Consider the following 212,766-nt stretch of genomic DNA (forward strand, 5'->3'; position numbering starts at 1 on the left):
TCGAAAAACCAAAAAAAAAAAAAAAAGAGAGAGAGAGAGTTCTCTGGGACTTCTACACAGGACTTTAAGGGTACCACTTGGGATGCAAACTTTGTACTAAATCTGATCCCTTGTTAAAATGCCATCGTTTAACCGTTTATTTAGAAATATCTTTAGTTTGAGTGACAAGTCAGGACTTCACAGAAAATAAGACTTTCTCTGCCAGAAAATCAGACACCAGTTCTACAGACAGCATGACCTAGGCATCTGGATACTGTTACTTCCCAGAGCTGAAAAAAATGTAGACATTAGATGTTTGGGTGCTACATTCTTCAACACTGAAGTGAAGTTGGGGTGGTGGACAGGCTGCTGATGGGAAGCCCGGTTGGGGGACTGGCTGAGATCTTGGCTCAGAGGTCCCCATCCTCAGCTGAGCCTGCAGGGGGATGCTCAATGTTGTTGACTGGAATCACCAGACAGGTGGGTCAGTTGCCAGGTTACCTTTCAGTCTTCTCTGGTGGGCTCTCCTCCCTGCTCTGTGCTTTGGCGTCTCAGAACGAGGGTTTCGGCAGCTGCAGGTGGGTTGTGGCAAAGGGGCTACAGTGTGTGGCAGTTTTAATAAAAATTTTATTACACAGCCATAATGTCATCGACACTTGTCCAAATCCAAATGATACTAGATACAGATCTACACGTGGGCCAGGATGACTCCACAGGGTATATGGATTCTATGGTTGTATGTCCTTTAAACAAGAAGAAAAAGTCCAAGTCTGACATGATAGGAGAGGTCCCAGCAGTTCCGGGACCCTGCTAGAGTGCAGGTGGAGGTCAAGGTCTGCAATCCCACATTTACACCACGGTCTGTAAGAGCGTCAGCCGATGGACTCTTCAAGTACGTATGATTGCAAGGAATCCATCGCGATCCTCTACCCAGCTCTGTACCACAGCTACACCAGCTGGGGAACAGCCACACGGCTGATTCTACAGTCACAACACTTCTTCAGAACCATCTGTTGCTGCCTTTTAAAGAAGTAAAAATGTAAACTAAGATAAAGCAACACCGAGGCTTTACTCAACCATTAGAACTATTAAGTCCATTTTTGCTTAAATACTAAATACCATGATTTCCCATCATCCCTTCCTTATCCAGGAGTTGAGTGAAGTAGAGCAGAGCAGAGCTCGAGCCCGCACTGTGTGGAATCTCAGCTCTCAGCTGACTCTCTAGCCGAGCGCTGGAGGGTATCATCAGCTGTACTTTGTTCTGAAAAGATTTGTTAAATGCCACTTTTATTTACAGTTGGAGCTTTACACCTGAGAATGATTATCAAGCAGTCAGCTTATCTCTTTTCAAACATTTCATAACGACACACACACCTCTTTGCTGGCTTCACCCTAGCTGCACAGTATATATATGTGCTTACCACACATACACACACAGACACACACGGGCACGCACGCAACCAATGCACATGCTGGTAACATTTGAAACCTACATCTTTTCCTGTTTGCTCTCCACATTCATGTTGAATTATTTCTTTAAAAAAACAAAACAAAACAAAGTGTTATTCTTGCCAGACATCAAATACAATCAACTAGGAAAAGGTAGGCAGGTACACTGAGAGGGATGGGACACACTACGTTCAATCAAAAAGTCACAGGCTGTGCCTGTGAAATGAGCAAAACTCTGGCTAACCTCCCGGGGACCTGCCACGAGCTTCTTGCCCACCTACCTGGACAGTGCCTATGGGGCAAGGGGGCTAGATGGGCGTTTCCTGTGGGGTAGGGCAGTGCTGGGGAAGAGGGGAGAAGTTACACAGCTACAGCAGTCAAGCCTGTTTAGTAAGAATCACATTTAATCAGTTTCTTTCTTGCAGTTTCAGATGCTCAAGTACAGCTCAAAAAAAAAAAAATCTGAAACAGCTATAGACCCATGACAGACTGATACAAAGAGTACTGCATTTTAAAAAATGATAAAAAATCCACACACACACACACACACACACACACACACACACACACACACACACACCGCACCCACACACACTCTCAAATTAGACCCCCTCCCTCCCCATAAATGTACATTTTTTGGAAACTAAACTGTTTTTGAAAATCCCTCTTCCATGGGCACAGGAAGAAAGGAAAAATGAAGAGAGGAAAGAGGACAGCAGATGCTCAGTCCCCACTCTCTCTGCAGGGGTTAGGTGCCATGTTCAAGGGTCGGGCCCAGGGCAGTCTGAAGAGGACACTGAAATGCTGCCACTGTTGCCACCAGGGACTCTACAAGAACCCCAGCTCCACGGTAATACTGAATGTGCAGAGTGGCCAAACTGTGCTAGTTAAAAACCAAAAGCCGGTGGGGAGGGCAAACACAAATCTAAAGACAGGAAACATATCCACCTTGGGTGGGGGTGGGGCTGGTGGAAGATGGTGCAGACAAGGGAGGTCTATACAGCAAATGGCTTATATTACAATGACTGGCAGTTTAGAGTCTCTTCCCAGTTCCACTGCTGCTCCAGCCCAAAGAGGGCAAACCAGAGGAAAAGAGGAAAGTCAGACCCTGACGGGGCATGCAGGGTTGGAAGCAGCAGGCTGGGAGTGCTCAAATAAGCCCCCGTCGTTTTTTGTAGTCTTCTAAGTTCAGAGATCTCCTTGGAGCTCCATCCTTGGCTGGTGGGGCCTTGGAGGTGATGGCCAAAGCTTTGGACTCTGGGAAAGAACAAATTGGCAAACTAAGGATCTGTACAGACCTTCTGATCTTGCCTTCCCTCTTTCATGTAGCCTTGCTGACTGGAGCCTGCTCTCCCAAGAAGGACCTGTAGCCTATCTGACCTTGGCTCTATGATCATGAGAAGCAGCACCTCCTTTTCTTCCCCACAGTCAAGACTCCAGGCTGAGAGATCCACAAATCTATCTGGTCCTCAGTGCCCCTTCCATGTCCCAACACACACACACCTGAGCTCGGAACCTGTAAGTCAATCTTCACATCAAAATCATGGACTTTGAACAAGTCTTCTGAGAGGTCACTGGCTGACTTAGAATTCAAATCTTTATCCTTTCCCTGACCCTGCAATGAGAAAAGGAAACATTTATGTTATAAAACATATATGCAAACAGAGAGGCTAGAAGGTTGCCTTGCCTCAGAGGTTAAGAGCACTTTCAGAGGACCTGGATTGAGTGCCCAGCACCCACATCAAAGGTCACACCCATACATAACTCCAGTTCCAAGGGATCAGATGCCTTCTTCCGACCTCTATGGATACCAGGCACATCATGTGATAGTCATACATAGAGGTAAAACATTCACACACATAAAATAAATAAAATATAAACATATTTAAAGAAACAGCAGTCAATGATGGTCAAAGCTCTTGCTCAAGATCATATGCTTTCTTAAAAAAAATTTATTTATTTATTATGTATACAATATTCTGTCTATGTGTATGCCCGCAGGTCAGAAGAGGGCACCAGATCTCATTACAGATGGTTGTGAGCCACCATGTGGTTGCTGGGAATTGAACTCAGGACTTTTGGAAGAGCAGGCAACGCTCTTACCCTCTGAGCCATCTCTCCAGCCCCCGATCATATGCTTTTTATAATAAGCTCTCCCATCTTTTTTAATGTTACACACATGTGGACAATGAGCTTGTGTGAAATCTTCAGAAAGGCTATTTATATCTCCTTCAGACAGGATCTCCCATTGGCCTTGAGCTCACCAATTAGACTAGGCCAGTGCCCAGCAGGTCCAGGATCCCCTCTGCCTCCTGGCACTGTCATTACAGATGTAAGCCACTATGTCAGGCATTTTTACATAGGTTCTGGGAATCGAACTCAAGTCTTCACGCTTTTGTACCAATAAAATCATCTCACTAGCTCCTCCCTTGACATTTTTTTCTTAAAAAACAAAACAAACCAAACAAACTATATATATATATATTCACATATATACATATTTTACTTTTTGTGTGGTACTGGTGAATGGAACCCAGTACCTTGAGCTTGCCAGGCACACCCTCTCCACCTTAGCTGTACTCTCTTTCTCTAGCTCTAGGGCTCCTTTCAGATTGTTTCTCTCAGGGAGACCAGGAGAGACCATGAACAAAGGGCCTTCTCTTTTGGAGCCTTTTTAGGCTTCAACGTGCAAAGGAGAAGGCAGACTTGTTTGTGGCATATGAATGGAAAGGGCAGGCTTAAGACAATAGGCCCCCTTCTAACCCAAGATTCATGGCATTCATAAGGTTAGTCAGGAAAGATCTGAAATTGAAAACTACCTGCTTCATTCTGATGCATCAGCCTTCACCCCCGCAGGGAGGTATAAAGGACAGGAGCCACCCAGTTTCATGAAATGCTCGTATGCTGCACTAGGCGAGCACTCTGCCAACTGAGCCATACCCCAGCTCCTATTTATTTCCTTTCTTTGAAACAGGGTCTCATGAACTCAGGCTGGCCTTCAAACTCTTGAACTCCTGATTAAGAACAAGGGTTCCTTCACCTCCTGAGTACAGGCATGTGCCACCACATCTGCAATCTCAGCACTTGGGAGGATGCAGAGGCAGAGGTCTCTGCAAGCTCAAGCCCAGCCCAGGCCACAGGAAGACTGTTCCAGGGAAAAGAAAAACAAACAGCTAAAGGAGCTGCTCCCGGATCACCATCTCTGCCTTTACTCTTAAAACTGTCTGATCCTTACTTGCCCCTCGTTTCTTCTAATTATCCTATAAGATACACAAGACACACTGTCTTCTGTAAGAGAAAATGTGCTGTAGAGTCTAGAAGTTAGTAGCCTGGACACAGTCCAGGTCTCATCAAGCAGTGGTTTAGAATCGATCACAATTCAGTGCCAGTGCCTACATTCGTGCATAACTGGAGAAAGAACTGCAAGCACAATGCACGTTCCTCCCTATACAAACATCAGGCTGATACAAGGCTAGGTGGGCTCTTAGGTCCTAGCCAGCAGCCCAGCCCCACAGCTTCTACTTGCCTTGCTCATTTCCTTTGGAGCATCTGGCAATACTCCTGAACCGTATTTTGCATTTAGCTGGGCCAAAATGGCAGCCTGAACAGCTGGGTCTCTGGACTGGGAGAGAAAATACATAGATTATTTTAAAGAGCTTAACATTCCGAGTCCCATGCCAAATTCTCTCCCACTTACTCCCATTAACATCCCAAGTACTAATGGGCATCCACCAGCAGCTCCAGTCGTTTCCCTCAAGTCAGCAGCAGAAAAGCACAATGAAAACCTTCAAAACAGCCTGTCCAGGCCCCCATGCTAGCCAACATACACAGGCTGTGTACCCTCTGTGTATGATAACCCAAAGTCCATAATGCTTCAATATCTAAGAAAGGTATGATTAAACGCTACCTTCAGGTGAAATATACACACATTCAAAACAAATGCATTTCTTCTGTAGACCTGGGGCTCAGCCCCAAGATATCTTTATATATACTGCTAATAGTTAGTTCCAAGTTTAAATATGCTCAGTTCTGAGATGTTTTTAGTCCCACGCATTATGGATCATAATAACATCTGCTGTACTGAAAACGCACCCTGATACACAGGGTTAACTCCTAGGTTTTCACTACCTGTTTGCCCTATAGCAAGATAAAAAAGAAAGTTCAAGGCAAGCAAATCCCAGCTAGAAAAACATTATTTTTAACTTCTTTATTAATTTCCTAACGGGATTCACTTTATGTCCTAGAATCTAGGTCCTAACTAAAAACGTTCTTCAGGCACTCACATTGGACACGATGGTGGGTTTGCACTGCCGCCTCGTAAAGGGATCCATCTGCTGGTTTTTCATGTTGTGACTTTCAGCCTAAAACAGAAAATATGCATTAGAGCTTCTCCCCTCCTCTCATTTGTCCTAAGCTTACACATAAATAACATCTTTGCAAGGAACTAGGAAAAAATTCAAAAGCTGCATGTCCTTTTCAGTGATAAAGCACTTGTCTAGCACACAAGGTTCAAGGCTGAACATTGCAGAACAAGAACAAAAACAAAACAACCCCCAACAGAATAGATGCTGGAGCAACAATCAACCCCCAATAGAATAGGTACAGGAGCAAAAATCAAACCTGCCGCCAACAAAACAGATACAGGAATAACAACCTCCAATAGATACATGCTCAAGAACAAAAACCTCTCCCTACAAAAAGAGATACAGGACCAAGAACCAAACCTCCCTCAACAGAATAGATACTAGCACAATAACCAAACATGCTCCAACAGAACAGATACAGGAGCAACAATCAACCCCACTCACCCCCTTAACAAAATAGACATAGAAGTAGGAACCAAACACCCCCCCCCAACAAAATAGATACAGGAGCAACAACCTCAAAGATAAAAACAAATGTAAGGGCAGAACAGGCCAGAAAACCATTACTTTGTATCACATTAGAATGTACTGAGCAGATATGAAGAAGAGAGTGAACTCATGCTAAATGTATATGTCATTTCAATAATTTAAATCTACGCATGGATAATATACAAAAATATAAAAAAAATAATACACAAAAATTTTTATTTAACCTAAATTATTTTGTTATCTGTGGGGAGGCACATGCCTGCCATGATTGTATGTGTGGAGGTCAAAGGATAAGTTTGTAGAGTTGGTTTTCCCCTTCCACCTCTATGTGGGTTCTAGGGCTTGAATCCAGGGCACCAACCTTGCATGGCAAGCATTTTTATCTACTAAGCCATCTCACTAGTCCTAATTTCATTCTTTTGAAACAGGGTCTTATATAACCCAGACTGGCCTTGGACAGTAATACAAGCTGAGGCTGGCCTTGAACTACTGACCTTCCTGGTGCTATCTCCCAAGTGCTGGTATTACAGGTGTGTGCCATCATGCTGGAATGCCTACCATTTTACTAGAGTATTTTAGTAATCCATATGAAGTTTAAAACTCACCACTAGAGCCTTCTCAGACTCCACAATGTTCCACTCCCGATTCCGCTGGTTGATATAGCTACAAAGTAAGAGAGGTCAGTCAGTGGGCTGTGAGAGGGCTAGAGCAGCTTGGAACCTCGGCACCCCAGAAACCTGTGGAGTGTGTGAAGCACAGAGCGGACAAGGCTACAGGCCGACCAAGGACAGGGTCCTTCCCAAAACAGGCATACTGACACACCTGATAGCAGATATGTTCTTGGTCCGCTGGCGGTCCAGGGCTTCTGCCCGCTCCTCTAGCTCATTTAGCTGATCTTGGATTTGTTTGGCTTTGTCCTGATCACCCAGGTCCTCAGCCATGGCCTGTACACATAGAGACATGTGAGCTTTTGGCTGTTGTTAGCTCTCTAATTAAATATTTCATACAGCCCAGGTAAGGCACCTCACATGATGAACCAATGACAAGAAATGTGAAGTAGTTAAAAAAAAAAAAAAGTACTTGACAAAGTCAAGGTGTGTCTTTTTTTACAGTAGCAACACCTACCTTCCCATTAGTTACTGGGCTCTAGAAGCCTAGATAGTAAAGATGCAACAGTAATTAACCTTAGACTACAGTAGGCCCACATGAATAAACTTCCAAAACTAGGTCCATCCTATCTTGATGGATGGAATGGTAAACCACCTGTCATAGTGACGTTCATAGTAAAACAAAACAAAAGCATCGGAAATAAGGAAAATGGAAAGACAAGATCGACTGCACTTACAGGAAGGAAAGCTGCTGGGGATCAAGAATACAGAGCCCAGCACAGAGCCCAGCATGTTCTCCCCGTCCTGCTATCACTGACTTGGCATCAGAGAATGAACACCAGTGTGACTTTTCCATCTTAACAAGGTAAGTCCTACCTTTTCCTTTAGCAGCTGAGTCTTCTTCATAGCATAGTTTGGTGGAGCTTTTCTGAACCTTTCTTTCTCTTTTACAATCTGTACCAGAGAGGAGACACCAGCAGTGAGGCATTCCTAAACTACTTTTGTAGATGGGCTAGGGGAGCCCATTTTGAAGGTAAGCTGCTAGTTAAAGGGGAACTGCTTATCCTATAAATAGCAGTGTCCTGCCCCAGAGGGTGAGAAATTCATTCCAAGGGATACTGTGTTTCCAGGATCACGGAGATTCTTCTGGGATAGTATGAAGGAGCATGCACCAATATACAGCAGCAGCAGCAGCACAAAGGCCTGGTATTGTAAGGCTAGCCACTGTCCAAGAGAACAGAGATCCAGGAATTTTACTGAAAATTTTGGAGAAAGAAAGTTCTAGAAGAACCAAGCCTAGGAGAATACACATCCTTACAGACTTGAGTCTATGTGGTCTCACTGTAGATGAGAATGTATTGGGGAGGCTTGATGAAGCATAAGTAACAAGATAGCAACAGTAAGCATCCCTTTAATTAATTTCACATATCACAGAAAATGTCAAGACAAGCATGACCTTCTCCAAACTGATTCTTAAAGAACCCAGGCCCTAGGATTCAGGTTTCTTACCTCCTCAATGTCCTGATCATTAAATTTATAATTGAGAGCATCTTTAATAGATAATTCCTTTTTATTGATTTCATCTAGAGTAGGCAACTGCATGCCAGCCGAAAACATCTGGACCAACATATGATAAAAAAAAAAAAAAGTTGTCAATTGAGGGATTTAGGAAAGAACATGTCCACAAACAACTGCTGGTAGCCTAGCCACTTACCGCTTCTTTCCACTTCATGAATTCACTTTCTGTGAATTCCTGGTTTGACACAAACTCTAGGCGAAACACTCGTTGGTCACTGCCATGCCTACATAAAAGAGACAGCATCTCCAAGAATGTGCACGTTGATAACCAGATAAGCAACCCTACCAGACTGTGTATATTACCTGTGTCTGTGGGTCTCTGAATTACCAAAGAGACATAAAAACTGTACCACTAAAACAACTAGACCTAACTATTAAGCCCAGGCACAACACCAACTCCCAGGGGTGGTTTCAATGGGTAGCCAGGACTAACAGTGGAAACCAAGGACACTTGGCAAGTCCTTCAGAAGTCTGTTTATTATAAAGCCTCCAGAGCCCATCGGTGTCAGTATGCACTCTGCACAGGTCCTGGGATGAACTGAAGAAAAGTGTTTCTACTGACCAGTGCTTGGCAAAGTTTGGGGACTCAATGCCATCCTCTTAGAGATTTCTCTGGACACTGGCCCAACCAGCTCTTTTTTATTTCTTCTTTAAAAACAAAAAAACAGATTAAAAAAATGTATATGTATATATTTCTACAAGTATCTATGTGTGTATGCCTGGGGAGGCCAGAAAGAGTTATAGGTGGTTATGAGCCACCATGTAGGTGCTGGAAACTGAACCCAACTCTAAAAGACCAGCAAGGACTCTTAATAATAGAGCCTTTCTCTCTAGCCCCTCAACCAGTTCTTACTAAAACAAAAATATTAAATTTGTGTGTGTGTGCGTGTGTGTGCGTGCGTGTGTGTGTGTGTGTGTGTGTGAGAGAGAGAGAGAGAGAACATGTCTACAACTGCAAGTGTCACAGAGGACAACTTGCCAGAGTCAGTTCCCTCCTTCCACGTGGGTTCCTAGGACTGAACTCAGGTCACCATCTTTGCGGCAAGTACCTTTATCCTCTGAGCCATCTTGCCAGCCCCCAAACTCTGCTTAAACAAAGTAGGGAGGATGTGGGGTGAGGATTTGGGAGGAAATGGAAAGACTGTGGTGGCAGGAACTGGGCAAGGGGACAGTCAAATATGTTACTTGCTATCTGCTACATGATTCTGGCAAACTTTTTATACCTTCTGACATGGGGTCTTTAGAATTCTTAGGGTTCGTGGGGGAAGGGACGCAGACTTGTGTATTTGTTGTCTCCCTTTTCTTAAAGTCAAGGACAGGACCAGGTACAACAGAAATTATGTACTGAGTAGATGACATTTCCAATTCCCTGAAGAGGAAAATAAGTCTGGAAAGCTGACCTTACTTGTCAAAGGTGAGGCTAGTTAAGAAAGCCAGGATCAGAAGGAAGCAAGACTTCTGACTGTCCTCACAGAAAATGTCTCTGGCTCTGGCAGGAGCGTCTCATGGACCTGGCTACTGTCCTTACGTATACCACAACATATAGCAGTCTTCCTCCCTTCTGGGAGACAGTAACTTCTCTCCAGGAAACACAGACCCAAGCTTTCCTCTGTGTATTGTGGAGACCACAGTTAGTGCCCAATGCTACGAACATCATATTGGAGGCAACGACAGCCCAAGAAGCAGTCCATCTGCGGAGGGAACTAAGAGGCGTAAGAGGACCTCTTACGCCTGGGTGTGGTGGCACCCACCATTATCCCAAGCCTTGGAAAGTTGAGGCAGGATTATGAGTTTGTGTCCAGCTTGGGTTATCCAGCAAGACCTTGTCACAAGAAAGCAAGGGAAAAGGGGTGAGGAGGACGAAGAGGGAGGACATATTTCATAAGATGACTCTAGGTGGTCTGGCATTCACCATGTATGCCAGGCTGGCCTTGAACTTGCAGTCATTATCCTGTTTCTGCCACTGTGCTAGAATTATAGGGGTTTATCTTCATGCCTGGCTCAGGAAGTGCCTCTTACCGTAGCTGCAGCCCTTTGTTTGTTCTGGTACCACCCAGCTGGTAAACTTTGGCAGTTTCCACAACACCCGTAATTTCAGCCACCTAAGAGAAAGAACAGATACCAGTAAAAAGCCTCTTCCAGAGCTTTCCACATCATCGTTCTTTTGTCTCTGCCGAAGACTGAAGAACTGTGAAAGAGGAGTCCACAGGGACCTTTCTCATGCTGAGAATCCAGATGGCTCAGGCCACTAAGTCTTATGCTTAGGGCAAGCAAGGTCCAGGAAAAGGCAGTTAGTCTGGAGGGGCCCACTATAGAAACATCAAAGGTCAGTTCTTTTGCTTTTTTATTGTTTCTGAGTGTTGAACATGCTAGCTAAGGAACTGACATTCCCAGACATCCTTAAAAAACAAAATTTACTTTCATTTATTCTGTGCGTGTGCCTACATGCAGGCATATATGTGCCACATTGTGGAGGCCAGAAGATAACTTGTGAGTTTCAGTTCTGTTCAGTGCTGGTTCCAGGGAATAAGTCAACTGTCAGGTTTGATTGTGCCTTTATGAACTGAACCATTTCATCCTACACCATCCTGGCTAAATGAATGTTACTGCCAAGAAATATGTGGAGTTCAGATGACAACCCACAGTGGCTTCTTTTTCCACCATTTAACTTCTGGGGACTGAGCTCTGGTGACAAATGCTCTCATTCACTAAGCCACCCTCAAAACCCCCTCCTTGCCTTTCGTCTTTTTCAAATGAGACAGGGTTTCACTATGTTGGCCAGGCTGCTCTTGAATGCTCTTGAACTCCAGGCTCCAATCTCCTGGCTCTGTTCCCAAGCACTCAGTCCATGTTTCTAGCACTGGACTACACCTGACTCTTATTTATAGTGTGTGTGTAAGAAAGTTTGGGTTGGGCAATAGTGGAGTACACCTTTATTCCTAGTACTTGAGAGGCAAAGGCAAGTGGATCTTGGAGTTTGAGGTCAGCGTCTGGTCTATAAATTGAGTTCCAGGATAGCCAGGGCTACACAGAGAAACCCTGTCTCCAAAAAAAAAAAAAAAAAAGAAAAAAAAGAAAACAAAAAGAGAGAGAGAGAAAAGTTTGAGCTAGGGAGACGGATCAAAAGGCAAAACAGTTAAGTGCAAAGGCCTGACAACCCAAATTTGCTATCTAGAGCCTATATATTAAGCTAGAAGTGAGCTGGGCTGGGGGCACACACCTTTAATCCCAGCATTTGGGAGGCAGAGGCAAGTGGGTCTCTGAGTTTGAGACCAACCTGGTCTACAGAGCTAGTTCCAGGACAGCCAGGGCTACACAGAGAAACCTGTCTCACTTCATTATCCCCCAAAAGAAGGCAGATGGGGTGGAGCACATATGAAATTCCAGAGCTTCCATGTGGAGAAGAGAGCAGGGACAGAAGAATTACCGGGAAGCTCAGAGCCAGCTGGCCTCCTAGAGGTCACAGGGTAAGAAACAAGGTGAGAAGAACGAACTGGCTTCCCAAAGTTTCCTTCAGACTTCCACACATGCGCCACGGCACTACAACAGCAGTAGAGTGACAGACAGCAAAAGCAGAACATGCTACTTGATGACGCAAGCCTGACAACCTCCCTGAACCCTGTGAAAGGAGAGAACCAACTCCAAGATAGTCCTCGGAATTCTACATACAATTCTTTCCCAACATACACCTTACACACAGTAATAATAAGTAATTTTTTGTTTGTTTTTTGTTTTTCAAGACAGGAATTCTGTGTAATAGCCCTGGCTGTCCTGGAACTTGCTTTGTAGACCATTGCTCTCAAATGAGTGCTGGGATTAAAGGTATGCGCCACCAGCCCAGTGAAGTAATTTTTTTTTAAGATTTTAAAATTTGTATGTTTGTGCTCATATGGAGACCAGAAGGCCAGGTGTCCTGTCATTTTCTGCTGTATTTTTTGAGAAGAGGTCTTTCACTGAACAGGGAGACTGGTGTCCCAGATGGACTGGCCAGTGAGCCCCTGGGACCTGCCTCAGCACAGGTTACATATGTGTACTGCCAAAACATGCTTTTGTATGGGTGCTGGGGACCTGAATGCAAGTCCTCCTGCTTATGTAGAAGCACTTCACCTAATAAGCTATGTCCCCAGTCTGAGCACCTAGTTTCCTAGTTTTTGAGATAATTTTTTGTTTGTTTGTTTTTTAAATTGAGACACCATCTTGAATGTAGTTTAGGCCGCTCTTGAGCTCACTGTGTAGCCCAAGCTGGTCTGAAACTCACTAAGTTTGTTCTTTTGCCTTAGTCTCTGAATGTGAATACTATGGGCATGTGCTGTCATGTCTGGCTTACTGGATATTTCTATCGTTCAAATGAGAAGAGCATGGAGGTGAGTTTCATGGGTACTAGTACTTACACAAGGAGAAAACTATACTAAAACTAGACAACTGAAAACAAAACAATCAAATGGGACCAGCATGGGGGTCCCAACTTGGGAGGCTGAGGTCAGAGGATCACGAGTTTAAAGCCAAACATGATTGTACGTGCCTTCAATTCCAACAATCCATAAATGAGACCCTTGTCTCCAGGGGTAAGGGGAGGGAGGTAGGGATGGAGTTGGGGTGGGGCACCAGTTTTCTGGGCAGTGGTGACACACACCTTTAGTCCAGCACTTGGGAGGCAGAGACAGGCAGATCTCTTGAGTTAGAGGCCAGTCTGGTCTACAGAGCAAGCTCTAGGACAGCCAGGGCTACACAGAGAAACCCTATTTTTGGTGTGTATGTGTGTAAGTACGTGGGTGTAGACTTCAAGGTCAGTGTGGACAATGTCATAAGACCCATCTAAAAAATAAATAAGAAAAAGAAGGAAAACAGCTTGGTTCTAGCATCCAAACCACAGCTACAGAGCTGGGACACACAAGAACCAGGAAAATTGGAGTTACCTTATTTCTTTCCCCTAGGTCTAGAGGTGAGTTGGTATACAACATGGCAACTTTGCATTCAGAGAAAAATTTCATTCACTTATTTCTCAAATAAACAAAACTTCGATATAAGTCTGAACAACTATGTCATGAGTGTCCTTCTCCCTTTCATGTTGAAAGGGGAAGAGAAAATGATTCTGAACCCAAGTACACCAGTTCTGGGGCTCCCAAGCACCCTTTCATTTAATTGTGAATGATTCTCACTGTAGTATAAGCTGTTTGCCTACAATCCAGTTTCTCTTCTGCTAGTCTGGCTCCTAAGTGTCCCCCAAAGGCCCATGTGCTGAAGTCTTACTTTGGGTTTGCAATACTGGGAGATGGTAGAAACCACTGAGAGGTTCTGCTGGCTTCTTGTTCTTGGTTTTCTTTTTGTGCTTTTTGTTTTGTTTTGTTTTTGTTTTGTTTTTTGTTTTTTAGAGACAAGGTTTTTCCGTGTAGCTCTGGCTGCTCTGGAACTCACTCAATAGACCTGGCTGTCCTTGAATTCAGAGATCTGCCTGCCTCTGCCTCCCAAGTGCTGGGATTAAAGGCATGAAGTACCACTGTCTATTCTCGCTCAGGATCTTGATAGCACTGGTGGAACTAGAATTTCCCCTGCAGACTAGACGAGCTTGAAGAAATTCTCTTGCCTCTGTCTTTCAAGTGCTAGGATTATAAGCCTATGCTATCATACCTGGCCATTTCTGTTCTTGAGACAGGGAGGGTCTCACTCTGTAGCCTGGCTTCAAACTCACAAAAATCCTCAAACCAGCCTCCCAAGTGCGTGGGCTACTTTTTCTAGTTATAAGGGAAGCTGACTAATACAGTCAAATGGTGGCAGAAGAATAACAGATTTGTTCGGAAGCTCCCACTCCCAGTAGACAATCATTATATTTAAAATATGCAGAATTGTCCAAGGGAAGAATACCAACCCGGTAAACTGGCTTGCTATTATGGTTTCCAATGCCAATCCGCACAAAACAGCCTGTGACAGTTTTAGCAAAGAAGGGCATGTGACACCAGCGTTCTAGTTTATGCCTTGATAACCGAACTCGATTCAGTTCCTCAGGTAAGGAGACTGGCTGTGATTTTGGAGGGATTTCTTCTTTCCTGTGAAAAACAAAGAATAGTTAGTATTCACTGTAAAACCATCAGAAAGACAGGCATTAAATTCTTAAAACTTATTCAAACAGTACGTGATCAACTTAGCAGGCGAAATAAAGGACCAGAAAAGAACTACAGTTTATAGTTGTGTGCATATCCATAAGCCCTGACTGACACTTCATCCCAGCAGAGAAGCTGCAGGCCAGTTTGAGATGATATGCAGTCAGTTCCTATCTGCTAGGCCCAGGGAAAATGTCCAGGGGATGCAGCCAGGAGCCAGAGGCAGGAAAATGAATGCAGAATTCAGGATACTGAATCAAGCCAAAGATGCAACCCCTACACCTACACTAAGTTTCTCTTTCAATAACTCTCTGTGACAGCTAATCTCAGTTGTCAACTTTACACACCTGGGAAAAGGAACATAGACGTGGAAGACTGTCTTAATCAGAATGGTCTGGGCCATGTCTATGGGCCCAGGCCACTGTGAGCAGTGCCAGCCCTGGGCAGGTGGTCCTGGGTTCTATGAGAAAGCTGGCTGAGCAAGAGCCAGACTGAGCAAGGCATAAGCAGCTTTTTCTTGTTGGTTTCTGCTTCAAGCTCTTGCCTTGGCTTCCCTTAAAGATAGAACCTTTAATATGAAATAAACTTTCATGCCACTTATCCTGATAGAGGAGAACAGACACGGCTTACTCTTCTTCCTCATCAGACGATGACGTTCGGGATGAGCGGTCCGATTTCTCGCTGGACTTGTCATCGTCTTCCTCCTCCTCATCATCGGAGTAGACCTCACTCGTTTTCAATGGTTGTTTTTTGGCAAGGAGCTCAGCTAGAACAAAAGAGGAAACATTTACCTATGTACTCTCCACAGATAAAGAAAACGACTCATCTTTCACCTTTGAAAAGAACTGGAACACAGAAAAAAAACCTGAGCAGACAGTCTACCCTTCCTAGACTGTTCTGTGATAACTCGAGCCATACTCAGGTAAACAAACCATAGTTAAACATTCAGGCACCAAGAGACAGACCAAAAAAAAAAAAAAATGATATATAGAAAGAAAGGTTGTTACAAGGTGGTAGGAGGAATGGTTACCAATCATACTGACATTCCCCAATCCTCCCCACATATTGGTGATTGAACCCAGGGACCCTAACATGCAAGTGTTCTACCCGTGAGCTATACATTCAGCCCCCATTCTCTTTAAGAAAATGCTTTCAAGTACTTCATGTATGTATGTATGTATGTATGTATGTATGTTTGTTTGTATGAGGAAGTCAGAGGACAACATGTAGGAGTCAGGCCTCCCCTTCTACCATGTGGATTCGAGGAACTGAACTTGGGTTGTCAGTCTTGGGGGCAAATGCCTTTGACATGTTGATCTGTCTAAGTTAGACAGGAAAGAAGGAAGAAAACTTATAATATCTTCTCTCTCTCTCTCTCTCTTCCCCTCTTTCAGTCCATTATGTGCAGGCACCCAAGGAGGACAAGGTGTCAGATCCACTGGAGTTACAGGCATTTGAGAATCTCATGTTGCGTGCTGGGAACTGAACTCATCTGATAGAAGAGCACCAAGCATTCTTAGTTCCTGACTCATTCCACTAGCACTGCTTGGCTTCTGACACAATCTCACTATGTAGTTTAGCTATCTTTGAACTCAAATTCTCCCGGTCAGGTGCATCTCTGTGAGTTTAAGACCAGCCTGGTCTACAAAGAGCATTCCAGGACAGCCAGGGCTACACACACAGAGAAAAAAAATTCTCCCGTTTTAGTCTGGGATCACAAGCTTTCATCACTACTGGGCCATTATCACTACCTTTCTAGAGTTTAAGGAAAGCTTTATTTTGAATCTGTAGAACTATGGAATGGCAGAAGAATGAAAGCAAACTCAGTGACCACAAATGGGAGTTCTGCTCAATCACTCATGCCACTTCCATTTCTGAGAAATGTGAAAAATGAGTCCAGAAGTACAAAAAAGGAGAGAGAGGCTAGAGAGACGGCTCATGATTAAGAATTCCTCCTCCTCTTCCAGAGGACCTGATTCAGGTCTAGCACCCACATGAGGAGGCTCACAACCACCTCTAATTTTAGTTTCTGAAGAACTGGTACCCTCTTCTGTCATCATCACACACATACACGCACACACATATGCTCACACATACATATAATTAAAAAAGGAAGAGAGACACTAGTACTTTCTGGGTGATAAGGTGAGTTTTAAAGGGTCAACCAGCAAACACTGCAGGCTTCTGGTTTAGTGTACTGTCTCAACTACTTAGCTGCTCAGCATGAAGGTGGTCCTGAACAGCAGTCAAACAAAAATGAATGCAGATTTATTTTAAGAGAGCTTTTCCTCTTGGTGACGGAGACTGCCTTGTGAATGCTGTTACTCCCCCTAGTTGGCAATGACATTTAATTCACAAAAGATGGTAGCCTTCTAGCAGCTATATAAAAGAAGGGAAGTAGAGCCTGATGTAGTGGTTGGGACTTTCTATACTCCCAGTTACTTAGGAAGCTGAGTCAGGAGGAAGTTGAGTTCAAGGCTAGTGTGGGCAATTCAGTAAGATCCTGTCTCAAAACAAAAATATTCAGGCTGGGGAAGTAGCTCAAAACGTGCTTGCCACCAAGCCTGACAACCTGAGTTTGATCCCCATAATTCACATGGTGGAAGAAGAGAACCAACTCTCAAAAGATGTCTTTTGAATTCCACATATGTGTTCCCATATATACAAACACAAAATAAATAAAAATAAAAAGTTCTCATATACATACATGCAGGATGCTTCTTTCTCTAATACTTAAAAACCTAAACAGCAACAAAAAATCCACCTTAAACCTCAAACCAGGAAAAATTTCTAGAATACAAAACTAATACAGCTACAGGGAAGAAAGGTATGCATGTATGAGTGTATATATATATGTGTGTGTGTATATATACATATATATATATAATGTATAGTATGATGCTACCTACTGATTGTTGATGGAAGAAAGCATGTGCGTCTGTCTTTATGTTTACAAAAAAAGAAGAAAGGAAATACATAGAGAAACAGAAGCCTGATACATTTTAAACTGGCTTTGAACTTGTCATGTGGCCAATGATAACCTCAGACTTCTGATTCTACTGCTTCAACTACCCCAAGCCAAATGTCAGGATTAGAGGTATGCCACCATGCCTGGTTAGTACTTGCTGGGGATCAAACCCAGGGCTTTGTGCATTGCTAGCAAAGCTCCTACCAACTGAGTGATATGCCATCCCTTTGGTATTATATGAAACATTTAAGTGATGCTCACTATGGGAGGGGGCATGGCATCAAGTAGAAGGATGGGGAAGATGAACTTCCCTTAATATACCTTGTAGGACCTTACAAAATCTTCATTCCCTTTCCTGGCACACAACTCCTAAAATCCCTGGCATCTTCAAAGTGATAGTGTCTTTTAGTATGCTAATGCGTTGACTGGTGGCTGAAAGCCCATAGGTAGCTCAGGGCAGGGTCTGGTCCCTGAAAACACCAAGGTAGTATTAGAGAGCTGAGATGCAGATTCTCTAAGGAGGGGAAAGGGCTGAAGGTTAAGCAGATTACCAATGACCAATGATTGGCTCAACTTTCCTATGTAATGAAGCCTCAAAAACAAAACAAAAACCAAAAACCTTCCATGGGACAAGATATGGAAGGCTGGGTAGTTGAACCAATGGAAGTTCCTGAACAGTGGCCTGTCCAAATAGAGAGGGGAGTTTCCTTGCAAATGTCCCATCCTATGAATCATTTCAGTTGTATCCTTTGTAATAAGCCTTTATAATAAACTGATAATCTAACTAGGCCGGATGGTATAAATACCTGTAATCCTAACACTTGGGAGGTGGAGACACAAGGACTACAAATTCAAGGTCAACTATAACTATATAGAATTTCAAGCCAGACTAAGCTATATAAGACCTTGTCTCAAACAAAAACAAACAAACCTAAGTATACCTGAATCCTGTGCAACACTGTAGCAAATGAACTAAATGCAAAAGGAAGCAAGATGAGGCCCATAGCTCAGAAGCACTGATAAAAGAGCCTGGACATTCATGGCAGGACTGAGTCCTCAGCTTGTGGATAAACAGTGTCAGCTCAGCACTTGAATTCAATTATAGGACACTTGGTTGGTGTCTGGTATAGAATCAGTTGCTAATTTGTCAGTGGAAGAAATTTTCAAACTAGAGATCACAGAAGTTTGGCGTTGACTGTTGTTAAATAAGCACATAATAAAACTAAATCTGGGGATTGGAGAGATGGATCCTTAAGAGCACTGGTTGCTCTTGCACAGGACCCTGGTTAGTTCCTAGTTCCCACACAGTAGGTCACACCCACCTCTAGTCTAGTTCTAAGGGATCTGATGTCCACTTCTGACCTCTGTGGGCACCAGGTGCACAGATATGCATGTAGAAAAAACACGCATACACATAAAATAAATAAATCTAAAGAAACTGAGTTTCTGTTTGTTTTTTCTTCTTTATATACAGATGTTTATTAGAAATTTTGAATTTGGAACAATGGATTTTATATATTCACAAAACAAAGTAATAATTTAAAGGTTATTTCTAAACATCAAAAGCAAGATGAAACTAAATATTCATTTGATCAATAAGCTAACAGAAAGAAACTGTAATGAGTAACTTTAAAAAAAAGATTTGAATCTGATATGATATAAGCTTACAGCCCCAGCACTTGTAGGGTGGTCTGGGTTGGGAGACCTTACCCTAAAGAGCTTACCAAATGTCATAGAAATCCAAGCTCAGGCTATGGAATAATCCTTTTGTACACAGTGAAGATTTGTCACTGAATTGGTTTAAAAAAAGAAGCTGACTGGCCAACGGCTGAACAGGACAAGGTTAGATGGGAGACTTAGATGGAAAATGCTGGGAGAAAGAAGGGCGTGGCTGAGGAGTAACCAGCAGACAGAAACAAGATGGGCAGGCCATACTGTGAAAAGGTACCAAGCCACGTGGCAAAGCATAGATAAGAAATATGTGTTAGCTGAGCAGGGGTGGACATGCCTGTAATCGTAGAACTCAGGAGGCAGAGGCAGGCGGATCTCAGTGACTTTGAGGCCAGCCTGGTCTACAGAGCTAGTTCTAGGACAGCTAGGGCTATACAGAGAAACCCCGTCTCAAAAATACAAAAAAAGAAAAAAAATGAGTTATTGTAAAATGTCAGAGTTAGCTAGTAACCAGCCTGAGTTATTGGTATTATTAAGTATCTGAGTAATTATTTGGAAGTGACTGTGGCACAGGAAAACTCTGCCTACAAGTTCAGATCCATGGACTCTACATACAAAGCCGGGTGTGGGGTCATATACTTGTAATCCCAGCACAGAAAAGACAGTGTGCATGCGTGTGAATGTATGTGCAGCATATGTGTGTGGAAACATATGTGTGTGTGCCTGAGTGTGTATCAGACGATACAGCAGTTCTCAGGTCAGAAGATGGTATTGGGTCCCTTAAAACTGGAGTTACAGGTAGTTGTGAGCCACTATATGGACTCTCAGAATCAAACACAGGTCTCTAGAAGAGCGACCAGTGCTCCTAAGTTGTTGAGCAAGTTCTCTAGTCTCGATTAAATGTTTTTTTTGTTTTTTTCTAAAGAATAACAGGTCGGGCAGTGGTGGCACACGACTTTAGTTCCAGTACTTGGGAAGCAGACGCAGGTGGATCTCTGTGAGTTCGATTCCAGCCTGGTCTACAAATTGAGTTCCACAACAGCCAGGATTGTTATGCAGAGAAATTCTATCTTGAAAAACCAAGGGGGGGGGGGGAGTAACAATACAATCAGTGGGCAAATATGCCTTCAACAATGGGTGTTGGGAAAACTCAATAACAATATAAAGAAAGAAAATATACTAATTGGCCCCTTTATGCCATGTATTAAAATTAACTGAAGATGGATCGAAGACCTAAATGTAAGAACTGAACTATAAAAACTCTTCGAAGAAATCACTAGGGATCAAATTGGATCTGGCAAGGATTTTTTTGGATATGACATCAAAAGCTCATACACACAAAAGAAAAAGAGACATCAGCTGGGTGTGGTGATGCACACCTTTAATCTCAGTATTTGTGAGCCAGAGGCAAGCTGAACTCTGTGAGTTTGAGGCCAGTCTGATCTACATAGTGAGCTTCAGGACAGCTACAGCTACAAAGAGAGACCCTGTCTTAAAAAGAAAGAAAAAGAAAAAAGAAAAAAAAAACCGAGTATGGTGGTGCACACCTTTAATCCCAGTACTCAGGAGGCAGAGGCAGGCGGATCTCTGTGAGTTCGAGGCCAGCCTGGTCTACAAAGAGAGTTCTAGGACAGCCGGGGCTACCCAGAGAAATCCTGTCTCAAAGAAACAACAAAAAAGTATGATAAGCTATATATAGATATATATCTTTTCTTTTTTCCTTTCTTTCTTTCCTTCTTTCTTTCTTTCTTTCTTTCTTTCTTTCTTTCTTTCTTTCTTTCTTTCTTTCTTTTTTTTGAGATGAGGGTCTTGCTATGTTACCCAACTAGTTTCAAACTCCTGGGCTCGAGCCATTTTCCTACATCAGCTTCTCAAGTTGTTAGGAAGATGGGCATGTTGCCACCAATGACTAGTTTCTCTGATTTTTTTGTTGGTTTGTTGGTTTGTTTTTGCAATAAGGGTTTCTCTGTGTAGCCTTGGCTATTGTGGATCTCACTCTGTAGACCAGGCTGACCTTGAACTCAGAAAGCTGCCTGCCTCTGTCTCCCCCCAGTGCACTATCATGCCCAGCTCGTTTCTTTGATTTTTAAAAATTATTTTATTTTATATGTATGGCGGTTTTGTCTAAATGTACATCTATGTACCATACACATGTCTGGCCAGAAGAGGACACCAGATTCCCTGGAAGTGGTGTTACAATAGTTGGAGGCAGTCATGTGAGTGCTGGAAATTGAATCCAGGTCCTTTGGAAGAGCAGCCAGTGCTCTTAACTGCTGTGCCATCTCGCCAGCCCTATGTCTAACTCCTTTTTATCCTTAAAAAACAAATAAATGAACCCAAATCTTAGCTATGTACACTGAAAAGGCACAATAATGGAAAAAAAAATCAGTAGAATGAACATTTTCTTTCCAGACACTAGTCTCTCTAACTTTCTCAGCAGAAATGGCTAATTCCAAATCTATTAAGCAAGAAAGTATATAGACCGGAGGGGTTGGGGGCACTCTAAGGATGTGGCTTAATATCAGAAACCATGGTTGGCATGCCTAAAACCCTAGGTTCTATTCCCAGCAACTTACCACTTGTAAAGGACTAAAGGTATAGGCTATGGTCAGTGATGTAACACTTGCCTAAGATGTACAAAGTCCCCAGTCAATCTTGACTTGGGCAGAAAAATAGAAAGAAAAAAGTATTATGCATGATTGCAAACCCATCATGGGGAGTTTAGCTGCACTCCCTGTAAAAGGATTACCCTAGCTGGGCTTCTTGACTATTTCCATCCCCTCAGGGAAGGGGAGAAAGAGGGGGGCACAAGACCTTCACCAGAATAACCAGCAGATCCCTACCACTAGCGGTATATAACTTTGTCCTAACTGCCTCTTCAGGGAGGGGCTAGAGTGTGGGGTGCGGACTAGAAGAGTGGGGCTGCTCCATCTATGAAGGGAAGCCCTCATCTCTGCTGGATATAGCTTTTGGAGGGAGGGACACTCACACCCCTGCAAGTAACACCTCACTCATTGTGATGCTTATTCTTGGTTGTCAACATAATTTCATATGACTACATATGAAATTAAAACAGAAAAATGGCTGGGCACACCTGTGAGAGGTTTTTTGCTTAATTGGATCATTTGAAGTGAGAAGATTCATTTCTAATCTGGTTCTTTGAGGTGCCTTCAATGTATGCCTTCAATGTAGGCCATACCTTCTGCTGGAACCTATATAAAGGTTATGGAAGATGAAAGCTCTCTCTTTTTGTCTGCTTCCTCCCACCCTTGCTAGCAAGTCCATTCCTACATTGGCATTAAAGCATTTTTCTTTAGGATTCTGGTGTATACTGAAAACCAGCTAAGACATTCAGCCTTGTGGAATAAACAATTACTGGATTCTTGAATCTTCCATACATTGCAGCCATTGTTAGATTAGCTGGACCAAAGCCTGCAAGTCATTCTAATAAACCCCCATATATATTATTTATTTAACATATATATCAGAAAGAGAGAGAGAGAAAATCATTCTCTAAGTTCTGTTCTCTTAGAGAACCCTGACTAATACAACAATGTTTGTAGGGAAGCCCAATAAACTCACTGATTCTCCAGAGTGAACTCTGGTGGGATCATGCCTCCATGGGACCTTGGGAGGAAGAGATGTTGCCTATCTCTCTTTCTGGGAAGGAATTTTACCAACAAAGGGAAAAGGAAGAGTTTGGAGAAAGGAGTATTGGGGTTTTGTCAAGGGTCCGTAACTGGTTGACTAACTGAATATGAAGAATAACAGCTATACCAGATTAAAACAAAACATGAATAAGTACACATAAATATTAGAAATCCATGAATAAATAAATAAAATCCTGGGGCTGGAGAGATAGTTTGGGGTTAAGAGCACTGTCTACTTTTCCAGAGGTCTTCCAGGAATCACATGGTGGCTCACAACCATCTATAATGAGATTTGGTGCCCTCTTCTGGCATGCAGGCATTTCTGCATGCAGAACACTGAATATGTGATAAATAAATCTTAAAAATAAATAAATAGATGGAAAGATAGATAGACAGACAAATGCCCATAACTGGTCCATGTGTAGAGATTAAGAATGCAGAATGCCCAGTCCTGGGCATCTATATCATACCCTCTCCTTTCAAGGCTCAGGGGATCTCTGCTAAAGATGGAGCCAAACACTGAGGATACATTGGATCATGTATTCATTATCCAATTTAATGCTTTTATATCCTAGCACTCAGGAGGCAGAGGCAGGCAGATCTTTGCTAAGGACAGCTTGATCTGCACAGCAAGTTCCAAGCCAGTCAGGGCTACACAGTGAAACCTTATCTCAAAAACAAAAGACAGGGGGCTGGAGAGATGGCTCAGTTATTAAGAGTACTAGCTGTGAGTCTTACATAAGAAAAGGAGGAGGGATTGTACCAGTCAGGGAGGTCATGATAGGGGAACCCAGAGGAGCTTGCAGGAGCTCATGATCGCTGGACCAACAGTCAAGGAACTGGCATGATACCAACTAAGGTCCTCTGCATATGTGTGACAACTGTGTAAGTTGGCCCCTTAGTAAGGTTTCTAACAGTGAGAGCAGAATTTCTCTCTCCCTGGCATTTGGCTGGCTTTTGGGAACCTTTTCCCCATGCTAGATTACCTGGCCCTACCTTGACATAAAGGGAGGAGCTTGGTCCTGCCTCAACTTGCTGTGCTATGCTTTGTGCAAGCCCATAGGAGGCCTGCCCCTTTCTGAATGGAGGTGGAGCAGGAGTGGAAGGGGAGGAGGGGGAGGAGGAAATGGAAAAGGGGAGAAGATAGGATGAGAGAAAGGAGGGTAAATTGGTTGGTATGTAAAATAAATGGGGAAAAAAATATTTAGATAAAAAAAAAAAAGCTGCTTTTCCAGAATAAGTTCAATTCCCAGCAACCACATGGTGGTTCACAACCATCTTTAACCGTGTGCACAAAGACAGAACATCCATGTACATAAAATACATAAATAAATCTTTAAAACAAACAAGCAGAAGTTGAAAATGAGATTTATGAGACTGAGTCTAATGGCACAAGCCTGTAAACCCAGCACTCAGAAGAGGTAGGAGGATCAAGAGTTCAAGGTTATCCTTAGCTATGAGGCAAGTTCAAGGCCAGCATGGGCTGTGAGACACTGTTTTCAGATAAATGAAACAAAACAAACCCCCATGAGTCCTGGAGCTGAGAATATAGCTTAGCGGAGAGGGCCTGACTAACATGCATGAAGCCCTGGCTTCTATCTCCAGTACCCACAAAAAGAAATAACACTCAGATGCTGAACTATTATAGTTAAAACACGGGGATGCTGGGATTCACTTCAAGATAATTGGATGAAAAAAAGGAATAGAGATCAATAAGAAAGACTATGAAATAAGTGGAGACTGGATAATGGAAACAAAGATGATTATTATACTATCACTATAGTGTCTGGAAGGTTCCATAAAATATAGAGCTTAAAAAAAAAAAAAAGAAAACAAGTCAATATTCATTTCCCCACTTACCTGTTCTGTTCTTCCGTTTTTCTCTCTCTGCTTTTAGCTCCTCCATGGCTTGAGATTTCTTATCTAATTTCTCATCCCGCTTGGAACGCCGTTCTTTATTGTGGGAAGTTACCTGTGGAGGTATGTAAGGGTGGCCTTTTTAGTCAATGTTGATAAGATTCTCTATGCCACCAAGCAACAACTTTCGGCCCTGTGAATTACTAACTGTACAAAATTAAAAACCTATCTGAGCATAGTAGCCCATGACTTTAGTCCCAGCACTCAGGAAACAGAGACAAGTGGATCACTGAGTTCAAGACCAGTCTGGTCTAAGAGTGAATTCCAGGATAGACAGGGCTGTATAGTAGGACCTTGCTTGAAAACAAGACACAACAAAACAAAAAACTGTCCAAGAGAGGGGATCCTGTGGGCAAAAAAGGTGTAAAAATAAAACTAGCCCCCTTTTTACCTGCCTAATTAAAAAGTAAATTTAAGAATTATCAGGCTGGGTGTGGTGTACACCCCTGTAAATTCCAGCACTTAGGAGTTCAGCCTGCTCTATGTATCAAGTACCATGACAGGCAAGACTATACAGTGAGACCCTGTCTCAAACAAACAAACAAACCAAAAAACAAAAGGAAGGAAGGAAGGAAGGAAGGAAGGAAGGAAGGAAGGAAGGAAGGAAGGAAGGAAGGAGAGAGAAAAGAAAGAAAAAAGGAAGAAGGAAGGAAAGAGAGAGGGGGGAGAGAGAGAGGAAAGAAAGAAAGAAAGAAAAAGAAAGAAAGAAAGAAAGAAGAAAAGAAAGAAAAAAGGAAGAAGGAAGGAAGGAAAGAGAGGGGGGAGAGAGAGAAGAAAGAAAGAAAGAAAGAAAGAAAGAAAGAAAGAAAGAAAGAAAGAAAGAAAGAAAAAAAAATTATCAGAGTGAACTCTTTCTGGAAGACACTCTATATTATGATCTAGTATCTCTTGATGTTACTCAAATGCAGAGGTGACATATTTAAACATAATCAAGTTGGTTATCTGGGAAAGGAAGTTCATCAACTTACCCTTCAGTGATGCTTACATTCGAGTGGGCTCCTATTTAGGCAGACTTGAGTGAACAAGTCCTAAGCAGTTCATCAGTGGAGCCGCTGGAGAGACGGTGTTCAGACTAATGAGATCCAGGGTGTGGGTGCGTGAAATAAACCGCTAGGCTAACATAGGGGTCAGCACAGCCTCAGGTGCACTTGAGGATGGCCTCTTACCTGAGATTCCTGAATCTGAGTCAGCTTTTTCTTTTCTTGTTCTTCTTCTTGCTTTTTCTTTTTTTCTTTTTTTTCTTTCTTTTTGGCTGTTTTTAGTTTTTTCTTAATTTCAAACCTGGTTAAAAGATATTTAATTTTTAAAAGGCAATAAAACATATGTAAAGGCTGGTTTCTATCTGGCTAGGAGACAGGAAATAAGTAAGGAAAGGAATAAAACATTTTGGAACATGAGAGTATCAGACACTCACACAAAAATAATCTCTTGGCCTCCTGAAAGAAACTCCAATGCACCGTAAGAACATTAAAATTGTTGACTGTGCAGCTAGAGAGATGGCTCAGTGATTTAGAGCACTGTCTGCTCATCCAGTGGACCCAGGCTCGATTACCAGCACCCACATGGCAGCTCACAATTGTCTGTAGCTCCAGGGAGTCTGATGCCCTCTTCTGGCTTCTGTGGGCACCAAGTATGCCTGTGGTACACAGACAGACAGGCAAAACACCCATACATATAAACTAAACTTCAAACAAACAAACAAACAAACAAACAAACTATTCAAAAGTATAAAAGGTGGAACAGACTTGAAAGAAAATATTCAGGTCAGAGATCAAAGTCATTCTCAGCTATACAGTGAGTTTGAGGCCAGCTTCAGATACAGGAGACTTTGTCTAAATAAAGAAAATAATTGTGTATCAAAGAAAAATACAGCAGAATACACCCAAATTAGATGAAAATAGACACCAAATATTTGAATATCAACTTTTGTAACAGCATTATTCATAGTAGAAAAAAGGCAAGAACAACTTTAATGGTAACTGAATAAATTCACAAACTGTAGTATACACTTATAATGGAATGCTACTCAGTTCTAAATAGAAATGAAGTGCCAATATACACTACATGGATTAATACTCATATATCAAGTTTGTGACAAATTACTCTCAAAATTTATGATATTGGATTTTTGGTCAAACTCTTATGCTCTCCACAGTTTAGAAACCCAAACTTTAGAGTCACTCTTCCTCACCTACTCCAGTGCAGTATTCCAATCCTGTTTTCTTGTAATACCGGTTACCTTGGAGGCATTCACACTTAAAACGAATGCCTCCACTTCCTGCTGACCGAAAGTCGAACATTCTTGTCTAGCATAACTCACCATACTTAATATGGAATCCAGAAGGGACAAACAGGATCCCTGAGACATTGGAACTAATTGCCAAGGTGCTTCAATTTTCTTCTCAAGATACTAGGTAGACAGGAAAGGAAGCAAGTTCTGGGCACTCGGTCACTCAAGACAAAAGCCAAGTTTACTTTCACCTTTTTGGGAGATGAGATAGAACAAAACCCCAGAACCCTGAAAGAGCTTCTGATTAAGCACTTCATCTTGCACAGCAGCACTGGTGACTGAGCTTGTGTCTTGGGGAAACCATAAAAGCAATTTACACCGAGCCAGTCACCAGCCCAACATTTCAGCCTTCTGTTTTATTTAGGACAGTTCACTCTGGAGGCCCATTCTGGCCTTACGCTTATAGCAATATTCCTGCCTTGGCTTTCTAGGTGCTGGAATTACAGGTATGTGCTACCAGAGCTGGCCCGTATTGCTTTTGCTAATTAATAAATTGACATCTGAATTCAAGAGCTGGAGAGATGGTTTAGTGATTATGAGAGTTACTGCAAAACTATGTGGTACAGAAAGAGTTCTGATCCCAGCATCCACATAACTAACCAGGCAGTGTACACCGGCCTGTAATTACAACTCTAAGAGGCATAGAGACAGGATGATCACTGGAGCTTGCTGGCTTCCAGCTAAGCCAAAAAGACCAGAACCCCAGGGTTAGGGATAGATCCTGACTTAAATGAGAAGGCAGAATACAAGAAGATACCTGACACTCTCCTCTGACTTTAATGTGTACACACAGATGTGAGTACATACATCCATGTTGTACATACAGCAAACACATACAATATAAAAATCAAGACAAGATTATGACTTTCTCGATAGTTTTTATCTGTAGAAATTAAATAATATACTTACTTTATTTTTTATTTAAAAAAATTAATTACACTGGGTGGTGGTGGTGCATGCTTTTAATCCCAGCACTTGGTAGGCAGAGGCCAGCCTGGTTTATAAAGTGAGTTCCAGGATAGCCAAGGCCACAAAGAGAAACCCTGTCTTGAGAAACCATAAATAAGTAAGTTAAAAATTAATTACATTTTATCTTCTTCTTCTTCTTTTTCTTTTTTTTTTGGAGACATGGTCTCACTATGTAGCTCTGGCTGTTCTGGAACTCACTATGTAGACCAGGCTGGCCTAGAACTCAGAGATCTGCCTGCCTCTACCTCCTAAGTGCTGGGATTAATGGCATGTGCCATTACACCCCGCAAAAAGTTGTTAAAATAAAAATCAAAAGTGGACAGCTCAGGGGGCTGGAGAGATGGCTCAGTGGTTAAGAGCATTGCCTGCTCTTCCAAAGGTCCTGAGTTCAATTCCCAGCAACCATATGGTGGCTCACAACCATCTGTAATGAGATCTGGTGCCATCTCTGGCCTGCAGGCACACATGTAGGCAGATATTGTATGCATAATAAATGAATAAATATAAAAAATAGTGGACAGCTCAGTAGAAGAAATCTTGTTTAGCATTCCCTAGGCCCTGGGTTCCAACATCAGAACCACAAGTTAGTGAAAAACCTACTGAATAACACACACTAGTAACACTGACAGCACTGAGGGAGCAATCAATGCGACCAAGTACACCATTGGGTTTACAGTATATTAACAATCATACTTCCAACTGTCCATTCCTATGACCAGATTCCCTTCAGGTTAGTAAGAGACTGCACCTCAACCCATTGGGAGCTGAAACACTGAAAACTGAAAATGCATTTACTACATCTAATATCTAACCTACCAAAGATCACAGTCTATGAAGGTCGGAGGACAACTTTCAGAAGTCAGTTCTCTCCTTCCATCATGTGGCATCTGGGCATCAAACTTAGGCCATCAGGCAACTCCTTTTACCCACTGAACCATCTTGCCAGTTCTCAAAATTTTAATTATTATCACTTGAAAACTAACTTTCACAAAGTTTTCTGGGAGATGAAGTGTTTGGTATTGAAAATTGTAATGAATGAGAAAAATAGAATAATTATATGTTTACAGCCTCACACCACCATGAAGCTGAAAATAACCTTAAATCAAACTGAGAAACAAACTGAGCACACAGGGTGGAGACAGTCTTACCTTCTTTTCAACACCTCCCTCTTCTCTATGCGGTTGAAGAGCTCCTGCTCCCTCTCCTTCTCCGTCATCTGCTCCAGTCGGGCCCTGTCTTCCTCATCTCCCATAAGATCCTCTCCGTAGCCATCGTGGAACTCTTCATCTTCGGATGAGGAGTCTGAGTCTGAGCTGGAAGAGGAGCTGTTGCTGTCAGAATCTGACACTTCACCTGCAACAAAAGCCAGCATAAGATCACACGATATTATGGTGACGCCAGTGTGACACGTGCCACCGTTTTGCTCTCCCAGATGAAACGTCACACAGCCATTCCACCCACCTGGTGTCTCCTTGGTCTGCCTTTGGTAAATGCAAAAGGATTAGGAAAATTTAGGCTGGGAAAATAAACCACCACATTCTGCTTTTTGTCTTACTATGTAGCACAAGACATCTTCAAACTCTTCCTGCTTCTACCTCCTGAGTTTAGGGTTTATAGGCCAGTGCCACACACCATATTCATCTTTTCAACTCAACTTTGTTACTTTGAAAAAGAACAACAAACCTGTAAAAACCACCAGTAATCTAGCTCTAGCTGGTGATGCACAACTTTAATCCCAGCACCTGGGCGGCAGAGGCCAGCCTGGTCTACAGAGATAGCTCCAGGGCTATACAGGGAAATCCTGTCTTGAAAACTAAAATAAATAAATAAACAAAAAGACTAGTTTGACTTTTATGCACACTTTACTTAAGATTCACCTGTTAATACTGCCTACAAAACTTTACATATTCTCCAGTATCCTTTAATGAGGATTAGCCTTTAAATTTCTCAATTTTTAAAAAAATTATTTTATTTTATATGCATTGGTGGTTTTGCCATGGGTGTTGGGTTCCCTGGAAGTGGAGTTACAGACAGTGGTGAGCTGCCATGTAGGTGCTGGGAATTGAACCCGGGTCCTCTGGAAGAAGTACAACCAGTACTCTTAACCACTGAGCCATTTCTCCAGCCCAATTTCTTAATTTTTAATTAACTATTTTTTTCCTTACATTTACTGTATGTGTGTGTGTTATGTGTGTGCGCGTGTGCATGTGTCAGAGTACATGAGGACAACCTTTAGAGTCAATAATCTCCTACCATCTGGGGTTCAAGGAATTAAACTCAGTTCTCAGGTTTGGTGGCAAGCTTGCCTACCTGACTAGATCTGGAATCACACAGAAAATAAGCTCAGGCACACCTGAGGATACCCTGACTAGGTTAACTGAGGTGGGAAAGCCAGCTTTAAAAGTGAGTGGCACCATTCATTTCATGGATGTAAGTCCTGGATGAACAAAACAAAGAAAGGGAGCTAGCGCCAGCATTAATCTCTCTCTGCTTCCTGACGGCAGATGCAGCCAGTCTCAGCCTCCTGCCATCATGCCTTTCCTGCCATAATGGGCTATTTCCCAAACTTTATAAACCAAAAGAAACCTTTTTTCCCTTATTTTACAGCATCAAGAAAAGTTAACCCCCATCTCACTGTGCAGCCCTGGCTCCAAACTCCCTATGGAGATCAGGCTGTCCCAGCTCTGCCCACAAGTGTTAGGACTGAGAGTGTTTACTACCATACCTTGCCTACCTCTGGATTTTGTAGTCTTCACCAGCAAAAACGCCGTACCAAAGAGGGAATGCCTGCCTTGAACATCTCAGTCTTTATAGCCATGAATGAATAAACCTGCTTTTTATTTTTTATTTGCTATTATTATTTTTTAATAATTTATCTTGGGGTGGAGAGATGGCTCAGAGGTTAAGAGTACTGGCTGCTCTTCCAGAGGTCCTGAGTTCAATTCCCAGCTATGCACTGGGGTTTTGCCTGTACGCATGTCTGTGTAAAGGATATCAGATCTTGGAGTTACAGACAGTTGTCAGTCGCCTTGTGGGTGCTGGGAACTGAACTCAGGGCGTCTGGAAGAGCAGACAGTGCTCCCAACTGCTGAACCATCTCTCCAGTTCTATTTTTACTATTTTATTACATGTAAATATGTGTGTGTGTGTGTGTGTGTGTGTGTGCATGAGTGCAGTGCCTTCAAAGGCCAGAGTATCAAATACTCGTGTAGCTGGAGTCACAGGTGCTTGTGACTAACTGTGAACCTAACTCAGGTCTTCTGTAAAAGTGTACATGCTCTTAACCACTGAGCCATCTTTCCACCTTAGCCTGCATTGCTTATAAACTGATAATTCTTCATTTGAATGATAACTGTCACAGGTTACTGACAAACAACTGAAATGTGAGTAGTGCAACCGAGAAACTAAATTTAAATATGAGTTTTATTTCATTTACATTTAAATAGCCACAGTTATCCTCCAACTTGGTTTAGTTGGTTTGTTCTGTCAAAGAACTTAAGCTATCTATGAATTTGGCAAGACTATTGCAAAAGTGATTTATGTCCTTTGCTATCTCCACCTCCACGGTGCTGGGGATCAAACTCAGGACTTTTGAGCATGATAGACAAGTGGCTGCTACCAAGCTACAGTTCAACCCCTTTAAAAAAGTGTCACCTTCCCCTCTCCTCCTCACTGTGTCAGTCCTAGCCAGGGACCTATGCTAGGTGCTGCTGTAGTTTTTTTTTTCTTCCCCTAGGTAACTCTACTCTGCATTCCCTTTTACCTAATGTTTGTCTGTGGCTACTGGCACTGATCATTTAGATTCTTGGTTGGTTAGATATTCCCAGATTTCCCTACATAAAGGCCAGTATGTACGAAGCAATGCTTTTAGACCACATAAACATCTTGTTCCTCACGAACTCAAACCACCCAGAGGATTTTGATAATTCTGCATTCTTTTTTACTTTTCTTAGACTCAGAAGTTTGAGATGGGAGGATCACCAGTTCAAAGTCAACCTGAACTACAGAGAGAATACAAGGCTAAAACAATAACAAAACAAATAAGACAGCCTATATTACTAAAGGATATTAAATTATCAGTTATTCCAGAATTTGCTTGATTCAACTTGCATAGACATGGGCTTAAAACCAGGTTAGGCCCGCCCTCTCCTTCCCTTCCCCTCCCCCCCTCTCTCTTTCCCTCTTTCTTTTTTTTGGCCAAGAAAATACAAAGTTGCTGGAACAAGTTCAGCTGTCAAACTAGAATTAACAAAAACTGCAAAATTTCTGGACTGTTTTCATGGAAGAATATTTTCTATGGGATCTGGTATATTTCAAGAATGTCTCTTCTCAGTCAGACCATGAATTACACAGAAAAAGAGAAGTTCCCTAAGGTTGAGAGGAGACTAAAGCAGGGGACAAATGGTCAAACTACAGCAGCCTCACCAACCCTTCAGTATTACAGACCCATGGTCACTGAAAGAAACTAAAGTCCCCAGCTCTAATAGCAGAGGCCCAGCTGAGACCCAGGCAGGTCCTCCCGTCCTCACAGCCTCCTCCTGGGCTGGGTGCTGAGCTCACCTTCCTCAGGAGCTGAGCTCTCAGCTGAACTGTCTTTGTCTGAACTGCCTGAGGAGGCAGTTTTGTTGGCTTGTTTCTTCATGGTTCCTTTCTTCTCTATTTTTCTGGCTTTTCCTTTCTTCTTATTTTTATTGCTCCCAAATGTCCACTATAAGGGGGGGAAAAAAGGAAAATTGAAATAGGACTAGGCACTTTTAATGAGGTGATACATGCTTATAATACCAGTACTCTTGAAGGGAAGGCAGGAGGATTCTGAGCCTGAAGCTAGCCTGGGGCTGCATAGTGAGACTATGTTTTTAAAAACAAACACAAAACTGAGAAAAAACAACTTTTCCTATTTTCTATGATACAGATGGCAGTAATTTCTGAGGGCTGGCATGCTGGGTTAGAGTACACAGGATGGCTGAGCACTAAGGTGGGTCTCAGAAAGATTGAGAACTTTCTACAGGAAAAAAAGACAAAAAGCACAGGGAGAAATGACACTTTTTGGAAAAATCAATGAAGCAGTTAAGTAAAGTTAGATTGTTAAGTTTGAGTAGGAATCTTGTTACAAATCTAGATTGTGAGGCTGGACAGACAGCTCAACTGTTAAGAGCCCTACTGTTCTTGCAGAAGACCCGATTCAGTTACAGACAGGCACTGTATCACTTTGCTAGCAAATACAGAACTAGATTTGGAACAGAGAACTTACTTAAATACACTGTGGCAATAATGTCCCCTGCTTCCTGTGATTTTATTTATTTTTCTTTGTATAATGTACATGGACATGAATATATATGACGGCTGTACATGTACAAGCTAGAGGCCAATGTCAAGTGTCTTCCCCTACTGCTCTCCACGGTAGTGTTAGAGACAGGGTCTCTGACTGAGGCTGGAGCTCCAAGGATCCACCTGTGCTCACTACCCCCAGCAGTAGGGTCATCACCACTATAATGCCTGGCTTCTGTGCAGTGCTGGGCATCTGAACTCCAGTCTTCATGCCTACATGGCAGACACTACTGACTGCAGTGTTATAAAGACTGGGGCTGGAGAGATTACTCAGAAATCAAGAGCACTGGCTGATCTTCAGGGGAACCAGGTTCAGTTACCAGCACACACATAGTAGTTCACTGCCATCTGTTAACTCCAATTCCAGGAAATCCAGTGCCCTTTTCTGGCCTTTATGACACCAGGCACTCGTGTTGCACAGACATATATGCAAGCAAAACACCCATATACATTAAAAAAAAAAAAGGAAGAAGCAGTAATCTGGATTATACTGCAACAATGCTTCATTAGTTCATAAACATGAGATCCTGGACTTCTAAACTTAAGGAATCTGCAGTTTGGGTCATTAAAACAGCAGGCAGCAAATGGTCATGCTTGCAGTGAATAAGTCTTTTTTTTAAAAAAAAATATTTATTTTATTATTATGCATACAACATTCTGCCTGTGTGTATGTCTGCAGACCAGAAGAGGGCACCAGACCTCATTACAGATGGTTGTGAGTCACCATGTGGTTGCTGGGAATTGAACTCAGGACCTTTGGAAAAGCAGGCAATGTATCCCTCCAGTCCTTGAAAAAGTCTTTTGATATTTTAACTTGGCATTCTAAAATGACGTTAGGTGAAAAGGACATGAGTTTTAGTCTACTTCTTGATTTTCATTCTATAAGGAATATGTACTAAATTATGATGATCCTTTCATTACCAGATCATTCAATTTTACAAACTAAATTTTCTACATCTACTATTTAATAAAAACAGCATCTTTGCTCTTACTCTATCAGGATGAAATACATGGCTCAGTACATTCATGCTGGGCAATGTTTGTTTTTGTTTTGATAATTCTGGAGAGGCAGCCCACAAAAGCTATACCTTTATAAGACCTTCGCTCTTACTTCTCCCTGATAAAATATTGAAAATGCTTTGTTTTGTTTTTGGAGACTACATAGCCCAGTTGAACTCAAACTGGCAATCCTCCTGAGTGTTGGGATTATAGGTGTGATATAATTGCCATTTATTTTTCATTTAAAGGGGAATGAAAACAAAATAACTGTATATTTGGAAATAAAATATTATGTGAGTGAATACAGTGACTTGTGTAGGTGAATTTACTTTCTAAACTGTTACAATTCAAAACACTCTACAAGGTTCATTTTCTTTTTCAGTTAACTAAGCTAAAAATTTAACAATTTTCTATGCAGAACGTTTTGGAGTCAATAATATATATTGTTCCAATGATTCTTGCTATAAGAAATAGCACATACACATAGTACTTGTTATTTATGTCTCAGTTAGGAAAAGTGACCTCAATCCACCTTTTCCAAACTGTCTGGCATGCTGGACTTCTCAACGGAAATAGGAGGCAGTTCAGAGTAGAAGACTGAGCTTCCAGGGTCACAAGAGTCAGAGTAGCTAGGTCTATTTTTGCCTACAGATGTGGGTTTCTAATGTGCAACAGAGCCAAACTCTGGACTCCCAAGGGAGGTGGGCGTTGACCAGAGCAAAAATTACCTAACTGTGAAGTCACACAGTTACCCAGCTGGGAAAGAACTATGAAGTCACCTGGCTTCCTCATCCTTCACTCTCTTTCTCAGCCTGAGCCTGAGCCCACCGGCTGCCTCTCATCTGTTGCATATGACACTCCCTGCTTTATGTGGAGGACAAAAACAAGGGTAAAAACAGAAGACATTTATTTAAACGTTGATTTTACAAGAAGATTTTTGCTAAATCTGAATGTGAAAGGAACATTGGTTGTTTTTCTTCCAACAATTTTCAAAAGATGACAAAGCTGCTCCTTACGAGGTTGACTCAGCGAGCTCTGTGACATCAAAGGAAAATAATCAATAACCCAATAACCCAGTATGTGACCCTTTAGGGGAATTAGAATATTACATCCAAAAATAAATTTCTGGGGCCAGTGAAATGGTTCAGTAAGGGCACTTGCTTCCAAGCTTGACAACCTGAATTCAATGTCAAGAACCCACATGGTGAGAGGAGAGAACCAACTCCTTAAAGTTGTCCCTTGACCTCTACATGTGTTATGATTCACACATGCCCACATGAATGCACACACAAAATTAATTAAAAAATCTTTTTAAAAGCAAAATTTTGGAGGGCTGGAGAGATGACTCAGTGGTTAAGAGCACTAGCTAGTCTTCCGGAGGACTCGGGTTCAATTCCAGCACCCACATGGCAGCTCACAACTGTAACTCCAGTTTGGGGATCTGACACCTTCACACAGACATATATGCAGGCGAAACACCAATGTATATGAAATAAAAATAAATATTTTTTTTTATAAAAAAGCAAATTTTTGGCTGAAGGTGTACTCAGCTGAAGGTGTACTCAGCAATAGAACATTGACTATCACATGCAATACCGTTTGTTCATGATGTTCCCAGCACCAGAGTGGGGAGAATCACCTGGACTTCCACTACTCAAAAGTAAACACTTAAAATTTGAGAATTTTTGGGAAAACTCAAAGGATTCCAATAATCAAAGATCTATTTTCCCATGGATAATATATCTCATTTGCATTACATATATATTAAAATCTATAAATAAGATATTCCTATATTTTTTTGGTCTAATCACATATAGTTAAGTGCAATACTCATTCTCCTAAAACATAGATCTAATAAAAAAGTATAAATGAAGACAGTCAAGACTTTGTGGCACAGATGGTAAAAGGGCTGGGGAAGAAATCAGAGAATCAACACCCTTCACAATAGCCACAAATAGCATAAAACATCTCGGAGTAACTCTAACCAAACAAGTGGAAGATTAGTATGACAAGAACTTTAAATCTTTGAAGAAAGAAACTGAAGACACCAGAAAGTGAAAGATCTCCCATGCTCTTAGGTAGGCAGAATTAACATAGTAAGAATGGCCAAGATCAAAAACACTGATGACAACTTATGCTGGAGAGGTTGTAGGGAAAAAGGAACACTTCTGCATTGGTGGTGAGAATGCAAGCTGGTACAACCCCTTTGGATGTCAGTGTGGCGATTTCTCAGAAAATTAGGAAACAACCTTCCTCAAGACACAGTAATACCACTTTTGGGTACATATCCAAAGGATATTCAATTGCACCACAAGGACAAGTGCTCAACTATGTTCATAGCAGCTTTGTTTGTCACAGCCAGAACCTGAAAACAACCTAAATGCCCCTCGACTGAAGAATGGATAAGAAAAATGTGGTACATTTACACAATGGAGTACCACACAGCAGAAAAAAATGACAGCTTGAATTTTGCAGGAAAATAGATGGAGCTAGAAAACATTATTTTGAGTGAGGTAACCCTGACTCAGAAAGACAATTATCACATGTACTCACGCATAGGTGGTTTTTAAACATAAAGCAAAGAAAGCCAGCCTACAAACCACAATTCCAGAGCCTTAGACAACAATGAGGATACTAAGAGAGACTTATATAGATCTAATCTACATAGAAAGTAGAAAAAGAGGGCTGGAGAGATGGCTCAGAGGTTAAGAGCATTGCTTGCTCTTCCAAAGGTCTTGAGTTCAATTCCCAGCAACCACATGGTGGCTCACAACCATCTGTAATGGGGTCTGGTGCCCTCTTCTGGCCTGCAGGCATACACACAGACAGAATATTGTATCCATAATAAATAAATACATATTAAAAAAAAAAGAAAGTAGAAAAAGACAAGATCTCCTGAGTAAATTGAGAGCATGGGGACCCTGGGGGAGGGTTGAAGAGAGGAGGGGAGAGGCAGTGAGGGGAGAAGAGAAAAATGTAGAGCTCAATAAATATCAAAAAAATTTTAAAAAGGCTTTGTGGCAAGAAGAAATGATAAGAGAAATATCCTCCTCTGGCCATTACGCTAGAAACTGCTCACCTACTTCTTCAAAGCCCTTATTCTCCTGACTAAGGAGGAGGAAAATGAAGCTGTTCATAGCCACTGTATGATAGTAAATGCAGTGAGGGAAAACAGGACAGACTTGATGTTCTGATGTTTTCTTCATTAAGGATGAAGGAAAGAAATGAGCTGGCATTTCATGATTTTGGGGATTGAGGCGGTAGTGAAGGAGAAACTCTGTCAATACCTTTCAAGAATCCAGATGATCTCTAGACCCTCAGCATTATGAGATTTTATATAAACTGGGTGTTTGTCTGGCCGGCTCTCTGTATTTGTTATATTGTTAATACTAACAGTCACAAAAAAAGATATCTGAGAAGCCACGATTTCTGAACCTCAGTGTTTTGTTCACTTTTTCCTGAAGATTAAGAGTCAGAGGAATTGAAGAAGAGTAAATGCAACTTTATGACAATGTAAAGCCCCTGGTCTGCACTGAACTCTTGAGTACAGAGGCCAGAACGTCCCCCAGTGAGAGCTACCCGTAAATTACCAAGGAAATAAGGAGGATCGGGTTGTCAGTCATCTTGTCGCTCTCCTAAGCAAACTGTTGTAAGCCTCACCTAATACAAGGCAAACAACTACATAAATACACAACAAAGAAAGCCCAAAGGAAAGGCTAGACGGAAGACACTTCTTATTTAATGACAGAGACTACAGCCTGACTCTCACTGAGATAATGACTTAATGGCAATACTTAAATAACAAATCAGAGGGTGTGTACTGAGGGTGTGTGGATGTTACAAGCAGCCTGTGACCAGTTTCCTTCCAAACAGAGGAAAGATGGGATTGAACACATGATGGAAGTGGTTGCTTCAGATTTGGGTAACCTCAAGATACTGAGTACTGTGAATATTCGGGAGGCAGGGGAACAAAGACACTTCAAGAGTTCAGACAACATCTCTAAGAGGCAAAAATACAGGTCTTGGGACCCAGAGGAGAAACCATTCTGGCTCTTTGAGCTATTTTTCTCCCCCGAGTCACAATCTCATGTCTCAAATTCATTACATAGTCGAGAATGAACTTGAACTACTGATCCTCCTGCCTCATCTCCCACAAAGGGATTATAGGCATAGGTCTCCATGTTGGTTTTGAATTGAATTTTTATGTAAAATAAAAATATTTCAAGTAAATAGTGTTCAAGAATAATAGCTAGGCTAATAACAAACAGTGCTGGAATCGGGTCAAAAGAACTGGTAAAAAGCTAAGTCTTTAACCTGAGACTGTTTTCTTATCTGTAAAATACAAGTAACACATTGAGTTGACTGCTACTACGGGTAATACGAGACTAAAAGGAGACAGAGCAAGAAGGTGGTTTCAATCTCATTATAAACCATGCTCTGGCTATGTGTAGAGCTCAGTGGGCAGAGTGCTAACTTAGTACAAAGAAAGCCCTGGTTTTCATCTCCAGCAGATCATAACTATAGACATGAAGATCAGAGGTTCAACTCAGACTGGAGAAATGGGTAGTGAGTTAAGAGTACACACTGTTCTTGCAGAGGACTTGATTTCAGCACCGACATCAGGTGGTCCACTGTTCTCTGTTGAGTACAGTTCCAATGTCTCTAGACTCTACCAGAACTGCACTCACATGAATATAACACAGACACACACACACACACACCACACACACACACACACACACACACACACACACACACGCACACACACACACATCATTTTCAAAACAATGTTCAAGTTCATTTTTGTCTACAGAATGAGTTTGAAGTCAGCTTTGGACATATTAGAACCTGTCTCAAAACAATGAAACAAACAGCAGGGAGTAGCAGTGCCCAAATTTAATCCCACCATTCAGGAGGCAGAGGTAGAGGCAGAGGCAGAGGCAGAGGAAGGCAGCTCTGTGAATTTGAGGGTATACTGGACTACAGAGCAAGTTCAAGGACAGTTAGGGAGACCCTGTCTCCAAAACAAAACAAAACAAAACAAAATTCCTGTTCTACATAAATGTAATACACTACTCTATGTTGGAAAAGAAAATAAGAACTTCCATTGAGGCTGTTTTTCTCCCTCCTCTTCATTCTTGGACTAAAGTCAAAGCAATTGCTGTTACAGATCTTGACAGTGGCCAAAACAACAAAGGTATTTGAAAGAGCATGACTTCTGAAGTTGTTTTTTATCCCCCCATCCTGAATACAGAAAATGAGTTGAACAATAAATACAACTTAATATCAATACCAAACACATAAAGAAGGCTGGTAGAATAGCTCAGTGGTTAAAGGCGTTTGATGCCTAACAGGACAACTTGAGTTTGATCCCTAGTGTTTATGTGTATTACTATTCTTCCTGCATATATGTGTATGTACCACATGAGTGCCTGGAGAGAGTGTGGAATCTCCTAGAACTGGAGTTAGGGACAGTAGGCAAACTGACACACAGGTGCTGGGAACTAAACCCGGAACCCCTGCGAGAGCAGCAAGTGCATTCTCCCCACCCCCACCCCTCTACCTCAAGATAAGGTTTCCCTGTGTAGCCTTGGCTGTCCTGGAACTCACTCTGTAGATCAGGCTGGCCTTGAACTCACAGAGATCCACCTGCCTTTCACTCTCCTTCCCAGTGCTGAGATTAAAAGCCTAAGCCACCACCACCCCCTGGCTGCAGCAACTGCTCTTAAGCACTGGGCCAGGACCTCAAGCATGGCAAGTGTGCACTTTAATTGTGAGCTACACCCTCAGCCAGCATTATGACCTTCTGCCACTGAAGTCTTTCCAGTCTGAGGCTTGGTCCATATGAAACAGAATGAGCCTTTCTTATTTTTATGTGTGTTGCAAGAATCATTTGCCCCAAATAACACATCAGCATATCTACTAAACCTAGGGTTACCCGTTTAAAAATATTGTGCATGAAACATCCACTTATTCCTTCACTTGTTGGATCTTATACTTACTGTCTAGTGAATATATTCTTCTAAATGGGAAATTGTCATTAATTTTCTCCATTTCCCCTGCCTCCTATATCAATTAAGTAGCTATTATTTTGCTCAAAATTTTTCTCCTTGTGACAAACTACTCATTAACTCCTCCACCCAGGCCCTGCAAGACAGGGTCTCATGTAGCTAGACTAGCCTTGGGCTTGATATGTAGGTAAAGATGACCTGAACTCCTAATCATGTTGCCTCTACCTCCCAAGTGCTTGAATTACAGATTTGTGCCCACCTCCCATTGACCTTTTAAATTAGCTGTTCTTGGTTTGTAGCTCAGTGAGTAAAGGCACATGCTACCAAGCCTGTTGACCAAGTTCAATTCCTGAAACCCACATTGAGGAAATAAAGAACTGATTCCTTCTGTAAATTGTCCTCTGACCTCTCCATGTGCATCACGGTAAGCATGACCAAATACATACATTACACTCACTTGCACACAGAACAGTAAACAAAAATTTTAGAAGGTTAAACTTAACTGTTCTCATCAATTTTCTGTCCTACAAAATCTAAGAGGAAAGGAGAATATCTATGTGCACATTCATGACTCACTAATAGCAAAAGTAGCCAGGCACGCACGGCTCATACTTACAATCCAGCACTTGGGACATAGAAGCAGGAGACTGCTGCATATTAGACTCTGTCCCAAACCAATGAACAAAACAAAACAAACAAAAACAAAAAACAAACAAACAAAAAACATAACCAAGCAGACAAAGACAAAAATAAAGGAGCATATGTAAAGAAATCCCAGCGAAGCTCTGGCACATGTATGATCCACCTGACTGAGGCTAGCCACTTCAACAACCAAAAAGTTTTAAAAGGCTGGTTTGCAAGTAGCAAAGATATAAAAATCAAAGCAGAAATAATCCCGACAGATGCATGGATGAATATTCACTATGGCAAAGGAAAAAAAGACAATAGCCCCTATTTCAAATTTCATGGATTCCTTAGGAATCCCCTACTCAACCTAAAAAATCTACAGCAACCTAGATCCGAATCATGGTATCTGGCACTGAGTGTTCTAGTGCCAGAGCAGTAGAATGAAAAATGAAAACGCCTTTATGTTACCTTCCCAACTGTCCAAAGCAGTAAAACATTTGCTCTAATTCTGAATTGCTCTGTGCTGGACACAGACGTTGCTTGTCCCCATCAGATGGAGCTACAATAAGCCTGGGGGAGAGGGGGCTGGGAACAGTAGGAGGCATCAAGAACTTCATACAGGGTGCTGGAGAAATGGCTAAGAGGCTAAGATTGCTTTGCTACTCTTACAGAGGGCTGGTGTTCGTTCCTAGCACCCATATTTGGCAGTTCACAACCATCTGTAACTCTGGCTTAAGGGAATCTAATGTTCCCTTCTGGCCCTTTCAGGCACTGGCACTCACATGCACATACCCACACACAGATATACAATTAAAAATAAACTTTAAAGGGCTGGAGATGGCTCAGAGGTTAAGAGGACTGCCTGCTCTTCCAAAGGTCCTGAGTTCAACTCCCAGCAACCACATGGTGGCTCACAACCACCAGTAATGAGATCCGGTGCCCTCTTCTGGCCTGCAAGGATACATGCAGGCAGAACACTATATACATAATAAATAAATAAGTCTAAAAGAAAGAAAGGAAGGAAGGAAGGAAGGAAGGAAGGAAGGAAGGAAGGAAGAGAAAGAAAAGAAAGAAGCCTTAAAGGGCTGGAGAGATGGTTCAGTGGTTAAGAGCACTGGCTGCTCTTCTAGAGGCCTTGAGTTCAATTCCCAGGAGGCTCCGGAGTTTAATGCTTGTCCCAATTACATAGTGAGTTCCTGACCAATCAAGACGACGGAGGGAGAGCCTATCTCAAAACAAACAGTAACAAGATTTTTCTGTATCGTTTATGCACTAAAAAAAACAATACTCAAAATCAAATTAACAGTTCAGAGGCCTCACAAATTTTGTAATAGATCAGGTAATTTATTGAGGCAAATTACAGTCCCTGCATTGGAAAAAAAATAAACATTTACTACCTCTTACTGTGGGAAGCAGTTTTAGGTTTGCTGAATTATTTAAGACTAAGAGAATATTACTATAGTCAATCATAATGGAAACAGTCTCAATCTACTACATACAAAGAGAACTGGTAAATACTGTTCAGATGTTAATTAAACTTTAGTTTAATAAATAAACATTTTAAAATGTGTTAGAAGTATTCTCCTAGACTATAGAACAAGAGACTGAACAGAGGGCAATGTCTCTCTCCAGGAGATCACTACAGTGAAAAGCCCTTTATGTCAAATGAGAACACCCCCCGCCGCCCATCTTCCACCCGTGCTTTGCTGTTATTGTTGGGCATTTGTGAAAAGTGCCCTGACATAGACACATGAACAGCTGTTTGGTTTGTTTTTACCTTCCTCTGAAGTTAATGCCATCACTTTGAGGGAGGGCAAATCAATCTTCCTAGAGAAAGCACTGTGTTTCACAGTACTGACCATAAAATAAATACGGCATCTATGTTTTTTCTGTACCACCTTTCTTCTGAGACTGGACCTTTTCTAAGTGGCCTCGATGCTTCTGCTTCAGCTTCCTGAATGCTGAGATTATAGGCATGTACCACATGCCTGACTTAGAATTTGTTTTCTAATGTGAAAGCAGTATTTAAAAGATGACCTTTAAAAAGTAACTAATGGCCAGGCTGTGGTGGCACAGGCCTTTAATCCCAGCACTCAGGAGGCAAAGGCAGGCAGATCTCTGTGAGTTTGAGGCCAGCCTGGTCTACAGAGCGAATTTCAGAACAGGATCCAAAGCTACAGAGAAACCCTGTCTAAAAAAAAAAACCAAAAAGTAAATAATGTTTGGCCTTCCGCAGTAGAAAATGGCCACTGTGCAATGTGTGTAACCCGAGCTTTGCTCACACAACTTCTCCCATAGGTCTTGGGTTACAGGTGTTAGTTTTAGGAAGCACAGGCCTCACTCCTCCACACCCACCTCATCATCACTGTCCGACGTCTCGGAGTCTGACGAGGCTGCAGGCTGACTCACAGGAGGCTCCTTCTCCTCAGAGTCACTGCGCTTCCGCTTTGCCAGGGACAAGAGCTCCTAATTGGGTAGAAATAGTCACATCAGTTGTGCTCAACAGAAAAGTGCCCACCTTGATCTCTTCATGTCTGTGTGTTCAACTTAGTACACCCATGAGCACTGAGCAGACAGGAAACCAGAATTCATGGTGCAAAACTGAAGCTCCAAAATCTGCCCTCCCTTGAAGAGTGAAACAAACAGAAAATGAACTGGAGCTACCTTCCGATTTCAGATTCCTCTCTACACTGCTGAGTACTTACCACTGATACTGAATGGTAATATGTTTACAAAGGCAATCTGCTTCATGTTTCAAACGGTAGAGAGCCAATAAAAACTGCAAAGATCTTTTATTGTAGTTCATGGTAAATTTAGCAATTATGGCTATTCTAATAAGCCCACCAACTACAATTTCTGGGGTCATTTTATATTTTGAAAATGTAAATCAGAAAAAAAGGAGGTATCTTTCTGATGTACAGTCCAGGGCCCCACAGTAAATAGGACACGTGCTGACCAGAACTTTGACAATGCCAATACTCCCATTCACTATCGGTGGCCTGTCCTGGTGATTTAATACAGGTGGGGGGGGGGGGCTGTCCACTGTCACACGGTTTCCAATTACTTCTCCCATATTCTCAGTCCGGTTGTTCAAAACCATGACAAAGGGTCCCTTGCTCTACTTTCTGCAATCACACCACCAGCTGACATTAGTCTGTTCTTACTAGACAGCAGGCACTTTTCTCTGCATCTGACACTTGCTCTTCACCACAACTCAATACATACTATCATCCCATTGAGAGATAAAGAAGCGCCTGGTGGGCTGATGAGATGGCTCAGTGCCTGCTTCAAAAGCCTGATGACCTGAGTTTGGTCCTCACAACCCACATTAGAGTGGAAGGGAAGAACAGATTCCAAGAAGCTGTCCTCTAGCTTCTGCACATACGTCAGCTCATACACACATACACACACACACAATTTTACACATGCACCACACACATTTTTTCAAAAATCTATTTTTATTTTACATGCATTGATGTTTTCCCTGCATGTATGTGTGTCTGAGGGTGTCAGATCACCTGGAACTGGAATAGCAAACAGTTGTGAACTGCCGTGTAGGTGCTGGGAATTGACCCAGAGGCTCTGAAGAGCAGTCAGTGCCCTAACCTACTCAGCCACCCCTCTAGTGCTTACACACACATTTTTTAAAAAGATTTATTTATTTGTTTGTTTGTTTGTTTATTTATTTATTATTTATACAACATTCTGCCTCCATGTATGCCCACATGCTAGAAATGGGCACCAGATCTCATTACAGATGGTTGTGAGCCACCATGTGGTTGCTGGGAGTTGAATTCAGGACCTCTGGAAGAGCAGCCAATGCTCTTAACCACTGAGCCATCCCTCCAGCCCCTTACACACACATTTTTAAAGACAGTGTGTGGAGCAGAAGAGGTTAAATCCTGTCTCTAAGCTGTATAACGTACTTAGTAACAGGAGTACATGAGAGTACAGGACTTTAAACCTGGCAGCAGACTCCTGGCTCCTAATGCAGCCATAATTTACTAGTCTAAAACATTTCCTACTGTGCCAGAGAGAGTGCAGTTAATCAATACTGGCAGGAGCAACCCTTGATGACTGCAGTGCTATGCAATTAGAAGTGAAGTGCAGGACAGATTTTAAAGCAGAAGACTGTTACAAAGCATCTGTTTCCTTCTGCCAGTCTCCTGCTATTTTAGGAGTACTGTCCTTCCTTGGCCAGGATGAGAAAATGACCTTCTAACATTAACAGCTGGCATGCTTCTTCTTCATAAGCAGTCATGAGATGTCTGCCACTCTTCTCACGTCATTGGAGACCGAGTACACCAGATCCTGAAAAGGTTAAAGGTAACTCCTACAGCCCAAATGTAAATTATGACAATGAAATATTTATGCTTAATGGTTAAAAAAAAATAGCTGGGCATGGTCATGCACACCTTTAATCCCAGAACTTGGGAAGCAGAGGCAGGCAGATCTCTATCAGATAGACATCAGTCTGGTCTACAAAGTGAGTTCCAGGACAGCTAGGCTTACAGAGAAATCCTATTTTTAAAAACTAAACACACACACACACACACACACACACACTCCAAGGTAAGAAATAGCAAATACATACAGTTTAACACTACCGAAATTAAGACATAGGACCCCGCCACCACTCCAAATTTCCTCCTTCTTTCCCGGAAAACACTGTCATGTTTTCTACCCCTACAGATTTCCCCATTAGAGACTGGTATAAGAATGGAATCACGTGGTCTTGTAGCCTCTTTGAGAGTGGCTTCTTACTTTTCATTATAAATTTTTAAAATTATTTTTTTGTGTGCACATGTATATGGAAGTCAGAGGACAACTTTTGAGTTTCTGTTCTCTCCTTCTACCATGTGGATCCTGAGAATCAAAATCAGATTATCAGGCCTAGCAGCTAGTATCTTTAATTACCAAGCCATCTCACTGGCATGAATATGGTTTTATTTAATATTTACACATCTGACATTCATCCATGTTGCAACATGTAACAGTAGCTTTTTCCTTTTTAAAAAGATTTTAACTTTTTAGATTTATTTTATATGTATAAGTGTTTTGCCTGTATGTATGCATGCATATCAAAAAGGAGATCAAAAAGAGGACCTTAGATTCCCTAGAACTGGAGTTACAGATAAATAGATGGCTACAGAGAGTTATTGGGAACAGAATCCAGGTCCTCTGCAAGAGCAACAAATGCCTTTCTTTTCTTTTCTTTTTCTTTTTCTTTTTTTGGTTCTTTCAAGACAGGGTTTCTCTGTTGCTTTGGAGCCTTCCTGAAACTCACTCTGTAAACCTGGCTGGCCCCAAACTCACAGAGATTCACCTGCCTCTGACTCCCTAGGATTAATGGTGTGCACCACCACCAGCCACCACCACCCAATGGTGCAACAAATGTTCTTAACCACTGAGCCATCTCTCCAGCCCCATTTTATAATTTTAAATTATGTGTATATATATGTGTCGGTTTATGAACACGTGAATTATGCAAGTGCCTGTGGAGTCTGGAGGAGAGCAGCATCAGATTCCCTGAAGTTATAGGCAGCTATTAGTTGCCTGACATGGGTTCTGGAAACTGAACTTGAGTCCTTTGCAAGATCTGTAAGCATTTTTAATGCCTGAGCCATCTTTCCAGCCCAAGTTTGTCCATTTTTAATACTAAACTTCATTCCACTATATGAATGTATCTCAGTGTATATCACCTACCAGACTATAACCACTTGAACTGTTTTCATTTGTGGAGCAATTTCATGTTCAGTTTCTATTTCACTTGGGATAAAATCAAAAAATAGGATTGTATGTGAATTTGTTGATAGCCTTTGCCATTATACTTTGCCCTATATTACCTTAATGCAAAATTACAAACTTAAATTTTTTATTACATTTATTTGTGTGCATGTGCATGTGAGGTTGTGGAAGTCAAAGAACAACCTGTGAGAGTCAGTTCTCTCCTTCTCCCAGAACCTTTCACCTGGGTCTCAGGGACTGAATCGAGGTTGTCAAGCTTAGCACAGGCACCTGTACCTGCTAAGCAATCTTGCATCAATTTGAGGACTGTAGAATTCAGTTTTAACACCAACTCACTGAACATGCATTTGGAAACACTCTTGCTCTGGTTTGAATATACTTTGCTCCCCTAACTCCTGCAATAGTTTCTTTTTGTTCTGAGACAGAGCCTCACTTCCTGGCCCTGGCTGCTGAAACTCACAGAGCTCTGACTGCCTACAGCTGGGACTAAAGGCATGTGCCACAACACTCAGCTTCTTGTAGTACTAAGTCACAGAGAATTACTTGATGGCATTAAGAGGAAAGGAAGCTGATTTGGCTATGGTACGCAGAAGTGGGGCTAAAGGAAGTTAAACTTCACGGCTGAAGCCTGACAGCTTTATAAGCAGACAGACACATGTCTGTCTAATGTCTCTCACACAATGTCATCCGCCCTGAATCTGTACCATGCTGTTGGCATCCAGCCTCCAAAATTGTAAGCTAAGTATCCCCTTTCACCCTAAGAAGTAACCTAATTCATTACAGTAATAAAATTTTGACTACAGCCTGTAATCAAGTCCTTCCTTGAAACAGTAGTTATTATAATCAGTAGATATTCGTTAAAAGTTACTGGAACAGGCTGGCAGGATGGCTCAGTGGGTAAAAGGAACCAGCCATGAGCCTGAAAACCTGCATTCAATGCCCAGAACCAACCACCTCAAGTTGTCCTCTGAATCTCACACACCTGTGTACTTAAAAGTTCACACACGGCTGGGTGGTGGTGACACACGTCTTTAATTCCAGCACTTGGAAGGCAGGGGCAGGCAGATCTCTGTGAGTTCAAGACCAGCCTGGTCTACAAAGCAAGTTTCAGAGCTGGGCGGTGGTGGTGCGCGTCATTAAATCCAGCACTCGGGAGGCAGAGACAGTTGGGTCTCTGTGAGTTCGAGGCCAACCTGGTCTACAGAGCGAGTTCCTGAACAGACTCCAAAACTATGCAGAAAAACCCTGTCTCAAAAAACAAAAACAAAAACAAAACAAAACAGAACAAAGCCAGTTTCAGGACAGCCAGGGCCGTAATATAGAGAAACCCTGTCTTGAAAAATAAACAAATATATAAGATAAAAATGTGCACGCAGTACGCACACCTCTTATTTGGCATCATCAATCTGTAACCTCAGCACTTGGAAGGTAGAAAAAGGAATCTGACACAACCTTGAGGCTAGCCTAGGATTGAAGAATCTAGATCATCCTGGGGTAGCGCAAGATCCTATAGCAAAAAAAATAAAAACAAAATAAAAAATAAGAGATCACTTTATACTAAACACCCAACAAACGGCTTTCCATCCATTAACAATGTATCTGATAAGCACTTTCACTTTGTGTAGCACATTAGCTACACTACAACAGTCCTGTGGAGACAAGACCTTAATAGTGTGAAAACTGCCCTCTTCACTTCTGGAGCTCAGTCCAGAAAGCTACTCAGGGAACTCCTGATCAAACCACTCCATGGCTTAATCCTTTATATCCTAATGAGGGTTCCTAGGTTCAGATGGCTAGAACAATATGCCAATAAAAATCTCCACAATATTGCACACATGAAGAGATTTTATTATTTTTATTTGTGTGTGTATGTGTGTGCACACACATGTGCATGTGTACCTGAGGAAGACAGAAGAGGATGTCAGATCTCTTGGAGATGAAATTACAGGTGGTTGGGAGCCACCTGACAGGGGTATTGGGAGCCAGCCACACTTGGGTCCTCAGGAAGAGTTCCAAGTACTCTTAACTGCTTAGCCATCTCTCAAGCCACAGAAAGAGATTTTTTAAAAAATATTTATTTATTTATTATGTATACAATATTTTGTCTGTGTGTCTGTCTGCAGGCCAGAAGAGGGCATCAGATATCAGTTCAGATGGTTGTGAGCCACCATGTGGTTGCTGGGAATTGAACTCAGGACCCTTGGAAGAGCAGGCAATGCTCTTAACCTCTGAGCCATCTCTCCAACCCCACAGAAAGAGATTTTTAAGAGTGTTTTATTTGATAACTGTATTTTTACAAAAAGTGGTCCATGGGACTGGAGATATAGCTGAATTACTCTGTAGACTTGAAGTTCTGTAAAGAAAACTTTTGTAATGAACACAACTTACTGACCTGAAGTCAGAAGTGGAAGAATGGAAGGGCTGAGAGAAGGAGGTGACACAGACAGACAGTGCTGTGCCCTCCTGGGGAGACCGCTTGCCCTTCAGGGTTTGGGAGCTTCCCTCATGTATCCGGTTTCCTCCCCAGAGAGAGCTTTTCATCCAGCCTGGTCCCATGTGACTAGTCTCATACAAAAATCACTTAGGGGGCTGGAGAGATGGCTCAGTGGCTAAGAGCATTGGCTGCTCTTCCACAGGTCCTGAATTCAATTCTCGGCAACCACATGGTGGCTTATAGTCATCTATAATGAGATCTGGTGCCCTCTTCTGATATGCAGGCAGAACCCTGTATACATACTAAACAAATATTAAAAAAAAAAAAAGTGGGGTTGGAGAGGTGGCTCAGAGGTTAAGAGAACTGACTGTTGTTCCAGAGGTCCTGAGTTCAATTCCCAGCAACCACATGATGGCTCACACCCACCTATAATGAGATCTGGTGCCCAGAACACTATAAACATAATAAATAAATTTTTAAAAAAAAGTGGCTGGGCGGTGGTAGCGCACGCCTTTAATCCCAGCGTTCAGGAGGCAGTGATGGGCAGATAGATCTCTGTGGGCTCAAGGCCAAGCTGAGTGGGTGCAAGAGCTAATTCCATAACAATAACAACAACAACAACAAAACCTATCTACCTTTTCCCTATAGCCCACTCCACAATTCCACACTGGCCAGTCACACTTCTTATGTCCAGTCACTACCATCCCCGTATTTCATCTCATCCAGTGAAAACCTTAATTTGTCTTAAGAAGAATGCTGTGTGAGGTGACACTCTGATCTATCAAATTTAAGCTGAACCAAAGACGTGCTTAATGTCTCAGTGCCCAATCTACTACAGATCTAGCTGTGAAGAGGTACCATATCTAGCCTGTACAGCAGTTTCAATCACACTGTTCAAAGGCCACATTTAAGTAGAGAGCACAAACTGAGACCTAAAATAAAGCAAGAAACTGGACTGATAACATTAACCTATAATCTGAGATACTGGAGAGCTTGTGACAGGATGATTTTAAATCTAAGGACTCCTGAGCTACAGAGAATTCAAGGGTAGCCTGAGAAATCTAGCGAGTTCCAGGCCAGTGAGGGGTATATAGTGATATCCTGTCTTAAAAGGAGAAGAGGCTGGGGAGATTGTTGGCTTAGCTGTTAAGAGCACTGGTTTAATTCCCAGAATCTACATGGCACCCCACAACTGTCTATAACTCCAGTGCCAGGAAATCTGACAACCTCACACAGACACACATGTAGGCCAAACACCAATGAACATAACATAAAAATAAAATAAAAAATGTAGGAAGAAAGAGAAAGGGGTGAAGATATAGTTCAGTGGTAGAGCATTTGTCTAGTATGCATCCAATACTTGGGCACGATCTTCACTATTTTTTTGATCTTCAGTATTTAAAAGAAAACAGGGGGCTGGAGAGATGGCTCAGAGGTTAAAGGCACTGACTGCTCTTCCAGAGGTCCTGAGTTCAAATCCCAGCAACCACATGGTGGCTCACAACCATTGTAATGAGATCTGGTGCCCTCTTCTGGCCTGTAGGCATACATGGAGGCTGAACACTGTGTATATAATAAATAAATAAATCTGTAAAAAAAAAAAACAGAAAAAAAAGCTCATATGAATAAAATTCATGAGGTTTCATAACTAATTAGCATGCCAAGCTCCTTTTTTCTTAACTCTATAAACATAACTAATTCCCAACAGCTAGGTATTATTTGCCCATTACAATCCTGAATTTTTTTAGCATTGAAACTCCCGCATTTATAGAAACACCTCAGTCCAGACAAACTAGAATGGGTTTGCTACCAGCGCCTATTATGTTTCAAACATAGGTTAGGTAGATAACAACAAAGAAAAGACACAAATGTCCCTGGTTTTATGGAATTTAAGGTCAAGAGTAGGAGACAGGCAAGAAAATAAAGAAATCAGTTCCAACAAAGCTAAGCACTAAGGAAATGAATCAAGAACACGGGGAGCCTATCTGCAGGAGAGTGGGAGAGAAGGGGGGGGCGCCCACCAGCGGCCTCCTCTGTATAGCTGAGGCCATGAAGCTGATAAGGTTGGCTCAGAGAACTGCAAGAGAAACTGTCATTGATAGTTGAAGTAAGGGGGGGAGGATGAGGTGTGTCAGAGTAAGAAGAAACAATATCAGAGCAATGCAAACCAGGGTCAGAAGCAGAGGTATTTCATTTGAAGACAGCAAGAAAGCACCAAATGGTTTGAAGTAGAGGAGTAATCTATCCACTAAGGTATTTTAGAGGAGCACTTGGGGCCAGGGTGGAAGTGTAGAGGAGTCAGTCTGAGAACTGTTCCATCCTCAGCAGAGGAATGGTGGCCTACAAAATAAGCAGTCACAGGTATGGAGAGAACTGGGAAGGCCTAAGAGGTGCTAAGAAAGAACACCCCACAGAATGTTGTATTTAAGATGTTTGTTGGTATTATCTCTTTCGCAGAGATGTCACTGGCAGAGGAACGTGATTCAACAGTGGGCTCTGGCTACTTATTCAGATTAAGGAAGGTATGGGCTGAAGAGATGGCTCAGCAGTTAGAGCACTTCCTGCTCTTCCAGAGAACCAGAGTCTGATTCCTGATGTCCTCTTCTGTTATGCAGACATACATGCAAATAGAATACTCATAAACATAAAGTACATAAATAAATAAATCTTAAAAAAAAAAAGAGTAAGGAAGGGAAAGCAGGGTGCGGTGAAGTAATGGATCAGTAGATAAAGGTGCATGGTGCTAAGCCAGACAACCAAAGTTCCATCACTGGCACCCATGGTGGAAAGAGCCAGCCAATTCCCAAAAGTCATCCTCTAACCTACACTTGCAGACAAACAATGGATAGTCTTTCTTAGTTGGGCCTACTAGCTATTTTCTAGGACCTCTCTTTAGTGTTTTGTATAAAACACTCATATAAAATATCATCATACAAATGTCTCTCATAAACTCAGGAAATGGAAACGTTATACTTTTAGCGGACAGCGTTTCTTTCATGTTAGTCTGTGGGAGATTTTGAAGGCTATAATGAATTTGTGAGCAGCAGTGTTAACTTGTCAAGTGCCACGTTTGTATAATAGTGTTACATGTAGCTTGATGAAACTTATTTACTAGTTTCACTTAGCTTTTATTTGGAAATGATTTGAAGAGTGAAGTCTCTACAGAGTTTTAATACTGTGGTGAGAAAGAGAGAGAGAGAGAGAGAGAGAGAGAGAGAGAGAGAGAGAGCGCCTGTGTTCATTCCTAGGTATGCTACGCAGGCACTCTACTACTGAGCTCTGTGTCCAACCCCGATGGGAGCTTTGATATCCAAGATTTAAAAAAAAATACAAAATTCATTAAAAATTTCTGCTGAGGGCTGGAGAGATGGCTCAAAGGTTAAGCAGCTCTTCCAGAGGTCCTGAGATCAACTCCGCAACCACAAGGTGGCTCATAACCATCTATGAGATCTGGTGGATTTCTTGGCGTGCAGGCATATCTGCAGACAGAACACTGTATATATAATAATAAATCTTAAAAAAAAATTCTGCTGAACCAAAAGTCATTTTAGAATTGGTTCTGTTGGTATATTTATTGTTTACTCAACAGTAGAGATTGTTGTTTTTCAACAAATGTGTTCCGTTAGATGAACAAAATTGAAGTGTTTGCCACATTCAAGGATCTTATAGAGAGAAGTGGCTTACATTCACTTTCTTTACATTGGATTGCAGGTTATGAAGGAAGGGTAGATATATGTGGGGTTTTATATTGGCCTGATAATGATGGCATTTAAGCTGAGAACTAGAACAGATGTTAAGAAAAAGATTAGGGATCTGAAGAATAAATGGAGGTTGTTGTGTGTTCATTTTTGAGAGAGCACTGTGTACAGAAGGAGCTAGGCAGGAAAGACTGAGTCCTTTCGCAAAACTGAAAGAAACCCAGAGTGAGTGAAGAGGATTGTATATGTCTTGTTTTAGTTTTTCAGATAGGATCTCATTGTGCAATGCAGGCTGGCCTTGAACCTTTTCCTTCTGTATCCTAAGTGCTGGCATTACAGATGTGAACTATCTAACCTAGCTATAGAAGCAGAATCTGTTTTAACTCTGAGAATGGAGAAGTTAAGATTAATGGATTATAGGCAACATTAAAAGTAAAGATGGGTAGGTCGATGGTGGCATACACCTTAATTCCAGTACTCAAGAGGCAGACATAGGCAGATCTCTGTGAGTTGAAGACCAGCCTGGTTACCAGAGTGAGTTCCAGGACAGCCAGGCTACACAGAGAAACCCTGTCTCAAAAAATCACAAACAACAACAACAACATAAAGGTAAAGATAACATGAGAAAACTTAAAAGTTTGTTGGATATTATAAGTATTGTTTCAATTAACTTGTATTTCATTTATCTACATAGTGGATATATAATTTATTTTATTGCAAGTTGGTGTTACAAATAAATCTTCAGTCATAGGCAGTGGTACATGCCTAAAGTCCCATTACTCTCATTTAAAATGGGACACTCACAAGTGGGAGCCTCTGAGATGGCTCATCAGGTAAAGAAAGGCACCTGCTACCAAGACCAAATTTAATGACCTGAATTCAGTCTTCAGGACCCACATAGAGAATCAACTCCTGAAAGCTGTATTTTGACCCTCATATACATGCCACAGCACTCAAGCACCCCACACACACACATAAGCAAACAAATGCAAATTTTTACAAAGTTAAAAACTGGGGCTGGAGAGATGGCTCAGTGGTTAAGAGCACTGGCTGCTCTTCCAGAGGTCCTGAGTTCAATTCCCAGCAACCACATGGTGGCTCACAATCTTCTGAAATGAGATTTGGCGCCCTCTTCTGGAGTGCGTGCATACATGGAGGCAGAATGTTGTATACATAATAAATAAATAAATCTTTAAAAACAAAAAAACAAAACAAAGTTAAAAATCAAAGAGCTAGGGAAGAGTGTTTCAGTGGTGCAACTCTCAAGATATCTCTCTCTCTCTCTCTCTCTTTCACACACACACACACACATACACACACACTTACACACACACACACAAAATGAATCAAAGCTGCCAAGAGACTTTACTCTTCAAACCATTTCCAAATAAAAGCCAAGTGAAATTAATAAATAAGTTTCATCAAGCTACATGTAACACTATTATACAAACGTAGCACTTGACAAGTTAACACTGCCGCTCACAAATTCATTATAGCCTTCAAAATCTCCCACAGACTAACATGAAAGAAACGCTGTCCGCTAAAAGGATAACGTTTCCATTTCCTGAGTTTATGAGAAACATTTGTACGATGATACTTTATATGAGTGTTTTATACAAAACACTAAAGAGAGGTCCTAGGAAATCTCTAGTAGGCCCATCTAAGATAAAGAGTATCTTTTTTTTTTTAATAGGGGAGTTGGAATCGCAAGCCTCCTGCACACTAGGTGCGCACTCTAACATTAAATCCTATCCCTAGCTCTCTTTTTATCTTTTGAGAGGGTTTCATTCAGTTGTTCAGTCAGTTTAGCCTTTGTCTTACTCTTCAGTACAAACAGGTCTAAGTAGAGTGGCTGGGATTATAGGTCTGTGCCACCAAGCCATCTTCAAAGACAAATTTCACTGTTGTCACTTAAAAGTGATGTGGCCAGGGAGTGGTGGCGCACACCTTTAATCCCCCCACTTGGAATGCAGAGGCAGGAGGATCTCTATGAATGAGGCCAGCCTGGTCTAAGGAGTGAGTTCCAGGACAGCCAAAGAAACCTTGTCTCGAAACACTGAAAGAAGGAAAGAAGGAAGGAAGGAAGGAAGGAAGGAAGGAAGGAAGGAAGGAAGGAAGGAAGGAAGGAAGACAAGGAATGGTGGGTACATTGTAATCCTGGCATTTGGAAAGCTGAGGCAGGCAAACTGTCATAGGTTTCAGGACAGCTTAGATATAAGTGAAACACGTTCTCTCTAAAAGAAAGAAGAGAAAAAAAGAAAGGAAAAAAAGAAAACTATAAAACATTTTAGTATGAATATACCTGAACAAGTATTGAGACCGCCAAAGCAGCCAGAAAGAAAAAGAGAAAGAAAGGGAGGGAGGGAAAGGAAGAAAGTCTTGTTTCGTAGTTCTGTCTGGCCTTGAACCGTTGCTCCTCCTGCTTCAGGTTCCTGAGTGCTAGGGTTACAGTTGTGTACTTCCATGGTAGGTTAGGGCTGAGTAAAGCATCAATGACAAGTATCCTGAAGTTTAAAAATGGAAAAGGAATAGCGCAGCCAAATAAAAACCAGGGTCACTATCAGGTTACATGATAGTAACGAAAATCTTTCAAGGCTTGGAAGTATAGCCCAGTGGCACAGCTATGCCTAGCTTGTATGATGTCTTGGGTTTAATCTCCAGTGTTACTTTTATGAGCACGAGTGCATGCACACACATGCATGTGCGTGGGCACATGCACGCGAGCATGCGTACACACTCTATACAAATACCTTCCCAAGAAGAATCACTGACTCAAGAAAAAAAATCTCTAGGGCTGGAGAGATGGCTCAGTGGTTCAGAGCACTGGCTCTTTCAGAGGACCTGGGTTCTATTTCCAGCACCCACATGGCAGCTCATCACTATCTGGAACTCCAGTTCCAGGGGATTCAACACCGTCTTCAGTTCTCTGCAGTCACCAGGCATGAATGTGGTACACAAACATACATGCATGGAAAAATATCCACATATATAAAATGTTTTCAAAGCTAAACAAATAAAGCGCCTCTAGTGGCTGGGTATACAGCTCAGAAGCAAAGCAATTTAGTACAAATGATATCCTGGATTCAATGACAGCAGCAGCAACAAAAATACAAAAAACATCCCACCAATTAAATCACATTAGAGATTTAAATGAGCTAGCAACTTTGCCATGTTAAACATCTCTTGTCAAGTTCTTTGGGTTCCATGTAAGCCCCTAACTTGGATACACTAGTTACAATGTCTTACTAAGAAAGATGAACTTACATATAAAGCAGTGGTCTCAATCATGAACATGAATCATAATTGCCTAGCTTGTACTTGTTACAAATATAGAATCCAGGACTTTCAGTCTCTGAGGGTCTGATTTAATAGACCGGAGGTAGAAACTATGCCCCTCAAACCCCCAACCTATTTTTTTTGTTTATTTTACATTATCATGTGTGCCTTTTTTTTTAAAGGAGTGCATTCTTTTTTTAAAAAATATTTATTTATTTGTTGTGTACACAATATTTTTACTGTGTGTATGCCTGAAGGCCAGAAGAGGGCACCAGACCCCATTACAGATGGTTGTGAGCCACCATGTGGTTGCTGGGAATTGAACTCGGGACCTTTGGAAGAACAGGCAATGCTCTTAACCACTGAGCCATCTCTCCAGCTCTCATGTGTGCCTTTTTAAACTGGTACAATATGCATCATACATAGTGTTGGTTTTTAAAGTCAATCTACATTTTAAATAAACAACCCAGGTGGCTTCCAACACAGGCGGTCCTTCTAACCACCAAGGAAAGCACAAATGGCTTACCGACTGTCCCTTCAGGAAGTACTCATTTGGAGGTGCTACAGTAATGTGGACATAATGGGTTAGATTTCCACCTGAAAACTCAGGGAACAGTCTCCTTACTAACTGTGCACCACTCTCCTATTAGACACTGGCAGACCTATCATGGTTTGTTCTTTCCACAAGGACCATGAACTAGCCAAACCCAATGTGAAGCCTCCTATGAAAACTCAGCATTAGTCAGGAAAGACCTAGGATACACTGCCTATGTGTATCCTAGGCAGACTCAAGATCCTAAAATCAGGTGGACTATAAATTTCTTCTAAACGACTTTGACAAGGCCACCCAGAAGACAGATCTTTCTCTTGGATTCCTTTGAGGGTCAGGCACAGTGCTCAACATACAAAACAAACAACAACAAAAACAAACAAAGAGAAGGCCCTGGTCTCCTGTTAGGATGCACAAGGAAAGAGACTTTTGATCAAGTTCCCATCGGATTGCAAACATGCCAACAAGTAGCTCAAGGGGAGGTAGAATTGCTGTTAAAATATTTGTGGAACCATATACAAACTTCACATTCTTTTTTCAAATAGATATTTAGAATTAGTTGCAACCTCCTTCATTTATTACTTTGGAAATACTTTTTTTATTTAAGATATGTTTATTTTTATTTTGTGTGTTTGAGTGTTTTGCCTGTATGTTTGTTTATATATCATCCATGCGCTTGTGGAGGTCTGAAGAGGGGATGTGATCCCCTAGAACTAGAGTTAAAAATGGTTGTGAGCCACCAACTGAACCCAGGTTCTCTGCAAGAACAGCTCACTGCTTTAACCGACTGAGCCATCTCTCCAGACCCTGGAAATGCTCTTTGTGGGTCAGGTAAAATATCTCTACCAACAATAGATGCACTTTGCCCAATCAATCATTCATCAAAAGTCATTAAGGTCAGAATAACTGGCAGTTTAATTCATTCCTCTTTGGAACAGATGCTGTAGGAAGGCTTTATCAAGCACCCTAAACAGTCTCCCTAATTGATTTGATAACTTTCCCCATTTAGTGTATCTTAAAAACATGAGTTTTAACAACATGGAAACTGGTCATGAAACATTATTCCCTAGCTGGACACGAAGCCGGGTGTGGTGGGGGCTCAAGCTTGTAATCCCAAAACTCTGAAGGCTGAGGCAGGAGAACTCCAAGTACAAAGCCCGCAGACTACATAGCAAGACCTATCTCAAACCAAGATCTGGAGAGATGGCTCAGCTGTTACAAGAACTTGCTGCTTTTGCAGAAGATCTGGGTTTGGTTCCAGCACCCACATGACAGCTCACAAGTGTCTGTAACTCCAGCTCCAGGCAGTCCAATACCCTCCTCTGGTCTCCATGAGCAACAGGTACACACATGGTTCAGATACATACGAAGGAAAAACACTCATACATGTTTTAAAAAAATGTTTAGGGGCTGGAAAGATGGCTCAGCAGTTAAGAGCACTGACTGTTCTTCCAGGGGACCCAGGTTCAATTCCGAGCACCGTATGGCAGCTCCTAACTGTTTGTAACTCCAGTTCCAGGGAATCTGGTACCCTCACACTGACACACATGTAGGGAAAACATCAATGCATGATATATAGATATCATATATTTTTAAACAAATCAAAACAATTTTTAAAGGCAACATTATTTTCATTTTGCAATATGAAAAACTAAAAAATAATACATACTAACCTGATGTAGTAAAAACAGTATACTTGCAAATGTCTGGGTTAGATTCCATTACTAGAGAATTACTTAGCTCTTTTAATCTCATATTCTTCATATATAAAGTGGGAAAAACATGTTCAACTTCACCGTGATTTGAAAATGTGACCATGTAAATAAAGAGCACATAGTCAAGGTATTTAATTTATTCCAGATATAATGTAAATGATTACATCTACACTTCACAAAATAGAGGGGCAGAGGCATGATATAGATTCTAATCTTCCTACTAGTCTAAAAATTTATCAATAAAACTTTTTATAGACAGCAATACATTTTTGGTAGATTTTTAGGAGTCTTTCAATGAAAATGCCTTCAATTTATTCACTCAGTTCCTATCCCTAAACAGGGTTTCCTGTCCTTTTACTGGCCCCATTACTTTCGCACCTCCCTACCACCATTCTAAAAGTTTTTATTGTTTGTTTGTTTTTTTGTCTTTGTTTTTGTTTTTTGGACTGGGTATAGTGATCCATGTCTGGTAACCCTGCACTCAAGAGTCAAGGTAGAACTAGCTTAGTTCAATAACAGACTAGGCTACAGTCTAAGATGCTGTACCAAAAAAGAAAAACTTGTGGGGGGGCGGCTTTCTTTAGACTAAAGCCTTATCAGTCTTTCCCTCTTAAAAGTCCTCCCTTTTCAAACCATAATTAATTCTGAGACCTCTGATCTATTAATGAAAACTTCCAAGAAGGGTTTTATACAAAAACTTTGTTGCTTATACCAACATTATTATAAACATTTGATCCATGTAACTGCCCAATTCAATACACAAGGCTGATGGTATATGCCTCTATTTTACAGTGGAGACCAAAGGCACATGGCTAGAAAGCAATTAGGACTCAGAATTCCAGATTCTGAATTTAGTAATGTACTCCATTTATAAAGCTATTGTATCTTTCATACTCTTCCTTTATGTCACTCATGAAACATGGAGGAAACCATCTTTGTACCTCCTGATACCATCAGAGTACCGCTACAAGAACAGCTTCCTCCCTGTAGTGTTTTCTAGACTACACAAGCAATGTAAGCTACTCCAGGACACGAAGGCCACAAGTTACTTTCAATACTTGCTCCCCGATCCTCAAGTGAAAAAGAATGCCGGCTGCATTAAAAAAAAAAAAAAAAAAAAAAAAAAAAGGCTAAGAGCTTGTGCCACAGTCCCTCTATGCTCCTCCATAGCTCACAACTTTCAGTTATCTGTCCTTTTTCCTCCTCCTTGGATAGGAGTTTTTTGTCTGACATCCCAACGGGAACCCATTTCGACGGTAAATGACCCTAATCTCCAAAGAGACACAGCTAAGTCTTCCTCCCCAAACACCGCGGAAGCTCTTCGGGACATTTATGGATGTCACTCCTATGTCCACATGTCCGATCTGAAAAACTTCATCTTCCAGAGTCCTCACCTTCAAGGCTATTTTTCCCTCCCACAACCCATGCTCACCCTTGCACCTCCTCCAAAATCTCCCAGCCATTGGGGCTGGCGGACGATACTTCCTATCTCGCCCGGCCCGGATCTCTCGGCCTACAGTCATGACGCCCTGATCCGGCCCAAGCAGACAGCGGCCCCCTTCAGTACCCCAAACCCCGAGGCCCATCAGCCCCGATCCCTGCCCCGCCTCCCGGCCCAAGGCGCCAAGTCCTCGGGGCACAGTCTCCAGGCCTGGCCCTGGCTCCCAGGGCCTAAGACTCAGCGGGGAGACAGGAAGGTGCTGCTGCAGCGGGTCGGACACCGCGCGAGTCGGACGCTCGGGCCGGACGGCTCACAGCTCCCGTGGCCAGGACTCAGCCCTCCCGCTCCGCCGGCCCCGCGCCTCCGCGGCCTGCCCTCACCTGATCCAGGTTCTCGTCGCTGCCGCTGTCCTCAGTATCCGAGTCGATTACGACACGGCCTTTCCGCTTCTTTACCATGGTGGTCCCCCGGCTCCCACGCCGGACGCCGCCGGGACTACCCTCTTGCCCGCCTGCCAGTGGGACCGCCACTACCGCCACCGCCGCCGCCGCCGTCGCTCGACCCACACAAAGGCGACCGCGCATGCGCGCTCCGCTCCGCCCCTGGCCCCGCCCCCCGCCAGGCGCACGCCGTTCGCCAGTACCTGGCGCCCCGCCCCGCCCCACCCCCGACGCAGCGCGAGGGGCGGGACTACGCTCCTGCTGGTTCCGGGCGGGAGTTACCCGGTCTCTTTCGGCGGGCCGGGTGTTGGAGCTGAGGGTTTTCCAGGGATTCTCTGCTAGAAGCTAGTTTGAGACGCCGGACCAGGGTCCACTCCGAGGAATCTCATGCGTCTCCAGCCTTGAAAGGCGACTTCAGGAGCCACCAGAGTGGACGACAGTTCCCGTGGAACTCGCTGAGGGCACGGGTGGAGGAACCGGAGCCTGCCTGCCTGGACAGTATTAGTGACAGCGGAACAGCGACCCAAAGAGTAGGGAAGAATATTCCAAGGGATGGCATCGTGGAAAAAAAAGTTCAGCGATAATAATATTAGTTTGGAGAACTCAAATTCATTGTGAGAGAGCAGCAGGTGTCAGGTGTGTGGGATGATGAGCTGAGAAGCGGCCCGGAACGAAAGCAGTACCTAATGAGTTTCAAACTCTCTTGATTGTATCTTGGTAAGGGACGACGATGCCTTCGACACCGGAAAAGACCGAGAATAGAAAAGAAGATAGATTCTGGATTATTTGTTAGGAATTCAGTTCCCTAGAATTTTGAGATTGGTGTCCAGAAGGGGCAGGAGTTGCAGGTTTTGTTTTAGTAAGGTATCCCTTTATCAAAATGTGAGAGAGGTTTGGAGGGGAGGGGGAAATGTTTTATGTCTATATTGAATTTGAAATCATCTGACAAAAGATCAGCACCTTCCCCCCAAAAAACCCGCGGGGGCTGGGGGCTTGTGAGATGGCTCAGAGTTCAATTTCCAACAACCACCTGGTGATTCACAACCATTTGTAATGAGTTCTGGTGCTCAGGCAGAAAACTATACATAATAAAGAAATTTTAGGCCGGGCTGTGATGGCGCACACCTTTAATCCCAGCACTTGGAAGACAGAGGCAGGTGGATCTCTGTGAGTTTGAGGCCAGCCTGGTCTACAAGAGCTAGTTCCAGGACAGGCTCCAAAAGCTACAGAGAAACCCTGTCTCAAAAAAAAAAAAAAAAAAAAAAACCTTAAAAAAAAGATCAGCACCAGAAACCAGAAATTATATAATATATACATACATACAAACATATAATATACAGCAAGTTTTGTATTATTAGGGGGTATAAACATTCCTTGGCTGGGTTGATAAGCTCTTGCTCTTGTGCTCACTATCCCACCTTGACTCTTTAAGTTTATTTTTCTCAACTCAGCTATGGTGCACATCAAAGATCCCTTGCCAAGTGTGGAGTTATACTTGGGAGATAAGACAGGAAGAGCATAAGGAACACAGGCCTGGCTAAGGCTGCATAATGTGTCCAAGGCTAGCCTGAGCAGCGTACTAAGGGCCTTTCTCAATAAATAAATGAAGTGTTGAGGGATGTAACTCAGTGGTAGGGTGCTTAGAAGCATATGTAAGGCCTAAGGCTCAATCTCCGGTTAAAACCAACAATAACAGATGTGCATGCTTCAAAATAGTTGTAACCCCAGCAGAAAGATCACATTCGAGTGTAACTTAGGCTATAAAGCAAGACCCAGTTCATATGTCTGTGTGGGTACATACATGTATACACACATCTCCCCTAGAGAAAACACTGTCTACTGTTATCTACTTGAAAAGATGTTTTGGATTAGGATGAAGGAAACAAACTAAAACCCAGGTGCCACTTTGAAGAGTTTTCCCCAACTGTAATGCCTAGACATCTACTCAGCGTATTCTTGCACAAAGTCCATGGCCAAAATCCTCCGAAACGACCACAAAAGCTCCTAAATTTCTAGGTACCCTTATGTCCAGTGCCCTCTGGGAAGGGGTCTTTAAATGTGTTCGGCACAGGATTACTAAAAGGCCATAATATAAACAATGAATTTTAAAGGTGCTCTTAGAGTGAAATCTGATGAATTTTGAACCACCTACAAGGGTTCTCTAAGGAGTCAGGGACAAGTTACTCCTTGTTGAGACTAATCAGTGTCTACATTGAAGGAATAACTGTCCTGCTCTCTAAACCCCTTCTTGAGTGCTTTCCAAAATGTTGATTGGAAGCTTCCAGTCAGTATGAGGATAATTGAGCCTGCTCCCTGCCTCTGTCTTTTGAGTTCTTAGAATGAGGATAATTGAGCCTGCTCCCTGCCCGTCTTAGAGTTCTTAGAATGAGGATAATTGAGCCTGCTCGCCTGCCTCTGTCTTTGAGTTCTTAGAAACTTTAAGTGAGTTAATATGTAAAAAGGTGTTCAGAGTACTTTCTGAAAAAGAGCCCACACTGGGTACATGTCAGTTGTAATTGTTCCACTTTGGGGGTAGCCAGGTATAGCGATGCCCATCTGCAATCCCAGCACTTTGGAAGTGGAGGCAGGAAGATCGGGAGTTCCAGGTCAGACTCAGCTACATAGTAATTTTAAGACCATCCCAGGCTAAATAAGACCCTATCTCAAAGAACATATAACCCACTGAAAAGCAAAGAGCCCGCAAGATGACTCACTGAGTAAAAGCATTTGCCAGGAAAGCCTGATCATTTGAATTTGACCCCCAGATTTCATCCAAGGTGGAAGGAGAGAACTGACCTCCAAAAGTTGTCTTCTGATCTCTATTCAGGAGCGCTGGTACATGTGTATGCACACAGACATACTGACCAATATTTTAAATTAAAAAATAGTTAGGCACGGTTGTTGTAGGAGGCCACTTGCTTGTTTCCCAGCTGCCCGGCAGCTCAGACCCGAAATAATCACACAGAAACCATATTATTTGCAATATTGTTTGGCCAATAGCTTAAGCATATTTCTGGCTAACTCATATCTTTACATTAACCCATCTCAGGCTGGAGAGATGGCTCAGTGGTTAAGAGCATTGTCTGCTTTTCCAAAGGTCCCAACAACCACATGGTGGCTCACAACCATCTGTAATGAGGTCTGGTGCCTTCTTCTGGCCTTCAGGCATACACACAGACAGAATAGTGTATACATAATAAATAAATAAATATTTTAAAAAAGGGTTTGATGTGGAAAACCCTATAATAATTACTTTTTTAAGGTAAGAACTACTAAAACAGATAAGAAAAGATTAAAGCGCTCAGAGAAATATGCAACCAGAGTGAATATAAATGGGCAATATAAGGAAGGAAATCCATCCACTGATTACATTTTCCAGTTCCACAGTAGACCGGTAGAGATGCTGGCACACCTCATACCAACACGTTTTCCTTAAGCTTTGGTTAGAGGACAACTTTGAGGAGTGAGTTCCCTCCTCCTACCATGCGGTCCCAGGAACTGAACCGAGGTCATTAGGCTTGGTAGCCATCGCCTTTGCCCTCTGAGTCATCCTGCAGTCCTTTCTGTGCTGTATGCGGCCGGTGCAGCAGCAGATCTGCAGACAGCAGAGTCCTTGGTATGCTGATAAATCTTCTGTCTCAGGAGACTACTCCCTGACAAATGAATAAGGGAAGGGAGAACGCTAGACTCAGGCCAGTGTCCAACCCTGTGCTGGGGAGCAGAGACAGGTAAGTCCAGTCAGCTTTGTGTAAACATTGCACTCCAGCTCAGTGATAAACTAAGGAGCAGAGTGATAGAGGAAGATCCTGACATTGCTCTCTGGTCTCTGCATACACCTGTGTGTACACACACCTGCACACATCTGTGTGCGCGCACACACACCAAAGTAACTAAATAAAATGTGTAAAAAGAACTAGTCCTTGCCTACCATGTGCAAAAACAAAACAAAAACCAATTTTTTTTTTTTAGATAGGGTTTCCCAATAGCTATGGAGCCAGTCCTGGAACTCACTCTGTAGATCAGGCTGGCCTTGAACTCACAGAGATCCACCTGCCTCTACCTCCGAAGTGCTAGGGTTAAAGGCATGAGCCACTACTGCCTGGCCAAAAACTAAAGTTTGAGAAAAATCTAATTCAAAGTTGAATTGAGGTAAAAACTGGGATACACTATTTAGGATTGAACTCACTTTGTGGACAAACCCAATTTAGTAGTGGCTTAAATTGGAGAAAAGAGTTTTCATGAAAAAGTCCAGATGCGCACAATAAAAAAAAGTCCAGAGGCTCTCTTTTCTGTCTCCTGTGGGAGACAGAGCTCACTGTAGCCCAAGTTGGCCTCAGATTCGTGTGCTGTTCCAGCTTCAGTCTCCCGAGCGCTGCGATTACAAACATGGCTGCCACTGGGATCCCGAGGCACGTGCAACTGCACTGATCCAAGAAGTCCTCAAATCCCAAACTCCTTTCAGTTCATTACTGTTTTGTTAGTGGTTGTTTTCACCGTCACGGTTGAAGATGGAATTCTGTCATTTGTAAGTTCCAGAGAAAGCAGCCTCCTGCTGTCTGCAATGGTGCTGGGGCTTCAACCTGGAGAGACAGTTGTCTTTTAAGAAAAGTTACCATAGCGCTGAAGAGGTGGCTCAGGGCTTAAGACCCCTGACTGCTTTTCCAGAAGACCTTTGTGGTTGCTCACAACAGACAGTAACTGTAGTGTCAGGCTACCTAATGCTCTCCTCTGGCCTTTGAAGACATCGTAAACTTTAGGTTCACTTATATACACACAGGCAAAAACCCGTGCACATAAAGCAAGTTCCCAGAAGCATGTGTTACACAGTCATAAATATAGGCAAAATGCCTATACACATAAAATAAAAGTAAATAAATCTTCAAAAACAAACAAATGAAACAAGAAACTATTCTGGAAGCTATCGCATGACACTGCTAATCCTACTGTTATTTGCGATGGGAGGTTGGAAATAGATTATTCATATGCTAAATATTGTATTGAAATGGAAAGGTGGAAAAATATGCCAGTAATAATGGTTGGTTTTCTTTCAGGGATCACCACCTGAATGTGATGACCAAGTTAGGGAATGCCAGTCAGAAACTGAAGCCTCGAGTCTGCCTAACCCTTGTATCAGGGCAGAACCTAGCATTTGAGAATTTTTGTAGCAAATGTAACACTCTTCTCCAGCTCCACATCAGGAGGGGACCGCTGGTGAAGCCTCCCAGATTGTGACTGTAATTTTTGCAGTTGTTTTTGGAATAGAGTCTTACTAGATAGCAGGCTCACCTCAGATCCTTAAACCTCAGAGGAAGTATTATAGGCATGCTCCAGCACACATGACATTTGTGCTTGCCATTTTTTTCCAGTACTGAAGATTGAACTCAGGCTTCATGTGTGCTACGAAAGCCCTCTACCTACCATTCAGCTACAACCCCAGCCCACAACTGTCATTTTAAAGAGGCCAAGTTTTTCTCATTTTGTCCACTTGTGGTGAAGACGTCTATAATCTCAGCACCCAGGAGTCAGAGTAAGAAGAATTACCAAAAGTTCTAGGTCAGGCAGATCTACATAGTAAATTCCAGGTCAGCCAGGGCTACATAATAAGATCTTATCTCAAAATTAATCAATCAACTAATTAAAAAATAGTTGCCAGGCTGTGATGGCACACACCTTTAATCCCAGCACTCAGGAGGCAGAGGCAGGTGGATCTCTGTGAGTTTGAGGCCAGCCTGCTCTACAGAGCAGTTCTGGGACAGGCTCCAAAGCTACACAGAGAAACCCTATCTTGGGGGTGGGGGAGTCGTGACTAATGATAGAGGATAGATGGAATTTGGCCAACATGGAGGGAACTAGGTCAAAAGCTATAGATAAAGAATATATCGACGACACTGGAGAGGTGATTCAAGTCAGGAGCACTTGCAGAGCACATTGGTTCAATTCTCAGCATCGATGCAGTGACTCAAAACCGCCTGGAACTCCAGTTCCAGGGAATCTGGTGCCCTCTTCTGGCTACTGTGGAAACTGCATGCATGTGTACCACAGCCAGACATTCGGGCAAAAATCGCATACATATGAAGTTTTAAAAGGAACCCGAGTGATTGTTCAGTGGTTTAGGAACACTTGCTGCTCTTTCGGAGGACCCAAGTTTGATTCCCAGTACCTACATGTTGGCTCATAACCATCTATAACTCCAGTTCCAGGGAGTTCAACACTGTCTTCTGGCTTCTGAAGACACTGTACACATGGTGCATGGACATACACGCAGACAAAACACACACACACAAATAAAATAAAAAAATAAATATTTAAAAAGAATATATGTTTTATACAGGCGTAGTGGTGTATGCTTGTTTTTCATTACTCTAGAGGTGGCAGGAGGGTTACAGCAAGTTTGAGGTCAGTCCGAATTATGTAGTGAATTCCAGGTTATCATGGAATAAACAGCAAAACCAAGTTTGGTTTTAAAAAAAAACAAACAAAAACAAAAATAACACATACCAGGAGGTGGTGGTGTGTGCCTTTAATCCCAACACTTGGGAAGCAGAGGGAGGCAGTGTTCTATGAGTTCGAGGCCAACCTGGTCTACAGAGGAAGTTCCAGGACAGCGAAGGCTACATAGAGCAACCTTGTCTTGAAAAAACAAACAAAAACAAAAAGACACAGGCCAGGCAATGGTGGGACACACCTTTAACCCCATTACTCAAGAAGCAGAGGCAGGCAGAGATCTGTGAGTTCTAGGCTAGCCTGGTCTATGGAGTGAGTTCCAAGACAGCCAGGGATATGTAGGGAGTCTCTCTCCTCTCTCTCTCTCTCTCTCTCTCTCTCTCTCTCTCTCTCTCTCTCTCTCTCTCTCTCTACCTCTCTCAAAATGAACCTCATAATATATATATACTATATATATATATATATATATAATAAAATAAAACAATCACAACAAATACAGAGAGGAGAGATTAAGGGACATAAAGAAATTGTGTTTATGTCCTGATTTCTTTTCTTTCTTTGTGTGCAGTACCGGAAATCAAACCTAGAATCTCATGCATGTTAGGTAAGCATTGTACCACTAAGCCATATATACCCTGCCCTCCTTTTGCCTTTCAGTTTGAAGGCTGGACATGGTGATAACAAGCCTGTAAGTGAGAAGATCACTGTGAGTTCAAAGCCAGTCTCAACTACCTAACAAGTTGTGTGTCAGCTAGAACTTGTGAGACCCTGTAATAAGAAAACAAAAGAAAATCTGCGTTTTGAGACAGGGTCTCTCTAAGTTGTTCATGTGGTATGAACCTTTCTTTTTAGCCCAGGGAAGAAGATTTTCTTTTAGATTCTCCTGCCTTCCTAGGCCCTGGAATTATAGGCATTGACCATCATGCCCAGCAGTATCCTGATCTGGCTAAAATGCCGTAACTTTAAAACTTCTCCATCGCACAATCACATGATGACTGCCCTTCTGTACCCCATAAAGTGTGTGTGTGTGTGTGTGTGTGTGTGTGTGTGTGTGTGTGTGTGTGTGTATCTGGGGCCTTTCATATGCTAGGCAAGTGCACTGCCACTGAGTTACATCCCTGCCCTCCCTTTTAGTTTGAGAGAGAAGGTTTTGCTAGGATTGCTCAACTGAGCCTCAACTCACTCTGTAGCCCAGGCAGACATGTGATCCTTCTGCCTTAGGCGTCCCAATAGCTGTTCCCAAGCAACTTCATATTTGCTTTTAAGATACGAAGGATCTTACGTAACCGAGAGGCTTCAAACTCATTGCATAGCTGAGACTTGTTTTGCGCTACTGACTTTCCTACTGCCAGGTCCCAAGTGGTACATTTACAGATGTGCACTACACGGTCAGAGTTACACAGTGGAAAAGATTGAACTCATGATGTCATGCATGCTAGGCAAATATTTACCAAATGACTAGCATCTCAAACACTAATTCTAGTCCCAAGCATGTTTTTTGTTTATTTGTTTTTGTTTGAGGGGGTTGCTTTCCCAGGCCTGGTTCCTTTAACATTTACTGCTTTTGTTTGTATTTTATGTGACACGGCCTGGAACACACTGTTTATCCCATGCTGGCCTTGAGTTCAGAGGCAGCCTCCTGTATTCGCCTTCCAAGTGTTGAGAAGACAAGAGAGCACCACAAGTCCCAGGGGAGTCAATGCATGGCTTCATGCACGCTAGGCAAGCATCTATCAACTGGGCTACATTCCTAGCCCTGAACAATCCGTTATCATTATTAACAGCAAAGCTGATATTTTAGAGGGCAGAAGGTTTCTTGCTATGAGGAAGCTTTATAAACATTAATTTTTCAAAAGGCTTGTGGATCATGTTAGTGGTGACAGGAACAGAGACACCACTCCACACTGTCATACTGCTACAATCTGAGAAGTTCTTTTAATCTTTTAGGGACCTCAAATCAGGTTAAATCAGATCTTTGACTTCAGAATGAAAAAGAAATTTCAGGTCTAGCCCAGTGGAGTTTTATTATTTTTTTAAAGGTTTATTTATTTATTATGTATACAGTATTGTGTTTGCCTGCAGGCCAGAAGAGGGCACCAAATCTCATAACAGATGGTTGTGAGCCACCATGTGGTTGCTGGGAACTGAACTCAGGACCTTTGGAAGAGCAGGCAGTGCTCTTAACCACTGAGCCATCTCTCCAGCCCCCAATGGAGTTTTATTAAAAATATTTTCATATAGATTTTAAGTTCAAGGGTTAAGAGAAAGAAAGGTACTCAGAAGTGAATAAGACATATCCAAGGTCACTTAAGAGGCAGAGGCAGGTGGATCTCTGTGAGTTCAAGGCCAGCCAGGGCTGTATATTAAGACACTGTTAAAATAAAAGCCATCTCCCTACTTGGGTGCCAGTTCCTGTAGCAGAGTCTCAATTAAATGTCTTAGGTTTGGACACGCATAGTGTTTTAATGGCTTTCAAGCTCTAACTGAAAGTGTTGCTATAAATCTGACCCCTTTCTTTGGTAGGCAAAGTTAAAGGGTGGCTGTGGAGGCACCTTGAATGGGTTTTTAATTTGATGAGGTAAAACCAGAACACTGGAGTTACATAAGACATTTAGGACATTTCTTTGACTGTAAGCGGGGTTTCTACTGAGATTCCTGGACAATCGCTGGGAAAGGAGGTAGGGTTTAAGCAACTTTATTCTGTTAGAAGTTCTGATTTTCATCTGGAGAGAAGCTTCAACCAGATTCAGATGAGCACTCCTTCCCCTTGCCATGTCTTCAGAATTTCCCCTCTCTCTATCCCGTCCTGAGTTCAACATGTGTGTGCATGGCTTTCTAATGTCTCAATAAACAGCTTCTTCTTGAGTGTGGGCTGTGTATATCTTATCTCATTCACATATGCTGGTGAGGGTTACAGATCCAAGGATCTAAAGAAGACAAATGATCAATGTTTCTTTGTTGATAAAAGTGACTTACATCTGGATTTACTGTAGTCAGCATCTCTGGAAAGTGTCGCTCTGGGTATGGCATTTCCTTGGGACAGGGACTAGAAAATCTAGATGGGTCAGTGGTTAAGAACATTTTTCAGGATTTGATTTTCGCCACTCACATGGTGGTCTGCAATCTTTTCTTGGGGACGGGTGGTTCAAGACAGGGTCTCCCTGTATAACAGTCCTGGCTGTCCTGAAACTCACTCTGTAGACCAGGCTGACCTCGAACTCACTGAGACCCACCTGTCTCTGCTTCCTGAATGCTGGGATTAAAGATGTGAGCTACCACTACCCAGCCTGGTGGTCTACAATCTTAAGTAATTACAGTTCCATTGGACCTGATACCTTCAGGCTTCTGAGGGCACCAAACACACATGTTGTACTTATATTTGTGTATAAAGTACAGCCTAGTAAAAATAGATATTCCAAAGAGATGTTTTGTGTCTCTCCATCTATCACACTGTTTGAACAATGTACCTCAAAGAAATGGGAGTTTCCCTGGGAATCTCATGTGGAGAGAAGAAAAACCAATAGCCAATGGGGAACTTGTCTCTGGGAAACAGATTTTATACAGTTTTTATATGAAAAATGAGGTGGAGAGACAGACTCGATTTCAACGGGATAAAACTGGTTTATTGGGGCAACAAGGGCCTTCAATCTTTCCATGGGATGACGGTTGAGCATACTCAGAGTCTGTGGCACAGGTGCACACAAACCTGGGTAGCTACCAGGAAGTTCCTGGGTTTTTGGTTTTTTTTTTTTTTGATATTTTGTTTGTTTTTGTTTTTTTGAGGTTTGACTAGGAGCAGGCTGGGTTGCTTTCCATACCTGGACATACTGTTTCTGGAGGTGGAGCTGAACGGTCAGGCTGGGGCTAAGTCATTCTTTATGGCTAGATGCTGTTACTAGATACAGCCTGGCTCAATTCCTCATGACCTGAGGCGATTACCCAACTCCTTGTCAGACCTCCTTACAGGATGAGACTGGACCCCAATAATGATGAGTCAGTGGTGAGCAGGACCACACCTAGATTGGGCTGCTTAGATATGCATTTCCTTCATCCTTTATTCAAACTTTGATTCCATTTCAGGACCCTGAGGACTGACTTGGGAGGTTTGCGGCTCCTCTGTTCCTTTCCTCAGTGTGGCTATATTGAAGAAATCTCATTTTCCACCTTAGTTTTTTTTGTGTGTTTGTTTTTGAGACAAGGTCTCTCTATGTACCCCTGGCTGACCTGGAATTCACTAAGTAGGTTTGATTGACCTCGAATTCAGAGATCCGCCTCCTCTGCCTCCAGAGTGCTGGGATTAAAGGCGTAAGCCACCAATACCGGCTTCCTTTTCATTTTTATTTGGCTCTTTTAATTGCCTTATTGAGGACAGGTGGCTGGTGCTGACTTGGGACACAGGTTGCGACCCCCAAGTTGGATAGCACTTTTACAGAAGTGTACACAAGGCATGTAACACCTCTGGTGTGTGAACTACGTGGGGCACGATTGAGGGACTCCAGGAACTGATTGCTGTCTAGTTCGGTGAGTTTCCAAAGGCAGTTTCAGTATAAGAGGCTTTCCGAATTCACACAGTGAACAGTTCTCAAGGGACTGCAGGGAAGAGGAGGCACGAGAGGCCAGGCATCTAGAAGTGACAAGGCGTTAGTAATGCCTATATCCTATTTGAAAGACGGAGTTTTGGTACTTGCATATGAGGGCGGGATGCAAGAAAGAGAGCGAAAAGGTCGCTCACAAATGACAGGAAAATTCAGAAACCGAACACACCGGAATATTTTGTGAGCCAAAAGCCACAGAACAACAACCTTTAGGATCCTTCCTGGGGCTATCTGAAACCCTTGTCTAAACACCTAGTTTGAAGCGGGACCGGAAAAGTAGATGGACCTCCACCGGAAGCATGGAGAACCCGGTGGACAAAATAGACGGACTGAGCGGAAGCCGGTGCGGGGTCTGAGAAGGTGAGCTGGTTGTTCTCCCGTCTGGGAACGTCAGGGTATGGGAAGCCGAGAGAAGCCTGGCAGGTGAGGGGCGAGGGGCGAGGGGCTTCCTCCCACCTCTGCACCCGGCTTCCGGAGGCTGGGGGGGCGTGGTCAACTCCGGCCAGCTCTGAACGCGTTGTCTGCAGAGTGAGTGTTGTCTCCGGTGTCTGACCTCGAGTAATTTAATCGTGGGCTCTCCTGTCCTTTTGTCTTTGTAATTGAAATAATACTAGTAGTACCCGTCTCGGGATTATTGTGGGAAGGCAATAAGGACACCCGCGGAATAGCTTCTGGCACACTGTAAGCCCTGGATTTACAGTAGTTGCTATACGTAGTAGTACAGTGATACTACTCTGAGCAGTGTGGATACCGTTAGCTTCGGACCGCTGTCGTCCGATTACTGGGTTTGACTCTGTTTATTACAAGAAATTATTAAACAAAACACGAATTTGTAGTATAATTAGAAAAGTATTAAGACATCTGAATGTTTGGAAAACAGGGTTAAATAATTGTTACTCATAATCGCACCATTTTGCCTGTTTACTACCTTAAGCTCTTTTCCCTCTCAAAAATTTTGTCTTAAAATTGGGGTCACATAATGTCCAGCCTGGCCTTGAAGCTTCTGTATATCAGAAGATGACCTTAAACTCTTGGTCCTCGTGTCTCTACTTCCCAAGTGCTGGGTTTTATAGGCTGCACCCAAATCTGACCAGGACTTTGATATCTAAAAGGTGTTCTCCTTGCGTTAACAAGGCTTCCCCCAGGAGATAGAGGTAGAAGGATCAGGAGTTCGAGACCAGCATGGGTCACTTGAGACTCTTACCAAAAAAGAAAAAGAAATACAGAATGTCTTTGGCTGGGCACAGTAACAAACTCCTGTAATCCTAATGTGTGGGAGGTTGAGGAAGGAGGATTAGAAATTTAAGGCGTTTATCTACTCTATTAGAAACTCAGTTTAATCAAAATTTCCAGGTGACTCAAAGGCACTTTACAATTTAAGAAGCCCCTTGTTAGGGGGAATTATATAGGTGTGGTAAAAGCGGCAAGGTTCTGAGCCCTCACACTATGAGAGATACAGAAATGTGGAGCTCTTTGTTCAACAAATCTTAAAAGTCTCAAGAATACTGATTGTCGTACTAGGACTTGGAGGTACAGCATTGAATATTCAACCCTTAAGATAGTTCTAGTCTGAGTTGGAGGAGACTGACAAATGACCTGGTCAGTAAACTAGCCAGAAAATTCTAAGCCCAGGATTCACTGGGAGTGACTCAGAGGGGCCCTGTTCTTGGTGGAACTGGGTAGTCAGGGACCATTATTTTTCCCCATAGTGTAACATAGTTAAGCTAAGTCTCAAGGGATATGTTTTCCAGGCAGAATCAGCTGAGAACATGGACAGCAATTAACTAAGGCCTGTAGCCCAAGAGGTGTTGGTTGAATCACAAGTATTCTGTCTGATAGCAACACAGAATGGGGCATGAGATGGAACTAAAGATGAAATTGGAGTGGTGGCAAATGACACCTGATCTAGCAGTGCCCAGTACACTTTGTGCAGAAGGTGGAGCCTCCGAAGGAACCTGCCTATCATCTATTAATTATTTGGTGTTGGGGATTAAATCCAGGGCTTTGTGTGTGCTCAGCATATACTCCATCGCTGAGCTATCTCTTTAAAGAAGGAGGGGGCTGGAGAGATGGCTCAGCAGTTAAGAGCACTGACTGCTTTTCCAGAGAACCTGAGTTCAATTCCCAGCAGCCAAATAGTGGCTCACAGCCATCTGTAATGGGATCAGATTCTTTCTTCTGGTGTGCATGAAGGCAGCACTCCTATCCATACATACATGAATAAATAAAAGAAAAGAAGAAATAACCAGACTTGTGCTCTGTGCCTCTCTAGAAGCTGAGTGAGGAGTGCAGAAATGTGGCAATGTGAAGGACGCAGTAGTCTGAGAGAGAGGACCTGCCTGAAGTATAGAGTAAGGAAGGAGGTCATGCTGGAAACATGACTAGGTCTCTGTTGTAGTGAAGTGACCTGGGTGTTTCTTTTAGATCACGTCGGGAAAAGATTCCACTCCAGTTCAGGCTGACCTACAGCCTCTTGTGTAGTCCAAGCCGTCCTGAAACTCATTATGTAGCTCATGCTAACATTTACCTTATGATGCTCCTGCCCAGGCTTTCCAAATGCCGGATTATGGGCACATTCTACTATGCTTGCCCATAATCATAATGGCACCATATGGGTGCCATTTGATTCAGAGTCAATCACTAACAGGTGGGTGAGATTGTTGATGACTTAAAATTTATTATGATTATTATTACTACTGTGTGGGGGTTGTTGGGTAATTTTATGGAATCAATTCTCTCCTTCCATCTTTCTGTGGATTCCAGGATCCAACTTAGGTTGTCAGGTGTGCATGGCCAGCATTTTCTTGGTAAGTCATCTTACCAGCCACCCAATCCCTCTTAATCTTTTTTTTTTTTTTTAATGTTTATTGGGGTTTTGACTACATGTATGAGGGTGTCAGAAGCCCTGGAACTGGAGTTACAGACAGTTGTGAGCTGCCATGTTGGTGCCTGGAATTGAACCTGGGTCCTCTGGAAGAGCAGCCAGTGTTCTTACCTGCTGAACAATTTCTCCAGCACCTCCCCACCCCCACCCCGGTCAGGGGCTAGCCTCGACAAAAATACCTTTCTCCAGAGTAGAGGCACGGGAATTTAGAAATACAGTAAAGAATATTAAGACGCGAATGAAAATAATAAAATGGGGAAACATATAGGACCCCCCCATTAAAATTTCTTGTTTGTTGCCATGAACTGACTGGTGTTGGAAATACTAAACTTCTGTTTAGTATTGTTTTGTGGTGCTGGAGATAAAGTCCACGACCTTGCACGTACTTGGCAAGTATTCTCCCACAGTCTCAGGTCTTAGATCTTTGCTTATATATATTTGTGTGTGTGTGTGTGTGTGTGTGTGTGTGTGTGTACATATATATATACAAATACATAATATACAATATATATGTTGGACTCATCTTTGGGATTGGGACAGGAGAAAGACAAAGAAACTAGCATTGTGTGTTTTATTTCCTCCCAGGACTGGCTAGAAAGGGAGGGAAGAAGGCTATTCTGCCTTTCTGGTTCACTCCGTAAATGTTGGGGTTACAGGCAAAGTTGATACTTCATTAGAACTGTTGGAGTAATTGCCAGTGTCTTACAGTGAACAGCCGTATCTAGCGAAAGGACTTGAGGCCAGGGTTTCAGTTCCAGTTTGAATACTGAACAACATTATGACTTTAGGCAGATCTCTCGGTGTGTTTCCTGAAGAAAGGAGATACCTCACTGATTTGCTTCACAGGACTCTTAAAAATTATTTGTGAGCCGGGCAGTGATGGCGCACACCTTTAATCCCAGCACATGGTGGGCAGAGACCAGTGGATCTCTGTGAGTTCGAGGCCAGCCTGGTCTACAGAGTGAGTTCCAGGACAGGCTCCAAAGCTACAGAGAAATCCTGTCTCGAAAAACAAAACAAAACAAAAAAATCAACAACAACAAAAAATTATGAGCCAGTGGTAGTGGAAACACCTTTAATCCCAGCACTCAGGAGGCAGAGGCAGGTGAATTTCTGAGTTTGAGACTAGCCTAGACTACAGAGTGAGTTCCTGGACAGCCAAGGCTACATAGAGAAACCTTGTCGCAAAAAATCCAATTCATAAATAAGTATTATTTATGTTATGCATGTATGCATAATGGATATGGGCGCATGTGCTGTGACGTAGTGTGGAGGACAGAACAGCTTTGTGGCGCTGGTTCTCTCCTTCCACTTTATGTTGGTTCTGGGAATTTAACTCAAGTTGCTGGACTTATCCAACAAGCATCTTTGTCCACTGAGCCATCTTACCAGCCCTTGTCTCACATGAGTCTTATGTGGATTAAATGAGATAATAAATGTCAGAAAATCTGTAAATATTAACAATGAAATTTAAATGTGGTGGTATTATTTAGGTCTACCATCTTTCTTTTTCTTTCTTGATATTTTTGACTCTTCAGAACGGGGTCTTATATTGCCTGGACTGGGCTTGAACTTGTTATGTAGCCAAAGATGACTTCCTGATCCTATTGCTTCTACCTGCCCAATGCTTGATTACAACCCTTTACCACCCTGCTTACGTATACTTTTGAGGTGCTCAAATAATAACACAAGTGCAGGCCTTGGTCTCAGATCTGTTAGACACAAAAGATCTTGGGAATCTTATGAAGTGTACTGAGTCAGAGAGCCTCTCTGTGGCTGTCGTTCCATCTCGTCCTCAGAAGAAACTCTCAGGTAGGTAGGGCTTAATTCCTGAGGAAAAAGAGGACTCAGATCACCTGGTTTCTGAGAGGGCAAACCGCTTTATTGGCTTAGAGTGTGAAGCCTAAATGCTCCAGTATTCACAGCCTATGGTTAAGCAGCACCCAGTTCCTCTCCAGCTTTCTGATTCTGCAGTGCTCACCGTAGGCCCTCTTTTTACAGATGAAGTACTCAGGTCCAAATCATTTGGCCCAGGCTCTAGACTGAATTACTTGAGTATTTTACTTTTTAGGACCTATTGCTTCTTTAAAACTCTAGAAGAAAAAAATAATAATAAATTAAACCCCAAGAAAAAGCTGCTTTAAAGTTGGTACAACCTCTTGAGTCAGCTTATGGCACATGTTTGAATTATTTGGGGCTGATCCTGAGTTCTGTGAAGCTGAGGCTTTGCTTTCAGTCATGTTGGTTGTTGTTTTGTTTAGCGATAGGGTCTCATGTAGCCAACTGTCCCTGAACTCATCATGTAGCTGAGATCGACTTTAAACTCCTGATTGTCCTGCCTTTATCTCCCAAGTGCTAAGGTTACGGGCATGTGTCTCCATACTGAACTATAGTGACACTTTTTTTTTTCTTTTTGCAATGCATAGGATAGTATTCTGCTTCTAAAAACTACTGGTGAATGAACTGTGTGGCGGGAAGCCTATGAATTACACAATACATTTGTCGCTCTGCTGGTGACCAGTGTGTCTTTTGTTACAGGTGGACTTGTGCCAGTCGCTGAAGCTCATTTTCTCAGCCCATGGAAATTTTTACATTTTGACTTTTGTCTTACAATGGCTTCCATTCACAAATTACTGGCTGGTACTTATATTCATAGAAACTTCCTGAAGCCAAGGGCTGCCTTGGGTCCATTTATGGGTGTTCACTCTGTAGAATATTCTTCCAGTCATCTTCAGAAACCGGTGACTTCTGCTGACGGAGTCTCACAGCAGAAGTCTGAAGAGGTTTTACAAGAGGACCCCCACAAAGACGTTGCTGTGGATATAACTTCTCCTGACAAGACACCTGAACTCAGTTTTGATAAAGCGATCAGAGATGACGCAGTGGAGCATCTTAGGCGTTTGAAGAATGAAATTAGGGCTCACTGGATAGGCCCAGAAGGCCGCCCACTACAAGAGGTCCTAATGGAGCAAGCCAAGGTGGTCTGGCAGTTTCGTGAGAAAGAAGATTTGGAGAAATGGATGGTTACTTCTGATAAGACAATCGGAGGCAGAAGTGAGATATTCTTGAAGATGGCCAAGAACAACCAAAGTGCTCTGCTCTATGGAACTCTGAGCACTGAGGCACCTCAGGATGGAGACAGTAGCCAGAGTGGCTACTGTGCCATGATATCCAGGGTTCGAAGGGTAGGCGAGACCTGGAAGTCAGTTTTTTAGTGTTTGGTTGTAGCATGAACTATAACAGCTTGCTTTTCTGTAAATGAACACATGTGTTTTGTTATATTCTGCATCATGCCTCTGTGTAGGGATAAATAACTACTTGGCCTGAGTGTAAAATGGGGCAGTTTTTGTTTCTGGGCATGTTTTGGGTCTGAGAAGATTGGTGTGTATCTGAGGAATCCTGAGAAAATAGGCTTTGAAAGGTGTCTGGGGAGATATACATCTTCAGCTTGGATGAAGTAGGGGCATCTTGTGGCCTTTGTTTTTGGTTTTGAGACAGGGTCTCCTGCAGTTCAGGCTGGCCTTGAGCTAATTGTGTAGCTGAGGATGACCTTGAACTCCTGATACTCCTGCCTAGACCCAAATTGTGGGATTAAAGGGGTGTGCCGCTGTGTCTGGTACAGGTCTTAATATTTGATATTACTATCTATGCTGGGGGCTGGGGAGATGGCTTGGTCAGTGTAGTGCCTGCCATGCAAGCTTGAGGACCTGAGTTTGGATCTCCAGCGCACATATAAGAAGCTGCCTGTGGCATCATGCTCCTACACGTAACAAATGACTACATGTGCATGTTTAATATGTAGCTGTTGTTATTTCACTGTGTCTGTGTTATGCTAACTGTGGACACATACTATTGTCCCTGACTCTAGCACCATGTGGTCCATTCTAGCCTTTCATCCCTTATCTGTGACTTCCCTAACAGTGAGAAATCTTCATCCTCTCACCATCTGCTTACATATTAATCCAACCCCAGTCAATATATAATGCAGTTTTAGAAGTTCTATAGTTACGCTGGGCAGTGGTGGCGCACACCTTTAATCCTAGCACTCGGGAGGCAGAGGTAGGTGGATCTCTGAGTTCGAGGTTGGCCTGGTCTACAGAGAAAAGTTCCAGGATGGGTTCCAAAGCTACACAGAGACACCTTATTTCCAAAAACAAAAAACAAACAACAACAAAAAAGATTTTCTGTATTTGTGTTGCCCAAATTAGTCTTGAATTCCTGGGCTTAAGTGATCTCCAGCTTCCACCTCCTAAGCAGAGTAAGTTCAGGGCCAGCCAAGGAAAGTGAGTGAGACCCTATCTCAAAATAAAAATCTTGGGTGTAAAGCCGGGCAGTGTTGGTGCATGCCTTTAATTCCAGAACTCGGAAGGCAGAGGCAGGTGGATCTCTGAGTTCGAGGCCAGACTGACTTACAAAGTGAATTCTAAGACAACAAGGGCTACAGAGAAACCCTGTCTCAAAAAAAAAAACAAAAGAAAAGAAAGACCTTGGGTGTAGTAGTGCGTTTTTGTAACTACTGCATTTGAGAGGAGCCAGAAGTATTGGAGTTATACAGTGAATTGTGGGCTATAAGAGGCCCCGTCTCAGAGAACTGCCAAGTCAGAGCAGGGCTAGCAGAGTGTTTGCCAGTATGTGAAAGGCCCTCTACTCAGTCAGCACTCCATATTACAAAACAACAGCAAACAGAGCAATGTTTGTTTATTTTAGTTTTTTATTAATTTTTGTTTTTTAGAGACAGGGTCTCTCTGTGCAACAGCTCTGGCTGTCCTGGAATTCACTTTGTAGATCAGGCTGGTCTCAAACAGAGGTCCACCTGCCTCTGCCTCCCAAGTCCTGAGATTAAATGTGCTTGCTGAGAACACAGTATTTAAACACACAGTTTCTTTTAAGTCTTAGGTTTCTGGCTCAACTTTTGTCCTTTCAGTCCCTGTCAACCTCTGACTATTGTGGATATTTACTGGCTTGGTTCAGGGCTGCCTGGACAGGCCTGTGCTTTAACTTGAGCCATAGGCTGTGGATGTTTGGATGCTATACATTAGAAAGAAAAGCAAATGCAGGAATAGTATTAGACTCTCTGTAAAGTAGTGGAGAAAGAAAGCAGTGTGTTCTTTCAAATGTAACCAGTGACAAATTTGTTTCTTCCATTCGCCCAAAACTGCATGTAGTTTTGGTCAATCAGAGTAGAAAGTAATTCTGTGGCCAAACACTCTCCCCACCCTGTGAAGTAATGAAACTAGTAGATAACGTTTTTGTCTGTTTTTAAGATAGAATCCCCCCATGTAGCTCAGGCTAGCCTTAAACTCACATCATGTTTCCTACCTCTGCACCCTAAGCACTGGGCTCACACCACGGCTCGCCTAGCATCTGTTAGTGTTTGTTCAGTGCTGGCGCTGAGCACTGTATGTCCATTCTCCACTTAGCCCTTAAAACAGTCTTGGGAAATGAGATCATCCCAGTGTTACCTTGAGGAGCTGAGGAGCGAGTGAGAATTAGTTCCTGTCTGAGCATCCACGCCTTGGCACCCAGTTGTCCTTGAGAGTGCTGTAAAGTAATTAAATGCCCATAGAAATGCACACTCGATTCCTTTCCTTCCCTATGTAGAGACAGAGTCTTACTCTGCCCTGGTGGCCTCAGTCTCAGGATTACAGGCACGTGCCACCGCACCTAGACCTTAAGTCCCACTTTGAAGAGAGTGATGACCGAGGCACCAGGTAAACAGAGATTTGGGGGCTAAGCGGTGCTTGTACTGATTCCCTGAGTACTCAGTTGTCTGTGGAATGAATAAGGCATCTTGATAATATTTATATTGTAGGGCTGTGAGGAGGATTAAAGAAAATTATGCATGTAAATTGCTTGAATGGATGCTAGCTATTATTATTATTATTATTATTTGTGTGTGTGTGTGTGTGTGTGTGTGTGTGTGTGTGTGTGTGTGTGTGTGGAGAGAGACAGAGACAGAGAATGTGGAGGAGTTAGAATGTCTTCCTGTATCACTGTCTGCCTTGTTTTTTGAGACAAGGTCTCCCCTGAACCTGGAGCTCACTGTTTTGTCTAGACTGACTGGCCAGTGAACCCTTGGGCCTGCCTCTCCCTGTGAGTGCTGGTGGATGTGGCCACACCTAGTTTTATATGTGGGTGCTGGAGATCTGAACTCAGGTTCTTACACTTTTGCAGCAAGCACTGAGCCATCTTCCCAGCCTCTTGATTTTTAAAACTTGAGCTTGATTTTTGGTGGGCTAAGACAGTTGTCATAAAATGGGCCACTTAGAAACCATTGTTCCGGGCTGGAGAGATGGCTCAGAGGTTAAGAGCATTGCCAGCTCTTCCAAAGGTCCTGAGTTCAATTCCTGGCAACCACATGGTGGCTCACAACCATCTGTAATGGGGTCTGGTGCCCTCTTCTGGCCTGCAGACATACATACAGACAGAATATTTGTATACATAATTAATAAATAAATATTTTTTTAAAAAAAGAAAGAAACCATTGTTCCTTAGAACCAGGGAGGAAAAGTACATTAATTTCCATTCAGCAAACACAAATGACTGTCTGTCACATGGAAGCATTGTCCTAGTTTAATCATGCCTTGAACATTACTTTAGAAACATGTCAGTATTTTTTTCATATGTCTGTATTTGGTACTAAAATACTGGTTGTTTTGACTCCTTGTGGTAGAGAATATACATAGAATGCCCTATTGTGTCGGCAAGATGGCTCAGCTGCTGCTAAGCCTGAAGACCCAAGTTCAGTCTCTGGAACCCAGGTGGAGAAAGGGAAGACTGGCAGAAGCTGTTCTCTGGCGTCCATATATGCTCCCCCAATAATAAACAGTGCTGCTTACTTGGTGATGGCTCATGCTACACGAACTTAACTCTCTGTACTTCAGGGCTCTTTTGAGAGGAAGCTGTCTTATGATTGGTCCCGGTTCAATACTTTGTATCTCCGAGTCCGTGGGGATGGTCGGCCTTGGATGGTGAATATCAGGCAAGACACAGACTTTATCCAGAGAAAAAATCAAATGTACAGTTACTTCATGTTCACCCGTGGGGGGCCCTACTGGCAGGAAGTCAAGGTAAATTTCAGTTCTTCACTGTTAGGAAAATGGGGTCTATTGAAAATATGGCTACATTGTATCATGCTAATCATTTTTTAAATTTTTTTATTTATTTTAATTTTAGCATTGGTGTTTTGTCTGCATGTGTGTTTGTGTGAGGCTGTCTGATCCTCTGAAACTGGAGTTACAGGCAGGTTTGAAGTGCTATGTGGGTGCTGAGAAGTGAACCTGGGTCCTCCGGAAGAGCAGCTGGCGCTCTTCACTGAGCATCTCTTCAGCCCCTACTAATCATTCTTATATAAAATAGAGGCAGAATGAGTAGAAGAAAGAGGAACTTGGGGAGAGATTTAAAGGACAAATGTTTTGTTTTGTTTTATCATTAATAAAAATGAATCAGGCTGGGCGGTGGTGGCGCACACCTTTAATCCCAGCACTTGGAGGCAGAGGCAGGTGATTTCTATGAGTCTGAGGCCAACCTGGCCTATGTAGTGCATTCCAGGACAGCTAGGACTAGATAGATAGATAGATAGATAGATAGATAGATAGATAGATAGATAGATAGATAGATAGATAGATAGATAGATAGAAAGAAAAATTTATGTATGTATGTGTTATGTGTCTTAGTTTAGGTCACCATTGTTGTGATGAAACACCATGACCCAAAGCAATCTGGGGAGGAAAGGGTTTATTTCATCCACACTTCCATATCACTGTTCATCATCAAAACAGTGAGGGGAGGAACTCAAGCAGGACTGGTATCTGGAGGAGGAGCTGATGCAGACGCCAGGGAGGGGTGCCGCTTACTGGCTTGCTCCTCATGGCTTGCTCAGCCTGCTTTCTTACAGGACCACCAGCCCAGGGATGGCCCCATCCACAATGGGCTGGCCTAACCCACCCACCAATCACTAATAAGAAAATGCCCCACAGGTTTCCCTACAGCCCAGTCCCACAGAGGCATTTTCTCAGTTGGGGTTCCCTCCTCTCGGGTGACTGGGCTCTACCAAGGTGGCACAGAACTAGTCAGCACAGTGTGTCAGCTTACTGGCCCGTCTGCTTGTGTGCGGGTGAGGAGTGTTTGCCAGGTGCTCTGCCACTGACTCACATCCCTGTCTCAGACAAAAAGAAAAAAAATGAAGCCTTCAGATCTGGCCTTTTCCTGTGATGAAATAACTGGCACACTCCACCCTCAGCCGCCCGAGGGCTGCGGCCAGGGCTCCTCACCTGCTCTGAGAGCACGTCACAGCCCAGCCTAACACTTTGTTTTCTGTTTGAAGTAAGGTCTAAGTTGCCTGTGCTGGCCTTGAATTGTCTTCCTTTTCCTTCCCTCTTCCAAGTAGCTGGGATTCACAGGCATGCTATGCTGGCTGAACTGTTGGCTGGCTGTCGTGTGTGTGTGTGTGTGTGTGTGTGTGTCTGTCTGTCTGTCTGTCTGTCTGTCTGTCTTTGGTCTAACGTAAAGTAGTAAAATGCTTCCTAAGACCCCAGCTTAATCTACATCACTACAAAAAGAAAACCCCTCAGGAAACTAGTTTTAATCTAAAGAACCAGTCATTTCCTATACCTGTCTTTTTTTTTTAAATATTTTATTTATTTATTATGTATCCAACATTCTGTCTGCATGTAAGCCTGCAGGCCAGAAGAAGGCACCAGACCTCATTACAGATGGTTGTGAGCCACCATGTCGTTGCTGGGAATTGAACTCAGGACCTTTGGAAGAACAGACAATGCTCTTAACCTCTGAGCCATCTCTCCAGCCCCTATACCTGTCTTTTTAAACTTACGAACTTACCTACGTACTGAAATGGTCTTGTGATGTTGCTCATGTGTTTAGCAGACGTGCCTCAAATAGTCATGCTTCAGCTCTGAAGTAATTTGTTCTTTTTTCAGATTCCTTTCTCCAAATTCTTCTTCTCAAATCAAGGAAGGATACGAGATGGCCAGTGCCCACTCGTCCTTGACAAGGTAATGTTCTCCACTGGGAACAATGTCCTTTAGTGAAATACTGTGGCAGTCGGTCCAGCTCAGTCTGTTTGGCAAGGGTGGCAGAGGAAAGATTAAAATTCCTACTCAGGCTTCTCTGTTGGGACAGACGCTGACTGAGACCTCCATCCTGAGGAGCCACCTCTGTTAAGAACCAACACTACCTTGGACCTCTGGGAGGTGTTAGCATGGTCTTTTCAGCAGCCTTCGTTTTACTTTAGCTGTATAATCAGAAGAGCTCAGAACTTTAAGGAACCTCTGTTAAGAGTCCATGCTGTACTGACTGTCTAAGTGGATGACTCAGGGGAGAAGACAGGAAGTAAAACGTGGGGTCGGGAGGAGCAGTCGCTCAAGTGTGGTGGGACATCCTGTACATCCCAGCACTTGAGGGCTGAAGGCAGGAGGGTCAGGAGTTCAGCGCCAGCTTGGGCTACATGCAACCCTATCTAGAAAAAGATGAAAGCAGTCTTGTATTTGTACTTCTTTAGTATAGCAGATGAAGAGTATCACATGCTGAGGGCCGATAGTGTGGTCTATTACAGGATTCCCTCGAGAAAGAACATGGCTGCCTCAGTGCATGAGATTCTAACCCACTTCTCTTATTTTCCATTTAGATCTCTTCTATAGGATTCACCCTGGCAGATAAGGTGGATGGACCGTTCTTTCTGGAAATAGATTTTATTGGTGTGTTTACTGATCCAGCCCATACAGAAGAATTTGCTTATGAAAATTCTCCAGCTCTTAGCCCAGGACTTTTCAAATAGAGAACTGGGGGCAGACTTCAGTAAAACTGAGTAGTGGTCACAAAATACAAAATAAAGCCTTTCTGTCTACCACCTCCCTGCAACCTTTTTCTGCTGTGCTCGGCATAGGGTAAGAAGGGCCAGTGAAAGAACTCCCTGGCCTTGAGATCAGCGCCAAGGAAACACACCCTGCCCATAACCAACTCAGGAACTGAAGTTCAACCAGCCGCTGAGCATGAAAACAATCCCTGAATACAAAATTAAACTAACCTGAGTTTGTCCCAAACTCAGGAATTGAGATTCTACCAACCCACATCCTGGAAAGCTCCACCTTGGAAAGCTCCACCCTTAGGAAGCCCTAGATAAGCCCTGTACTTGTTCAGTTTGGGGCTGCCCTTTTTTCTACCCTGGCAGAGGCGGACACTCTCCTGGGTTCCTCCCTCCCAGTAAACTTGAGTGAGGTTTGTTGTAATGACTTTCTTTCACCGGAGCAGAGTGGAGCAGAGCTCTTAACAGCCTTGCCCTCGCTGGGCCCAGCTGTCCCCTGCTAGAGCAGGGTCGTTCCACTCCCGTTGCAGAAATTTTTCCTGGAGCAAGGACTGTAACACTTGGCAGGGAGCCTGCCCCACTGGAGTAGAGCTGCAACACTTCCCTTGGGTCACCTTTCCCTTCCTAGCTGTAGGTATTCCTTGGCTTCCGACTACCAGGTCACCTTTCCCTTAAGAGCTTTAACACTTGCACTGGGAACCGAAATTGAACCCAGGGCCTCATGTATGTTAGGCAAACACGAGCTATGTTCTTGTCCCAAAAATAAGCACTTTTTCCCCCTTTGTTTTGCTTTGTTGTTGTTTTTTGAGACAGGGTTTCTCTATGTAGCCCTGGCTGTCCTAGAACTCACTCTGTAGACCAGGCTGCCTCTGCCTCCCAAGTGCTGGGCTAAAGGCGTGCACCACCACCGCTGAGCATTTGTTCAAAGGCAATGCATGTTGTACATATTCCTTAAGGGGAACCCAGCATGAAACCAGGGCTGGGTTTTAGCTACAAAGGCACACTGAAAGGAATGCATTTTCCAGAAGGTTTCTGTAGGAGCATGTCCTATAAGGAGGCAGTTTTGGTTGTTCTTATATCACTCTGCCCTCCTGTTTCCAAACTGACCTTTGGGGGAAGGAGTCTGCTAAATAATTTGAAGATAAATATGCCATGGAAGTCACTGGAAAATGGGATACCTCAGTAGAGAGCTTGCTTCCAAAGATATGAACTTACTTTCAGGGGCTTCTTGCCGATAGGAGAGAGAGACTGGGTGCTAAAGCGTCCTGTTCATTTAAATGTGAGAGTGAGCCTCAGAGATGGCTCGGTAGGTACTGTTCCGACAGAGTACCCAGGTTCTGTTCCCAGCACCCACAAGCATCTGTAACTGGAGTTCTAGGGGAACTGAAGTCCTCTTTTGGCCTCCACGGGCACCAGTTACAAACATGGTGCACAGATAGACATGCAGTGAAAACATCCATGCATAGTAAATAATTTTTTTTTTTTTTGGTTTTTCAAGACAGGGTTTCTCTATGTAACCCTGTCTTTCATGAAACTGTGGACCAGGTTGGCCTCGAACTCAGAGATCCGCCTGCCTCTGCCTTCCGAGTGCTAGAATTAAAGGTGTGCCACTTTACCACTACTACCCAGCTTAAATGAAAAAAAAAAATTTTAAATTTTAAAAGATTTATCTATTTTTTATGTATGTATACAGTATTCTGCCTGTATGTATACAGTATTCTGAATGTATTTTGGACACCAGAAAATAGCATCGGATCTCATTACAGATGGTTGTGAGCCACCATGTGGTTGTTAGGAATTGAACACAAGACCTCTGGAAGAGCAAGCAGCCAGTGCTCTTAACTACTGAGCCATCTCTCCAGCCCTTAAATTAAAAAAAAAATCTTAAAGGCTTATTTTATGTGAACTGTGGTTTTGCCTGCCTGTATTGTCTGTATATCATGTGTGTGTGTGAAGTGCCCATGAATGCGGGAAGAGGGTATTGGATGCCCTGGTACTGGAATTGCAGGCTGCTGTGAACCACAGCGCCCTAGGAGACACAATTCCAAATAGGATATTTAAGATCATTTTTAGAATCTCTCCTAATACTCATTTTATATGTTTATATGTAATAACTTAAATTTTAGAAGCCAGGCTGTGGTAGTACATGCCTTTAATCCCAGCACTTGGGAGACAGGACCAAGCCAATTTCTGTGAGTTAAGAGGCCAACCTGGTGTACAGAGTTAGTTCCAGGACAGCCAGGGCTACACAGAGACCCTGTCTCAACCTCACCACTGCCCCCCAATTTTTTTTCTATTCAAAAATTTTGAGTATTTTCATTTTAATCTCTTATAAGAGAGACAGACATGAAATATATCTTCATTTAGACCTTTGGTTTCTTTCAGCAATATTTTACATTTTCTAATATATAAACCTTCACTATATTGTGAATATGCAGTGGCTCTCAAAGGCCCATGTCCTAAAGGTTTGATTCTTGTCTGAGGTATTATGGGATGTGATAAATCCTTTGGAAAGTGTTGAGCATTGTTTTTGTTGTTTTGAGACAGGGTCTCACTATATAGCTTTGGCTGGCCTGGAGCACACTATATAGACCAGGCTAGCCTTGAACTCACAGCAATCCTGCCTCTTTGCCCCAAGTGCTGTGATTAAAAGTATGAGCCACCATTAGTGGTTTAAATGGGAGTGGCTCCCATATACTCATATATTTGAATACTTGGTCCCCAGTTGGTGGAACTGTTTGGGAAGGACTGGGAGATGTGGCTTTGGTGAGGAGGTGTGTCACTGGGGGTGGACTTTGAGCTTTCAAAAACCTTAGGCTCTCTCTGCCTCCTATTGTGAATAATAAGTAAGCTCTCAAGTACTGCACCAGGAACATGCCACCATGCCTGCATGCCATGCTGCAATGCTCCCCACCATGGCCGTCATGGACTCTAATGACTGGAACTGTGAGCCCCAAACTAAACATTTTCAAGGAGCCTTGGTCATAGTGTTTTGTCACAGCAATCATAAAGTAAAATAAGATGCCACTACACCCAGTTAGTTTATTATTTTTTTTAAGATTTAATTTTCAGGCCAGGCGATGGGGGCACACACCTTTCATCCCAGCACTTGGGAGGCAGAGGCAGGAGGATCTCTGAGGATTCTGTAGGCCAGCCTGGTCTACAGAAAGAATTCCAGGACAGGCAGGACTGTTACAGAGAAACCCTGTATCAAAAAACCAAAAAGAAAAAAAAAAGATTTAATTTTTTAAAATTATGTGTGTAGGGAGGGGGGGAGTGGGAGGGTGTTGGGAAGAGGGGCGTAAATGGAATCTTTTATAATTTAATAAAATTACTTTAAAATAAATAAATAAATAAAAAATAAAATTATGTGTGTGGGTATATGCACATGAGTGCCGACAGTCATGAAGTCTAGGAAAGGGTGTGGAATCCCCCTAGGTAGAGCACTTCTGTGCATATACCCACACACATACACGTAATTTTAAAAATTAAATCTTTTTATTTCTTTTTGGTTGTGAGCTGCCTGACTTGGCTACTAAAAACTTGTCCTATGCAAGAGTTGTTAGTACACACCCTTAACCACTGGGCCTTCTCTCTAACGCTAAGGTTTCCCCCACACACACACACTTCTGGCACTGGAAGTCAAACCCAAGGCCTTGTACATGCTAGGTAAGAGCCCCCCCACCAAGTCACACCAGCTAGCACTATAGTTTATTTCTGAAAGGGGCTCACGTAGCTAAGGCAGGCAAACCTCTGATCCTTCTGCCTCTACTTCCTGAGTACTGGATCATAGGTTTACGCACCACACTCAGCTCAGCTTTATGGATTTTTAGTATATATAAATAGAACTGTTGGCTATAAACCTTGCTATCTTACTGTTTCTAGTAGTAAGTGCAAGGCCTTAGATTCAAAACCCAGTAACAAAGGGAAAAAGAAAAATACTTCCTTACAGCCAGGCATGATGATATACACCTAACTCAGCATGCACTTGGGAGGTAGAGGCCAGAGGATCAGGAGTTCAAGGTCATCCTCAGATACAAAATGAGTTTGAGGCCAGTATGAACTACCTTGTGACCTTATTTCAAGAAAAAAAAATTGTTGCAGAAGAAAAGTGGGTGGGAGGATGTGGAAGTACTGACAGGCCTTTGATGGCCATCTAAATCCTGGGCAACTTATATTTAAAAAGAATGAACCTATCACAATGAAAACATTTTATTTATGACAATCATAAGCATTACACACAACTCAGAATCGTCACATGCAGAGCAGAGAACTCAAGGCTGTGTTTAGCTGCTCTCCTCTCTGCCTTACAGCCAGGAAGGCTTACGTCTGACAGATGGGAGCCTGGACAGCTGCAATTCCCGGTTTCTCAGATTGGTACCAGGGTCAAATCCAGGGTCCAGTGTTTGGTACACGAGGCTGTACGACTAAGGCATACACACCCTCTGCCCTATAGCTTTTATTTAACAAGTAGAAAGAGCCAAGGAATTCTGTTTTAAAAATGCAATGAGTGACAATTGGCAATTACATGAAATGATCTGAACAAGGCTCCTATAAGCTAAGGCATGTTTTTACCTTGATAAAATAGTGAACCATAACCAAATAGACAAGATAGTTAGGTTTCCAGACAGTGAAGGCAGAGGTGGCCTCTTCAGCCTCCCTTTCCTGTGGACTGTATCTCACTCACACTCACACGCTAAGCTTCTGCCATGGCTTGCTGCCACGAGGCAACTGCTTCTGTCCAGAAAGGACGCAGGCTGTCTCTCTTAGAACTAGCAGGATCTTGGCAAGGAAAACCCACATCAAGAACCCCAAGGACAGGTCTCTAAAATGCAGAGTTCTACAGGACAATAGGTGAAAACCACTTTAGTTATGAACTCACAGGTAAGAATGTGTTTTCAGAGCTATAGCACACAAAGAACAGATACTCCACAAATTATGCCCGAAAGTTATGGTAAAAAGAAAGCTTTCAATGGAGTAGAGGAGGTGATGAACATTTACAAAAGAGAAACAGGTTGGGAGTCAAGGGATCGGTGGATCACTGGGCTTTAGTCACAACCAGGTTTCTGCGAGCATCCAAGACCTTTGCTTTCCTCTCCTTCCGTTCTTGCTCATGTTTCTTCCGTTGTTCTTCCCTAAAAGGGACAGACAGGTTCTGTTAGGCTTGATCTAGGTGCTCCGGAAGACACTAGAGAACGTACTGCTAAGGAGGCAGCTAGTTATAGCATCTGGCACATGCATATAACAGACGTCTACAGGGCACTGGGCTCTACCTCACGCTCCTCCCAACATTCGTCAGCATTGCGTGCAAAGGCTGCAGGTTGTCATAGTAACTCAGCACTCTAAAGTCACACATGAACAAGAACCAGAGGACACCTTGGTGACTGAATTCGGTGCCTGTACTTCAAAAAGCAGTTTTAAAGACTGAGAAGTCGAACATATAGTTTGGCCACAGTACTAGAACTAGGGTCCACTGACTAGAGACAACCCCAGGCTCATGCTATCCTATAAGGAGTAAAAGGTCTTGGTGGCAATGGATAGAGGCAAGAGGTGGAGGACAGGTAACCTGCATGGGGAGAGTCCTAGGCAGAAAATGTGATTCAGCCCAGACCAGCTGCAGCCTCTCAGGCCTACACCTGGCTTGGGTCTGTGTGGGACCTCACTCCTTACATGCCTAGTTTGCCTGAGAGTGGAGAACTTGTACCTGCTCATAACTGAGCACTGGTGTCTGCAGGGATAGTTACATGTGCTGTTGGGAACAGGTCCCACAGAACTTGAAGCAGTATTCACGGTGCATTGCAAACCCAGTTTGGAATCCATTTTTCTAGAGCTGAAAATACTTAACAAAATTTACAATTTTAGATAGGTTATCATAGGCAGGCAGTGTTAGCACATGCCTTAGTCCCAGCACTTGGGAGGCAGAGGCAGATAGATCTCTGAATTCAAGGTCAGCCTGATCTACAGAGGGAGTTTCAGGATAGCCAGGTCTACAGAGAGAAACCCTGTCTCAAAAACAAAACAAACCAAACAAACAAAAAAATCCAAACCCTTACAACAACAAAAAAAGGTACACTATGATGTATTACAGGCCCTAGCTCACTTTAAAGTAAGTTCTAATGGCGGCTGATTCTAAAGGTGACTTAAATCTGGTTTGTCCCAGCTTGGTCCCCAATGTACTGGGATCCTTAGGGGGTGGGGCCTTGAGGAAAAAACAAAATTAGGTTATAGAATTAGGTTACCGGTACCACCCTTGGAAGTGACTGATGCCAAGCCTCAGGAATGAACTAGTTCTTCAGGGAGGAAGCTGTTAAAAAGACAGCAGAGCCAGATGGTGGTGGCGCACACCTTTAGTCCCAACATTCAGGAGGCAGAGGCAGGTGGATCTCTGTGAGTTCGAGGCCAGCCTGGTCTGCAGAGTGAGTTCCAAGACAGGCTCCAAAGCTACACAGAGAAACCCTGTCTCGAAAAAAGAAAAAGAAAAAGAACAAAAGACAGCAGAACCCTTTCCCAGTGCCTAGTCCATACATCTCACGCACACTCGGGCCATTTGCCATCTTGTGACACAGTATAAGATTCTACCAGCACCTTGGGCTTCCAGAACTCTAAGTCAGAGCTAAACTGTACTCTGCAGAATGTCTAGTCACAGACACTGTGTTAGGTCAATGCAAATGGCAGAGAGCACCCTTCTTCTGACACTCCTTGAAGCCTACCCCTCACTTTAGTACACTGTGTTTGAAATTAGAAAATCTGAGGTAATTACGTACTCACCTGGTATGGAGGTGAGGCTGTTTGTAAGTTCTCCGGTGGAAGCTGACTCTGCTCACACCCTCCTTCAGAGAACTGTTTTCTTTAGATTGCCCCCAAGGTTTCAGCTTTCCTGGGTAAGGAAAAGGACAGGGTTAATACTCTGCTTGACAGATACTTACATGTATTTTCTGTTGTGTATCTTGACTTCACTGTGAACAGTTTCCTCTAAAAATAATGTGCTTTAATAAAAAACCTTTATCGTTATTATGTCTGCATGAGCGTGAGCAAGAGGACAAGTTTGGAGAGCTGGTTCTGTCCTCCTCCACCAGGTCTGGGGACGGAACTCCTCCACCAGGTCTGGGGACGGAACTCAGCACGGTCGGAGTTGTGCGGCTGGCACTCTCCCCACTCGGCAGCTCACTGGCCTGGGGCATATGTTGTTTTGAGTACAAAGACTTTTTTTCCCGACATTTATTTGTGTGCACTGCCAAGGCATGTGTGGGGTCAACACACGATTTGCTGCAGTTGGCTCTCTCCTTCCACCACGTGAGTCCTAGGAATTGCAAATTTAGGCTGTCAGATTTGGTAGCAATTGACTTTACCTGCTGAGCCATCTTTCTGGTCCTGGTGTCAATTTGTTTTAAACTCTGAGGAAGTCATGGGGAAAAGCCCTAATACAGGGGCTAGAGAGGGCTCAGTGGTAAAGAGAGCTACTATTCTCATCCCCCACAGCCCCTACAACTCCAGTTTCAGAATATTTGATAACTGCACTTACATGCACACAGACAGTACAAAGAATATTTTAAAAAATCTAAGCACATATCAATAACTAAATTTGTTGTTAATTTAACTATACATCATACTGAATAAAACAATTAAATAATTTATCTTAAAATTGTGTTATTAAGGGGGCTGGAGAGATGGCTCAGAGATTAAGAATACTGATTGTTCTTCCAGAGGTCCTGAGTTCAATTCCCAGCAACCACATGGTGGCTCACAACCATCTGTAAAGAAATCTGGTGCCCTCTTCTGGCCTGCAGGCACACATGCAGACAGAATACTGTAAAGAAAATAAATAAATAAATCTTTAAAAAAAATTGTGTTATTATGTTTATTAGCATTTAAAAATAATTTCATGTGTTTAAGATTTTAAAGGTGTTTTTAATTATTTGTAGACATGTGTGTAAGTATATAACACCTATGTGGGTACTGTGCATGGCAGCTCACACTAATAATTCCACACCTTGAGAAGCTGAAGGAAATAAAAGGCCATGAGTTCACGGGTACACTGGGAGTGAGTTTCAGACTAGCTTGGGCCAGAGTGAGACCCAGAATCAAAAGCCACTCTGCTTCCAGCCAGCACGATGTGACCACATGCAGCATGGTCTCCTTCTCCTGCTGCATGTCTTCCTGCTGTGCTGGACCGGATCTGCCTAGAGCTACCGTGAGAACGTGACGGGCCAGCCTCATGCTCTTCCCATCACCTTCACCAAAATGGACTGGACCCATCCCCAAATGTAAGGCACAATAAACCCTGTCTCTTAAAACATCACAACAAAGATCAGACAACAAAAAACCCATACACAAAATGAAGTCAGTCTGACATATACCTTAGAACTGCTAAGAGCAGAACTAAATATTCTTATTTTAGTTAAAGGGTTTAGTTAAAAAGGGTTAAAAAATTTTAAAAGTAAAGAACGCATCATTGTGAAGTTCAAAGTCATTCTTGGCTTTGAGCAAATTTGAGGACAGCTAGAACACTTGAAGTCCTGTCTCAAAACAAAAGAAACTCAAACGGGTATTTCCGTACCCTGTCTGTGGCAGGCAAAGATGGAAAGGCTGCTCAGGAGACCCTTAGGCTGACATCAGCATTCACAAGTTATATTCTCGGTCAACAAATGTGTAGCAGATCAGTTGGTTTCTGCTCAGTGGAAACTCTTTTAAGTCAGAGACTCATGTGGAAGCAGGGGCACAAATTTCCATAGTAGGATTCTTCCAAGTCATAGAATGATATTTTTCTCTTGTTTTGCAGTGTTCAGGAATCAAATTCAGAGTCTCATGACCACCAGGAAGGATTTTGCTACTATATACCTTATAATAGTACACACACACATGCACGCACACCACGCATACACACGCACACCCTTCCAGGGTCTTCGATGTGTTTTGATGCAGAGGTGTTTAACATCGCCCTCCAGCCTTGCCCTTCCCAACAATCCCACCCACATACCTTTGTGTGGTTTGTAGTTGAGGGGACGAGACAAGCTTGCCTGGAGATCAAATACGGGTTTCTTACTGGAGCCTGGAGTCTGTGCTGCTTCAGCTGTCAGCTTGAATGGGGTAATAACTGAAAACACAAACAAAACAAAACACCAAAGAACTTCATTTAATTATTTATTTTTGGGGGACATAGTTTTTCTATGTAAGAGCCCTGGCTGTCCTGGAACTTACACAGTCGCCCAGGCTGGCCTTGAACTCACAGAGATCTGCCAGTCTCTGCTTCCTGAGTGATGGGATTAAAGGTGTGCATCACCACCGCCTGGCTGGATTTATCAATTCTTAATTTGGCTTGATCTGATTTATTGCATTGGTGGAGAGACCCAGTTCTGGGGCACAGAAACCTTTCAATGGTGTCTCTTCACAGTAACAGAACAGGGAATAAGACCCGTGGTTTGCTGTCTGAGCATGCGCCTGAGAAGGGCCTTTCCTACTTAGCCTTAGCTTGGTAGGTGAGGGGCCTTTACTCGGTCCCAGCCACACTAGGATCCTGATTTAGCCTCCAGAGCTAAGACATTTCCTTCGTTATAACCATTCAGCCTTTGGTATTTATTATAACAGGCAGAATTTATCTGTATGGGTCATTGATGTAGATGTTGAGCTCAAAAGCAGGAAAGAAGGTGTGTGAGCTAGATGAGAAACATAACCAATAAGGTTTGTTCCCCGGTTAGCAGCCCCTGAATATTCTGAATGATTCAACCTTTTCTAGGATCACCTGTGGTACAGAAGCCTTGAAATAGCTGAGTGCTGGGGAAATGGCTCAGCAGATAAAAGTGATTCCGATGAAGCCTAACCACCTGCGTTTGACCCCTGGAAACCCACATGGTAGTAAGATAGAGTGAGTCCCACAGTTTGACCTCTGACCTCCAAATGTGTGCTCTGGCACACGTGAGTGTGCATACATATACATACATGAATCTTTTTTTTTAAAAAAATAAAAAAGAGAAAAGCAGATAGCCAATCACAGGGAGTGACAGGGTACAACTCTAACTGCAGCGCTTGCAAGGTGAAGGTGGGAAGACTGGAGTCCAAGCCAGCCTCAGCTGCACTGTGCATAAGAGACAGACAGACACACACACACACACACACACACACACACACAGTCAGAAACAGGCACAGAGAGATCACACAGACTTTTTGAGGTCAGGTACACGATGGCCTGGATCTCGCTAATTGGTGACCTCCAGGGAGTCGGTTGTTGTCTATGTCTCCCTGGCACTGGGATCACAATAAGCTGTCAACACATCCAGCTTTCTTTTGTTAGACAAAGGTTCTAGGAATTGAACCCAGGTTCCATGTTTAAAAGACAAGTGCTTCAGATGTGGTGGTGCACACCTTTAATCCCAACAATGGGAAGGCAGAGGCAAGCGGATCTTGGTGAGTTCAAGGCCTGGGCTACAAAGTGAGTTCCAACACAGCCAGAACTGTTATACTGAAAAATCCTGTCTTGAAAAAAAAAAAGACAAGTGTTTTTATTCACTAAGTCATCTCCTAGCCCTGGCCCCTTGAATTTAATTTTCCTTCTTCCTATTCAGTTAGGCCATGACCCCATCAGAGACCCTGCGTCTACAGACCGATTATCGTCACCAGTGACTTCTCCAGTCGGAAACCACGGACTGCTCTGGTCTAGCACCAGCTATCGCCCGACATTTTCAAGGGATTCTATGGAGAACCTTGATGTGAGTTTATAGCTTATGTCTGGCATTTCCTTCACCATTGCAAATGAAGAATATGCTATGACTTTTTTGTTCTTGATTTTATACACGTGAAGAGACCTTAGAGAAAGAGGTATGCTTGGTTTCAGAAGTTCTAAAACCTTTTATTTATTTATTTATTTATTTATGTATTACCTGCAGTAGTAGAATTCCTCTCTGTAGTCTTTAACTTAGGTGTCCTGAACACAGCCTGGCCTTTTGAAGCACTCCCAGGTAGGGTCACACGTGGAGACTTTCTGGCTGGAGTCTTGGTCAGTGAGTACTTATGTTCATTATCCTTGGTAGCAGCTGAAAACCTAAATGCAATCATGGAGCGAGAGCTGTGAGACTTGTAACAAGAGTAACCAAGGTCACCGAGAACTTGTAAATGGAAACACTGGCCAGCACCAGGCGACCCATGAGCCTCAGGAAATACTGCTGTGTGAATCGACCTTTCTCACACAAAAGACATGTTTTTGTCAACTTTCATTATTCGTAAAGTAAGTTTTGAGGGGCTGGAGAGATAGTTCAGCAGCTAAGAGCACTGGATGCACATACAGAGGACCCAGGTTCAGTTCTCAGCACACACATGGCAGCCCACAACCATCTGTGACTTCAGTTCCAGGGGATCTCACACCTTCTGGCTGGCCAGAAGCACAGGGCATATAAGTGGTACACACACATGCAGCCAAATGCTTACACACATTAATAAGCCTTTAGAAATAATAAATAAAGTATGTTTGTGTATTTTCTGGTATTCTTGTGTTGGTTGATGATGGACTTGGAGGGCAATGCAACTCAAGGTCCAGGGCAGGAATCCAGAGATGCCGTCCTTTTGCCTTTTCCTCCTGGCCACACCAAGTCAAAGGGATGGGAGACGTTCTGCCAGGGACACCACGGCAACATCTGCCTTGAACAACTTCATTTGGTGGTTGTTCATGCCAAATGTAAGACATGTATTTTTGTGATTGGCTCTCTAGTTTCAGTAAATCCCAGCTGTAGGGCATTTTATTAATTGGTGATTAATGGGGGAGGACCTAGCCCATTGTGCGTGGCTCTATCCTGGGCTGGTGGTCCTGGTTCTGTAAGAAAGCAGACTGAGCAAGTAAGCAGCACCCCTCCATGGCCTCAGCACCAGTTCCTGCCCCAGGTACCAGCCCTGCTTGAGTTCCTGTCCTGACTTCCTCTAATAATGAACAAGAACGTGGAAATATAAACAAATAAACCCTTCCCTCCCCTTTACAGCAATAGTAACTGTAACTAAGACATGATTCTACATTTCAGTATCTCTGAAAACAAGCTGGGCAGTGGTTGCACACATCTTTAATTCCAGCACCTGGGAGGCAGAGGCAGGCGGATCTCTGTGAATTTGAGGCCAGCCTGGTCTACAAGAGCTAGTTCCAGAACAGGCTCTAAAACTACAGTGAAACCCTGTCTCGAAAAACCAAAAAAAACAAAAATAAAAACAAAAGAACAAAAAACAGGTGTGGTGGTGTGGGTTTGTAATCCTAGTAATGGGAAGGTAGTCATGAATTCCTGGGACTGGTGAGCCAGAAGGACTGGCGTACTTGGTAAATTCTAGGCCAGTGGGAAATTCTCAAAAATTTTAAAAATTTTAAAATAAGTAAATAAAAAACAAACCACAGAAGGCCTATGGTGAAAATTGGAGACTGTCTTCTGTCCAACAAACCTACATGCACACACACACACACACACACACACCAAGCATAACTGAACACTGGTAGGGCCCTTGTCTAGAATACCCAAGGCCCTAGATTTAAGTCCCAATGTACACACAAACATATACACACCTATGCAATCCTCTTTACCTGACATTCATCTTAGTTGCTGAAAGCACGGAGTGTTTGCCTGACCCAATCAGACACATAGTATCCTGACTTTCAGGGCCAAGGAACTGGTCTTGTGAGAACTGCTGCCTGGCAGGAGTACAGGGAACAGAGAGTCTTCCTCTTGCTGGAACGGGGGTCCCTCTCCCTTTTTTCTCAAGCTGCTTTTGAAAGGAAGGAAAAAAGCGCCATTTAAAATCTCGGCCAGCAAAGCAGCTGAGTGGCTAAAGGTAGAGGCCTGATTGCCTGCGTTCCATCCCACAGCCCACATGACAGAGGCAGAACCAACTCTCACAAATGGTCCTCTGACCTCAACATACGCAATGTAACTTTCAAAATAAGAGCTTGTTCTCAAACCAGGTAGGGAGGTATATTCCCTGTAATCCCTCCATTTGGAGGGTAGAGGCAAGAAGATCAGGAGTTCATGGCCAGTCTTGTAAGCATGGGTGAGTCCACAAGAGCACAAAATAAAGGGATATCAAATATTTATGAGAGACACTCATGAATAACAATAAGGTAGACAGCCACTGAGTCCTCGGCCCTGGGGGCGCTGGAAGCTGCAATTGGATCTCTGACCACCACCCAGGACAGAGAGAGAGAGAGAGAAAGAGAGAGAGATCTTTCCTCTCCCTTATGAGAAAAAGATCATGTCTGGCCAGGCAGTGGTGGTGCATGCCTTTAATCCCAGCACTCAGGAGGCAGAGACAGGTGAATCTCTGTGAGTTCGAGGCCAGTCTGGTCTACACAGTGAGTTCTAGGACAGGCTCCAAAACTACAAAGGGAAACCGTGTCTTAAAAAACAAAAACAAAAACAAAAGAGAGAGAGAGAGAGAGAGAGAGAGAGAGATCATGTACACAGAAGCCATACCATGAGGCTAGTACCCAAAAAACTATTGGCGGAAAGGAATTAGTAGTGAAATGCCCATAACACAGTTTCATCCAGAGATAGTTCAAGACTAGCTTAGACTACATAAAATCCTATGACAATTAAAAACAAAACAAAAAGAACAAGAAGGGCTAAGATGGCACATGCCTTTAATCCTATTTTTCCTACTTCCTCCATGTCTGACTTGCTGGCAGCTGCCTAGCTGACCCTGGGCATCTTCCTCTCATTCTCCCTTCTCTCTTGAGCCTAGATTCTTCCTCCTACCTATTCTCTCTGTCCACCAGTCCTGTCTATCTCTCTGCTCTTCAGCTTTTTATTAGACTAATCAGGTGCTTTAGGCAGGCAAGGGGAAACAAATGTAACACACCTTTACATATATAAATATTCCACAACACAGCTTTGGCTACATAACAAAACGGCAGATAACAAATAGTTTAGTCTGAGAACATGAATCTTTTTAAAAAATAACTTTATTTTATGTGCATTGGTGTAAAGGTGTCAGATCCCCTGAAACTGGGGTTACAGACAGTTGTGAGCTGCCATGTGGGTACTGGGAATTGAACTCGGGTCCTCTGGTGGTCCAGTGCTTTTGACCACCGAGCCATCTCTCCAGTCCCCTGAGAACATGAATTTTAAGAATTAACAAAATATCGGGGGCTGGAGAGATGGTTCAGCTGTTAAGAGCACTGACTGCTCTTCCAAGGTCCTGAGTTCAATTCCCAGCAACCACATGGTGGCTCATAACCATCCTTAATGAGATCTGGTGCCCTCTTCTGGCCTGCAGGTATACCTTCATCCAGTAATTGATGGAACCAGACAGAGATCCACAACCAAGCACCAGGTCGAGCTCTTGGAATCCAGTTAAAGACAGAGAGGAGGTAACATATGAGCAAGGGAGATCAAGATCATGATGGCGAAATCTACAGAGACAGTTGAACCAAGCTCATGGAAACTCATGAGCTATGGACCGACAGCTGCGGAGCCTCCATGGGATTGAACTAGGCCCTCCTTATAAGGGAGACAGTTGTGAAGCTTGAACTATCTGAGAAGCCCCGGCAGTAGGACCAGGATCTATCCCTGGTGCATGAGCTAGCTTGTTGGAGCCCATTCCCTATGGTGAGATGCCATGCTCAGTCTTAATGCAGAGGGGAAGGGCTTGGTCCTGTTTCAGCTTAATGGACCAGACTTTGTTGACTCCCCATGGGAGACCTTACTGGTTGGGAGGAGTAGATGGTGAATGGGCTAGGTGGAGGTGTGGGGAGAAGGGAAGGGAGGAGGAACTGTGGCCAGAATGTAAAATAAAATTTTTTTAAAAATTAATTATTTAAAAAAAGAATTAACAAGAAACTAGGAATAGTGGGAATAGTGGCACACATCTTTAATTCTAGCACCCAGGAGGTAGAGGTAGGTGGATCTCTGTGAGTTTGAGGCCACCGGGCTTATATAGTGAGTTCCAAAACAGCAAGAGCTACATAGTGAGAGTCTGTCTTGAAAAAAGTCAAAAGAGAAAAAAAAGAAAGAAAAAGAAGATAGGGAGAGATGGCTCAGTGGTTAGAGCACTAGATACTCTTCCAGAGGATTTGAGTTTAATTCCCAGCACTCACATGGCAGCTCATAACCATCTGTAACCCCAGTTCCGGAGGATCCAACCCCATGTCTCACCTCTACGGGCACCAGACAAGTACATGGTACACATATTTACATGTAGGCAAAACACTCACACACACAAAAGAAAATAAATTAGTTCTAAAAAACAATAACAAAACATGTATTGTCTGCATACCTTCAATTCATTAAGTGAATTGTGTTCTTTAAAGTGTTTCTTTTTTCTCACAATATATTCATCAATGGATTCCATTTTCTTAAAACGAGCCTCATGAAGCTTCTTAAAGTCTAGAATGTTATCACAATATGAAAATAGTCAGATAAAAATGTATTTTTAACCCTCCCTATGTTTTTTTCAACATTTGTTCAACTTTAATATCATCTTGACTAAGACGTAATTCCAGAACACTCGACCTTTGGAAACTCAGGAAAAGTGTGTTCATCTCAGAAACCACCAAGCGTTCACATCTTGACGCCTGGTTTGGAGAAGAAGAGATTTGTCTTCTTCCACTTCAGCTAGTTAAAGGGCCTTTATTTAATCATCACAAGAGAGATCTTGTATACACGCATGCATGTGTGTGCATGCGTGATAGGACTAAAACATAGGGCCTCCTGCATGCTAAGCACACGCTCTACCACGTGAGGTACTTCTCTAGCCTCTGGAGATGGAAAGCACTAGGTTAAAGACTTCTGTGAAGGCTCAAATAGTAAATATGTTAGACTAATATGGTTTCTGTCTCATTTTATTTTAAACCCTTTAAAATTTCGAGCTGGGTGGTGGTGGCACATGCCTTTAATCCCAGCACTCGGGAGGCAGAGGCAGACCAATCTCTGTGAGTTTGGGACCAGCCTGGTCTACAGAGCTAGTTCCAGGACAGGCTCCAAAGCTACAGAGAAACCCTGTCTTGAAAAACCAAAAATAGACAGGCTGGTCCAAAGTTATGTAACCAAACCTCCAGTTACCAAGTACTGAGATTATAACATGAACATAGTATTTCACAGAAGTAGTGGAAAAAGTATTCTCCAGTTATATACTAACCCACGAAGCCTGAAGTATAGCCATTGCCACTTTACACTGAGAAAGTCAGGGCAGGTTCCTATCGTCCTGAGGCTAGGAACCCAAGACAGTGGAACATAAGCCCTGGTCCCCATACCTGAGATTCTAGCAGATACCAGCCACTGCCAATCACTGCCTATCCAACAGGAGTCTGAAGGAGGGCAACTGTTTTGTGTCTTTGTGTACAAAACTTACTTGGTGTAGTGGCTGCAGTCTTTTTATTGTTCCCAAGTTTGGAAAACCCATCCGTGCACAGAGATCTTTTTTCCAAAGGCCTCTTTGAATTTTTATTGTCTAAATACACAAATATAAAACAAATTAAAACTTTTTCCGTTAAACTCTGTTGACTTAAATAATCAGAGATAGAAAAAACTTTTAAGAATGCCAAGGCACCGAGTTCCATCTTTTTAGTACCATAAAACCTAGACAAAGAAACAATAAGGAAAAGGGTAATTTTTTTCTTTTCTGAGACAGGGTTTCTCTGTAGCTTTGGAGCCTGTGCTGCCTCGAGCTCAGAGATCTGCCTGTCTCTGGTACTGAAGGTATGTGTCACAACTGCCCAGCTAAGGGTAAATTATTTAATCTGCGTCTATGAGCTATGTCTTATTTGATCTTGTTAGAGGCACAGTTAAACAGGAAGTGTGTCTGATAGCCTTTAGTAATGCAGGTATTATTCAACCAAAACACACCAAGTGGGGAGTTGCTTCTACTGCCTGCCTCTACCTCCTAAAGGTGTGTGCCACCATGCATGACTCAATTTCTGCACTTTCAAACTGCCTGGCTTGCATTCCTCAGACTAAAACGCCTGATCCCCAGCAATTTCAGTTTGAAAGTCCTGGCTGGCATACCATTGGCCCCATTTCTTCCTGAGGAAGTCACTCTCCCATCTTCCTGGCTCTGGTCTGGCAGAGAAGGAACTTGTGTAGTAGCTCTGAGGTCTTCGTTTTCCTGATTTTCTTGATTCTGTAATGTAGTAGGATCACTTCTTTTTATCACAGAATGATCCTGCAACAAATTTTGAAAGGAAAAAAAAAAAAACCAAAGAGCAATTCTAAAAAAAATAAGGTGTATGTGTTCCCAGGAAGTAATACTGAGACACATCTTCTTACTCCATGGGGCCATACAACTAAACATGGGGGCAAGAAAGAATCTGGCAACAGGAAAAGCTGAACATGAAGTAACCCAAATTAATTCAAAACCGAATATGAAATAAACCTGAGTTTGATTCCTGGGAAATCCTGAGTTTCTCCATGATGAAAAGAGAAAAATAATCCTGAAAGTTGTCTTCTGACTTCCACATGCAAGCCTTGGCACATGCCCCGCCCCCAACACACCCCCTCTCTCCACGTGTGAGCCATGGCATGTACCCCAGCCCCACCATAGCCCCTCCACATGTGAGCCCTGGCATGTACCCACAGCCCTCACCCATCCCCTCCACATGTAAGCCCTGGCATGTACCCACAGCCCCCACCCATCCCCTCCACATGCAAGTCATGGCATGTACCCCAGCCCCACCATAGCCCCTCCCAACACAATAAAGTTTTAGAATGGTATTAAGGGGCTGGAGAGATGGCACAGCGGTTCAGAGCATTGGCTGCTTTTCCAGAGGACCTGGGTTTGATTACCAGCACCACATGGTGGGTCAACACCATCTCTAACTCCAGTTTCAGGGAATTAAATTCCCTTTCTGGCCTTCAAGGGTGCAAGGAATGAACACAGCATGTGACGTACATGCAGGCGAAACAGTCATATACATAAAATAAAAAAGTAAATTTAAAAAAGTAATTATGGCTGGGCATGGTGGCACACATTGTGATAGTTTGAAAGAAAATGGTCCCCATATGGAGTGGCACTATTAAGAGGTGTGTGACTTTGTTGGAAGAAGTGCATGTATCATTATGGGGGTGGGCCTTGAGGTCTCATGTGTTCAAGCCCAGTGTCACAGACTCCTTTTGTTGCCTGCGGGTCAAGATGTAGAACTCTTAGCATCTTTTCCAGCACTATATCTGTCTGCCCAATGCCATGACCCACCATGATGATAACGGACTAAATCTTCTAAACTGTAAGCTAACCCCAAACTATAAGCTGTCTCTTCAAAAGCAATAGAAACCCTGACTAAGACATACATACATCTTTAAATCCAGCACTTGGGAAGGAGAAGCAGGCAGACTCTGTGAGTTCAAGGCCAGTCTGGTCTGTAGACTGAGTTCTAGAACAGCTGCATAGTGAAACTCTGTCCCCCCACTCCCCAAAAATTAATTAAGAAAAAATAACTTTAAAAAACCACTACAAAGCAAAAACTAGAAATTAGGATAGGCATGTTGGCTCATTCCTATAATTCCAACATTTGGGTTGAGGCAGGAGAATTACTATTGTACACTGTGTGAAGATACATTGCTGTGATTGGTTTAATAAAGAGCCGAGGGCCAACAGCTAGAGAGAAGGTATAGACAGAACTTCCGGGCTAGGAAAAAGGAAGTAGGAGATGAATCGAGGCATGCAGGATGCCATGAAGACACTGAACAAGATGGATACACAGAATGGGAGGAAGGTAAGAACCATGTGCTAGAAATAAGATCAATAAAAATATAGGTTAATTTAAGTTATAACAGCTGGTGGGACAGGCCTAAGTTAAGGCCAAGCAGCTTTCATAATTAATAAGAATTCTCAGGGCCGGAGAGGTTAAGAGCACTGCCTGATCTTCCAAAGGTCCTGAGTTCAATTCCCAGCAACCACATGGTGGCTCACAACCATCTGTAACTAGATCTGGCGCCCTCTTCTGGTCTACAGACATACAAGCAGTCAGAACAGTGTCTATATAATAAATAAATCCTTAAAAAAAAAAGAAGTATTCTCTGTGCCATTATTTGTGAGTGGTTGGCAGGACAAAGAAAGACTTGTCACAAATTACCATGAGTTTAAGGCCAGCTGGGGTTAGAGAGTTGGACTCATTCAAAACAAGCACCAGCACCACCGAAGGACCAGGCATGGTAATGGTAGTATATGTCTTTAAGCTGAGCCTGCTCTACACAATGAGTACCAGGCCAGTCAGGGCTATACAGTGAGACCCTGTGTCAAAGGATGGAGGGGGAGAGGGACGGAAGGAGGGAGGGAGGGATTATGACTGCATGTAGTAAGAATTATACTTGATTTCTGTTGTTGAGACAGGATCTCACTAGGTAGCATCAGTTGTCCTTGAACTCATGATCCTCTTTCCTCTGTCTCCCAGCTTTGAGATTATAGCTGTATATCTTTATGCTTGGAAAACACAGTTTCGTTTTTATAAGGTACAAGAATAAGACCAGGAGGCTGAAGAGATGGCTTAGAGGTTAAGAGCACTGGCTGTTCTTCCAGAAGTCCTGAGTTCAGTTCCCAGCAACCACATGTAATGAGGTCTGGTGCGCTGTTCTGGCCTTCAGCTGTACACGCATACAGAACACTGTATATGTAATAAATAAATAAATCTTTAAAAAAAATAAACAATAAAATCAGTGTAATCAAAGCAAGTGAGGAAAGTCCTTGCTATTCAGCATGACCATACACTACTGAAAGGTTAAGCACAGGATGATGATCAGGCTAGGAGCAAACTAAGAAAGAAAACTTCAAAGTACACTTCAGGTTGATCGCTCTTTCATATTTATTGCAGACAACCTATGTGAACGATATATGAGCATTCACATTTATCCAATCGATTTTTGTATGAATTGCACATGGAAGTATGTATGCATGGACTGCATACTATGTATGCATGAAGGTCAGAGGAAGGCACTGTGTGTGTGTGCGCGCTCGCGTGTGTGTGGAGGGGGGAGGGCTCTCTGTTACTCCCTCTGCTCCTCTGAGGGTCTCTCACTGAACTTGGAGATCTTGTTTTGAGGTTAGACTGGCAGCCAACAAGTCCCGGAGGTGCTGCTTCCACTCCCTCAGCGCTAGAGCTACAGCTGGGCATGAGACCACATCCGGCTTTCACGTGGGTACCAGCATCTAAACTCCAGAGCAGAGAGCACTCTCCACCCCGGAGCCATCCCTCATCTTTCTCCTTTAGCGAGTATTTAATTTGTACTTCATACTTGTTATTTCTTCCCATGTGCTGGGGAGTACAGTAGACACAGGTCTGTACTTTTGAGGGGCTTGCAGCGTATTGTATGTTTCCAGCCATCTGAGTCGCCAGGGAAGGAAAACGGAAGCTCACTAAAAATATGCCGGTTATGGAAGGTTATGGTCGTATGGTGGCTTCTCTTCGGTTCGCATAGTTCCACTTACCTGGAAGTTAGAAACTTCATGGTCTGTCTTGCGCTTCCTTCTTGTTTTGGTGACATGATCGACTGGTTCCCTCTCAGCTTGCTCCTCGAAGCTAATCTGTATCTCGGTCTCATCACAGGAGAATGCAGAAGACTGATTCTCATCCTGGGAAACGAGACAATGTGAGCCGTATCCTGTATGTACTTTAGCAACTGCATCCTAAGCCAAAGTGACTTGTCACAGATAAACAGAAGGAAGTAGCACTTGCATTTTCATAAACAAGAAGTGAAACGTTACTATATGAATGCAGTATGGTAAGAAAGCAGAGCAGACAAAACAGACCTGCTTATATAAGAAATCACTGTTAGCTAGGCAGTGGTAGTACGCGCCTTTAATCCCAGTACTCAGAAAGTAGAGGAAGATGGATCTCTGGAGTTTGAGGCCGGCCTGCTCTACAGAGCGAGTTCCAGGACAGCCAAAGATACACAGAGAAACAATAAATAATTGTTAATGGCTTCTATATATCAGTGGGAAAGGTACCTTTCATTAATGAATACCGAATATTAGCTATATTTCTTATTTTTGTGTTAGAAGGAAAAGATTTGGTTTTTCGCCCATACCATATAATCTGGATGGATTATAGTTGTTTTTAGTACTAGGGATCAAATCTAGGTACCCCACATGCTAGGCAGGTACACTGGGGTAAACTTATCAAGCCCTTTCTTTCTTGTTCTGAGACAGGGTGCCACCAAGCTACCCTGCTGACTTTGACTTCTGATCCTCCTGTCTCAGACTCTTGAGTGCTGGGGTGCAGGTAAGGTTCCACCACATGGGTCTGATTTTTTAAGATAAACATATATATGATTTATCGTCCAGCAAATATGGCTTAAAATATTAACTACAAGATTTGGAAAGTACGTAGTTCAGTGGTAAAACACTTGACTAGTATGTCCAAGGCCCAGAGTTTGACCCTCAGCACCTTGGAGATGGGGCAGATGTCACATACAAAACCAACTATGAAAAGCAATTGTTTCTCTTACCCTTGTTTATTGTTGAGGCTTAAGTTCAGTAGGCCCCTCATTTGTCTCTAGGGAATCCTGGCATACTCATTCATATTTTCAGGGCTTTTATGTTAAAATGTGGCTCATTTGTGCTCTTCCTACTTTCTTCCTAGCAGAATTATATCACGTTGGTCAGAGTACCACCTTCATAACCTGAAATACGCCTTCAAATGTTCTTTACAGGCAACACGTCCTGTAAACTGTAGGTGTGAGCATCTTTAATTACCCCTCTACTTCTTATCCCATTTAGCCTTTTTTTTTCAACCTAGTGCTGAGAAACTGAGCACAGGGCTGCATGCATGTTAAGTGCTGAGAAACTGAGCAGAGGGCTGCATGCATGTTAAGTGCTGAGAAACTGAGCACAGGGCTGCATGCATGTTAAGTGCTGAGAAACTGAGCAGAGGGCTGCATGCATGTTAAGACAGTGAGCGTTCCACCACTGCACTAAGGACAGAGTCTCTGCTTCTGAATCCCTGTCATCTGTTGTTTTTTCAGACAGTGTCTTTTTTTCTTTTTCTTTTGGTTTTCTGAGACAGGGTTTCTCTGGAGCTTTGGAGCCTGTCCTGGAACTAGCCTCAAACTCACAGAGATCCACTTGTTGCTCTTACAGAGATCTTATTCCCATATAATAAAACAAACAAACCTAAAAATAATAACAACAAAAAGCAGACCTAAAGAAGACCTGTTCCTTAACCTGGGTGTTTATGACTTTAATCTCTACCCACATCTCTCCTGCTATCTCTTACATCTCAGAACCTATACTTAACTTCTGCTTTCCTTGTTTTCTTTTTTGTTTGTTTTGTTTTTCGAGACAGGATTTCTCTGTGTATCCCTGGTTGTCCTAGAACTCACTTTGTAGACTAGGCTGGCCTCAAACACAGATATCCATCTACCTCTGCTTCCTGAATGCTGGGGTTAAAGGCATGCACCATCAGGCCTGGCCTCTGGTTTTCTTTTTAAGACAGGGTCTTACAAGAGCTTAGGCTGGTATTGGACTTCCACCTCAGTCCCTGGAGGCATGTGTCATGACATACGGGTACTTATGCATTTGTCTAAGGATATCTTAATTCATTAGATAACGTGGCATTTTCATCATTTATAACAATGATGAGACAATTCAGTCCCTGGTCCTATTACTGATGCTGATAACATCATATAATAATAAATATATATTTTTCTTTGTTTTTGCTTTGTTTTGTTTTGAGCTAGGTTCAAGATCTGGCCTATAACTCTAGTAGCCTGTGCTGGCTCCACCTCCCAATATTGGGCTTTCAAGTATGAGCCTTTACACCATCTATTACATCTTAAGTCTCACGAATTAAGTATTAGTTGCTTTTTAACTAAACACAACATTTTACTAGCTAACAACTGATAAAGAACATTACTCACCTGATTTTTATTTTCTTTCCTTATTTCTGGGTTCAGGTGGGCTTTCAAGGCTCTTAACAACTTGTCTGCCTGTAGAAAGAAGAGCGCATTTATTATATTCAAAGTCAAATAGGTAAGGAAGCAATGCGAGATACCTCTTTTCTTCTGTTTATTGAATGTCCTTTGTCAGGCTGGCCTGGACAGAAACGAATTTCACATTCCAGGGGCAAAATCAGGTAAAGAAAACAGACATACAATGCAATACAATGGGGTAAGTTTGTGAGCAAGCTTTGGATGTGTGGGCTCGATAGGACCAATGCCAGCAGGTGATGGGATGCCCCAGATTTAAGACAGATGTCCTGGCTAGGGTTGCTGAGATCTTGAAAATGGAGAAGAGAGGGCCACACAGAGAGAACAAGATGGAGAAAAAGCAAGGGTAAGCAAACAGGTCAGAAGATGACCAAGTTCAGCACGGCTGAAACACTGAGCTAACGGAGAGCAGGCTGAGAAAATTCTGGAAAAATATTCAGGAGCACAATTTTGCTAGCTAGGCCTGCCTCATAAGGCCCCTTGAGAATAAACTTTGTCCTTGCAGCAAAGAGAAGTCTCTAAAGAGTTGGCTTCAGGGCAGTGGGCAACCACTGGGTGCTTAGGAAACCAGAACTGTGCCTAAACTGTAGAGACACTCACTTTCCACTCTAGGAAAGCTTCCCTGTCTTTTCTGGAAGATAAATAATGATCCAACTGGTTTTCCTTTTTTTTAAAAAAAAAAAATTTATTTATTTATTATGTATACAATATTCTGTCTGTGTGTCTGCCTGCAGGCCAGAAGAGGGCATCAGATCTCATTTCAGATGGTTGTGAGCCACCATGTAGTTGCTGGGAATTGAACTCAGGACCTTTGGAAGGGCAGGCAATGCTCTTAACTGCTGAGCCATCTCTCCAGCCCTGGCTTTCCTTTTTTAAAAGGTCAAATGGAGTCAGGATAGCAATTCCTGAGATTTCTAGGCCAACCTGGGCTATAGAATGAGACCCTATATCAAAATAATCAAATGTCAGGGCTGGAGAGATGGCTCAGTGGTTAAGAGCATTGCCTGCTCTTCCAAAGGTCCTGAGTTTAATTCCCGGCAACCACATGGTGGCTCACAACCATCTGTAATGAGAACTGGTGCCCTCTTCTGTCCTGTACGCATACATGGAGGTTGAATACTGTGCACATAATAAATAATAAATAAAACTTTGAAAAAAAATAATCAAAGGTCAGATATATTAGTTAGGTTCTTTTTTCCCCCATTACACCCAGATTTGTAGTTGAAGGTCAAACATTTTTTTTGTTTGTTTGTTTTTTTGAGACAGGGTTTCTCTGTAGCTTTGGAGCCTGTCCTGAAACTAGCTCTTGTAGACCAGGCTGGCCTCGAACTCACAAAGATCCGCCTGCCTCTGCCTCCCGTGTGTTGGGATTAAAGGCGTGCACCAACACCGCCCAGCTCAACACTTTTTGAAAAATAAAAATTTTATTTATGTTTTAAAAAAAAAATTCTTAGCTGGGCATGGTAGCACATGCTTTTAATCCCAGCACTCAGGAGACAGAGCTAAGCAGATCTCTATGAGTTTGAGGCCAGCCTGGTCTACATAGTGAGTTCCAAAACAGAGCTATATAGTTAGATTCTGCCTCCAAAAAAAAAAAAAAATGACTTAAACATTTTAGTTTTTTTTTCAAGACAGGGTTTCTGTGTAGTCCTGGCTGTCCTAGAACTCACTGTAGACCAGGCTGGTCTTGAACTCAGAGTTCTGCCTGACTTTGCCTCTGACTTGAGTGTTTGAGATTAAAGGCATGCACCACCATCAACCGGCTTAAAAATTTAATTAAAATATAATTACAACCCCCGCCCCCCAACCATTCCTTTCCCCTTCAACCTCTATCCATGTACCTGGACCTGCTATCTCTCAAATTCATGTTGTTTTATACACACACACACACACACACCCCTAAGTATATAAACACAACACGGTCAGTCCGTGTTTCTTGTATGTATATGATTCTATGCACTTAAGATGGGCTCAACCTCTAAATTTTGCTTTCCTTCTTACACGATTTATCATTAATCAGTAATGAATGGCAAAGCTCGAAATTTGCCTGCCCTTTAAGTACAGTTTTGTTGGGGCGTGAGCCTAAGCCACATACTTCAACTGTACTAGAGTTCTCTGAATGAAGCCACCCAACTATTAAAAAAATTTCCTATTCAATGAACCTAACCTGAGGTTTCCTGGTAATTTTTGTTGTTGTTTTGTTTTTTGTTCTTTTGTATTTTTTTTTTTTTTGAGACAGGGTTTCTCTGTGTAGCCCTGGCTGTACTGGAACTCGCTCTGTAGCCCAGGATGGCCTCGACTTCAGGCCTGCACCACCACCACCCAGCTAGGTGCAAACTGTGTGTCACAGTGCCTCAGTGGGGTTCAGAGGACAGTTTCCTAGAGTCAACTCTCTCCTTCGGCCATGTGGGTCACAACCCCAGGTGTGTGTGCTAAGCACTGTTCTAGGAGCTGAAGACAGGTGAACAGAACAGACAAGCCTGCTGCTGCTCCCCACTGAACTAATATGAAAATAGCTTATTTACCAAATAAGCTAGAAATAACACATCGGAGGCTAGAAAGCAAAACCTAAACCACCTGAGAGAGGTGGGCTAGGGTTGGGATGCAAATGAGATTAGAGGCAGCAGATGTGGTGTGATAACTTATTACAGTCAGGCAGTGGTGGCCTATAGACCCGAGGAGCATCTGCGGCCTCATTCCGTTTAAACCATTTAAAATCATTTGTGATGACTGAACAGATATTTAGGTTAAATATCAGTTTGCTGTACAAATCTCTCGGGTACACATGTGGGAAATCTCAACTCCAACATAGCAAGCCCCAATCTAACAATAAATCACATTTTCTCTAAACACCTTGCAAAAGTCCTAACCAGTTTTAAAAAATTTCATCCTTGTATGCCGGGATGGCTAGGCACCCCAATAAAGGCCCACGAGAATGAAGATACTAACAGAGTTTACTGAACAGTAGTAGTTTGGAGATTTCCAGAAGCCAATTCAACTTTTCCTTCAACTGCCTAATAACCGGCATTAGTCAATACACTGATTATGTCTTATGGGCCTGCGTTTCCCATCTGGTACCAGGGAAGAATCATCAGAGTTTCCAGTAAAAAGTCTTTATGAGTTCCTGGAAAAAAGCCTCCAAATAAAATAAATCGTAGCTTCTCTTTCGTTTAACAAATCCCAGCCACCGTGAACCAAACCTATTCACCCGAAAACAGCGTCCCCGGGGGGGGGGTTCTCTCGGTCCCTTCGTCCCGTGTCCCCCACACCCCAGGTCTCTTACCCCGCCCACCCAACTGCCCGCACCACCAGCCAGCTCCGTACCCGCAGGTTAGCCCGGAGGCCCAGCCTTTTGGCTAAATTTTGCAGGTCACTGTACTTGAAGGAGTCCAGCTCCTCTGCAGAGGGGACGGTCATCGCGTTCTGCTATCCCGGCGACACCCAGAAAACCAGCCAGACAACTCAAACAACACCGTTCAAAACTGGCGCCACCCGAGGCGTTGACAAGCCGACTTTTATATTCGGTTTAAATGAAGCCTGCTGTGCGTCCATTGGTTGACCGCCTCGAGGGTGGAGTTTCCGATGTTGGCCAATAGAGCGGCTGAAACGCGCCATACCGCACGCCTAACTAACACGCAGACGCTCCACTGGTTGTGGGCGTGTCTTACTGGCATGTTGTCCAATGAGGGCGTAGGAAACTCAATTTGGGTGGAACCTGGCGCGTGCGTATAAAAACAGGGAAGGGGGGAAAAAAAAAAAAAAAGAGGCGCGGGCTTCAAAAAGATGGCACGCTTGCCACGGTGCCCCTCGTCCCTGGAGACGCAGTCTTGCAGCGACTCTTGTGACTCGCCTTTGTCTTTTACTACCTCCATGGAGTGGGACACCCAGGTGGTGGCAGGGTCCTCCCCTCTAGGTCTGAGGACTGAGATGGAGGGGTCACTCGTCGACCTGCGGCTACCTGCATGGTTGGAACCCGAGAGGTGTGCCGTGTTCCATTGCGCACGTTGCTACGCGGTGCTCGCCGACACCGTGCATCTTGCTTGGGACCTGTCGAGGTCTCTCGGGGCCGTGGCGTTCTCTAGTGAGTGAGGCGAGGGCAGGAGGAGGGGTACTCCTAACGACTCGGAACAGAGAGGAAGTGGGTGAGGGAGGCGTGTTTTGTTTTCCCGAGCAGAGCATTAAAGCCTGGACCTCACAGAAGCTGAGTTTGCGCCTTTGGCTGAGTCCCACTCCTTTTGTTGACTTTATGACCAGGGTGAGTCTGGTGGGAGGTTTTCCTGTTCAAAACCCGTTTGTCTTTCAGGAGTCACGAACAATGTCGATTTGTTCGAACCCTGTCTGGTTGGCATTGAAGGTTTTCTCAAATGCAGGTACGTGTGGAGAATTCCTCAGGTGGATCTATAGTTCTTGATTTAGTGATACTGAGGAGTACCTAATTGTCATAAACAAGAAGAAAACTATTTTTGTTGTGGCGTAAGTTTATTATATCCAGAAATATGTTTGGCTGCTATACTTTTATGCATTTGAATCATATTAACAGGACATTAATGAAATGAAAATTATAGTTGGGTGTAGATTTTAACGTCTGGTGACCACATCCTGTGAGATAATTAAGACTATTTAAATTTAACTTGGAGTTTATAGTATAAATCCTGACAGGACTGATTCGGTAATAATCTCCGAAACTGGGAAACACAGTTGAATGGTGTTTGAGTATTGCTAGTGATTTGCGTCTTCCGTTGCTAATACTTTTCCATAGCAGTAAAACACTCGGCAAATGTGTGCTTAGGAGGCGAAAACTCTACTCCACTTTGCCAAACTAAAGACACGTTCCTGTCCTTAGAGGGGTCCCTTCTTACCCAGCGGCTCTTGCCTTTTAATCTCAAACTGGGTGGTGTGTGTTTGGGTGGGGAGAGGGAGGTGATTCTCTGAGTTCCAGGCCAGCCCAGTCTACAAAGAGAGTTTCAGGACAGCCAGAGCTGTTACACAGAGAAACCCTGTCTTGAAAAACAAAAGCAAACAAACACACAGTTCTGTGTGTGAGTCTGGTTGTGGGGTATGGCATACATATTGAGGTCCAAAGGTAACCTGAAGGCGTCTTTCTTTTCACCATGCTGGTCCCAAGAATTAAACTCGGCTCCTCAGGCTTGGCAGCAAGTGCCTTCACCCATCGAGCCATCTCACTGGGCCTGGAGTGACATTTAATATTTGTATTTAGTTACATAAAATATCCAAATTTCACAAAATCTTTTATTTTTAATCTTAGTAATAATGGTCTTGCCTTGACTTTATAATTCTGCCTCTGCCTCCCAAGTGCTGGGTTCTCAAGTATGAGAACCTACACTAAACCCATAAAAAAAAAAGCCTGATAAAAAGTTTTAGTTATATATTTGGAGATGTGCTATAGCTTAAAAATACTTGCCTAACTTGTATGAGGCGCTAGAGTTGATCTGTGGTACTTCAAGAAAAATACATACAAGAACAGAGCTAGATTTCTGTTTCACATTATAATCTAAGAATAGTTTTATTATATTTATTCATTTAGTTTTTGTGGGGGAAATATGTGTGTGTGTTCATAGCTGGGGTGTGTGGATTATGTGAAGGTGAGAGGACTTTCAGGCGTCAGTCTCTGCTGTCGGGCTCTCCTGAGGATCAAACTCCGCTCGTCAGCTTGGTAGCAGCACCGTCACCTGTTAAGCTGTCGCTCCAGCCCCGATTTCCTCACTGTGTTCATCTAATTGTTTTTTTTTTAATTGTTTTTATTGAGCTATATATTTTTCTCTCCTCCCCTTTTGCCCTCTCCCATGGTCCCCATGCTCCCAATTTACTCAGGAGATCTTGTCTTTCTTTATTTCCCATGTAGATTAGATCCATGTATGTCTCTCTTAGGGTCCTCATTGTTGTCTAGGTTCTCTGGGTTTGTGAATTGTAGGCTGGTTTTTCTTAGCTTTATGTCTAAAAGCCACATAGTATAAGCCACATAGTGTAAGCGAAAGTGTTATAGTAGTGTTGCAGGGATACCCTGACAGGATATACTTACAGCCACAATAGGACTGCTCTGCAGGGTAGAGCCACAATGGGACAGCTCTGGGGGCGGAGGGGTAGAGCTGCAATAGGACAGCTCAGCCCTGGAGGGAAGGTGTACTGGGCCTGACTATCTGGAAGCCCGGCTACTTAAAGCTGGGAGGGTGGTCTCCCCGCAGGATCTAGGGATCCTGTTCTTCTCCTGGAGAGCACCGCTACAGCTGAGTTCTGCTCCATTCTCTTAAGGGAGCATCTTAGCAGAACTATCTGCTGCTTACTCCAGCCCAAGATGTTTCTTCTTGCTAACACTCTGCTAAAGGGAAGCCCCCTGCAGAATTGTTGCAATCTCCTCCTGCCTGGCCTTGCTCAGCCCCCTTAAGGAGATCCTAGCAAGATTCTTCTTTTCTGCTCCCTAGGGAGCATCTCAGCAAGGCTTTTCAGCTCAGTCTCCCAAGGGACCTCCCAGCCAGGTTCTTCTGGTCTTCTGGTCTGCACTGGTGAATGAAGGTCATCACTCAAGACTCTTTTGACAAACAGATTTATTTGGGAAGGAGAAATCCTCTGCCAGGGAGGCAGCTCTTAACTGAAGGGGTGAGGAGCTTTTATAGGGCTCTTAAGGGTGGAGTTTTCCCAGGGAGAAGGGGGATTGGTTGATTTTTACCTGCTCAGGGATTGGTCAGTTTAGCTAGTCAGGGGCAGAGATGTCTCTGACTTCATGGCCAAACTATGTTTCTTTCCCTGGTCATTTTTAGCTTTTTGACTCTAATCTTAGGATCAGGGCATATTTCTTTCGCTGGCCCTGATTCTAGGGACAAAGTGTGTTTATTTGACACTAGTTACAGAGCCAGAGCACATGTCTTTTGTCCTGGGTTCAAGGATAAAGATGTTTCTCTCCCTGGCCCAGTTCTCAAATACAGGGTGTGTTTCTTCTCTGACTCTGGGTTCAGAGTCAGGGTACTCAGTGATTGGTTGGTTTCCTGCTCAGTTGTCCCTTTTACCCTACACTATGATATTTGTCTTTCTGGGACTGGGTTATCTCACTCAATATGATGTTTTCTAGACTGTTCATTTGCTCACAAATTTGAAGATGTCATTTTTTTCTGCTGTGTAGTACTCCACTGTGTAAATGTACCACATTTTCCTCATCAAGGGTCATTTAGGTTGTTTGCAGGTTCTGGCTATAACAAATAATGCTGCAATGAACATAGTTGAGTACATGTCTTTGTGGTATGATTGAGCATCCTGTGGGTATATACCCAAAAGTGGTATTGCTGGATCTTGAGGTAGGTTGTTTCCTCATTTTCTGAGAAATCGCCATACTGATGTCCAAAGTGGCTGTACCAGTTTGCACTCCCACCAGCAATGGAGAAGTGTTCCCTTTCCCCCACATCCTCTCCAGCATAAGCTGTCATCAGTGTTTTTGATCTTGGCGTAAGATGGAATCTCAGAGTTGTTTTGATTTGCATTTCTGTTTTTATTGGATTATTTGTTCTTTTGAAGGTCAGTTTCTTGAGTTCTTTGTACATTTTGGAGATCATCCCTCTGTCTGTGGGGTTAGTGAAGATCTTTTCCCATTCTGTAGGCTTCCGTTTTGTCTTGTGATCGTGTTCTTTCACCTGCTTGTTTGTATTCTCGTTGAGGGAAATAATCATTTTCACTAGTACACTTGAGATATCTTTTTTAGTATCTTTGAACTCAGTAGTTGATTATTACTTTATGTTGTATATGGTACAACATATATTGTAAATGATTTTTGAAAGTTTTATTGAAGGCTGGAGAGATAGCTCAGCAGTTCAGAGCACTGCCTGCTCTTCCAGAGGTCCTGAGTTCAATTTCCAGCAACCACTTGGTGGCTCACAACCATCCTTAATGAGATCTGGATGGCCCACTTCTGGCCAACAGGCACACATGCAGACAGAACACTGTATACATAATAAATAAGTAAATGTTTTTTAAAAAGTTTTATTGGATTACAATGTACTGATAACTAAAGCTTTGGCCAAGCATGGTGGTTCCTTTAATTCCAGCACTCCAGAAAATGGGTAAGCGTAGAGAAAAATCTTAATTCCACTTTTCTGCTTCTTGCTATTATGCCTTCTTGTCTTCCAGATTGTCAGAATATTAAAATGAATTAAAATAAAATCAAATTGACCTTGTTTTATATAATTAAATAGAGATACAATTGTGTATCTGTGTATATATTAGAAGTAAATGCCTTAAGTCCTTCAGCGTTCATGATCCAGTGGCCTAGCAAGCAATATTAAGTTAACTCTATAGCATGGAGCAGAAAAACCCCAAACATCTTAAGGACAGTAGTAAACTTCTTTATGAGGTAGGGAGACATGAACTATACAAATGATCAGAAGCAGTGCAAAAATTAGTATTTGGTCATAAATTTTGTTCTTTGTTGTTTCTTTGAGACAAGTCCTCTCTAGCCCAGCTATTCTTGGAAGCCTGTGAATTTGAACTTGAGAGCCCCCTGCTCAAGCGTCTGAATGATGAGATCACCATCAGAGGGCAGCAGTTTTTACTTGTTCTCTGGGTTTCCTCATGTTCTCTTCTGCTTCTTCCCATTCCCAACAGCACATACAACCGTCTGTTCTGTAATTCCTGTCGGGTTCCTATTGGTTTCCATCTGTATTCCACCCATGCTGCTCTGGCTGCCTTGAGAGGCCACTTCTGCCTCTACTGTGATAAAATGCTGTGGTGAGTAGACAGTAACATTGTTACCAAATAGGGGGTTCAAATCTTCTATCCGGGTGTGGATAACTAAAGAAGATGCAAAAGGCCAGGCACTGAAGACAAAATATAACTCTGTGATTAATACGATTACTTCAGATGTTTTATTGTATCATGTCTTAATAGTCATATGAAATAATTTGAGAGCATTCATTCATTAAGGGAAATTCTGGGAGGTACGCTTTCTCAAAATAGTGTCATAGATAACTTGGTTTGCTGCTGTGCCTCATGCCTCAAGTACTCTTACACATAGGACTTGGCCTGCATGGTACCCAGCCTCAAAGAAATGTATATGTAGTCGGGCAGTGGCGGCCCACGCTTTTAATCCCAGCACTCAGGGGGCAGAGCCAGGCGGATCTCTGTGAGTTTGAAGCCAGTCTGGTCTACAAAGCAAGTTTCAGGACAGCCAGAGTTAAACAGTGAAACCCTGTCTCGAAAAACGAAGGAAGGAAGGAAAGAAGATAGGAAGATATATATATTTATAACTCGTCCAACTAAGCCAGTCAGATTTTCTGTCCCAGGAATTTGAACTGAGGGCTGTGTTGGTTACTTGTCTAGTGAAAGAACAACATAACATATCCGGCAAAAGCAACCTTGAGGGAGGGAGAGCTTACTCCCTGTGGCTCACAGTCTGTGGGTATCGTCCATCATGGTAGGAAGCCATGGGGGAGGAGGCTGATGGATTGTGTCTCAGTCAGGAAGCAGAGATTAATGCTAATCCTCAGCTTGCTTTCTCTCTCTCTTTTAATGATTTTTATTTTTTATGTGCATTTGTGATTTGTATCATGTATGTGTATGTGAGGATGTAACAAGTTACAGACAATTGTGGGTTGCCAAATGTTTGCTGGGAATTAACCCCAGATCCTCTGGAAGAGCAGCCAATGTTCTTAACCATGCCGGGCCGTGTCTCCAGCCCTTGCTTTCTCATTTTTATTTTTAGTCCAGTACTCTGGCCTGTGGAGTGGTGCTACTCGCTTATAGAGGGCACCTTTGCATAGAGGCCTGTTCCTATGCCATCCCAGATCTGTTAAGGTGATGATATTGACCACATGACCTAGAGTCATTTTTAGATGATACTGGTGCTGAGCTTGGAAAGTGAGTACTCTACACTTGGAATAACTATTATCTGCACTTGACTCCAGACAGAGAAAATCTTACCTGATGGAAAAGATTAATGAAATGAAGACTGGAGTATAGTAATGACTGTGTGATCTCATTTACTGTTTTCACATGGGGTATTTTATCATCTTCCTAGCTAATTAAACATTTGGCTTACAGTGTTTTATTACATGAAGCTGAAAGGGCTGGAGAAACGGCCCAGAGGATAAAATTCTTAGAGTTCTGTCAGAGTACCAGAGCTCAAGACTCCAGCACAACCATCTGTTCTGTTTCCCCAGGGACAGCACCAAGGCACACCCCACCCTGCCCAGCCTTCAGTGAATTGTTTACTCGTGGTAGTTACTCATTTGATTCTGGGTTTGTTTTCAGTTCTCACGAGATCATTTTGTCTCTGAGAATGTGAAAGGATAAGCAGAGTTTGTGTTTCAATTGAAAATCTGTTTTTCCAAATGAAATACACCATGGTCCTTGAAGCCATTAAGGCAGGCTTTGATTCATGTGTAATGGTACTAATACTTTATATATTTTCTCTCTAGCTATGTCTTGAAAACAAAGACCATAGTAAATGCATCTGAGATGGATATTAACAACCTGCCTCTCCAAGAAAAGGTTGCAGAGGTAAACTTGATTATGTAGTTACTTAATATACACAACTTTTTTGTTTTCTTTTTAGAGACAGGATTTTACTTCGTAGCTGTGACTGGTCATATGAACTTGTAGACCAGACTGTCCTAGGACTCACCTATATCCTTTCCCTTAATATAGGCAAGTGTGTGTGTGTATGTTGTGATTGTTTTTTAAAGATTTTTATTTTAAATCTGGTGACATGTAAACAGCAAACTGAGAGCTGAGTGAGTATAAGAGTATCCTCAATCTCTGTCTCTTCCCAGCTGAAAGAGAAGATAATACTAACACATGCTCGTTTAAATTCACTGACAAAGATTCTGAAGGAAGTGACTCCTGATCAGTCTAACCAAGGAAACTGAAGATACAGGTATGAGCACAGAACTTTCTCCCATCTTCAACAACAGGACAATTTGGTCGGTCTGCCTTTCTTTTCTAAGGTGTGTGTGTGTGTGTGCGCGCGCGCACGCGCGGGCGCACATGTGTCTGTCTTTGGCACATGTGTGCTGGTGCTGATGGAGGCCAGAAGGAAGAGTGGGATCCTCTGAAGCTGGAGTTGTGTGCAGTTGTTACTGCCTAACATGGGTGCTGAGAAGAAAACTCTGCATAAACTGGAAGTGCTCCTAGCAGCAGAACGGTCTCTCTAGTGGTCTCTCTAGTCCCGGCTGATCTTTTCTCTTCTTTTTATTGTTGTTTTTGTTTCTGTTTTTGAGACATGGTTTCACTATGTATCTTCAGTTGTCCTGAAACTACCAGAGATCCTCCTGCCTCTGCCTCTGGAGTGCTGGGACTAATGGTGTGGCTGCTGCCCCTGAATGGTCTTTTATTTTTTAAACAGCACTAAGGATAAGAAGACTGCAGATGTGGGGACACCGACTGTAGTTCCTGCCTTTGACATACAGCCACGGAGATCAGCAGCTCAACATCATCCTTGGCAAAATTTTGAATTGAGGTCAATCTAAGCTTCATGAGAACTTGTCCCAAAATCCCTGCTTGCCCCGAATGATTATTTTAGAGTACGCCTTTGAGCCTGTGACTTTCCCCAGCTCATCAGCCCACTCTTACTTTGGGGAGTATTTTTTCTTTATTTTTTTCTTTCTTAATAAATTGTGACTGTGATACTTTAAAAGAGTTATTTTAGGCCAAGTGGTGGTGACACACACCTTTAATCCCAGCACATAGGAAGCAGAATCAGCGGAGGCCAGCCTGGTCTATAGAGAGTGAGTTCTCTGACAACCAGGGCTACACAGAGAAACCCTGTCTGGAAAAACTAAAACCAGCAACAATGCTTACCTCTGAAAGCATCTTTCACTACTAATTGCTAATTAGCATGCAGTGTCCCTTGTGTTCATGATGTAAAGATATACAGTTGCCATGAAAAAGAGATGGGGGTTAATAGTGATACTACTTGTACATGCCATTTATGTGAATACTGATAAATATTTGTTTGGTTGTTTTTTGTTTTTTTGAGACAGGGTTTCTCTATGTAGTCCTGATTGTTTTAGAACTCGCTCTCTGTAGACCAGGCTGGTCTTGAACAAAGAGGTCCACCTGCTTTTCCCTCTGCCTATGAAATTAAAGGCACTTGCCACCACCTCCAAGCCTTTGTTTTGAGAGGTTTCTCTATGTAGCTTTGGCTGTCATGGATCTTGCTATGTTGACCAGGGTAACCTTCAATTTATAGAGATTCACTTGATAAAATTAAAGGTGTACATAACCGCACCTGGCTCTTAGAAATCATTTTTGCAACCAGGCGGTGGTGGCGCATGCCTTTAATCCCAGCACTCGGGAGGCAGAGGCAGGAGGATCTCTGTAAGTTCGAGGTCAGCCTTGTCTACAGAGTTCCAAGAAGAGATTTTTGTTAAAAACAAATAACACTGGTTTCAAAGGTAACAAAGTGATAAAATATTCTAAATAAGGTCTATAGAGCGTGTTCCAGGACTGGCTCCAAAACTACACAGAGAAACCTGTCTTGAAAAACAACAACAACAACAACCAAAAAAAAAAAAAACACACACACAAAAAAGATGTGGAGCTCTGAAAAATAAAAAACTTTTAAAGATACATTTTTAAAAGTAATTATTTTTATTTTCTGTTCACTGCTGATTTGTCTACGTGCATGTCTGTAAGGGTGTCAGATTCCCTGGAACTTGAATTACAGACAGTTGTGAGCTGCCATGTGGCGGCTAGCAATTGAGCCTAGGTCCTCTAGAAGAGCAGTCAGTGTACTTCAGGGCTGCACCATCTCTCCAGCTCCCCCTTCTTTCAGAAGAATGCTTTGTTTACAAAGGAGTCCTTTGGGTGGGCCCAGGCACACACCTTTAATCACAACACTTGGGAGGCAGAGGCAGGTTTCTGTGTATTCAAAGCCATCCTGGTCTACACAGAGAAACCATGTCTTGCTCTCCCCCAAAAAAGACTTAAAAAGAATGTTTGGATATGCATTATAATTCTACTTGACCCTATAACGAATTTTAAGGCAGGCCATAAGTAGGCTGATGTCCTTACAAGGTCTGATGGATGCCCATGTGTCAGAAAGCTGTGAATACTCAATTATAGGAAGCCAAAAATACAATAGGCCTATGCCTTATCAAGGGTGGAGGAAGGCACATGTCATTGGTATGGATGTCAATAGCTATCACATAGGTATTGTGTGGAATTTGCCAGTAAATGCTGCTCATTGCAATGCTGAAAATCCTTGTCCTTCAGCTGTCAGGTAATATTTTTTTAAAAAAATATTAATTTATTGTGTATGCTGTGTTCTATCTGCATGTATCTGCACACCAGAAGAGGGCATCAGATTTCATTATAGATGGTTGTGAACCTCCATGTGGTTGCTGGGAATTGAACTCAGGAACTCTGGAAAAGCAGCCAATGCTCTTAACCACTGAGCCATCTCTCCAGCCCCAGCAGTCAGGCAATAGAAGCCAGTAGCTTCTTTGTTTTTATTTGACTGTTGTCAATTTTGAAGTGTATAACATCTTTCCTGACCAGAGGGTAGGGTGATAGCTTTTCCTTTCCCTGAATAATAGGGATCTATTCTTTTACATGGAGTCTCATGTATGCCAGGCTGACCAGTTCCATAGTCAGACTCTGAACTGATCCTTCTGCCTCCTCCTCCCAAGTGCTAGGATTACTGACACAGCACTGTGTCCAGTCTGGAATCTGTTTTACATTTATTCTGTATGCATGTGTGGAGGGCAGATGTTAACGTGGGAGTCATTTCTTTACTACAGCAGAGTCCTGAATATCAAACGAAGGTCAAGTTTAGCAGCAGCAGATGCTTCTATCTGCTGACCTCTTATGGCCCAATAATCTTTTTCTTTAAGAAAGAAACAAAACTAGTGTTTGTCAGGCAGTGGTGGCACGCGCCTTTAATCAATCCTAGCACTCAGGAGGCAGAGGCAGGCGGATCTCTGTGAGTTCAAGATCAGCCTGGTCTACAGATAGCCAAAACAGCATAAAGAAACCCTGCCTCAAAAAAAAAAAAAAAACCACACACATAAAGGACAATTGTTAAACCTTGTTAAGTAACCAAACAAGAGCTGAGCAGTAGTGGTGCATGCTTTTAATCCTAGCACTAGGGAGGCAGAGGCAGGCGGATCCCTGTGAGTTCGAGGTCAGCCTGGTCTACAAGAGCTAGTGTCAGGACAGGCTCCAAAGCTATAGAGAAACCCTGTCTCGAAAAACCACACACAAAACAAAAGTAACCAAACAAGTGCATCTTAAAAATGATTTTGACTCTTGGCCTTCACATCGTCTTCCCTGTACAAACTCTCCTGTACCAGGTACATTGAGTAAATGGAGATGCAGCAAACATGCAGCCTGAAGTACAAAGGTGAACAAAGAGGTTCAAGCAAAGGATCACCCATAGGGCTGCAGTAGAAATAAGGATGCTGGAGGGCAGTGGTACAGTGGTTGGTATGGTAGTTTGCTCAACTCATCTTTTCATGAGTGACTTATCAGAACCCAGGGATCTGGTGTAGGCTAAACCAAAAGGCAAGGCTTTGGGCGTTACTGCTTTGTTAATAAAGTGGCTGTCCTTTGCTGTAGATTTTTCACTGTAGCTAACTCCCTGTTACATATTTGGGAATTAATTCCCACAGTTCAGAAGTGTTTTGTGAAAAGTTTCCCACTGGCCAGGCCTTGTTCCTCTCTCCTAGGTAAGCACAGAGATCTGCCTTCCTGCAATTATCTTTATCAGCAGGCATTTGATCAGAGTTTAGGGTTCAAAGTGCTTCCCTTCTAAGATATTCACAGATCTCCAAGGATATAGAATTACTACCTGCCTGAGCTGCTGCTCTGGTTTTACCTCACAACACTCACGATTAGCATAGCCCATAACTGATAATTTAGAGGCCTGGGTCTCTTTGCTTAGAGCAGTAAGTCTAACTCCCGACATAGGTCCATAGAAATTACAGTTTCCAGTGTATGTGCTATCTGATCAAGAGCCATCAGCTTCCCTTAGGTTATCTAGTTACCTTGCAGCCTCTATGCATATTGGGAGCAAAGAAGTAGCGTGCTGATTTAAACAGTCTGTACCCTATTCATTTTACTGAAAATAAACCCTTAGCTCTTTACTACCTACCAAAAATTGAAGTGTAACCCTCCCCTCTAGAATTCCCTGATTTAATTCCTTTCCTAACTTCTCCATTAAGAGGCTCACAGGATGTGTACTAGCCACTCCCATGGATCTCTCTCTCCCTCTCTCTGTGTGAGTGTGTGTGTGAGTGAAAATCTTATCTGAATTTCTATGGGGCAAAAGAATTCCGGCCCTGGAACCTGCTAGGGTTGGGGAATTGCTGGTTTTATGGGTATATATGACTGGAAACATTAGTAATGGGTAGAACTAAGTACAGGAAGGAACCATGTAGAATTAAGGAACAATGGAGAACAAGTAACCAGCAGAACAATGAAGAGAAGAAACACGGACAGACAATTCCTGCTGAGTAGTTTTCTAGCCCCACTTTAGCCATGGTGGTGTCTTTACTTGAACCCTGAAAGGGAGTCATAAAGGCGAAAACCTTTAACCCTTTTATCTGCGTTCTGCCACATGGCCTGTTACTTCTCCTCAGTACCTATGTATGACTTTCCTGTGTCTGCCTGGTTCTTCCCTGGAGTTTCTCTCTCCCTGGAAGTCCCGCCTATCCTCTCCTGCCTTGCTACTGGCCAATTCACATCTTCACTAAACCAATCAGAAGGTGCTTTAGCAGAGACACATCTTCACAGTGTACAAAAAGATTGTCCCACAACAAAGTATTTATTTGAATGAAGCATGAGGTGGTTCCTAAAAGGAAAATAAGTTAAAATGTGATGTTCCTTCTCTTCTGACGATTATGTTACCACCACTTGGCCACAGACCAGAAACCACTGTAACTAAGATAGTAAGAAATCCAGAAAAAATAAAAATTGAGGTGGTCACCTCAAGAAAGAAAATCTCTGTGAATTCAAGGCCAAGGTGATTGTCTCAATCTCTCCCCCAAAGAAATGGTAACAGAAAGACACCTAAAGCCTACTTAAGTCTTCTTTTCCCAGTGTAACTTACATTATCTGAAATCACTCATTTCAAAGGAACAGCACACAATGAAATTCCAGTGCATTCTCAGCTCATGCTTTATTGCTAAACATATACATACAGGTGCAGTTTCAAACTCACAACAGTTCCTTTTCCAAAGAGTCAGATTTGTTCACAACTCCCAAGGATGCATAGATTGAGCAGCTGCCTTCTGTAGTGCAGCTCTTTTCACATGGCCTCACACACCAGTGCAGCAGTGGAGGGGATGGTACACGGAAGAGCGAGTGAACAGCAACACCTGTGCCTGAAGGGCAGACGTCGTACCACTCTCCAGTAGATTACTTGAGTATTCTTAATCCTTTGAAATTATAGGGATGGGTGGTTTAAGGTTAATGCCCAGACTAGTAACATGCTGACAGAGTATCTGTCTGATCCTTGGGATAAGGTATCAGTGCTGAGGACTGGCCCCAGTGTTCAAGAGCTATATCCAAAGCAAAAAAAAACAAAAAAAAAAACCACACATTTAAATTAAGGACACACACAGCACACCATTACCAAAGGTATCAAAATGTTTTGTAAATCATCAGTAATCATATCTATATTCGACTTTAAAGATGTTTATAAGTCTGAGCTCTACCAAATACACATTTAATTTTTCTGTGTGATATTTTAGTAGACTATTAGGAAGAGTGTTAGAATTAAGAACTCTGACCTTACAGTAAGTGCAAAGAACATTTCTATTTGGGACACATTACACCTCAATTCCTGTATTCCGGTGGGAGGCAAACACCACACTGACAACTCTAATCCAGTTCTGAATGATAGAATTACCATCCTAGGTGACATCCACAGCAAAGCACCGCAGCTCAAGTTAAAATAAATTCCGAACTAGGTTTCTACCATAGAACATGTAAAGTGGAGTAAACCCAGTGAAACAGTTTTATCTGAATTTAGGTCTTTTACACATTATACATACTTCTCACTATTTGTCAAAACTATTTGTTACTTGGATCATTCCCAAGTTAAGAAATCTAAGTTCTTATGTGACCACCATGGTTTTGGGTAGTGCTGTCAACTGTACCCATTTTCTCAGGTAAATGCTCTCTCATCAGATTACACTTCTGTTCCTTTCACTACTATAACAAACCAATGTCTGTTCACCCAAATAAATGTCTTTTTTGGAAGAAGAGAAACTTTTTCTGTTCATCAGGAACCAAAAGTTTTAGGCAAGATCCACACGCTGACCAACTCATCTAAAGTAAAACTTTAGCTCAACAGTTGCAGATAGAGCAATGGCAGTACTTCCGTAACTCTAGAGTCCCTTCCAGAACAGATGCCTCACTGCTGAAAGATGGAAGTATGTGCACAGATACTATACACCTCCAAGATAGTAATAATCAAACTAGTTCCACAGCTAGTTGTCTTGCACACTGAACACTTATTTCTGAAGTAAGATGACCCTATTTAGACTATTTCCCGACTCTTCTAAAACCCTGCACCATCCTGTTTATAGCATCTATTCAATATGCTTAGTTTATCTTTTATTTGCAAACATGCTTGGGAATAAATAGAGCTAGGAAACAGAGTGAGCACTGCTTGCTGTATTCCTAACAGTTTGAATGTCTTGTGGTTACCCCTTGTTTATCTTGTACTTCCCATTTTTCAAGGGAAGACAATCTGTAGTTAGAAAATAATTCAAACAATAAAACCAAGCTATTGGTTTAAGAATCTATTGCTTCATTATTGATAAATGCATATAGAAAATTGTTAGTAACTACTTAATAATGAAATATTTCAACCATGCATTAGAATGCTAGCATTCTAAAATCAGTTATGGGCCTGCTACTATTGCTTATACTTTCCACCAGGCCTGGCTTTAATAAACATGCAAACCCTTTGATTCAGAACTGTGGGAAAAGCAATAATACATGCAAAACTTCAACTGAAAACGTCAAATTCCTCAGAGCCGCAGTCAGGCACATTGTATCTACTACAATGCTGCTTTAAAACAGAAACAAGTCATGTACAAAAAGGCTAAACATAAGACTCTTATTTAGTTCTAAAAGGCTTAGCTAGAAATCCTGGCCCTTTGAGGGTAAAGAATAAGTTTAAAGCCCTGGGAAAAAAGAACCGAAGTGACTGTCTATACAGAGCAGTAAGTTTTGTTGACTGCTTACTGAGAGCTATGGGGTAGTGAGGATATGTAGGCAGAATGGTTTCTTTTCTGATTCACATTAATGAACAGCTCCCCAGGGGAAAGTTAGGAGCAGAGTTACAACAATGTAAACTCAAACAGTAGTGCCCTGAAATTTAGCATAGCCCTCTACACTTTAAAACTCTTGGCCATGGGGTTCTTCCAAAATGGTATAGTTAATAGCCAAGCAATGTTCTAAATAAACTAGAGACAGTTTCTTGCACCTACAGCACCATGAGAATGTAAACTCCTGAAGGCTGGGGGGGGGGGGTCTCTTCATATTTTGCATATCACAGGTACATAAAGAGTAAACAAGAGACTATAGGAAGATTGAATACTAATTAACCACATACTTTGAGACGACAAAATCTCGTAACATAGTTTTACACTTAGAACCATAAACATGGCTGTTAAGGGTAATCTCTGATGTAACTGAACGAAGCCATGTCTCCATGATCATGCAGCTGTCTGAATATTGCTTGGATGTCCCATAACCTAACATGGACAGCACAGGACATTTAAAGAGAAACTATGCTCAGTATAGCCTTTTCCCCTACCCTTAGGCTTGTAATAAAATAATTCATTAGAGAGTCTGAGATCTACAAAACTACTCTTTTACTTTTTTTTCCCCTGGAAAACAAAGGAACCCAGACTCAGATCTTTTCAGATGTTCAAGTGGCCACAATGGACATGAGGTAAAGGAAGTGAGGAGCCAGCCCAGTCCCACTCTTATATCTTGATGTGCGCTGTGGGAGTCCTCTAGTCAAGAAAGGAATGAGTCTGCTAGGTTCTCCTTGTTAAAAAAATATGCAATCACACACAGACCATAGCTTTATCACATACCTGTATCAGACATACAGATAAATCCAGCCTGGGTACTGCCCAGTCATTTTGTTTACCTTTAATTACTAACTTCCTTGATCCCAAGTACAAGGAAAAGCCAGCAAGTTCTGGAAGCTCTCCGCCCTGCCCCCCCCCCCCCACAAAAACAAACTTTTCCTTTTGAAAGAGTAGCCAGGAATGCAATGAACAAATATTTCAAAGCACACATCATCCTACACAGAAATGACTGTTAATGAAGGTGGCTTCACTGGGACTGGAGAAGCACATCTGCTTCCAGATTAAGCACTAGATGTAAACTCTGGGAAAACAGTCTCTAACACACATGAAAGTTGATATTTTTCACGCAAATATATTTATATACATTCATAGTTTAAATGCTTTTAAACCTAGGACTTTTTTCCTTTTGTGGACTCTGTAAGACCGCAGAGGCCCACAAACTCAAATAGTAATCACTCAACCATGCAGCTTTGCGAACACAATTTACTATACACGCAAAACTGTTATTGCTACTAAGTTCTAACTGTTCAACATTTTTAGTTCATTTATGGCTTTTATTTTTTGCAATAGGAAATATTCTTTCCTATACACTGTGCTACTTTATATGCATTAATTTTTCAAGCCCCCCTCCCGTTTCTTAAATTTAAATGCTTTTCAAAATCTAATCACCACTTAATATTTTACAAGGATCTATTCCTGGGTCCCTGGATAGGTAATACTAGACTCATACCTAGTTTGTGTGGGGGAAAAAGTCCCATTAAAAAGTTCTATGTTTTCTATCATAACGATATAATACAATTAATAAGTCCTAGGTTCTCTTTTCTTTCTTTCTTTTGGTTTTCTGAGATAGGATCTCATGTAGCTCAGGCTGAACTCCAGCTCACTACGTAGCAAAGGATAACCTTGAACCCCTGATCTTCTTGCCTTAGTTTCCCAAATGCTGGGATTACAGGCATGCACCACCACATCTGGCAGGACTCTAATTCTAAAATTAAAACAAAATAACCCCCCCTCCAAAAAAAAAAAAACCCTCAACACTCCATAAAACTGTTACTTCCAAGTTTCCTAGGCAGCGTTTAGAGGTAGGAATTCCATTTTACAGAAAACTTTCTTTTTCAAAACAAAGCAACTACTTTATTTCCATAAGGAAAGTAGAAAAAAAGCCTAGAGTTCAGGATACTCCAAACTGCTGATAAAGTTCTGCAATTAGCACACATGCTGCAAACAGGAAAGGAAACGGCCACAAATTAATCATTCCAAAGCAATTAGCACAGCATCTTGGACATGCGAAATAGAAAATAATTCTCTGGACACAAAATAGGGAAAATGAACCCAAGGCATACAATACGAAGATAATATAAGAACAAGCTAGCTTCAAACTGAGAGAACAAGACATAATCATGGAATGAAGCCTTGCTTTGAGGACTGAAAAGCTACAAAGGCAGTTATTTGCAGATACCTCGTGAAAGGCTAACATTTCTCCAAGCACAATGTTTTTCAACGTGAACCCACATTTCTGTCCAGACATTAGTTATTTTGGCCTTTATCTCCTATCCCCAGGGAGAATATCATAGATTCATACATGAGAAAAGCAAAGGTCTAGGATTTTCCACTCTTTTTACACTATTAGCTATTATCAATATTTCATCCTGAAGTTTAAAAATGATACTAAATTCATGCACTAACCCCTAACATGGCACTACAATATGCTATCAAACACTACTGCTTACAAAACTATACACATCTCAAAATGGAAGACATTGGTGATTTTGTTGTTCTTTAACGACTTGTAACACTCGTCCACAAGTATTAAAATATACACATATATATATATTTATATTGCACATATCCCGTTTTTGTTTAGTAACTCCAAAAGAAAAACTGCCAGCTTACATGGAGAAGGGAGGAGGCACGGCTACAGATGGAAGCACAGCTCTAAAATGGTAGTTTTTGCTGCTATTAAGAAAACCCAAGCAAGACTATAAAATGGAAATGTACCACACACCAGACAACTACAGCTGCAATGTCCCCAGGCTGAAAATGCCGTCTGGTGCTAACAATGCAGGACACAAGAGCATCTTTGACAAAGTGCACTCAATATTTGAAAGTTTAGGCTACAAACCTGAAGCATCTGGAGCAAAGGTGACATCTCCTTTGTGGTAAACCCCACAAAGTTGCCCAAAAGCAACGTGTAGGAGGAATCAGGCATCTGTGAGATGCTCTCAGTCACCAGCTGGCTTCCATTGTCTTCTAAATGAAAATATAAGTGGGTGGAGTACTTAAAGAGAAAAATTTAGGCTACATTTTTGCTTCATTTTTAGACCGGGTCTGTCATTGAGGTTGCCCTTGATCTTGTGGCCAATCCTTCTGCCTCAGCACCCAAAATACTGTGGCTAAAGGTGCAGGATACCAAGTCCAGCAATCTAGGTTACCTTTAACTCATTTCTCTGATGTTTTATCATTATTTGATCTCACTAAAAAGTTATTTATAAACTGGGTGGTGGTGATGCACACCTTTAATCCCAGCACTCAGGAGGCAGAGGCAGGCAGATCTCTGTGAGTTCAAGGCCAGCCTGGTCTACAGAGCTAGTTCCAGGACAGACTCCAAAGCTACACAGGAACCCTGATTCAAAAAACTGAAAGAAAAAAGCTATTATAAGTGTTTTATGAAAAAAGCTTTTAGTATAAATTCAAATTTGTTATCCAATCTGACTAGCCATTAGATTGTTCAACATTTCCTACTTTTGATCATACCTATGACTCAAATTCACAGCACTGGGAAATGGTTCCAGAAATCAGCTCTAACAGCACCCGTTCCTAAGTTATCTAGCAAGTTTAAAATTCCTTCTCTACTGGCAACCACTGCAAACAACAGTTCCCTCCCTTGTAAAAGCCTGGCAGCCCATAAAATGGACTTCTCTGATTTGGAAGCAAAGAGAGGTTTTCATGATGGTTCCTCATAATTGTTATTAAAGGAAAAAACAAACATGTATCATTTCATATTGGAACCAGTTTTCTTGAGGTCTATCCATCCCCAAACCTGAATTTTCTGTAAATCTACAGCGACTGGCAACAAGCTCCATACTTCTTATTGGACCTGCTTTTCTTATTTGAGGTTTTGTTCAGATCCTGAATTTCTTCTGAGACTACAGTGAACTGACCACAGGACTGGAAACATTGCTTCTGAGATCCATTTTCTGGTAAGAAAGTTCAATTCAAACTGGGAATATTTACCTGAGTCCCAGAATTTCAGCCTAAATTTATCACCTAGAAAAATAAATGTCTAAGTACCCATCTTGGGATGAAGGAAAAGTTACTTATGCTTTTATAAAAATGCAAGTACACAATGTAAAAATGCTGAAATGTCAGATGATGCTACATAAGACATCACTGCTTCTTTTTCTTAGAAGAGAAGATTTATACGCCGAGTTTTTCTTCACTCCTGAATACCCAAAGGTGAAGACAAGTGACACTATCAGGTCCATCACATAACACACATGCCATTTTCTTTCCAGTCACAGTCACATGGGAAACCACAGTCTCATTGCTACATGTGATCCCACAAGAAAGAACACAACCTCGAGAAAAAAAGAGTAGTGTTGCTGGGCTCATTTTCTTTTTCTTTTCTTTTCTGCTGTTTTTGAGATGGAGTCTCTCCATGAGGCCCAAGCTGGACCTGGACTTCTGATCTTGCTGCCTCAGCCACCCAAGCACAGACAGCCGGAGGCAAGCATCACCCCAGCTTCTTCTCTTCCCACTCTGAACTAGCCGCAGGCCCAGCTGGTCCTTTCTGAGAAGGATGAAAAGACAAAACAGACAAAATCCAAACACTAAAGACCATCCAACTGTCCAAAGCTTTCTCATAAATGACAGCTTTCTTCTCCAGGAGAAAAATCTTATTTAAAAAAAATGTGGATTTATATACATAAAAATGTGAATCTGCACACAAACTGCAATGGTTTCACTTCCGTATGAAACCAACCCTGATATCATTTTTGCCTTTTGCTTTTATTATACTGGAGACTTGTTTTTTCCAGGAAATCTGTCAAAGGGTAAATCAGGATTTAGATGTTTCTTTCATCTCAAATCATAATGAATATTTGGAATTTACTATTGTCTCTACTGTGCTTATAATAGTGTTAAAACTGGCAGACTTACAAAAAAAACCCAAAACCTGAAGTCACCCACATTTGGTATTTGATTTGTTGTTTGGAGCTTTAAAAGAAAGAATCCATGATGCATAACCTAAGCACCTGTTCAAATTAACCATCTTCCTTCCACTTGCAAACGGTGTCCTTCTGCTGAAGCCAAGTGCAGCAGAATAGCCAGGCCAGTCAGTGTCCTCCTGAAGTCAGCAGGACAGCTGCATCCTTGGGCTTCTCAATGCAGTCTCCATTCACCACAGAGGTATCTGTAGAAAGCATCCGCACTCCACTAGGGAAGTGGCTGGATGAAAGAACCAGGATGCCCACTGAGAAGACAACATAGAAACTCCTGGAAAACACATCAAATTTAAAATAGGAAGATTAGGACAGGGACCCCTATATAAACTTACTTTTAAAACCAGTATTTAAAACATACATAACACATGTGCACATGAATATTTTATTATTCATGTTATATAAGTAGTTAGGTATGTTGAATTAACTTGTAGCCTGTAGTACTTAGGCTGAGGCACGGGAATTAGAGTTCAAAGCCAGGCTGAGGTAAGTAGTAAGACCATGCCATAAGCCAATGGCATCTTTTCTATCCTTCAAAAAGAAACCTTGTGAGGCTGGAGAGAGGGCTACGCAGTTAAGAACACTCGTGCCTGCAGAGGACCCTAGTTTATCCAGATGGTTGACCACAACACAGGGCAGACACACATGTAGGGAAAGCATTCACACATAGATACACATAATATTTTGGTTTCTCTCCTCCCTCCTTTCCTTCCTCCCTCCCTCCCTCCCTCTGTCTCTCTTTCTTTCTTGTTTTGTTTTTCGGGACAGGGTTTCTCTGTAGCTTTGGAGCCTCTCCTGGAACACACTCTTTAGACCAGGCTGACCTCGAACTAACAGAGATCTGCCTGTCTCTGCCTCCCAAGTGCTGGGATTAAAGGCATGTGCCACCACCACCCAGCTGGTTTTTTTTTCCTTGTTTGTTTTGAGACAGGGTTTCTCTGTGCAGCCTTGGCTGCCCTAGAACTTGTTCTATAGACCAGGTTGGCCTCGAAATCAGAGATTACCTGCCTCTACCTCCTGAGTGCTGGGATTAAAGGTATGTACCACCACTACCCAGCTGGTCTATGGATTTTATTTATTAAAACAAATGTCTTGTTATATAACCCAGATTAGTTTCAAATTCAGTCCTTACCTCAGTTTCCCAAGTACCAAGTGCTGATAATAAAGGCACATGCCATGGTGTGAGGCTTGTAGTCTTTTTAATATTCATCATCTGTTGAAGTTAATGGTTTAGTTTTAATTCTATCACTATAACAGTATTTTGAATGATTATCCCATTACTACTTACTTGCTATATCCTGAGTTCAGAATTCTGAGATGAATATAAAAGCACCTATGGTCACGAAAATATTCATCCTATGTGCTAAGGTTTCTGAAAATAAAAAGAACAGAAAGGTAAGTGTCTTAACTTCTTTTCTATTTCTGTGATAAGACACCATGACTAATGCAATTCATAGAAGAAATTATTTAATTGGGTTTCAATTTCAGAGCGTGAGAGTCCACAATGGCAGAGAAAAAGCATGGTGGTAGGAACAGGTGAGCTCACATCTCTAACAGCAAGGAGGCAGAGAGACCCAACAGAAACGACTTGGGTCTTTTGGCCCCTCAAAGCATGACCCTTGTGATACATACCTCTAACAAGGTCAGACCTCCTAATCCTTCCCAAACAGTTCTACCAACTTGGGACCAAGCATTCAAACCTATGAGTCAATGGGGGCCATTCTCATTAAACCATCAAAGCAACCTTCACTAGTACAAGCGTTACTATGCATTGATATTCCAACTTAACCGTTCTAAGAAAAATGCACTCATAAGTATTCTAACAGAACAACCAGGGCTAGAGAGATGGCTCAGAGGATAAGATAGATCACTGACTGTTCTTCCAAAGGGCTTGAGTTCAATTCCCAGCAACCACATGGTGGCTCACAACCATCTGTAATGAGATCTAATGCCTTCTTCTGGCCTGCAGGTGTACATGCAGGCAGAATACTATAGGCATAATAATAAAACATTAAAAAAAAACCATAAAATCACTTTCTGTCTACTTACATTGGAACTAATGTTTAAAAACATCAACATTTTTGGAGAAGTTGTTCTTTTTTTTTTTTTTTAAATATTTATTTTACTATGTATACAATATTCTTTCTGTGTGTATGCCTGAAGGCCAGAAGAGGGCACCAGACCTCATTACAGATTGTAATTACAGGTTGTGAGCCACCATGTGGTTGCTGGGAATTGAACTCAGGACCTTTGGAAGAGCAGGCAATGCTCTTAACCGCTGAGCCATCTCTCCAGCCCTGGAGAAGTTGTTCTTAAGCTTTTATGCAACACTATTCTCTTAGAATTTATGATACTGTGGAGTCTTTTTGGAGGGAAAAAAAAAGTGTAATTGTGCATAAAACTTCCAGCAGTGTATAGTCGCCTAGTTAGAACTTTTGCTTTTAGTGCAAATACACTTTCCTTTCTAAGATGGGGAAGAATGTTATATTCCTTTCCTCTGGTTCATACTTTTTTCTTCTTGTGGATCAGATTTTAAAAAGCAAAACTACTGCCAAAGGTGAAGGTTTGTTTTTGTTGGTTTTTTTCTAAGCAAGTGTTTCTTTACTGCTGTCAGCTCTGCTAAATCTAGGGCTAACAAAAAACATACACTCTATCAAAAAAGGTCAATCACATTATGATACTTGAACTGGCTCCCACTAATGTGCCAGTTTGTTTATGTTTTCGTTTTTTGAGACTGGGTTTCTCTGGGTAGCCCTGCCTATCTTGGAACTCACTCTGTAAACCAGGCTCACCTCAAACTCTGCCTCCCAAGTTCTAAAGGCATGTGCCACCACACCTGGCTGTACCAGTTTATTTTTGAGACAAGATTTTGATAGCTATATAGTCCAGGTCTGGGCACCAACACACCCAGCACATGCCTCGCCAAACTAGAAATCAGAAACACAGACCTGCCTAGAATTCAACTCAGAGCCAATAAAGGGGCCCCACATTACAAAGAGATGCTTCATACATTTAAATAAGAACCGAATACAAATACCTGACAGTATTTTGTACTCACACCTGCTACACAAATGATATCCCGACAGTATTCCCAAAACTATAGTTCTTAAGAATTAAAAAAAAAATTAATTAAAAAAAAACATCGTAAACCGTTTCCCTTAATTCTGGGCAAGAAATCAACAATGATGAATTTTACCGTCAGCCGAAATTAATGCGCCATAAGGACATCATGAGGACATACAAGGACAACGCTGCTTACTATGGTCATAAAAGTTTGGCAGGTGCGAGTATGAGGTAAAGGTTGCAAGAGCCTATCGGCGACACAGACTCAGATGAAAATACCAGAGGGAGCCTGTTACCGCAAATCTCAAGGTCAACGCGCTGGGGACACGAAACACCCTGAGCTGCGGCGGGCCTCATTGTTACCTTAACTGTTACGCCTTCGGTAACAGGTCACCGTGGATGTTAAAACAATACGGAAATAGTCTTAGAAAAATAAATGGGTGATGAACACAACGGCTTTCAGACACAGCCCGCGCGAGTGCGATCGCGGAGGACTAGGGAAAAGCACACGGCGGCCAAAGCCAAGAGCACAGAGAAGGGCGTGGAGAGCCGGGAAGGGACGGACGCGGCCACACACCGGAAGGCGGCGCGGGCAGACCTGACGCGGCGGCGAAAGGGAAGCTCTGTCTGGCCCAGGCCCCGCCGGCTCCCGCGTTAGGCTCGTCACCGTCCCGTCCTGTCCCACGCCGCCCCATCGGTTGTTCGTCATCCGTTGAATGAACGGCCTTCTCGGCTCACCTCACGCGGTCCAGCACAAGTACTCCACCTCAAGCGGGAGGCCCGCCCCGGGCCCGGAGGCCAGCTGCCCGGGAAACGCCTCACTCCGCCATCTTCGCTCCTTCTCCCCTTCTCCGATCCACCAACCCCGGGGCGGAGGCGCCAAAGATCCCGCCCCACCTCCGAGTGCTGATTGGATAGCATCTTGCTCGCGCGCTCTCCTTCCGTCGCTGATTGGATGGAAGGCACATCAATCATCACTCTCCCCCCTCCCCGTTCTATTTTTGTTGTTGTTGGAGGTGTATGCTTCGGGTTAAGTTAATGAGGAAAGGGGTTACTGTAATTCACTTGAGAAAAAAAAAAGTCTTCATGGAGGTAGGCTCACTTTTTAGTAAGATAGTGTGGCAAGGCCGAATGACTATTGTTAGCTACCGTTAAAATAAACTGTTACTAGTGATTTCTGTCTTGGCCTAAAAGATTTTTATCCCCGGCTTAACATTACACCCAGAGGAACAATTTTCAGGGTTTCAGTTCTTCTGATTTTTGAACCATTTAGAATCTTAAAAGCCTGCTGTTTAAAGGTCAACACCTTTGAGGGCCTGTCCGCTGAATGAGAAATGTTAACTGTTGTTTCTTCCAACTGTCAGACTTAAAGATCCTTTAGTGATGATTCCAGGAAAGGCTGGGAAGGCAATAACGTTACTCTTCCAAGAGTAAACTGTGCTTGCTAAACAACAGGGTTATCATCTACCCCTTTTATTTAGTCCAAATTCCTTGTCTAAACCATCTGTGGTAAGAGCACAGGCAAAACATGGTTGTGCATTTCCACAATGTCAGAATCTATTGAATAATAATAAATTCACAAGATACATTGCTTCATTGCCTGTGACTTACCAAGCAGCCTGGATCTCCGTTTACAGCTGGCAGGTGGCAAAGACCTCAAATTCACCTACATAACAGAAGGTAATTTGCCACACTGGTTTTGTCCTGCATACCAACTAAGCAACAATGTCCTCAGCCCAAACACAGGTTCTTCTGCCAGTGGTAACTATGTATAGATAGATCATCACACTTCACATAGTACTTTGTGTATGTATATATGTAGGCTATAGAAGGCCTACAAAGGATTACATAAGCCTCTGTGTTCAAAGATGTTTGTTTTACTGCGTCCAGACAGCGCTGGTACAAATGGGAAAGAGTCGCTATAGTTAGCTAGATATTACCGAACCCAGTAGAAAGTCACAGCCAACTGAGGCCAGCTGAAGGGTCCAGGTGAGCGGCAAAGGAGGGCGATGGTGAAGCGCAGGACTAAATAGGGACAGACGGATGTACAAACAACAGTAATTCAAATGAGCAATATCAAGCAATGGTGCCTTGATCGATACCAAGGAATGGGACCTGTGCTAAGTTGAAGCTCAGAGAACAGGCAGAAATAGTCTTGTCATCCTTAACTCATTTAACCGGGGGTGGGATGACAGTGGGTGGGGCTGTCACCATTGGAACACACCACTGTGTCCTGCCCTTTCTCTTTATATGGGGCATAGGTGAAGAATGTTCGGTCACATTTGGTAACTCCTGCCTGATTTTTCTATGTGTGCAGTGAAAACTCAGACCTTCATGCATATAAGGCAAGCACTCATCTAAGCTATAGTCTCAGCCCTCTATTTAATATTCCATATCCACGTTTATTTTATTTTAAATATATTTTAAAATATTTATTTTATGTAAATGAATACTTCATATATGCATTACTACATGCGTGCCTGTTGCCTGAGGAGGTTAGAAAAGGGTGTCAGAGCCCACAGATCTGGAGTCACAGATCACTGTGAATCATCATGTCAGTGCTGAGAATCACACCTGGGTCCCTGCATGAGCACCTCTTTAACTGCCGAGCCATCTCTCAACACACACTTTAAACCTGCAGCAATCCCCCCACCTCTGTCATCTGAATCCCAACTTATTTGGCTAAGTTTATATTTTTTTACTTTTCCTTTAAATTTTTACTTTTAAGAATTGGAGCTGAAGAATAAATACCACAGTCTTTTTAAAAAATTATTTATTTTTATATGCATTGATGTTTTGTTTGTGTGTATGCCTGTGTAAGGCTGACGGGTACCCTGAAACTAGTTACAGACAGTTGAGAGCCACCATGTAGGTCTTGAGGATTGAACTTGGGTCCTCTGGAAGAGCAGTCAGTGCTCTTAACTGTTGAGCCTACCACACAGTCATAATGACTGTAGCATGGTACTAAGTAACTCGTTGTTGTTGTTGAGAAAGGGTTTCTCTATGTAGCCTTGGATGTTCTGGAACTACCTTGTAGACCAGGCTGGCCTCAAACTCACAGAGATCTGCTTGCCTCTGCCTCCCGAGTGCTGGGTTAAAGGTGTGCGCCACCACCACCTAAGTAACTCTTGAAGTTGATTTCTTAAATATTGTTAACTCTGGTCTTCTACATTTTTACTATATAGTATTCAATTATCATCCAACTAATTTTCTTCCAATTTAACCATGTTGCTAGAATTCTAATTGTTCTTAATAATAAAAACTAGGAGTCAGCTATCAGGGATGAAAGCTAAAGGATCAGAGAAGCAGAGCAGCCAACACTAGGGAGTTTTTACTTCTACCAGTGCTCAGACTGAAGGGCGACCCTGTCTCTATGAATCCTCAGACTGCATCCTCAGACCGCCTGAGCGCCTGTCTCCATCCAGCCACATTTTAACTCCAGTCTCCACCTCCCTAGTGCTGGGATTAAAGGTGTGCAATCCCTAGAGCTGGGATCACCTTTGTGTGTTTCTCTTTTAGACAGATTCAGTCTCACAGAGATTCATCTGTCTCTGTCTCCCAAGTCTTGTGTGCCACCACTGCCTGGCCTCTGTGGCTAACTAGTGGCTTAGTTCTGCACTCTTATCTTCAGGCAAACTTTATTTGTTAGATTACAAACAATATCACTACATACCATGTAAATACTACTGTTAACATCAAGAATACTGAGCCTATGCCATGGATCTGATACATACATACTTTTATTTATTCACTTTTTGAGACCGGATCTCATATAAAAAACTGACCTTGAGGGGCTGGAGAGATGGCTCAATGATTCAATGTACTGCCTGTTCTTTCAGAGGACAGGTCAATTCCCAGAAGCCACCTGGTGGCTCACAACTATCTGTCACTATAGTTGCAGAGGATGCAGTACCCTCCTCTAGTTACCCTGGTACACGGATGTGCATGCAAGCACCCAAACACGTAAAAATAAATTTTAAAAGATGATCTTGAAGTTCTGGTTCCCGTCTCCACCTCCCATGCTGGAATTACAGATGCGTGCTACCATGCCTAGTTTTATACAGTGCTAAGAACGGAACCCAGAACTTTGTGCACATTAAACAAGCACTCTACCAACGTACATCCTCAGCCCTATTTATTTTTAAATTAATTTTGAGATGTGATGGGTATTTTATCAACTTGACATAAACTAGAGACATCTGGGAAGAGGGAACATTCTCAATTGAAGAACTGTCTCCATCAGATTGGCCTAGGGACCTATCTGTGGGGACATTCCCTTGATTAATGATGGATGTGGGAGGGCCCAGCTCACTGTGTATGATGCCAATCATGGACAGAGACCTATGCTATATAAGAAAGCAAGATTACCCAGGTGGTGATGGCACTCACCTTTGATCCCAGCACTTTAATCTAGGGAGGCAGAGGTAGGTGGATCTGAGTTTGAGGCCAACCTAGTCTACATTGTTAGTTCTAGGACAGTCAGAGCTACACAGAGAAATCCTGTCTCAAAAAAAACAAAAACAAAAAAACAAACAATGAAAGAAAGACGAACAAGTTATGGGAAGAGAACCCCAAGCAGTGTCCCTATGAGACCTCTGCTTTAGCTCCTGCCCTGACTTCTCTTGATGATGGATTGAAGTAAGTTGAAATAAACCATTTCCTCCCACGAACTAGTTCTGGCCAGTGTTTATTGACATGAGGTTAACATCCAGAGGTTTTATTGTGACAACTTTGTCTGACAGTTAAAAAGGCTTTTGTAAGGTCAACGTGATAGCTGAGAGGTTATGAACACCTATTGCTCTTGCAGAGCACCTGGGTTCTTGTCTCAGCACCCATACAGTCGTTCACAACTATCCATAACCCAAGTTCCAGGGGATACAACACCCTCTTCTGACATCCATAGGCATCAAACATACACACAGTAAATATACATACATGTAGGAAAACACTCATATGTAGTGTATGTACATATATGCATATATATAATAAAGAGATAAATAGGCCTTGCAATATGTGAAAAGAGCGATGTGACATTTACTTCTTTGCCCAAAATTCAGCTTATCAGTGCTCATCAACTTGCTTCCCACAGCTTCACAAACCACACGATTTCTTGTGAAATCTATCACCAAATAGAAAGAGGACTGTCTCTGAAGGCCATCCTCGGCCCTTTTGCACACTTTGTCATTTGTGCCTTCCCCTTCTGTAGGGAACGGAAAGTCTGAGTGAGTGAAGTTCTGAGTGAATGTGTACTTTCACATGGACCAATAGAGCAATTTTGCAAAGCTGTTACCCATATAGAAATGGCAAAGCCTTCCTGGGGAGTCTGAGAACAAGTGCTGTTGGAAATTGATCAGGGTGTACTGACTAGCAACCAGACCTTTCTCCTTCTAGATGTTTACAGACTGAGACTGCTCCTACAGAGACCTCCTAGAGACCAGCTAACCCCTCCATCCTGCCCTATCATAGCTTTATCATATGTGTGCATGTGCATCTGTTCTTTGTTTCCTAGAATCCCCTCGTCCGGACCCAAGTCAGACACAGCACCCTTTTTTCTTCAGCACCTTTTCCTCCACTTCTGACTTTTTGGTGATTACAAGGATAACAGAAATGCCCTTGGTGTTAAGTATAAATGATTCCACAGAACATTTCTCTCGGCAAACAAATTACAGGCTGCTTCAGCTCCCTACCCATGAAAAGATGTGGCACATAACACACTTAAAATAGCACGTTCGTTTTTTGAAACTGATTCAATTTTGAGAAAATGATAAAATTCTCCATGGCTAGTCTTCCAAATGACATCCTATAGAACACACTATAATGGCAGCTCGAAACCTGTTCTTACACTGTAGGTTGGGAAGAGACAACTCCTCCTCCCGAGAAGCTGAGCACCATAACCAGGAATGCTGGCACACGCTTACTCTACCCAAATAAATGGATGAATCTCTGAGTTCATAGCTAGTTTGATCTATGTCTTGAGTTCCATACCATCCAGGGCTACACAGTAAGACTCTGCCTCATAAAAAAGTAAGTAAATAAGTAAATTAATAAGGAATTCAGCACCATGACAGGTTTTTTTTTTCAGTGCTGTTTTTAGATTGCAAGCTTCCAAGTCTTATCATCAAACATTTTTAAAAATTATTTATTACATATACAGTGTTCTGCTTGCATGTATGCTTGGAGGCCGGAAGAAGGCACCAGATCTCATTATGGATGGTTGTGAGCTGCCACCATGTGGTTGCTGGGAATTGAACTCAGGACCTCTGGAAGAGCAGGCAGTGCTCTTAACCTCTGAGCCATTTTTCCAGCCCCTATCAAAAAATTTTTTTTTATTTCAAAGCCATAAGAAAACCAGACAGGAATTGGTGGGCTCTGTCCTCCAAATATGCATGTATGATCCAGTCTGAATAATATACAGTAGAATTAAATTTCCTCTTATAATATTGCCAGGAATCTTTCATTTAAGTAACACTCCATTGGTGTTTAAGCCTATAAGCACCAATATATTTTAGACTTTGTTTTATTGTTTGTTTGTTGTTGTTTTTTTTTTTGCCAATTTCTTTGAGTTCGAAGTTAGCCTGGTCTATAGAGTGAGTTCCAGGACAGCTAGAGCTGTTACACTGAGAAACCCTGTCTCAAAAAGCAAAGAGATTTTATTTTTAACTGCATGTGTTTGTGTGTTGAGTGTAGGTGTGAGCAGAAAGGCCAGAGCACTGGATCCTCTGGAGCTGGAGTCAAAGCACTTCTGAGCTTACCAACATGGATGCGAAGAACTGAACTCTGATCCTCTGCAACAGCAGTGTGTTGACTGCTCAGCCGTCCTTCCAACCCCATTGGTTGTTTTATTGCTTTGAGTAGGGTCTACTATAGCATAAACTGAGCTCAAACTTGAGTAGTGGAGCATAGTCTCAAACTCCTGAGCCTCCTATCTGTCTTCAAAGTGCTAGAATCACCAACTAGCTCCACCACAATGGGCTTTGAAGCCTTTCTTTTGTAAATGTGTTGTGAGATCTGTAGGCATAGTGAATTGCTAAGATTACTACTGATCTATACTAGAATGTTTATAATAGTGGATTTTTGTTTTCTTTTTTAAAAATGTTTTATATAAATGAACATTTTGACTAGTGTATATATGTGCACACGTGTGCTTGGAACCATCAGAGGCCAGAAGAGGGTGCAGATACCCTGGAGCTGGAGTTAAGGAACAGCTGTAAAGCCACTGTATAGGTGCTGGGAACCCATCCCTGGTCCTCTGCAAGAGCAGCCAGTGCTCTTAACCTATGAGCCGTCCCTCCAGCTCATTTTTTTTTCTTTCTATGAGACAAGAAAGAAAATATATTGGATGTTACTTGGAATTAATATTAAGGGGTCACAGATGATGAGCCCCTAGATGAACATCTCTATGTCACAGGCCCCCACAGAAGTAATGGATACCTGCAACTGATATTCTAAGCATAAATCTGAGAAAGGGAGACACTATATTATTTCAAATTTAGGACTCTTGAGTTACATGAAATTGATATAAAAACAGATAAAAGTCAACCAAATTCTTTTGTTTTAATGACAATTAATTTATTGATGGATTGAGGAATACAATTTTAACGGGACAATAAGGCACAACTGTGGATTGAAACAGTTTGCTACACAGCCAAGGGGGGGCATAATCTTAGAAACTTTAAATATGTAAATCAAGAAGTCTCTGAAGTACTTCTCAGATCAGTATCAGACAATTCTTTTTTATACAATTCTTATATTACATCATTTGATCACAAAGTCAGACAGATATTTCATAAAGAATTCCCCAATTCATGTAGATTTCAGCCATCCACCCTAGCCACTCCCCTGCATCACCTTTATCCATTCCTTTTGCAGTGTTTTTGTTTGAGTTAATACACATCTTGGATAGCCTTCCAAAGCAAGAAGCAAGCAAGCGAGTAACACCAGAGCAACATCAGCCAAGAGCAGATTTACAGACATAGGACAGAAGCAACCTGATTCAGTGAGGTCTAAACCAAGCTAACATTGGCCCAAAAGCTGAGCTGGGTCACTCAACGACCTCTAATATCACTTCAGTTGGTGTCACCAGTGCCAGGCCTTATGCTCTGAAGGGATCTGCAGTGGTCTACACAAGGAGCTAGACGGTCATGTGATGAGGAAGCTCATGAGACAATACATTCACTGCTTTATGAACTGACTACACAGCTGCCAGCATTAAAATTTGCCAAGTATAAAAATTCATTCAGAATTTTGTGCAAAACATTAAGACACTGAGGACAATGTAATTCTTCTAATTCTTTAGGACTGAGATGAGTCAGGCACTTCCACAACACTTGTCTGTTTGGAAATATGAAGAATCTTTCAGTGTACAGAACACTGAGGAATAACTCAAGCTGCAGGGCGGACTTGGGCAGCTCTCCAGGGTGCCTACCCTCTTTAGAAAACTACAAGAAGGCCCCCTACTGTACTGTCAAAACGGCCACTCTATTGGTGACAATGTCCCAAAGAGAAGCAAACTGGCAGGCATGAGACTAATTTCTGAATGTCAACACTGTACTCAGAAAAGATATAAATATGTTGAAAATAAAAAGCCAGAGGTAGAGAGACCTGGGAAAACCACCTAGGAGACATGGCTCTACAAGCCTCACCACGCCACCTTTGAGGAACATCTCTGTCCATAAGCCCTGTGACGAAAGCAGGGCAGGGGACTGAGTCACATGCTTTCCAAGAGTTGTACTGGTTGCCGAAAAGCTCCTGGACAGCAGTGCCCCAAAGACACATCCAGGAGAAGGTAGATATAAACCACCAGACCACTCACTATCCTATCAATCAGAGACAGACTTGACAGCAGAGCCTGGAGTCTAGCAGGGAATCTTGATGAAAATGAGGAAGGCTCAAAGACCAAACGGAGAGAAGGTTGGGTGACAGGGAAGTAGGAAGTAAAGGACACAAAAAGGAAACAGGAACATGACGGAGGCTCGATGAAGGGAAGGCAGCAGGATATGGTCTCCATTCAGTGGGAGCTTTGCTGGCTGGTTCTTGATGAGTCCCTACCTCATTTCCTCAGACAGGATGGATGCATGGCATTCAGCAGCAAAACAGGGGAAGATGATACTTACAACAGAGACCTGGTGGGTGCATACCGAACAGAAACTGACCAAGGGTACCATTCTGTAACGCCCTGTTTATACACCAAAGGCAAGTCTGTGTGGACAGGAGAGACTTCAGGTTGTCATGCAAGAGCAGTAGTATTACGGGAAAAGGGAGTAACAGGGTAGGGATGGGGCAGGCAGACAGAAGGAAGTTCCAGTTCTTAAATACTAGAAAGCAAGAATAATTTGGTCCCTGTCCTTTAGTGAAGAAACCGGATGCTCATTTTCTGTTCTACATCCACCTTCTCCAAAACCTGGAGTTGAAAAACAAAAACACAATTTATCATGAAGATTATGACCACTCTAAGCACCCTTCCTCCTCCTATGCAACAGGATTTAACTTAATACTAAATGATAAGGGAAAAGGCTCAAAAAAGGCACACCCTTCCCTGAGGATGCACAGGGAGCTAACGGGTGCTGGGAAGAGACATTTTCTTCAGTAGTATAGCCCTTCATAAGTTCCCCATGTTCCTGTAAGTAACCCCAATTAAACTCTCATCTTTACCCCTTCAAAATGACAGGAACAAAAAAGAAGATAAGTTGAGAAAAATAAGGGAATCAGCAAGCAAGAAGGGGACAGAATGAATATGATCAAAAAATATATATATATAAATATTATACTAAAACCCACTGTAAATAATTAATATATACTAGTAAAAAGGACTTGAAAGGAAAAAAATCAGAAGGTGGTGGACAGACCTTAACAAATTCTGTAAAGGATATGGCACTATCCCCATCCTGATCAGCCTCCTGGATGGTCCTGTCCGCAATGCTGCCCAGCTGCTCATCTGAGATATTCACTCCAACCATCATTCGTAGTACCTGCAAGACCAAGAGTCTTAAAGGAGACTTGAGAAAAAGTCACCTCAACTCTCCTTTCCTTTGATTCCTTCAAATTTACCAGCTAGAGAAGTGAAATCCTTAGCTTCTTATCTAGGCCATTCTAAAAAAGGAAGCAAGTGACTCCAGCAAAGTCACGAAGTGTCTTCTCCATATGGACAGAGATGGATTCTTTCTGCTTAGATATAGGCATGATGTCTGCTGGCACAACAGCCACACTGGGGCTGTGAGGTACATCACATGCGTTATAAATTCCATACCAGAACTGAGCAGAAGCTGGGAGACTCAGACACTGTGAGACCCAGACAACCTATCCCTGGGTGTACTGAACCGGATAAAGCAGTTCTTTACTGAAGTCGATCAGTTTGGTGGATTGTTCTGGAATCCAAAAGCAGTCCTCCATGGGGCAGGGGATGGGGCATTAAGCCTTTATTACAGGCTATAGCTACATAACTCTCCTTGAAGACTACTTGGGAGGCTGATGTGGGACAATTACAAGTTGAGTCCAGTTTGGGTGAACTTAGTGAAGATCTTTTTAAAACTGGGGGTGTTGCCAGGCGCACGCCTTTAATCCCAGCACTCAGGAGGTAGAGGCAGGCAGATCTCTGTGAGTTTGAGGCCAGCATGGTCTACAGAGTGAGTTTCAGGATAGTCAAGGCTGTTACACAGAGAAACCCTGTCTTGAAAAACAAAAATAAACAAACAAAAAATGGGGTGTCTGAGATAGTACTCAGTGAGAGAATGCTTACCTAGCAAACACAAGGCCCCAGTACCACACATATACAAACATGGTACCTTAAACAAGTAACTTCAATGTCCTCTTGCCTAATGGCTCACAGGCTTTCCTTTCTCCACTCCTTTACATCCTCTGGAAATGTTAAATTGTATGAGCAGTGGGTTTCTATTTTTTGCCAACTATTTTTGTTGAGGTGGGGAGCAAAGGAGGATTGTTTTTTAGACAGACTTGCTATGCTGCTCAGGCTGGCCTTAATTGCCTAGACTCCAACAATCTTCCTTAGTTTGTCAAGTAGCTACTACCAATTATATATACTGCCTCAAATAGCTATCAACCAATTCAAGACAGGGGGCATCAACCAATTCTTAAAAGCCAAAAGTTTTGTTGGGCGGTGGTGGTACATGCCTTTGAACATTCTAGAGGCAGAGAGGCAAGTGAATCTCTGCGAGTTCGAAGCCAACCTGATCTACAGAGCAAGTTCCACAACAGCCAAGGCTACACAGAGAAACCCTGTCTCAAAAAAACAAAACCCTTACAAGCTGAGGCTCAGTTATTAAGAGCACTGGCTGCTCTTCCTGAGGAAGTGGGGATTTCATGACCAGCACCCACATGGTGGCTCATAACTGCCTGTAATTCTAGTTCTAGGGGATACAATGCCCTTTTCTGGCTTCCCTGAGAACCAGTCATGGACATGGGTTAACTTGTCAGATGGTGACAACAGTCCCTTAATGCTGATACCAAGTCTACAGAGAGACTAAACAGCAGAATTTACTTCAGAGTCCTTGGGATTAAATAATTGCTATCAAGCCGATCTGTTAATAACTGCCCTAGCCGCACTGTGTATCACCTCTGTCACTCAGCCCCGCAGGAACAGTCAGGTTTTCAGTGGTGGCGACTGCCCATCCATGAAGACTTAGTGACCCATTTCCAGGGTTTCCAGGCCTTCTCTGTCTTCTACCTGCAACGGGATTCTCTCCAAGGCAGGGACTAAATGAATGGTTACTGAAAAGAAAAAACTGCTGCCCATGACAGTCAAGTCAGGGCCCCAAAGACACACTGTTCCGAAACTGGTTTCCCACATACCTGTAACAGCTCATCACGGGAGATCTTGTCATCTTTATCCAAATCATACAGTCTGAAAGCAACTGGGAGGGAAACACAAGAAGTCAGTGGGCAACCTGCAGTGCTTTGTCCTCTCTCAAGGAGCTGAGCACACAAAGGATAGGAGACTGACATCAATATATAGAACTTACACCAGAATTTAGATCCTGCTCTTCCTTAGGAAAGAATTGGAATGCTTTTTCTTTTTGCCTTTTGAGACAGAATTCTCATGTAGCCAAAGCTGGCCTTAAGCTTGAATCTTAGCTACAGCCTGAACTTTTGAACTTTCTATCGCCACTTCCTAAGTGCCCAGCAATACCCAGAGTTTTTAATAAAATCAACAAGACTCTGATGCCTGTATATCTCCACCCTACCGCCCAGAGCTGGGGTTATGGGTATGCATAGTATACCTGACTTGTCATTCAAGTGGGGCTCATCTCCAGTCCTCGGATGGTGCAGCAAGTGCCCTTGGCCCCACGTCATCTCTCAGTCCCTGCCCCACCTTTCTTACAGTTCTCTCTTTAACAATACATAAGATTTTACTTTTTTTCTTTTGGTTTCGAGACAGGGTTTCTCTGAAGCTTTGGAGTTTGTCCTAGTACTCACTCTGTAGACCAGGCTATTAGATTTCTCTGGGACTGGAGTTACAAAAGGTTGTGAGCCACCCTGTAGGTGCTAGTAATGGAACATGGATCCTCTGGAAGAACAGTTAGTGCTTTTTGCTTGTTTGTTTTTCAAGACAGGATTTCTCTTTGTAGCTTTGGCTATCCTGGAACTCACTCTCTAAACCAGGCTGGCCTCAAAGTCACAGAGATCCACCTGCGTGAGTGCTGGGATCAAAGGTGTTTGCCATCACTGCATGGCACAGCCAGTGTTTTTAACCTGTGAGCCGTATCTTTAGTGTCCGATAAGTATTTGTTTTTTTGTTTGTTTTTTAAAGATTTATTTATTTATTATGTATAAAACATTCTGCCTCCATGTATGCCTGCATGCCAGAGGAGGGCACCAGATCTCATTACAGATGGCTGTGAGCCACCATGTGGTTGCTGGGAATTAACTCAGGACCTCTGGAAGAGCAGTCAGTGCTCTTAACCTCTGAGCCATCTCTCCAGCCCCCTTGTTCTGTTTTTTAAAAGAGATTCTCAATAGTGTATGGTGGTACATACCTTTAATGCTAACATTTTTTTTCTTTTTGATTTTTCGAGACAGGGTCTCTCTATGTACAGCTCTGTTTGTCCTGGAACTTGCTTTGTAGACCAAGCTGGCCTCGAACTCTCTGAGATCCACCTGTGTGTGCATCTCAAGTGATTAAAGGCATGTGCCACCACCACCTGGATAATCCCAACATTTGGGAGGCAGAGACAGGCAGGCCTCTGGTGAGTCTGAGGCCAGCCTGGGCTATATACTGAATTATAGACCAGTCAAGGCTACACAGTGAGACCCCACCTTAATAAAAAGAGAAGAGAGAGAGAGAGAGAGAGATAGATCAATGTTTATATATAGACAATGCTGCTTCAGGAGAAGCTACAGTTTCCTGTTCAAGAACAGAGGTTCTTGTGGAATATCCTTTCCAGCCCCTGGGTCCACAGCCAAAGGAATATGTGACTGTGTAAAGAAAAATTTATTTTCTTCTCAAAATGTCTCCTGGGCAGGCACCTGCGACTCTGAGTGCCACACAAACGGGCTCTGCTTCATATGGATATATAGCTGGGTTCTCAGTTATCACTTGTGCCCCTCAACAATTTAAGGTTTAAGATTGTTCTTTGACCAAATACCACATCCTGTTATTTAATGTTTTTATTAAAACATGATACAGCTTACATTAGCAGGCCCACACTCAAGAAAACAACTACCAAGTGGTAGTAGTGGGACATGGTGGCTCACGGCTTTAATCCAGCGCCTGGGAGGCAGATCTCTGTGAGTTCAATGCCAGCCTGGTCTACAGAGCTAGTGCCAGGACAGGCTCCAAAGCTACACAGAGAAACTCTGTCTCAAAAAGCAAAAAACAAAGAACAAGTGCATAAGTAGTTTAAAGTAAAAGAAAATGTTGAACCATGTGTACTTTCCTAGATTCCATGCTACAACTGACTTCTCCAGTCATTCATTAACTCCTGGTCTCAAGTCACAGTATCAAGACCAGGTAGGCATACACTAGAAGTCTGCTAAAACATTAATCAAAGCTGGGCATGGTGGTGCTCAGGAGGCAGTGGGGAAGACAGTCCTAGGTTTGAGACTTGCCTGGATTACATACTGAGTTCCAGTCCAGCCTGGACTACATATGAGATACTGGTTAGAGAACAAATAAAAATAATGTAATAAATAAAAACACCAACAACCCACATAGAAAAGGTTTTGCATGAAGCAAACAGTACTTGGTACTAAGGAAGAAAATGTGGCTCACTAGTGTAGTCTATAATACACATGAGGATAATTCACAGAATTCTGCTGTCTGTATTCAGCTTTGCTTCTATTGAAATTTTATGCCATTTGTCAAGTACCATAATGCTATGGTAAAGCTCAACAGTATTTTAGCACTTTTGTTCAAAAATCTTTCCTGGCCTAAAGAACAAGATTTGCTCCAGTGATTCTCAAACTGAGCCATAAATGCCAACAAAAGGGAACACATACTCCTCCCAAGAAGATGAGCAAAGGCCACCAGCCACCAACTGGAACTTAATGAGGCATTTGTCAAATATACGAAATGCAGAATTATGTAATCTAACTTACTTGTATTTGTTCTAATATTTAAAAACCTCTAGTAGCTTTAAATCATCATGGGCTCCATTTAATCTGTAGCTTCACAAACTCCTGGGCTCCACCATGCATTCTTTCAAAGCAGGGTTGGGCTTAATTAGTTTCATATAATTTCAATATCAACTTGTGTTGAAAGAAAGTAGAAATTCAACTTCAACTTCCTGGAAAAATGTTGTAAGATACTGGGCGATAGTCCATGAACTAACAAGGGCAGAAGGAAACCTAGTAAGTATCTAAAGAAAGGAGGCAAGAGGTAACAGGCAAAGAAAATTAAACATTGCCTCTATTACTGTTAACTTTAGTCAAATCCATAATCTACCAACAGAAGGGATGGAGGATCAACATAATCTCTCATAGGCAGTGCCGAGGGTTTGATCCCATGCTCCCCGTTGTCATTCTAGTACCTTCTACAGTGCCTGGAGTACAAGAGATAACGAATTATAATAGCAGGTAACACTTACTGAATATATACAGTACCAGTATATACAAGGTACTGTTGGAAGCACTTGAGAAATATTAATTTTACAAGAGGAAGAATCTCTCAGTGGGGACTACAGATGTGGCTCAGCAGTAAGAGTGCTTGTCTGGCACACTTGATGCCTTGGGCTCTATTATAACCCCTCAAAAATAAGGTGTGGTGGTACATGCCAGTAATCTCAGCACATGGGAGGTGTAAATAATGGAAGAAGGAATTCAAACCAGCCTTAGCTACATATCTAGTAAGTTTGAGGCTAGCCTAGGAAACATGTGTTCCATCTCTAACAGCACCAAAAATCAATGAATGAACTATAAAAATGATCCATAAAATTCCTTAATATCTCATTTTCCACAAGAGAAAACTGCAGCCCAAAGATCTCAGGTAACCTGTCCAAAGTCTCATGGGCCAAAAACAATAAACCAGGAATTCCCACTCAGGTTAGCTCCACGGTCTGACCACTTAGCACTCAGCTTTTAGATGGGGATGAGAAATACGTTAAGCCACACAACTGATGCTCCTTACAGTGCAGTTTGTTGCTTCGGCTGTTGAGTGGTTCAGGTCCATTCACATCTTTGCTCTTTTCGTTATCCTCAATGGGTCGGAAATGAGCCAAAGTTCTCATGAATCCTCGGAAGTTTACCTGGTCCTCTCTATTTGGAAACAGAACAGAACACCATGTCAATCCAGGCGGGCTCAGAAATTAAGGGGCGCTGATGCTGAGAAGCCTCAACAGGTAAAGGTATTTCCTGCTAAGTCTGATGACTGAGTTTAATCCTCAGAACCCACACAGTGGAGAAAACTGATTCTTGGAAGTTGTCCTTTGATCTCCATGAATGTATGCTTCACATGCGCGCACACACACACACACACACACACACACACGGGGGGGAGAATATAAAAAAAGCAATAACACAAAGACAAAAGAAATAATTTTAAAATTGAATAAATGAATTTTTTAACAGTTAAAGGGTGACCCATGTGACTTGTTTACTTAAGACAATCATATCAGTCTCAGGCGGCCTGCTTCCTAGAGCTACCCAAAAAAATTCTGCCAGGCATAGTGGCACATACCTTTAATTTTAGAATATGGAGACAAAGACAGGTAGATCTCTATAAATTCAAAGCTTGCCTGATCTATATAGTTCCAGGCCAGCTAAATCTACACAGTGCAAGAACCTGTATCAAAAAAACAAAAACAAAATTCCAGTCTTAGCTGGATAATCTCAGCATTTAGGAGGCGACAGTAGGAGAATTCTGAATTTGAGTTCATTTTGTACTGCAAAAGGGACCATGTTTCAAAAAGAAAATAGAGGGTTAAAAAAAAAGTCTCTGGTCTCTTAGTGTAAATGTGACAGGTAGTGTCTCTAAGTGTCAGGTAGACACAGTTTGGAGACCTACTAATGGGAGAGATCAAGAGAAGGCTAGCTCAAAAGGGTGAGCTTTGTTTCCTTCATGGAGTCACACTCCTCTTGGAGTAGGATAGTATCTGCACCAAAATGTAAGCTCTGAGCAACCAAGCAATATGGATTAACACTTGACCATGTGCCTGGGGCATAGGGGTAATGCTATTAACACAATGTCTATGTAACAGAATGAAACACCTATGTTCTACTATCAAATTTTAATCTGAACAAAAGAAAACGAAACAAAAAAGAACAAAAAAATTCTTCCTTTTTAAGACAAGAAAAATACAAGCCTGGGAGTCAAGCAGCCATGTCTGCTAAGAACAGGAAGCAGTGGCACAGGCTGTGTATGCCTGGCCACAGAGGCCACGATACTCTTAGCAGCAGACCAGAGAAGGTGGCAAGTAGTAACCAAAGTCAGAGGAAATACAGCTTTGCCTTTCAAAACAGACTTCCAGGGCTGGTGAGAGGACTCTGTGGGGGCAGGCTCTTTCCAAGCCTTGGTGATCTGAGTTTATTCCCCAGAATCCAACTGGTGCAGAGGAAAACTGATTCCCAAAAGTTGTCCTACACACAGTTTCAGGACAGCAGGAATATACAGAGAGACCCTGTCTTGGGGTGGGTGGGGGTGGGATGCTGAGAAAGAAAGAAAGAAAGAAAGAAAGAAAGAAAGAAAGAAAGAAAGAAAGAAAGAAAAAAAAGAAAGAAAGAAAGAAAACAGGCTGAGCCATGGGAGCAAGGTGTGTGTGTGCGCGCGCGTGTATAGCTATATATAGCTATGTACACACATGCATGCATACATACACACATACATATGTATACATAATAAACAAATTTTTAAAAAGCCTCTATCTCAAAATAAAAGAATAACATTAAGAAAAGATTAAGTTTCAGAAGGGATGACTTCTAAGCAAACAAATACTGAAGCATTCAGAGGTAAATGAATGCAATTTACTGTCAAACAGTTAAAAAAATAGAGTATGTGAACATACACACATTTATGTAATATGTAATATGAAAAAAACTATATATACATGTATTGTATGCCTGTGTTTATGTATATATGATCTCATAAATATCAGTGGAAGAGAACCAAGGAAAGGAGAAAGAAAAGAAGGGAGAAGGGAGGGTATTTATGAGTATGTGTGTAGAGGCTAGGGAAATGGCTTAGTGGTAAAGCATTTGTCTAGCATACATAAATACATATGCTTGATCCTCAGCACCACAAAAAAAAAAAAAAAAGCAGGTATGGAAGAGCAAGAGCATACTTTTAATACCAGAACTCAGGAGGTAGAGGTATGCAGAACTCTGTGAGTTTGAGATCAGCCTGGTCTATAAAATGAGTTCCAGGTCACCTAGGACTATACAATGAAAGCTCCTATCTCAAAAACAAAGGAATACAGAAATAGTTAGGAGGGGAGGCGGTATCAAGGGAGGAGCCAATGACCACAAACTCAGATGCACTGTCCAACACTTTAGCAGCAGTAATTAATGTGTTGCATGCTGCAAATTATGTGCTAGACTTCAATCTTTAACATTAAAAATAAAAAACAGGGAGCTGCATAGATGACTAAATGGCTAAGAGCACTTGTGTTTCTTGCAGAGGACCAGGTTTGATTCCCAGCACCAACATGCAGCTCACAACCATCTACAATTCCTGTTCCAGCAGATCTAATATTCTATCATGGTGCTATACAGGTAGTGTGTACACACACACACACAAGTAATACAAGAAAAAAATCAAGGAAGGTGGAACACAAGAGATAATCTAGAAATGAAAATTAGGGATGTACAATTTAACTCTGGGTAACCATGACCTAAAATGACAACTATCATTATTCTACATTAGCAATTAATGCAGGCCAGACAACAAAGGAAGGAGCCAAACCCAAGGGCTTTCCAACCACAGCCATTCCAACTCACCCCTCTGAAAAGAAGGCATTGATGATCCGGTCCCCCAGTGGGTTAATGGCAAGTTCTGGAATCCTCTGGAAATCTTCCCGGCTGCCAAGAGAATCACCTTAAGCTAGAGACCACTGGCCTCTAACATGAACTCCTTAAAGCCAACAGAGTACAACGCAGTAAGAATACTGCCTCCTGGAATTACTTCTGAGGCATATTATATAAGTAATTAGAATATTTGCCAAGTGGGTTTTGCATCAACTCAGATGTGAATGAAGCTAGATTTAATCTTGTTACATTCCAGTAAGTTCAGCAAACAAGTCATATCAATAAACCAAACAATGAGCAAATAGTTAAGTTGTTCCTTAGTAAATGATTTCTTGAACATTGCCATTTTGTAGTTGTTAACTGGCCCTGAGCACAGCAAACAGGCACAAGCATCTACTGCAGAGATTGAATGGAGGAGCAGGCAGCTGGAGGAGCCTGAAGACACTTGCTGGGAAGAGCTAAATCACCTATGAAATGCAAGAATTTCTATCCTTTTTTTGGTTTTCAAGACAGGATTTCTCTGTGTAATAGCTTTGGCTGTCCTGAAACTCACTATACAGACCAGACCGGCTTCGAACTTAGAGATCTACCTGTCTCTTGAGTGCTGGGATTAAAGGTGTGCGCCACCATCATCCAGCAAGATGTGAGATTTTCCATTCAAGAAAAGAACTACAGGGTATGGTGGTATTTTGTTTGTGCTCTAACAAATAAAGTTTGCCTGAAGACCAGAGAGAAGGGCTAGCCACTAGTTAACCATAGAGGTCTGGAGGTCTGAACAGACAGTCAGGAAATGGTATGGCTGAGCGGAGAGAAGAATATAAGGCGGGAGGAGACAGGTGCTGAGTTCTTTTTCAGCTGAGGAGTTAGAAAGGTTAAGAGTGGGCTGTGGCTTGCTCCTTTGTTTCTCTGATCGTTCAGCATTTACCCCAATATCTGGCTCTGGGTTTTTTTTGTTTTTGTTTTTTAAATTTATTTATTATGTATACAGTATTCTCAGTATTCTGTCTGCATGTGTGTCTGCATGCCAGAAGAGGGCACCAGATCTCATTACAGATGGTTGTGAGCCACCATGTGGTTGTTGGGAATTGAACTCAGGACCTTTGGAAGAGCAGGCAGTGCTCTTAACCACTGAGCCATCTCTCCAGCCCTGGCTCTGGGTTTTTATTATTAAGACCAATTAGAACTCATGCAACAACAGGGCATAGTGGATCACACCTATGGTCCCAGAACTTAGAAGCCAGGCTGAGCTATATAAGTGAGTTCTAGCACAGTTTGAACTACAGAGCGAAACTCTCTCATGGTTTCCCAAGAAACAAACAGAGAGAGAAAGAAAGAAGAAAGGAAGGAAGGAAGGAAGGAACAGGGAAATAATTCTTTTACGCATGAGACCTGGGGAAGATTTAACCTTAAACATATTAAGAGCAATCAGCTTCACATAACATAGAGGCTATGACGACATTTATTATACATACATCCTGCGCAGATCTACTGCTCCAACTTGTTATAGTATCACACCTTTCCTCATGCCATACTTTATCTGTGCCCTTGTAGAGCTGAGGAAACTAGAGACACAAAGTAACTTGCCCTTGCCACAACTAAAGGGCAGAAGTAGTTTAAATCTAAGACTTTAAGTCAAAATTTTTTTAATATTTATTTATTTATTTATTATGTATACAATATTCAGTCTGTGTATATGCCTGCAGGCCAGAAGAGGGCACCAGACCCCATTAGAGATGGCTGTGAGCCACCATGTGGTTGCTGGGAATTGAACTCAGGACCTTTGGAAGAGCAGGCAATGCTCTTAACCTCTGAGCCATCTCTCCAGCCCAAACTCCCCCCCACCCCCGATGATTGATAATGATCTATTATCGATTGCTATGGACACCAGGCGGGATACGAACCCGCGCCCTTAGACACTAGAGCAGAGCGTTAGGCGCTCCTAGCCGCCGAGCCATGGCTCCAGCTGCTGGTCAAAATTTTTTTCTAAGAAAAAGTTTCTCACATTGTTTTTTAATTATTATTATTACAGCAAGGTAGCCAAGTACTGCAGGCCAGCCTGAACACATGAGTTTCCTGCCTCAGCCTCTGAGTACTGGGATTACAGGCATGTGTTACCACATTCAGCCATGAATTAGTATCACTGGTCTGGCTTATTTAATTCCTTGGTGGACCAATGATCTGTAGACACCATGGCCCAAGTGGTCCTTGCTCTCAAAATGCAAGACACTTAGTATGCCTACCCTTGGGATAAAGACAGCTGTTAGGGAGTTCCTGGTTTTGTGGGGGAAAGGAAGTACTCACCTGAGAGTCCCATTCTCCCCTTTGTCCAGGCTGGTGAACCGGCTGTACAGGCGCGTGATCTGACTGTGGGAAACTAAAGAGAACAAAATTAGTACCAATTGAAGAAGTAGACATGCATTTACACTACACCCACAGCCCGCCACATGCTTTAGTGTGGGGGATAGGAGGGGCTGCGAAGCTTTTCTAGAATGTCAAAACAGCAAATTAAAAAAAAAAAAAAAGGGAGTAGGAGGAGCTGGAAAAGAAACTAAATCAAAAGCAATGAAAACTGGCTCTAAAAATAAAGTGTAGGCGGCCAGGCAGTGGTAGCAAGGGCCTTTAATCCCAGCACGCAGGAGGCAGAGGCAGGTGGATCTCTGTGAGTCCAAGTCCAGCCTGGTCTACAAGAGCTAGTTCTGGAACAGCCATGGATACAGAGAAACCCTGTCTCAAAAACTTCCCTCACCTCCCCCATCCCACCCCTGCCAAAAGAAGAAGGAGGAGGAGGAGGAGGAGAAAGAGGAAGAAGAGAATTATAAAACTTTTTTTAAAAAAAGTATTGGAGGCAAAGACTACAGGTCAGTTGCAGAGTATCTGCTTAATAGTATGATCCCTAACACACACACACACACACACACACACACACACACACAGACACACACACACACCATACACACACCACACACACACACACCACACACACACCACACACACACCACACACACACACACACACACCACTCCAAGTGAAATAAAGTTAAAGGGAAAAAAAAATCCAACTCAAACCCATTAGTTAGCTTGGCTCTTTGGACTGCAATTTCTAAGTAGATAACGTTGAACTAAATATTGAGGCACATCAAACAATTCTGCTTTTAAAGTCTGGTTTCCTTCTGCACCAAGCATCTACAACATCACCTCTTCTTCAGGACTTCATCAGGTGACAGACCACCACAACCTGGAATCGGCTTGTTTGCTGTGACCAAATGCCATCTACAAGACAAGCCAGTGCTCCTCATCTTGTCTGACTCCAGGACAGCTAAGAGCAGTTTGTAACTGCAGCCGTCCAACACAGCAGTGGGAGCACAGTGCTAGGAAACCGTCTTCTAGCCAACCGAGGCCAGGGGAGAACGGGGTGGACACAGACTTTGTCTCCACTGCACCCCTTAGGCAATAAGGGTTAAGGAAGTGTGGTTCTGTGGTTGTCCTCCTGAAGTTCAAGCAACAACACTGGACTCACTGTGTTAGGAACAATGAAACAAAGTAAACAAGGCAGGAGGTGAAACAGGAAGTGAATGATGGGGCAGAGATGAGAGGACACACCAGGGCAGCTGTGACCTCTTTGGCATTAGCTTCCTCTTTGAAGTGGAGCTGGGAGGATAAGGTGGGCAGAGAGCAGAGGAGGAGGCTAATGGCTCCCCTCAGTCAGGGGTATAGCTGCTGAAGGCTTCAGGTGGGGACTCTGTTGCCAGGCAGCCAGGCCAGCAGATTCTAAGTCCATTCATGGCGCCACACTGGGTAAGAGAGTGCGGCACACTCTCAGGACAGCCATGTAGACAGATTCTCATTCCATTCGTGGCGCCACAGGGGGTAAGTGAGTGGGGAATGTGAGGAGCTGATGAAAGGAAAAGGCTTGGCAAAGTGCCTGGCGTTTGGAAAGCACACCAAGTTAACTATTAGTATCACCTCAGCATCCCTTCAGGTGAAGGGACAGTTTATGCGGCTATGCTAACTTCTCTCCACTTTCTTGACCATGCCAGTCACAGCTGCTTTCTTTGGGAATCTGATCAATTTATCCAGGCCTGGCATCTGGCCTCAAAGGCTACTCTTGTAATAAATTCCTTAGTTGAGTAAAACTAAGCCAGTTAAAGAATAACTTTATTTCCCAAAAAGTTTGGAAAAAGAAATCTGTTTACCATCTCAACATTTTTTCCATTTTATTAATTTTCCATCTAATATCATTTGTGTACTTAAATCCTATTGCTTTATTTTCTGTTTTTAATAATTTATTTATTTTTATGTTTTGTACATTGGTGTTTTGCCTGTCTGTATGTCTATATGAGGATGTCAGGTTCCTTGGAACAGGAGTTACAGACAGTTGGAAGCTGCCGTGTAGGTGCTGGGAATTGAACCTGGGTCCTCTGGAAGAGCAACCAGTGCTCTTAACTACTGAGCCATCTCTCCAGCACCCCCTAATAGCTTAATCTGCAATTAGTAGTTCATGACCTTTCACACTGATGTTGAGTATTTTAAAAATGTTTATTTTTTTAAAATTATGTTTCTAGATCTGTGGAAATAAGAGCTGATGCCCTCAGACGCCAGAGGAATTGGAGCCCCTGGACTAGAGCTACAGGGGGTTGTGAGCTGCCCAACATGGGCGCTGGGAACCAAACTCAGGCCTTCTGGAAGAGCAGGATGCATTCAACCATGGAGCCATCTTTTCCATCCTGATTTTGCACTATTTTCTCTGTGTGTAGTATGTACAATATGTGTGGTGTGTGTGAGTGTATGTACCCATGCACACACATGGAGAAGCCAGAGCAGGACTCCAGGAACTGAGTTTCTCTCTGAACTGGAAGCTCACCACTACCACTATGGCCAGACTGGCTGGTTGACTGGGGAACTCTGGGCAGTTACAGACATGCCTGCCTCTGTATGTGGCTGGGGACTTGCATTGAGGTCCTGTTCGCAGAGCAAGTGCTCTTACCCACTGGGCTCTTCTCTAGCCCCTGAGGAGTGTTAAGTAACTATAATGTTTAGTTCGCTAGGTAAAATTTTAGTGTTCAGAGTCTCTCTCACATTTCAGATTATTGGTGAAGATAAAAAAAAAATCAAATTACATTAACATATCAGTTTAGGGTATTTTATATTTACACATTATTTTAACATTATACACATAACAAAATATAAATGGAATAAACACACAATGTGGCTTTCCTAACACCCAAGCCCCCAATCTCCCATGCCAGGACCATGAAATTATGGCAAATGTCACAATCTAATAGAACTCCTAAAACTAATAAATGAATTATTAGATATTTATTACAGAAGAACATAAATGGAGCCCTCTTGTTCTATGTATGTCTTTTTAAAAAACTCCTTTGATAAGGACTTGTGTCATTACACTCCATTTTTTTATGAAGAAAATCAGTTTACAGCCTTTGGAGGTTATAATTTGCTGATCTATACATAATAAGCATGCACTTAGAAGTAGCTTTACAAATGTAAGAAACTGCTATCTTCCAGGACAAACTCGCCCATATGGAAATCAATGGCAAAACGTACAACCAAATGTCAACTATTAACATTCTCAGTAGGCTCATATCTGAACCTATCACTTATATTTGAATATGTTATGATGATAAAATTAAACACAGCTTTGTAAATATCAAGGTGCTAACTCAGAAGGCAAAGGCAGGAGATTGAGGCCAGTCTGGTTCACAGAGGGAGTTCCTGGACAGCCAAAGCCACACAGAGAAACCCGTCTCAAACGACAAACCAGGGTGCTAAATGCCGTGGGACAAAGAATATAAAACAACCTCCAAAGTGTACCAAAGTATAGAGCTGACCTTAACCTCACTCTACAGCACAGGCTAGCCTTGAATTGCAGCCCTGCCTCCATTTCCACAGTGTTAGTATTACACACATGGACCACCACACTGGGCTTCATCTACCTATAAAAGAGCTACACAATCCACGTGCATGAAAGTATTAGAACTGCCAGGAATAAAGGCAGGACATGTGTCCAGTAAAACCAAACTCACCGAAGGGGCTAAACTAACCAGACAGGCACCTAAAACCTCTAACATTCTTGGAAATTCAAAGGAAATCCCAGGAGGTAGCAGTTCCCCTGTACTACGAATATGCCCTGAATGAAGCTGCAGTCACTCTGCTGATGAGCAAGTAATTATTTTATACTGAAAGACTGAAAAGACCCTGCTCACCCCAAGTTCAAAGCTTTCTATCATTTCTGCCTCGTGTTCAGAGAAGAAAGGTAGTTCACGGACATGAAAGCACCAAGATGGTCTGGCAAGAGGAAGCATGAAAAGTTAAAGAAGAGAAGTGAAATTATTTTGCCATCATTTTGATCCTATCTAAATGAAGAAGACAACCTGGGTTAAACTGCAGGCAACAGCAGCTCTGGGGAAAGCTGCAGAGCTGAGCCTGCACCCTCATCAGTCCTTTCCATGCTTCATACACCGACATTTCTCCAATAGAAGGACGTTAAGATCTAACCTATTCTCTTAAGAATTAAAAGAAACCACTGGGCAGTGGTGGCACATGCCTTTACTCCCAGCACTCTGGGAGGCAGAGGCTGTCAAATCTGAGTTTGAGGCTGCCTGATCTACGATGCGAGTTCCAGAACAGTCAGGAACACAGAGAAATCCTATCTCGAAAAACAAGAGACCAAAAAGGTATTTTCTAAAATAAGCAGGGGATGGACCTCAGTAGAAGTGCTTCAGGGCATACTCAAGGAACGGCTTCCAACCCCAATCCAACAAAAGAACAAAGTGAACCAAACAAACAAACAAAGTGCATCTTCTCACAACAGGGCAAACTTTAGTATTACTGGCCAGCAGGTGATAGAAAGTCACTATCAACTTTCCTAGGAACGATGACGTGGTTAACAAGTTACATGTTTCCTCTTCCTACAAAACACGAAAGTAATTAAGGGTAAAGTACCGTGAGTTCAATGCCAGCTTGACTACAGAGTTCCAGGTCAACCAGGGTTACACAGAAAGACCCTGTCTCAAAACAAAACCAAAAAACAAACCAAACATCAGGGTTGGAGGTAGAACTCAATGGTACATCCCTTTTCTAAGCATGCATAAAAGCCAGACTCTAGATTCAATCCCTTACACCAAAAGAAAAAGAGGTTAATGAACAGAAAATGACATATAAAGCAAATACAGCAAAACTATAACACGTACTAAATAAGAATAAGTATGGGGACAGGGCAGTGGTGGCGTACAGCTTTAATACCAGCACCCAGGAAGCAGAGGCAGGTAGATCTCTGAGTTCGAGACCAGCCTGGTCTACAGAGCAAGTTCTAAGACAGTCAGAAACCCTGTCTCGAAAAACAAAACAAACAATAAGAACGAATAGTGGGCATCATTTACTGTCAACTTTTCAGTATATTTTAAAGTTTATAGTACAAAACAAAAAAAAAGTTTTTTGTTTTGTTCAGGTGGTTGTTACTCCTGCTGTTTTGTTTGTTTGAGACTGTAAGATTTATTTCTTTTTATTTTGAGAGTGTTTTTCCAGAATGTATGTATGGGTAGCATGTGTGTGCTTAATGCCAACAGAGGCCCAAAAAGGGAGTTACAGATAATAGTGAGTTGACATGTGGGTACAGAGAACCAATTTGGGTCCTCTGTAAGAACGGTGAACACTCTTAATTGCTGAGTCACCTCTCGGACCCTTTTTTATTTTAAAAATTACTTATGTGTATGTATGCACACACATGTCCACATGCATTTGTGCCACAGTCCACATATGACGGTCAAAGGATAATTTGGCAGTTTCCACCATGTAGGTCCTAGGAATCAAAACTGGGACATCAGGTTTGCTGGCAGCACCTTTACCAGAGGAGCCATCTGAGCAAAAGACAGTATCTTGCTATGGAGTCTAGTCTGGCCTTGAACTCAGAACCCTAGTGCTGGGGTTACAGGCATAAAATAAGCTTCCATATCTGGTATGAATTCTAATCTTTGGAATCTGATACATTCAGGCCAGGTCACGATATGTGACATAAACCTCAGGTATCTGCTCACGCTCCTCCATAATACTGTTTACTGCAGGTTAACATGTGCGTTACTATTTTGTTTTTCTGCTTAAACTCAAAACACAGCTTCTATCTCTGCAGCTGCTCCTAAGGGCAGTGAATGTCTATGTAAATGTCAAGTAATCTGTGCTCTGAGCCCCTTCCTCATTCATAAGGCTCTACTCCTTCAGAGTTCTGTTCTCTACCTTGACACACAACTCTCCCTACCCCTTTCTAGCCAGAAAGAGGAATTCTGGGAGAAAAGAAGGGCACAGAATTTTACAAACTATTCCCAATATGCTATAAGATATTATCTGTGCATTTCCAACTCAGTAAGATGAAACAGGACACAGGAAGGTCCTCTGCCCACACAGAATCTTCTGACAATGTGACAGGGAGAGGACAGGACGGGGCCCCAGGAGGAGGCAGGAGCACCCAGAAGCTCAGCTTCAAGAAATGTTCTCAAGCAGCTGCCTCTGTCAGGGTTGTCCTCCGCTGGAACTAGAGAGACCCACCCCCTTCATACACTACACCCTTCCAAACAAACAAAACCTCACAGGCCTGTCCAACTCACTTCCTACCCTGTTCAACACCCTGCCCATACCCACATGACACAAACCAGAGGGCAGAAACTAAAAATAACCAATCTGCATTCACCACTATTTAGCTGGAGTGAACCTTTGCTCAAAGTTAAGCTTTTTGGCAATCCACAGCCAGATTTTCCTCAGGATAAGTGAACTAAGGGTCATTACAGAAACTTCTGTATTGACCAATTCAGTAAGAGACAAGATAGAGACACTGTGACCTCCCTCCAATGACATCATTCATCCAAATGTACTAACTTATAAAAATGCAGAAATGTGAAAAAAAAGTGATAGAACAAAAGCTAAATACAGTAGGTGTTTTACCATGACAAAGGTTTTTTTTTTTCTTTCTTTCTTTTTGAGACAGGGTCTCACTATGTAGCCCTGGTTGGCCTGGAACTTGGAGATCCACCTGCCTCTGCCTCCCATCTGGTCTTTTTTTTTTTTTTTGCTTGTTTGTTTTTCAAAACAGGGCTTTTCTGTGTAGTCCTGGCTGTCCCGGAACTCACTCTGTAGACCAGGCAAGCCTTGTACTCAGAGATCCACCTGCCTCTGCCTCCTGAGTGCTGGGATAAAGGCATTCTGTGGAGTTGACACATTTGTAATCCCAGTACTTGGGAGGTTGAAGCAATAGGATCTTAAATTTGAGGCCAGTCTGGGCTACAAGAGAACCTGTTAAAGGAAAAAAGAAAAACAAGAAAAGGGCTTGGCAATGGTGGCGCACACCTTTAATCCCAGCACTTGGGAGGTAGAGACAGATCTCTGTGAGTTTGAGACCAGCCTGGTCTACAAGAGCGAGTTCCAGGACAGGCTCTAAAACTACAGTGAAACCCTGTCTCGAAAAACCAAAAAAAAAAAAAAAAAAAAAAAGGAGAGAGAGAGAAAGAAAGAAACAAGCTTCTGCTAAGGGTTTAAACTAGATAAACTCACAACTCAGACTAGAGGATTGACCCTGTAGCCGACTGGGCTCACAGTTGCTGGGACACAGAGACACTCTAGGTTAATTTATCCAAAATGAATCCATTTATGAGTCAAGATCCTATTCCTATACTCTAAAGGCCAGCTCGTGATTTTCTTCCCTAAGTTCTGAAGGTGGGTGCTGCAGGATTTGGGCTTCCTTATGTCCTGACGCCAATCATAACTCTCTTTGGCTTACGTCCCCAGCCAGGTTGTGGGTGTCTTCTGTCACCATCTGCTCTGAACACCTAGCATAATACTAAACAGACACCGAAAAGTTTCAGGAAGTGCTTGTTTCATTAGGCCTTCCCAGTCAATACATACACTGGCTCTGGGGACAATCGTTCTCATACCTGAATCACTCTTGTGTGACCAGGATAATAGTTCTTCCATGACTTAGGGTTTGTTCATGAGTCACAAGGTAAAATAACTCAGCCCTACAGCCAAGACTTATGAAAAGAAACTGGAATGATACTACTGTGACATTTACTATGAAGCAAAACAGCTTTCCCTCAGTTGGCATTATGGCTCATACTTATAATCTCAGTACCCAGGAAGCTGAGGCAGGAGGACTGCCATGAGTTGAAATTAGCCTGGGCTATGTAGAGAAACTTTTTTTGTTTGTTTTGTTTTGTCTCTAAAGACAGGGTTTCCCTGTGTAGTCCTAGCTATACTGGAGTTTGTTACGTAGACCAGGCTGGCCTTGAACTCAAGAGATCCACCTGTTTCCGCTGGGATTAAAGATATGCATCACCAGGCCCTGTTTATGTAGTAAATTCTAAGTAAGTCTGGGCTACAGAATAAGACCTGTGTCAAAAAACAAAGGACAACAAAACAATAGCTTGTGCCATACTCACTACACTTCCTCGTGACGTGACTCTTTAAACACAGATGCTTTAACTTGGCTGTCATCCTAGATGTAAAGAAGTCATTATGTTTCCAAGTGTGATCAGAGGTCATGGCCACAAAATGTAGTAAAATGCTTGCTAAATCCAGTTGCCTATATTTCTGTCATGGAATCAGAATTGGTCACGAAATATCCATAAAGGTGAGTAGTCAAATGAAAGTTATAAGAAGCTAAGTGATTTCTGTCATTCAGTTGAAATTGTGAAAAGGATCACCTTAAGTAGGTGGGTCAGCATGGTTAAAGATCTCGGTAAAGCTTAGCAGCCGTATGTGTCAGTAGGGTATGGGAAAGCAAGCAAATCAACGCGAGGTGGTGGGCTAGGTAAGTCTTCCAGCTTGAACACTCTAGAAAGCTGAACTTGTCAGACAGCCAGGACGGCTTCTAATTTATCCGAGTACTCCACTCCTGGAGAATTCTGTAGTTCGCCCAGTGATCCCTCGGCACTACTTCCATAGTGTTACTTGCCGCTCACGTTATTATCAAAGACAAGTATCGTGAAAGCAGCTTACAAAACTCCAGAGTCCAAAGGATCACCGAGAAAGTGTGGTAGCAATACAATTGTATCATACATTATCAAGGGCTTTTCAAAGCTATGGTGTTCTCAGTGTTTCTGAATTCCTAAAGTCCTGTTGCTCCTTCTTTCAGGCTAACAAGGAAGAACCTAGAGCATATATGTATATGTGCGTATATATAATAAATCTGTTCCTGGTACAAACTCACTGATTTTGGAGTACATCCAGTTTCAATATCAACTGCATAAGATACAGCAACATGGCAGAAATCAATATGTATGAAAACAGGACAAATGTCCTCATTGTATCTTTTAAAAATCTGGTCACTATAACCTGTGCCTCTTCTCCAACGGTTCAGATTAAAAAGTCTCAGGTTTTCGGACTCCTGATTGCTTACAGGTCTCCAGTCCCCGGTCACTAGCCTTACTATACGATCTTTTTTTCTGAGTTCATTCTTCCCTGCGTGTGATTTTAATAGTTTTAGCTCCTTGTTGAGAAACCTCATTGGAATGTATTACGTTTTCTTCAGGAACCATTCAGGTTTCCTGGATTTGCTTCTCGTTTACCTACTGTTCAGGTTGCCTCTGTGAGAGGAACGATAAAGAAAGAAAATTCGTGGACTTGAGAGGGCAAGAGTGGAGGGGTGGTGTCTGTGTTCCGCGGCTGGATCGAGATTTCGGGCTTCTGAGGCAAGACAGCACCAGAGGGGCCACATCCCGGCTCCGGGAAGCTACAGATGAACGCACAGGTCCTCTAGCCTTCGGTTACCCAAAGCACCGGACGCTGCACGGGACCCTCCCAACAAAGTCACCGCACCCAGATCAAGACCTCAGCGACAAGCGTCCTCAGTACCGAGGCCGGCCGGAGACGCCCGGCCGCCTTCCCACCCCCAACCCGAACTCACAGCCAGTCTCCTTCTTGATCTCCTCGAGCTCTTCGTCCCGCAGTAACGTGGAGGCCCGAGACCCCATCACCGTTGGTGGCTGGTGCTCCTCTGGGAGAGGCAGCGCCAGAAGTTACGGCGGCGAGAGGGAAGGAGGGAGGGAAGGGCCAGGGGTCAAGAAGGGAGAGGGCACTGTTTCTTCTGCGGCCCGGGGAGGGAAACCGGGGGTTGCGCGCGGGGGAGGGCAGCCCGACAGCAGCCAATCGGGAGCGAGGCCGCGCCCTGCGCAGGCGCCAACGTCAGAGCTTGGCGCTCGAGCCCGGAATGAATCAGCCCGGCGGCTAAGGGAGTCCAAAGGGAGACAGACCCCGCCCCCAGAACCCCAGCTGCCGCCGGCCTTAAAAGGGCGACGCCACTGTGGCGCTGGCGACCACAGTTAAAAGGGCAGTGCCACCGAGCCACCGTTTCCCGATAAACCGGAGGGCAGGTTCACTGCGTAACCCACAGGTTTCTCTGAGGATCCTCACGCCAGGCGTCCCACCCCACAGGTGACAGGAACTGAGGGGAGAAACAAAACCGACAAAATAAGTGGAGAGTCTCAGGGTGGATCCTTTGACTGGGCCCGGCGCAACCTCTCCCTCCCACTTCCTCTCCCTCTCCCACTGTCCAGTGGCCCCGAAGTAGGTTGACGTTGGGCTGGGGACCGCCCGCCGATTGGCTGCGTCTTTCCTGTGCTCCCGCCCCCGGCCGCTGGAGGGCGCTGGAAGCCGGCTGGGGCCGCCCACCGATTAGCTGCGTCTTTCCGGCGTTCCCGCTCCCGGCCGCTGGAGGGCGCTGGCAGCCGGCTGGGGCCGCAAGCTGATTGGTTCCTCTGGAAAGCCGCAGGGCATTCGCCCTCGTGCAACGGTAGTAGAGTCTGCGCTGTCAGCGGCTGGCGTTGCGAGCGTTTCAAACAGTTTGTGTCAAGGCTGTGCCAAGATAACTCCCAGATTTCTTCTTTAACAGCAGCCCTTCTTCAATTCGAGGAGCTCACCATCTGACTGAGATTAAGGTCCAGATTTCCCAAATTTCTTTTCCCGGGGGTGGGTGGAGGTGGGTGGTAGAGGACCCTAAAGGTGAGAAGGTGAGGGAGAGTAAATACCCTGAACAGGGACTGTCATTTATTTATTTGAAATTTATCTTGTTTTTAAAATGGGAATTTTTAAACGGTGAGCCAGACAGGTGAAAGCAGGGAAGTTGCAAAGTCTAAGAAATACTGGGAAATCCTGTTTAAAGGCTCCCCCCTCCTACTCATCCCAGGAGGTGGGGGCTGGAGGATTAGGAGTTTATGCTTCAGCCTAGAAGGGGCAGAAATAGTTTCCTTCAGTTTTCAGGAGGAGACCTCTCTGGTCTCCTAAGTGGCTCTTAAGTGGCTGGGATTACACACTTCAGGCTCCATGCTGGTCTTACATTTTATTCTCTCCTCCTCTTCTCCCCCACCCCCCCGTTTCTATTTTTTGTTTTGTTTTTGTTTTTCGATACTGGGCCTTTCTGTGTACCCCTGATTGTCCTGGAACTCACTATGTAGACCAGGCTGGCGTCAAACTCAGATGTCTGCCTGCCTCTGCCTCCTCCTGAGTGCTGGGATTAAAGGCGTGTGCCACCACTGCCCAGTTTGCGTTTTATTTTTATGACATTTTTTTTGTTTGCACTAATGAAAAGGTTAATGAAAAGGTTACAACCCCTCAAATGAAGTAGTAGCTTTCCAGTGGCATCACATACGTGTCTTACCCCTTCACCCCTTTGTTTAGAACCAGCTTGAGAGATGGAAGAAATTAATTAATAAATTAATTATTACTCAGTACCCAAATATCTTAGCCCCTTTTTCAAATGACCTTAGGCCCCCAGCTTCAGCTACTTACGCCATTGCAGCTCAGCCTGAGTCCCCAGGGCTTCCCTGCCCACTTGATTTCAAGTCTGACTCAGTTATTTTCCTAATTAACCCCTCTCGTTTCACCCCAACTGAGATCAGCCTTCCTAAACTGATAGTAACGTTTGGATATGGCAGTTTAAGAAGCCCATGAATTGTAGTATGGAAATCTTGATGTCACACATATACATAATCCCATGCTCAGCCCGCCTAGAAGCTCTGCATCCAAACCTTTTTTTCTTCCTAATTTTCAATGTAAGTTTTGATGACCCTTTTTTGTGAGGTCTGATGGCTGAAGTCTGCAGTCACAGCACTGAGAAAGCAGAGGCAGAAGAATCTTCACAAATTCAAGGACACCATGGGCTAGATAGGGCATTCCAGGCCAGCCAGGGCTACTCAGGAAGAACTGTCTAAAAACAAACAAACAAACAAACAAACAAAAACAGGAACAGAAATGTCTTTGCTATGTGGGTTTTTCCCTCTGATTTGTTTTAACCTTTAAAAAATGGTATTTGTGTGCCAGGTGGTGGAGATGCACACCTCTATCCCACCACTCAGGAGGCAGAGGCAGGCAGATCCGAGTTTGAGGCCAGCTTGGTTTAACAGAGTAAGTTCCAGAACAGCCAACAGCACACAGAGAAACCCTGTCTTGAAACAAACACACAAAGTGATATTTGTGTGTGAGAGGGGTGTGTGTATCTCACCAGAGGAGGCAAGAAGAGGAAGAGGGCCTCCTCCCCCTGGAGCTGGAGTTAGAGGGGCTGTGGGCACTGACTGTGGATGCTGGGAAACACCACACTTAGGGCCACTGGAAAGCAGAAGGTACTCTTTTTTTAAAATTATTTTTATTGAGCTATATGTTTTTCTCAGCTCTCCTTCCTCCCCTCTTCGCTTCTACCCTCTCCTGTGACCCCTACGCTCCCAATATGCTCAGAAGAGCTTGTCTTTTTCTTCTTCCTATACAGATCCATGGATGTCCCTGTTAGGGTCCCCATTGTTGTCTAGGTTCTCTGGGGTTGTGGACTGTGGGCTGGCTTTTCTTTGCTTTATGTCTAAAAGCCACTTATGAGCGAGTACATATTTGTCTTTCTGGGTCTGGGTTACCTCACTCAGTGTGGTTTTTTTTCTAGATCCATCCGTTTGCCTGCAAAATTTAAGATGTCATCTTTTTTAACCACTGTGTAGTACTCCATTGTGTAAATATACTACATTTTCTTTATCCATTCCTCGGTTGAGGGGCATCCAGGTTGTTTCCAGGTTCTGGCTATTACCAGTAATGCTGCTAGCTGAGCACTTTGTTGAGCACCAGAAAGCACTCTTAACTGCTGAGCGCCTCCTGCCCATTTGGCCCATCTTTCATTTTCTTACTTCCTAAGCATTTCATAACTTTTCAGTTTTGAACATCCTAGCCTTATTAATGTGAGTATTGTCTACGTCACAGGGCTGCAGAGATGGTTCAGTGAGTAACAGGGCTTGCTGCTCAAGCAGCAAAACCTAAATTCAGATCCCAGCACACACTCAGACAGTTTCAGTTTCAGGGGATCTGGCGCTCTCTTCTGGCTTCCTTAGGCACAGAACTAATGTACACGCATGTACCTGGAGGCAAAACACCTGTCCACATAAAATAAAAATGAATAAAATTGTACTTGCTGTTGTTCTTTGCATTCATTTTAAAATAATGAACATAACAAGACTACTGTTCTTATCCCTTAGAACAGTGGTTCTCAGCCTTCTTAATGCTGTGACCCCTTAATACAGTTCCTCATGATGTACTGACCCCAACCATAAAATTATTATTGTTACTTCAGAACTATAATTTTGTTACTGTTGTAAATTGTAATGTAAATATCTGATATTCAGAATATCTGATATGTGACCCTGTAAAAGGATCACTTAACTCCTCCCCGCCACAGAAGGATTACAACTCACAGATTGAGAACCATGGCCTTAGAAATTTGGAGAAATGCTAGTAACCAAACTTTGGAAACTGTTTATGAGATAGGGTCTCCCTGGCTGACCTGAAACTAGCTATGTAGACCAAGCTGTTGAAGTCAGAGATCACCCTTACTTCGGTCTTCTGGGATTAAAGATGTGCACCACCACGAAAATGAAAAAAATTGTCGTTTTGAAATAATGATCTCTGTTAATTTTCAAGTGTTTGGATGCTCAACAAAGATTCTCTGAAGTCTGCTTTTGGAATCGAAGAGCATGGATCCCAGCAGTGACTACCATTTCCTCAACCACATCTTGTGGAGAAGAGTGAAGCTCACATTGATTTCTGGCATCTTTGAGGGCGTGCTCCAGCATGTGGACCCTAACAAGATTGTTGTCCTAAAACACGGTTTGGTCCTGTCTGCCATCTTCCTTTGCCTCCTTAGAGATTAACAGCTGTGTGCGGGTGATGGCTGTGGGCAGCATTAGTAGCTGAGAAAGTAGTGTTGTGTTTCTATTTTAAGAACGGTCTGAGAAAATATTAGAATATTCTTCCGTAGCAGAGCAACATGGCTGCCCATGCTGACCGCTCCTCACTTGTATACTCTCGCTGACATTATAGTGGAAATTTTCTTTTTTATTATTTCTTTAATGTGTGTGGGTGTTTGGTCTGCATGTGTGTCTGTTTGTTTTATGCATGCCCGGTATCCCCAGAGGTCATAAGAAAGACAGGATCCCTGGAGTTACAGATGGTTATGAGTTGTCACATGGGTGCTGGGAATCAAACCCAGGTCCTCGGGAACAGCTTTCAGTGCTCTCAACTGCTGAGCCATCTCTCCAGCCCTGAAGGTGTTAATTTTCAACATATAGTTTTAAAAAATTGAGAACTTCTCTTAATTATTTATATGAATATTGAAATTTCTTTTGGCTTCAACAAAGGGGAAAAATTATAGATGTAAAGGATTAATTTATTTCAGACAAAAAGAAGTTCAGAAGCCAGGAGTTCAGGACCAGCCTCAACTACATAATGAGTTTGAAGCCAGTCTGGAATATGTGAGAACTTGTATCAATGTAACTTAGTTGGTGGAGTTCTTGCATAACACACAGAAGACCTGAGGTTCAAACTCTAGCTCCACATAGGACAGCTGTAGTGGCACATGACTTTCTATTTTATTTTGTTTTGTTTGTTTGTTTTGATACAGGGTTTCTCTATGTAGCTCCGATTGTCTTGAAACTCACTCTGTTGACCAGGCTGGCCTCCAACTCAGAGGTCTACCTGCCTCTGCCTCCAGAGTCCTGGGATTACAGGCGTGCACTGCCATTGCCAGGCTGGCACATGTCTTTAACCCAAGAAATTGGGAATTTTTTTTTCCTTTTAGTTTCTTCTCCCTTTTTTTCTTTTCCTTTTTTGGCAGGGTCTCATTATAAAGCCTTGACTGGCCTGGAATTTGTTGTATAGACCAAACTAGCCTGGAATTCAAGAGATCTACCTGTCTCTGCCTCCCAAGTTCTGGGTTTAAAAGCCTGTAACCATTATACCTGACTCTTTATAAGGTTTGTTGTTGTTGTTGTTGTTGTTTATTACTCAACTGTAGAGTGTAGCTTTGTAATTTAACTGACTCTACATTTCTCTGGGAGAGAAAAGTTGTTTTTTTTTCAAGACAGGGTTTCTCTATGTAGACCTGGATATCCTGGAACTCCCTCTGTAGACCAGGCTGACCTCGAACTCACAGAGATCTGCCTGCCTCTGCCTTTCGAGTACTGGGATTAAAGGTGTGCAACACTACCATCTGGTGGCAGGATTTTTTAAAGATTTATTTATTATGTATACAGTGTTCTGCCTGCTTGTATGCCTGCAGACAAGAAGTCAGAGAGACTTCCCAGTTTCTTGTGGTTTGGAGAAGTAGTATGCAGTAGTAACCAGATGGGTTATTTTCTATCGCAGTGAAGAACGTACAAACAGGCCGGAATGTCCCAGGAGTGAAGATGTTTTTCGGCCATGAGATTTTGAATGGTAAGTTTTGTGTTCCCTGATCGCTGATTGGAATCTGCCGTAGAAAACTCACTTCTCTGCCTCACTCAGGTATTTGAAAGAAAATAGGATTGATCTTGTCTTTAGTGCTGTATATATGAATTTGATTTTTTTACTTTCAACCTGTTTATAGTGTACAGTTGAGCACGGTGTATGCGTGTGGTGGAGTGGCTAGTAGCTTTCCAACCGGAAACTGTTGAAAATCTTCTGGTTGTTTTTCAGTGGAACTAGTGGATGAAGCAGAACAAGGTGCATCGGGGGAAAAGGCGTCTTCTATTAGGTATTACAGGATAGTTTTTCTCTGTGAGGCTTTCCACGTGAGCACAGAAGAGGAAAAAGACTTAACTCTAATCCACTAGCCGCTTACTTCTCAAATGGTCTAAGGAACTAAAACAAGCCTGCCAGCGTGGCTGTCTTGAGATGGCGCCTCCAGCAGTGCTTGTGAGCAGCGTCGAAATGGGCTGCAGTCCTTGCTGTTGGTGGGTAGGGAGGTCTGTGCATGTCGTCTGTTAAAAAGGACAAGTTCACCTGAATGTGATTGTTTTGTGAGGATAGCATGAACGCAGAAAAGACTGGAACGGAGAAAACGAAAGACGAAGACCTAACAGTATGTGAGCCTGCTTCACCTCTGCCAGAGGCACCAGCCAGCTCTCTGCTCAGCGACCTCAAATACTGCCCATCAGGTGAGTACTGGAACTCTGAATTTGCTAGGCTGTTTTTATTGTGCCTCACAATAAAAATTGTGAATTAGGTTAATTATTATAAATTGTGTGTTTAGTTGACGTGGAATGCATAGTGTGTGCCAGGATTAGGAATGCTACCCTCATTGAGCTCTCATACCAAAGATGCCAAATAAGATGGATGAGTGGGAGATACGTGTGGCACTGCACCTGTCCTCCCACCACTAAGGGGTAGAAGAAGCAGACCAAGAGTTCAAGGATAGAACTGGCTACATAGTAAGTTTGAGGACAGCCTAGGGTATATGAGATGCTGTCTCAAAAAAAAAAATTTAAAATGAGTAAAATATATAGAATGCTAGTACTCTATCAGCAAATGCTGAGATAGAGAAATAGCAGGCCAATAAGCTTGTGGCTCATGTGCTTTCAGAGTTTTTGAGTGTCTGGGGCAGGTCTTCCTGAGGTAGTGACATTTGCATAAAGGCCTAAAGGAGGGGAGGCACTGAGCTATTTGGATGTCAGGAGAAGTGCATTTTATCTTGTTTTGAGTCACGGTCTAGTCACAGATAGCCCTGGCCGCTGTGGTACTGCTTACGTAGTCCAGGTTGGCATCAGTTCCCAAGCGGTATGAATGAACAAGTGCCGGCGCTCCAGGGCTTCCGTACACAAGCCTGGCTGCCCTGGAACTCGCTGTGTCAACCAAGCTGCCACCATGCCCAAAATGTAAATTGGTTAGTTTTTGTTGTTTTGTGATAGGGTCTCACTCCTGCAGCCTAGGATTCATTCTATAACCCAGGCTAGCCTCAAACTCTCAACAATCTTGCCTGGGCCCTTAGGGACCGAGATTATAGGCTAAGGCAAGACTGGACTACAGAGACTAACACAGAAACAGAAAAAAATCTAGACAGATTTGTGAAGAAATAATTTTTTGTTTTTCATTTTTCAATCTCACACTGTGGTCGAGGATAACCTGGAAGTCAAGGCAGTCCTCCTGCCACAGCCTTCCAAGTCCTAAGATAACAAATAAGGGCCACCGTGCCTGGTCTTGCTTCTCAATGTGTGTGTGTGTGTGTGTGTGTGTGTGTGTGTGTGTGTGTGTATTTTAGTTTTTTCAAACAGGGTTTCTTTGTTTCTTTGTGTAACCCTGTCTGTCCTGGATCTCTGTACATCAGGCTGACCTGCCTCTGCCTCCCGAATGCTGGAATTAAAGTCATGCGCCACCACTGTCCAGCTTATGTTTTAGATTTTCAGTTACATTTATTTGTGTAAATAATGGTATGGGGGGAGGTATGTGTGTCATGACATGTGTGTGGTGGCAAATGAGCCAACTTGAAGGAAGGGTTTCTCTCCTTCACTGTGTGGGTCCTGCTTTGAACTCAGGCTGTCAGGCTCTGCACTAAGTGCCTTCACCAGGTGAACCATCTCTTGGCCGTGAACTACTCTAAACCAATAAGGACAACGCCCTGGACTCCACTGGTAGCCGTAGAGAATAGGTAGAAGTGCTGCACTTGTAGATGTGTTAAAGGTGGAGCTCGTGGAATATGCTGACAAAGTAGATAGATGGGGTGAGAGGAGAAAGAGGAATCTGAGCACCTCAGCATCCGCAGATATGAAGGGTGTTGTGTAAACTAGGGTGAGAAGACCTTCATGTAGAAAAGGCTTTACAACTAAGTCACACCTGAGACGTTGAGAGCTCCGTAGTTACAAATCCCATGAAGTTAAATGCCTCTACAGTGGCGTATACCACAGTAGCTTTGTCTCGCTGGTGGGGGGGGGGCAGTCCCAGTCTGCTGCTGGTGAGCCTCTGCTCCGCTAGTCCGTGATGAAAGCTTGGAAATTCTGGTTCTGATACCAGCAGCAACAGGGTAGGAGGGAAGATCAAGCCAGCAAAAGAACGAATAATATCCTGTCTGACATACGCTTTTTATCTGGACTGCTACCAGAAGATCCACTACAATTGGGTGGGCCTTCCTCCATCAGTCAAGGCAATGAGGACAGTTGTTTGGTGAGATACTCTACTCAGGTGATTCTAATCTGTGGCAAGTTGACACTAAAACCAACTGCAGCATTCAGTTTGGGTCATTTAAGTTTGAATAAAAGGCCAGGGATGCCAGCACTCAGGTGATACATTCCTGGGAAGAGTGCAAGTGGAGGACTGCATGGGCTACATAGTGAAGGCCTGTCTCCAAAAATAGTGTAGCCTAGAGATGAGAAGGATATGGAGAGAGAACTTGAGGAGTCAACCAATAGACTGTCTTTAAAACCTTGAGACCTGCTGAAGTCACCAAGAGAGCATGTATAAATGCAAAAGAAGGACTGGAGAGATGGCTCAGTGGTTAAGAGCACCAGTTGTTCTTCCAGAGGACCCGGGTTCAGTTCCTACCACCCACATGATAGCAACTCACAATTGACTATAATTCCAGTTCCAGGGGATCTGATACTTTCACACTAATGCATATAAAATAAAAGTTAAATAAATTATTAAAAATAAATAAATGCAAAAGAAGAGGAGGATTGTTGTCCTTGCTCTACAAAGATTAAGAAATAAAGGATGTGTGTGTGTTTGTATGTCTGTGTGCATGTGTGTGTGTATGCACACCCTGGCTCTTGTGGAAGTCAGAGGACAACTTCGAAAGTTGCCTCTTGCCTTCCACCATGCTGGCCTGGGGATTGAACAGTTCACCTGCTGCCAAGCCTTTAAACTAACTGAACTATCTATCTTAGTTTGGGTTTCTATTGCTGTGAAGAGACACTATGACCATGGCAACTTTTATTTAATTAAAAAAACATTTAATTGAGGTGGCTTGCTTACAGTTCAGAGGTTCAGTCCATTATCATCATGGCGGGGAGCATGGTGGCGTGCAGATAGACATGCTCCTGGCTACATTTTTAATCAGAAGGCAACAGGAAGTGGACTGGGACACTGGGAGTAACTCAAGTCCTCTGGAAAAGCAGCAAAAACTCTTAACCACTGAGTAACTGTGCCAGTTTGAGTGAGAACGCCCCCAGTAGCCTCGTATATTTGTGCACTTAGTCCCCAGTTGAACTGTTTGGAAGGATTAGGAGGTGTGGCCTTGCTGGAGGTGTGTATGTGGGGGTGGGCTTTGATGTTTCTCTGCCTGCTGCCTGTGGATCAGAATGTAGAATGCTCAGCTACAGCTCCAGCTCCATACTGCTGTGCTCCCTGCCATGATGATAATGGACCAAGCCTCCAGTTAAATGCTTTCTTTTAATAAGACTTTGGTTGGTCATGGTGTCTCTTCACAGCAGTAGAGTAGCAATCATAACCAAGACAGCCACTTAATAGTGCTCGTCACTGTTGTTTCTGCTACATTGCTGTGTACTCCAGGACAGCTGACCCAGAGCCTCTGGGCAGTTCTGTCTACCGCCCATTGCTCTTTAGCTATTCTGCAGCTCAGGATAGGATACTTTCCTCATGTTAACCATGCTCTGGGTTCCATCCCCATTATCATTAGATGGGTATACTGGGGAAACAGAGGCAGGAAGTTCAAGGGCATTCTCAGCTACTTAATAAGTTCAAGGCTAGCCTGAACTGTGTGAGACCTTATCTTAAAAAAGACCAAATAATAGTAATTATCAAGACTTAAAAACTCCAACAGTGTATTATTACTTTTCCAGGGCTCATTTATTTTAAACTGTTACTTTTTATTGTGAAATATCTTTTTTTTTTAATATTTATTTATTTATTATGTATACAATATTCTGTCTGTGTGTGTGCCTGCATGCCAGAAGAGGGCACCAGACCCCATTACAGATGGATGTGAGCCACCATGTGGTTGCTGGGAATTGAACTCAGGACCTTTGGAAGAGCAGGCAATGCTCTTAACCTCTGAGCCATCTCTCCAGCCCTGTGAAATATCTTTTTAAAAATAGTTTATTTTTATTTCATGTGCTTTCATGTTTTACCTGCATGTATGTAAGTGTGAAGGTGTGGGATCGCCTGAAACTGGAGTTACAGGCAGTGATGAGCTGCCATGTGGGTGCTAGGAATTGAACCTGGGTCCTCTGGAAGAGCAGCCAGTGCTCTTAACCACTGAACCACCTCTCCAGCCCCCATGAAATATCTTTTTAATGTGCTTGACTTTCGCAGGCAAGATGGATCAGTGGGTAAATATGCTTGCTAGGTGGTTTAGGTTCAACCCCTAGAACCCACATAAAAGTAGGAGAGAGAGAACCAGTTCTACCAAGTTGTCTTCTGACCTCCACGTCCATGTGAGCATATGTGCACACACCGTACACACCATACACGTGCATACATAATAATCAACCTTTATAGGACGGCATCAAGAAAGGCAAGTATGTAAACTAGGAAAAGAGAATCAGCACTAGCTTATGACAGGAAATGATGAGACCATCCAGTTTGTAAGATTATCCTTGGCAGGACTCTGGTTTCTTCTCAGTTGACAAAACAGGACAGTAATTAGTACTCACTGTGTTTAATGTGTGAGGACTGGTCAGGTGATAAGGAGTACGTCTAAAATTAACAAGAGGGCCATTCTCTTGTCAAAGAAGAGAGATACATCCCATACCATCCTTCTCTTGTAGAGGAAGAGGAAGTGACATACACCGTCGTTGATCAATTCCAACAGAAGTTTGGAGCTGCGGTAAGTACTATCAATCATTTACAATGTGGTCTTCTGTATAGATAGCATGTCTGTGTCCTACAAATTGATTTTAAGATCTTTGATGTTTTACCTGCGGACAGAGTATTTTGGTGGCTTTATTATTTTTAAACAGTATTTAAAATATTGTATTTGTGTGTATGGGTGTTTCATTTATGTATATGTCTGTATGTCCCATTCACCCGGTGCCTATGGAGTCCAGAGGAGGGCATCAGATCTTCTGGGACTGGGGTTAGCGATGGCTCTGAGCTCCCATGTGGGTGCTAGAAATCAAACCCAGATCCTCTGCAGCAGCAGTCAGCATTCAACCACTGAACCATCTCTCCAGCCCTTTGGTGGTTTTAAAATTTACTTTTCTGTGTGTGTGTGTGTGTGTGTGTGTGTGTGTGTGTGTGTGTGTGTGTAAGCATGGGCACCATGGCATGTGAGTAGAGGTCATCAGGCCTCTTTGAGGAGTTAGGTCTCACCTTCCGCACTGCTTCTGCTGCTGTGCTGTGTGCTCCAGCACAGCTGACTCAGAGCTTCTGGGCAGTTCTCTTGTCTCTGGCTCCCATTGCAGAGTGAGAATGCTGGGATTATAGATGTGCATGCCTTTTTATATCCAAACTCAGGTCTTTAGGTCTTCCCAGTTAGTGTTAGCCCAGGGTAGCCTAAAACTAGCTCAGGTCATCAGACTTGCACGGCGAGCACTTTTACCCACTGAGCCCTCTCACCGGCCTTATTTACTTATTTTTGAGAGAGGCTCCAGCAAATAGTCCATGCTCGTCTTGAATTCAGATCTACCTCCTATCTCAGCCCCTTCAGAGTAAGATTATAGGGGTGTACTACCATGCCAGGCTAGCCAACATTTTAGGGACAGCAGTTGGATTTATTTATCTATTTATTTATTTGTTTATGATTTTTTCAAGACAGCATTTCTCTGTAACCCTGGCTGTTCTGGAACTCTCTCTGTAAACGCAGGCCTTCCTGGGCCTCCCAGGTTGCTGGAATTAAAGACACGTGCCCATGCCGGAATAGCAATTTGATTTTTGAGACAGAGTCTCATGTACCCCATGCAGCCTCAAGTTTCCAATGTAGCTGAGGTTGATCTTGAACTCTTGACCCTCCTGTCTGCATCCCCATGGGTAACAGGAGGACATCACCACATCCAGCTCCTCACTCACATTTTCAAAGGACTACTCCAGATGGTATTACCTCAATGAATTTGAGAAAATGAAGAAAATGTGCTCATGTTCACAGATGGACTTCAGGAGAGTTGCTGACATTTCTGTTGTATATAAACTTATAATTGGGGTACATGGATCATTTTGTTACTGGTTCGAAAACAAAGTCTCCATAATTTTCTCAGCCCGTCCTCCTACTCAGTCCTGCCCTAGTTTTCAGAGTAACTGGGAAGACAGATGGACACCCACCATGCCTGTCATATATATGTCTTTAAAGGGAGATCTGACTTTTTGCAGACTTTTTTTGTTAGCATTTAGGGTCTGAGTGACTTATCTTATAGTTACGTATTTATACTTTTTCCAAAACTGAGGAGCAAATGTATCTAGTAGTAATTTATATGTATAAGTGAAACAAACTCTGGTTTGTGTTAGGCAAAGTTGTAAATTTAAAACGATGGGGAAATAATGCCCAGAGCTGGTGGTGTACACCTTTAATCCCAGTACTCAGGAAGCAGAGGCAGGTGGATCTCTGAATTTGAGGCCAGCCTGGTCTATAGAGTAAGTTCCAGGACAGCCTAGGCTACACAGAGAAACCCTGTCTTGGGGGAAGGAAGAACAACAACAAAATCATGATCCAGGAGCTGGGAAGACACCTTCTTCAGCAAAATGCCTGCTGTGCAGGCATGAAGGCCTGAGTTCGGATCCCCAGCACTGATGTACACTGATGTACCCTCAGACAGAGACAGGAAGATTCCTGGGGCTGCTAGTCAGCTAGTCTCAGCTAGTCTACCCAGATCAATGAGTTCCTTATGATCTCAATACTTGGGGATAGAAACAGAACAGTCAGGAGGATAGGACTAGTTTGGGCTATGCGGCTTAGTTGGAGACCAACCTGAAGGTATATGAAACCTCCTTTTTTATTTAATTATTTATTATTTTGAGTCAGGGTTTTCTCTGTGTAGCCCCAACTATCCTAGAGCTCACTCTATAGGCCACATTGACCTTAAACTCAGATCTGCATGCCTCTGCCTCTCAAGTACTGGTAGTAAAAGTGTGCACCAGCCACCCTGACCCCTGAAATCCAGTATTTATCACCATCAAGTTATGGTTGTTAGCCTCAAAATATCATGAAAGATATCTATTCCTCCTTCCCACACACACACCCTTTGAAACAAGGTTTCTCTGTGTAGCCTTGGCTGTCCTAGAACTCTGTAGACCAGACTGTCCTTGAACTCAGAGATCTGCCTGCTTCTGCCCCCTGAGTGCTGGAATTAAAGGCCTGCTCCTTTTCTTAACAGATGTTCCACATCAAGAAGCAGAGTGTCCTGAGTGTGGCTGCAGAAGGAGCTAATGTGTGTCGCCATGGGAAACTCTGTTGGCTTCAGGTGAAAAATCTTTTCTTTTTTTTTTCTTTTTTAAAATATTTTTATGGTTTATTTAACTTTATTTTATGTGCATTGATGTAAAGGTGTCAGAGCCCCTGGAACTGGATCTTCAGACAGTTGTGAGCTGCCATGTGGATGCTGGGAGTTGAACCCCGGTCCTCTGGAAGAGCAGTCATTACCCTTAACCACTGAGCCATCTCTCCAGCCCGAAACATCTTTTCTAAACTGAATTGTTTTCTTTGGTTTTGCTTCTGGCATGGTGTTATAGAGCATAGACTGGCCTTGGACTTTCTTGTGTATCTGCTAGCCTTTGAACCTCATTCATTATCTACTTCCCAAATGCTCAGTATATGTGTATGTGTGTACGAGTATAGACATGAATATATGTATATGTGTAAATATGCATGTACACATATGGATACACTGACATGTACATACATGCGTACATACATATATACTACATACATGTATATTGGTGTAAATGGAAGTTTTTGTCCTGCCTGGTCCCACAGCTGTTCAATCCCAAAGAATCACATGGAGGCTTATGTTAATTATAAAGTGTTTGGTCTGTTAGCTCAGGCTTATTATTAGCTAGTTCTTACAACTGAAATTAACCCATAATTCTTACCTATGTTTAGTCACATGGCTTGGTACCTTCCTCAGTAAGGCTCACTCATTTTGCTTACTCTGCTTCTGGATGGTATCTGCATCTCTGCCTTTCCTCTTTCTAGAATTTTTTTTAAAGATTTATTTATTTATTATGTATACAACATTCTGCCTCCATATATTCCCGCACAACAGAGGAGGGCGCCAGATCTCATTACAGATGGTTGTGAGCCACCATGTGGTTGCTGGGAATTGAACTCAGGACCTCTGGAAGAGCAGCCAGGGCTCTTAACTGCTGAGCCATCTCTCCAGCCCCTAGAATTCTTTTAGTCTGTTTGCCCCACTTGTACTTCCTGCCTGGCTACTGGCCAATGAGCATTTTATTAAACCAAAATGAGTGACAAATCTTTACAGTGTATTATCCCACAGTATACTGGTTGTCCTGGAACTTACTCTGTAGACTAGCCTTGAACTCTGCCTTCTTTTGCCTCCTAAGTACTGGTATTAAAGTCATTAGCCACCACCACTCAGCACTGTGTTTATATTTTTTTAATAGTCTTTCTGTCACTTCAGAATTCACTTAGAATATCTATTATTGGTTTCCTTTTTTTCCCTGGAAGTACTGGGGTTGTACTTAAAGCCTCCTATATCCCAGTTAAGCCTAGATAAGCACTCTTTCACTGAGCTACAGCACAAGCCCTTGGAATATCCATTCTTATATTAATTATCTTTTAAAATTAATTAATTAATTAATTCTTTTCAAAAAGGCCAGTGGGTATTGGAGAGATGAATCAAGGGTAAGAGCTCTTACTACTCTTGCAGAGGAACTTGGTTAATTCTCAGCTCTCCCCCCCACACATTGGTAGCTCACAACTGCTTGTAACTTCAATTCCATGGCATCCAGTGTCCACTTCTGACCCTGGAGAAAACCAGGCATGTATGTGGTGCAGACATACATGAGGCAGAACATCCATACACATAATATTTTAAAAATTAAAAAATTAAAAAAAGTAGTGGTGGTGCATGCCTTTAATCCCAGCACTCTGGAGGCAGAGGCAGATAAATCTCTGAGTTCAAGGCCAGCTTGGTCTACACAGTGAGTTCTAGGACAAACCAGAGCTACAGAGAGAAACCCTGCCTCGAAAAACCAAAAAACAAACAAAATTTTAATCTACATGTATCTGTATCTGCTTTGGGGGCAGAGCAGTATGTGCCACAGCATGTGTGGAGGCCATTGGACAATTTGCAGATATCAGTCTCTCCTTCTGTCCTGTGTGTAATGCAAATAAATAAGGTGGGTAGTGCCTGAGTTTGTCCTCTGGCCTTCATGCACACACATGAAGAAATGCACACACAGACAGTATTTGATGTTCAGGGAAGGGGTTTCCAAGGCCTACCCCTATTTATTGGCAGTTGATAACTCCTGGGAGGGAGAATAGCTTTTCTATAGGAGTGGGACCACTGGACGGGCCTACCTTCCCCAGTGGATGGCTCCATGCACCAGTGTCTACAGGCGGCACTAATCTGATTCAGTGGGTTAAAAAAAACAAAACAAAAAAGGAGGACATGAAGTTGTGAGGGCGTTCTGGGGGAGTTGGAGGTGAAGAGTGAGGGTAAATATGACCAAAATACATTGAATACATCTATGAAATTTTGAAAGAATAAAGAATAAATGTCATAAGTGATAGACGTGAATATATATATTTATCATGCTTACTGTATCTTAAAAGAACAAGACAAAACCCACAAAGCTTTCCTGGTTGACACAGCTAGTTTACTTGTTTGCCCTTTTCTTTCCTTCTGAAAATCCTAGTAATTGTGCCTTTAATATTTTTTATGGTCTATTTAACTTTATTTTATATGCATTGGTATGAATGTATCAGATCCCCTGCAACTGGATCTTCAGACAGTTGTGAGCTGCCATGTGGGTGCTGGAAATTGAACCCGGGTCCTCTGTAAAAGCAGTCAGTGCTCCTAACCACTGAGCCATCTCTCCAGCCCCTATGCCTTTAATCTTACTTATTGCAGTATCTGGATCAAAGATACCAAAATCAAATCAGAGATAAAACCAGAACTTCGCCCATATTAAGCAAACACCCTACCACACAGCCACACCCTAAGCCCCAATGTGTCACTTGAGTGACTGCTGCCAGCTTAACCGTGAGGATGCTCACCATTTTCATCTGTGTCCTGTGCTTTTGGTCCTCTGATGGCCTCCTCTGGTCTTTCCTCATCCCATGATATTGTCTGTTGTAGGTGGCCACAAACAGCCGAGTTTACTTGTTTGATATTTTCCTCCTGGGAAGTCGTGCTTTCAACAATGGGCTTCAGATGATCTTAGAAGACAAGAGAATCTTAAAGGTGGGTATAGAAGCTGATTCCTGTAGAAATGAGGTTAGCGGCCAGGTTCTAATGACTCTGTCTCCATGTTCTGACTCCTAGGTCATCCATGATTGTCGATCGCTTTCCGATTGCCTGTCTCATCAGTATGGAGTCATGCTGAACAATGTCTTTGACACACAGGTATGAAGAGGAGTGCTGGAGTCAGCCAGCACTCATGGGTCCTCGTAGAAAAGATTCCCTGTCTGGGGATGACGGTGCCAAGTGTGGTGGCACATGTCTTTACTGAAGTGTTTGACAAGCAGAGGCAGCTGGATCTCTGTGAGTTGAAGGCCAGCATGGTCTACAGAGCGAGCTCCACATCATCCAGTGCTACACAGGAAGACCCTTAAAAAAATATCGAGCCTGGTTTTCCTGTCCCATTCCTGCCTGTGTCTCACATGGATTACATATGTAACTTGTGGAAACTATAAAAATTGTATAGGAAGTTACTTAGACTCGTTTGAGAGAAAGTCTTCTATTTCTGGCTAGAATTGTAAAAGTAGGAATGAGGCTGTGTATGCCAATACATTCAGAAACTTAGGAAATGTGAGGCCGTTCGGAAGTCTGATGTGGAGAGTTAATACGAAGTGGAAAAGCACACCTTTCCTCTATCACGTGTTTACCTCAGGGGTGTAGGTTGTTGAGGCTATTACACCCCTTAAAAAGCCCCGTTTATGGAGCTAGTGAGATGTGGCTTGAATTCTAATTGTTCTTAATAATAAAAACCCAGAGTCAGATATTAGGGGGTGAAAACTGAGAGATCAGAGAAGCAGTGCAGCCAACCACTAGAGAGACCTTTTACTTCTGCTGAATCCTCAGGCCAAAAGGGCGATCCTATCCTCAGTCTGCATCTGTCTCCACCAAACCTCAGACTGCACTTTCAGCCTTATATTCTTCTCTTCACCAAGCCATATCACTCCTGTCTCCAGCCCCCTAGTGCTGGGATTAAAGGCGTGGGATCCCAAGTGCTGGGATCACCTTTGTGTGAGCTCTGTTTCTCTTACAGGCTATATGATTTTTGCATAGCCCAGGGTGGCCTTGAACTAACAGAGATCCATCTCATCTGCCTCTGTCTCCTGTGTCCTGGGATTAAGGATGTGAGTCACCAGTACCTAATCTCTAGTGGTTTAGCTCTACACTCTGATCTTCGGGCAATGTGAACCACAAACAAAAACTCACAACAATGAGGTGCCTTACTGGTTAAGAGCACTAGCGGCTATTGCAGAAGACCCAGAACCCACATATCCATCAGTAACTCTGGTTCCAGGAGAACTGAATGCTCTCTTCTGACCTCTGCAGGTACCAAGTGTACATATGGTACACACATGAACGCAAGCAAACACAGATAAAACAAAGTAAATAAAGTATTTCTTAAAGATGAAATAAACCCTATCTGGCTCAAAATAATAACTTGATGAAATCTGATTTGAATCTTGCAGGGGACCTGAAGGAAATGGGAAATTCCTTGCCTAGCCCTACTCTTAAACTCATCTGGTTTCTGATTTGACTCTGAAAGCAGTAAAACCGCCTCCTGGCTCCACTGTATTTTTCAGTAGCTAGTAGCTACGCACATCCATTGGTTTGTGACTCTTTTCTCCCTCTTCAAAGTATGTCATTCTATAGGTAGGAAGCAGAAGGATTCAAGATTTCAAGGCCAGTCTCAGCCACATAGTGAGTTCAAGGTCAGCCTACACCACATAAGGCTCTGTCTCAAAAAACTTTTTAAAAAAGTATGTGTGTGCATGTGCGTGCATGGCTTATGCAATACTGGATAAACAGTTCATCAGTTAAAAATGCTTGCTGTAGCCAGACGGTGGTGGCACACTTTTAATCCCAGCATTTGGAAGACAGAAGCAGGCGGATCTCCGGATCTCCGTGAGTTCAAGGCCGGCCTGGTCTACAGGTCAAGTCCCAGTACTTGCTTCAATGCCACACAGAGAAACCTGTCTCAAAAAAAAAAAAAAACATAGCTGGGCAGTGGTGGCGCATGCCTTTAATCCCAGCACTCTGGAGGCAGAGACAGATGGATCTCAGTGAGTTCAAGGCCAGCCTGGTCTACAAGAGCTAGTTTCAGGACAGCCAGGATTGTTACACAGAGAAACCCTGTCTGGAAAAAAAAAGACAAAAAATGCTTGCTGTATAATGAGGAGGATTGGGATTGGAATCCCAGCACCCACACAACAAACTGAGTGTCCCCGTAAACACTTGTAATGCCAGTTCTGAAGGATGCAGAGACAGCAAGCTCACTGAGGCTTGCTGACTTTGAGCCTAGCTGAGAAACAAGCCCCAGGTTCAGAAAGAGACCCTGTCTCAGAAGAATAGGCAGAGAGTGAATAGGCAGTGTCTTCTTCTGACCTTCACTTGCACACATAGATGCAAACATCTGTACACACATGTGCATGCACTCACATAGACACATACAGGTACATAAACAGTATGAGAGGTGGCTCAGTGGCTCAGAACATTTGCTTCTCTTGCAGAGGACGTAAGTTTGGTTCCTAGCAACCACATAGAGGGCCCTCTTCTGGCCCTCTCAGGCAACAAGCATATGTTTAGTGCACATACATGCAGAAAAAGTGCTCATATACATGAAATAAAAATAGATACATCTTTTTAAAATTAAATCTCAGGCTATGAGTGGTGACTGTCTTTAATCCCAGCACTCAGGAGGCAGAGGCAGGTGGATCTCTGAATTTGAGGCCAGCTTAGTCTACAGAGTGAATTCCAGGACAGCCAAGGCTGATACACAGAGAAACCCTGCCTCAAACCCGCTCCCCCCCCCAAAAAAAAAGGAAGAAAAAGAAGGAAAATTTAAAAAAGACAAGATGTCTCACTAGGTAATGGCATTTTCTGCCAATCCTGAGCACAATTTCAATGACTCATATGATAAAAGGAGAGAAACAACTCCCACAAGTTGTCTCGTGGCCTTCACAAGTGCAAGACAGGAGCCTGTGTCCCGTGCAGATGGACAGATAAATGTAATAAAAATACAGAACTAAAGAGTGGTGTTATCGACTGCTGTCGCTTCACCTTTGCCACAGTGAAGTCTCCTCTGTGTCTTTAGAAGAGCAAGTGTCAGCTGAGTGTGATGGCACAAGTCCACAGTTCTAACACTGGGGAAACTGAGGGCAAGCCTGGCTGCATGGTTCTAAGCCATCCTGGGCTACATTTTGAGACCCTGTCTCAGAACAAAACATTTAATTTTATTTAGGACCTACTCAAATGATTCAAGATAATTCATATTAAGAACATAATGAGATTCTAGGGATTAAGAAATTGATTTGTGGCCTGGAGAGATGACTCAGAGGTTAAAAGCACTGGCTGGTCTCCCAGAAGTCCTGAGTTCGATTCCCAGCAACCATCACAACCATCTATAATGAGATCTGGTGCCCTCTTCTGGCATGCAGGCATACATACAGACAGAACACTATGCATAATAAATAAATAAATCTTTAAAAAAAAAGAAGTCGATTTGTTTTATTTTGTCTGTTTAAAGACAGGGTCGTGTCACCCAGACTGGCATCAACCTGAGGATGACCTTGAAGTCCTGCTTCTCCTGCCTCCACCTCCCAAACACTGGGATTACTGGCAAGCTCCACCATAGCCAGCATAGACATATAGATAGTATGGAGTCATTATTCAGCCTGTGGCACCCAGATAAACTGTTGTTGCAGATTCTTAAAATCTCTGTATTTGTGATATGTGTGCATGCTGTGTGTGGGTGCAGGCACAAAGGGACCGTGTACACATGTGGCGGTCAGGAGACAACTGTGGAGATGGGTCCTTTCTTTCTACTTTGCAATAGTCTCTTGCTGTTCACCACTGCATATACCAGGCCTGTGAGCTTTTGGGGAGCCTCCTGTCTCTGCCTCCTCTCTAGGAGCACTGGGATCACAGATAGGAATCCTACCTGCCATGTCTTGCTTTATGTGCATTCTAGGGATCTGATTGAGAGTGTCACACATGCATGGCATGTGCTTTACCCACTGAGCCATCTCTGGCCCAATATAGCAATTCTTAATTTTATTCACGTTCTTTACCAAAATGTTGCCAGAGTGGCTGTTAAGTAATAAACATAGTTCTTGAGCAGCTAGCTTTGCTGCCTTTGTCCTGCCTGCTTTCCTTGCTGTATATTCAATAAACTTGTTTTTTTCTATTCTGAAGAAATAAATTCTTAAATTCTTTGTTTTCCCATTCACTAAAGGCATCAATGTGTAATAACAAAAAGATAAAATAGACAATGCAGACCCGTGTTTTCTCCTAGCTATTTTCAAAATAAATTGACTGACATACTTAAATTTACCTATGACCTCTCTTTCTCTCTCTCTCTCTCTCTCTCTCTCTCTCTCTCTCTCTCTCTCTCTCTCTCTCTCTCAGTTTTTCCAGACAGGGTTTCTCTGTAGCTTTGAAGCCTGTCCTGGAACTAGCTCTTGTAGACCAGGCTGGCCTTGACTCACAGAAATCCACCTGCCTCTGCCTCCTGAGTGCTGGGATTAAAGGCATGTGCCACCACCACCGCCCGGCCTCTCTCTCTCTTTCTCATCTCCTGTAGTCCAGGCTGGCCTCCAATTTCCCATGTCTTAGATAATGATCCTCTTGTCTCTGCTTCCCAAGAACTGGGATTACAGGCTTGTACCAGAAAGTCTAGTTCTTGCTGGGGTGGAGCCCAGGGCCTGGGGCATGCTAGGCAAGCATGCCACCAGCAGAGCTATGTCCCAGCACTTACAGGGAAGTCTCTCACAGTATTTCTGACACGAGATAGTTTTCTGTGTGTTGATTTCTCTTGGTTTGTTGTAGGTGTGGGACTGATTGTTTTCTGTTTCGTGCCTCAGGTAGCAGATGTCCTGCAGTTTTCTATGGAAACAGGTGGTTTCCTTCCAAATTGTATCAGTACTTTGCAGGAGAATTTACTCAGACACCTTAAAGTTGCCCCTAAATACCTCTCCTTTTTAGAAGAGAGACAAAGATGTATTCAAGTAAGTATTAAAAGATGTGTCATTTGTTGATTATAAATTAAAAGTACTCTGAAATATATTTTCAAGTTGGGATGGGGGAAATTTTTATGGAAATTCAAATTAAGACATTGGAACCAAAATCATCTTAGTTGCTTTTCCCAAAGCTATATAAATTTTCCTTAGTGCATGTTTTAGGGTCCTATTGTTGTGATGAGACACCATGACCACATGACCACAGCAACTCCTATAAAGGAAAACTTTTAATGGGGTGGCTTACATTTTTTTAAGTTTCTCAAGACAGGGTTTCTCTATGTAACCTTTGTGGCAGTCCTGGAACTCACTTTGTAGACCAGACTGGTCTTGAACTCATGGAGATGCCTCCTGCCTCTGTCTCCCAAGAGCTGGGATTAAAAATGTGTACCACCGGTGTCCTGGTGATTTTTAGCAGTTTGGTCCATTATCATCATGGCAGGACATGGTGGCATGTAGGCAGACGTGGTGCTGGAGGAGCTGAGAGCCCTACATCTTGCAGGCAACAGGAAGTGAACTTTGACACTGGACATGGCTTGAACATATATAAGACCTCAAAGCCCGCCTCCATGGTCATACACTTCCTCTGACAAGATCACACATACTCCAACAAGGCCACACCTCCTAATAGTGCCACTCCCTTCGGGGGACATTTTCTTTCAAACCATATTTCACTCCCTAGTCATCAAAGACTTGTAGCCGTATCATAATGCAAAAATGCATTCAGTCCAACTTCAAAAGTCCCCATAGTCTATCACAGTCTCAAACTTATTTAAAAGTCTAAAGTCCAAAGTCTCTTCTGAGATTCATGCAGTCTGTTGACTGTAATTGCCTATAAAATCAAAGTTAATAAGCAGATCACATACTTCCAACATAAAATGGCACAGGATATACATTACAGGCAAAGGGAGCACAGTGAAAAAATTGCTTGGTGGTGGTATCACACACCTTTAATCCCAGCACTCAAGATCTCTGTAAGTTTGAGGCCAGCCTGGTCTACCAAGCAAGTTCCAGAACAGCCAGAGCTGCTACACAAAGAAACCTTATCTCGGAAGGGTAAAAATGGTTTTGCTTTCTCTAGGAAAATCCAGAAGTATGGCTGACAAGACCTCTTCCACCCCCTTTATTGAAAATCTTGGCTCTGGAAACAACCTACTTGCTTCCACTCCGCTTGGTACTCTTGGATGAGATGATGTCAGATTTAACCACACTAGTAGACGGGTACCTGAACACCTACCGAGAAGGTTCTGCAGACCGGCTTGCAGGCACAGAGGTAGGTACAGCTTTCTGTGGTGTAATTTGTATTCTCTGTCTCTTCCTTGCATTGAACATAGTGCTATTCACTGTTGCTTTGGCGACTCCCTGTTTGTTTATGTGTTTGCGGTGCTGGAGATCAAACACAGGACCTCGTACATTCTCAGCAAACTCTGTACTAATGAGCTACATGCATAACCCTTCCTAAATTTTTTGTTTTAAGATAAAGGTCTGACCGAGTTGTCTAGGATGGCCTTGATCTCTGTCCTGCCTCCTTCCTGAGCAGCTGGATTACAGTCTTGGGACACCAGATTTGACTTTGGTATCTACTCTTCCCAAATATGTTATCTGCTCTTTGCATCTTTCTTGGGATAGCTTTGTAGCAAATCTTTTTTTTTTTTCTACAACAGAGCCTTATGTATCCTCAGCTTTCCTCAAACTTGCTATGTAACTGAGGATGACCTTGACTTCCTGATCTTTCTGCCTTTACCTGTCCAATGCTGGGTCACAGGCCTGTGCCACCATGCCCTGTTTTTGTAATGCTTCATAGCAAACTCAGAGCTTTATTCATGCTAGGCAAGTATTCTGCCAACTGAGCTACAACCTAGATCCCCCTCTTCTTGCCTTTAAAAATATAGTTATGTGAATCTGTCTGCATGTGTTTATGCATGTGCATGAGGGAGTATGGATGGCGGCCAGCAGAGGGCACCAGATCCCCAGAAACCGGAGTTATGGGTAGCTGTGTGCCATCATGTGGGTGCTAGAAACCAAACCCCTCCCCCAGTCCTCCAAAAGAGCAGCAATTACTCTTAACCAATGGACCTTTTTTCCTGCTCCTTGTTTTGTTTGTTCAACAATGTCTTAAATATCCAGGATTGACCTTGAATTTACTGTGTCTCTGAAGATGAACTCCTGATCCTCCTGCCCCTGCTTCTCAACTGCTAGGATTACAAGCATGTACCACCACATTAATACATGCTGTATGTGTATATCTATGTCTGTCTGTGTTGTGTGCGTGCATGTCTGTGTGGTGTATCCATATTTGTACCCATATGTGGAGTGCTAGCCAATGTTTGAGATTATGGAGGCCAGAGATCAACATATATTTTCATCTGCTGTTCTGCACTTTACTCCTCCCCTCTGGTATTTCGAGATAGGGTTTCTCTGTGTAACCCTGGCTGTCCTGCACTCACTGTGTAGATCAGGCTGGCCTTGAAGTCAGAGATCCACCTTCCTCAGCCTCCTGAGTGCTGGGATTAAAGGCATGCTCTGCCACTGCTAGACTAAAGCAGATTTTTTAATTAAAAATAATATGATAGTAGAGCTGGGGGTATATCTCATTTGGTCGAGTGTTTACCTAGTATGCATAAAGTCCTGAATTTGATCCCTACAGCCACATAAAGTGGTCATGGTGGCTCACACCTGAAATCCTGGTACACAGAAAACCAGAATTTGAATGTCATCTGGAACAACATAGTGAATTCTATGGCAGCCTGAGCCACATGAGACCCTGTCTTAAAACAAACAGCCACAAATTACCCCAAAATATATGCTTATGCTATAACAGTACACACTTGTAATTCTAGGCTAAGGTCAGGGTATGGTGAGTTCCAGGCAAGGATGGGTTACACGGTGAGACCCTGACTCCCTAAAAGAGATACTGAAGAAATATGTAAAAATATGTTACCATATGGGCAGATTAATTTTAGAAAGTTATAAAAATTCATACTTGAGGGGGTTGACATGTAATCTAGGACTTTGGATGTTGGTCACTGGTAGAGCACTTGTCTGCATTGTACAAAGCCTGGGTGATATTCCAGTACAGACAACCATTTGCTAAGTCACACACATGTGCATGCGTATGTGCACACACATACACCTGATATCACACATACACTGACTGTATCTGGATGTTACAGCTTTTCAGAGGGTGCACCTTCTAAGCCAACTTAAGCCAGGCTGGGAAACTTACGCTTCTTATGTTTTTACACACACACACACACACACACACACACTTAAATACTTAAATATTTAAATTACTCAAAACAAATACAGTCCAAATTTGAAAGTACCATTCTGTTGGAAACACTAGAGGGCACTACTGGAGCACATTTGAATGAACTCACTGTAGGGACCATGTTGGGTCCATCTTTGTAAACCTGTGCTTGCTTTCCTAGCCTGCGTGTATGGAGCTGCCCGAGGAGCTACTTCAACTCAAGGACTTCCAGAAGCAGCGCCGAGAGGCAGCTGCAAAGGAGTACAGAGTGAATGCGCAGGGCCTCCTCATCAGAACGGGGCTGCATCCAAAGAAGCCAGGGGGTCGCCCCCCAGGGAAAGAGGACCAAATCAAAGGCTTTTTATTTTGTAAAGCTTCTGACATAGACAAAGCTCCACGTTTTCTATGTCACGGATCTGATAAGGATGAGAATTTTTTGGATAAAGAATGTAAACAAACTACAGCAAAGTCTCATAATCTGCCTCCCAGGAAGGAGGCCAAGGCCAGCGAAGAGTCTGAAAACAAGCCAAAGAGTAGGGAGTCAGCAGGGCCAGAAGACCCCAGAACCCAGAGAACTCACTCCCTGACTCCCACACATGAATCTCAGGCACATTTTTCTCTGAAAGAGGAGATAGAACAGTTGCTAATGGTAAAAAATAAGGAAGCTGTAAGAAGCCCAAATGAAGACACTTTGGTGACTCCTTCTCTTCCTCAGGAAACCTGGGTGGCACCAAGTGACACCTTCCATCTTTCTGGAAAGGCTGTGATGTCTACACTTCCACCCTGCCCAGCCCTGGAGAAGACAGATCCGTGGATAAGTCCGTCTCCAAATCTGTTTTAGGAGTTAAGGTTTCTTCCTGGTCCATGAAGGTCTCCTCTACCCTGCCCGCCGAGTTCCTATTAGTTTCTCCTGGGATAGCGTGCTTAGGTCTCTGCCACAGGCTTCTGGGAAAAGGCCTTTGGTTTAGTGGGTCATTCTGGTGTCTGGATTCGGATGGGGGGAATAAGTGAAATAGTGGACCAAGTCAAACTTCTGATTCTGTCAATATATACAGAAATATTCCCAGTAGCCTGAGTAATTACTTGTCATTAACTTAGGTTTAGAGAATCTGAAGAAGTGAAAAAATGCTTGGGCTCAGTATCTGGAAGGATCTAGTTTAGGAATATTGTGGGCAGCTCCTGTGGGTGGTGAGGCTGGTGCAGCCTGCAGAGGCCATGGGTTCAGTCTGCAGCATCACTGAAAAACAAAAGTTGTATTTTTATCTGTTTGTTTGGGTTTGGTTTGTTTTTTTGCCTTTAGAGTGAAGTAAATATAAAAACCCTTACTTATAGTTTAAAAAATGTATATCATCCGACTTCACCAGTACTTTTCTCCTTAAAATATTACTTGAATTGTGAATTTTTGTGTATCGTATTCTAGCCTGAGAATAAGTAATGCCATTATAGGTTCAGTCTCTCAGTTTTCTCTAAATCTCATTAGCCTTGAGGTTTTGTCCCTTTTCCTAACAAAGCAGGGGCCTGGCTTCTTTGTTAATCCCTTTGTGGAAATGTAACATTTGAGTCAATTGGGTTTGCATAGAGCTGTCACATTTCCTTAGAGTGGAGAAAAACAGCTTGCAAGGGGGGCATTTTGTGTTGAGTGCTCAGAAATCACACTTACTCTGGTATAAAACAACCAATAAACTGGTTTTGGCATCAGGATCATCTCTTTGTGTGTGTGTGTGTGTGTGTGACAGTGTGGAAATTTTAGAGTACTATCTGAATTCCTAGATCTGGAGTCTTGTTTAGAAATCTGTATTCTCACTAGACACAGGTGCACACCTGTGATTCAATCGCTAATCTAGCCGGACACGGTGGTGCACACCTGTGATCCCAATCCTACTCTAGCCTGACACCGTGGTGCACACCTGTGATCCCAGCCCTTAGAAGGTTAGGCAGGAAGGTAGTAATTTGAGGCCTGCCTAGGCTTCATGGGAAGATCCTGCTTCACTAATTTTTCAAATCTGTCTCCCACCTGTTACAGGATGTTACTATACCTTGGGGATGTGGGGATAGTCCAGGATCATCAACATAATTGGACGACCAGTTGTTTTATGAGTGTTACTAAAGGAATTGGAGATCATTCTCAGATTCCAGACCCAAAGAAGGGTGTAGTGGCCCACCCCTGTAATCCTAGCACTTAAGAGGAAGAAGCAAGCAGGGGGATCTAAAATTTAAAGTCATTCTCAGCCCTGTAGTGAATGCCTGTCTGGGCACAGGAAGCCCATCTCAGCAACAAAACAAACTAAACAAAATGCTCTTAAACAAAAAAGAACTATTAGGACTGGAAAGGTGGCTCAGTGGTTAAGAGCACTTGGCGGCTCTTCTAGAGGTCCTGAGTTCAATGCTCAGCACCTGCAGGGTGGCTCCCAACCCTCTGTAATGAGATCTGGCGTCCTCTTCTGGCAGCAGTTATGTATGCAGAGCACTCATACATAAAATAGAGGTGAAAGGACTTTCAAATGAAAATTTTTAATTTTTACTTTATTTTATGTACGAGAGTGTTTTGCCTGCATCTGTGTACCATGTATGCTCAGAAGCCAGAGGAGGGCACTGGATCCCAGCCCTAACCAAGACATTTCTACCTTTTCCTCTAAGACTCAGATAGCATTGCAGAACAGGAGGTAGAAAAAGATCAAGAGCCGGGTGGTGGTAGCACACGCCTTTAATACCAGTACTAGGGTGGCAGAGGCAGATTTCTGGAAGTTTGAGGCCAGCCTGGTTTAAGAGTGAGTTCCAGGACAGCTAGAGATGTCACACAGAGAAACCCTGGTGCGGGACAATTGTCTATATTCTGTCAATTATGTTTTAAATAAATGCTGATTGGCCAGTAGCCAGGCAGGAAGTATTGGTGGGTCAATGAGAACAGGAGAATTCTTGGAAGAGGGAAGTTCCCTCTGCAGTCCTGTCCAGACACAGAAGAAGCACAATGTGATTGTGCTGCTGAAAAAGGTACTGAGCCATGTGGCTAACACAGATAAGAATAATGGGCTAATACAAGTTATAAGAGTTAATAAGAAGCCTGAGCTAATGGGCCAATCAGTTTATAGTTAATGTAGACCTCTGTGTGACTTTTTTGGGACTTAACAATTGCAGGAACTGGGCAGGACAGAAACCTCAGGCAACAAAACCCTGTCTTAAAAAACAAAACCCTGTCTTAAAAATCAAAACAAAACAACAAAAAGCCAGAGACAGAAGGGCTACAAATATCACTTTCTGGGCAAGACAGCCATCGCAAAACAAACTCACACCTGTAGATGACTGTAAAGAATGGACCTGTCAATCAAGCTTGGGTGGATGAGGGCCTCCGGCCTACCCTTACTGACAGATTCGTGAAGCAGGAAATCATTGTCTTTGCTGTGTACCTGCTAGTGACCCCACCAGACTCTGCTGGGCAGTTCCAATTCAGCGGTCATGAAGTTGGCCCTGGTTAAACTAAATGGGTCTCAAAAAAAAAAAAAAAACCCACCAAAAGTCACGAACCTGTGAAAGGCACTGGTAGAGAGGAGGAGGTGCTCGGTGAGGGGAGGGAGATGAGAGAGTCTGTGGGGGGAGATTCATCAGAATATACACGTATGGCATTGTCAAAGAAGAAAATTTATAAAGCAATGTATGGATAGCATCCTAACAAGTGACCCAGAAAGAGAAGCCCCTCCTTTCCTCTTCCTTCCTGGAACAAGCTGTGTTTGCCTTGGTTTGTTTTCATTGCAGAGTCTGGAGTCCTCTGTGCACAGGTCTTAGCATTTAGTTGTCTGGTGGCTTTCAAGTTGTAAATAGTGATGGCCTTGGGGGAATTTGAGGACTCCAGAATGCAGAAGTAGTCACTGAGGCTGCTGATGTAATGTGGAGGCATCAAAGCCCTGGGCTTCATTTCCTGGCCTCTAGTTTAGGTTGTAGTCAGATGATTCTCATCAATTGTTTACACTAGTTGTCACTAGTTCATTAGGAAAAGAGGGGGGTGTTAAAAATTAAAATTGTACGGCACCGAAAAGAGAGAGAAGTGGGCTGCAGGTGGTACTCTGGTTACTGCTTAGCTTTTTAAATTACATATTTATTTTTATGTGTAGGGGTATTTTGCATGCATGCATGTCAGTGCACCACATGCATGTAGTGCCCATGGAGGCCAGAAAAGAGCATGGGATCTCCTAGGACTGGAGTTATAGATGCTTGTGAGTCACTGTGTAGATGTCTCCTCAAAGACAAACAAAACCCCTGAGGATCTTGTAGGAGACATGAATGCAAACATTTAACTAAAATAAAAGTTAACGTTCAATGTGTACCAGTCCTTGATGGTGAGAGAGGCAGAGAAACTGTAGAAAGAAGAGGATGCTTATTCTGGGGCTGAAGTGTGTGGGCATGCCTCTTGAGAGCTAGGAGGAGGTGCACCACGCCAGAAGGGGGATTTCAGTGTTGAGAGGAGAGGAGAGGCAGGAGGAAGATGGCATCCATGTGTCTGCTCTGGGTTTTGTTTTTTTTTTTTTTGTTTTTTTTTTTTTTTTTGGTTCCAAGCCAAAGAACTGACTCAGCTAATGTAAGCAAAAAGAGAATTTATTGGAAAGATGTGTGACTCTCAGAAATGATGGGAAATTTAGAGAATTAAACTTGGAACTAGAATCAAGGATGCCACAGAACTGGAGATACTAAGCGTTTGGAGTGAATGCCAATATGAATGTTTCTGCCACTGAACAATCTGATTAGGGATTCAAAATCTTGAGATGGAGCAGGAATGGGAACTGGGATCAATAGTCGGTTATAGTTAGATGGGTGTTACTATTACACAGTAGGTGACTGGATGACATAATTTAGTGTATGTTACAGAAAGCTATAGGCATATACTAAGATTTTACCCTTAAGAAGAAAGATGTGTGGGGCTGGTGAGATGGCTCAGTGGTTAAGAGCACTGACTGCTCCTCCAGAGGACCTGGGTTCAATTCCCAGCACCCACATGGCAGCTCGCGGCTGTCTGTAGCTCCAGTTCAAGAGAATCTGACATCATTATACCAATGAGCATGAAATAAAGTTAAATAAACTTTTAGAAAAAAAAGGATGATGTGTGTGGTGGTGTGTGGAATTCCAGCACTTGGGGGATGGAAGCAGGAGGAGCTAGAATACAAAAAGTCTAGGGGCTGGAGAGATAGCTTAGGAGTTAGGAGCATTTGCTCTCTTTCAGAGGACCCAGGTTCAAATCCCAGCACCCACATGGGGCTCTGAATTATCTGTAAATCCAATTCAGGACATCTAGCACCTGCCTCTGGCCTCCCTGAGCACCAGGCACATACGTGGTGCATAGACATATGTGTGGGCAAAATACAGAGGGAGAATACAGAGTCTAGACTACATAGTGTCAACCCTGTTGCCAGGGGAATAAATAAATAGCTGAAGCTGAGGACATGGCTCAGTGGGTAAAGTGCTTGCCACGCAAACATGAGCACCTGAGTTTGGTTTTTGTTTGTTTGTTTGCTTGTTTTGTGGGTTTTTTTTGTTTGTTTTTCAAGACAGGGTTTCTCTGTGTAGTTGTGGTGCCTGTCCTGGAACTAGCTCTTGTAGACAAGGCTGGCCTTGAACTCACAGAGACCTTGCCTCTGCCTCCTGAGTACTGGGATTAAAGGCGTGAACCACCACTGCCCGATCTGAGTTTGGAACCCCAGGATCCATGTAAAAAGCTGGACATGGTGGTTCCCTGAGGCTCACTGGTCAGTCAGTCTATTAATTGGTGAGCTCAAGTTTCATAAAAGAAACTTTGCTTAAAAACTTTGCTTCATGCAAAGAGCTGGGCAGTGATAGCACACGCCTTTAATCCCAGCATTTAGGAGGCAGAGACGGGCAGATCTCTGAGTTCGAGGCCAGCCTAGTCTACAGAGCTAGTTCTAGGACAGCCAGGATACAGAGAAACCCTTTCTCCTAAAAAACAAAGCAAAACAAACAAAAAACACAGACACACGTACACACAGTGGAACGTGTCAAATGGTCTCAGTACAAGTGTACATGCACACATGTAAACCATGCACCCTTACCTACATGCATATACACTCTAAAAGAAAGGAAGGAAGAAGGAAGGAAAGAAGACAGAGACTAAGAAAATGAAAATTAGATAGGAAGAAAAACAGAGAAGTGTCCTTTTCTGGTGGTGTGAAAGAAAATGGTCCCCAAAGGAAGAGGCACTATTAGGAGGTGTGGCCTTGTTGGAATAGGTGTGGTCGTATTGGAGGAAGTGTGTCACTGTGGAGGCGGGCTTTGAGATCTCATATAAGCTCAAGTCATCCTAGTGCAACAGATCACTTCCTGTGACTGTGGGTCAAGGTGCAGGTCTCGCAGTTCCCTCTCCAGCACCATGTCTGCCTGCACGCCACCATGTTGCACCATGATGATAATGGACTGAATCTCTGAAACTGTAAGCTAGCCCCATCAAATGTTTTCCTTTAGAAGAGTTGCCGTGGTCATGGTGTCTCTTCACAGCAATAGAAGCTTTAGCTAAGCCAATCCTGTAAACCAGACATGGCAGCATAGACCTATAATCTTGGAATTTGGGAGGTGAAGGTTGGAAAATCAGGGGCTCAGGATCATCTGCTGATAGCAAGGTTAAGGCCAGCCTGGGCTACTTGAGACCCTAGCTCAAAAAAAGAAAGAAAAGGCAGCAGTGGTGGCACACGCCTTTAATCCCAGCACTCGGGAGGCAGAAATAGGCAGATCTCTGTGAATTTGAGACCAGCCTGGTCTACAGAATGAGATCCAGGACAGCCAGGACTACAGAGAAAGCCTATCTCAAAAAGAAAAAAAGACTAAGGTACATTCTTAAAGTCAAACTAATCCATCTTTAAAATTCTCAGAGTTGAAACATTATTATAAACTAAGTAATAGGCTGGAGGTGTAGGTATGTCAGCGCCAGGGATAGAGCCCCAATGCCAGAAAGAAAAAAGAAAAGTCATATATAATCACAAACACATTTAATTGGGAGGTAGAGGCAGGAAGGTGGCCCATGAATTTCAGGCTATTTTGGTCTACATATTGGATTCCAAACCAGCCAAGAATACATAACAAAACTCTGTCTCATAAAAACCAAACAAAGCTGCAGAAAGGTCTCATCAGTTAAGATTACATACTGCTCTTGCAAAGGTCCCAAGCTCCTTTCCTATACCCACTTCCAGTGGCTCACAAGTATCTGTAACTCTGGTTCAATACCTCTGGCCTCCCCATTCATGGTCTCACACAATTAAAAATGAAAATCTTGAAAAAAAAAGATAAAATTTTGTATATTATACCCTCCTCCCCCGTGATAGTTTGAATGTAATTGACCTCTCATAGGGAGTGGCGTGATTAGGAGGTGTGGCCTTGGGGGAAGTGTGTCACTGTGGGGCTGAACTTTGATTTCTCCTATGCTCAAGCTTCTCCTAGCATCCCAGTCTGCTTCCTGCTGCCTTCTGGTCAAAATGTAGCTAGCACCAAGTCTGCCTACACTTCCCATTCAAGGGTGTGTGTGTGTGTGTGTGTGTGTGTGTTTGTGATAGATTTATTTACAGTTTACATTGAGGTTTATTCACTGGGCACCGTACCAGTGTCTACACCATGCAATACTCTCAGTTGCTGAGACAGAGTCTCACTATGTAGCTCTGGCTGACCTTGAAATCCTCTTTTTCTGCTTCATACCCCCAAGTGCTGGGGGTAGTGGTGTTGTAAAGCTTTGACTTTGTTGTTACGTTTTTAAAAAATGTGTATGGGTATTTTACCTGTGTATCATGTGTGTGCCCAGGAGGCCAAGAGAGGACATTGGATCCTCCAGGACTGGAGTCTCAGACAGTGGTGAGCTACCATGTGGGTGATGGAAATTGAATCCAGGTCCTCTGAAAAGATGCTCTTGACCCCGAGCCACCTCTCCAACCCATTGCTTTCTCTCTGAAGGTCATGTCCTGCGGCTCCTCTGGAGCTTATTTCCTAGCCCAGGCTGTCCTCACACTCTGGTCCTGTGGCCTCGGCCTCCAGAGAGCTGGGATTAGAGGAATGAGCCTGCATGTTCAAGTAAGTCCCCTTTTAGACAGGTCTTAAATAATCGTCCAATTTCTTTTCTTTTTTTCTTGGTTTTTCGGGACAGGGTTTCTGTTCTTTCAAATTTGAGTTGGATTTTGTTTACTGAATGGTCCATCAACTGGCACTCCCGAGGTCTATAAAACATAAGTATATTTCTTCTCCCTTGGGTAGCTGCTTGACTGGTGATGAGTGCCGTGACCTCTCAATGACCTCTCAGACCCTTTCCCTCCTTACTCCCCATTTCTCTCTCTCTCTCTTTTTTTTTTTTGAGACAGGATCTCTACACACAGCCCTGGCTGTCCTGGTGCTCACTGCATAGACCAAGCTGACCTTGAACTCACAGAGATCTATCTGCCAGTCTCTGTCTTCCAAGTGCTGTGATTAAAGGTGAGTGTCCCCGTGTCTGGCTGTCCCCACATAAATTTTGAAGGGTGCATGTAAGACAGCACCTGAAGTGTTTCTCACTTCCATCTATTGCTTTTCTGTTTGCTTCCCATAGAGCATCTCGGGGGTAAGAGAAACTGTTTTCAGAGGCCCATCGCAATGAAATGTGGAGAGCGTACAATAATGATGGTTTGGGGGATGCATTAATGGGTTGTGTGTAAGAAAGGAAGCGGTCTTTGGGGTGATACCCTGGAAATGCAATTACAAGAAAAATGACAACAAAGGGAGAATTGAGAAATCCAAATCAGACAGATGAAAAACTGTGTCTTAAAAGGTCCAGTCATGATGAAATTCAAACAACAGGAAAATTGTATGACTCATTGTTAATGTTGAAATAACAAGAGGAAAATTACAATATCATCTATTAGTCCTGTTTCTCTTACACTTTAGGTTAGCTATTCTTTTTGTTATTTTCCGGAAATGTGAAAAATGCAGGGGGCTGTGCGTGTGCTTCAGATGGACCATTCTCACATGAAACTCGGGTGCTGTCCCCAGCACAATGTTAGGCTGAGGATAGAGGTGACTCCTGTAAGCCACCCAGGAGGTAGAAGCAAGGAAGGCAACAATTCGGGGTCATCCTCTGCTAGTTAGGGTTCAGCCTGGGCCACGTGAGAACCTGACTTAAAAAGAAAAAGAAGGTCATTGTAAATTTCAAATATTTCTATGTGTGCGTCAGGTGCTAAACAAATAACAGAAATCAGGGAAGAATGAAAAAATAATACTAGAATTAAAAAGAATGTTTCTGAAGCTAGGTAGGGTGATGCACTCCTGCGACGGAGCAGGAGGATCTATAGTTTACGGCAGGCCTGAGTTACACTCTGAGACTCCTTTAAAAAAAAAAAAAGCATAGGGCAGGGCATGGTGGTCTATGACTTTGTGGCAGAGGTGGGCGGATATCTGTGAGTTCCAGGAACACCCAGGACTGCACAGTGAGACCTTGTCTAAAAAAAAGAAAGGAAGGAAGGAGGGAGAAAGAAAGGAAGGGAGGGAGGGCAGACTTTGGAAACCACCACAACACAACTATAATCTTAACATTAAATAAAGTAACAAAATAGATACTTAAACGTCAAAAATCTGTAAGCCTCTAAAGAATGGAGAAATTGATTTACCAACATTAGGCTGAAATGTAAATAGTAGACTTTGCCAGATTGGTGTGAGTGGTTTTCTGGGGGGTTTTTGGACTAAGAATTCCAGGAACAAGAGAAGAAACAAAGTGTTATATACTCTGTTGAGTTATGAGCAACTCAGCATGATCTGTTGTCCAGCGAACCCTCCAGTGAGAGCTTCTGTAGCGGTTTCCAGGTGAGGGCAATGACTGGAAACTCGAGGGAGATGTAGCGGCCCAAACGAGCAATGCTGGGGAGCGAACCGGAAACCGTTCATTGTGAAACAACATAGAAGTTGATACAATGAAAATGTGCTGTTTGGAGAAAAACAAAACAGAAAAGCATGAAATGAACATTCAGTTCAAGAAATAGAATATTTCCAGTGCTGCGTGATTCCACCTTGCTCCCTTACAACTTTTTTTTTCTTTTGGTGAAGTTTAAAAATGTGTGTGCTTGTGTGTCTGAACCACGATATGGGTACGTGCAGGTGCAGGTGAGTGCAGTTACAGGAAAACACCAGAAGAGGGCATCAGAACACCTAGAGAGGAAGCTGCAGGCGGTTGTAGGATGCCTGGTGTGGGCGCTGTGGTCCCCGAGGTACACACTATTAACTGCTGAGCAATCTTCAGCCCCTCACCTCACTCCCTTTCATATCTCCATCCCATCGATGACCATTATCTTCAGTTTTACTTGTAACTTGTAGGCTTTTGCTTTTCTCGCTACAAATGCCACCCCCACTCCGCCCCAGCAAAGTAGTTTTGCCTATTTTTGAAATTCATATATTTAGCATCACATTGTATGGATACTTTTGTGCCTGGATCCATTATCCAACATTATTCTGCTGTATGTTGTGTGTCCGTGTCTATTTGATTTTCTGTGCCGTATGGTATTATGTGAAGTCCACTGTGGGAGATATGTTCTAACATATACATCTTGAGGTACTTTCTCCTTTGTGTGAAGACCGAGCAGGGTTATAAGACCACTGTCTCCAGACCAAAGACGCAGAGAGAAATCACTGCTGCTAGCATTACTTGACATACTGTTACAGCAAAACCAGATTTTGTTCTGGTTTAGCTTGTTTAGTTTTTTTATTTGTTTAATTTGTTTGTTTTTTAGACAGGGTCTATATTCATAGCCCTAGCTGTCTTGCTGTCTTGGAATTCACTTTGTAGACCAGGCTGACCTCAAATTTTTTTGTTGTTGTTGTTTTTGTTTTTTTTGAGACAGCGTCTCTTCAGTGGTTTGAATGAGAAATGTCCCCTGTAGGCTAGTGTATTTCAACACTTCCTAGTTGGCGCTGTTTGGGGAGGTTTAAGAGATGCAGTCTTGCCAGGCAGTGGTGGTGCACACCTTTAATCCTGGCACTTGAGAGGCAGAGGCAGGTGGATCTCCGTGAGTTTGAGGCCAGTCTGGTCTACAGAATGAGTTCTAGGACAGGCTCCAAAGCTACACAGAGAAACACTGTCTTGAAAAAGAAAAAAGAAAGAAAGAAAAGAAAAGAAAAAGAGAAAGAGAGAGAGAGCTGCAGCCTTGCTGGAGGAAGTATGTCACTGCAGTAGGCTTTAACATTTCACAGCCTCTTTCAACATCCAGTTTGCTTTCTCTGCTCCCTGACTGACCGCTCATCTTCTGGTCCTGCTGCTAGGATTACCACTTGCTACCATGCTTCATGGCCATGATAGCTCTTAACTTTCTGGAATGGTGAGCCAGAATAAACTCTTCCTTTCATGGTTGTTTTCGGTCATGGCACTTTACCAGAGCAAGAAAAAGTCACTAATACAGTGTCCCTCTGTAGGCCTGCTTGACCTGGGACTTGCTGTATAGACCAGGCTGGACTCAAACTCATGAACCATTGTCCTGCCTAGGTCTCCAAAGTCTGGAGATTACAGCCATGCACCACAATGCCCAGATCATTTTCTTGTTTTTGAGATAGGCTCCCCTATAGTCCAGGTTGGTCTTGAACTCCTAATTATCCAACACCTATCAAGTGTTGGAATTATAGACACATACCACCAGGTCCCATAAAATTTTTCATTTAGATACATAGAATGAATATTCTTTAAAATAATAGCAAAAAGTTTTTTATGGTAATGCCCCAATCAATTATTTATTATTATTATTAGTTATTCTACATTATGCATAATTTATAAGCCTGCCCACATATTAGGCTTGCTTACACCATCAGCACCATACCCCCAGGAGCACTAGACTGGGTTGTGATTATAACAGCGAAGGATTTCTTCAGTTTCATCATCTTTCAGGCCCGCCCTTGTACATGCAATCTGTTGCTGTTAAACCACTGTTATTAACCTGGGCATGGTGGTGTGCGCCTGTATTCCTCACATCTAGGAGGTTGAGGCCAGAGGATGACGAGACTGGATCAGGTCTGTCCTCAAAGGAAGACCCTGTCTCAAAAACCAAAACAAAACCTATTATAGGGTCTGGGAAGGTAGTTAAGTACCTGCTATATAAGTATGGGGACCGGATTATGTGCTCCCCAGAACTCCGTAAAAGTCTGATGGATTGGGTCTGGAGAGATGACTCAGCAGTTAAGAGTACTGGCTGCTCTTCCAGAGGACCCGGGTTCAATTCTCAGCACCCACATGGCAGCTCACAACTGTTTGTAACTCCAGTTCCAGGGAATCTGACACCCTCACATCCATGCAGGCTAAACACCAGTGCACATGAAATGAAAATAAATAAAGTATAAAAAAAAGTCTAATGGGCCTGGTGACCTGTCTATCCCTATCATTCTATCAGAATGGGGAAATGGAAACCCCAGAACAAGATGCCTAGCTAGGCTCGTCAAATTAGCAAGCTCTGCATTCAGCTGAGAAATCCTGCCCTGATGAGTAAGTCAGAGAGCCATCCAAAAGACTTCCAGTATCAGCCTGGGCCTCCACAGGCATGTACACACATGCACACGCACAAACCACAGACCCATAACAAAATAAATACTATGATGCCACATGTGACTGCCATAGTCTTTTCTGTTGCGTGTATTAGCTTTGAGGCAGTAAACAACTTTTAGGCTTCTGACTTAGAATGACATACCTTCGTTTCTTGGGGTTGAGAATGCACTTTAGTTAGTAGAGCGCTTGCCTAGCATGAACAAAGACCTGAATTCAATCCCCAGCACTACATAAAACTAGATATAGGTCAGGTGGTGGTGGCACACAGCTTTAATCCCAGAACTTGGGAGACAGAGATAGGCAGATCTCTGTGAGTTCGAGGCCAGCCTGGTCTACAGAGCGAGTTCCAGGAAGGCTCCAAATATGATAGAGCAGGACACCTATCCTGTTCTCCCCACAGATGCACATACATGTGCACTCATGCACTCACACACACACACACATACACAAAACACACACATGCACACACTCACGCACTAAACCAAATAAACAGAAACTCAACTGTTTCTTGCTCTTGAAAGCGGCAGACCATGTCAACCTGAATTTTGTCTGTTTTCCTCATTTTAGAACACAGGCTGAGGGAGCAAATTCTTTAAAAAATTTTTGACCAGACAGTGGTGGCACACACCTTTAATCCCAGAATTCAGGAAACAGAGGCAGGCGGATCTCTGTGAGTTCAAGGCCAGGCTGGTCTACAGAGTGAGTTCCAGGACAGGCTCCAAAGCTACAGAAAAACCCTGTCTCGAAAAACGCCCCCAAAATTTCTTTAAAATTTTTTAATTCTCCCAGCACTCAGGAGGCAGAGGCAAGCAGATCTCTGAGTCTGATCTACAGAGTGAGTTCCAGGACAACCAGGGCTACACAGAGAAACCCTGTCAAAACAAACCAAAAAAAATTCTTTAAATTTTAGGCTCGGGAGATAGCTCAGCAGTTTAGAGCACTGGCTACTCTTCCACAGGACCCAGGTTTGATTCCCAGCACCCACATGAAAGCTCACAACCATGAGTTAATCCAGTTTCAGGGGGACTCTAATAGCCTCTTCTTCTGACCTCCTCAGGCACCAGGCACAATGTTGTGGGCAGACATACATACCAGTAAAACACTCAGACACATAAAATAAAATTATAAAATTGTACTACTACTACTTAATTTGTGTGTGCCGTAGCGCTTGCGTGTGTGCCGTAGCTCTCGCATGGAGGACAGAACGATTTTCAGCTGTCTCTTCTTTCCCTTCACTGTGACTTCCACAGAATGACCTCAGGTTGCTAGACTTGCAAGCAAATGCTTTACCTACTGAACAATCTCACGGAAGAATCAAATTCTACATGGGAATCTGCCGTTTTGTTTTGTTTCGAGACAGGGTTTCTCTGTGTAGTCCTGGTTGTGCTGGAACTTACTCTGTGGCTTTGAACTCACAGAGATCTACCTGCCTCTGCCTCTGCCTCCTGAGTGCTGGGATTAAAGGCGTGCACCACTACCTCCCAGCTAACACTGCAATCCTTAAAGCTTCTGCTTGGACATGAGTGGCAGCGGTTGTCTGTTCCTCTCACAGCATATTGACCAAAGTACATCCAATTCAGTTCCACTTGTGTGGAATGAATGCTCCAGGAACCACGGCAAGTCACACTGGTGATACGCAGGAGTTCCTGGGGCTCTAAAGAGCAAGCCAGGAGGCCACTCTGGAGACTGAGGTAGGAAGATTATGAGATTAAGGTTAGTTAAAACCCTCTTTCTTTTTCTTTCTTTCTCTCTCTCTCTCTTTCTTTCTTTCTGAATTAAAATGTTTTATTTTCTGTGTTACGGGTGTTTTAACTGCATGGACCTCTGTGCACTTGTATGCCTGGTGCCCAAGGAGGCCAGAAGAGGACACTGGATGCTCTGGAACCAAAGCCACACATGGTCCTGAGCCACCACATGTGCTGGGAAGCTTTAGGACAGCAGCTGGGGCTCCAGTTCTCTAAAACCCTATTTTCCAAACAGAGAAGCCACTTAAAACCAAACACAGAAAAGAAGCCCTGGGGCTGGAGATGTATCTCAGAGTGCTTCCTCACAGGGACAAAACCCTGGGTTTGACCCCAGCTCTGCTTGGAAACTTGGGTCCTGTACGTCCCAGGTTGACCTCAAACTTGCCCTACGGTGGGTGAGGACCTTGGACTAGAAATCTAAGAATCCTCATGAGCCTCAGTGCCTATGGGTCTTAGGTATTTTTGCAAAAATGTTAAGGTCATAAATCTCAGCGAAGTTCTGGAGTGTTGATTGGGCTTTACTGGATCCACAAACGGCTCTAGGATAGTCAGCACCAAGCAGACACGAATTCCAAGCATGAGTTGGGTTTGGATCTCCACTTGGAGTCTTCCTCAATACCTCTGGACAGAGTGTTTCCCATAAATGTCTGACACAGCTTCTGTCAGGACAACTTCTAGGTACTTTTTATTTTGAAATAATTTTAGATTTACAGAAGAGATACAAAGAACAGAAATTCCTGGAACTCTCAGGTTCTCCTGGTATCTTACAACATCGTGGTCATCTGTAAGCATTGTGAAATTAATATTTATAAACGATGATGAACGGAGCTCTGCAGTTTATTCCGAGTCCACCTGTTTTGCCAATAATGTAATTTTTCAGAGTCTCATTATCCAGTCCAGGCTACTACATTGCATTTTGTTTGGTATACTTTAAATAGTATTTGTTAGAAATTGTATTTCCTACCTGCTTATTTTATTACTAGTACATAGAAATTCAATTATCTTTTTAAATATATATATTTTAAAAATCTACCAATTTTAGTAATTCTCCATACTTTCTGCATATCACTTAATGAATAATGACTTTTATTCCTTTCTAACTGTAAAGTGTTTGCAGCCCAACAACCCTCTCCACCTATGCAATAATACAAATCAGACCAAATCAAACCGGATTAGAAAAAGGCCCAGGTTTACTGGATGCCAGTGTTCCCTGATGGCCTTCCAGTCGGAGAGGGGGAAGGAGAATGGGAAAGACCATGTGTTCATTCTCTTGGGAGCAGTTTAAATAGCCTGTGGGGATGGTCTTGACCCTCTCTGGGGAGGGGTCACTGTTTGGGCTTTCTCAGAGGTGAAGTCTGGACTGAGGCAACTCCCAGGGGAGGGGGCTTGAAATGGAGCTTTCTACCCAGACCTCCCAAAATGGATGCCAGGGGCTGAGGTGAAGCCCCACCCAAACATTCCAGACTCTTTGGATATAGGGTGGGGTGACGCTTCCAACCAAACACTGACTATAGAATTTTATATGTGGTGCAGTGCCACAAGCCTATAATCCTAGCACTTAGGAGACCAAGGCACAAGAGTTATAAGTTTGAGGCCAGCCTGGGCTACATGGTGTTTCCAAAATCAAACGTAAAAATGTTTTCAAAAAGAAAACATTCTGGGGCGATGCTGAAGAGATGGTTCTGGAGTTAAAAGCGCTGTTGCTCTCGAGAAGAGCCAGGTTCAGTTCCTATTACCCACACAGTGCCTCACAACCACCCAAGGCATCCATTGTCTTCTTCTGACTTCTGATGGCACCAGACATGAATATGGTGCTGTAAATATATTCAGGCAAAACACTCATACACATAAGTAAATTAAATAAATCTATTTTTAAATTTATTTTATGTGTATTGGTGTTTTGTCTGCATCTCTGTGTGAGGATGTCAGATCTTGGAGTTACAGACGAGTGCTGAGAATTGAACCCAGGTCTTCTGGAGGAACAGCCCGTGCTCTTAACCACTGGGCCATCTTTCCAGCCCCCTAATGTTTTTTTTTTTTTTAAATTAAGAAAATTTCCGTTTGAGGTCGAGAAGGAGGTGGGGGGTGGTGGCGTGAATTGGAGACTGATCTGGGATGCATAGTGAGGTCCACTACAGAGTGAGACCAAGTCTTCAAAAACCATGAAGTGGGAGGATTTTCACTATTCAGTGTGTGTGTGTGTGTGTGTGTGTGTGTGTGTGTGTGTGTGTGTGATTTCATTTTATTTAATAATTATCCTTATTAAATGAAATTTTCCCCCCAGTTTGCCAAAAGATTTAAGAAAGATTGTAAGTGGATATCTATTTTTCTGTTTGTTTATTTATTTTGCAAGACAGAGTTTCTTTGTATAGTCCTGGCTATCCTGGAACTAGCTCTGTTGACCAGGTTGGCCTCAAACTCACCAAGATTTGCCTGCTTCTGCCTCCCAAATGCTGGGATTAAAGGTGTGTGCTGCTACCACCCAGCTGTGGATATTTAAATTCACCAACCTATTTTCTTTTATTTTTTTTTCTTTTTCTCTTCTTTCTCTTTCTTTTCTTTTCTTTTCTTTTTTTTTGAGACAGGGTTTCGCTGTAGTTTAGAACCTGTCCTGGAACTCGCTCTTGTAGACCAGGCTGACTTTGAACTCACAGAGATCTGCCTGCCTCTGCCTCCCGAGTGCTGGGATTAAAGGCGTGTGCCACCACCACCCAGCCCCATTTTCTATATCTACTGGCAAGATTATTTCATAATTTCCTTTTTGTATTATGGCATAGAACTAATTTTTACCAATATTTAAGTAAAGATTGGATTTCTGAAGGCAGCACAATTGGTTCACTTTATATATTATAGGATTAAGTTTGCTAATTATTCTTATGATTGATACAAAATTTTTCTTTTGCATATTTTTGTGTTTTGTTAATAAGATTATGTTAATTTGGGGCTGGACAGTGGTGGTATTTGCCTTAATCCCAACACCAGGGAGGCAGAGGCAAGAGGCTCTCTGAGATCGAGGCCAGCCTGGTCTACATAGTGAGTTCCAAGACAACCAGGGCTACACAGAAAAACCCTGTCTTGAAAGACAAATAAAAAATAAAAATAGATAAATAAACAATAAAAAAGATCATGTTAACTTTAGCCAGGCATATTGCTGCAATTTACAGTCCCAACACTTTGGAGAAGAAGGCAGAAGGATCAGGAATTTGAAGCCAGCATCAGCTACAGAGCACGTTTGACTACAGTTTGATCTACACAAGATCTTGTCTTTTTTTTTATGTATACAGTGTTCTGTCTGTCTGTATGCCTGCAGGCCAGAAAGAGGGCACCAGACCTCATTATAGATGGTTGTGAGCCACCATGTGGTTGCTGGGAATTGAACTCAGGACCTTTGGAGCATTAGGCAATGCTCTTAACTACTGAGCCATCTCTCCAGCCCCCTTGTCTTTTTCTTTTTTTTTTTTTTTTTTTGAGACATGGTTTCTCTGTGTTGCTTTGGAGCCTATCTTGGAACTAGTTCTTGTAGACCAGGCTGGCTTTGAACTCACAGATATCTGCCTGCCTCTGCCTCTGCCTCCCGAGTGCTGGGATTAAAAGTGTGCGCCATCACCGCCCGGCCGCAAGACCTTGTCTTAATAAAACAAAAACCCATGGGGGAAAAAAAGACAAAAGAAGCAAGATTATATTAACTTTATAAATTATACTGTAGACAGAAACTTGTAATTCCAGGATTCAGAAGGTTGGAGGGACAAGATTTCAAGTCCAACCTGGGTTAGATAGTAAAACCTTGTCTCACAAACATTCATTGGCAGGATTGCGGAGATGGCACACTGAGGACCTGAGTCTGGTTTCCCAGCACTGACATAAAAGCCAGGTGTGGCGACACACGCCTGCGGAAGAGGCCTCACTTAACATCAGTGCAGCCATGACAGGCTGCAGACCAGCACTACTGGGACCAGGCCTCACCATTACAATAAGCAGGAGAAGATACAGACTGTACCCTGCGGGGGATCAATCAGAAATGAGACAAACAAGTACTAGATGCTCCAGAACATTAAGAATAGCTTACCTGACTTATACATAGGTTGCCAATTTTCTTGCAGCAACACCAGTACCAATCCTTGCTTGACAAGACTACTGTTACCTCGTCCTGTCCACCAGGAGTTCAACCCCCATCTGAATTTCCCTACCCACCTCCCCATCCTTTACTCCTTAAAAACCCTGCCATCACTGAGCTCGGTGTTCTCCCCAATCCAACCACTGTGTCAGAACAGGACAGAAGGCCCAAGTTTGAGTTTACAATAAAGGCCTTTGCTTTTGCATATGAACTCAAACACCTGGTGGTCTCTGGGGAGCTCACAACAAGGACAAAACACCTGACACCTTGTCTTTGAAGGGACAGAAGAGGTGGATCCTGGCTCTCATTAGTTGGGTTAGCCAAGTGGGTGAGTTTCAGTTCTGTGCGAGCCTAACTGAAAAAACAAAGTGGAGAATGATCAAGGGAGATATCAAAAGTCAGCCTCCAGTCTCCAATTTTGCAAGGACAGGTAAACACACACAACACACACCACTCACACGAACGAGCTCATGTGCAGACACACACACACGCACACACACACACACACACAGAGACGATAGACTATGTGTTCTAGAGAACTGTGATTGTTTATATTAATAATTCCTTCTTCTCTTCTTTTAATCACATCTCACTATGTAGCCCTGGCTGGTCCTAGAACTCCCTGTGCGTACAGGCCGGCCTTTAACTCACAGAGACCTTTCTACCTCTTGCCTGCTGAGATTAAAGGAAAGAGCCACCATACCCGTTTGAAATTAATTCTTCCTCGAATGTTTACTAGAACTTACTGCAAAATCATCTGGGTAGAGTTTTCCTTGTGAAAATTTGGTGGGGCTATTTTTGGTACTGGGATGTGTGCATGTGTTAATTATGTGGTATATATGTACATGTGTGCCCATGCATGTGGAGGCCCAAGGTTGACATCAGGTGTCTTCCTTGCTCACTCTACACTGTATTTGTTAGGCGACTGAGCCTGGAGCTTGCCTGTTTGTTTAGCTAGTCTAATCGGGCAGTTTGCTCCACTGACCATCTGCCTCCCAGGTGCTGGGATTTACAGGTGGGTCACCACGCCTGCTCAGTTTGCGCAAGGGTCTGGGGACCTGAACTCTTGTCCTCACCCTTCTATGGCGAGCACTTTGTCCTTTGAGTCTTCTCTCTAGCACTCTACATTTTATTTTACTTTTTTTTTTGAGACAGCTTCTTCTGCCCAGGATGATCTTGAACTCCTAGTCATCCTGTTTCCACCTTCCTAGTACTAAGATCACAGGGATGACCCATAATGCCCAGTCTACTGTGCAGTTTTTAATGTTATGTGAGTTTCCTGGGCGGTGATGGCTCAAACCTTTAATTCCAGCACTCTGGAGGCAGAGGTAGGTGATCATTGCGAGTTTGAGGCCAGCCTGGTCTACAGAGTGAGTTCTAGGACATCAAAAAGTGTTATACAGAAAAACCCCGAAATCCTGTCTTGAATAAACAAAATTAAAAAAAGTTATGTGAGTTCAAAACAAATTGAAATTTTTGTTGGTTTTTTGTTTCTGCTTTTCAAGATAGGGTTTCTCTGTGTAGTCCCAGCTATCTGGAACTCACGGTGTAGACCAAGCTGACTTCAAAATCACAAAGATCTGCTACCTCTGCCTCCTAAGTGCTGGGATTAAAGGTGTGTTCTCCACCACCACCCAGCTACAAATTAAATTTTAAAATGTGTATATTAGTTTTGCTTTTTAAAACTATATTAAATGCAAATGAGAGGGTAGGGATACGGTTCAGCGGCAAAATGCTTGTCTCGTGTGCCGGAAGCCTGGATTGGGATTCCTAACACCACACTAATCCAGGGGTGGTGGCAGCATGTAGGAGGATCAGAAGTTCAAGATCAACCTCAGCCAGAGAGTTCAAGGCCAGGGTGAATGTAGTGTTGTATGTTTATAATCCCAGTACTTGGTAGGCAGGAGCAAGGTCAATTTGGGCTTGACCCCATGTCAATAACAAATAAATAAAAGGAGACTTGGACTGAAGCCCTGTATGGGAATCCATAGAACAGACCTGAGGGTCTGTCAAGTTACCAGAGTGAGAGGTGAGACTATGATCACAGAGTGTCTCAGCACAGGTACTGGCCAGGAAGCAGGAGAAAGAGGGTCATAAGAGTCACTGTAAACTACAGAAAAATGTGACTAGAATGCTCTAAGGGACCAAGCTTCCACTGAACAGGCTCCAGAGGCAGGATGCAACCTTGAAAGGAGATGAGACTGAACCCAGAAACCCAGGCTGAGGCCTGTCTAGACTGACCCGTGAACAGGAAAACAGTGCGGCGTGTATTCAGACAGCCAGGACAGTCACAAGGCCAAGGCAAAAGGAGCAGAAATGGCGCCAGGCGGGGTCCTCATCAGTATGAGATCCAATAGACAGCGGCAACTGGTGCTCCCAAATGTGGGACCGCCGAGCAAATAGGAAGCATTTCACACCAGAGTGTAACTTTTGTAAAGGATGGATGCAGATCTGAGACAGCTCACATTAGTGAGGGAGGGAGGGAGGGAGGGAGGGAGGGAAGGAGAGAAGGAGGGAGACAGAGACAGAGAGACACAGAGAGAGAGACAGAGAGACAGCGCCAGGAGAGAGTTGGCAGAGCAGGAGTTTAAAGAGTCTGCAGAGTCTGCAAAAGGAAAATGAAACTTACTAGTCTGAGTCAACAAGGTCGCTTCTGGAATTCTTATGGTTAGAAATTATGAAAGGATTTCTCAAAATGTTGGCCTACTGGCAGAATTAAATATTTTCATGTCTGTATGCAGTCAAGCTCTAAAAACATCTTGAATATGTGCCATTAGTTTCAATGAATTTTCCAATTTCTTTTATTTATTTAAGTTAAGAGAGAATGGGTTTAACTATGTAGCTTTTGGCCTGGAACTTGATATGTAGATCAGGTTGGCCTCAAACTCAGAGATCTGCCTGCTCTACTTCCTAAGCGCTAGGATTAAAGGTGTGAGCTACAACAACTGGATGGCTTTTTAAAAATTGTTGGTATTAAAGAAAATGTCTCACTATGACTGGTATGACAGACAGTTGTGATCCCAGCACTCCGGAAGCAGAGGCAGGAGAATCACCACAAGTTCAAGGCCCGCTTGGTCTACCATGTAAGCTCCAGGTCAGCCAGGGACATAGCAAGATCCTCTCTCATAGAAAAGGGGCTAGAGAGATGGCTCGGTGATTAAGAGTACTTGCTACTCTTGCAAAGCACCTGAGTTTGTTCCCAGCATCCACAAGGAAACCCTCAAGAGGCTAAAACTCAACCCTGCCTCAACTGAGGTGGAAAGAGTCCTGAAGGTTGTCCTCTGAGCTCCATATGCATGTGGTAGCTCACATGATACCCCACACATGCACATACAAAAAACCCTAATGGCCTATAATGACCAGTTGTAGCTTATAGAAACTTCTAGAGGTCATCCCCTAAACTCCCAGGTGCATTATCAAATAGAGACGTCATTCATAAAGTAACTCAGTATAACAGGAAGTACTGTGTAGTAACTCAATAGAACAGGAAGTACTGTGTAGCGACAGATATGTTTGATATCCTGTTTGCAATATGCATAGGTAATGAAAGCCAAGGATATATCCCCTTTATATGGGAGAGCAAACAAGGTAAGTTTGTGAGGCTCCCAAAAGCTCTTAATAGTCCAATGATAGCAGCTTCAATACTTTACTCCCAGATTAATCAGGCAAATTATGACTTTAATGCTATCGTATGTAGATTATATAATAATGACAAGTAATAAATAGGAACAGGAAAGAAAGAACTAATAGAGAGCAACCTAAAAAAATCATGTCAATTCTTCACTTGCCAAGTCTGACTGATAAAGACCTATGACTCTCAGCTTGTCTCACCAGGTCCTGTGCCCTCGGCCTCTGGTCACAGTCTTATACCAGAAACCTTGAAATTTTGTGTTGCCACGGTAAACAGCTCTGTCCTTATCGATTACCTAAGGAATGTGCTATGACCAATGAGATGTAACTTTTTCTTATTGCCTCATGTCGACTATAAAAATGTATTTAAGTTAGGTGAAGAGAGAGGCAGAGAACTAAATCAAAAGAGAACTAGAAAGAATTGGAACTTAGAAGAAAATTAGCTGACAGAATAGACAGAGCAAAGAGCATGACCAGAACAGCACATGTATGATTTTATTCTGCACTCCTCAGATAGAAAGACCTTATGTTCAGTTTCGCTACGCTGTGGATCTTTTCTTCTAACCCTGGTTGTAGCCTTGCGAGCTGGCCTTTCAGGCTACTACTCTCTTCCTTCTATAAGATGCCTTGGTCATGGTATTTCATCACAGAAGTAGAAGAGTAGCTAATAAAGATGGGGTGACGTACATGTGATGGAGGAATAAAACTCTTTCACATGAACTTCATACACTCAACAGTTCCTGTAGAAAATTCAAGGTTTTGTGAAATCATTGCTTGAAATTTTTAGCCATTGTTTCACTAAACATTTTGAAGCACATTTTGATTATAGAAAAGTCACAAATAAGGTCAGTAAAATTAACATTTCAATTTAAGTAGTCAAGAATAGATAGACTCAATGCTCTGGAGATTCCAGAAAAAGAAGCAGTCATTGGCTCCCAGTACTTAGATTTTTAGTTTGTTGAAAGACAGTTTCATAGAGCTCAGGCTAGCCTTAAACTTTATTTGTAGCGGAGGATGGCCTTGAACTCCTGCTCTTCATTTCTCTCCCTCCCAAGTTCTTGAATTACTGGTGTGTGTCACCTAACCCAGTCCCTCTGAGGATGTTTGGTAAAACCAGGAAGCATGTTCTCAAATCTCCCAGAATAGTTTAAACTTCGGCACAAGGTTAATGTAAATACAATAGGAGATATTTGCTATAGCATAACCCTCTATTTAAAAAAAAAGATTTTAAATTATGTGTATGTCTATCTTGTTTGTCTCTGTGTGTGTCTGCGTGTATAAATTTGTATGCATTAGTAAAGTGTCGTGGAGGCCAGAGGAAGGTGCTGGATCCCCTAGAGCTGGAATTAAACGTGGCTGTACACCACCTGATGTGAACTCAAGGTCCTATGGAAGAACAGGAAGTGCTCTTAACCACAGAGCCATTTATCCAATCCACAAACTCTCCCCTGCTTGGCCAAGATATGGTCAGCAATCTGGTCACTGACCACTACTTTAGCTAAGCCTGTTTTCTTTTGGCGGGGAGGGGGGGAGAGTTGATCCAGGTAGTTTCATTAGCTGTAATTTCAAAGGTGACAGATTTAAAATCCTTTGTGTCACTACTTCTCTCAAGGCAAGGTTCTGCTGAAGAGTATACCAAAAATCTACCTTCCTGGTATATAAACACTTAGATTTTTTTTTTGTTTGTTTGTTTTTTGGTGCTGGGGGTGGGGGTTCAAATACAGAGCACAATAAATGTTAGTTAGACAAGGCTTCTACCCCAGATTACATCCTCAGTCTTAGTTCTTGAGAACTTAATGTCGACCTAGTTGCTAATCTTTTTAATGATATGAGCTGGTGGGGGGGCGAGGCTGATCCAAAAAATTAGTGGCTGACCTGAGACCTCGATGGGTCCTCCAGGCCTCGGCAAGTCCCCTGAGGCCTTGGTGGGTCACCTTGGCAGGTGGGAGACCCTGGTGGGTAAGAGACAGATCTGTCATATAGAGAGAGTATGGGTATAGAGTTTATTTAGTGGATTATGGAGGCAAAAGGAAAGAGGGAAGGGGAGAAGGGGGGAAGAATAGAGAGGTGGGGGGGGAGAGAGAAAGAGAGGGAGGGAGAGCAGAAGTTAGCTCTTCAGGAGACTAAAAGAGAGAGAACACAAACTGGAGGAGATGGATATCCAATATGCTTTCCTCAGGAGACGGGGGTGGGGTGGGGGAGAAGTGGGGAAGCGGTGGTGTTGGGAGTTGGGGGGCTTCTCTCTCT

General features: G+C 42.9%; 6 protein-coding genes and 1 long non-coding RNA gene across 16 annotated transcripts; 3 read left to right on the top strand and 4 right to left on the bottom strand.

Annotated features, from left to right (window-relative positions):
• Nucleotides 1-586: 586 nt before the first annotated feature.
• Rtf1 (RTF1 homolog, Paf1/RNA polymerase II complex component) lies at nucleotides 587-60,446 on the bottom strand. Its single transcript, XM_048459563.3, has 18 exons — nucleotides 60,238-60,446; nucleotides 43,351-43,461; nucleotides 32,591-32,738; nucleotides 29,179-29,383; nucleotides 25,938-26,052; nucleotides 24,715-24,826; nucleotides 15,196-15,331; nucleotides 14,334-14,511; nucleotides 10,487-10,569; nucleotides 8,604-8,691; nucleotides 8,399-8,506; nucleotides 7,766-7,843; nucleotides 7,104-7,225; nucleotides 6,887-6,944; nucleotides 5,712-5,789; nucleotides 4,955-5,050; nucleotides 2,932-3,043; nucleotides 587-2,685 (listed from the first exon to the last, which is right to left on the bottom strand). Exons 1-18 carry the CDS (start codon nucleotides 60,439-60,441, stop codon nucleotides 2,579-2,581), a joined length of 2,139 nt encoding a protein of 712 aa, XP_048315520.2. The 5' UTR covers nucleotides 60,442-60,446; the 3' UTR covers nucleotides 587-2,578.
• An 11,120-nt stretch (nucleotides 60,447-71,566) lies between these two features.
• Ndufaf1 (NADH:ubiquinone oxidoreductase complex assembly factor 1) lies at nucleotides 71,567-84,088 on the top strand. Of its 4 annotated transcripts, none has more exons than XM_048459797.3 (5): nucleotides 71,567-71,696; nucleotides 76,759-77,405; nucleotides 81,105-81,290; nucleotides 83,160-83,234; nucleotides 83,867-84,088. In XM_048459797.3, the coding sequence occupies exons 2-5, from the start codon at nucleotides 76,833-76,835 to the stop codon at nucleotides 84,014-84,016; spliced, it is 984 nt and encodes a 327-aa protein (XP_048315754.2). In that variant the 5' UTR covers nucleotides 71,567-71,696; nucleotides 76,759-76,832; the 3' UTR covers nucleotides 84,017-84,088. The 4 variants fall into 4 exon arrangements, with proteins under 4 accessions (XP_048315754.2, XP_048315753.2, XP_048315755.2 ...); XM_048459796.3 differs by having other exon boundaries at nucleotides 71,645-71,759; XM_048459798.3 differs by lacking the exon at nucleotides 71,567-71,696 and adding an exon at nucleotides 71,731-71,864.
• Nucleotides 84,089-88,239: 4,151 nt separating this feature from the next.
• Nusap1 (nucleolar and spindle associated protein 1) lies at nucleotides 88,240-110,429 on the bottom strand. Of its 6 annotated transcripts, none has more exons than XM_048459744.3 (11): nucleotides 110,239-110,428; nucleotides 106,846-106,914; nucleotides 104,417-104,560; nucleotides 101,005-101,119; nucleotides 100,352-100,450; nucleotides 99,278-99,387; nucleotides 96,591-96,772; nucleotides 94,918-95,078; nucleotides 93,021-93,137; nucleotides 90,812-90,920; nucleotides 88,240-89,178 (listed from the first exon to the last, which is right to left on the bottom strand). In XM_048459744.3, the coding sequence occupies exons 1-11, from the start codon at nucleotides 110,329-110,331 to the stop codon at nucleotides 89,082-89,084; spliced, it is 1,296 nt and encodes a 431-aa protein (XP_048315701.3). In that variant the 5' UTR covers nucleotides 110,332-110,428; the 3' UTR covers nucleotides 88,240-89,081. The 6 variants fall into 6 exon arrangements, with proteins under 6 accessions (XP_048315701.3, XP_048315700.3, XP_048315699.3 ...); XM_048459743.3 differs by having other exon boundaries at nucleotides 96,591-96,769; nucleotides 101,005-101,161; XM_048459742.3 differs by having other exon boundaries at nucleotides 101,005-101,161.
• Nucleotides 110,430-110,671: 242 nt separating this feature from the next.
• On the top strand, nucleotides 110,672-118,549 carry Oip5 (Opa interacting protein 5). The gene is made up of 6 exons (XM_048459887.3): nucleotides 110,672-110,995; nucleotides 111,218-111,284; nucleotides 115,522-115,644; nucleotides 117,333-117,414; nucleotides 117,687-117,790; nucleotides 118,259-118,549. Exons 1-5 carry the CDS (start codon nucleotides 110,698-110,700, stop codon nucleotides 117,780-117,782), a joined length of 666 nt encoding a protein of 221 aa, XP_048315844.3. The 5' UTR covers nucleotides 110,672-110,697; the 3' UTR covers nucleotides 117,783-117,790; nucleotides 118,259-118,549.
• Nucleotides 118,550-123,009: 4,460 nt separating this feature from the next.
• On the bottom strand, nucleotides 123,010-134,147 carry LOC125416823 (uncharacterized). Its single transcript, XR_007236987.3, has 3 exons — nucleotides 133,991-134,147; nucleotides 131,478-131,561; nucleotides 123,010-130,463 (listed from the first exon to the last, which is right to left on the bottom strand). It is a non-coding gene; the product is annotated as an uncharacterized LOC125416823 (long non-coding RNA).
• A 6,649-nt stretch (nucleotides 134,148-140,796) lies between these two features.
• On the bottom strand, nucleotides 140,797-163,774 carry Chp1 (calcineurin like EF-hand protein 1). Its single transcript, XM_048460001.3, has 7 exons — nucleotides 163,565-163,774; nucleotides 153,962-154,034; nucleotides 151,634-151,714; nucleotides 148,830-148,957; nucleotides 145,058-145,119; nucleotides 143,098-143,220; nucleotides 140,797-142,652 (listed from the first exon to the last, which is right to left on the bottom strand). The coding sequence occupies exons 1-7, from the start codon at nucleotides 163,629-163,631 to the stop codon at nucleotides 142,599-142,601; spliced, it is 588 nt and encodes a 195-aa protein (XP_048315958.1). The 5' UTR covers nucleotides 163,632-163,774; the 3' UTR covers nucleotides 140,797-142,598.
• Nucleotides 163,775-164,397: 623 nt separating this feature from the next.
• On the top strand, nucleotides 164,398-190,208 carry Exd1 (exonuclease 3'-5' domain containing 1). 2 transcript variants are annotated; one of them, XM_048459998.3, is made up of 12 exons: nucleotides 164,398-164,594; nucleotides 167,608-167,793; nucleotides 169,330-169,398; nucleotides 169,639-169,696; nucleotides 169,972-170,099; nucleotides 174,660-174,718; nucleotides 177,198-177,284; nucleotides 180,147-180,251; nucleotides 180,333-180,413; nucleotides 185,105-185,248; nucleotides 186,339-186,530; nucleotides 188,689-190,208. In XM_048459998.3, exons 2-12 carry the CDS (start codon nucleotides 167,661-167,663, stop codon nucleotides 189,346-189,348), a joined length of 1,716 nt encoding a protein of 571 aa, XP_048315955.1. In that variant the 5' UTR covers nucleotides 164,398-164,594; nucleotides 167,608-167,660; the 3' UTR covers nucleotides 189,349-190,208. The 2 variants fall into 2 exon arrangements, with proteins under 2 accessions (XP_048315955.1, XP_048315956.1); XM_048459999.3 differs by lacking the exons at nucleotides 164,398-164,594; nucleotides 167,608-167,793 and adding an exon at nucleotides 167,803-168,938.
• Nucleotides 190,209-212,766: the final 22,558 nt, after the last annotated feature.

Source organism: Myodes glareolus, chromosome 10 (genome assembly GCF_982192425.1).
Source record: "Myodes glareolus chromosome 10, mMyoGla1.1, whole genome shotgun sequence".
Taxonomy (NCBI): domain Eukaryota; kingdom Metazoa; phylum Chordata; class Mammalia; order Rodentia; family Cricetidae; genus Myodes; species Myodes glareolus.

What these genes read in the sequence shown, in the direction of transcription:
- Rtf1 (XM_048459563.3), bottom strand. Translation starts at nt 60,441, where the DNA reads ATGCGCGGTCGCCTTTGTGTGGGTCGAGCGACGGCGGCGGCGGCGGTG. An exon ending in TCGTCTGATGAGGAAGAAGA is followed by an intron (nt 14,512 to 15,195) that starts GTAAGCCGTGTC and finishes TGTTTTTCACAG; the next exon opens with GAAAGAAGAAATCCCTCCAA. An exon ending in ATGATCAGGACATTGAGGAG is followed by an intron (nt 7,844 to 8,398) that starts GTAAGAAACCTG and finishes TCTCTGGTACAG; the next exon opens with ATTGTAAAAGAGAAAGAAAG.
- Ndufaf1 (XM_048459797.3), top strand. Translation starts at nt 76,833, where the DNA reads ATGGCTTCCATTCACAAATTACTGGCTGGTACTTATATTCATAGAAAC. An exon ending in CCTACTGGCAGGAAGTCAAG is followed by an intron (nt 81,291 to 83,159) that starts GTAAATTTCAGT and finishes TTCTTTTTTCAG; the next exon opens with ATTCCTTTCTCCAAATTCTT. An exon ending in GCCCACTCGTCCTTGACAAG is followed by an intron (nt 83,235 to 83,866) that starts GTAATGTTCTCC and finishes TTTTCCATTTAG; the next exon opens with ATCTCTTCTATAGGATTCAC.
- Nusap1 (XM_048459742.3), bottom strand. Translation starts at nt 110,331, where the DNA reads ATGACCGTCCCCTCTGCAGAGGAGCTGGACTCCTTCAAGTACAGTGAC. An exon ending in GACTGCAGCCACTACACCAA is followed by an intron (nt 99,388 to 100,351) that starts GTAAGTTTTGTA and finishes ATAACATTCTAG; the next exon opens with ACTTTAAGAAGCTTCATGAG. An exon ending in ATTCACTTAATGAATTGAAG is followed by an intron (nt 96,773 to 99,277) that starts GTATGCAGACAA and finishes TCCTTTCAAAAG; the next exon opens with CAGCTTGAGAAAAAAGGGAG.
- Oip5 (XM_048459887.3), top strand. Translation starts at nt 110,698, where the DNA reads ATGGCACGCTTGCCACGGTGCCCCTCGTCCCTGGAGACGCAGTCTTGC. An exon ending in CGGGGCCGTGGCGTTCTCTA is followed by an intron (nt 110,996 to 111,217) that starts GTGAGTGAGGCG and finishes TTTGTCTTTCAG; the next exon opens with GAGTCACGAACAATGTCGAT. An exon ending in TCCAAGAAAAGGTTGCAGAG is followed by an intron (nt 117,415 to 117,686) that starts GTAAACTTGATT and finishes GTCTCTTCCCAG; the next exon opens with CTGAAAGAGAAGATAATACT.
- Chp1 (XM_048460001.3), bottom strand. Translation starts at nt 163,631, where the DNA reads ATGGGGTCTCGGGCCTCCACGTTACTGCGGGACGAAGAGCTCGAGGAG. An exon ending in CCGAAGCAACAAACTGCACT is followed by an intron (nt 145,120 to 148,829) that starts GTAAGGAGCATC and finishes TTTCCCTCCCAG; the next exon opens with TTGCTTTCAGACTGTATGAT. An exon ending in CCCGTGATGAGCTGTTACAG is followed by an intron (nt 143,221 to 145,057) that starts GTATGTGGGAAA and finishes TTGGTCTTGCAG; the next exon opens with GTACTACGAATGATGGTTGG.
- Exd1 (XM_048459998.3), top strand. Translation starts at nt 167,661, where the DNA reads ATGGATCCCAGCAGTGACTACCATTTCCTCAACCACATCTTGTGGAGA. An exon ending in AAGACAAGAGAATCTTAAAG is followed by an intron (nt 180,252 to 180,332) that starts GTGGGTATAGAA and finishes TCTGACTCCTAG; the next exon opens with GTCATCCATGATTGTCGATC. An exon ending in AGAGACAAAGATGTATTCAA is followed by an intron (nt 185,249 to 186,338) that starts GTAAGTATTAAA and finishes TGCTTTCTCTAG; the next exon opens with GAAAATCCAGAAGTATGGCT.